The sequence below is a fragment of the Uloborus diversus genome, chromosome 5 (genome assembly GCF_026930045.1).
Source record: "Uloborus diversus isolate 005 chromosome 5, Udiv.v.3.1, whole genome shotgun sequence".
Taxonomy (NCBI): domain Eukaryota; kingdom Metazoa; phylum Arthropoda; class Arachnida; order Araneae; family Uloboridae; genus Uloborus; species Uloborus diversus.
In genome coordinates, this window is record NC_072735.1 from 92,241,728 (window position 1) to 92,483,041 (window position 241,314).

Sequence of the window (241,314 nt, forward strand, 5' to 3'; positions counted from 1 at the left end):
AGTAAACAAAAAATACCAGATGGCTCTTGAAAATGCAGCTGTTATGCAAACTATGAAGCTAGCAGAAGTGCAGGATTTTGATTGTGAAACATATTTATTTGTGAATAACTAATTGTAATATTGGTGCTTTAATACTCACTGGAGATAAAACCCATTCTGAAGTGCTAATAGATAGATATTCTGAATATTAGTTTCAAAATTTGTGAAATGATCTATATAACGCAAAAACCTGTATAAGGCAAAAGCTCAGGTCCCAAGGTGTGCGTTATAACGGTCTTCTACTGTATATATATGTGTGTGCATTATACTAATTCAATACCATTTTTAAAAACTTTGAAGTTTACTTCTTGCAGAATATTGTTCAAAAATAGGTTAAAGTAACAAAACGAGAAATGATGATATGATTGATAGAAACAAATTGTAGTGAAAGTTATTTCCTTACAGTGAACTGTAACAATGAAAATGTGTACAGAAAGGGAAAGTTTTGAAATTGGACCATCATTGCTTTCATGCACTGTTTTACTGTTTCGGGTGATATTTGTCTTCAAGCACTTTTCATTTTTTCCCCCAGCTCCATCATGAATTTGTCGCAACTGTTAATGGCTTCAAGCGTAATTATGCAGAAAGTTTATCAAATGGATCCACTTTCCTGACTCCTGCAAATCTCCATGCTCCTGCTTCTGTTGACTGGAGACAAGAGGGATATGTGACGCCTGTCAAAGATCAAGGGCAATGTGGCTCTTGCTGGTCATTTAGTGCTGTAAGTTACAAAATCTGAAAAGCTATTTATTTATTACATGTTTTAAAATCTTAATCATTATTCCAGGTTACTGATTTAGTTATTAGAATAGTTAATTAGCTGTGCTGTAGTTGGAGGAGGAATGGGGGGAGGGGGGCACAGTCTCCTTAGATATGTAGTTTTTTATTGTTGAAACTTAGCACATGTAATGTAAATTGGTTTCAAGCCACCTTTTCATTTGGTGAAGCCCCGAAACTTTTAAGTTGAATTCTCCTAAATATTTTCTCCCCAACTAAGGTAGTTTTTGTGCTGATAAAAAACAATGACAGAAATAAACTGGCTATCAAAAAACTAGGACTCAAGTGAGTTTTTGTTTCATTGTTCTAGTCTCAAATAGTACTATAAAAATTTCAACATCTCAAGAAAAATTTTATTCCCGTAACTTTTGAAAACATACTTATGTGTTTGATTTGATAATGTGTGTGGTACAGGGTGGCGACAGATCAGGGAGATCAGGGAAAAGTCAGGAAACTTTATCACTCAGGGAAATATCAGGGAAATTTGAAAAAATAACAAAAATTCAGGGAAAATTGAACAAATGAGAAAAAAAAAAATTTCCCTTGCAAAATGAAGTACTTTGATTCCTTACGAATTTTACACATGTTGTTTGTTTTTAAAAAGTAAAATTAATGAGGTGCGATTATGCAGTGTCGCATATTTGTGCATCTTTTTTCCTCAGGGTCAAAGTATTCAATCTAAGGATGAGCTTCCTAAGATTGCTTCTGTGTCTGTAAAGTTGTTTATATTTTACCTAGCTTGAATTTTTCTTCCACGCATTCTAGGCTAAGTAAAATACATGCTACGTAAAATAAACAACCCTACAGGCAAAGAGGAAGCCGTTATTGATGACTTTGTCCCCTGCCTTTACTCATTGTCTTGAAATCATTAGCATACTGTTATTACGATTTCAAGAAAACGTCTTTGTTTTTTAAATTAGTGCTGAAAAAGTCTTAAAAGTTATCACTTGGCATTTTAATTAAATTGCTAAAATTGAATTTTGGCTGAAAAACAAATTTGTTTTTTTGCCATGGTATTACTTGCTGTCACTTCAGATTATATGGAGTATTTCCTTTTCAAACTTTAAAACTCTGTTATTTTAAAACCATTTTCATGTACATTTTAAAATTAATAATTGTTTTTGCATACCAATGTTGCTTGTTACTAAAGTAATGTAAGATTTTTTTCGACAACTAATGAAATCATTTGAAATTGTGTTGTGTGCTTAAGTAAATATTTTCATTATTTTTTAATAGTTAAAATGATGTATTCATTAAAACCTAAGTTCTTGATTAGAGAATAGCTCAATATGACTGATTGTTGAAAAATTTCAATTTGTTTTCCATAAATATGTTGATTCTGCCGTGTGCAAGTAAAGGGCAGTAACTGCATATTTTTTATTTATTTTTATTTTTTTTGCATTTTTGTCTTCTATTGTACGTTATCTTTATCGTACATACTCGCTTATTTGGTTTTTGCTGAAAAAGAGGCGCAAAAAAATTGTCTAATTTCAACATTTTCCAATTGTTAGTACTGAATCCACCACACATTTCTTCAAATGTCTCGAAAACTAATTTCTGCAGATACTACCGTTTTCCTGCACAGGGCAGTATTATTTACGTAAGTAAAACTACATTACTTCTGTACTTTAACTATCACTTGTAATTCTTGCAGCAACAATTATACTACTTAAAAATTCAGTTCAAGATTATCTCCATTTAAATTTTTTAGTTTTACCACAATTAGATATGTCTCTAAGAGTGGTTTTAGTAATTTCTTAGAATTCTTGTGTTAACTGGTTCCTGGAAGTAGAGTATTTGTTTTATATTTCCTACAATATTTCTCTGTCGATAATTTAATACACTATTTTTACCGAAAAAAAAGGAGCATCTTTTCAAAATATATAGTTTTAATTAACAGCTTAAACCGTTTTAAACACTGCATTTTATTTAATATACAATGTTTTTCAGGTAGGACAAAGAAAAGAAGTATTATCATAGGTAACGTAAATCAGGGAAATTTGGTGAACTTAATCAGGGAAAAGTCAGGGAACTTTTTTTTCCAGTTTCTGTCGCCACCCTGTGGTAGATACTTTGCAGCATGCGGAAAGAGCTGATGTAAAGTGTTACGTGATTTTGAAAGTGTAAATGCTGAAGAATGTTTTTACAAGATCTTTAATATTGTAAAGAAAAGGCAAGTGCAGACTGCCATATTGCAGAACTTTTGAAAACAGAAAGTCAGTGATTGCATGCTCCTTTCACCAATATCAGGAGTGTTAGTGATCCGACATTTCCATAAATTTTGAGTTGCCGTTTCCAAAAGTTTTAGTCTGACAACATTCTAAAACTAAAAAATCGTGTTTAAAAAAAAAATTTAAATGTTTTTTTTCCAACCATTTTTGTATGCATATTTGAAGCGCTTTTACGAGGGGGTGGGGTTATCTTCCGAAAATTTAAAGTCTTCAGAAAATTTTACTTGAGTCCACTTGCGCTCCCGACTGATATGCAATTAGATTTCTGCATTAACCTTTCAACAATGACTAAAATATGAAGGAAAAAAACAAATAATTGACCCTATTTAAGTTTAGGAAAAGCCCTAGCAAAAGCTCATATTGATTACAGGATCCAACATATTTTATTTTATGATCCTCGTTTACAAACTATCAACAACCAGTGATGAAAATTAAAAAAATTTTCTGATTACTGAATAAATCCTTTTCTCCTTTTTCCTCATGTGATTATGTTCACACAGTGCTAGAAACTTGTCTTATATTATTGTAGCTGTAATCCATTGTTTGAAAATATATTTCCTAAAGTATCGAGTATATCAAATATTTTGATACAATCTTTGCCAAAGATGGTTGCACCAAGAAAGATTTCTTAGAATGAAACACAATGTAGGTATTTAAGGACAACCATTGATATAAGACTGTTCTCACGGGTCCTTGAAAATGCTTTAAAGTGCTGAGTTTTGTACTAAAGTTCTTAATCATTTCGGCAAGGTGCTTTATTTTAGCAAGTCCTTAAAAATGAAAAATTGTTTTTTTTTTCCTTTTTTTCCTCCCTTCAGTCATCTTTTTCTCTCTCTCTCTCTTGAATTTCAGATCCCAATTTTTGTTTCGGAAGTTTGGAATTTCAGCTAATTACCAGGAAAAAAAAATCTTATGTTCTTTTTTTTATGTTTTGAATTGTTTTCTTTTCAAAATTAATGTTTTATTCAATTTGTTTTCTTTTAAAAACTGATCATATATTTTTCATTTTTGTGGAAAGCTACCCATCTGTATTCATGTTTTAGTTTAGTTGAGCATGTATTTCAATAATTGCATACTTACAAGCTTTTATGTAATAAAAGGATTGCCAACTACTCCACATTTTGCAGAGCTTCTCTGCAGATTTCAAAACTCTGCAAAGAAGTTAGTTTGCATTGCATTTTTTCAATTCATTTAACTAGCAATTTCTTGCAATCTTCCAAGGACCCATTGTTTCTGACATGAGATTTCTGCCAAGATTTTTGCTGACATATATGCTTTTTTTTTACAAGTTTGATTTAATATAATAGTTTTAATAATAATTAAAAATTAATTTTAAAACTTAACTTCAAATTTTTAATACTGTTTAGTCTTTTCTATTTTTATTATATTTTGTTTGTTATTTTTACTGCTTAATAACATAGTGTATGAACATGGGAAATCTAAGTTGTATATACTCAAGAGTATGACTTTTTTTATAAATGTATTTACAGTCGTCCCTCGCTACTTCAACCTTTGACTTTCGCGGCTTCACTACATTGCGTTTTTTTCTAGTTTTTTTCTTTTCTTTTCAAATATAGTAGTTAGCCTTTTTTATGCACTCATGTAAACTTTTTTCTACAGAAGAGTAACAAAGTATGTCTTTTAAGTAAGGTCTGTGGGGCTAGTTGTACTAGTTGAGGGAATGGAAGTATAAAATCACTGAAGAAAGTGTAGGGAATCTCTATCTCATTTTAACCGTTAAGCACTAACTGGAAAGTTTAAATCACTGTATTATTACTAGGAGATAAATACATCTGTAAATGGTGTTCAACAATGTACTAGCTGAATAAAATATAACAACGTATATAAAGTACAAATTCAAAATGAAAAAAGGTTTAAAAACCAGCAAACAGCTGTTTCGGCACTCTAAAATACAAGTGCCATCATCAGTGCAATTAAAAACGAAGACAGGTTCAACCCGACTAAAACACAGTCGAGGCGAACAATGGAATGAGAGACGAGTTGTAAAAGATATGAGAGCAGTACCGGAAACGATGACGTCAAGGTTGCGTCAGAACTACAGAGGACAGTTGCACTCAGGTGAAAACGTCACGGACAAAAAATAAATCAAATAACAGACTTCCAAACATTAGGAAAAGGGGGAGTGCTAGACAAATCATTGACGATTAAATTAGCATTTTTCCATATGTAATATGACTCCCAAAAATCTAAATCATGAATGGACGAACACTCGTGAATAACTTTGGCGGAAGAAAAAATAAAATTATGGCCACAAGACCAACAATGTTGAGCAATAGAGGAGCGTTTGAGATCCTGTTTTTTGACGTAATTTTCGTGTTCTTTTATCCGGAATTTGAGGGATCGTCGAGTCTGCCCAATGTAGGCCAATTTGCACTGGCAGGAAACACTATAAATGCCCCATTTGTCAAGGTTCTGAACAGGGTGTTTAAGCTGTGAAAATTTTAATTTATTAACAGGAGAAAAAGTGACAGAAAAATGAAACTTTTTTAAGATTTTGGCAATTTGTAGACTGATTTTAGGAAAAAAGGGTAAGACAACGGAACTCGAATAGTTCACAGGAGCAAGTGTTTGATTTTTGTTAGCTGAGCTACATAGCTTCTTATAAATGGTATCAATAATATCTGATGTGAATCCCCGATCAATCGCAATACTTCGTAGGTAATTCAGTTCTGATGAAAGTAGATTGGAATTTAAACAAATGGCTAAAGCACGGTAAATAAAAGATCTGAAAGCAGTCAATTTTTGTTTAGGAGGGTGAACGGATAACTTGTGGGGGGGGGGAGAGAAACAGCAAAGGGTTTACGGAAAACAGTAGTTGTAAATATATTGTTATGACGAGTGACGTCAAAAAACAGGATCTCAAACGCTCCTCTATTGCTCAACATTGTTGGTCTTGTGGCCATAATTTTATTTTTTCTTCCGCCAAAGTTATTCACGAGTGTTCATCCATTCATGATTTAGATTTTTGGGAGTCATATTACATATGGAAAAATTCTAATTTAATCGTCAATGATTTGTCTAGCACTCCCCCTTTTCCTAATGTTTGGAAGTCTGTTATTTGATTTATTTTTTGTCCGTGACGTTTTCACCGGAGTGCAACTGTCCTCTGTAGTTCTGACGCAACCTTGACGTCATCGTTTCCGGTACTGCTCTCATATCTTTTACAACTCGTCTCTCATTCCATTGTTCGCCTCGACTGTGTTTTAGTCGGGTTGAACCTGTCATCGTTTTTAATTGCACTGATGATGGCACTTGTATTTTAGAGTGCCGAAACAGCTGTTTGCTGGTTTTTTAACCTTTTTTCATTTTGAATTTGTACTTTATATACGTTGTTATATTTTATTCACTATGCAGTACAAAGTTTTCGACTACTTTTTATGTAATGTACTAGCTTTTTAAGTTGTTCACGTAAATGAAGAGGAAGACGGGGACATCTACGGTCACTAACGTGCAATTCATTCTTCATCGAACAAGTTGAGGTTTTTTCATACATTAGTAGTAGTGTGTAAGAACTGCGTGTGTGTGTAGTTTATTCACCAATAATTAACAATGTGATATCTATTACGTCTAACAAATCTAATTTTCCCATTTTGTGCAATATATTAAGTAATACAAATGTAATGGTGGCAAAGGGTGCTGTTTCATGTCTAGGGGGCTCTAACTATGATAAAAACCTATTCAATTGCCGCAAGTACGTTTTATGCGCTCGAATCAGAAAAATATATACAGAATCCTACTTCACAGAAATTCAGTTATTGTGGTAAAGTCTGGAACGAATTAACCGCGATAAACGAGGGTTGACTGCATACCTTAGAACTAATAATTGTTTTTATGATAATGTTTTGAATGAAACTCAAAAATACAAACACAAACCTTATGCAAATGGTTTTATTTATTTTTTGACAATAAAATTACCTATCTAAGATTTCTACTTATTGCCTAAGCAAACTTACCTCTCTTTTTTTTTCTAGACTGGTGCACTGGAAGGCCAGCATTTTCGTAAGACAGGGAAATTGGTGTCCCTAAGCGAACAAAACCTCATAGATTGTTCTACAAAATATGGAAATGAAGGTTGCAATGGCGGGTTGATGGATCAAGCATTTGAATACATAGAGTACAATCATGGCATCGACTCTGAAGAGTCATACCCATATAAAGCCAAGGTAATATATGCATCACTTTTCGTTATTTTAGACTTTTTGCTGGAAAACTTTTGTTTTAGTTATGGTTGTTTAGCTACAAACCAAAATTAACTTTCCCTTATTTCTAATTTTGATTCTCATCAGGGCCAGATATTGGTACTGTAAAGGGGGGGGGAATGACAACAAAAAGCCATAGTATTTTTAGCGGCAGCAAAAAAAAAAGGAGAAAGAAAAAATGTTACAAAATTTTGTTAAGGCTGGTTTTCAGAGCTTTAATGAGTGGTAATTGATATAAATCTAACAGCTTAACAAACTTTTTTCTTTAGATTTTGATGAATTATGTGCACAGTAACTTTCCCTGAATAATACTTAAAATACCTGAATAAATACTGAATTAGATTTACCTCATTTATACTCCAAAGTATTTTGAGATGTTACAAACACTTGGTAAAAATTTCATTAAGATGGCTTATTTAAGTCAAACAATTGATTTACTAATATCTAAACAATAAATACATAAACTAAAAGTTACTGCTTTTTCCAAATAATGTTTCGTAAACAGATATACAAAGTAAAACAAATAATTATGATCTGAATATTGACATTTCTTGACATTTCTGCTCTTTGATAATTTTTAGTTTTGGTTTCTTATATTTAGAAAATACAATAAATAAATAAATAAATTATTTATTTATGTAAACCTTGCCCCCTCGAATTGCTACTACTGATTCTCATCTAAGAAAAATGTGCTTTTTTCAATGGCTCTTATACAAGCAAAAAATGCTTTGATGTCACCAACTGTCATTAGGGAATGTATAGTTCCAAGATGGAGGGAGCACTTGTGATGAGCATGATATTCAAAGGGTGCTGAGTTGTTGGAGATTTGGAACCAGAATGTGTAATGTTTAAAAATTCTTTAATTTTCATCTAACCTTTTTATGCCCCTTAAAACCACTCATTTCTTGTCTTTAAATCTTAGATGTTTTCCAAACTCAAAAAAAAAAAAAAAAAAAAAAAATCTCCTTTGAAACTGGTATTTCCTGATGGTTATTGCTGGGTTCAATATTTAAACGTACATTTTCGGAAAGGTCTGTTTTTAGAGATCATAATTTTATGAGGAGTCTGTTTGAACTTCCCTCCTCTATCGCTTTCCATCCCTCATGAGTCAACAGCAAATATGTTACAAAGGATACTAGGTAGGTTTTTGAGCTGTTTGGCACTGTGCTATTAATGTCTGCACTTGCATTGCCCACAGTGATAAGGTTTTGATATAGGGTTGGTTAAGGGAAGTGGGTCACCCCTGTCGGTCAAGTTTTAATACATCTTACACAATCAATAATCCACACAGTATAAAATACAGAAAAGACCAACACTTGGCATTTTGCTTTTAGTGCAAATTTGGTTTTTCTATCATCCATATAGAAGAAGAAGGTGTCATTTACCACCTGTGCATGAAAAGAAAGCATGTATAATAAAACTTTGAATTTTATTGAAGCCAGTGCTTCTTCAGGTACCAATATCCAAGCTGAATGTTTATTCAGATTGAATTCCTGATTGAATACAATGTGTGGTTTAAGTCTTGCCTATCATACATGTTTTCTTATATGGACCCTGATGACATATAAAAAGAAATTGTGTGGCAGATACAGACTGAAAAAGTCATCTTAATTTTTTTTAGAATCTCATAAAGTTAACTTTTTTAGTCTAATTGACTTTTTTAGTCCATGTAATTTTTTACAATAGTGTTATTAGGTTCCATTTCCTTAAGTTTTATTTGTGGTATTAATACGTACTTATATATTCTAGCAAGGACGATGTCACTACAAGAAACAAGACAGAGGTGCCACCGATACTGGTTTCATAGACATACCATCTGGTGATGAAACAAAACTGATGGAAGCTGTTGCTTCTGTTGGACCTGTGTCCGTTGCCATAGATGCCAGTCATGAAACATTCCAGTTTTACAAAACAGGTGAGACCTTGATTTAAAATTAGTTTCACACAAAAAGTTAGAGGCAGGTACAGGGTAATAATTTTGAGCATGATCCAGTTTGAGTATGCATAAACATACTCAAGCTTTGAATGGAACTAATTTTGGCCTGATTCTAACTTGGTAATTTATTCGTCTATGTTATAATTTGCTCAGTAAAATTTTCTTAAAATTGGAATAGAAAAGGGACAAAATCGAATTTTCAAAAAATCCCTTTGAGGTGCTCACTAGGGTGGGCCGAAAAAACTTTTTTTGGAAATCTGTTTTTGGATAGTGCGGAAAAGTTGCTATATGGGCCCGTTATTACCCATAAAAAATTTCGATAAATTTGTTTAATATTTAGCCGACGCTATTTGACCTCGAAAAACTGAAAAAAAAGGACAAAAATGCACTTTTTTCAAAAAAAAAAAGAAAAAAGGGGGGGGGGGGGTCGAAAATAAAAGTTTGAAGCTATTTTCAGCAAACATTAGAAGTATCTGTCAGTGAATTAGTTGAAATCCTCAAAGACTTTTATACATTTCGTAGAATATTTAGCTACGCTCCTTTAAGACTGAAACATTGGAAAAATGAAAAAAAAAAAAAATTAAAAGTAGTTTTGAAATAAGTAAGTACTGAAATGTTACGCAATACGTTACTTAGAAAAAAACAGTGAAAATTCAATCAATTTTATGCGACATTTGTACGCCAATTTTAAAAAATGCACACACTCAAATAAAAAATAGTTACATAAGATGCTAATTTTTTAATCTTCGGTTCCAATTGTTTCTCCTGGATAATAAACGGCGCTCAACTACTTTTATTATTCCTAAGATTATTTTATAACTATTTTATATATATTTGACAAATAGAGCTCTTGAGTATTAAAAAATGTTAATCCTCTGAAGTTCTTTAAACTGATTAATGAATTGAACGCAAGTATTCTTTTTCTCAAGCCATTTCTTCCTCTCGACTTTATGACCCACTTAAGAGACAAAACCCCCCGACAAGAAATGCTGTATTTTTACACCTCCACAGCTGGGAATTAAGCAATTAAAGGGGTCCTCTCTATTGTCCAATGTCCACAATGAGTTGCCACTGAGGCATCTTATACTGGAATTGGACGGTTGCACTAAGTGGCCACATTCATATTCTGGAGCTATCGAACAACTTCTTAGAGATTGTGAAAAAAATCCGGTGGTCAAATTTGATAAAACTGACTGCAATCTTTTGGTTTTGGATATGGAAGATATAAAAAAATTTAAGTACTGAACAACAATATTTGTATAGAATCTGTCTTCCCGTAAAAGATGGTAGTTGTCCTTCAAGCGTGGCTGACAGTAGCCCAGGCAAACTCAGTCAGTCATGCGCGATGGCTGACAACTACAAACCGTTTGTTACGCTTCTATATAGGCACTCCAAATCCATCAGAAAACCTTACAATGCTTGTAAAGTATGTAATTTTAGTTTATGCTCCAATGTGGTTTGAAATGAAAATGAGACCGAACTGCCAGTACCGCGCCCAACATTTTTGGAAAATGATTTCTCTTGCAAGGCAGTTTCCAGACAACGTTAAGGAGATAATTTTCAAAGTTCTCGGTCAAGTAATGCATATTTCGCTCATTCTGAACAGCTACTGTTGACAATGTTGTTTGACTCAAGAAAATACATTCGGGAATTAGCTGTTAGGCGCATTCTGAACTCTAGAAATAAGAAGACGAAGAGCTCGGATGGTGTACGATTCTTGAGCGTCCTAAACTCAATTTTGAAGCCGTTGATTATGTTGATTTAGTTGATTGGGCAAACTGTGTTGTAACAGAGCCACCTCTTACAATGCATCTAAAAGACCAACAATGGAAAGAAATGTGCAAAGAACATTCTACAGAGTTTACTTTCGAGAAATTTCCCTGTCACACGCAAGCTGTGAAACGTTGTGTGAAACTAATACCCGAAGCTGCAATAAAAGTTCGTGGTGAAACTACACGAGATGGATACATTCGTGCTAAACTTCAAGCTAGGAAAGAACTTCCATCTTTGATAACAAGGGACAATATTATTCCAAAAAATAATATTCATTATGCATGAGGTATTATAAATCAAATTTGAAGATTTCTTTTTTAAAATTTTATTATCTACATATGTAGTTCTCGAAAATGTATGATACTATTGCGTGATAATAATTACTATGATTAATGGCGTTATTTAATTAATTAGTCTATGATTTAATTTTGCAAAATAATTTTCACATTGGTTTTTTAAAGAAATTCAATATTTTTTCATTTTTCTCCAATTTTTGATGTCGGAAAGAAGCGGTTAAATGCTCCTTAAAATCAATGAAACATTTTATGGGATCGAACTGGCTCATTATATAACATTTTCGGTGCATTCCAGCAAAATATTTGAAATTTAGTTTTTTTAAAATAATTTCGACAAAAATTCATTTTTCTCTTTTTTTTTCGGTTTTTCAGTGTCAAATAGCGCCGGCTAGATATTTTTTAATATCTACGAAATTTTTTGTGAGAGCTAACTAGCTCACTACGCAACTTTTGCGCGCTATCCAAAAATTGATTTTGAAAAAAAAAATTTTTCGGCTTATTTCGGCCTACCCTAGTGCTCACCCCTATTTTGCAAACTAATTCTGTGCCGAATATCATGAAAATCTGTTGAACGGTCTAGGCGCTATGAGATTAACAGACATCCAGAGACACAGGCTTTCAGCTTTATTATTAGTAAAAATTATATTTTATTTTTATTTATTATTATTTATTTTTTTGGAAAATTTTTTTTAACTCATGCTTTGCTGTTAATTACTTCTCTTCCGAGAGTTTTAATGACTTTCATTCTGCAAAATTGTGCTTTATTAACCATTTTTATTATACTTGGGCCTGATTGTCACGGAGTAATCTGAAGCCTGGTTTTGCATATATTTCAGCAACTAGATCACTTAGAGATTCTGGATTTCACTAAATGATTTGCTTAATATTAAAATACAACTTAACGCTAAAAAATTAAAATTCTGAAATACAATTATTATTTTGTTTAGGATGGAAAATAGCAAATTTCATGTAATTTCCCCATTAAGTGTTTAAATAATTAAGCCCATTGTTCTAAAATATCGTTGCCTTGCAACAGTAATGTTAATAGTGATCATAATGAAAATTTTGAATCAAGGCTTCTCTGGAGCAAGCATGAAATTTATTCAATATAATTGCTTTATCCATTGAGAAGGAATACTAATGGAGGGAGCCATAGCAAATGTCTCAGTGAAATAAGCTTGGGATCCAATGTTTCCCAGGCCAGGTGACTTTTTTGGCTGGGAAGTTGTCGCGTTTTGGCACCTAATCGCTCTTTTGGCGTTAAATATATTTCAGACGACGCGACGGTGCTTATTATGAAGTCGGGGCTACAAATCAGAGCAACTCTGGCTCCAACTCCTTTACCGCATAATAATAAATAAATAACGGATACAAATACAGGAGCCTATCATTCAAATTCCCTCTCTCCACTTCTTGCCGGATTTTAAAATATAATGTAATTGCATTTTTCATGTATTTTGATGTTTATTTCCTGAAATGACGGGCATGTACAAATAGTTTAAAGTGTTCAGTTATTGACTGAAAATTTATGGATTCGTATGTATTGTAATCAATGTTTTGAAATGATTCCATACGCAGGCATGCTAGTATTTAAATTGAAACATAAAAATAGCAAATCTTTATTCTTGCGCATCTGCTGTTCACAGGAGCTTGGCGAGAAGATACTCGACAACAAAGCAAATGTACACAAAATGCTTAAGAGCCGTTAAAATAATTACTAGTTAAGTAAAAAGTGTTTTTATGGAACTAAAATGTTATTTGCACTCAAGATATACAATGTTTTATAACTTTTATAGATAAAATAAATACAAAAATTTAAAAATTATAGGCAACTGTGGAATATGTACTCGTTGAATGCATATAAATGTTATTTTTCTTTATTTAGAAGAAAAAAAATTCGTACATGCTGGGGAAAAGTTACTGGACCTCCTGGTGTGGCTTTCTTCTCACAGTTTACAATGCTAGAATACTGCACTATTACTATAAATCTAATTTTTCCCTTCTACAGTTAAAGGTTGTTATGCATGGCTTCAGCTAATGAAAACTTCTTCAGCGGTTACGGTCAACTCGAAATTGCTCCCTAAGTCACATGGTACTGTTGCCGTATCGGGATAGTAGGGTTGCACTCTCTCCATCTATTCCTTCTCAATGGCTTTATCACGATTTTTATCCTCATCCAAGGCTTCACTTGATATGTGTCTCTATATCAAGATAAGACGCCTTTCGAGTGAAACCTTGCCTCATCTATGCCAATAATCGATAACGGGGCTTAGTAAAGAGACATATTAAGATGTTTATCTCTAGTAACTTGTATGCTGTGAAACGAAATAGTTTGGGGAAACCTTTTAATATTTAAATGGTTCTAATTAATTTAGCACACAAATAAATCTTAGAGAGGAACAAAGATAAATTTTTAGGGTCAATTGTTTCAAGTTTTAGACACATATAATAGGGTAAATAAATACCTTTGTGCTGAACAGTAAAGTAAGACAAAACAACGTTGCAAATTTGTGCTTCTTCTAACGTTGTTTTGTCTTACTTTACATATAATAGGATTCGTTTTCTTTTAGTATGGAGCATTTATGTGAAAAAATAAGGTGAAATTCTGTGATGGTAACATTATTCTATTTCTGAAATACATTTACACTGAAAAGAATAAAATAACAGAATTTTTAAAAAATAATAAGCACTTTTCATAATGCACTCAAATGGATAAAATAACTTTTCTGTGTCAGAAAGTACAGTTTCAGTATTTCTGTAGTTTTCAATTATTCCAAAAAAATGACACCACAAACGAAGAAAAGTGTGGCTCAAGTCATTTTAAACCAAACTTTCCCGTTAAGAAAAATATGCATGTTTCAACACTCAAATCTATAATTGAAAGCTAGATAATGATTAAAAAAAATTCTGTACATGACTTGAACCACACTTTTCTTCATTTGTAGTGTCATTTTCTTGGAATAATTGAAAACTACAGAAATACTGAAACTGTCCTTTCTGACCCAGAAAACTTATTTTATCCTTTTGAGTGCATTGTGAAAAGTGCTTTTTTTAAAAAAAATTCTGTTATTTTCATGATATGAATGATGAAAATTTAATGTTTCTTACAGATTAAAACTTTTTTTTTTGAAACATACTGACATTTCAAACTTCGATTTGCAAAAAATTCGCTTGCCATGTTTGAGATTTCAATTTTTTTTGCACGTTTCTGACATTTCAATTATTTTGATGGTTGGAAGTTATGTACATATATTCTGGATTGAATTGACTTTATTTATGGGAACTTAAGGTTTGTTACAAGTTAGGTACAAATCATTTAGTTTTTGAGAGTACTTATTTACAAAGAAATGAGCCCTTATTTATTTTTATTTATTTCTTGTTTTTAAAGCAAAATAATTTTTAAATACTTCTTAAATAAACTAAAGAAAGAGGGTGAGGGGTATTTTAAAATTTGAATTTTAAATTTAATTATTGTTGTAGCAGCAGGGTGCTTGAAAAGTAGAGCTTTCTAACAATATGCTCAATCATGCTAAAATGGCCTAAAAAACATGTCATTCTGCTGTAGAACAAGTTGAAAAGAGTTAAATAAGTGTTGCAGAAGGTTTTTGAATGAAGCAAAATTTTTAGCGAAGAAATAAATTTTTGAACAAGAAAGAAAAAGATATCAGTTGGAAGTTTGTTATGACTGAACTCTAATTTTTATAGCATTATTTGAATTTTGTAAACGTATTTTGGTTATTAAATTAGATTCATTAACTTTTTAATTTCATTTTAATTGATAAAAGAGATTTCCACTTTTTTACTGTTATGTGCCAGTTTTCTTGCTGTAAACATTTCCCATTGTTTTGTTTGTTTCCAGTTTCAATTTTCCTTCATAAGATATCAAAAGCTAAATTTAAGGTGTGCAATTCATAGTAGTCATTAACTGCTGTTAAATGTTTTGAATTTCTGGCTCGAAGTCCTTAATTTTATATCTTAAATTATGAGATAATATGTACTTTAAACTTAAGATGCAAAAATGAAACTATAAATCCTTTCTTTTGAAAAAGCTTGGTACGTAAGTGTTATACTGAAGGCATTTCTTCTTTCTTTTTCAGGCGTTTACGATGAAATGGAATGTAACAATGAGACCCTTGACCACGGAGTACTAGTCGTTGGTTATGGGACTTCTGATCGTGGTGAAGATTACTGGATTGTGAAAAACAGGTTAATATTTTGATGAATGCTTATACATTCTTTTTTTGTTATTTTGTATGTAACTGATTTGAATTAAAGCTGAAACTTAGCAGTCACCACTCGCCACATGGTGATTAAAGTTGCAAAAGTGGCAATTAAAAAATGCGTCATCGATCAAAAAATGTGTTATTGATCACCACCCCGGTCGCCACTCTTGCTTAGTCACTGTACTTGCATTCCCAATCGAACCAGGTTCCTCTCCCCCTGTTCCGAGCTACCCCAATGTATTTCTTTTCCCCACTGCTAGGGGGAGAAATTCAGCTGCAGCAGTGTTTGCACTTTGAACCCTGCACATGCCACCTGCCTTGGGATGATAGTGTTCTGTAAGCCTATGTTTAATTATTGATGTTATCAATATTTTAATTTTATTGTTATTTGAAAAGCACTATGGTATTTTCTTGCGGATAATCTGTTAAAAAAGGCAAAGTTCATGAGGTGCGGATTATACGCTGCCGCAGATTATCTGTGATTTTTTTTTTCTTATTGAGCCTCAATATTTACAGTAGGATTTACCGATAGAGACTGTACGCCATTTTACAAAGCTTGCATGTTCCTTCTCGCTGCCTGCCTGTATGTTGGTTATTTTACATTGCTTGAATGTTCCTTTTACCCGATTCAGGCAATGTAAAATAAACAAGAATACAGTGAATTAGGAGCCATTTGCATAAGATTAGACTGTTTGCTTCTTCGTCTTGACTGTTTTTTAAGTAACTAGCATACTAGAATTATGATTTCAAGAAGAAATCATATTTTAGATAATATTTCAGATCAATTTTGATTATGCTGTCAAAGTAATTACCTTTTCACATTTTTAGTGTAGTTGCTTAAATGATATGTTAAATTCAAACTTTATTTTTTTTAAATTGTTTTTTTCTTCAGGCAGATTTTAGGACTTGGGGATTATAGGCTGCCTGCGGTTAATACACAGGAAAATACTAATAATTTTGCGCAAATGGGTGGGAGGAGAAAAAGAGAATGAGCTAAGGAACATTTTAAATGATCAATCTTATTCAACAAATATCAGTTAATAATACTATAGTGGTCTATTGCGATGCTACAAGTATGAACAATTTTATATATTTTATTCTGGATATCATAGATTCATTGTTATGAAGTGTATGTTTAACACAAATTCATTTTTAATGTATTTCACTAGTCATATTTAAAAACTAAAAGCATTTTGCATACATCTTCTAGGACATGCTCATAAATAGTTGGGTATGGCAGGTTACAGAAACAATGTTTAATGTATCGCTCATGCACAAAAAAAGTAACACAGCTCAAAACACACATTTTGCGATTTATTTAAAAATATATAACAGTTTGAGATATTGCTTACTACAGGAAAAACATCATAAAGGTCCCTATGGTTTGCAAAATGATTTACTGCTCTAAAACTGAACTTTTTCCTCGTTTTGCACTGTACTAAAAGATTTATTTATTTTTTAATTTTTTTTATTTATTTTTTTTTTTTTTTTTTTTTTTTTTTTTTGTCTCTTCTGTAAATATGCTTTTTGGTTGTGTCACCTTTCTTGCATGTGAGCGATATTCTGATGATACTTTTTTCATTATTAATAAAAATTTGGAACATAGTTGCAGTTTTAAAAAGTGGCTACTAACTTTAAAAAGTGGCCACTAATAACTGAGTCTACCGCCCACTGGCTATTAACCAAATTTCTCAGTTTTCAGCTTCAATTTAAATGATGGAATGTTTTGATTTATTCTTTTTTTGCTACAGTGGTCATTCATACAAAGGGAATTTAGTTGTAGAGTTAGAGAATGTCAAGGTAAAAGATAATGTATAAATCTTAAATCAGAGTACTCACTTATTGAATTTGAAATACAAATCGGAAAAAATTGGGGAAATTTAATTCGTCCAATTCAAAAAATTCAACCTTTGAGGCTAGTTGGAATTCTTTGAGACCATCAGTTTTATTCATTTATTTTCAGGAAATTATGGCAGCCACTTTCAATTGTCTAAAAAGAAAAATTAAAAAATTGTTGTCTCAAAGGTCAAAATCAGATAGTCCAATCCTGTTCAAAACTTCTGTGGCATTTACAATAAATGCATTTAAGAATGTTTGCAATTGATGAATTTATTGTAGGCTGACCAAGTAAAGCTAGATAAATCCATCGAAAAAAAATGGTTAAGTGGACAATATCTGGGTGAAATAAGAAATTAAGTCTGGACTGTTCTTTTGTTAAAATAATATGCATGGATTAATATTAAAAATACAGTAAAACTTAGAGTGTAAGAATTTCAAATACAGTGAACTCACAATAACTTGGAAGTCCCAAGGGACCGGCTAAAACCTTCGAATGATTGTTAGTTCGAGCTATCGGAAGTTCCTTTTCCAACCTTCTCAAGAATAGTTGGTATTTCCTTTTTCTGACATAGTGCATAATGGGTAGATTATAACAGTTAATGTTTTGATAAAATTAATTATTAGTACTACAAAAAAAATTCTTACAGAGAATAAATTTTCGTAAAGGGAAGTTATTTTTGACTGCTTACATTTTTTTTGTCGGATCTTAAAACTTCATTAAGTTTGTACATCATAGTCCCAATTTCTTTTGTCTTAATTTCAGTTTGTATTGCTTTTAAACGTCTTTTGCTTTAAAAGCAGATTATTTGAGTCATCCTGAAAAGAAAGGCTACTTTTCCCAATTTTTGCCAAGATTTTAAGTCTCTCAAAGATAAGCAAGCAATAAAATTTTAGTTCATCATCCACTGCAAAAACTAGCCCAATCAGAATACTTCTCACCTAATTTTGCAACACTCAACATGTGCATGAAGGTGCAACACTCAACATGTGCATGAAGGAGCTAAATTGTCTACAGAAAATCTACATTGCACTTACGTGCCAAAGAGTGACACCTGTTTCTCAAAGTCGCATTTTCAAATTTTTGTCACCATTTTCAATCTTTCTTCAAATTTGTTCAAAGAAAACGTAGAAAATTCTTCATTATTCACAAAAATATTAGGGTTGTAGATTTAAACATTGAAAGTAAAAAGAAAAGGAGTCCATTAAAGTTTCAGGAAATAGGATAATATTCTCTGTTTTGTTGTTATTTATTCTCAAAATGAACCCTTTACATAAACAATATTTTTCGTGGCTCTTTATAATATCATTTTCGTTCAGTCCTCGTCAATTACAGTGAAACCCCTCCTAACGGACACCCCTCTTATGCGGACAATTTTTAATTCCCCAGTTCCAATGCAAATAACATTATTAAACCCCTGTCCTGCGGACACCTCTGTATTGCAGACAAAAAAATTGTCCTGTTAGTGTCCGCATTAGAGGGATTTTACTGTATTTTCAATTTTTTTATGACTTTTATGATAATTGATTTTTGCCATTCCATTACAAACACCCTGTAAATTTTGCAAAATGAATGTTGTTCGTATTGAATGATCAAAAATTCAGAGGAAAAAATCTGAAACAAGCTAAAACGGCGAATTTGTACTTCATTCATATTTTAATTATTTGTCTTACACGATGCAACATATTTTTTCAGTTGGGGCACATCTTGGGGCGAAGAAGGATACATCCGGATGTCAAGAAACAAAGACAATCAGTGTGGCATTGCGACGAGTGCCAGCTATCCGTTGGTGTGATTTTTTTTGACCAAAAACTTCTTTTGCATTTATATTACTTTTATATTAGAACTGGGAGTTCTGTGCTATTTACATATATGTTTAATAAAGTCTTCATGCTTTTACAAGGGTTGTAAATTATTTTTTCAAGCATTTTGCACTCCTCTGTATCTATTTGGAGTTAATTCATTGAAAGATTTTTAAGAACGCTAAGTTTCTCTCCTATTTTTCCAGCTCCTCACAAGGAAGGAGAAAAAAAAAAAACTTAACTAGCAAATAAAGGGTAGAAGAAAATTGGGAAGCTACTGTTTTTCTTATTTTTTAATTTGAAACAGACTTATTTCAAATGGAATAAAATGATTGGTTTAAGAAAGGAATTCACTAAATAGTTGAACCAAAATTTTCATTACTTATGCTCAATGGGATTTTTCACCATCAGAGAAAGTAAGCTTAATTCTGAAAGTCTATTGCAAACATATATCTTCTAGCATCTAATCAGTATTATCTTAATTAGCTAAAACTGCAAATTATGTCAAACATAACATTTTAACCCATAACGGGGGAGGTGAAAAAGTGATACATAACGGGAGGTGAGGTTTCAGAGACCGCTCTACTTTCAAATTTTTTAAAAATCGTGTAATTAAGATACATTCCTGCGATTTCCTTTAAATGGTTTTTGCACTTTTTTTACCAAAGAAAAAAAACGTTTTTTGAATTTTAAATTGAAATATGCTTTTTCTGAGGAAATTTTACCAGAGCCTTTTCGGAAAGAAATCATATGTTGCAGTATATAATTTACTACTCGTAATAAAAGTGAATCTATTATCAATTATTGATTTTATTTTGGTTTCTGAATACATACAGAACATTTTAATACCAAAAAATTGTTTATATCACATTACAGGAAATTTATGACAGCCCTTTAAATTCTAGTATTTTACGCCATATTTTCAGCCCTCGTTGTCCCTAGAACATCATTACTAACTTTTGTTCCCATTTCAAACAACTCTCAACCTCATCTAGAACATTTTGCATCTCTTCCGCATAACACGGATAAAACAAATGAACCTATTTCCATGTTAAGAGCCATGTCTACTACTGTCGAAAGTTGTAACACTGAAGGGGAGGTGCGGTATCACAGACCACTTGAAAAGAATACAATGAAATTTAAACCAGCAGTACTCTCCAAAATATTCTGATAAGCATGGGAGGTGTTCAAGGTCATGAAACCAAAAGCTATTTGGGACAAAAACCATTCAAATGGACTGAAAATAAAATAAGGGTGGTGGGATGAAATTTCGAGCGGTCTATGAGACCGCACCTCTCGTTACAGGTTGAACTGATTTCTAGAAACAAAATATGACTTTCATCTAATGAAATACAAACACAAATAATAAAGTAGTAGCACCTTTCAAAAAATGCAGCTAATATTTAATAAAAAAATAATTTAATCGATGTCCTAAAAAAATAGAATGTTGTGGCCAGAGTTCGCTGATATATATCCTATATTTATTTTGAAAATATCATGATACTTTTGATATTTATTTTTTCAAAAACTATTTTCAATATAAAAATTATGTATGATCATAATAATATTGTTCATTTATTATTAAAAATAAACAAAAAGTTATGCACTATATTTTCATGATGTATTAATACAGCAAAGTATTATAATATTTCTTTTTTATTTTATGTTCATTTTTATTAGTAGTAATGTAACAATTTTAAATCATACTAAAAGTGCCTATAGTTAAATATTAAACGTTGGTCAGGAAAAAAAAAGACTGCACCAACTAATGCATATTTTTTTTTATTTCTGAATCATATAATTGTGTAAAAGTAGCTAACAAAAGAGAAATGAGTTTAACAGCTAATGCTAAATTAACTTCATTAAAATTGACAAAAATGAAAAATGAAATCTATACTAATATTATAAAGAGAGAGGGCGGATTTTTGTGTGTTTATATGTTCGAGGTAATCTACGGAACCACTGCACCTATTTGAAAAATTCCTTACTATATGAAAGGTGCTTTCTTAATGAGTGACATAGGCTATAATTCGAAAAAATCCAATAAATAGTTCTTTATCGGACTTTATGTATTAATTATAACTTTTAAAAAAATAATAACATACCATAATCCATGACCATTTTATTTCAACATCCAAGACCATTCGTTAAATTATCTGTATATGATCTCAACCAAAGAGAAACATCGCGGAGGCCCTGGTTCAACGTAGTCTGATTTTTGTACTTATTCATTTTAATTATCCCAGATTACTAAGAAATACTTACAACATATTTCATTAATAAGAATTAGCACCTCAATAAGTTAAATACACTTAAAATACAGAAAAAATCTGAAACGTATTATCACGAATGAAATGATACAATTTTGTGTTTAATGTAGTGATGAAAACAGTCGGGGAAAATACCGGAAAATTTCCAAAAAAAAGTTCTTTTTTTTCCGAAGGGGTTTATTTCCACTCCAAAAAAATTGAAAAAATAAAATTTTTCAACTTTTCTGGAAGTTTTAATTGAAATTTTCAGCAAAAGTGGTTAGAAATTTCTCATACTTAAATTCTGATGCAATTTCCTCCCCCCACCCCCTCCCTGTATGTTAAAATACTACAGGATTCGTATGCTCCTTCAAAACTCCTCCAATACTCCTTCAATTAGGAAATTTTTTTGAAGTGCCCTTCAAACTCCTTCATTTTTCTTTTAACTCCTTCTTTTTTAGTTCAAGACTACATAATCTTCCTCTGAAAGTAAATTAAAATACTCCTAATTACTACTACAACTTACTACTTAAATACTTAACTACTTAATTCTGTCACAAGGGCGATGTTATAGTAATTTTGTATATTTATTTTTTCATAAAGATGTGATTTATAAATTGATTATGAAAGTCATAAAAGTTGAAGGTAAAAATATTATGTGGCTAAGACATTTCATAAGTGAAGTCAATGTAGTTTTATGATTTTTACTTTTCCTTCCACCACTTTCAGCAGCAAAAGTCAGTTTATCTAATTATTATTTTAGTATTTAAAAATACATAAAAGTAGATGTGGTTGTGTTAAAAGAACAATTGTTTGGTAAGAACAATTGTTTAGTAAATTGCAGTTCTGACAATGTAAAAAGGGTCATCCACAAGTGATATCATGCCTTGAGGGGAAGACGGGTTTATAAAATTGTGACAAGGGGAAGTGAGAAGGTGATAAAAAGTGACATCATGCAGTTATTATGACAATATATTTATGAAAAATTTGGCATGTGACAAGGGAAGGAGTAAGGTAAAATGTGACACTTTGTGACAAAGGACGAAGTCGATCGAATATGTTGAAAAAAATGTGACATCATTTAAGAACAGCCCAAAGGTACTCCTTCAAAATCTCATTTTACTCCTTCAAAACTCCTTCATTTTATTTCTGGAATCGAGTACGAACCCTGTACTAACGTTGATAATGCAAGTTGTATGATTATATAATTTGCATATAGATCAAAAAACATTAATACTTTTTGAAAAAAAAAATTAAACAAATATCCGTAGTGAAGAATTTATATATATATTTTCCTTCTTCATAAAACAAACAAGCATAACTTTAATCACAGAACTATGTTTCTGCTGACTGTGTGAACCAATTGTACAGGGTGCGGCAAAAAAAAACGGGGCAAGCAAGTTTCCATGCAACTTCAGTAAAAATAAATAAATAGAACACAAAAAATAATAGTATGAGAAGACTTTTAGCAATCAATAAATTAATTGGTTCCAAACTAGCCGCCTTTTGAAGTAATAACAGAGGTGCAACTGCTCATTGAAATTTTCATTCAAGGGCCGTAAGTCCTTTAATCAATCCTATTCCCTATAAAGCAATTGGTTTCGAGAGCACTAGCTTTTGCGTAGTTTTGGGTAGACCTCTGACTCTGAAACAGGCTATAATGAGTACAGTGTAATAAATGGGATTGAGGTCTAGCGAGTACAGCGTCCTCTTTAAAGATGATATGTCAAAAACAATGCGTCTTGCACCACTCTTGTCTTTTTGGCCGTATGAACTGCTGTGGAGTCAAATTGAAATGTCCAGTCTACATTGCTGTGCTGAAGTGCTCTTAGGTTCACAGAAGTACAGCAGCTTCTAAAATGTCTTTTTGGTACACTTTTTGATTCATTTTATGGCCCTCATCCACGAAAAAACCAGAGATTTTTTGTCGCTTGTTCTGATTCCATGACAGAGAAAGCCTGACTTTGGATTTTGGCGATGTTTAACATTTTCTAAGGTGCTTGGAGTGTCTATAGATGAAATCATATTGTTTTGTGGGTTATGAGCTGGTTGAAAGGTACATCGGTGAAAGGCATCGCCTCCAGCTTGGACTTGCGCCCATCTCAAACGTTTCTGGCATCTTTTTTGGAGTGATACGAATTTCTAAACTTTTTGGAACTCGTAAAACTTCTGTTGGAGCTGTTTTTGCCACTAGTCGCACTTATCGGTCACAAATTCCTATTTTACTTCTCTCGTGGAAACCCATGGATTTCATTGAACTCACTTTTGGATGGCCCGACGATTAACTGAAATGTTCACTGTTCGGTTTTGTACATTTTCCGGACATCGACTATCATTTCCAAGCTACTTGAAGCAACATACCGCATCAAATACTGTTTGCCGAGGCACAACAAGCAAACGAATTGTCGTTCTACTTGGTTAAACAACTTTAAAATAGCGAGTCTTTTGCTTAAAATTGTAAGAAAACTGAATAACAATACATAAACGAGGAAACATAGTCTAAAATATTTTCTAATAAAGTGAGAAACAGAAATAAATAAGACACTCATTGAAATGAAATTACTTCACTTTCATTCGATGATGCAATCTTTGTCCGATTTTTTTTTTTTTTTTTTTTTTTTTTGCCGCACTTTGTATACTGCCGTGCTAAGCGCAAAAGTGAAAACTGCAGTTGAGCTCAAGCTGAGATATTGTGTTTTAAAGTTTGGCTCTTCGATATATTTGATTCAAATGTCTTTTTTTTTTTTTTTTCAGAATTAAAAAAAAAAAAAAAGGTTTCGATCAAACGTCTAAAGCCTTTTATTTATTAAGTAAAATACGAAATAGAGCGAACTTGGTTATAATAACTCAGTTTGGTTCAAAAGTGCTGGTATGAGTTCTTTTATTACTGTGCTTAGCACGGCCGTATGAATAAACTGAAACTCAAGTTTAAGTTTTGGTTCAGCTTTAGAAATCATTACGCAATTTTGGTTTGGGGTTTTTGTTGGAAAGAAAAAGAAAAAGCAATTCAGTTTTGACTTGGACTTAGACTGTAATAGAACAAATCAAAACTGAATAGCTTACATTTTCAGACATTAAAGTTATATTGTAAGAAAGGGAAATCATAATTATTTTTCTTTCAAATAATATCAATCATGTTAGAAAATCAAAAATTGCAATTTTTATTTCAAGTTTCAAAGGCAATCTAAAATAGAAAATGTAATTGGTTGAACGACGACTTGACTTATTTCTGTCAAGCAGAAAAAGAATATGAGTGGATTGCATATAATTTTTTAATGCTTAACCCTTTATATGTTTCAAGAAACACAGAACTATAAGAAACCCTATTTTTATTCATAGAAAAAAAAATCAATTTTACCATTTTTTCGCATTTTCCCCGAAAAAAACGGTAAAAAACCGTTGTTTTCCACCACTTCAAAATTTCCGGAAATTTTACATCTCTAGTTTAATGTCATTTTAGAATTGTCGTTCCTCTGGTCCTCCGGATAAAGCTTACTACTTTTCACTTCATAGACTTGATGGTGATTCTTTCATTTAACTGATACAAGTAAGGGATTAATGCAACACATCTTTCACAAGCCTTGCAGATGACTTAAAATGGAAATCAGATGCCTTGCATGATGCTGACGATAAAAAAGAGCGGTGTTTTAAATTTCTTGCCAAGTCTTATTAAATTTGGCTACTTTTCTTACTATTTCGGCAGACTTTAAGACCTCATATCTCAAAAACGAGAGCACACAGTTTATGGTTCAAAAAAATCTCTAAATATGCTCATTCGAATGCGACCATTTTGAACTTTTTTTTTTATGATTACTGAAGTCGTGTGGTTCCCTGGTCAGTAGATGTTATGTATGTATCTCTGGCTCTTTTTTTTTTTTTTTTTTTGAAAGCATTTTTCAAATTCTACGATCAAAAAAAAAAGGAAAAAGAATGAACTCCTCCACTCCCCCCCCCCCCCTCCCGAATGATATCCAGACCTTATCGGTTTGATGGGAGTGAATTCTACTATCCAGGGAAGAACAGGTCAAAGGAGGGGAAGGAACAGCGGGGGAAATTTATTTTTAAAACCAAAATAATACAGTGTCTGTTACAACATTTGTGATTTTTGAATACAGCAAAATACATAAAAATACGAATGATTATATCTTAAGCAAAAAAAGCGAAGAGAAGACACATCAAAATTGTTAAAATGGAACATGGGAATAACCAAATACACTGCAAATAACAAATTTTAGTATAAAAATAAATTTAAATATAAATAAATTCAATAATAAACAAAAAAAAAAACCTCTTAATTTTTTTTAAATCAGTTGAAATTCCTCCCCCCCCCCGGCTGCTGCGCCCCTGGCGAGAGCCACTCCTGCCAACCCCTAGTTACGCTACTGGGCACATACTACCACTACCGGTTTCCTTCAATGGTCTAAAGTTGCAACACGGGTCGAAAGTTGTACGGTTTTACGCTATTAAAATTTTCGTTTTTCGCACTTCAACTCGGAAAAAATCAAGTTGACCCCCCCCCCCCCAAATATCACCAAAGATCGTCTAAACTTTCGTTTTTATAACTTCGTTTTTAGAAAAAAATTTCCGTTGAAACGCCCCTGAAAATTATCGAAGAAGGGCCCCCAAACCTCTCATCCCACTAACATTACCGAAGATGTTCTAAAAACCTGAGTTTTAAAGCTAACTTCAAAATTTTTGGAGGAATGTCCCTCTGTCCCCCCTCCCCCCCTCAAAGATCAATCCAAAGATCTTGAAAAAATAAATAAAGATTGTCTTTAATTTAGTTTTCATGGCTTAAATTTCGAAAATTTTTCATAGGAGAAATTCCGAAAATTCCTCCCCCTAACATCATTGAAAGTCAAACAAAATTGCGCGTTTGGAGCTTCAATAGGGAAACATTGCCGGTCTCCTTAACGTTGCTAAAGATGGTCTTACACTCTAATTCTGAAGATTTCAGTTTCAAAATAATTCCCTGGGATTGACATCGAATCTCTTTTCTCTAACATTACCAAAGATCGTTTAAAACTGCGTTTTTGCGACTATAATTTCAAAAAATTTAGGGGGAGAGCGTCCGAACCCCCCTGCCCGTAACATAATAGGCGATAATCAACAACTGCATTTTAAAAGATACAATTTCAAAAAAGGACCGGCGGAGCACCCCTGAACCTCTCTTTGCATTACCAAAAACTGTCTAAAATGCATGTTTAAAAACTACATATTAAGAAAATTTGTGGGGTCGGGCCCTGGAATCTCTCTTTCCATTAACATCACCAAAAATCTTCTAAAACTGCGTTTTTAGCTATAATTTAAACTAGTATGTTGTGGCCATCACGAAACTTTCTTCTATATTTTTCTTTTTTTTTTCTGATCCCCCCCCATGCTTGACGAGGAAGCAATATTCCCAACAAAAACAAAATTACACATGCAAAAACTTGACGACCATCCCAATTTCTGAATTATTGCAAAAGCAAAGCAAAGAGCGAAAATTGAAAGTTATTTTAAAAGCCTTGCTTGAATTAATTACAAATATTTTATTTGTTAACAAACATAAGATGGCAACAGTTAAAAATTTTAAATCATTGGGATAATATTTCCGATCATTTCCATACAATTAAAATCACGAGAAATACGCAGACGACAATCTATTACGATTTATCTTTCTTATTGTTGCATTAATAAAGCTATTTTTATTCGCAAAAAAAAAAAAAAAAATCAACACCTCTTGGAGCGATTGGCGTCAAAATTGAACCAAAGCCTGTTTACGTATGGATTCACATATATTCCAAATTTCAACCAGAACGTAGCATTACTTCTTGAGATAGGGTACTCACAATGGAAAAAAAGAAAGGGCGATTGCGGTACCCCCTTTTTAGCTGTTGACACCAAAATAAAATCAGCTCTTATACCCACTAAGGGCTACTTGCCGATAAATTTTTCTTTCATTCCGTTCATTATTTCTTGAGATACAGCAGTCACAATTGACGACAAAAAAAGTTCTATAGCTCAACCCCCGTTTGAGTTATTGACACCAAAATTGAATCAGCACCTGTTCCTGTTAATGGCAACATATGGACCAAATTTTGTTTGATTCCGCCAGTTACTTCCTGAGGAATAGCAAGCACGCGTAACTCAAAAAACGTCCCATTGCTCCACGCCCCTAGGAATTCGCGCCAAAAACCAATGGGCACAAGTTCACATACGGGCACATATGTGTACCAAATTTCGTTCGATTTCATGCGGTAGTTTTTGCTGTAGAGCGGCCACAAAAAACTGGTCACACACAGACGTGACACACATACATACACACACACACACACACACATACATACATACACACACACACAGACAGACAGACATTTTCCAAAAATAGTCGAAATGAACTCAGTACACCTCAAAACGTTCGAATCCGTCAAAATTCGAAATTCGAAAATTTGCACGAATCCAATACTTTCTTCTATATATTAGATATAGAAGAAAGTAAAAACAAAAATCGTTGGCCAGTTCTCGGACTGCCCTTTTATTAACATAATTAGAGATATAACAATTGCGGTTTTATAATTACCCTCATACCTCTTCTCCCTCTAACATTGCCAAAGATCGTCAAAAATGCATTTTCAAGACTACAAATCCTTAAACTTTCTGGGGTTACTGTATTTAAGACACATGTGATATAAAAAAGAGGCCTTCAATTTCATACACCTCCTATTTATTTTTTGACTTCGGAATGGCCCTGAGAGAGTCGGATCATGCCACTGATCCAAAAGAGGGTTTTAGCTCTTTAGAGAAGCCCAAAGACAGTCTACAATTAGGTTTTTAGGCTCGTAGTTTTAGAAAATTTTCATATCAGAGTCCGCATTCCTTGCTATCCTCCCTAATATCACTAAAGATAACTTAAAATTGCATTTTCAGAATTTTGATTTCGAAAATTTACGGGAGGACAGCCATAGGCGTAGGAACCGGGGGAGCTGGGGGATCTTGGGCTCCCCCTGGAATATTTCAGACAGGCTCAGTTCCCCTGGAAAAATTCTCGCACTACAGCTTTTTGCCGTACAGTCTGCCTCAAACCTGATTTCAAAAATGTGATCTGGCTTTTCTAGGAATTTCCACACAACAAGCAACAAGCAACAAAAGCAGCTATGGACAGATGGAGTGGTCAGTGCATTTGAGTTCGCTTTCACCCTTTTCCTCCCTATATATATCATTCGAACAATTTTTTTAATTTCTTTAAAACTTAAATTTATTGTTTTTGGTGGGAAATATCGTCGAGAGAAACATCTTAGATCAGTGGCACACCTAGAGATTACTTTTCGCGGCGCATATCATTACTGTGATAAAGAAACGCAATTTCTAGAACCATCCCAAGGTGAAAATTAAAAAAAAAAACTTTGTACCAGTTATTTTGAATTATTGTAAACCGTCAGGGATAGATATTTTTTATGAAGTTATAAAACTGCAAAGATAAATATCATTCAAAGAATACTAAAGGTACTACAAGAACAAAAATTCACACTAATAAAAATCAGTGAAATCTTCATTAGACTATTCATAAAAATCTCCATAATAGTAAAAACAGTTACAATGTAAAACACAGTTTAAACGGTGCGAGTTCATTGAAATGAAAAACTTTGAACAGATTATAATTTAAGAAGTTAAATTTATTCTTGTTTTTTGCTTTCTCAAAATTAAGACTTTTTGTAGCATACAAATATATTTTCATGTTAAAATTGTTACTTTTCATTTATTATTTCAGAAAAAAGCTCCAATAATATTTTATAGTTTCTATCAAGTACTTTTACTAAAATGTATCTGAACAATTTAATACATGACGAACATTTCATTTTAACACATTTCAAACGTACTGTTTTTCCGCCCTCCTCTTTCATTTATTCCCATTTTTCTAGTTCTCTGAAAATAAGTATGTTTTATAAATGCTACGTTGCTAAAGCCCTCCTTTCCCGCCAAAACTATTTACAGAATACCTCAAATTTTGTTTCCAGTGCTCCCGACTATTTCCTGGAAATTTCCAGAAGAGAGTCCCTGAATACCTGGCCCTCCAACAACATATGATATCCTATAATGTTCCGTTTTTGGGGCTTCAATTGCTGAAACCCTAATTCTACCAACAAATAAAATCTACAGTCGTTTTTTAGACTACAATTTCGAAAAATTACTGGAGCGCGACTGTCGAAACCCTTCTCTCTGATATTGAAGAAAAAAAGAAAGAAAAAGAAAAAAAAAAACGACGAAATGGAGTTTTTACAATTACAATTTCGAAAAATTAAAGGGGAAGGAACCTTTTCTGATGACAAGATTGAAGAACGCTCTCTTAGACTTCAGTTTTAAAAGTTTTCCACAGGAAAACACGATACCCTTTTTTCCCGTAGTTGGAGATTGTCTACAATTGCGTTTTTTGGAACTTCAAATTTCAAATACTGAGAGGGAGATGTAAATCGATTCGAAAAATCGATCGAGGACAATCCCTGAGTTATATCATTTTCACTAAAGTCAACAAATCTATCTATATTAATAATATAAAGCTGAAGAGTTTATTTGTTTGAACTCACTAATTTCAGGAACTGCTGGTTCGAATTGAAAAATTATTTTTGTGCTGAACAGTTCATTTACTGAGGAAGACTATAGGCTTTTTTTTTTTTTTTAAATCAGATTGGCCGAAATATTTGTAATTGCAAATTAAATGTTTAATTAATTGTTTAGTGAGTTCCTAATAGATGGCGGGGTAAGTTAACTCATCGAGAGGGCGCTGGCTAACAGTGTCAATAGCTGCGAGGAACCATGCCGCGCGGCTCAGACGCTACGCTATTGCTGGACTGTTGTGGTCAGCGAAATGATTTTTGAATGAGATTTCTTCGATATTCAGGTACATAATTTGATTTTGTACGATTTTTCTATTGGGTTTTGTTTTTTCTTATTTCTTCAACGTTTATTTTGTTCTTATAGTTGAAGATAGTTACTTATCTAAGTAAACAATTTGACTTGTCGTATTATACAATTGTGATTGTTCTTTATAACGTTTTTAGTTAAGTATTGTTTATTTGGAGAAACATTTTAAATAGCAGAAAAAAACCCCGCTTCACTCGCTCAAGGGCAGTGTTACGGTAGCGTGGTTGCTTGGCGCGTTAAGTGATGAACTATACAGTTGAAGGATTATTTTGAGTTTTAAATCAACTGTTAATCTTTTAATGTGTTTTGGCGAATATTTTTAAATTCCAAAGAGACTTCAATAGGTTTTTTGAAAAGGTGTGTACGCGTTTTAGTTAAAGAAAAATTATAATTTCACATCAAAAGGGGGTGGGGCAAGGATTTTTTTTAAATTCAACGGACTTCCTTTAAATTCTTAGCACGGGCATCGCGGGTACTGCTAGTATGGTAGATATATAATCTTATTTTTAAGACATCAACTTCGAAAATTTTTCAGGGACAAACATTTTCTACCCTCAGCATCACCAAGCATTGCCTAAAACTACGATTTCAGAACTAGAATTTCAAAAAATTCTGGGAGAGAACCCTTGGACCCCTCAATTTTTATGTGCTCATTTTCGAGTACTGAGAGTCCAACTTTTCAAAACCAGAAGTTTTATCACCCCCTTGTGCAATGATATTAAATATGATTGAAAAAAAGGCTGGGAAAGAGAGATAGAGAGATGGAAGCATCGAAGCTAATTTTATATGAGAAAAAAAATTAAGTCCGCAATCCCCCCCCCCCTCTCCAAATTATTTTCTGTTTGCTCCACTGCTTCTACCCCTTGGATCAGGTACATTTCCTACTATGAGCCCCAGCTCCCCCTACTTTTACAAAGTTCCTACGCCTCTGAGGACAGCAGCTGCTTACACGCCTCATATGCGGTCGTGTCAAACATAATCAAAAATCCTACTTCTGGGACTTTGATTACAAACAATATTCCCCGAGGATCCTCTATCCCTTGTTTAATGTTACCAAAGAGAACTTTAGAATGTGTTTTAAGAAAGAGAAGCTCCTAAATTTCCATCTCTTTCCCGTAAACTCATCCAAAAAAAATTTGTAATGGCGTTTTCAAAGTCTACTTGTCAAAAATTTGAGACCCCCCCCCCCGAGTCTCTTCTCCCTCCCCCCTCAGTGTCATCAATCGTACACCTTAGTCCTTATAACTTCAAAAAAATTTCGAGTTTGTGCAACCACCTCCTCCGCTAACATGTCAACATGTATCCCAAAATTGCATTTTTGAAACTTCAATAACAAAATTTTCCGGGGTCAGCCCCAAATGCGTTTTTAAGGCTTCAAAAAATTCCAGAGGAGCGTCCACAAACCAAACTATTTTCTTTGTGTTACTTACTACCAAATGTAGCCTGAAATGGCGGTTTAAAAAAAAAAAAGTCTGTTGAAATTGCGTCTAAATTGGCATGTATTTTAAAATATTAAAAATATTCCTAAGTCTGCTCTTCCCTCACAAATTTTCGGAGATAAACCAGTACACCTGGTCGGGGAACCTCTCCTCTGTCTTGTGGCAAGATATGGTACTAGTAGCCCTGGTAGTTGCTGCTGTACATCATGATTAAAAAAAAATTCAGTGAAAGCCTACCTAGGATGTTATATTTAACTTCGTTTTATTAAAAACTTGAAAATGTCCACCTACATCCCTTTGCTTCTCACTGCTTGATGTGTGTGTGTGTTTGCTCAGGCATTTTTAGGATGATTTTTCACTCTACTCCCCCTTCCCTCCCCTCATCATAGCAGTAAGAGTTGTCTTTATGTATTAAAAAAAAGTAATGTCAAAGAAATTGAAATTCTGTCTGTGGCGGGCCTGCTTCTAGGAGACCCCATAGCACCTACAGCCTTGAAATGTTGTACAAAAGTACTTCCAGCCACGGAGTTTCCACCTGGAGTTTTGTGTTTGTAAGTTCGATTTTTCTTTCTTTCTTTCTTTTTCTTTTTTTTTGTTTTGCAATTTATTTTTTTAAGTCAAAATTTCACATAAATTGCCTACTGAAAAAATTTTCAACAACCATTAACATCCTGTGCCATACGAAAGACCTTATTTTCTACATCAGATTGAGCTTTCTCCAAACTTTTCAACTAATTAGATCAGCAGATGTAAGGGTTTATAATTTAGCGAAAGTACCAGGCACTCAATTCAGTTCAAACCCGGAGCTAAAGAGCAAAATATTATTAAAGACCACAAATTTGAAAGTGACTTGTCAAACGTACAAAACTGCCGTTTTGCTATGTACATGAGGCCCATAAGCTGTGAAATTTCGTAGAAGTTAGTTTGGGCTCTACGGGAGAGGCGCTCTTTGAAATGTGTGTGTGTGTATGTTTTAATTTTTTTAAGAATTATTTTGTAATACGCATTTTAGTCAAGTTCATTTTGTCTTCGGTTTGGAGTGTGAAAACATTTTTACTCTCCCGAGGAAAAGCCTGAAAGCAAAAGCAAGAATTTTATTTGTTAGCACTCGAGAAAAAAATGTCAAAATGATTTTATTCACGCTAATTACAACTGAGCTTGCGGCAGACAAAAAACTGATCTTCCCTTACTTAAAAATGTTCATACTTTTCTGATGGTGATTTTATGGATTTGGCGATTTCAATCTGAAGGAAAAAGATCTTCTACAGATGTATTACTCGCGGGCTTTAGAATGAGACTAAACCGATCAGATAATAGAAAGAGACATTTAGTACCATTTTCGAATCCTGAAATTAAAATTTGAACGGTTCGGCACTTTTTGGGCATTTGAGCCCCCCCCCCCCACACACACACACACAAACACACTACCTTTTCCGGATGCAAAAATATCTTCCTGTCAAAATTTGGCCGGGATCTGACGTAAACTATGGATATAAGTCTTTAAAAATGAAGTTAAGCCTCGTTTAGAATGTGGAAATAACAAATTAGGGGGTGCTCTAATTATCAATCGAATTTCGGATGAAATTCATCTTGTGCTGCTTTTTAAGGGCTGGCTTTCACATACTGCAAAAATTGAACAAATATGACTTTCTTCGATGATGAGATACAAATTTATGATTTTCTGTAAAATTGGAATAAAAGTCAAGAAATACTTTTTTTCCAAAAGAAAAGTAAATTATGTTCACCCCGGCATCCCTGACAACGTAAAATTTTATGATGATCGGTTGAGTAGTTAAGGCGTGAAATGGTAAAAAACAAATTAACAAACAAGGTCCCTTTCGCATTTATAATATTAGTATTAAAGGTTGCAAATAAACTTTTACATACAGGGTGTTTTAACCTGCAAAACCTTTATTTTCGCAACCGTTAGTCCTAGATGTATACTTTCAACTGCAAAAATGTTCAAAATCAGCTGCAGAGTTAAGATACTGAAAATTTGAAGCAAAAATAAAAATGAGTCAAAAAATACAAAATTTAACTTTTTATACGGCCCCCTGGTCCCCCAACTTATGTTTAGGGAAATAATCTCCATTGAAAACTATTACTGACACAAAAAAACTTGACATTTGTGCTTCCAAAACTCAAGGAGATATTCCATTTCAAAGTTTTAAGGGACCATACAGAAGATGAGATTGGAACTTATCGCCCTTTCGGAAGAATGACAGGTCGTCAAAACAAGAAAAACAAGGTACTTATATTTTTCATTGCTAAAAATAAATGCAAATGTTATGCCGTGATACGCAAAAATACACTACAAAACCTCGAACAATTTGAAAAACCACACTCTGTGCACACATATAGTTTTAGACACTTGTTAACAGCTATATTTCCCCCAAAACGTGTTATTAAGGCGAGTGAAAAGTGCTGTAACGCTGCGTTTCATATCTCGGTGAATATTAGTCGTACTAATTTCTAACTTTTTGTGTTGAAATATCTTTTAAATGGAGATTATTTCCCTAAATCTAAGTTAAGGGACCTGGGGCCCGTATAAAAAGTTAAATTTTGTATTTTTTGACTCATTTTAATTTTTACTTCAAACTTTCAACATCTTAACTTTGCATCTGATTTTGAACATTCTTGCAAATGGAAGTATACATCTAGGACTAACGGTTGCGAAAATAAAGGTCTTGCAGGTTAAAGCGGAACACCCTGTATATTTTTAAAGAGTTTGTAGGCATTTTAGTTAAAGAAAAGGATTATTCTAGAGAGGAGTTGATTTTTATTTATTCCAGGGACTTCTTTTAAACTCTTAGCTCGGGCACCGCCCGAGGCTGACTTCAGAAAACAAAAAACCGAATTCAATAAACAAAGAGGAACTAAAAAGTAAAAAATAATTTGTCATACTTACATTTGATTTCCTACCCAAACGTATAAATCAAATTTATTTTACAATTCTAGTACAAAAATCAACTAAACTTAACATCCAATTATAAAATAAACACTAATTTTAATTACTATACGATGAATTATTTTAATACCAAACTAATTATATACTATCTCTTAATTTTTACTTCCTTTTACAAAAAAGGAAGTATTGTATTCGCGAAAAAAATTTCACTCAAAAATCGACCTAAATTTCCATTTTGCTCAACCCCGAATGAATGTTGAGTTTTTTTTTATTATTTTTTTTTTCGACTCGACCACGCGTAGATAAGTGTCTAAGAATGTATAGACATGCGAAATATCCATTTTGACGATTCCCGAGTTAGTTACAACGAGTTTTCTCGTGACGTCTGTATGTACGTATGTATATATGTGCGTATATGCGTATATATGTCGCATAACTCAAGAACGGTATGTCCTAGAAAGTTGAAATTTGGTACGTAGACTCCTAGTGGGGTCTAGTTGTGCACCTCCCCTTTTGGTTGCTTCCGGGTGTTTTTAAAGGGATCTTTTGCCTTTTTTTGAGGGGAAATCATTGTTAATTTCGATGTATACTTAAGTGGTGTTACAATTTAGCGGACACTTGGCAATATATTGCCTGTCTTTTGGTCGCCAAGTTTTGTCGCCAACTTGGCGACAAATTTGGCGATTTTTTTTTTAAAAATCTGGTTTCAATTTGGCTACTGTTGGTGATATTTAGAGAGTAAACTATTGAATCACATTAAAATTACCAATAATGGGAAAGTTACATTAAATTGGAGCAAAAGGAAGTCATATGAGGCACACATCAGCTCGTTAATAACCATTTGAAGTCGGGGCCTCCTATAAACCACTATCGAACGTAACTGACAACCCACCAGATCCTGAATTAAACACTAATTTAACAAAATACGAAAGTCTTTAAAACTAAACGTTCTCAGTTACGTTAGGTAGTAGTTTATAGGAGACCCCGACTTCAAATGGTTATTAAAAATTAAGAGATCGTATATAATTAGTTAGGTATTAAAATAATTCGTCATATAGTAATTAAAATCAGTGTTTGTTTTATAACTGAATGTTTAGTTTAGTTGATTTTTGTACTGGAATGGTAAAATAAATTTGATCTAAACGTTTGGGTAGGGAATCAAATGTAAGTATGACCAATTTTTTTTTTTTTTTTTACTTTTAGTTCCTCTTTGTTTTTTGATGTCGGTTCTTTTTTTATTTGAAAATAATTTATTTTTTTCTTTGCTGGTCACAATGCAAAAACAGAGAAAATGTCAGTGGCATTGCAAACAGCTGTTGTTTGTCAAAATCGAGGCCTCTACAATTATTATGAAGGAGGTCGGGGAGAATTACAAAAGTAATCAGATTATTGGCTTTTACACCAGTCTCGGTGTAATCGCATTTCATGTGATTTCAATTACATAAAAACATTATAAGATGGCTGTTTACTGAAAAATGTTGATTACGGGGATGAGGAACGAAGCGTGGTTTCGTGGTTGCACTACCACCTGCAATGCGAAGCGCTCGACTGCTTCAAGTCAATGTCAGACGTGAGCAGGTCGCTTACCCTTTCAATACCAACTCTTTCTAACAATAAACAGGATTAAAATGAAACATAATCGCACGTCTGCTCCAACCAGATGCTTTTCTTGAAAAGTTTGATGCAGCATAGTAAATATATTGTGAAAAAATATCGTCTGCAAGTTGTTATTATTATTTTTTTAATTAAAAATAAGAAAAATTTAATTCGATTCTATTTATGCAGTTTTTATTTGTCGTCTGCAAACTTTGCTTATGATTATATGTTGGCACCAAATGGTTTTGTACTGTTTTTTTTTAATCATAGACACAGAAAATAAAAGAAGAATTGAAAAAAAAAGAAAAAAAGAAGAAAATCAGTTTTTTTTGACATTTTGAAATCACTTTATGCTTTTCACAATCACGAGTGAGTGTGTGTGCGTGGTGAGTGAATGTGTGTGTGTACGCGTGCGTGCGCCTGCCCTGGGTGTGGGGTATGAACATGTGGGGACACCATCCCCTGCGAAAGAATTTCCTAAAAAAATTTTATTTTGACTGAAAAATCTACATATGTCTAAAAGAGGATCAAATAAACCAACTTATAGTGTTTTTTCATCAGGTTTCTAAAAAATTAATAACTTGCCTCTCAATAGGTTAGTTTAACAGTGTGCTCCGATGCTTTAGATTGAGAACTTACTTATTTATGATTTGTGAATGGTATGAGCTGGAAGTGACAATGGGCTCGTAGGTAACTTCTTTAAAATTTCTGCCACGGACAAAGTCGTGAAGAATGACACAAGTTCTTTAAACATGCTTATTTATTTTTTTATCAACGGGGTAATTTCCAAAAATTTAAAAGTATTTTTTCTGAAAAAATATGTTTTAAAACGTAGGATCTGACCATTTTTTAAATAATGTGCTTAAATTTGATATCTTTAAAAAAAATACTTAAATCGGTGAGCTTTTATTGTTTATATTTCTGCCGATGACACCACAAATGATGAAATGCCCTTCAGTGTTGCCACTCACAGAACAAAATATTTAATTCGCATCTTTATTCACGTGTATTGGCAACGATATGGTTGATAGCAAGCGTAGAGTGCAATGTTTAATTCGCTTCTTGATCCCACCAAGGAAACCAAACGTCAGCATCCAACAGAAGCAAATCCACCGCCAACGACGAAAGAAAATAAAAGCGACCAAGAACAAGATTACACGACAAAACAAGTTGGGGTTTTTTGGGTTTTTCACCCCTCTGTATCTCAGCCTCATGAAGACCCCCGGAGTTGATTTTTGGTACACTCAATCTCTAGTGGCCCCTGACGCCGTAAACCAAAATACAATCCCCTAGACCATCAGGAAGAGGAGGTATTAAAGTTATAAAATCGCTGTTCAAAAAAGTTTTCGTTTCCTTTGACAGGGCTACAGCCCAGACGAAAAAAGGAATCAAGCTGAAATTTCGCACACACATTCCTTGTGCTCTACTGATGTGCCATTTGACCCCCCCTCCCCTTCCCCCTCGTTTTTACCCCCCAAATTGTACCTTCCCGGGGTTCTATCACAGCCGCCCGGGGGGCTACGGTAATGATTTTTTGTATACATGTTCTTGGAGAGCCATTGAGTACATATACAAAAATTCAACCCCCAGGGACATCATGGGCCGGAGTAATTGAAGTTTGAAAATCACTAATTTTCCCTAAATTCTTATGTACTTACTCTCAGCTCATTGGGTTTGTTTATCTCGGATTGCAATTGCAAGGTTAGAACAAATCTAACAGTTATTCCAAAGTTGTCTTAGGAAATGAAATTCAATCAAGACTAAAGCATATCCAACAGTTGCAACAAGACGTTAAATCGCGGACACCACAAATTTGCCACAGCGACTGCGCATGCGCGCAGACTTAGCTCATTGGGCTTTCTGTTTTCAGATTCTATGTTGTTTGTTTATACTTAAGCAGAGAAACAAATTAATGAATGAGATTAGAATGCTGTCCTCCCCCCTCAAAGTTTTGCCGATACGAAATTTCCTTTCCCCTGTTTTTCAGTTTTGATATATTTATGGAGGGAAGAAATTTTAAATGTCGGCGCGAAACTGGGGTTAAACCATTACAGTATTTTACGTGGCAAATTATACGAAACTGTACGCATATGAATACGGTTAAACCATTACAATATTTTACGTGACAAATTGTATGAAACGGTACGCATATGAATACGGAACATATAACTTTTTAATTGAAAGCGAAAAATAGCACTTTTTTATTGGTTTGCTTATTTTCTAAATAAATGGATTTTTCACAAACAACACATAATGAATTGAAAATATATGAAATACGTGTGTGGATATCCGTGCTTTGCAGTAATTTGTTAGCTGAAAAAATTTTTGCAATTAATTTAAGCAAGACTTTTAATGAGCTTAGCCCGTACGCAACATGCGCATTCGCTATGGCAAATTTGGGATATCCGCAAATTGATATCGAGTAAAGTTGTATAGATCTTCTGACACATTCGAATTTAAAATATTTAAAGGATTATTTCATTTTTTTTTCGCTTGGTGATAACATGCGTTATTTCGTTCTTTAAATGAACTTTTAAACAAAACTAGGTCACTTCTATCAAGAAAAGATAAATCACCAAACAATTAAAATTATCCCATAAAACGTAAAATAATCCACGATTTAAGAAGAAATGCAATTAAACAAAAAGTGAAAAGCTAGATTAAAATAGCCCTCAAGCTGTAAAACATTTAAAGAAACCTTCATGAAAATGTTGAATAATCTGTCAAATAAAGAAACTGTAATGGAATTTATTGCGAAATTGTAAAATACTCGAAAACAATATAATTTAAAATATAGTATTTTATTATCCAAGAAGTTTTCTTTGCAACAGAGGATACAAGGATTGCAATAAAATTTAAACCGCACAATTTCGCAAAATGAACGTAGAATCTTAATAGTCAGAAAATAACTTGACGTAAAATTAGGCTAGCCATTATTGTTCCTTAAAAACACAAAACAGCGTTGTTTCAATTGAAAATTTTCTGACTTGAAGTTCTCAATTCTAAAAATACAGACAAAGTAATAATATCAATGCAAAAAGATGTGATATCTCATCAAAAACAACCCTGTTGTAAAAATTTCCCCGCCAAGAAAACCTTTAACTTTTCCGCACAGAAAAGAAAACCTGCATCCTAAACCTAAAAACCCTCAGCCATAAAAAGTTATGATATCTAGTTTGCCCGCCAAGTATCTGCCAAACTATCATCCTCCCTCTTCTCCTTTTTCATCACAGCTACTTCCATTAGAACCTCCTCCCACCTTCAACTCCTCAGAAATATGGATAGATCTTTTAAATTGTTTATCTTGTTTGGCGGGAAGCTTTTTGCTCACCAAGCAACCACTTCACTTTGAAAAGGTTCCCGCCAAACAAGATAAACAATTTAAAAGATCTATCCATATTTCTGAGGAGTTGAAGGTGGGAGGAGGTTCTAATGGAAGTAGCTGTGATGAAAAAGGAGAAGAGGGAGGATGATAGTTTGGCAGATACTTGGCGGGCAAACTAGATAGCATAACTTTTTATGGCTGAGGGTTTTGGGGTTTAGGATGCAGGTTTTCTTTTTTGTGCGGAAAAGTTAAGGTTTTCTTGGCGGGAAAATTTTTACAACAGGGTTGTTTTTGATGAGATTATCATAAGGTGAAAACGCTGTAGAACGGTGCGCAACACAAAATGCATCATTTGTGACGTCATCAAGACCACGCCTTGTTTGAAAAATCGAACATTTTAAAAAATTAATTTAAAAAAACTGTTGGGGAAGATGAAAGTTTTCTGGGCCCGTGTTATTATTTTTGCTTATTCTATCAATTTCGGTGACTAAAAGTAGTACTTTTGACTGAAGAAAACAACCTCATTCCAAGTAGTTTACAAAATGTAAATAAAGCAGCAATGCGTGGTACTGTCAGTACACCGAGTAACATCACTCAAAACGGCACCACAGACTCATTATAGTTAAGCGCAAACAAACAGTAAACCAAATTCATCTGATTTGCCTGAGCCCTTGCATCCTGCTGTTAGGGGTCATTCATTAATTAAGTAAGGGTTCTTTGGAGGAGGGGAGTGGAAAGATTTCTACATACCCTTACTTGGAGTGGGGGGTGGGGGGGGGGGGGTCAGACCCATTCTTGCGTAATATTTTCCGAGTCGATATTTTATATTAGAAATCGCTCGGTCAAGTGGTTTTTTGGCAGGGAACAGGGATCGTATTTAATTTGCTTCTTGAAGGTGAAAAACGTTTTAGGACGAGCTGCTTTCTACTTGTTTTTCAAAGAATGAATAGTGTTAAATATAATGAAAGAATCGCACTGCGTATAACATGTCTTATCTTTAATTAGTATCGCCTCAGGTACAAGAAATATTTCTCGAAGAAACATTCAGTCTAGATTCCTTTGAGTAAATATTTCTTTACACAAAAAGGTTTTAATTTTTTTTAATACTAGTGAATTGAATAACGATTCCAGTGAGGTAAGATTCGTTATTTTATTATTTTGGAAAACGGCATGGAATCTTACGAAAGATAGGGGAGGAGGGGTTGAAAAATCTTACTTACCTTTACATGGGGGAAGGGGTCCAAAATTGCCAAAATCTTCCATACGTAGTTGATAAATGACCCCTTATACCTTAGCTCCAATCAGCCTCTTCGCGACCAATTTCGTCACCAGGTCCCCTTGCGTGTAAAGTCTCCATGAAAGTCAATAAAAATTCTGTAAAAGTTGTTTCTCTGCGGGTATAGTGTCAATGCAGGGAAAACGATCTGACCTGTGACCTTGCACTGTGTCCTTCAAAAAGAGGAGGCTAGCCGTTTTCCGTAGTTCAGCATTTGATTTCAAATCGAGCTTACCTTTGGACATGCACTACTTAAGGTCTTGCATTCGGTGGTTTTGGATCTCGTACGGGGACATTACTCAGCAACTCTAGGCAGGCCCGTGCACAGGATTTCGTAATGAAAGGTGTTTCGACGGTTTTTTTTTTCTTTTTCACGTTCTGTCTACAGTACTTTAGGAAAGCCTTTGAAAAATAAGTGTTCAAAATGTGATACTTTTTGTAGCTTCTGATTAGCATCTTCGCAGGCGCTAATTAAAACAACACGGGCAGGAGCGAATTCAGAAATAGCTTTCGGGAGGGGCAGTGAAAAGTAAAAAAAAAAAATCCCTTCACACCTTTTTTTAATAAACAAAATGTTCTTTCGAGGTTCCTTTAAAATGTTTTCAAAGAGCCATTAAAGCGTATTAATTTACTCTTAAGTGCAGAAAAACATCACATACTAATTTTCTTTGAATGAGCTCGTAAAATGTCTTTAAAAAAAAAAAAACATTTAAACCCTTAACTACTAAAATCTTGTATAATTTCACCAAAATGGTATAAGAATGCACGGTATTACTTGGAAACATTGTCATAACAATTAAAGCAAGAGGTTACTAAAAAGAATAATCATTTTTTTGCCAAAGAATTGCTGAACGAATCGCACTATTGTGTTCTCTTGAATTCAAAATTCATGGGTTTTACGTACTCTTTTACGCTGACGGCCGGCTACAATATTGCTCCAATAGCGAATCAAATTGATTTTATTTAAAAATACTTTGTGTGAATTTCAAGAAATAGTTTTAAGAAAATTTCTTGTGCTATGAAGAAATAAATTAAAAAATAGTTATTGGTATAATTAAGTTAGTTTCGTCCCTTTCGGAGGCGCACGCCCCACCCCTGTACCCCCTTCTACCTCTTAAAGCCGCTAATGGCCACAGGGTCGCTCTGAAGAGAAATTTTTAGGAGGGCGGAAACTCTCAATTTGCCGAATTTGGGACTTCAAATTTTGCCGAATGATGTTAACTTTGCCGAATCGTCAGACAAAATTTGCGGAATTATGATAATCTTGCCGAATCGTCAGACAAGATTTGTCGAATGATGATAATTTTGTTGAATTGTCAGACAAAATTTGCCGAAAAAGGAACTTTTTGGGAGGTCACAGTGACCTCACATGACTTCCCATCGGGACGCCCCTGACTAACTAGAGATGAGACGTCTGTGATGAGACCGGGGGGAAATGGATTCTTCGGAAAACTCCGAATCCTTTGTTACCAAAACTCTCAGTCACTGGGAGGAAAACAAGCCTCACACGGAAGTTTGTTTACTTCTCCGAGAAAGGTGTCCTTGGGGCGGAACGGATGAAAGTTAGCCTCGTCGGGGAAGCGGTTGACCTTTCGGATAATCTGTTTGGAGACAGAGAAACAAAGGTTTTGGAAGCGTTGACTCGTGCAACGCCGGAGATTAATAGATCTCACATTCACTCTTTGTTAACCCAGCAGAACTCGCGCGTCGAAGTGACAACTCGCGTGTGGGAATTTTTCTCCAATTTCCCTCAAATTCAACTAACATAATAAGTACCTGATTTATTCATTTATTTTAGTCTATTTAGGTAAAGCTTGACCAACCTAATAATGAAAATTAAAGGATGAACTGGAAGTAAAAACGGGCCACTTCTTTTTGTAATCTGTAGAATCAGTGAGAACGCGCAAGTTGTTCAGTCGCGTGTTCTTGCTGATACTGCCTATTACAAAATGAGAGTGTCCATTTCCGCTTCGAGTTCACCCGCCATTTCTCCGTGGTCAAGCTTTACCTGGTTTTGATATTCGGAGAAACAAAATAAAAACAAGTTTTTGATAAATCACGCGAGCCCAGCGTGATGAGGTAAACACTCACATTCAAGGGAAAAAAAAAAGTTCCACAGAACTCAGAGATGGAAAAAACACTGTCACTTCGTCTATTCCGGTTAGGAAAACTTTTATATTAATGATACAGGGGTAATTCTTTCGTCACCATTGAAGCACATTAGACCCAGGATCAGTTTGAAATGGCTCTGTGGGATGCATCTGATAAAAACTAACTGCCTTTATCAGTATTTCACTCGCTAGTAGTGGGCTCTGTTTCCTTCTCGTTTCGCTTGCCAAACCCCGCTCGTTCAATTATTTTTCTTCTGGGGGAGGGAGGGATTTTTAAAATTTTTAAAAAATTTGCTTGTTTAAATTTATTTATTTTTTTATTATAAATTAATTATTTTTTTAAATTTATTATTTTTTTGTTTATGTTTTATTTCATGAGTGTGTGTGTGTCATTGGCGTAGCGCGTAGCACAGAACTTTTCTAATAAAATAATAATAATAATTAAAAATAAATAAAAAATATTTTAAGAATATAAATAAAATAATAAAAGAGAGCTAAAATAAAAAATAAAATAAAATGAGGAATAGGGTTGAGACAATTTTTTTTTTTTTGGGGGGGGGGGGGCATTTGCGCCATTGAATTTCGGGGAGAATGGGTACCTTTGGTTTCGATGGAGATCCAGGGCGGAATCGTTTTCCCTTGATGTAATGCAAGGGGGAGCCGAAGGGGCCTTGACTCCTCTCAAAAGAAATTCAAAGCCATTTATTGTAAAATATTTTAAATTTTGAACTTCCAAATTTTTTATAATATTTGGCTCCCAAAATAAATTTCTATATGCGCCCTTGTTAGGATAGTTTCATTAAGCTTCTCAAAGGAGCTCCGATCCCTTCTAGCGTCATCAAAGAATGTCTGAAATTAACTTTCCGGGGGGGGGGAACTCCCCTATTCTCTATATCTACCAAAAAATATTTCGCTTCAATTTTGAAAATGTCTTCCAGGCTGTCCCTTTTCTCCATACACACATCGCCTTCTTTGTCTTTCTAATGCCCCGAAAGATTGACTAAAAGAGTCAACAAAGAGATTGACAATCTCAAAGTGGAAAATTTTCCGCTGGATTTCTACCGATGCCCTCCAACCTCCCTCCTTCCTCTGCCGTAACCGGAGATAGTCAGAATTGGCGTTTTAAGATTACTAACGTATACTATCCATTTTGCTTCAAAGTAATAAGTTGCACATGAAGAACTCCTCAACATTAAACTTATCATAGTTTTTATGAATTCTCCATTTTCTACGTTTAAAAATAAATAAGGAAAGAAAGAAAACTTACTGAAGAATCATGAATAGTAGTTCAATATCAAGTTTTTGCCCCACCTCAGAAAAATCAAACATCTGGCAGTCTGGCAGTGCTGCTTCCCTCTCCGAAATTATTTATCCCTCTTTTTAGCCTACTTTCCCATTAAAAAAAAGTAAAAGAAGAAAAAACGTGAAAGAAGGCTTAATGCATCTTAAAAATATCGCTAAAAACAAAACAAGTCGAAAATAAATAAAAATATCGAAAAATAAAAAACTGAAAATTAAGTTTTTGAGGTGGGAAAAATGTGTATGTGTATGTCTGCCCCCCTCCCCCCTATAACTTTTAAGTATCTTGTCTGATTCGAACAACTTTTTTTTTTTTTTTTGTCCGGAAGAACTTGATTAAGACAAACCTCATTCCTTTACTTATAACTTTGATTTGAACACTTTTTAACAGTTGAAAAAAACTTAACATTAACTCATAAGGGGAAATTTAAGGCAAATATAAATCCCGAACATAAAGGCAGATTTTCTTCAAGAAACTTTGTTGGAAAAAGCTCTTGATAAGAACATGCAGAGGAAAGATACTTTTGATTTAAAATTTTTTTTCTGTTCAGTTTTGAACAGTTCAAATCAACTTTAAACATTAGCGCCTACGGGGAAACTTAAGGCAAATATAGATCCCAAAGGTCAAGGTGGATTTGCTTCAAACAAGGTTTGAAAAAGCTCTTAATAGAAGAAATGTACAGAAAAGGTTTTATTTTGATTTAGTTTTTTAAAGGTATTTTCTGAACAGGGTTTTTTTTAGCATTAAGGACATCATGAAAAATTATTTTTTGGCACCGAAAAATTGAAAAAAAAAAAAAAAAAATGCAATTCTGAATTTATTTTCAATTTTTAGGTTGAAGAAATAGAAAAAAAAATTATTCATAAAAATCAAATACCATATTTCGTAGACTTAACATTGATGCAAGTCAGAGAAAAATATGACTGAATCAAACTAATATGAATTCCAATCGCTAATGCTTTTACCAGGGCTGCGGAGTCGTGAGAAAATGACTAACTCCCTACTCTGACTCCGGAAATTTTACAGCCCTCGACTCCGACTCTTTTATCCCAAAGTCAGTCCGACTCTGCTAGCACTGGCAGAGTTGCTGATTTTAAATTAAAACGACAGACTCCGACTCCAGGAATTTTAAACTTTCGGCTTCCATCTCCAACTCTTTTACCGCAGTATCAGTCTGAGTCCGAATCCGCAAGACTCTGGTTTTTTCTGTAAAATAATGATTGTTGATAGGATTTTAATTACTATTTTTTTAAACTTTGGGCAACGGGGGAAAAATAAAATCTGAAGTGCTATGTTTTTACACAAAGAAAGAGCTTAGAGTGTAAATGGGACGATTGTTTTCGATAAAATGTGTTTCATTTGATGAACTTTTAATTTTTAACTTTTTTTTTCTTTATGGTTTTTGAATGATTATATGCTACGATTGTAGATTTTTTAACGAAAAAAATATATTAGCTGCAATAATAAATAAATAAATGTCCTAATATCACGATTGACAAATGAGGAGGTAAAAAAACCCGCAAAAGGTTTGGGAGAAACAGCAGTTTCAAAACCGGACTCAGTTCCAGAAACGAGAACATCAAGAAGGGAAAGGCAGTTAGTTCATTTGTTCAACTTCATACGAGAATGGAATATGAAGATCAATGGAGTTTAAAATAATTAAAGCCAGAGCAGCGCCAAGCCTGATCGGCGCCGTCGTGCAAATGTCTTGTGAGCGCCTCTATGCTCTGCCGTTCAGGGAAAATATAGTTAACACCTGGAGGTAGGTTTTGTAGATAAATACAAAATGGAAAAAAATACGTTTGTCATTTAATTCATATAAAAATAATGTGTGAATATTAACTTTGGCATATAGTGTACGTTTCAGCTTCATATCTCGAAATTATTTCGAGTTCAGCAGCTCCTCTGATATGCTAATAATGCGTTTTGGAAAAGAAAAATATTTTAAACATCGAAGTTAATGCCACTTTGAATATTTATCTGATCTTTAAGTGATGCATGATTAATAAAACTTTTATGCCTGTCAAAACATGACAACAGGGGCAGTGGCGCAACTAGAAAACAATTTTAGGGGAGGGGGGAGGCACATTGGAAATTTTTTTTTTTGAAATTTGTAGTTTTAAAAACGCAATGTTAAACGATCTTTGGTGGTGTTACGGAGAAAACGGTATTACAAGGGGCTCCGTTGAAATTTGTAGAAGTTGAACCTTAAAACACGATTAAAGGTCATATTTCTTGATGTTAGAACAAGGGATGGAACTCTGGGATTCCACCCAAAATATTTTTTTCTTTTTGAAAAATAGATAGAAATTAATTACCCTTCTCTCCCCTCCAATCTTTTGAAATTGAACTTTCCAAAACGCAATTGTTGGCAACTTTGAAGACTTTTACAAGAAGGGGATTCTAGAGCTCCCCCTCCCCGGAAATTTTTTCAAAATTAAAGTCCTAAAAACTTAAGCAATATTCTATGAGATTGGAGGAAAAGTTTCAGAGGTTTCACTTAAATTTTTCGTAAGTCATGTTTGAAAAACCTATTTTTTTTATAAATAATATTAAAGGAGGGCTGTTCAGAGGCCCTAGCCCGAATATTTTCTGAAGTTGAAATTTTAAAAACGCGATTGTAAGACCATATTTGGTAACATTAGGGTCGGCAATCTTGCGAAATAGAAGCTCCAAAAACGCAATTTTAGGCTATTTTCGAATGCAGTTTCAAGTGATGTTGTTTGGTATTCGGGGGCTTTCCTTGGAAATTTGCGAAATTAAAGAGCTGGAAATGAAATTTGAGATGCTCCGTAATGCTTTCGGGGGAGGGGGGAGATTCGGAGGGGTAGCATTTTAAGACTTTCTTATTTTCAGACGAACTAGAAAAAAGAAAAATAATGAAGAAAAAAGAAAGAAAAATAGGACGGAGGGGGACGAGTAGCTGACCAATCAGCTGTAACTATTGAAAACTTTTAATTCTAAGGTTTCTTTTCAAAAATTTTAAAGTTTTACCCCAACATAATTATTTTTTTTATTAAAATCTCTTTGCTTTCCAAAGACGCGGTTTTTTTTTTTATTATCTTCCATAATAAAGAATATTTTTGAAAAACATTCAATTCAGCATTCTGGAGGGGGCATGGGGTGGAGCAACCAGAGGGGCGTCCTGTTGACCTCCCTCCCTCTGGTTGCGCCACGGAGCAGGAGGGTACTATTTATATTTCTAAATTGAAGGATAATATTGTAGAGAATATTCCACTTTAAAATCTGAAACTGAAACTTGCCGGTAAAACGAAAAATTCTGAATTACGGAATCGTTTAAAAAGGCATTGAATCTAATATCTGAAACTAACGTTGTCCAAAGCTTTTTCTTTAACTTAATGCACAGATAGTTGAAGAAAAAGGGGGTGGGGGAATCGAGTAATTATGGTCAAGTCGGAATTAATTTCCGGTTTTCGGAACTAAAATATTAACTTTAATTATTGCCTACAATATATGTGTATTTTGCACAAGTAAATGATATGCAAATGTGCTTACCGTATTTTTTTGTGCATGATTACATAAAAAATATACGGTACAGTGAGATTACCACGAACAATAGTTAAAAATCACAAAAAGGCATATTGCACAAATTATAATAGACCACTTTTACTGTACGAATCAAAATGGGGAATAGCAAATTTCTTGCGCTTCGTATGATCAACCGTGTGAAATTATAGACCTACCGAAATAACATTCACAGTTCATAATATGTAGAAAAATGCAAAAGTATGCATTAATTAGCATCATGTGTCTTCACTGTAAACGATTGCGTTTTTGAATAACATGTTTAGACGCTACAAGGCAATAATTTTTCTTTTTGATAGGCAGCGAAGAGGATTGTTTATTTTAATGAGCATTATAATTTCACCGCAACTATTAGATATAATGAAAAATTCAATTTTATTTTTTTGGTTGGTGAAGCTCGGCGCATTTTATACTCTGGCGCCGTCGCGCGGCGCACGACCTTGTACATAGGGACGGCGCGGCCCTCATTAAAGCAACATCAGCACAAAGCAAGCTGATTATGATTTATAAGAACAAAACAGTCATCAACACAGCGAACATAAAATTGAGTCTGAAATTGAGAAAACTATTTTTTTTTTTTTTTTTTGGAACATCTTAACCTCAAAGTGAACGAGATCATCACGACTAGTCTAGTATTGCTCAACACTGCTGGGACTAATATCACTTCTGATTTTAACTCCAATAAAATTTTCCAGAAAAGCCCAAATTCGTCAGATCTTGATTTTTAGGAGTCTTTCCATATTCTGAAGAATCGTTCTAATCTAGTTTCGATCTCAAAGTAATTCGGTATTTTTCCGCAGTATAGCATTCATTCATATAATTGGTAATCTTTCTATTTATTTTTTGCTTTTTTCTTTGAACTCCAATGGTTTTTGTGTTGTATAGGTGTTTGTTTTTCCATTTCTCCATTACTTTTTATCTGTCTTACGCTTCCAATTCTTGTTTTACTTTGCACGTTTTTTGCATTTTTTTGCTGTTTTTCCATCATTTTTCTGTTTTCCTGTATTACGCATATTCTGGCTTTCGCTTACTGTAACATTTCATTCGTTACAAAAAAAAATTTTTAACATGAAATTTATTGGTAATTTATTAATCAGCGGCTTCATTGTGACAGCAAAATGTATTATTACGGGATTTTTGAGAAATTTACTGTTTAGCGGTTTTTTCTTGAAGGAAATCATGAATAAATTTCGGCTTTGAGTTCCACTTTGTCTTGTTTGTTTTCTTAATTGCTATTTTGCTAAAAGAGCTGTCTGCTGTTCATTCTCGTTAATTTTACCGAATGTCTTTACATCTAAAAGCTCACTATTTTGCATTGAAAGAAGAGTTCCTTGAAAGACCGAAACTCGTGTTTGCATCTACTTGTATATTTGCGTTACGAAACGTTGGTTCTCTCCTGTTATTAGCTGCATTGTTCAAAAGTTGCTACTTATTCGTTCGTTAATTAATTTTTTACCAATCTATTTCATCAGATGAGGGAGGCATATTTTGTTTCTAGACATGAACTTAAAATGCTAAAAAGGTATGTCTGGCTTTGGCATAATCTGCACCTGCAGTCTAATTAGGAGAATATTGATTAGAAACCAGAAAGTCGATGTCGGTATACGGAAAAATAGGCTCGTTTATTTCAGGACGGAACTCCTCAAAAAGGGAAAGGAAAATGAAAAAACAATAGTTTAAAAAGCTAAAAAACACGCTTTCGTAGCAAAATGAACTGAAAAGTGAAAAATAATCTTTGGATGATAGTAGTTGACCAATCACTTAATTTTAATGTAATACAAAAAAGCGTGGGGTGCTGTCTATTTACATTTTTGCTTGGACAACAAATGGAAGAAATTCAAGACAACTGATAAGAAGCCCCCAGGCTTTTTTGTATTACATTAAAATTAAGTGATTGGTCAACTACTATCATCCAAAGATTATTTTTCACTTTTTAGTTCATTTTGCTACGAAAGCGTGTTTTTTTAGTTTTTTAAACTATTATTTTATTTTTCTGTTTTTTAGTCTTATGTTGGAGAATTATCAGGTGACGAAATTATTTATAAAACGAGTGCGAGGTAATATCTTAAAATTAAGACAAGGGCACCCCGATGGGAAGTTACTGTGAATCAATGATGTATGTTTGCGGAAATCATATTTATATTATTTTGAAAATTTGAGATGCATTTGAATAAAAGTGTTGTTCAACAATGGTCTGATCAGCAATGAATTTCCAATTGAAGGCTCACCTAAATTTTGGCATGAAATTAGTTAAAAACAATTACAGTTCATGTTCTAAGTACCTTGGAACATCGGAACAAATTTTGTCTGATACAGAAAAATTAAAGATTTTTGTAGATATTTTTAAATAATTTTTGCGAGCATTTTTTAATATATTTTTAAAAAATTTTCCTATTTTACATTGTTGGATTTATGCCAAAATACTGATTAAAATTGGAGGAAACTAACAATTAAAAGAGTTAATTAATTAATTTGATTATAGAATATTGCATTGTCATCGGGTCTGAGGTCGCGTGCCAAATTTCAAAAGAATCCGATCGCAGGAAGTGGGCGAAATTTGAGCTGCAAGATTCCGTTACAAGATACATACATACATACAGGTGAAGCTAATAAAAGCGTGTTAAAAAAATCGACAGTAATTGTTCCTAAAGAATATGTTACATAGCATAACTAAAGGGACGGCCCACAAATAATGTCACCTTTTAGGGAATTGGGGGGCTCGTCAAATTGTGACAAAGGGAGGGAGAAGGTAACAAAAAGAGTGGCATCACGTATTTTTAAAAGCAATATGCTTGTGAAAAAGAGCAAGACATGTGACCAAGGGGGAGGGTGTGCGGGTATGGTGAATTAAGACACTTTGTAACATAGGGGGGTCAAATCGTCAGGGGTGTGTGACATCATTTATGGGCAGCCCAAACGTGTTCGCCGTAGCATATTATTTCGCTGTACCTGATTTCTGGAAAGCCATATGCCGCTGGAAAAAATCTTAGAAATCTCTCTCTAGAAAAAAAACTGCAAACTAAAAATTTCTAGATTTTCAACAGAATGCTCTGGAAAAATAAAGAAAAGAACTCGAGATTTGTATCCTGCAGATGTTCTTAAAGTATAAGCATGTTCAACTAGAGATTTTCTCAAGAAGTCATTTCCGTAGATTTTCTTCAAATTAAATTTCGAAGACCTAGATTTTTTCTTACAATACACACACAAATAGCTTGAGATTTTACCTTTAATTTGAGATCTTACCTTGAAATGAGATTTTTTATGCACAATTAAACCTCTTATTTGACAAATAAATAAATAAATGAATAAAATAAAATAAAACAATAAACAAAATAATATAAAATATTAAATAAAATAAAATAAAGAAAAGAGAAAATTGTCTGGCAATCATTTCGTCACAATGGGACTTTTTTAATGCTCTCCTGATGGCAATTAAATCGGGCCTGAAGATATTTTTCGTTATAACGAATATTTCATTGTAATGAGAGTTTACTTAATACCGAGAGGATTATTTTACGTCTTGTTTTTACGATTGTTCAGCTTCAATGCAGAGGACAGAAATCATACTCGTTCCTGCTAAAAATTTCGTCGAACATTAAAATTGTGACTCTACGCGATGAAATTTGTAAATATTTGCTAGTCGAAACACAAGACCCGAAGTAGTGGGAGCTTCGTCGGAAATCAATGCAACGAAGTGGATGATACTCGTTGTTGCCAGGCTCACTCTGGCACGGGGATGGCTCGGCAGCCGATCACGACGCAGCTACTCCCTGATTGGTCGCTTCCTCGACCCGTGCTTGTTGTCAGGGCGTTCGGTCACCAGCTGGCTGCGGTTCTCTTTTCAACCAAAACATCCGACCCGCAAAGACGTTCCATTCGCACTCTTCCGTTTATTTACCTGGCCTAAACTGAGCGAGTAAGTTACTCTCTATTATACTATGCTATTTTTTCTGACCTCCATATACTAATACATCATTGATGGTAATAATAATGATGATTATAATTATAATAGTTTCCAAGGAATGTGTCTTCTCGCGTCAATAACAGCCTTCTCCCTCTTCCCCCGTGTTTGTAAACAAAATAACCGGACATTATTTATATTTCTTTTTTTTTTTTTTCTTCTTTCTTTCTTTTTTTTTTTTTTTTTTTTTTTTTTTGCGTTCTTTCGAAGGTGACATTGACAGATGAATATTAATGCCTGTCTGCTGTCAGGATCGAATTAATTTTTTTGTGCTCCGGGACTGATTTCTGAGTTTGAAGTTACTGTCTATTTCATTGTAGCCATCTTATGTATAGTTGAAGGCAGAGTGGACCAAAAAAGTGTTGAGGGAGGGAAGGAGGATAAAATAAAATATATATATATATATATATACATATATATATGTTGAATTCAAACTAGTGAAAGTATTTGCCGAAGAAGCTGCTTTTCAGAGAGGAAGATTTCGCACCAGGCCCATCAATTCGATTTTTTGGGGAGCGGAGGAAGGGGGGGGGGGAGGAGTATACACTCTATTATAATTTTATCGGAAAAGAAATAAAAATCATACCCACTCCATGTAAAAATATTAATTTTCTTTGCCCGGACTGGGCGGAATTTGATCCCCAAACAAGGTGCCCACCTAAAGGGATGGGGGGGGGGGGGGGTCATAGCCCAGACTGCGCCATTGATTTTTTTTGGTTGGGGGGGGGGGGGTGTTTTGAAGGGTATTTTTTTCTTCTTTTTTGGGGAGGGGGGAGGGGTGCTCAGTGGTATTTAGGGGAAGGGTGCCTTTGCTCTTGGGGAGGATGGGCACCCCTGCCATAAATGAATAGCCTGGTTCGCATCCTCTCATGCCCGTAGTTAACAAATCTTTGGAAATCATGAACAGAACTCCGCAAAGTTATATCGGGAGGGGGGGGGGGGATGGAGTGGGAAAGGAATTCCGTGTTAAATCTTATATGGATTCCTAACACCTTCGAAGTAGTTAATGAGTAATTTCTCTGAAGATTGTTCCCCGGACTGAGATCTATTGTCATCTCTTTAATCAAATAACATTTTTAATGAGTTGTTTCTTTTCATCAGCACCTACTAGATTTTTAAAGGGGGGGGGGGGAATCTTAGTTAATAAATTATTCTTTTCGAATTAATTTATCAAACTCATTAACTGCTAAGTGACGAGCAAAAATTCTTGAATAGTGCAGGAAAAATTCTCCTGCTTGCTGGCCCATCATTTGAGGGGGAGGCAAGAGAAGTATTTGCTTTCTTTTGGTTTGATAAATGAGATGTTTATGTGTGCATAAATATAAATTCGCTTTGTTGTTTTTTAAATAAAAAAAAAATATCCTGCCCCCTCCCCAGGCCCGTGTCCAGATTTTCATAAAGGGAGGGGATTCAATCCCTCACAACCTTTAGTTTTACTACAAATTGTCGATCCCAGTATGGCATTTATGCACCTGTAAGTACTGCTGTACCCCCCCCCCTCTCCCCCTAGAAGAATAATTCTGGCTGCTCAAGTGACCAAAGTATTCCTTCATTTTACAGGTTCACTTTTATCAAACCTTGTTTGTTTCTTTTTAATTAAATCTGTTAACTATGCGGTTTATTGCAACAATATTTAAAACTCTCCACGAATTCTTTTTATGTAAGAGAATGCATATCAGATTTTATGCTCTGAAATTATGCTTAGAACAAGCTTATTGTAGAGATGCAAATTACATTACTAAACACAATCACTAATACATCTTCATAGCTGCAACATATGCCAAATTCATCATTACCTCCTTACAATAAGCAATATTAATGCTTTGTATTGGCACGGTTCTACCACCACAGTTTTTTCAGATTATTATTTCAGTCTGCAAAGCTTTAACAATTGTAAATTACATAACATTTGAATGTTATGCAAAAATTTTTAAGTTATAAGAGAAAGAAATGCAAGCGTTTAGGTCCAACTGAGTTGAATTAGAGAGGGAAAAATACAGAATTACTGTGTTAAAATTACAGAAAAACTTCAAAGAGAAAGAGGCGGGGGGAACGTTAAACCCAGGCTTTCACATAAAAGTAAATTTAAGTCAATCGTTTTCTTCATTTGACATACTTTTTTTTTTTCAATGGGAGGGGTTCAACCCCTAAAACCCTCCTCTTGGACACGGCTCTGCCCCTCCCCCCCTACACACACCCAGAAACATTTTAAGTCACATGCCATAATCCTTGTTTATTTTCGTGGACGCCAATGGAAAAATACCATAGTCATCTCTTTGGACTGGAAAAGTCCTTAATTTACAAAGCAAGTATACCCGTACAATCTGGACACATTTCAATGGAATGTATATTTTTCTATTAGCAATTCCAATAAATAAATAATAGTCACTTGTAAATTTAATGATTCTCCATCGATTTGCAAATCGACTATCTTTTAGGGCGACCAGAACTTGAAATTTAGGATTGGGAAGTTATTTATTACCGAATGAAGCTAAGAATTGTACCGAATGACTAAATACGAGCATGTGATCATACCTATGCAACTAATTAGGCATCATTTAAAATAATCATAACTGCATGCTTTCAAGTTTCCCGAATTGTCAAACAAAATCTGCCGAGTAACAAAAATTTAGGGTGCCTTGATGGTCACAGTGACCGCTTGTGACCTCCCATTGGGGAGCCCCTGACCACCTTCACCAATGAAGAACTATCAATGAATAGACATAATTACTTCGAGCAACTAATGAAAGAATAGGAAAATGATGCTTTATTAAAGAAATAATTGGCTAAATAATTAGTTAACCGGAAATGATAAAACTCACCTGTGACAATCGAGGCATTTCTCAAAAAATAAATTAAATAGAGTAATATTGGAGAGGAGGAACAGAAAGGTTTTACGTAGTACAATTTTTGATTGATTATTTTCTCTAAAGCAAAACTATAAGCAACAATTTATCATGTTATGTTGACTGGTTAGATTTTATATTCTTAATCAGTGTGCCCAACTTTTTTCTACCTGAGAGCCGCACCTCATATTAAAATTATTATTCTCGATGGCCAGAACACATGTAAAATTTTAAAACATTTAAGAACTTCCGTAGAAAAGTGGGAAAATATGGAAAGGGAAAGAAAATTACAAACCAGTAATTGTTGTTATAAATTACTATGTTTCCTTTTTTTTTTTTAATGCATCTGTTTTTCAGAAACCAATTTCAGAGTATATGGCTCCAAATTTGTTGTGACCCGGTGAACGATATAAATTATTTGAGTAATTGTAAATTATCAGATTAAATGTCTCGCCGACATATTGTGATATATTAATAGAACAAATTCATACAATCATTTATTTTGAAATATTTATTAACCCTTTGTTTTTGTTCAAAGAATTCAAGAAGTTCATTTATGCGGATGAAAGGACGCTAAAAGGCCATTCCATGGAAAATGGTAATTTGTCCCGCGCGTGACTCCTCATATATTTCATTAAAAATAATAATTTAAGAGGGTAATGATAAAGATTTTATTGCTTAACACATTACGAACGAATGTGGGATACCTCAAGCAAAAGATTTCGTCATTACTTTTTTAAATGATTATTTTTTAATGAAATATATGAACCGTTACGTGCGGGACTTTTAGTCGGGAAAAGTAGTCGGGAAAAGTGACTACTTTTTCGGGAATGGCTCAAGACATTATTTTTTTCAATGGTTTAAACAGTTGTTTCTCAACAAATGAGATATGTTTCCTTTACACGGGAAACTTTGCTCTCAAAATCTACAATTTATTTTGACGAAACATAAAAAGATCAGAAATATTAACCTATTCAACAGCAAGTTACAAGAGGATGACTTTGGATATCCCGCACGTGACGCATGCAAATAAATTAAATCTTAAACAATAAAATTGTTTAATAAAAATATAACTGTGTCAGGAGTGTCTTTGTATCAGTTGTAAAGAATAAAAAATTTGCTTACCTCTGTTTAATTACAATATGATGAGATACGACAAAATATTAATGAAATTTAAGTCTTTTTGTCCCGCACGTGACGGTGGAATGAAGTGCATTTCCTAATATAAGTCGAATGCTTCTGTATAACGAAAATCTCAATGGCAATGAACCCATTTTCTGAACCGCATTGAAAAGTACTTCCGCAAATAAGTGTAAGGAAAAAAAGTTCGTAAACAACTTTTTATTTTGGACTATCTCTCAAAGATTAGTTCTGTTTTGAGCTCATTCGATCGGGTCGGGTTCTCGTTTCATTATTGCGAGATTTTGAAGGACACTTCTGCATCAAAGCAGATCGCATCTCTGAAAGAAGCGAAGTGTTATTCATTCTAGAGCGCACGACATTGTTAGCTGTGCTCGAATTAATTGTCACCGATCTTTATTTTTTCTGTATGTCATGAATCTGATATCCAGGATTTCGGAATGAATTTCAGTCGCTGTGAACACGATCCGTACTGTACGTAATTCTACGTCAATGGATGTTTTTAAATAAGTTGAAATTTCTATACCTCGCACAACTATAGAGACACTAATGTTTACATTCAAAGACTTAAAACATCGTTTGCTTATGATAGTAGTGTGATATAGGTTACAAATGCGAAAATAAAATTCCCGCATTAATTGTTGATTTTCAGTCTAAACTTAATGCTCTTTCTTGCAGGGCCCGTCAAGGCCGTATCCAGGATTTTTTTTCGGGAGGGACCCGGATTCGCACATTTCCTTAATACACACACACACGCACACACAGCCCCCTCCTCCAGTAAGTGTTTTTTTTTTTAACTGATACAGCTCTCATGTTTTTGTCCCGTTTTTTGAAGAATGGATATAAAAATCTGTATTTTGAAGCCTTATATGGGGGTAATTGAGGCCACAAAAATCTGAAGAAAAATAGGCAAACAAAAAAACCTTTTAAAAATTATACATTCTTTTGCAAATCAAGATTAATCAAAATGGAAATTTGCTTGTTCGACAGATTGTTGACATTAATCGACAAATAGGAAAAACGAGGGAGGAGAAAAAAGAAGCACATCGTTACTTGCTCATATCGGCTTTTAGTGTAGTTTGTTTTTTATCATTTCCCCCATCATCCACCTGCCCCCCTTTGCATCAAATGCCCTATAGCAGCGTTTCTTAATTGCTTCGATTAGTGGAACCCTTTTGAATGCTCACTTTTTTTCGTGGAACCCCTGGTGCTTCAATAGTTTGCAGTGGCGTAGCCAGTATTCTGTTTCGGAGAATGCCCAGATTCTTACCTCAAAGAGGCTATCACATCAACTATTTGTCATGAATTAAATACACATAATAGATTATTTTAATTATTGATGATTGCTAATTATTATTTCTTATTCTAAAATACCAGTACACTACTATTTGTGATTCTGAGAAATACTCAGAATTTTTAAAAGGGATAAATAACCTCAGAATTTATGCATGAGTTATATGATTAAAATATCTTCTTAATTAAGAAAAGAAATACTGATTTTATTTACCTACAAAAGTGTTAATTGTTAATAATTCACTTAAATTTATGTAAGAAAAAGTTTTTAAACCTTAAAATTAAAAACTTTAAAATATATCCTATTTTTTTATTTATTTACAAATCAGAGTTTTTGATGTCACTGTGTGTTCTAGAACTAACGTCGCTGTATATGTAAGGGCCTTAGACAGAACTAAACCATTTAGACCATAGTGATCAGTACTGCTCCTTAAATTGGTCATCACTCGTTAAATACTTAAATTGTCCTTTCAAGTGCTGCCAAAGATATTTATCACTTTTCACTCCAGAGTCCCCCGTACCTGCTACTATTTGTGACTTAAACAGTTGGACGGAACCCTTGAGACAGCTCTGATTTTTTGAAATGAGACCAGTAACCGAGCAATCAATGGTCCAGCACCCCCAGAGGTATCTTTTCACTTGGAGGACTTTGTGACCACGAGCATATTTAATGTCCCCCAGTCACCATTAATGAAGAAGGTGGATCTTCAACCGGCTAGGTCGAACCCGGGGTACTCCAGTCACAAGTCCGATGCCTTACCGATCAGGCTACCACGGCCTTGCCGTAGATACGGGAAGAGTGGCAAAATATTTGAAATTAATGCAACAATCGCAATTTACGGCAGTATTTGGTAATGTTGTAGAAGAGGGATTGAGGGTGCTTTCCCGAAATTTGTTCAACATTGAAGCCATTTTTAAACTATTTTTGGCGATATTAGGGAATTAATAGCTTCTTCCGAAACGTTTTCAAAATTAAAGACTTTAAAACCCAATTTGATGTTATCTTCGGAGACATTAGGTGAAAAATAGGCGTTTTGGGATTGATCTGGAAAACATTTCGAAGTTAAAACCTTAAAGGCACCATTTTTGATAGTCGAAAATTCGCGTTATTTTAGGCGAGAAATAAAAATTGCTTGCATAGTTGCTATTCCAGATGGGTAAAAAGCTTCGAAAGGGAGAGTAAATGTATTTTTGAAAAGGCGTTGCTTTTGTCGATTTTTTAAGTGACAAATTTGAAAGGTGTGAAAAGAAAATATACAAATCTCATGGAACCCCTGATGACAGAGCTCCGCGGAACACAATTTAAGAAACGCTGCCCTATAGTAAGAATTGTACAAAATGGCTTACAAGAAATGGTGTAGACATTCAAAAAATAAGTAACGAAAGAATAATATTGTGGCCATTGGGAAAGTTCATATTTTATTTTCTTGATAAGAGACAAAATTGAAGTACTTTTCAAGGAATTTCAGAAACCTAAATAATTTTCGAAGACTCTAGAACAGTCGAAATTATTTAAAACACTTCATTGCATTTTCCCGATTTTGATAGTAGTCTTACAAAATGACTGTAACTCTGTAAGACACACCTAGTTTAAGTTACAAATACATGTAACGAAATATTTCTCAAAACAAACATTTTGTTTTTCAATCACAAGTAGTGCAGAAAATGAAATAGAGTAGAGTAAGTGTTATATTTTTTCTCATGTTAAGATATTAACATTATGCAGTAGAAGTAAGATAAAAACAAGCGTTGACAAAAGAACTTCCATAATACTGAATTCGGTATTAAGTAAATAGCAAGACATGAAACATATCAGTCACAAAAAATTATCTTGAAAAATACGCTACAAAAACGCGAGAATCAGGATTTTTGCATTTGTTACGCAGAATGTATCAAGGAGCTGAATTTGGCACGTCTTGGTAACCAGATACTAGCCTAATCGGAAACTAGGTGCCCCCGGCCCTTCGAGAGTCTCCGGCTCGAAATCGGTGTAGTTTAAGTTTTATAAGACTTCCTTTTGGGGGGGAGGGGGGGGGGCAAGTACCAAACTGACAAGGGGCTTGTCTTGGCCCTGAATTGAATTGGAAAAGAAAGCAGGTAGTCCAGATATGTGTCTCAATTTCAAGTATGCTTTGCAGCTAATGAGAACTAGAATTGCTTTTTCTGCGTTTCTTCATATAGTTCACTCGTTTAATAGTTACAAAATTAAGATAAAAACTTTGTTATTTTCCTTTTCTGACATTAGAAAGTAAGAAGAAAAAAAAAATGTTCTTTGATTTTACGTTGCAAAACTTTTTGGGTTTGGGGGAGGGGCTCGGGCCCGTCGGACCCTCCGTCCCTCTGGATACGGCCCTGGGGCCCGTTTAAGATATCTCAGGGAATTTGAGTTTGTATGAAGAGTGGCCGCTCTGACAATCTCTAAGCAGTTCTATATTTTTTTGCAGTAAGGCATTCATATAATAATTGGTAGTCTTTTTTTTTTCATCCTCTGCTTTTAACTCCTGTGATTTTTGCGTTGTAGGTGCTGATTGCTTTGTCTTTCAAAATTACTTTTTATCCCTCTTAGTGCTTCTATTTGTTGTTTTACTTCATACACGTTTTGCATTTTTTTTTTTTTTTTTGTTGTTTTTCCAACTCTTTTCTGTTTTCCTGGATTATGTTTATTCTGCTTTTCGCTAAATAAAACAATTTAATTCGTTGCAAGATGTTTTCTAACATGAAATTTAGTTCTAATTTTTTTCTCGAAGGGAATCTTGCAATAAATTTCGACTCTGAGTTCCATTTTGTCTTGTTCGTTTTCTTAATTGGGGTATTTTGCTTTTAGAGCTGTTTGCTGTGCATTCTCGTTGCTTTTACTGGATTGGATGTCTTTGCATCTAAAACTTCTCTAATTTGCATTGAAAAAGGGGTTTCTTAAAATCCCGAAGCACGTACATGCAGTAATCTGTATATTTGTGCTACAGAACGTTATTTCCTGTTAGTTTCAATGTGCTCTCCTCCTGATGACTGAATGATGTCACACACATTTGTACACAAACTCCTTCCAAACACATTGTAGAATGTACACAGTAGAGGTGCGACATCAATGTTTCAAAACATCGATGTTAGAAATTAAAACATCGATCAAAAAACATGGATGCTTCCAAACATCGATGTTTTAAAACATCGATGTTAGATATTTAAACATCGATGGTATTGATACATCGATCAAAAAACATGGATTTTTCCAAACATTGATGTTTTAAAACATCGATGTTAGAAATTAAAACATCGATGGTATTGATACATCGATCAAAAAACATGGATGTTTCTAAACAACGATGTTTTAAAACATCAATGGTATTGATACATCGATCAAAAAAGATGGATGTTTCTAAACATCGATGTTTCAAAACATCGATCTTTTTATCAATGTATAACATACATTTTTGAATATACTGCACTAATTTAAGCAATACAAAAGAATACGTACCCGACGAATATATTGAAAATACTGAACCTCAAATCATGAATATAATTTGATAGGAATAATTTCGCAACATCTTGGTATTATTGGTAGGACAAAAATTGATAATAAGACAAGCACCTATTAATGCAAACTAGTTATAGTAATAAGGAAATTTAATGTTTTATCCACTGTCTAGACTTTTGCATGTTTACGACCGTAGAAACGATCCCAGTGAACGTAGAAAAAAAAAAAAACAATGCATCACAAGATAGGAAAAATAATTTTCTTCGAAAATATGATTTGTTTGAATTTTTAACGTAATTAACCGAATTTCTAGGAATTTACAAAGGGAGGTCACTTTTTCGACTTTTTTCAATTATTCAATCAATGTGAACTAAAATTCCTGCATCCGGTATTCTAATAAGGTTATGGCTTTGCAACTTTTTAAGGAAATAATATGAACACCTTACCTTTATTTAAAGCAAAAACGGTGAAGTTATGTTGTTTCACTGATTTATAATGATATTTTTTTCAATGACTTGAAATAAAAATTTTCAATAACTTTCACTCGATCCGAAATGGATGCAGCAGTTCGCTGCTTGCCAATAACGCTTTAACAAGTGATAAGTAAACATGTTTAGTGCAATATGGCTGTTTTTCCCCATCATTTTCCTCGAAGATATGTAATTAAGGGAAAATAAATAAATAAAAATAAAAAACGGTTAAAAAATCCTAGTGTTCTGTACAAAACACTAATTTGAAACCAAAAAAAAAAATCAATTTTATTCTTTTCGTTCGGTTTTAATCATTAAAACCCTGAGTTAATCATGCACAAAAGGAATTGAAGACAAGGGTTTCGGGGTTACAAAGAACCTTTTTTCTATAATAATAATTAAAAAAAATAGAAAAAGAAAAATGAACTAGGAAGTTATAACTGTAAAAACACTGGAAAATGGATATTCAAAAGATCTTTGTTTATGAATTTTATATATTGTACATAAACCCGTACCTTGAGTCGATCCTTAGTTTTACATAGCGTGATGTGTCCCGCTAAAAATTGTGTGAACAAAAACTTGGAACTAAATTTAATACAACTTCAATTTCCCAATGAGTAGGTAAATGTTTTAAATTTGGATGGCTCGCTAGCGTTAGGAGAAAATTACAAATATACTACGTATAAGGGGGAAAAGACCCCCCCCCTTCCACCGGCACATTATTTGCAACAATGATTATAAATACTTATTTATTTTATTTAAAATCTATCTCAATTTTAAGGAAGATAAAATTTTCTTTGCGAGATCACAAAATAATTTAATTTATTACCTCATTAATGTACATGAGAAAATTAACATAATTAAACGCAAACACATGTTTTAGGGGTGCAATGAAGTACTTTAGCACATAGGTAAAGCATAAAGGTAAGCATTTCGAAATTAATTCGATGATTCTCATTCCATAGCTTACACTTTTATACATTCATGAAGCGGTTTCTCGTAATCCTGAAACTCGTGTCTGAAATTTTATAGATGTTTGTGCGATTAAATATGTTCATTTTTTCATTCAGTAGTACTTTTGCTAACTTTTTACAAATTTATTAAATCTTTGCAGTTAAATTCAGTTTAAAATCATGACTTAACACAAAGCGATCGGATTATGCACTTTTTTTAAAAAAATTCATTAAAAAAAAGGGCAGTTGTAGGCGGAAGATTTTTTTGCAGAAATTAACACTAGAGACTTTGCAAATACGATGCAACTTTCAAAACAGCCCGACCGAGCCCGACACCCATTTAAAAAGCTTTCTATAGTTATAAATTAAGGCAAAACGCCTTTAAAAATCTTCCATACCAAGTTTTCTTTATTTTTTTTTTACAAAAAGAAAATAAAAATATTTACTTTAATTTATAATTAGCACAAAGCCCTGACATTTCTTTATCCCGTAGAATTGATTTGTGTCAATTCCATTCATTTATAAAGCCACAAAAAAATATACATTGAAACGTAATAATTAAGCTGAAAAGTAACAAAAAAGCGAAAATTCTTATAGAAATCTCATCTTTTACAGAGGCTATGAGCAATTGTACGTGACTCAGGTTTCCAAAACAGGTGCCGATCGACGCACCAGTTAGTCAACTATCATAGAATAAATTTTCATAAAAATTGGGTAAATTTTTAATTTTGGACTTTTGGCCAGGATTTTCAGTCAAATACTCCACTGTGCGTCAGTTGAATGATGAGAAAAACTTGTGATAATTGTTTTCAAAAAATCAGAATTAATTCTAACAATTATTTTTAAGAGTAAGAAATATGTGTTGTACTGTTAGTTAATAATTAAACACAAATTGTAAGTAATAGAGGGACGACTTGTTGGGGGAAATCGATAAGTAACCCCGAATATTGATGTTGACAGTTTGGAGAAAAAGAAGTTTGTTTACTTTGTTTCCCAGAAGCGCATTTCTCTTTTCGCAGACTATCCAACGAGTCAAACATCTCTTTCCGATGGAACAGAAGTTGCCATCACTATCAAATACTTTAGAGCAACTTTTACCAGTTCTGAATTTTTAAAGTTATAATTTTCACCGTAGTAACGTATAGAATTTTTCTTTAGTTTAAGAACTGAAGCCTTGAAATAGACTGCAAGTTCTGGCACCAGACTACCAGTGTCAAGTTATTCCAATAGCTTTGACTTTTTCCTCACTCTCTCGTTAATCTTCTAAAATCTTGTAGTGATCTTCCCAAAATTCATCCTCTATACCGAAAAATTGATCTTATAAAGTAAGTGCAAAAAAAATTATTATTATTATTATTTTTTTGGCAACTCCATAAGTAAACTTAATTACCAAGCGAGAAAATTGGAGCAAATTTTATGATAATTTTCAATTAAAATGCAAAAACATCAACATCGAATCAAAACATCGATGGTCCAAAAACATCGAAAGTAAAACATTGATATTTTGACAAAAATATCGATGTTTCCAAAACATCGACATCGATGTCGCACCCCGTAGTACGTAGTCACATCAGAAGCAAATCTTGCAGTGATCTAATTTTTCAGATCCCTACGGGGGGAAAATCACATGGTGTTTATATGAGGGGGTGGGGGGTGGGAGTTATAAAGTGCTAAATCACCGTTCCCTTGACTAAATGAATAATAAATAGCAATTGGGACACATACAATAACTCAGAGACATCTAACGGTAGCCAGTTGAAATTTTACAACTCGCTTTTTCGTCACCCTATATACCATTGGCAAGATAAAAATAATCGTAGTTTTTTAAATCGGTTGCTAATTAATTTTAGCTTCCAAAGTTGGGGGTAAAATCAAATTTGGCCAAGGTGAACAAGATGGAGAAGAGTTTTGTTCTTAAAATCGACCGTTAAATAATGCATATGCTTATAAACTGCACGCAACAGAAATAAGTCTTAAGCAGTTGCAAAAATTAATGTTTCATTTGCCAAAGAGGAAACATTTCGAATGACATGAATGTGGTCAAACAATTCCCACCCCTGTTCTCGGGGTTCTTTGTCAAGTTGCCGATTGTTGAAAATGTAATGGTATTCCTGCATTTCTGGTCGTTTGCTTCACAATTAAATGTTTATTTTTTCCTCTTCTTTCTTGCAGAGAGAATATGAATGTTGTGAAAAACTGTATGCACATACATATGATCTTCACCTTTGTTACATGATTATTGTTCAAGCCTGATTTGTTGCCAGTAGTGCTAGAAGATTCTTAAGACTGTAAGTATGTTACAATGCTTAATTTTCTCTATACACCTCCAAGCCCGGTTTGATAATGGACGGTTCCATTTTATCAAATGTTTTGCAAAACACTCTACAAAGACTATGTTAAATATTTGTTTTATTGCATGAACTTAAAAACGAACGGTGTCCCTGTCCCCTCCCTCCCGTTTTCCCTTTTCAATCTTACTTTTTGAAATACTTAGAGGGGGTGGAAATTTAGATTGTCGGCGAAACGGAGGCAAACTAGAAGAACATGGACTCTACTTCTATATTACACAATAAAATAAAATGATATTTTTTGTAGATAATATTGTATTAATAATAATGATTATATATATATATATATATATATATATAAAACAAGAGATACACTTTAAGACAATTTTAAAATAGAAATTCAAAGAAATTGAAAAAATCAACAACATTAAAAAACTGAAAGAATAAATACAAAAGTGTACCGTAATGCCAGCGCAAAGCTGCTAGAAACAAAAACAGTACAAACATATTCACACAAACAGTCAAAATGCAAATGAAAAAAGCGAGAACATCAAAATGGAAAATGAAAAGGGTGAACCCAGGACCAACACTTCCGCAAGGGGGGGATTGGTCCTAAAGTTCACAAGGCCCTTTCTGTCTAGCAAGAGGAAAGGTCCCAATAGCTTGCTACCCTACCCGAGAGCCTTAGAAGAGAAAGGAATCAGAGAACATACCTTAGGATATTAAGGTATGTTTGAGTATATTGAGAACATACCTATAGATCTTAAGGTATGTTCTCTGATTCCTTTCTCTTCTAAGGCTCTCGGGGAGGGTAGCAAGTTATTGGGACCTTCCCTCTTGCTAGACAGAAAGGGCCTTGTGAACTTTAGGACCAATCCCCCCCTTGAGAAAGTGTTGGTCCTGGGTTCACCTTTTTCATTTTCCATTTTGATGTTCTCGCTTTTTTCATTTGCTTTTTCATTTGTATTTTGACTGTTTGTGTGAATATATATATATATATGTGTGTGTGTGTGTGTGTGTGTGTGTGTGTGTGTGTACACAGTAGAACCTCCCTTAAGGAACACCTCTGAATTAGGGACACTATATTATAAGGAACAGTCACAGAGAATATATTGCAGTGATCAAAGTATAAAAGGAGAGAAAATAAATCCACACGAGTTGATTTTGTTGAAAACTAAAAGTTCTTTTTTTTTTTTAAATTAACTGGTAAAAATTTGTCTTTACATTGACATGCAAAGCAGCAAATATGTGTTTTAAAATTATTGTTGAAATTTACATTGATACTTTTTGCCCTCGGCAAACTTGAAACGTGATCACTGTTATTTGCATTGCATTGCACTGTAAATTATACTACACTAAATGACCCGACAGACGTTATTCTGTTCAAACTTTGTAAATTGAAAAGTTAAAAAATTTGAATCAACTATCAAGTGTTTGAACCGTTTTGTTGAAAAAAATAAGTAAAAAGAAAATGTTTTAAGCTGCTTGGTGTCAGAATGCGTACATTTTATTACAACTTGATTTATCTAATGCCCACTGAGCAGTAGTTTTATTAATTATTTTTTCTCCCGTACTTGATGATTTGTTCCTTCAGCCATACTCAAAGGATAAAAAGCGTCCTCGAATATTAAGTGTAAAAACTAACTACCCATCTGGAACAAACGGGAAATCAGCTGCAACATCGCCCATATGAAAAAGAAAAAATAAAAAAAAAAAACAATCGAAAGGATATCGTTTTAAAAAGTGATAAAAGTAAAATCTGTTCTCTGAAAAAGCGAAAATCACCCCCCCCCCCCTCCGATGTAAAACAAACATTCTTCCACTAAAGTGACTAAACACTCTTTAAAAACGAAAAAAAAAAAAAATCTTTGAAATTTGAAATATCTCGCCAAACAAACAAAAAATACAATAAATTATATTAACAGTAGCTTTAAAATATAAACAAATGATCACGCAATTCTATCGTTGAAGCCACCACGTTACTGTAATCCAGCCGATCAGTGAGCGAAGCCAACTCTGACCGATTAGCGGTCCGATCTTTTGAACGAAAACTTTTTAAACTTCATGTATTGCCTAATTTGCTCTTTCCACCAAAGATTAAGATCTTTCACTGCTCTAATATTTTGTGTACAGAACTACCCTGTTGCAATTTATCTGGATGAAATAAAATTTGTTTCGTCTTTAAATTCCATCATCTTTTCCTTTTATAATGTATTGATTAGTTAGATAATCCTTAAAATCTTCTTGACATTGGTGCCAAAACTCAGATGGATTTGAGCCGAGAAAGAAATGTTGCTAGGTACAGTACTTTCTGATCATTTGGTTAGGAAAACCTAAAGCACCGATCCGGTCACATGTTCAACTACGACGATAGAACACACGTTTTGCGTGAACATTCCAGTACTTTACTTTAAAATATATCACGGGACCTAAAATCGTTGCTTTCAAGAGAGAGAAAGAAATGAAGGCTTCACTCTCTCTCTCTACGTTTTATCTACTTTCAATTGACATATATCACAGTAGGAAATTTCATTACAAAATGCAGAGCTGGCTTCGTTATTGTCCTTTGGCAACGGGTTAAATATTTATTTCAATTCTTGCTCAACAATAGGTTAAAATAAATATTAATCATTTGGGAGATATAACCATGCAATGTTTTAATTAATTAATTAATTAGCAAAAACGTTTCCGATTCGATCCATCGCGCTTCGAAACCATGTTTGCCACAATTTAATTACACACAAAAAAATTGATCAAAATCGGTCCAGCCGTTTAAAAGCCTTATGGTGACAAACGTCGGCACTATATTTTTATATATTAAGATAAAGCACAATCCATGAAACTAACAATACTTCAAAATTATTTCTGTAAAGTACTAACAGATTCGACTAAATTTTTGATTAAATTTTTAAAATATTTTTTTCACTTAAAATAACTCTGAATTTTATTTAGCTTATATAACACATTTTCAATGTTTAATCTTAAATGTTAATAGCCTTTGGTTATGTTATATTACATTAAGTACGCAGCATGCATCAATTCATATGCCTCCGAACAAGGGACACCTCCATTTAAGGGACGGTGTGTAGTATTTCTAAAACTCTTAGCGTTTGAATAATGTCATCTCATGTTCTCAATGAAGTTCGCGCAGTGAAACAAAGATCTAAATCCAGCATACAGTAAACTCTCGATTATCCGCGGATTAGGTGGCACGGTAACCACGGATAAGAGAAACCGCGGATAATCCGAATTATAGTTAAAAAACGATACTGGTGTATACAATAGCTAAAAAGAGGAATAAAAGTCGCACATGTATTTAAGTTATAGCTAAAAAGAATAACACTGACAGTAAAAAATATATGTAAAAGCTAAATTTAAACAATAATATAATCATAAGTCACCACCGTTGAAGTAAAAAAAATGTGAAAAGACCCGCGGATAATCCGACCGCCGATAATCGGGAGTTTACTGTATTTGGAGTTTTCGCAGGGTGTTATGAGCAAAAATTGATACCTCTGTTATCGTGGCATTGTCCTCATGAGTACCTTGCTTCTAGTTGCTTGCTTTTAATTGCCTTACTCACGCTTCTACCAACAATCGCAGAAGTTTTATCTCTTTACACTTTTCCTTGTTTTTGAAGAACAAGGGTCAACAAGAAGTTTCAAAATCGTCAGATAAGAATTCAAAACGTAATGGAAAGTCTGAGTAAGGTGCTGCGAGACTCTGCAGCGTGCAGTCCCGTGCAAACTCAACATATTAGTTTAGTATACATATTTGTAGACAGATAGTTGTCAAACCAGCTTATAGATATGTAAAATAAATGATTCGAAATGGTATGTATACTTTTACAGTTATACTTTTCTTCTTTACTAATAATAAAGCAGAAAGTCTCTATGTCTGGAGGATGTCTGGATCTCTGTGACGCGCATAGCGCCTAGACCGTTCAGCAGATTTTCCTCAAATCTGACACAAAGTTAGTCTGTAGTATGGGGGTGTGCGCCTCGAAGCGATTTTTCGAAAATTCGATTTTGTTCTTCTTCTATTACAATTTTAAGAACATTTTCCCAAGCAAAATTATCATAATATGGACGAGTAAGTTACCAAGTTATCATAACGGGGAACCGTAACATGAGCAAGTCAATTGGCGAGAAATTCACCATACATCTTTTGTAAATATACAGGCGAACCAAAAGACATTTTAATTTTCTACTACGGACAAAGCCGTGCGGGTACCGCTAGTCTTAATATATAAAAAATCTTCTATGCGGACGTTTGTCACCATAAGGCTTTTAAACGGCTGGACAGATTTTGATGAAATTTTTTGTGTGTAATTAAGTTGTGGCAAGTATGGTTTCGAAGCGCGATAGATCGAATCGGAGACGTTTTTGTTAATTAATTAATTTAAACATTGGATGGTTATATCTCCCAAATGATTAATATTTATTTTGGTATAACTTTGATATGCCCCCCCCCCCCAAAAAAAAAATTACGCGCCAAATCTGGAACTCCCTACGGACTTTTTAGGGTTGCTGTTTCTTATTTTGGTGTTGCCAATTTAGGTTTTTTTCAGCTTTTAGATTTTAGCTGTTGCCAAATTTAGTATTTTCTAATATTTTGTACCATTTTTTAAAGTTTTTTTAAAAAAGTTTTGTGGCAACAATTTTTGGATTTCATATATGTTTTAGCACCATTTCATTCATTCGCCATTTCTATGTGAAGTGATCAAGCAGATTTCTGTCTTGCTGTATTTTGCTGCAAATGTGGTTGTATTTTCCAATTATATATTTTTTTCTATTAATTAATTTTATCTTTCAGCTTTCAATATTCCTACTGTATATAGTGTTGTTGAAAAATTTCAGGGAATTGAGTCGGAAAATTGATAGTTGTTCTTCATTTTCGTCGGGTAGGTCGACAGAATTTTGCTTGGCGAGAAAAAAAAGTCGCCAAATTTCCGATTGGGGGGGGGGGGGGTATATCAAAGTAGTTCCAAAGTTTTCGTTCAAAAGATCGGACCGCTAATCGGTTGGATTTGGCCTCGCTCACTGATCGGCTGGATTACAGTAACGTAGTGGCTTGGCGACTTTAGCTATAAACAATAGAGTTGCGTGATCATTTGTTCACATTTTAAAGCTAATGTTAATGTAATTCATTGTATTTTTAGTTTATTTGGCGAAATATTTCAAATTGCAAAGAATTGTTTTTCGTTTTTAAAGAGTTTTCAATCATTTTAGTTGAAGAACGTGCTTTTTTTTTTACATCGGGAGGGGGAGGGATGAGTGATTTTCGCTTATTCAGAGAACTGCTTTTGCATTTATCACTTTTTAAAATGATATCCTTTCGATTGTTTTAATCTTTTTCATATGGGGGATGTTGCAGTAGGATTTCCTGTTTGTTCTAGATGGGCAGTTGGTTTTTTATAATTAATATCTGAGGACGATTTTTATTCTTTGAGTATGGCTGAAGGAACAAAACGTCAAATATGGGAGAAAAAATAGTTAATAAAACAACAGCTCAGTGGGCATTAGACAAATCAAGTTGTAATAAATATATGCATTCTGACACAATAGCAGCTTAAAACATTTTTTTTTACTTATTTTTTTCAACAGAACGGTTCAAACACCTGATAATTTATTGACATTTTTTAAATTTGAATTTACAAAGTTTGAACAGAACAACGTCTGTCGGGTCCTCTAATCTTTATACATAAAGGTCTAAGCTCTGTCCGGATGTCCGGGGTAAACGTCAAAACTACTGGAGGGATTTCAACCATTTTTTCACCATAGATAGCTACATAATCGGGGAACAACTTAGGCTATAATTTGTTCCTTAAAAACTTAGATTTCAAAAGTTATGGTGGAAAACAGCAAATTTCATGTAATTTCCCCATTGAATGATTAAATATAAAATCCATTGTTGGGAAAATTCGTTGCCTAACAACAGGAATGTTAAAAGTAATCACAATGTAAATTTTGAATCAAGGCTTCTCTGGAGCAAGCATGATATTTATAGCTTTCTTAGGAGTTGCATCCTTATCTTTATACATAAAGGTCTAAGCTCTGTCCGGATGTCCGGGGTAAACGTCAAAACTACTGGAGGGATTTTAAACATTTTTTCACCATACATAGTTACATCACCATATATAGAGTAAAGAAATATACATAGAGAGGCCCCGTCTATGGTAAGAAGGAGATGAAATTGAAGCCGGAATTGTGGGGTACAGTGGTGCAATGATTAGCGGGGTTATGATAACGTGATCACTTCGCGAGTATAGTTTTCACCAATCTCGCAAAGAGACCGTATAAAGTAGCTGGCGGATTGGTTTGAATTTTAATTCATGTATTAATGCAATTTCAAAAACGTGCTCCATAAACTTGCAACAATATCTAAGTTTAAATTAACAACCAATTGAGATTCAGTAATGGAATGTTTGGAATCAAGATGTATCATAAAATACTTAGCAAGAAGCTGAGGATGTTTGGATAGAGCGGTGCAACTTCCGGCTTCAATTTCTTAGTATAGCAGGGCCTCTCTATGTAATTTACTCTATGTGATTAAACATAAAACCCACTGTTACAAAAATTCGTTGCCTAACAACAGCAATATTAAAAGTAATCATAATGAAAATTTTGAATCAAGGCTTCTCCGGAGTAAACATGAGTTTAAAGTTACTTAAACATTTGGAAACTCTACTTTTCGCACCCTGATTGTAGGAGAGCTTTAGTTCAGAGTTAAAGCTTATAGTATAGAGCTTTTTTTTTCTTTTGTGTGTGTGTGTGTATTATTTAATTAAATGAAGCACGCACACGGTTTTTTTAGTGATCTTTGTTTTTGTTAGTTCATATTTTGGAAATTCTTCAAAATTTTAATATGCTTAAATTCGTGCTTTCGCTTCTAAATGAATATTCGTTGGTTCTTTACACTTATTGCTATTTTACTTTTATGGGTAAGGAAGAAGCTCGATTTTTAATCACGTCAAAACGGCTGTGTTTTGAGTTCTTTCAGTTAAAACAGAAAACGAAAGAAAATAGCGATTGTTTCTTACAATTATTACTGACCCAGGCAACGCCGGGTACATTTGCTAGTAGGTAATATAAATGTTGAGGCTTTACTTTTGGCATCTGACGAATATCGCGTTCTTATTGAAATGTGGAGTACGATTGAGTTCTGAAAGAAACCACACCAATTATGATAATAAAATAATAGATAAATAAATAGGTAGCAATCGCAAGAGCATTGTGAAACTTTTTTTTTTTTTTTTTGACGCAGAATTTATTTACCACTTCGTATCCTTGTTATGGAGACGCAAAGTTTTCTGCCGAAATTTTTAAGAAAAGTCGTCATTTAAAGGCTTAGCGAGAAATGGAAGGTACGAAGCGCCCTCACCGTCTGACTGTGGTAGGACGTCCATCTGAAAAATTTATGAAAGGTGTCTTTCATGTTCGAACTGGGTATACACTACACTATTGCATCCGATGTTGAATACAGTATACATAATTAGTTTAAGGTGAATATTTGATGTAAATTTCACACATCGATTATGATTACAAGATGCACGTTAATAGTTTTTAATTGATAGTTAAGTCTTTAGAAAAGAAAAAAGAAAAAAAAAAAAACAGCAGCAGCTGTAGAACATTCAACGAATGCGGCGAGTTCAAATTTTACGCGTAATTGCTGTATGACTCCGATCTCTTGCAATCTATCAAGATTTCAAAGTCGTTGAGTTATGTTTTTCCTCACATGAGGCACTGCAGTGAGAAGCAAAGGGATGTTAGTGGAAAAATTAAAAATTTGAAGATAACCAATACAAATGGTAGGTGAACCTCGCCTCTGTTTTGGGGCAAGAGATAGTGCAAGTAGTTCAGGTAGATGCTGCTATACAGCATGAATTATTAAAAAAAATCAATGAAAGTCTACCTAGGACCTTATCTTTGAATGCGTTTTACTCAAAACTTAAAAATGTCCACTATATCCCTTTGCTTCTCACTGCCTCATATGCAGTGATGTTCCCATCAATTTTTCAGAGGGTGTACTCACAATAATACATTACGCACAATATGTGTATGCTATCATATACATAATATATGTCATAATATGAAATTTTCTGAAGCTTGAGGATCTACGCTATGTGTCTAAAAATGTTTGAGAGTACACGGCGTATATATAGCATAACCATATGGGAACATCACTGCTCCTATGTCCACAAGCCGCAAGCAACTCCGTTTTGCTATTGTCGTAAGCGAGCGCATCAGGGTTTCGTTTTTCTTATCTGCTCCTCAGTTAAGATACTCACAGTTCAACTGACGGTACACCTTATTTCCTTAAAATATTCAGTAATCGTCACTAATCTTATCTATCACTCGGAGCAGTGATAAAGATTCTCACAGTAAGATCGAAGGCTTGAAAAAGGCTTCATTGGCTTTTCCTCATGTTGATTAAACAGTGTTGAATACTTTTAGTTGAAAAAAAGACGTTTACCATTTATCTGCAACCAGCTAATAGGTAAGAAGAAGTACTATTTTACAAAATAGCTTAAATTTAGGAGATCTTTTTGACATTTGCATTACTTACTCTTTCATAATATGCAAAGGAAACACTTTTATTGCTCTGACGCAGAGATTTTTAAGCTCCCTACAAAGCTGATTTTACGCATAAAAATCAGAAGCAATAAATTGAGTCAATACTCGAAAACTTTGTCAATCATTTTCTCAAGCTTTGTACTTTGAATAAAAACTTAATTTTGTGGAAAACGAAAAAACGAAGCAATTTTTAATTCTTAGATATTATATTCGAGGGTTTTGTCAAAACACAAAATGACTAACATTCTAAATGCTAAAATTCAAAATAGTGGGCATCTATTCTTGCCCTGCCATCTACCTTTTCATCCGAAGACAGTTAGAACTGATCACTATTATTGTCTTTACTGTTTTGATATATTTTCTCTTCCATATTGAATGGCACTCTTTTAAAAATTGTCAAGGAATATTTTCGCGCATTGACAAAAATCCCTAGCTATATTGTTGTTTCTGACTTTGAGAACTTGGTAAGTAAAATACTGCATTTTACATGAAACTTTGCATGCAAGTTTATTTTTTTCTTTTTCTTTCAGACTATGTGCAAACACAAATCAGGTGGAATGAGCAAGCCATCGGGGACCACAACCCAGAGTGGTGGTGGTCTTGCCGAGCGGACATCTAGTCGCAACTGCCCGCAGGATGGAACAACCAGCTCTCAGGTACCTGCTCCTACCTACCGCTCGCAGACGATAGGTCCTGATTCGGAAACCCCGACTACCTGCAGTGATTCTTGCGACGAGAACAGCGAGACCGAGGGATCTCTGCAAAGCTACACCATTGCCAATGCACTGGAGTCAGTGGAGTCGGACGAAGAGGACACCGAACAGTCCCCGATGCTGTACTGCACAGCATTCGACGAACCGCGACGTTTCGACCCTTATTCGTGTGCTGCAAACTGTGATATCGCGATGTATAATAAACTCGATTTACAAAACGCTCTTCAGAAGCCTGTATCTTACATACCAGTACCATACCGGAGTGCCGGTGCAATGGCATGTTCCACTTACTTCAATGGCTGCAGAAACGAGTACGAATTTTCCGAATCTGCAAAATCGAAAAGGAAGTGGCTTCTCAATCAAAAGTGCAAGAGTGCAGACGGTGCTTGTGTTGCTTCTGTTTCGAACCCCGCTGCTGCTCAGTATATGAGAGAACACGCCACGAACGATGCATTCGAAAGACAATGGCCCGACGATGCAGAACCGGTGGCTGGACCATCGGGACTGCAGAACCTGGACTGGGAAGTGGGCGAATTCCGCGGTCGGAGTTACAGCCTCACGCCCACTATCCACTTGGAATCGGAAGCATTCGAGCCCCAGACGACGGAAGTGCCCCCAAAGCCGGTCGACGATGCGTACCGTGTGTCCATTCCCGTTTCACCTTCAGCTGCTCAGCTCAGCATAGCGAGCAGTTACGGAGAGAACGGGTCCCCCATTTGCAAGATTTGCCATATGACTGCCAGAGAGAATGATCCCCTCATATCCCCTTGTAGATGTTCTGGAACAATGCAGTACATTCACTGCGGTTGCCTCATGGTGAGTACGCATACTGTTTATTTACTTAATCTTTTGACGACACTTTCTATCCGCCGCAACTTATTGCAAATCTCGAGAGTAAAACTCGACTTAGGTGAGGTTCTCTCCTTTCCAACTCGAGGGTTATTCATAACGAGCAACACGAAAATAATTTATATACTTATCGAAAGATATCGATATTTAGCGTTCGATTATAATGTAGTCTATTATATGTAACAAATCGCAATCCAATAAGAAGTGTATATTGAAGTAACATTTTGCGCTTTTTTTCCCCCGAACAGACGTTGCCGCCTAATGTTTTTTAATACATTTATCCGACAAACAGAAGCGAAGTCTTGTAGGCCAATAAAAAAAAGAATTGGTACAAAATACATCTGACTGTTTAGTTTAGAGATACTGTTTTATTATTTCTATGCAAAAAATGCCATTGAAAATTGTTTGCAATAAAGAGGGAGCACAATACAGAAACACATTGGCGTCGTTAAATAAAATTTTTTGGGGGTAGGGGGGGACCAACTTGAACGCTACTAATTTCAAATGACTTGGTGATAAAAAAAAAACTGATAATTTTCCTGTTGCGATTTTTTCTAAGATATTTGAATGAAGCGTTAATGCAAGACAACATAACTTTATTGGTTTTCGAGTATTTTGAGCTTAGTTAAATAATATTGACTCAGACAGGATGGGAGGGGAGATCCGGGGTTTCTCCCCCGTAAATTTTCCGAAATCATATTATTGTTTTATGAACGCAGATTTAGACGATATTCAGTGACGTTTGGGAAAAGAGATTCGGAGACCCTCTCCGGAATTTTTCGAAATCGAAGTTTTATAAGCACGATTGTATTACATGTTTGGGAACAAACAATTTTTTGAAATTGAGGTTCCGAAAAAGTTGAAATTAGATGACTTTTGATGGTGTTGGGAAAAGGAGTTCAAAAGCTTCTTCCCCAATTTTTTTTCAAAAGTGGAGGTTTCAACACAAAGTTTCAGACGCCGTTTGGTGCGGTTCAGATTCAGGAGATCTCTGGAATACACAACCCCGGTTTAACGATTGTCAAGGAACTGAAAAAAGTTATCGTTAAATCTAGGAGCATAGATATTCAAAATGCAGTCAAATCTGGTCCAGTGAAATGTATCATTAATTTGAGGGAATTGTTAAATCGGGTATCGTTGAATCGAAGTTATACTGTATTTTTAAAGTTGAGACCCTGAAAACTAAAGTTAAGACTAATTTTGAGAGGAGTTGGTGTTTCTCCGGGATTACGGTATGGGCAGAGCGTACTACACTACTTCTGGCGCTTTACTCCTGGAAGCTTTTCGAGATTGAAATTCTAAATGCGTAATTGTAGGCTATCGTTGCTGATGTTAGGGAAAGAATGGAATTTAGATACTCTTCCTAGCTTTCAAAATAAAAAAATTGGAAAACACAATTTTATGCTACCTCTGATAAAGTAAACTGAAGGGATAAGGCTTGAGGAGAGTCTTTTTCTTTCATAAAATCATTTCACTGCTTTGTTTTTCTGTATAGAAATTCTCAATTTCATGCCAGATAGTTTATTTGTTTGAAATAGATCTGCGGCAACAGTAAAAACTTTTAACACTTTCAACTAGTGTAATATTTTACTCTGAGTCTTTAGGTCTATTTTCTTTCACTTTATTTTAAGTATAATGCCTTCTGAATCTCTTATTTAAGTTTTGTTTTACTTTTTTTCTCTTACATTCTGGCACTTAGGACTTTTGGTATAATCATTCGTTTCAACATTTTAAATCCATTTCGCTATATTTCAGTTTTTTTTTTCTACTTAACACAAATTTTGGTCTCCCAGATAAGGTAATTTAATAATGCAGATTCTCGACGTTCCTAAATAATATTTTAAGATTGCATTCAGAAAGAAAAAAGGTACTTTTTGTTTCACTTTTGTTGTATTTGCTTATTTATCATCTACTTGTTGATTTTTAAGACTGCAAAGGTTTTCCTTTTCTATATCATTAAAATGAAATTGGAGGACCAACTAAAAAAAAGGAAGAGGTGGTATTCTGCTGTTGCAAGAGTTTAGTAGAATCCAAGAAAAGTTTCTTGGGGATCTTAAGCGTCTTCTAACCTCAACATAATGTATATATAAATCTGAAATTTCTGTCCTTCCATCGCAAATCTCGGAAAAAATAAAATGATTTTTATTGATCTACTCAGTAATATGTAACCTCAGCATTTGTACAATCTCATTTTGAATATTCGGTTAAATGAATTTTCTTTCTCTTTGAAGCCCCTGCTTTAGGCTTGAACTATGTTCATTCGTCTTGCGAGCAGCCCCGTCATTTAGGGCTCCTAGTTTTGAGAAAATAATGTATTTATGTAAGTGGGCGTGGTTCTCGCTTTTATTTTGGTACAATTTACCTTGAGTATATACCCTTTGCCCCCCCCCTCCGTAAAAATTCGAAGTGACGTACCTGCTTTTGAGTAAGTGTAGACTTCTAATTATAATTAGCAGCGTTTCAGCAGCAGTTCTTTGCTTCTAAGCTTTCGTTATATACAGTTGCTTTTCTTTTTTGCTAGTGAAGTTCATTTTGTTTGAATAATGTAATATAATTAAACATTTCACAATCGCATTTTACATGATAAATTAGGTGTTATACAACTGTGCATTATCGTCCTTTTTTGGAATTTAAGCAGCAATAAGTTCCCCTAAAATAATGGATTTTATTTTAACAAGTTCCACCTTTTGTGGGGGTCCGACTCTCAATTATTGAGGGGGTCCGGACTCCTCGGAGCCCCCCCCCCAACACCTGGCCGCCAACGCCCATACAGAAACATAATCTTTTCTGCAAGTTGTTAGCATACCTGTGGGAGAGAGTTCAAAATCGACTGAAGCAGTGCGTCAAAAATAACGGACGCCATCTAACACAATCTTTAAAACTGGGTAAACAAACTTTCATTGTTGTTCTTTATGGGGTTTAAAGAATGAAATTTGAATCTCTACATGGATTGTTTTTATTGAATAATTAAATAAGCAAGTTGCTCTGCGCCATTCTGTAGATTAGGATACCTGCTTTCCGAATATCACTGAAATTGAACTACCCATAAGAACCTATCAAAAGTTTCCAATCCAGAACAAGTCCTTATTCACACTATTGCTCACGGTGCATACACTTTGCTTGAAAGCATGGCTTCAACAGATTTCTATTATCCTATATCAACGTGTGGCGCATCCATAATCCTGGAGGATAGTCTTCAGTATCTCCCATAGACCCACCCACTAATTCGCACAATAAACCCATAAGAACCTATCATAAGTTTCCAATACAGAACAAACTCTTATTCGCACTATTGCTCACTCTGCATACACCTTGCTTCAAAGTAGGCTTCAACACATGTCTATTATCGTGTGGTGCATCCATAGTCCTGGATGATAGTCTTCAGTATCTCCCATGGTCACACTAATAAAGCGTTTATATTTTTCAAAAACTTGCAATTCTATTTTGGGTGTTACCCCCCCCCTCCCCCGCAGACGGTTACACCCGGGTAGCGACGTCACTGATATATATATATATATATATATATATATATATATATATATATATATATATATATATATATATACAGTAAAACCCCTCCTAACGGACACCCCTCAAAGCCGAACACCCCTCTTATGCGGACAGTTTTGAATTCCCCAGTTCCAATGCAAATAACATAATTAAACCCCTGTCCTGCGGACACCATTCTATTGCGGACAAAAAAAAAATTGTCCCGTTAGTGTCCGCATTAGAGGGATTTTACTGTATATAGATCTTTACTAATAGTAAAGCTGAAAGTCTCTCTGTCTGGACATCTGGATCTCTGTGACGCGCACAGCGCCTAGACCATTCGGCATAAAATTTGGCACAAAGTTAGTTTGTAGCATGGGGGTGTGCACTTCAAAGCGATTTTTCAAAAATTCGATTTTGTTCTTTTTATTCCAATTTTAAGAAAATTTTACCGAGCAAATTATCACATCGTGGAAGAGTAAATTACGAAATTATCATAATGTGGAACCGTACCATTGGCGAGCAAATGAACATACAAGGATGAAAATCTTCCGCGGATCCGCGATTTTCCGCTTTTTGTATTTTTTTTTCACTTCTCGGCCGCCGAGCATCGCGATCGCGTTCTTCCCGTCAGGACTTTTGCTGTCTCACGTGTTCTTTCTAAGATAGAGAGAAGAAAGGAACTTCGTTTCGTGGGTGGGGAGGGAAAAAGGCTCGAGAATGACGTAGAAAGTGTCAGCGTTTATGCATTTCGAAATCCGATTGCATCCGCTTCCATAACACTCGCTCATTTTTGTCACTATGCCATCCTATCACTTAAACCTTTATAACTTTTTGTAGACTATTATTTTCAACCCTTCTCGTATGTATTTTATTTTTTGCTGAAAACTTGTACGCTCATTGTTTTTCCACGCCCATTTCACAGCCACTTTCTAGCGCTCGCGCAAATACCCCTTCACCTCTCTTCTGCCCCGACCTTCCAATCAGGATTCTTGCTGAGGCACACGTTTTTTCTTGAGTAGAAAGAAGTAAGGAACTTTTTGCTGGTGGTGAAGAGGGTGAAATAGGCGTGGAGGGGGGAATGCTGGAGAGTGACGGTGGGTGCAATCGTTAGATGTAGTTTTTGAAATCCGATTGCATCCGCTTCTGTAACACTCTCTCATTTTTATCTGCTATGCCATTCTACTGCTTAAACATTAATACCTTTTTGTAGACTAATATTTTCAAGCTTTCTTATACTTTATTTATTTATTTTATGAAGACTGCCACTCCCATCCAAAAATGTTTATCGTATTCCATCCGAGTTAATTTAAGCCACCATCATTCTTCAAATCTAGTTTTAATACTTAGGCTTACCAAAGATCTTAATAAATTCAAATTAATTTTAATTATACTGTGCTATTTTATTATGACAGACATGCAAATATAGGAAATTAAAGGTGCTTATATTCTCAAACCATGACATAGTGTTTAAAACTTTTTTATCAATTTAAAAATCATTTTTATGCTAGTGCTTAAAATGACCACCAAAGCTCAAAAAGTTTTAGATTGGGTTTAGCTTTTTTAATGATTTTTGTAGAATATACCCAGCTGCTCCACAAAATTTCAAAATGCTCCTTAAATTGTTTCCCCAAGGTTAGCCACACTAATAATGTCATTTTGTAATTATGGTGTCCAATCATTCAGCTTGTATTAAGTGTTTAATTATATGGAAGTTTTATAGCATTGGATGTCGCGTTATAAAGTTTTAATTTCACCTGATTTGTGGGCTATGGGAAATTGAAAGTGGTAAATAAAATTGATATATCTGTTAAAATCTTAAATAAATGTCAACTTATTTTATTTATTCATTTGTTAGCATTTGTACTAGTAAAAAAAATATCCATTAACATTTAAAAAACAGTACAGTATCAATATAGTTTCGCGCAATGTAATATATATATATATATATATATATATATATATATATATATATATATATATATATATATATATATATATATATATATATATATATATATATATATATATATATATATATATATATATATATATATATATATATATATATATATATATATATTCAAATTTTAAGTCTCCAATTTTTCCTCTTTTTTGACTTCGGATTGTTTTCATCCCTGAACATAGCAAACTGGCGAGAAATTCATCATCCATTATTTGTAAATATACAGGCGAACCAAATGACGTTTTAATTTTCAACTACGGGCAAAAGCCATGCGGGTACCACTAGTATATATATATATGTATATATGATTAATTGTTAGTTGCATATGGTACATAGAGAGCAAAAAACTTACGTGGGACGAAATATGGCGCCTTTACCCTATGGCTCCTTTTACCAGAAAAATTTAAGAGTACTCCTGTGCACGCAATATGATCCAAAAAGAATTTCTTGAAGAAAGTGTGCCCAGAAAAAGAAATTGAAAGTGTGACTTCCGTAAAATTAGTCGGAAACCGATTCCAGTGCTACATATTCAATCATAAAGATATGCACTTTAGTAATTTATGACATACACAAGTTGAGAATGGGAGTTAATATATTTAGAAAATGTAAAATGTACGGATTCGGAAAAAACTCGTATATCTTTGCAAGAGATTAATATGTAGGATAACGTTTCAAAAAAAAAAAAAAAAAAGCACAAAATTTAGAGATAAGTTTTGAATGTAATGCGATCAAAGTAAAAAGTAAAAAACAATTACTTTTCAACCTAATTTCACTTTTCAAACAGTGTAAAATGTTAAGCCTTCTGTTTGTTCTTGATTCAGCTAAAATGCCATTTCATTCAAAAATTTCGGAAAGGGCACTCTTCTATTTTTTTCAGTTTTCAGCAATTTCATTGCCATTATTTTAAATTTACAAAAAATATATTTTTTTCTATACACTCTACTGGATTTTGCACGTCTAGACTCTAGAGATTAGCCTTCCAACTGAAATAAATAACCAATAAATGAAGAATCCTTAGTTGTGTTTGTGTTACATTGCCTTAACCAATAAATGAAGAATCCTTACTTGTGTTTGTGTTACATTGCCTAACTGTCTCACATTTAACAGTTGTGAGTTTGGTGCGGTTTTTTCCCTTTAAATTCAAGGAAATGTTATTTATAGTTAGAAAGAAACATCTTTTCACATGAATGTAATTTTGCATTTTGGTCGTAATGTCGCAATTCATTCTTCTTTTTTTTTTTTTCAGAGGTGGTTGGAAGTTTGCCATAAACGAGGTCGCAGACCGGCAAGTTGTGAACTATGCCAATATCAGTATCACTGGCACAAGAAATTTAAAGTAAGTTACTTTTATTAATTAGGAATCGCATTTTCTAAATGAGACCGAAATACACTTAGGTAATGACTTATTGGACGGCAGAGAGCGGGATGCATTTTTATCAAAGTTCCTGCCATTTCAGTAGTATTTAAAGCATCTGTTCTTAAGGAAAAAAATCTTAAGGAAAATCTTAAGAGTTTTTGCATGGAAAAGTCTAATTAGGGTTCGTAAATGCTCAAGTAGCCGAAATAAATAACATATTTTAAACTGATTGCTAATATTTTTTTTATAAATTTTTCTTAAGATTTATGATTAGGGGCGGAAAACAAAAGCTAAAGAGAAAATACCGTCAAATGAAAACAGGCGGAAAAAAAAAATCATTTGTTAGCAAAATTGGTGAAAAAACGCGCTTTTTTAAAACAACAAAACTTTTTTTTTTTATTTGAATCAGTTTTTAAGGGAGGGGGAGGGGGCGGCTTAAACCGGGTTTTGTTGGTTTGAATAATAACATTTTAAGAACATTCTCACATGTTGTCCAGAAGGTTTTATACAAGCAAGAGCTATTTAATGTTACTCACGTTTTAGTCATTTATTTTTGAGAATTAAATAAATGTGCATTTTTTTTTTGAATTTAATCGGCTCTTAAATATAGCTTTCTATAAGGAAATATTAGTTTGAAAAATTTAAATGGGTGCTTCTAGGTCAAAAGGCAATTTTTAAACAGTAATAAAAATGAAGAAGGAAAATTTTAAAAATAAAAATTAAAAAAACCTCAGAAATTTATTTTATTTATTTATTTATTTATTTTTTTGGAGCTAGATTGTGAATAAGGTGTTTTCGGAAGGTAGTAGTAGTCAGAAGTCACACAGAATCAAAAAACTCTAGTTTCGTTTAATTAGTAATATTTAGAAAAATGAGAGAATTATCACCTAGTGTGGCATAAAAACGTGATCTCCCATGCATAAAATTCTATGACCAGGTCTTGTGGGTGAAATGCTTTGATTTGCTTTTATTGCTGGTTTGATCTGGTTTCACTGTTACAAATCAAATTTTATTCATATTTGGAATCCCAGGTACAGTTCTGATGGAGTGATTCAAGATTGCAGAGGCAGAGCTGCCAATTTGCACGATTTAAGGGAAAAAAAAACCTCAAAACGCCTCCTTCCCCCAAAAAAATTCAATGGCGCAGTCTGCGCCATGACTCCCCTAAGGGTGCATTCGGAAACAAGGATCGGTCGCCTCGGTGCCACCGCAAGCGTTCGGAAACGCTTGCAGTCGAACCGGTGACGTCACTTAACCGCGTTCGGAAACGCTGCGGTCGTTCTTTGGCGGTTGACTTGGTAGCAACCTGTCGTACCGCAGTCGAATAGCGAGGTCACATACGTCACAAAGTCTGTGTTGGCCAATCCGGTCGTGTTTCATGTTTTGATCGTAACGCACGTGACTTTCCCTATCACGAAAGTTATGCTTTGATTGGAGCGTCGTTTGCTGCTGAACTAGAACTACCGCGGTGTAACGACGAGCGTTCGGAAACACAGCTGTTCTACCAGGCTTCCTAGAGAAATTCCAAATACGTCATAACCACACCGGTCTAACCACGCGGTGTAACCGGTGGATCGTTTCCGAACGCAGCCTATATAGGCACCCGTGGTATCATTGAAGTTTTTTGCAGCATGGTGGGAAAATCCTGCAAACGAACAGTTGTTAGTTAGCAATGTAAATTTTCCATCAACTATGAAATGTTTGAGCCGAAAATGTGACGGGTAATTCTTCTATCCAATTAATTATGATGTTGTTCTACTACTGTTTGGGATCTAGGTGCAAGTGCAACCAGCCTCTCAGTACTACCAACAGGATGAGACAAGATTTCAGCTATGCCTGTTGTATTTGCATCACATGCGGCTTTCATGGAAAGATTTCGGTTGAATGGCCTCAAAACTGTCACTAGAAATGTCTTATTAATTAATTAAATGTCTAAATTACAATTTGTTGAAGGCAGCTTCACAATTAGCAAACGAGAGGAATTTTATTTGTTTAGGTAAATGTCTTAATGGATAAGTCAGTGATGATGCATTAAAGATAAATACTATAAATAATTTTTTTTAAAATTTCTCTACATTTTAGGTCGAGTGCATGGATGGCGCTAGTTTTCTTTGAACATTTTGAGATTTTGTTTTGTTAAATTACATAACCTACACATGATTCTGTCTTTTCAAATATGGCGTTTTGGCTATTTACATGCAAATTGTATTTCCGCAAACGTTTCAAGCACGCAATTAAGCAATCACGACACTCAGAAGAGACTTTCTCCATGAATTGTTACAGCATCGAAATATGTTGCTACTTCCTGAAGGACAATGTTTGGTCTAATGTTCTGGGAGATTTATTTGGCGCTGATTTAATACAGAATGATATTGATTGATTTGATACGTTTCTTGATGTGTTTATATAGCTTGAATTGTACTTTGCATCGTCAATAACTATTGTCCGATCGCGTCAACTTGGCAATCATCTGTAACGTAAGCACAAACAAGTCCATTACCTTAAAATCAGCAGGGAAGGAAGGTCGTTTGCCATATTTATGAGTGCGCCGATAGTTTGGCGGTATGCATGTGTTTTTAACAAGTTTTAGAAAAGATAAAATTCTACTTCTGTCATATTGGATTATAACAAAAACTATTCGTTACAATGAGAAAAAAGAGGGCTAGTTATTTTTAAGAACGGACGCTTCTAAAATAAGACTTGGCAAGCAGCATCATCTGACAGCCAGACTATTCGTGCTGGTAAACGTTGAAAAGATCGAGAGTGCATAGAGGTTCGAATTATACATTATAGAGTTTCGAAGGCTCTAGGAGATTTCATATATATTTGGTATTGAGGATTTACAGAGGATTCACAACTATTTTATAGTTTACTATCCGGTGAAGTCAGTGTTTATTTCAGACCTTTTGCTCCTAGGGAGGGGAGGGGGCGCATATTTAAGCGGGCGGGGCACGGAAAGAGTTTGGAAGGAGTGAAGAGGTATTAAAGGAGTGGGACACGTACATACCCCCACACCCTCTCCAGGATATAAATTCAAAATTACCCATTCTGAATAATTTTCAACTTCAAACAAAGAAACACGAACATAAGCATATAGATTACAACTCACCAAAGATAACTCATCAAAGCTCACCATTCCCTCCTCCTCCATACAATGACTGTTATCCAGGATAGTTATGATTTCCAACTAGACTAAAGCATGAGTGCACACAGAGTACATGTCCTAAGATCCCGAACCGAGCCACACCAACAAGACCGCACCAATCCTTTCTTTGTCTGAGTTTACAACTAAATAGATACCATAGTTCCAAACACCCTATTCCTATCACAACAGCAATAAACAGACAACAGAGGGGGAAATATTCACTCCTTCTTGTTTATTAAGCGTCGCACATTAACTATTTCCCCTTTTTTCATTCAAAAAATAAATAATAATAACAATAATAATAATTTAACTTCTTACGGCAGTGTTAAGCGAATTTTCTCCGGGGGTGGGAGGCAGTTGGCATCCTCCAAAAGGGCAGTGTCCCCCTCCCCCCCCTCCTTCGGAGAGATGCGTGAAACAAACCCTAAGTGAAGTCGCTTGGTACTTTCAATTTCTCGCCAAGTCTTTAAATTTGGTCACTGCTAAAAACTTCGGCAGACTTTAAGACCTTATAACTCGATAATTGTTAGGCGCGAGGGCGAATGACTTCTGCATCAAAGAATGTCTCATTGCGCTCTTTTGATTGCTACCTTTTTCAATGCTTTTCATTATTACACTATTCGCGCGGTTCCCGTCGTGGCTTATTCTTTAGATTAAAGCTGCAACATCTCAAGACTGATTTTTTTTTTTTTTTTTTTTTTTTTCAATTCGTTATTGGTCATGATGATTTTAAAGATTACTAACATAGACACAATTTTAATACTAATAATGTGTGTGATTGTGACCAAGATAAGGAGAATCTATAATACATGTGGTTTCGATGTAGTCTTATAGGATCTCTGAGAGAAACACTTGAGCACGTTCTGAGGAAGCTGTCTTTTTTCTGGTCCCTTGTTCCATCTGCTCCAGTTCAGAGCATTAAGACTATTAATCTTTTAAAAAGTTTTGTTCATTCTACTGTTTGACTTTGACTGTGCTGCCCGCCTTGTCTAGTGGTCAGAGGAGTCTGACTGCGATGAGGTGGTCCCGGGTTCAAATCCCGGCTCGAGCATGGATGTACTTTCTCTCTTCTGTCCTTGTCTTTCCTTTGTGTGAATGTGTTGATATGCAGTGAATGGTTGCCTACCCTATAAACGGGTCCCTATGGCATGTGTGTACTGTAGAAGTAGGACTTCACACCAAATTACGGTACAGTTGGAAAAGTGAAGCAAAGCACCCTCAAATTGCCAGCCTAGCTGGCACAAGGCAACAACTTTGACTGTTTTTTTTTTCGTTTCAAATGTTTTGTTTGTCTATGGTGTTCAATTCATTCCGTGTTTTTTGTTCTCTTGTGTTTTTTACTTTCTGATTCTATGTGATACTCCGTGGTGCATAGGGAGTTATTACTTCATGCGTCTAATAATAATATAAAAAAGAGATGGCTGAGGAACCTCTTTTTGTCCTTTCAGATTCGACACTGGCAGATGCCGCAGTGCTCCAGAAAGGACAAGATTCTGCATCTCCTCTTCTTCCTGTCTGTGCTGCTGATGATCACATGCGCCTCCATCACAGTGCTCTGCTTCAAGCAGGACAAGGGCACCAAAATGGACCCGGACCGCACCGAACTGACCCACTCCGAGATAGTGACCCTCGTGTGCGGGGTGCTCTTCTTCTTCGCCTTCTTCGTCGCCATGTACGTAGAAGTCAAGTCGCACAACACCCTCTACCAGCTCCTAGTCAAGTTCATCCACATCAACCAGCAGTGGTACATCGACGAGTACGAGAAGAAGGAAACCTCCCCGGTGGCGGTTTGACATTAGTGGCTCGAGAGCGGACATTTCGGCTCTCGGAACTTTTTTGACTTTTTTTTGAGAGATTGTATCTCTGCATCCCCAGGCTCATCTGTCATCGTTAAGATTTCATATTTATGCTAGGCTGTACAGATCTGACATCCACCTATAAGTTCAGTATTTTCTCTTACTACTTTTTAAGAAATCTTTATGATAAATAAAAATAAATTGTCATTTCTATATAAATTCGTAATGTCTTCATCAGCTGCAGCATCATGATACAGTACACGCAAGTAAATTGAAACTTCTCTGTAAGCGCCACCCACCGATCTATTTATTGAAAACTGGTCCTTATGCTAGGAGGCCCTTGAATAGAAGGGACACAAAAACTGAGAAGCAATGCTTAAATGTGCAGTCTATCAGGGCCGTATACAGCCCCCCCCCCCCCGAAAAGTTCGATTTGACATTTAAATGCCCGTATATTTAAAAATTTCCAAAACATATTGTTCTAACACTCAAATGTCTTTCATATGTATATTAATTGCATAAAACGCTTTCATAATAGATAACCCGACGGCTTGAACATTAGCACAAATAGCGCAAAGCTACACATGAAAGTTTTTAACTCCCGTCCCCCCGAAACTATTTTCTGGTTACGGCCCTGTAGCCTATGAAAATCTTTTTGTTGTTTTGAAAGCCATAATTTCATAAGTTAAAGCTAGAAAATTTCTAATGCGAAAATTGTGTTTCAATATCGATTAGTTTTAAAAAATGGAATTAGTAAAATATTTTTTCAACTTTCAAATATGTATTCCTCACAGCTGTTACAGGTGTGGTAGGAGTTAACCTGCTTCCTTTCTAAGCCCAATTTTATTTGAACAAGAGTCAAGAGAAATCTCCAAATAAACTCCATAAAGGGTCAATCAAAGTGCGAAGAATACCTCTGCACAAAGACGATTGCTCTTTATTCTGTTACTTTTTTCAGGCTGGTCTTTTTTGCTATGATATAGTCGTTTGGATTGAACTTGCAATCTTTCAGTTCCGGAATCCAATACACTTGTTTCAGGTTTTAAACTAATAAAAACAATTTTTTCAAGTGGAAAATAAAAATGGTTTTTATAACAGGAAACTAATAACATAGAGATAAAATTACCATGTCTATGATGAAAATTTTCGTTCCTAAAAATATTAGCCCTTAATAGTGGTGAACTTTAAGATAAATTTCACTAATTCTTTTCTTCCAAATGCAGGAGTTAAGAACAGTATTACCTTCATCAAATTGAATCATTATTTTACATTAAAAATAATAACAGTTTAGAAATTTACATAGCATTTTAGCATGGTTTCAATTTATAACTCACTAGCATTCCCGTACCCGGCATTGCTCGGGTAATGGAATTAGCAGGGGTTAACAGTGCTTGGTGCACCTAGTTTCGAAAATCCCCTATAATAATTACTTATTACCTATAACTTTTTCTAATTTGGGGAGGATCCCGGGGACCCTGGACTCCTTATATATATATGCCCTTGTCCTTAACCGATCTTTAACTGTTATTAACGATCCTTTTAAAGTATTGATTATCTTTGCAAACACAGGTCATCCACATTTTATTGTTATACCTATGTTTAAGCTAGATCTTTTTTGTATACAACATTTTTAGTTTTTTTCTGGTGCTAAAATTATTAAACTGCTTGATGAACTGGCTTTGAAGCAAGCTACATAACATTGGTCGTGTGAAAAAAAGTCTTCTCTTAAATCGATCCCTGCTACTTTTAATGTCTGTCCTTGTGACTTATTAACGGTTATTGCAAAGCAAACTTTAACAGGAAACTGCACTCTTCTAAATTCAAAAGGATAGTCCGCCTGTGATGATGTTCTTAAAAACTTCGTTTCTAGTTTTGAAAAAATAAAAGCAAAGGACAGAAACATTATGATTTGACTTGAGAAAAGCCTAGAAGAATCACGTGAGAAACAAAAACGATATCAAATTTATAGTTCGCTATCGACCAAAAGTTGAGATGAAGTACTGAATAATGATTTGAATGGAGGAAAGCCTTCGAAAATAAGGGATTTGAATTTCAATGACAGGTTTTTAATTTCGCAGACATTAAGGGGTTTTAATTAATTTCTCCCGAACTAATTGAGATTTCGAAAAATCCTTTCTTAGTGGTTACTTTTGTAATCATGCGGACATGCCTGCCAAATTTCAAGTCTGAAGCTTCAGCGGTTTCGGCTGTGCGTTGATATATATATATATATATATATATATATATATATATATATATATATATATATATATATATATATATATATATATATATATATATATATATATATATATATATATATATGTTATCTCAGGACATTGATTTTTATATATTAAGATAAGCAGCAAAGCCATCTTGCCAAAAATAGTGCACTGAACAAAGGAACCGACTTTGCTCAGCAAGCAAGGAATAAATTGATAAATCCATGTTGTCAAGAGAGCGTTGCGTCTTTTGCATGCTCAGAACTTCGACGAACGATAATGCAGAATCCATCAAAAAATTTTAATTGCCAGTTTTCATTTTGAGGATGGTCTAGCTGTTCTGCAAATCTGTTCCACCTGAAGTCCAGATACAACCTAGCACCGCAGATATTTTAAAAATATTTTCGATACGTATTTAAAAGTTAATTTCTTCCTCAACATTTCCCCCCAATAACAATTTTATCTTCATCCAAAAGTGACGAAATAAGAAGCTCAATTTGTTTCTTTAGCCATCTATTTGTTTTTGGCTACAATATTCTTTTAAACAACTATTAGTCAGGATGATTGGAACACATCAGCAATTGTAGATATCTTACATTTATTAATATCAAGCTCGCATTCCACTTTCTATAACTCTCCACTTACATTATACTCATTTTTCCTTACATTCAAAGTCGCAAAAGCATCTTTTTCAGACATGGCAATGAAACTCGAAAAGGGCTATGCTTGGAGATTTTACCTGGAACTACTTCAAGTGTCGATGAATAAAAATGATAGGGGAAGCTGCTGTACCCACGGACAAAATTTAATTTTCAATTTTTGCTGGTCTCTGGGAATGCATAATCGATCGGAAAAAATTTCTAGCAGAGAATCTACAACTTATCATCTAAGTTGGCAATTTTTATCAGGTTAAAATCTCAAAGCTTTCAACCTCAAATTTTTTTTCTTAAAAACCATCTTTTTTGCCCGTGGGTATAACAACCCGTTCACCCCGCGGACAGGTGCCTTTGTACCCATGGACATATAAAAAAATAATACATAAATAGGTTTGAGGAACTCAATTATACTCAATACATTTTCATGCGAGAAGCTTTTTGCTCACCAAGCAACCACTTCACTTTGAAAAGCTTCCCTCCAAACAGGATAAACAATTTAAAGAATCTATCCTTATTTCTGAGCAGTTGAAGGTGGGAGAAGGTTCTAATGGAAGTAGGTGCTTTTTAAACATGCTCTTTAATAAATATAATTTAAAAAAAAGAAAAAAAGAAAGAAAATGGCTCCTCTGTAGAGAGAAGATTCTTTTGGGAAAAGAGTTTTACAGCAGCTTTTTTAAAAAAGAGTTATTATCAACCATTTCCTAAAATTTCCAAAATTAAAGACCCAAAAACGTAATTTTAGGCATTTTCTTTGGTCTGGTCAAGAGGGTTATGGCCATTTCTGAATTGCTTCTGATCTCTTGGAGGGGCTTTTAGTTCCTTCCTTGGGTGCGCCAATGGAGTAGAACACATTGTTTAGTCCCCATCCTTCGGTAAAAAAAAAATATATATTTTTTAATAAACTTGAAGCGAGTTGATGATGTATTCAGCGTGCATACCAGGGTTGCGGAGTCGGAAGGAAAGTGGCCGACTCCAACTCCTGGATTTTGAAACGTCCGACTCCGACATTATTTATTTAGTTTTTAATTATTATTATTATTATTATTATTATCATTATTTTAATTTCCACCTCGTGGGAAGGGGCAAAATGAAGAGGATTAATTTGATGTTCTTTAATGTTTAACAAATGAATGTTGATCAAATCGTCTACTTTCAATTTTTGAAAGTTTATCTTGAGAGAACAAAAGCTTTTTTGCCAAGTCGAAAAACCTTTCTTGAAAGGGGGCGGTCCGCCCGGGGTGACACCCATCAGGAGGGTATAAATAGGAGACGACGTAGGTAGCTATTACAGAAAGTTCGATTAACAATCAAGCCAGCTGTTTGCCAATGACAATTATTTTCTTATTAGTAGGCTTCTAACCAATACATATACAGGGTGTTCCGTTTTAACTTGCAAAACCGTTTTTTCGCAACCGTTAGTCCTAGATGCATACTTCTAATTGCAAAAATTTTCAAAATCAGATGCAGGGTTAAGATATTAAAAGTTTGAAGTAAAAATAAAAATGAGTCAAAAAATACAAAATGTAACTTTTATACGGGCCCAAGGTCCCCTAACTTATATTTAGGGAAATAATTTCCATTGAAAAAAAAATTCCAACACAACAAGTTTGAATTTAATACGACATATATTCATCGAGCTATGAAACGCAGCGTTTTGTGACTTACACCACTTTTCACTCGCCGTCAATAACATCTTTTGGGGGAAAATATAGTGGTTAACAAATGTTTGAAATTACCTTTGTGCATAGAGTGTGATTTTTCAAATTGTTCTAGATTTTGTGGTGTGTTTTTGCGTATCACGGCATTACATTTGCATCTATTTTTGAATAGCAATGAAAAATATAAATATCTTGTTTTTCATACTTTGAAGACCTGTCATTCTTCTGAAAGAGCAATAAGTTCCAATCTCATCTTCTGTATGGTCCCTTAAACTTTAAACTGGAACATCTCCTTGCGTTTTGGTCGCACAAGTGTCAAGTTTTTTTTTGTGTCATTAATAGTTTTCACTGGAGATAATTTCTCTAAATATTAGTTAGGGGACCTAGGGCCCGTATAAAAAATTAAATTTCGTATTTTTTTATTCATTTTTATTTTTGCTTCTAACTTTCAATACCTGAACTCTGCATCTGATTTTGAACATTTTTGCAGTTGGAAGTATACATCTAGGACTAACGGCTGCGAAAATAAAGGTCTTGAAGGTTAAAACGGAACACTCTGCATAATCGAACCAATGGGTAGTCAGTTTTTTAAATAAATGCAAGGAGAGTCTGAAAATTAAAGAAAAAAAAAAAGAAGTACAGAGTCGGAGTCGGCCTATTTTCTAACGACTTACGCCAAAATCAGTCCGACTCCGACTCTACAGGGATTCAACGTATTGCAACAGGGATACGTATTGCAATATGTACATAGCAATACGTAAATCAGCTAAAAATCTTATGAATTTAATGAGTACGTACTGTCAAAAACATTTTTTTTCAGGCAGTTGAACTGAATTAACTCATTTTAATAATGCTCTTTTAAGTACAGGTGAATTATTAAAAGTACAGGGAAAATTAAGCTAAAACCTGAGAATTAAGTTTTACAAATTCCTTTTAAGCTTGATTAAGAATACTTAATATTTTAGGAGTTTTGCAAAATTGAGTATTTCCTATAAATGTACTAAAATAAAACTTATAACACTAACATTTCCTAGTTAATTGTAAAGTTAAATCAAAAACAGAAAATGATAAGCAACTTGTTCATACAATATTAAATATATTTCCAGCCATAACGAGCAGCAAAGAGCGAAGAAATCAGCTATGCTTGCTAAAAACAAACCAAAGCAAATTCCGCGCTCGGACAGATGACGGCGCTATTCATGGCGCTGCAGTAGCTCTCGCAATCCTTTGACTTGTGTTGAGTTTTCCCCAGAAAACAGAGACGCCACGAGACGAGACCATGACGAGGCAAGGCAAGCAAAGAGCTCATGGGCGCCCATATGCAAAGTTGAAAGGGGGGGCTCAAATATTTTCCCTGTGGCTTAGCTGGATATATTCCACGTGAAAAACCGATTTCAGGGCAGATTAGAGTCATTAAAATTTGACATTTTTAATAATTTATTCATTAATGGCTGGAAAAGAAATGTTTTTACATTTTTGCAAAGAAAAAAGTACTAAAAGCAAGGAAGTTCGAATTTCAAGGGGGGGGGCGAGCCCCCCCTTGCCCCCCTATTTGGGCGTCCCTGAAAGAGCTCCCTCCAAAATTCTCTATTTCGCACTGTAACGGGGTCTCGTGCAAGAGTGCGGATGAGGCGTAAGAGTTATTTGAAAATCGAGTTTCTCTTAATACGCTAAGTACAGTTTTGGGCATTGAACATCTCAATATAAAGTATCTATTTCTATATTCCAAATTCTTCATCTTCCTGGAAATATAAAAGGACTCAGCGTATCCTTTGATTTGAGTTCTTTCAGTTCTGTTTTAAAATTTTCTTTGTAAAGTCTTTTTCATCCCTTCTAAAGTTTAACCTTTATTCTTCCAAAACATTCTAAAAATGCATCCTTAATGCTTAGAATTCAAGTTTTTTTTTTGCCTTATCGCTAACGTGTATTTGAAAAAAATACGTTTTGCTAAACCGCGGTTATGATCCAACGCAGACCCAAAACATCTCTCTCTCACTTCAGGGATATACAAGGGTAAGATGAAAAGGTCTGGGCCTGACAATGAAAGACTGCGATTTTCAGTTTAAAAATGGATTTATTTTGCTACATAATCTCCCTTGACTTCAACAAAGTTTCCCTGGCGACTCCTTTCCGGAAGTCGAGTCTGGGGGCGAAAAAAAATATTAATCTTAAGCCTTTTCTAGAAATAAATTTCTGCAAGTTTGGAAGTAATGGGAGTCTGAAGGTGTGGAAGGGATAGCCGAAAAAATCATACCTCAAACTCGGCAATGTACCCATCGTCAACGCACCCTTGTGAACTGGTGCGTTCTCCTGGTGAAGATGATTCTTTTTTTCTTCTGCAATCCAGCTGGTCAAAAAGATAAAAGTAATATTTGTCTTTAATTACTTTGTCCTCAGGCTGCCTTTCGCACTCCAAAACACGCTGGCGAAAACATTCCGACAGGTGGATCAATTTCTCTGTTTTGGTACTGAACGCCGGCTTCCACCCGCTATTTCAGTTATCGTTTCATTTCTGGCGTGTAATGGTGAACCCATGTCTCATCCATAGTGACAAGTTAATGCACAAAGTTATTCAAATCCCAATTGAAACGGCCCAAACATTGCTGAGAAAATCCTTTGCGCATCTGCTTTTGACCGGCATTCATCAAATGCGGCACACATCATGCGCAGTTTTCGCATCCCCAATTCTTTACGCAAGATGTTTCACATTTAGAGCGGGAATTAAAATGGGGGGGGGGGGGAGGAAGTCTAATAATTGGCTTAGCAAAAGCTGACCCAAAGACCCCAAGTCACGTGACTCAACAACGACGAATGGTTAGTACGTTTCGCGTGAAACAAGCGAAAGAAATCTGGTTTGTTCTAATGCTTTGCTTTAAAATCTCTCACGTGACTTGGGGTTCAGGTTTCATGAATGAAAGTCTTCACTCCCTCCATTTTATCTCTTCTCAATGGTTTCTTTTTTCCGATATGACCACAGCCTCAGCTTTCTCTCACTCACCTTTACTCGCCTGTTCTCCAACACGATATTATGTACTTTTTCGATGATTTTCCGCTGTGGTTGCGGATTTTCGCAGCGATTCACTTCGGGCAGTTGGCCATCTTCGAGGGGCGTGCTACCGCATTTAAAATCAGTTGTCCACTTTTTAACGGTTGCCATGAAACATGGAAGGAGTCGAGTCCCCACAGATGTTGTTCAACTCGGCATGGCTTTCCTACGGGGTTAATCCATTTAAAACGAAGAATTTTATGACAGCGCGATATTCAAGTTTTTCCATTTTAAAGAAAAACACGCAAGGCGTCAACGGAAAAATTCGTGCAAAAAAATACTTGAGAGACCAAGTTGAAACTTCCCATACGAATTAATGACAAGTGACAGTTCTGTGTCAGGCCGAGAACTCTTCTTTTCACCCTCGTAATGTAGTTGTTCCACTGTGTCTGCTTTGGATGAATGAAAGTTTTGAATTGATGATCACGGGGGGTCGAACGCAATTCCGTTCGGATTAATTTATTGCTAAAACGGTGTTTATTAATTTATTATTATTATTATTACTAGAAAGTCGCCGGTCATGGTATGACGGGTGAAAATTTGCTTCTATGTATATTTGAACGTAGCGATTGCCTATTTGGTGATATTTTGTAGTTTAAGTTAAATTTGGTAGTTTAACCCTAACTCTCCAGTAGATTAAACATTAACTCCAGTAGACAGTGGTTATTGTTGACAATTTTAAGTTTTTTTATTCTCCTAAAGTGACAGTCTTACCAGTAAAACAGTTAAGTCACCGGATCGAGTTCAGCCTTGTCACGATAAAGCATATCCCTGCATGTTAAACATTACCAAAACATATTCGCAACTCCAACGAACTATAGGGGGCACTGAAGTCACTGTCTAATGGCGGACTTAAAAACTAAAACAAACGCACATGGTAACGAAGAAAATGCTAAAAGTGTTGTGATTTTTGTTCGTACGTATGATTTTTTCGCTTTATTCTTTTTAAATTAATTTTCAAAGTCTTGTGGATATTCTGGCCCACGTAGAAAGAAATGAGAATTCAAGAAGCATTACTAAACGTCAAATATTAATGCAAACTACGTAGTTCATAGTTCTAAGCAGCTATTTCCACGATGTTGAATTCGATATTTATCAATTCTTGATAAAACTAAATAATAATTGTGGCCTGACAAGAATAACAATTAATGCTAGAAAATTCAATATGACATTACAAATTGTTATCGAAAGAAGATGATACTTTTTTGCCTTGCTTGGCTAGCGCTTATTGTTTTCCATTTGTAGCTGAGTTATTTTTCTCGAATTCCCGAATCGGTTAATTTAAAAATGTTCTGTTTCGATTTTTCTAATTTCTGAGTTACGATTTAATTGTGTCATGTTATGCAAATCATCAACAAAATTCTCACGGATATATGGTGGTAGTTTTCTTTTCAGTTGATTGACCATTATTTCTTTTCACTTATCGAATTCTGTAATCTTACTACCATTTTATTCCACTCATGATAACAATTAAAAATGGTTTAACTAAAAACGCGAAATCTCGCCAAGGCTTCTTTGCTCGCACAATACTAAAACTACAACCCTAAACAAATTTGGCGAAACCTTTCAGCTGAGAATAAAAGGAATAAAGTAAATTCTTTCACGGTTATTCATTTTGTTCTACGATAATATATTCAAGAAAATATTTCGCATACTGTCCATTCCAACTAATTGCTGCTGTAAAATATGGTAAGTTTAATTAATTTAAGATTTAAAAAAAACCCATATTCTTACGAATTCATACAAAACAATAAAATTTTTTACCTTGTATAACGTTATCCAAGTTTGTTAATCCAAAATTTTCGCTTTCACCAATTATTAAGGAAATAATGAAAACTAACATTATTTTGAGAAGCTCGAGAATACTACTAAGGGACGAATTAATTTCTGTAGCTGAAAGCAAACTAAGACACATCGATTGCGTTAATAAATACTCAGAACAAACTGCCTGTGTTTACGTCAACAGACACACGTGGAACGCAACGTGGCAATGTTTTAGTTTCATTTGCAGTTTTGTAAATCACCGCAAGGTAGCGTATTCGAGCGCTGGAGTTCCGAATGATCAAATTATTATGCCGTGGCGCGAGTTTCATTGTTGAAACACGCGGGTTACTTTATCATCGGCTATTATTTATATGAGGATTTTGGATTTAAACGTTATTGAATGAAGAAATTTTCCTAAGCTATGAAAAACGCTTTCGTACCTTCTCTTGACAGCAAAACTTAAGCTCCAGTTAATACAGACTTCATTGATATTTTCAAGGGCTTTGCTCAAGCGTTATTTACCTTTATGAATCAAGTTGAAATGGAGGTGCCTTACAGATGAATTTACAGTTATTCGAAAATCTGAGAGTGAAAAATGGTGCTTGTAGGTATTTCGTACGATAAATCGTTCTGGAGACTGAAGAGAATACCTTCACTGAATATTAGACTGCATCAGTGACAGACATTGAACCCGTCTATTTCTAACGACTTACCTTTCACAGCAGTTTTTTGTACTGTTAGTGGTAGTGAAGAAAGCCAGATGAATTTTTATTTTTACTTATGAGTTAACTTCATATCAGTGTTGTGTATTTCTACTTGTTTAGTAACAAGTACTACAGAATGCTGTTCTAAATACAGATAGATCAGGATTTATTTAGAAATATAATACTTATCACTTATTCCGGGTGTTTCAAAACCAATAACAAAAAAGGCAAACAGACATTGTAGGGGAAAAGGCGAGTCCGATGTTTATTCTATGCTGAAGAATATGCACCTTAAAATCAGTAGATTCAGCAAGGGGAAAAAAGATAACTTCATATATACAAAAGTTCAGTTACATCCTATTTTTCAAAATAGTTTAAGTTCGGATTGAATAATTTCTTTTTAGGCAAAATTCGTGGCTCCATTGCCTTGACGGGATTCTTTCTTGGACTGAAATGTTTCGGTTCTAGCCTCTTCCTTTTAAGCTCTGTATGCGATTCTTCGTCGGGACGATCGAGCAATAATAACAAGGGGTGGTTGTCATCTCGAGTAACCCCATTTCGCAACTTTTCGATTTCTTCCTTCAATCGAGCCGTCTCTTCACGGGACTCTTTCTCCAGTTTCACGTATTTCTGTAAAAGAACTTCGCATAAACACATCGCCTTCTTTACATTTCGAATACGTTTAAACGGGATCTGAATCCTAGGCTGCTAGAGGAGTGCAATATTATTTATAGAATAAATAAGTCTCCATACAGTTAGTTTAATCAGGGGTGCCAACCTAGAGAGGGGGCGGGGGGGGGGGGGGGGGTCATGGTGCAGGACTGCGCCATTGAAATTTTTAACAAGGGGGGAGAGTTTCAGGGGTATTTTTTCACTTTTTGAGGGGGCTCTTGATTTGAGGGGGGGATCCTCGCGCTATTATGGAGGGGGGTGTGCGCACTTGCTCTAAAGGGGTGGGTGGGTGGGTGGGGTGCCCCTAGTTTAATTCTCCCTTAGCAATTTTTGTTGAGTCTGCAAAAATGTTCGGTCATACTTTACACGAAATAGTTTGAAAGTCAAAAGATTTATAACGTTTATAATCTAAATAATGTTTCCAAAACATAAGGGGTACAAGAAACTAATATCGTGTTCTCGAAACAATGCCATACCAATTTTTATTTTTATTTTTTATTTTTAATAAATAATAATTTTCTTCCGTTATCAGCATTCTTTATCATCTAGCGTTCATTTTTTTTTAAATTTAAAATTCTGGGTCGATAAAAATCAACTGGTTTTCCAGAAAAATATCTGGAGATGGCATTTTGGATATTGGTCAAATTTTCAAGTTATGTCCGTCAGAAAACATGTGGTGGCGATCAATGCACAGGGAAATTAGATGGTGCAATGTCAGGCAAGAAAATTCCAGAGAACTGTTAACAGAAAAGCTGTGATTCTGAAACCTGATACAACGAGACCTCAAAGACAAACTCTAGAAAAAAATAATTTTAGTGGGAAATTAATCAGGGGCGTAGCTAAGGGGGGGGGATTTGGGGACAACCCCCCCCCGAAACGTTAGTCTCAAAAAAAAGGGAAAAAGAAGAGGAAAGAGAAAAAAAAGAAAAAAAATCACTACGACTTTTTTCTGTGTAACAAAGGTCAAAAACTCACTTCGCTCCCCCCCCTCCCCCAATGCCATTCTAAATCTGCTCCATGAGTGACTCTCCAGTATAAAGACGTCTCCCTCTGCTGCGACAATTTTTTGATAATTGAGTGAAATTTGACACTTTGCTTTAGAAATGAGATTGTTTGTTAAATCCACGTATAGGCAGCCTTTCTTTGTGATGGATTCTGCAAATTGTTAAATATGTTTAATTTTATGAGTCATAGTCAAAACTACCTTTGCTAACCAGAGTATCCATTGCAATCACATTGATTCTTCAGCCAGTATTTACTGCGTATTCTTTTGGAAACGTACAGTCTGTTTAAAGTAGTACATTCTAAGTGAAAGTTGTTGCATAATGAAACGAACAAGACCGATAACAAGCTTTTTTCAACTCAAAGAAAAAAATTAAAATGACGAAAAGGATTGGAGAAAGTTAACGTCGTCTGAAGAAAACGAAGTACAGTCTGCAAAGCAGCGTTAGTCCCATCGGACCCTTCTGAAGGTAATTTTATTTTAATTCAAAAGAAAAACTGCATAGCATTACATGAATAAAATGTTTAAAAACGAGATGAATCTAGATTATTTCTATTAGCTTGGTTCGGATTAAAAAGTAGAAAATAAAAAAGACTTCTGTTTATAATACACGAAAATTGCTGTTGCTCTCTCAAATAGATATTTACGTAAATTCTAAAGCAGCTAATAAAATTAAAAATAAATATCTTTATAGATATATCTTTATAAATATAATATCTTTATAGTCTGACCACCGATGAGATTGAAAGTCAAACATCCAGTTTACAGGCGGGAAATGAAAGTATCTATTAGCTTTCAGGGATGCTAGCTTTTGTAGATGTGTGTTAGTCTCTAATTTAAGCAGTCACAATGAACGGAACACGCTCATCAGATATTTGACTTCCCCCCGATTCGGATGGACTGGTTTTGACAAGACGTTGCTAGAAAATTTCACTTTAAATTAAATGGAGGAAAAAGAAAAAAAAGTTGAATTTTCCATAACATTAAAAAAAAATTCTTTGCTTTTGTTTTGTTTGACACAAGTATCGGAATTGAAGCACCCCATTCCAAAGTATGTAAGATTCACCTTCCTCTTATTTTTTTTAATACTAAAAAAATTTACACACACACACACACATATACATATACAGCAAAACCTGTAAAGTTGACTACCTTTGTAAGTTGACCACCTGTCTAAGTTGACCGCTTTTGTCAGGAACGGAATTAGTCCTATCTTATATAATGAAGGAAAACCTCTGTAACTTGACCACCTCCCTATCTTGACCACCTGTCTATCTTGACCACTAATATACACCAGCTTTGGTTTGGAGTAGTGTAAAAAACCCTTTGTAAGTTGACCACTATGCAAAAGCATTAGATTGTACTAAACGTTTCATCATTTATGCCTCAAATAAGTAACCAAACCCATTTTAGAAAAACATATGAACATTTATGCTTCCATCGAAAAACATTGGGCTAATGTTAAGTCGCAGAAAATGAGCCGAACTTCAATAAAGAGTTATTTTGTTGAAAAGTAGATTACCATAGTTACAAATGTACAAGAAAAAATCAAATGAAGAATTTGAGTCACTTTTGACTTGTTATGAATTTTTAGGAATTGTTAATATCGAGTAAGTACTTTTTCATAAGCAATGAGGCAATTTTTTTTTTTTTTTTGATCGATTCACAAAAATTTAATCTCTAAAACTATTTAAACAACATTTTTTCTTATTGTTTTAAAGTAATGTTAAACAAAGAAAGTAAGTTTAAAGTATTCCAATTAGTTGAAAAAATTGCATAGGACAAGAAATGACAAAAAAAAAAAAAGCTTTCATTACTACCCTCTATAAGTTGACCACCTAAGTACTGCACCGCAAGTGGTCAACTTACACAGGTTTCACTGTATATATATATATATATATATATATATATATATATATAAGAAGAACCCCCCCCCCCCCCCCCGAAAGTCGGGTCTAGCTACGCCTCTGAAATTAATGAATGAAAATTTTGTTGTCTGTGTACTTTAGAAATGTAGGAAAAAAACACATCCATCACATATTCAACTGACACTGCATAACCTGATTTTCTTTTATTCTAGTGTTGTCAGAAATAGAGGAAAATTTCACTGATATGAAAATGCCATCTCAAGATATTTTACTCCAAAACCAATTGATTTTTTCAATAAGTTATTGTTCACTACATTGCAAGGACGCCCATATAGGGGAGCAAGGGGGAGCTCAAGCCCCCCTTAGAAATTAGAACTTCCTTGCTTTCAGTGCTTTTTTCTTTGCAAAAATGTAAAAACATTTCTTCTCCAGCCATCAATGAATAATTTATTAAAAATGTCAAACTTTAATAACTCTAATCTGCATTGATATCGGTTGCTATGCTGAAAATATCCTGCTAAAACGTGGGGAAAATATCTGAGCCCCTCCTTAAAATTTGGCATATGGGCGCCCGTGCTACATTGGCAAGTGGTAGTTGACAATTACTGAAAAGCAAAAACATTATCACATCGGGTTCTCCAAAAATGTACAAAAGTGTCATCATTGCCCAAGTTCGATTTGAATTCCTCACTAAAGACGATCTGGCAGGGGTGCCCACCTAGAGGGGTCATGGCGCAGAAAGCGGCATTGAAAATTTTAGGAAGGGGGTGTTTTGAGGGGTATTTTTCACTTTTTTGGGGGCTCTGTTTTTGGGGGGGTCTTTGCGATATTTAAGGGGTGCGCTCTTGCTCTTAGGGGGGCACCTCTGGATCTGGATCCATTCAGTTGCAAGCAAATTACTTCGATTTTGATAGTACTTCAAGTTGATACGACAGTGTGAATGCCCTAATAAAGCCTTGGCTTTTCTACAGCTCACCGCACCCCCAACTGGAGTGACGTTCTGGGGTGCTATCGTATATGAAACATGGTCCCCCCTTACATTGATTCACAGCACTGTAACAGCCCTTGTGTAATGCTTCATGTGTTGGCACTCATGCGGGGGGGGGGGGGGGGGCTCCCAAGAGTCATTTCTTAACAGGACAATGCTTGGTCACACACAGAAAGGGTGTCAGGTGGCTTCCTCTTCCACATTATCACCTTCTCTGGCTGGCACGATGCCGTGATTTGTCACAAACCGAGCATATCTGGAGCTTGATATGGTAAATTGGACATCCTAAGTGTTTGATCTAATTAGAGGGAAGTTTACAGTAACTGTGGTACGAGATGAAGTAAGACATCGTACGAGACTGCTATGCCTCAATTCTCTCGTCTCGTATATGCACGCTAGACACGTGACTCAACAGAATACTTAAACCTCCATATTATTTGGGATTTCCAAATAATTCAATTTTTTAATATTTTCCAGGAATAAAATATCATTTTGTTTTCATTTTGTAATATCTTTCTAATATCAATGCTGTCATCATGTGTGTAAAATTTCGTTTCATTCTGACTGCTCCTTTTTGTGTTGCATTTTGTGTGGCCAACAGTGTATTTAATAAACGAAAATTTTGTCATCAGTGTTCTTTAGAATAGTATGAAAAAAATTAATATTTGTTAATATCTACGCTTCTTATTTTTCTTTTTTGAAATATGAGGCAGTGAGAAGCAAAGGGATTCAATTGGACATTTTCAAGTTTTGAGTAAAACGCGTATAAAGAGTACGTCCTAGGTAGGCTTTCATTGATTTTTTTTTCTAAATCATACTGTACAGCAGCACCTACCAGGGCTACTAGTACTATCTCTTGCCCCAAGACAGAGAAGGGGTTCACCTACCATTTGTACTGGTCATTTCCAAATTTTTAATTTTGCCACTTGCACCCCTTTGCTTCTCACTACCTCTTATGTTTCCTTTATTTGACAGCATAATTGTTCGCCGAAAAGAGCGTGTTGCTTCCGGGGGGGGGGGAGGTCGGGAGAAAGAAAGAGTGCTAACTAGAAAATTAACTTTTGATTTCGCCCTCGATCTGTGTTAACACATTTGGTTAACTACAGTTCTAAAAATACCAGCATTAGTCTTTTAAGTGACGTAAATGAAAGCGATTTTCATCGCGAATTTTCCTCTCTATGAGTTTTTTGCCGAGGCGTCACGGAACCAGTATCGAGGCTTTTTTTTTTTTTTTTTGTAGGAATTGCTGCTTTAGATCGGTTATTGAGTATTCCAGACTCATAAATCCATAACAAGGACGAAACTGCATTCTTTGGATACCATCACCAGGCTGCAGGTATGTTGCATGTACCAATTATTTAAGTTATTGATAGTAAAAACAAAATGCCAGAATATATGGTATTTTTTTTTAAATGGCAAGTCGCAACTTTCATGAACAACACGCATAGACAAGACAAACGACAGCTAGATGACTATTGTGGTGCATCGAACTAATCAAATTGCCACTATCGTAATCGTAGTGATGTCAGCGGGAAAACACTCTCTCGCGAGATCAGAGACTAGTTTGGAAAGGACTCCAGAAATGGCGATTTCGGCGACACACTCTGCTTTGTTAGCAGTGTTATGTACAGTTAAAGGTTGTGTACTTAGAATACTGCCATGGGCAGGTAAAGGGCAGTAACTGCAATTTTTGTCATGCATTATATTGTCTTATTTGGTTTCTACTATCTTATACATATAAAATCTGAGTATCTATCTATCTATCTATCTATCTATCTATGTCCAAGCTTCTTCTCCCGAACGACAGTGAACTGACCATCGAACCAGGTATCGTTGGATTCGTCATCTTCCCGTCTTCATGTTTGGCTATTTAACATAATCCTCCGATAATAATTAGCGGAGATATCAATTAAAAACTATTAATTATGACTCTTAGATTTCAAAATCAAATCCCTATTTTTCGAAGGCTTTCCTCCATTCAAATTATTATTCAGTGCTTCATCTCAACTTTCCATAACAATGCTTTTATTAAAATGTATAGCGTAAAGAAAATCATTGAGATGAAAGATCTGTTGCCATTTTTTTTCTCGAATATGAACAGGTAAAATTCTTGTTTTTGTTTTGAGGCTTTTCCTGTAATCACAGGAGATTTAAAATGTTTACTTTTTGGGGTTTTTTCCGCAATCTGCCGCAAAATTTCAGTGACTTTTTTTTTTTTTTGGTTCAAGCGTGATTGTTAAATACGCGTCACATGACATAACTTTCATTTTCGAGGAGGACCGTGCACGTCGTAAAGTAAATGAGTGATTTACAAGTTATTTGAGTTCTTTGAGGGTTTGTACCTGGAAAACGGATTGATGTAATTCTTGTACGACCATGTGGATAGAATCCATCCAAATATTTATCTGAGTGGTATGTTGCATTAATAAACACCCGGGCAACGCCGGGTAGTAGACTATTTTATGTAAAAAGCGGATTGTTATTGTGCGTAAATATTTCCGATATAGTCTATCAGATGTAATTCAGTTTAACGTGAGTAAAGATTATAGTTGATAATGCATATATTTTCCCCTTTTGTGCTGACTGAAAATGTACTCATAACTTGTATCATTGATAACGATTATTAACGTTGATGAGGTGTTTTGGCAAAAATATGTTTTACTGGTGTTTTGCAAACCTTGCTTTACGCGCATTTATTTATTCCTTAACGCGTTAGAAACTAGTGTCAGTGTACTACAAAAGCATCAACTGGACTGCTCTTACATTTTTTAGGTAGCCCGTGCAACGCCGGGCACGCAGCTAGTATATATATATATCTTATACATATAAAATCTGAGTATCTATCTATCTATCTATCTATCTATGTCCAAGCTTCTTCTCCCGAACGACAGTGAACTGACCATCGAACCAGGTATCGATGGATTCGTCATCTTCCCGTCTTCATGTTTGGCTATTTAACATAATCCTCCGATAATAATTAGCGGAGATATCAATTAAAAACTATTAATTATGACTCTTAGATTTCAAAATCAAATCCCTATTTTTCGAAGGCTTTCCTCCATTCAAATTATTATTCAGTGCTTCATCTCAACTTTCCATAACAATGCTTTTATTAAAATGTATAGCGTAAAGAAAATCATTGAGATGAAAGATCTGTTGCCATTTTTTTTCTCGAATATGAACAGGTAAAATTCTTGTTTTTGTTTTGAGGCTTTTCCTGTAATCACAGGAGATTTAAAATGTTTACTTTTTGGGGTTTTTTCCGCAATCTGCCGCAAAATTTCAGTGACTTTTTTTTTTTTTTGGTTCAAGCCTGATTGTTAAATACGCGTCACATGACATAACTTTCATTTTCGAGGAGGACCGTGCACGTCGTAAAGTAAATGAGTGATTTACAAGTTATTTGAGTTCTTTGAGGGTTTGTACCTGGAAAACGGATTGATGTAATTCTTGTACGACCATGTGGATAGAATCCATCCAAATATTTATCTGAGTGGTATGTTGCATTAATAAACACCCGGGCAACGCCGGGTAGTAGACTATTTTATGTAAAAAGCGGATTGTTATTGTGCGTAAATATTTCCGATATAGTCTATCAGATGTAATTCAGTTTAACGTGAGTAAAGATTATAGTTGATAATGCATATATTTTCCCCTTTTGTGCTGACTGAAAATGTACTCATAACTTGTATCATTGATAACGATTATTAACGTTGATGAGGTGTTTTGGCAAAAATATGTTTTACTGGTGTTTTGCAAACCTTGCTTTACGCGCATTTATTTATTCCTTAACGCGTTAGAAACTAGTGTCAGTGTACTACAAAAGCATCAACTGGACTGCTCTTACATTTTTTAGGTAGCCCGTGCAACGCCGGGCACGCAGCTAGTATATATATATATCTTATACATATAAAATCTGAGTATCTATCTATCTATCTATGTCCAAGCTTCTTCTCCCGAACGACAGTGAACTGACCATCGAACCAGGTATCGATGGATTCGTAATCCTCCCGTCTTCATGTTTGGCTATTTAACATAATTCTCCGATAATAATTAGCGAAGATATCAATTAAAAACTTTTAATTATGTCTCTTAGATTTCAAAATTAAATCACTATTTTTCGAAGGCTTTCCTCCATTTAAATTATTATTCAGTGCTTCATCTCAACTTTCCGGATGAACGCTTTTATTAAAATTTACAGCGTGAAGAAAATCATTGAGATGAAAGATCTGTTGCCATTTCTTTTTGTCGAATATGAACAGGTAAAATTCTTGTTTTTGTTTTGAGGCTTTTCCTGTAATCAGGGGATTTAAATTGTTTACTTTTTTTGGGGGGGTTTTCCGCAATCTGCCGCAAAACTACACTGACTTTTTTTTTTTTTTTTTGGTTCAAGCCTGAGTGTTGAACTCGCGTCACTTGACATAACTTTTATTTTTTAGGTAGCCCGTGCAACGCCGGGCACGCAGCTAGTATATATATAAAAACACGAAAAAACTGTATAATTCTAACTTTTCACTATTGTTAGTATTGAATAGAAAACGCTTTCTTCAAATGTCTCGAAAACTCATTTCTGCAGATACTGCCGTTTGCCTCCACACGGCAGAACAGTAGTCTTTTGTTTTATAATGTCTGAATGATCGTCCTCCACTCAACACGAGAAGCGAGCTAAGGAACCATACAGAAACCTAAACAAGTAGTAAATGTTTCAAGAATCACGTTTCACGAGTATTAATTCGAGTAGAAAGAACTTCGTATGAAATGTTTGCTGTCAGCAATCAGCAATAACATACCTGTCTGAATACATCATCATTTTTCAAGCCAAGAGATGCGGACGCTTTTTTAGTCTTTGACAGTTGGGTTTTCAATTTCTCAATCTTTTCTTCATTCTGCACGTAAAAAAATAAAGACAAAACAACTGTAACAGAATAATCTACTGGATACATAAAAAACTGAAAAGTATAAAACATAAAATGTCCCAAAAGTATTCAATCCCCCCCCCCCCAAAAAAAAAAAAACTTTCAAATAAACTTCAGTCACAAATCCAGATTCAATTTTTCCAACTCGGATAATGAGGTATATTATATGTAGTGTTGTTACGCAAAAAACAAATTGATCCTCATACAGTAATAATGTTCATTAAAGTAGAGAAGACAATCCCTGACCTTGTCCTCCCCCACATAGTCCCGCTAAACCATTTACCCTTGTATGGTCATAAAATCCTGAAGATTAATCGTACTTTCTAGTCCCAGAGTCCCCCTTCTTGTGAGGACTCTCTTCCTAGATGGAATCCTAAAATGACAAACTAGATGAAATACTAGCAATTAACTGACGAACTACTAATTATGAATAAACTTGATACAGTGAAACCTCTATGAACGACCACCTCTATACAGCGACCACCTCTATTAACGACCAATTTTCCATGGCACCGATTTTCCCCCATATATACCTAATGTTAAAATACCTCTGGGAAAGACCATCGAAACCTCTCACAACGACCGGCATATAGACAACTTCAGCTGTAACAAATGCTAGGAATTTTTCGTTAGAAACCAAAAAGGAGAGAGAGACAACAAATGAAAAGCAATAAAGCATTTAGTTTACACACATATCAGTCTTCTCTTGTTAACAAAAGTGGAAATAAACCAGAATAAGGGATTAAAATCGATTCTCCTGTGGTTTCAAACACGTTCCTTTCTTATCTTCTCCTGTTCTAAACCTCAAAAATGTCATAAAAAAGGGGGCGTAGTTTTTCGGATCCTTGGGAAGTTAAAAGGTTGCACAGGTATATCACCAGTCAAGTCAGGCGTGCGTCCCCTATCATTGCGGAAGGGTGAGGTCATTAGAGTGAACAAAATCTACAGCTCATTCGCATAGCTAAAGGATTGGTTTCAGTTTTGCATTGGATCTGCATTTAATCAACATTTGATCAACACCGCAGTAAAAATGTCGGAAAAGCGAGTTTATCTCACGCTCGAGAAACATATTGATGTTATACATTTAATGAAAGTGATGAAAACGCGGGGTTAACGGATGCTGTACGACTAAGACTGTCAGCTCAACAAACTCTAACAGAGATAGATAATCTTATATTGCACTCGGATTGCACTAATGATGAGGACATTAATAATTTATTTTTACAGCTAAAAGCTAAGTTAGAATCTAAAGTTGTTTCAGAGAAAACTAAAAGCCTGAAGCAGGCAAATCTCTTTACATATTTTAACGCTACTAAATAGTGTTTAAATGTAAAAATCATGTAAAAAGTATATTTTACATTAAAAATTTCCAAAAAAAAGAGAAGTTTCTTTGTTTAAACATTCTTATTCTATTGTTTTTGATTACCCTGCAGGAAGAAAATGAATAATTTCCATAGGTGCTATATTACCTTCGCATGTTAAAAAATGACCTAATGACCTCTAAGAGCGACCAACCTCCATTAACGACCACTTTTTTCAGGAACGGAGAGTGGTCGCTCCCGAGAGGTTTCACTGTACTTTAAATCTGACAAATGTGGTCATTTTTTAACCGAGGATATTAGTGTTTGTGTCCAAACTTCAATCCCAAGAGATAAAATGCGAAAATGTAAACCTTTGTGGACCGAGAAATTAACGGAACTAAAGAGGACCGTTTGTAAGCTGGCGTTCGGGCTCACTGATTTCTTCCTTCTCTAAATAATGAACAAATTTCAATAATAAACGAACCTTTGACTAGTAATGGCCTGCCTTTAGCAATATTAAAGACAAATCTTTGGGTTTTGTTAAGTTTTATGCCTCCGTGTGTCGACTCACTTTTGACAATATGTGTGTCAAGTCACTTTTTAACTGTGATTTTACCCTCCACGAACTCGATCGAGCTATGCACAAGAGAAATTTTGTCCGTTTTCCCTGCTGAGTGGAGAACCCCCAATGTCCCAAACTAATTGCTTTTGCAAATTAATGGAAAAAATGGTTATGAACAGAATTAACTCTTATTTGGAAGACAGAAACTTTTTCTCAGATTTTCAGGCAGGATTCTGAAGAAAACGTAACACTATTGAACGACTCGCTTTCCTCTCTCAATGCATTGAGGATGGTTCCCATCGAAGACAATCAACAATGCTCTATATGTCGATTTCAAAAACGCTTCTGATAAAATTTGGCACAGTAAACCTGTCGAGAAACTTATGAAGGCTGGTATTAAAGGAAACTTGCTTAACTGGCTTAGATAATTCATATCCTAAAGAATAGCTAGTTAAAAATCAATCCTCTTTCCAGGTATTTGTATTTCAAAAATGGTCTGTTCCAGGGTACCATTTCCAGCTGTACTATGTTTAACATCGCAATTAATGATGTGATAGTCGAACTGTTAAAACTACAAAACATCGAATGTCTAGCTTTTGCTGACGACATAGTTATTTACACCACTGGAAATTATATTTCAGTCATTTATCCTTCTATAAATGATGCTTTAAAAATCATCAAGGATATCGGTGCCAAGAAAATCTTATGATTGTTAATCCTTAAGAAAGTTTTTCAACTTTTTGCTTTGTCAACCAGGGGAGTGAACAGAAATTTTGGGACCCGTCACAAATGACTTTTACTGCCCCCCCCCCTCCATATCGTTTTCCCATACGTCTCTGTATATGTTTCACCCTCCTTTTAAAAATCTCGGACCCCCCCCCCTTCAGGCTCGGGCCCGGGTCAACATGAGTCCCCCCCTCCCCCGTGCATATCCCTATTGTCGACTAAACAGTTCCAGGTTAGTGTCAATTACATTAAACCTTAAATCAAGTGAGTAGGGGAAGATGCTGTACCCCACGGACGGTTGTACCTACGGACGTTGGTCGGGAAATTCCGGGTATCGTCGAGAGAGATCCTAATTGGGGTTCAACGTGTGTGTCACAGCCCTCTCCAGTACCCCAGGAAGTTTTAATGCCATCAACCGAACATTTAAGATTATATCACATGTTTTTGGTTTTAGTAGGGTTTAAGATAAAAAAAAACATGAGCAATTTCTTTTTTTTTCGTCCGTCGTGGATTGTATTATTCATTTTTGTTGTAGGTATCACGATTTCCTATATTTTGAAGGTTTCGTTTCTGATTTTTAATGTTGTAAAACTGTGGTCCTGTCGATGTGACTGCCTTGCAAAACCAAAATAGCATACCTTTGTACCCAAGGACACATAACCATGTGTACCCACGGACAGCAATTTTTAGTCTCCTTGGGTCACACATGAGTCTTCTTACAATGTGAAGTACTTCAAAATAGTGCCTTGTCATCAACGTCCGAAATTTGCTTTCAACAATGATGATGAATTTGAAGTAGGGCTTGAAGTTATAGTGTTGAAGTAACCCCCCTTGTAGGATCTACAGGCCGTCAATCCCACCTGTTTTCATTTGAAGTCAACTTTTCCCGATTTTTGTTTGTTTAATCTAAACTGAGTTTTTTGTGGTGGGTTAATTTTGGTTAAAGATTTCAATTTGCATATAAATTGAAGTTGTTATGTAGATACATAGAGAGCCATACTATCATGAATCTAGTTATTTTTTTGTTTAAAAACATATTAATTATTCATAACATCATTAACTCTCTTAAGACTAATAACTTTTTTTCCACTGATGTTAAAGAGTAAGGAAAATTAAAAAAAAGGAAAAAACCTACGATTAATTTTCAAAGTTTAATTTCTGTTGGAGATTTTATTTAATGTTATTTTCAATGGATGTTTGAAGTATTTAAATATAAAATGGCTTATGAAAATGTATTGAGTATAATTGAGTTCCTCAGACCTATTTATATATTGTTTTTTACATGTCCATGAGTACAATGGCACCTGTCCACGGGGTGAACGGGTTGTTGTACTCACGGACAAAAAAGATGTTTAAAAAAAATTGAGGTTGAGAGCTTTGAGATTTTCACCAGACAAAAATTGCCAAATTAGATGGATAAGTTGTAGATTCTGCCAGAAATTTTTTCCGATCGATTATCCATTCCCAGAGACTAGCAAAAATTCAAAAGTAAATTTTGTCCGTGGGTATAGCAACTTCCCCTACTTTTCGTTAACTAGGTGTTTTTCTGGAGAGAAAACTTTTATGGAAAAGACACAATGTTCAGGATTGTTAATCCTGAAGAAACAGTTTGCCAACTTTTTACTTGGTAAACCAAACAGTTCCACACTAGTGTCAATTACAACAAACGAACCGTAAATCAAGGGGGCACTTTTCGTTACCTTTGTGTTTTTCTGGACAGTAAATTTTTTAGGAAAAGACACAATGAAGAATTAGCTAAAAAAAAGTAGCAATAGACTCAAATTGTTAATACCCATTCGGGCATTACCTGGGGTTCTTCGACCGATACCCTCTTGACCTACAGGCAAGACTTATGCTAAAAATGTTTTGGAGTACGGAGGGGAACTTATTACCTCTACTTCTAATACTTGCCACAGTCTTGTAGATTTGACACAGAGTAAGGCACTCAGACTTATTACTAGGGCAGCTGGATCTAATTCAATTGCTGCCATAAAAATTCAAATGGGCCTTGAGCCCTTCAAAATCAGAAGAGGAAAACAGTCGATTATAGTCAATGGAAAGTGCAAGAGATTGAACCTGCAACATTGGCAAGACTAATACTACTGCCATTTCAACCAGATTGTAAACTCATAAATCGTTAATGTATTGACCAACTCAATAACTTTGTGTCCACTCACACACACAACCTGATCCTTTTTCTTCTGGTCTATCTCCTTTCATTTGCAGAGAATTTTCATATTGCTTGTCTATTGATCTTAATGACAAAAAATGTGCCCAAAGCCTTTAGAACCTTCTCCTTCGAGGTTGAAAATGAAGCGTACCCGAGGGATGAATGGCACATACGTATTCATGTCAACACTGATGGTTCCGCAAGTGATGGAAATACTGGTGCTGGTGCCAAAGGCCTTCTGTGGGGGATTATTCAAGAAATCTTATACGGCTGGATTTCATGCTTCTAAGTTTGATGCAGAAATCTAAGTCTCGCCTTCTCTCAGCGATTGCTTTCTTCTTGTAGGAGGTAAAGACTTACTTTTCCCACTCTATCACCACTGAATGGAGTTCAGTTCTTCAATGGATCCCCAGTCATTGCAAAAAACCTGCAAATGAGAAGGCAAATATCCTTCCCAAAAATGGTTCTAAATTGCAGCAGTCGGTTTTCGTATCCTTCTTTCGCTAACTTTGAGCTCAGGTTAAAAAAACACTGAGAGGGAACTTGCAGCAGAAAGTTACACAGGTTTCAAATGGAAAAATATGGAGGAACCTGATCCATTTCCTTATCCCAAAGGATTTACCTCGTGCAATTTTTAAACTGACAAAAGATCATGACAACATATCGACACCTACACCATATCAGAGTAGCAAATAATAATGGCTCTTCTTTGGGTTCCTCAGCCTCCTTGGGCCACTGGAGACAATTTATGCGATTGGTTCCAAAGTTCTTTCCAAAAATAAAGTTATTAAACTCACAGTTCAGAACTCTCTGGAAGAAGAGCTTTTAGGAGTGACAAAGGAGGCCAAAACCAACGAAGATACCGACGTCGGTGACGCACAACCAGAAACGTTCACATTGGAAATTTTGAGCCATTCCTAGACAATATAGAAATGCTCTTTCTGATTTGTTACTGAAGGAAGATTCTATCATGGAAATGACGCAAGTGATCATGGATGCGTTAATTCTCTGCAAAGAATTACAGAGAAAAATTCTTAATGACTGCCAAAAGACTGTCATTGCCAGCTCCTCTTTATAACAGGCCACGAAATTAATTTACGCTTTCTTTATGTATGTTGTGCATAAAAGTCGATATAAGTACACATTAAATTTATTATACAATTAGTCATCACTAGAATGAAGTACTTTCTTATCTACGGAACCAAACTCCTATTTTAACACTAGTATTAGGTTTCAATTTACGCGGTTTCGATTTACACGGCATTTCTGTCGAAAGTAATCCCGCGTAAAACGAGGGTCTAATGTATTTATCTACTGCATTGCTGATACAGACAAATAGAGGCTAGAAGCTCCTTGGGGATAGCTGCTCCTTTTTTCGGGACAAATTGTTCCTCGGAACAATCAGCCCCAGAAAAAAGGAACAACTAGCCTTAAAAGCACATAGGTCTTCAAAAAAGCAAATTATAGAGTAGAAAACGAAACGAAAGTTTCAGGTTAGTATATTAGGATTGTCTATCTTTGCGAAAAAATACCGATAAAAGCTAATTATTAAAATCTGTGAAATAGAATAAAAAATATCAAAAAGAAAACATTATAAATTTTGTGGATCAGTGGCGCACATGTTCAGCTTTCGATATAACGAACGCCACTGTTGTGGATCAGTGGCGCACATGTTCAGCTTTCGATATAACGAACGCCACTGGTCTGACTAAGATGGCTGTCGTTGGCGTCGGTGCGCTGTAACATTCTATTTCAGAACGTATTGACAAAAAATATTTTTTTCTTCATAGAGCTTTTTCAAAGGGAACAACTTACATCCCCCCTTCCAAAACTTTTACCTCCTATTCAAACATTAATCAAACTGTTTACAGCGGAAGTTTCAGTATGACATAGAACTTATTTCATAGATTTTTGATAGTATTAAAAGAAGTAAATAATTTCCCAAGAACCCATATGCGCCCTATAATGAAATTAGGTACATTGGTCGGCAATTCAATGTCTCTACCAATATAGGTACACACCATACCATTTTTTTTCTTCAGAAAAATCAAAATGGTGTTGCAGAATTTTATGCTTGAACCTTAAAGTCTTCGCAAAAATTTCAAATTTCGAGTATTATAGTTATAATCATATTTTTTTTTACAGTTGTGAGTCATTGGATGTTGCACTGAAGATTGAAACCAACCAAGCTTTCTATGTCACAAATGTGTTTATCTACACAAGCTAAAATTTGTAGAAGAGTTATCAATTTTTTGTTTCTGCAGAAATTTAAACTTAAAAACTACAAGCTACAAAATATCTCAAAGGTTAATCTTTCATATTGAAACTGACAGTACAACCTTTGAAAAAACACCAGTAGTTCTGAGACGCCGAAGTTCAAGGCATTGATTGATTTGAAACGATACGAAAGCAAAAATGAGGGAAGTAGAACTCCCGAAAAACATAACCCACGAGTTTGTATACGAGTCAGAAATGATTGTTAATGCAATTACTTCGAGTTTAATTTTCAAAATTTCTTCCTCCTTTTCTGCATTCAATTTTCTAATTTTTTCTTCCAAATTGAAAACCTCTTTTTCCTTTTCTGCAAATTTTCTTGCACATTCTTTAAGCTTTTCCGATTCTAATGTAGAAAAAAAAAGAAAGAAAAAAAGAAATCATAGAAAAATAAATTAAAAAATGCAAAAACATAACAAGTTCCGCCCAGAACTGAACGAGGCAACTCTTCGTATACCAACATCGACTTTCTAGCATCTCATCTATAGTCTCTTAATTAGCTAAGACTGCAAATTTATTTTCAGTTGATTGAAAAAAAAAAATGCTTCTCTCATCTGATGCAATAGATACGTAAAAAATAAATAAACGAACAAATAAAGTAGTAGCACCCTTCAAACAATGCAACTAATAAGTTTTTCCTTAAAATTTCTTCAGAAGAAAAAATAAAAAGGAAGTAAAATTAATTACATTTTATCTCTTTATAGTAAACTAGCAAAAATACCCGGCGTTGCCTGGGTCAGTAATAACTGTGAGAAACAATCACTAATTTTTTTCGTTTTCTGTTTTAACTGAAAGAACTTAAAACACACCGCTTTGACGTGATTAAAAATCGAGCTTCTTCCTTACCCATAAAAGTAAAATAAAAATAAGTATAAAGAACAAAGGAGTATTCATTTAGAAACGAAAGCACGAATTGAAGCATATAAAAAACTGAAGAATTTCCAAAATATAAACTAACAAAAACAAAGATCACTAAAAAAAACCGCGCGCTTTATTTATTTAAAGAGTACACACACACAAAAAGAAAAAAAAAAGCTCTCTACTATGTTTCCCTAAGTGTGCAAAAAGTAGAGTTTCTAAATGTTTAAATGACTTTAAACTCATGTTTGCTCCGGAGAAGCCTTAATTCAAAATTTTCATTATGATTACTTTTAATATTGCTGTTGTTAAGCAACGAATATTTGAAACAATGGGTTTTATAATTAATCATTTAATGGGGAAATTACCTGACATTTACTGTTTTTCATCATAACTTTTTTAAACTAAGTTTTTAGTAATAAATTATAGCCTAAGTTGCTTCCTGATAGTGTAGCTATCTATGGTGAAAAAATGGTTAATATACGACCAGTAGTTTTGAAGCTTACCCCGGACATACACACATACCGAAGTAGCCATTTATGTATATAGATGAGGATAAAAATCCTAAGAAAGCAATAAATGCTTGCTCCAGAGAAATCTTGATTCAAAATTTTCATTATGATTACTTTTAATATTGCTGTGTAAAGCAACGAATTTTCGTAACAATGGGTTTTTTATTTAATAGTTCAATGGGGAAATTACATGACATTTACTGTTTTCCATCATAACGTTCTTAAACTACGTTTTTCAGCAATAAATTATAGCCTAAGTTGTTCCTGTGGTGAAAAATGGTTGAAATCGGTCCACTAGTTTTGAAGATTACCCCGGACGTACATACATACATACAGAAGTAGCCATTTATGTATAAAGATGAAGATACAATTCCTAAGAAAGCAATAAATGTCATAGTTGCTCCAGAGAAGCCTTGATTAAAAATTACTTTTAATATTGCTGTGTAAAGCAACGAATTTTCATAACAATGGGTTTTATATTTAATCATTTAATGGGGAAATTACACGACATTTACTGTTTTCCATCATAACGTTTTTAAACTAAGTTTTTTAGGAATAAATTATAACCTAATTGCTCCCTGATAATATACACTACTCGACATTGAAAATGCAACACCAAGAAAGAGTGTTCAGAAATTTATACAAATTTTAGAGTAGACGTACATCACTGAGTTAAGCAAATGATGTGAAATGCGCAGCTCTCCGACGCACGTGAAGTAAGATATAAGGGAAGGAACTTGCAGAATGGGCAATATTCGTGTCGTTATTTCTGACTGGAGAGTTATCGAATAAATTTTGTTTTTGTCTTGGAGGATACGTGTAACACGAGAGAATGTCAGGCCGGCGTCAGCGAAGGCACTTCCAGCAGATAGTCGATTTTACGAGGGGTATGGCGATCGGACTGAGAAGAGGAGGTTGGTCCGTACGTCAAATTGCAGCTGATACCCACATGGATGCGAGCACGGTGCATCGACTGTGTCGAAGATGGTTGGAACAACGAAATGTGGCAAGATTGAGGGGTGCAGGGGCAGCCAGAGTGACGTCAGAACGCGTGGATCGATGCATCCACCGACAAGCTGTAGCAGACCCACAAGTCACTTGTTCCTCGATTCTGCAGCAGGTGCAAGATATCCGGAATGTTTCCGTGTCAAACAGAACTATTTCCCGTCGTTTGGTCGCACGTGGTCTGCAATCACGGCGTCCGTTAAGAAGACTGCCATTGACCCCACAACATAGATAGCAACGTTTAGTATGGTGCCGGAATAGAGCGACGTGGATGACAGAATGGCGAAATGTCGTGTTCTCAGATGAATCCCGCTTCTGTTTATCCAAGGATAGACGCCGCATACGCGTGTGGCGTCGACGTGGAGCATCACCGTACTAGAGTCAATGCCTGTTAACTGGCAACGATACATTTGATGACGTAAGCGCAGATCGACCAGTTTACCTTTAAAATTTCTCTTTAGTCCAACGAAAATCTTTTTGGTCCATAAATGTGTTGTCTAACTTCGCAAAGGAAATTACTTTTTCGTTTCCAAAGGAGAGCAAAAAACGTCATTTTTGCCCTGGAGTTATACGAAGTGATCCATTGGATGCTAGATTTGGGAAATATTGCTAATCCGCTGGATCATAATATAACATAAGACAACTTTGAATCCGATTCATAAATGTGGTTGCAGCAGACTGCAAATGAGTCTGCGGCAACAAATATTGACAGCTCAATTTTTTGCTACTGAAGTGAAGTGAAGCGCTACATGTTGTCATTGCGCCAGGTTGCTCGCGCCTCGCACTCGTACGAATCACGTGTAAATAATCCTTAGAATTTTTATCATTTTCTTTTCCCTTCTTGTATTGTCCAAAAATGTTTGAATAAATGTGTCACTTTTGTGTAACTTCGTTTTCTTCATGAACGTAACACGCCAACCTGCCGTAAATTGGTGACCTGAGGACTTTTCAAAAGAAAAGTGAATTCAGTTAGTGTTATCTTGATATAGCTTTAAGAATGCCATGTTAATGAAGCATTTGGCGTCATTGTTTCCTGAAAACTTTGATTAGTAAGTTTTTGCATTTGGAACTACTACTGGGAATTAGCGATGACTACTCCCGATCAACAAAATCAGGTTGCGGAAGTTGCACTTCGCATCCCACCGTTTTGGAGAGCTAACGTACGTTAATGGATTGCGCAATGCGATAACGCCTTCAATTACAGCGGGATTACGAGTGATGAGACCAAATTTTCGGCCCTTATCGCCAACATTGATGCTGAAACTTTATCATACGTGTCCGACATCGTACTAAATCCGCCAGTTGAAGAAAAATATCTAAAACTAACTGAGCGGTTAATTAGTGAGTTTGAAGATTCTGAACATCAGAAAATTAAGAAACTCCTCACTGAATTACAGCTGGGTGATGAGAAGCCAAGTCATCTCCTACGAAAAATGAAAGAACTTTCTGGAAAACAGCTCAATGACGATTTTCTACAAAATTTATGGTTGCAACGGATGCCAGCTCATATCCAGACAGTTTTATCAGCCTCTTCTGAAAAATTGGATCAACTAGCTATCATAGCTGACAAAGTCGCCGAAGTTGTCCTGCCCAGTGCAATTTGTGCCACTTCGAGCAGCAGTATGTCCCACAACACAACTGGAATCACAGTTGAATTTTTCGCCAAACAAATTGAAGAGCTTACACGACAAGTCTTTGAACTGTCTCGCGAACGTACAAGGTTCCGGAATCGTTCAAGATCAAGGTCCCGTTCAAGAAAGGATAACGGATCTTCTAATATGTGTTTTTACCACAATCGCTTTGGTGATAAGGCGCGGAAATGTGCTCAGCCTAGCAACTATCAACAGCAAAAAAACGCCTCACCCCCGTCATAGCTGGGATGACGGAGGCATCTAAAAAACCCAGTCGGTTGTTTCTCCATGATAGAAAGACAGGACAAAAATTTCTAATTGATTCGGGTAGCGAAATTTCGGTATTGCCATCTTCTTTCAAAGATAAAAAAAGGAACTCTTGTGAAACATTCTCCCTGTTCGCGGCTAATAACACTAAAATTCCTGCTTACGGATTTGTACACAGACAACTCGATTTAGGTTGTCTCTTCGAAACTCTTCCCCTGGACATTTGTGATAGCTGATGTAACTTCTCCAATCATCGGTGCTGACTTTTTGCAACATTTTAATCGTCTAATTGATTTGAAACGCCAGTGTCTTATCAATCCAGAAACTTCATTGCTTACCTATAGACATGTTGTTCACAAAAGCCAACCCTCTGTGGTGACTGTTTCTGTTAATTCAGAGTACGACTTATTGCTTTCTGAATTCCCAGATATAACAAATCCAACCCGTATTAAGCAGAGAGTTGCTCATAACACAGTGCACCATATTTTGACTCGAGGACCACCTGTGACAGCGAAACCTAGAAGACTTCATCTGAATTTGAATTTCTCCTAGATCAGGGAATAATTTGTCCTTCCAAGAGCCCAGGGGCGGACTAGCCGCCGGCCCACCGGCCCCCGGGCCGATGCGCCCTCCGACCTGTACGCCCACAAAGTATGCACGTTTTTTTTTTTTTAAAGCTACGTCTAAAAGTTTGCAGAGCCCCCCCCCCCCCCCCCCCTTCCCCGGCATGTCCGTCTTCGACCTTTTTTTACGATTGAAGCAAAAGCAATCTATGAAAGTTTTCAGAAGGATGTTATAATGAATAATGTGTTATAATTAAATTCGACTGATTGCTCCTGATAAGTGGTCGGTAGTCGGGAAGAGGGATCATTGTGCTAAAAAACAGCGACCTCCAGTTTGTTTGTCCTTTGAACCTGTGCACCTTCGTCCCCCCCTCCCCCCTTCCTTATTTTCGGAGGGTATGATGCAATCCCCAAAAGTTTCAGAAGGCGGTTACAATTAAAATTATATTACAACTAACTTTGAATTCGTTGCTCCCCAGAAGTGACATTGCAGTTATTATCAATATCTTTATATTTGGATTAATTCTAAAGCAGCTAATAAAGTTTAAATGCTAATGTTTAGTTTTTTCAAGTTGTTTATAATTGAATAAAATCTGTTCTAAATAAATAAAAAATAAAATGGAAACCAGCATCGGATTATTTTCGCGTTGTCGTTATTTTTATTTTTATGGGAAAGTGGACTGAAAGCTTCACGTTTTACCAGCATTGTCCAGTATAAATTGGAAATGCTGTTCATTTAAATTTGTTTTTTGTAACAATACACCGAAGGAAATAGTCTTAAAATGAAAAATAGAATATTATTTAAATGAGTTGGTGTGGTGATAATAAAACAACTGAGAACAGGTGTGATGCCTACATATAATTAGCACGCAGTCTCACTAACATAAACACTATTATAAAAATATACATTTATCTCTAGTTCAGACGTATGTACATTTTTATGCACTAACTATAAAGATATTTTAACTATACAGAAAGAATTTGGTTTCTAAAAATTCTGCTGTCAGTATTTAAAATTGCTCTGTCGAACTATACAGGATTTTTATTTATTTATTTATTGTTTACAGATGTTTATTATCTTACTATGGATGACAAATTGAGAAAGAAAAGAAAGTCTGGTCATGAGTATAGGAAAGAAAGAGAGGTTGGTCAAAGAAAAAAAGCTGCATCAACGTGCTCAAAAATTACAAAATTTTGGCCGTCTAAAAGTAAGTCTGGAGAAGATGATTCCATTGAACTCAATTTAGACTTCGAAACGCAAACTCCGACATCTTCTCATAGTGAGATTGTAGAGAAGACAGTAAGGGATGATGAAGCAACGAACCTAATTGTCCTTGATGACGATATCCACGAAATTGCATTTGATAAAGACCAGTTTAAAGCTAAAAATGACAACCTTGATAACATCGAATTAGATTGCGAATCATCAAACAAAAATATTCTTCATCCTGATCAAGATGAAGAACTACATTTAGTAGACTACTTCAAAAAACCTGCATTCAGAAATATAAATTTGTTCTTTTCCTTTCATCCCAATCAACCTATTGAAGATGAAGATTTAAAACCTTTGCCTTTCGATACGAATATTTATAATTCTAACCCCAAAGGTCACACTCAAGTGTTTAAGCGAAACTGGCTTTCGTTCAATTTTAATGACAGGAAATTATATTGCAGTGTTTGTTTAGCCTACGCTGATGGCTCTTCAATATTTTGCCAAGGTTTCGATAGATATAGACATTTAGCACAAACCGTTGGAGAACATGAAAAATCGAAAGTCCATCTTAAATCAGTAAAATCGTTTATGACTCGAAATCAAAATATAATATAATGAAATCATTCACTAGACGTTAAATCCCGGTTATCACAAATTTGCCATTTCAACTGCGCTTGCGCGCAGACTTAGCTTTTTGGGCTTTCTGTTTTAAGATTTCGTGTTGCTTGTAGGCTGAGCTAGAGTCTCAACAAATTAATGAATGCGATTAGAATACTTTCACAGCGATTTCGTGATATCTATATATATAAAAATGGAGTTTGGTAAATTTGTTCCCTAAGATCTCAGAAACTACCCGGCATATTTGGCTGAAACTTTCACCGTTTGTTCTTTTTGTTACTGGGGAGGTTTGTAGACCAGTTCGAAAAAAATCCGATTGATAGTTCCTTTTTTATTCTAATTTGTCCACATTTTCGCATAAATGCCCCAATATGACGGTGAAAAAATACGTGCACATATTAAAATTATGTGTCCATCGAAAGCGCTTATTTTTCTGCTGAAGATGGCATCTGTTAGAAAGTTCTAAGTTGTATGAAAAACGAGTTATGAACTTTTTTTGTTCCATGTTCGAAGGCTTTCCTCAACCCAATTCATTATTTAGTGTATCATCTCAACTCCCAGTTCATAGTTAGAACTGTTGAATATTTTTGTGTTTCGTCCGACTGAGGCTTTTCTCAAATCAAATCTTAAAGTAATGTTTTCCCTCCCCAAGATTGGCTAATAATAACTAGATTTGGTTGATTATTTTAAATTTAAACGGAACTTTAGGGTAATTAATGGTGTTTTTTTTATTATTTGTGCTGATTGGATTTTTTAATCATTATCCAATCTAACATCAGAAACCTCCCCAAAATTTCTGCAGAAAGATTTTAGAAGCGGATGCATTTGGCAGTTTTTTCAACTGTCGCGGTTTTTGAAGTCAAAGACTACGTAATAATGTTTGTCAGCTTTCACCATGCAACCAAAATATCGTCAATCAAAGAATCTTTAAAAACTTTTTACTGTAAAATAATCCAGCAACTAAATTAGGTAAATCCATAAACAGCACAAAAACTTCCATTAATGTGACTTTGTGCACAAATTCAAACCATCGCCAAATTTTACTTCTTATTTTGGAAACATTTCGGATGAAATTGTTTAGCGCCATTTTATGGTGACCAAAAGTATCTTAGCATATGGCGACACTATCTCTTTAACAAAAATTAGTAATATACCGTTTTACAAAGTAAGGAGAGGGAGCATTATCCAAGGTATCCCAAAACGATTCCCGCAAATTCGGTAGCATTTTAAATTGCACCAAAAACCCACAATAATCGAAATTTTCCAAAATAACTAAAGCAAGTTTAAGGGGATCACGGGCGCGCGGCTACATTTTTTTAAACAGTTCGTACTTCAATAGACAGACAGAGAAGGTAAGACTCCATGTAAAAAAATAATAAGTATTAACTGATAAATCTTTTTAAACATGTGAAGTTTAATTTCATATTTCGAAAATTCTTCAAATTTGTATATGCTTAAATTTCGTGTTTTCGTTTCTAAATGAATACTATTTTGCTCTTTCTACTTACTGCTACTTTAGTTTTATCAGTAAGGAAGAAGCTAGATGTTTAATAACGTCAAAAATGTGTGTTTTAAATTCTTCTACTTAAAACAGAAAAAAAATGCAGGTAACGATTGTTTCTCATAATTATTACTGACCCAGGCAACGCCGGGTATTTTTGCTAGTATTATATAAAACTACGGATATGAATAACTGATAATCTTTATGATGTAAAGAGAAAAATGACACTTCAATATTTATTGGTTTGAAAATATTTAACATAAACGTAAAACACGTTGTGTACTTCAAAAATGATTGGAACATGAGTATAGATATCTGTCTTTTGCGGATATTTTACGTTAGGCGTAAACAGCTTAGTATTATACATTTTCATTTAGGTTGAGGGTTCGCCTTTGTATTTAAAAATTTGAACCTGAAAATGGCCTTTGTTTGATAGAAAATCAGACTTCGAATCCATTAATAATTAAGACGCAAAACTCAATCTTTACTGAGACCTAAAAACTAAATCAGAGAAAGCTTTGTGATTTCTAATTTTTATCTGTTGCCATCTCATATTTATTAAAAAATTTAAAATGCTTGTAATTAATTTTAGCAAGATTTTTGAAATCAGCTAAGTCCGCGCGCAAGCGCAGTTGAAATGGCAAATTTGTGATAACCGGGATTCAACGTCGAGTAAATCATTCATCATCTTCTTTCCCTTTTAAATTTCGGAGATAATTTGTAAGTAGGGTTTGGCTATTTTTAAAATTACATTACGTGTAAAATACTTAATGACTAAAATGCGTGATAATCTGTCATCGTTTAAATGGTAGAGAAGATATTGCATTTAAAAGTACTACTGAACTTCAATTAATACATCGCTAAATAGTACTTACTTACCTTGGTAATAGCAATATAGCTCATGCTCTAGGAACTATGAACTATGTCTTATTTAAAAGAAAATCTAGTTTGTTTCTTAAAACTTTATCTGAAGTATTTTATGATTTTTACATTATAGTGTGTATTCGTAGTAAATGTAACTGTAGTTGCAGGTTTTCTATCACAGAAATGAAATTTTCGAAATAAATTCTTTGCTTTCAAATTTTTGGATTATCATTTTTTGTACTGTGGAATGGAAGAAGCTTTAATTTAATGTACTCTTTTAAAGGAAACAAAATACGTTTAAAATAAAGCAGGCTGCATAACTCTTACTCTTCTGTTTGTATTGTGTGTGTGTGTTTTTGTGAAAAAATCTTATCTAATAAATTAGTATTTATTAGTATATTATTTTAAAGGAATTTATCTTTCTTAGTCTTAAATCAATTTAATATGGTTAATTTCATCTAGATTATATTTCCCCTATTATTTATGGTACGGTACGCTAGTTCAAAATGTACCTTTCATTGAGAGGTGAAAGGTATAAACATCGTCATTATATATTACCAGCTGCTTTTCCCGTTGTACCACAGTCTACCTCAAAAATAAAAGTCGTGCCAAGTTACGTATGTTAAATCATCATCATGCTTAAATTGCAAAAAAAAATTGGGGAAATTTTCACATCAATGTGTAGAAACGGCTATTTCAAAATTGAAGTTTAGAGCTTTTTTGGGGGGGGGGTGACAAAGGGGGGCGCCCTTTGGAAGTCAAGGTTGGCGCCCTCATGGAGGACCCAGTCCGCCCCTGCAAGAGCCCATGGAGTTCACCGTTGCATGTCGTTCCTAAGCAAGACTCTACTGTGAGTCCAGTTGGAGACTACCGCAAGCTCAACTCTGTTACTGAATTTGACAGCTATCCAATTCCTTATCTGCAAGATTTTGCTCATTCCCTTTTCGGTAAATCCATTTTCTCAAAAATTGACATCTTTAAAGCATTTCACCAAATACCTATTGCTGAAGCTGATATTCCTAAAACAGCAGTTACAACCCCATGAGGTCTTTATGAGTACACTCATTTATGCTTTGGATTAGTAAATGCCTCACAAACCTTCATGCGCTTTATGCATGAGGTTTTGAGAGGTCTTCCATTTTGTTATGTTTATCTTGATGATATATTGTGTTTTTCAAACAATGAAACAGAGCATAAAGAGCACTTACGTGCTATATTTGAACGTCTTAGTGCATACGGCTTCACCCTAAATGTTTCAAAATGTGTGTTTGGTGTCACTGAGCTAGAATTTCTTGGCCACCTGATAAGCCCAAAAGGAAAAGCCTTGCAAAATAAAGTTCAAGCAAAACGCGATTTTAAATTGCCTGAAACTATTGGTAACTTGCGTAAGTTCCTTGGCCTAATAAATTTCTATCGCAGGTTTCTGCCTCATGCAGCAGACAGCCAGGCTGCGTTAACAGAGTTTTTAAAGGGGTTCTCCGGGAAAAAGAATTCAAAGAAACCGATTGTCTGGACTCCACTTGCAATTGAGTCTTTTAACAAATGTAAACAAGCACTAGCAAATGCAACATTACTTGTAGCCCAGTCAATGAAGGTAAAAAAATAGGCTTTGTCGCAACTAATTTAGGGAAAGCTGAATTTTTGCAGGATGTTATCAAATAAAGTATACACTAAAAAAATACCAAGTCCCGACCCCCACCCCTCTTGCTTTCTCCCCCACCCCCTCCGAAACATTGCAATAGCAGTACTAAGATTATACTTTTTTCGTGTCGCAACTAATTAAGGGAAAGCTGAATTTTGACAGGATGTTTGTACAAAAGGTACACACTAAAAAGCCACAAAGTCCCGACCCCCACCCCTCTTGCTTTCTTCCCCACCCCCCTCCGAAATATTGCAAAAGCAGTACTATGATTATACGTTTTTGCGTGTCGCAACTAATTAAGGGAAAGCTGAATTTTGGCAGGACGTTAGTAAATAAAGAAAACACTAAAAAACACAAAGTCCTGACCCCTACCACTCTTGCTTCCAGCCCCCCCCCCCCACCCTCCCCGAAACACTTTGACCATCAAGAGCAGTACTATGATAATTAGCTGCGAAAAGAAAAGCGAATAAAGAGAAAGCTGAATTTTCCCACGATGTTAATACATAATGTGTACACTAAAACCTGGGCTGGCTCGACCCCAACCCCTCTTGCTGCTCCCCCTCTCCTTCCGAAACATTGCACACTGATCAGTTCATTACTATGATTATAAGTGTACAGCTTGAAAATTTATGATGTTACCGGGGTGTTTTTTTTATTTCATTCCTAACAATATTATAAACCAGTGGTGCCCAACCTAAGGCCCAGGTACCGTATCCGGCCCGCGAAGCTGATCCCGTTGTTTTGTGAAATGTTACAACTCGAAGAGCACGATTAATGACAATGTTACAAATTGTTAGCCAAATATTTAGAAATTGGTTTTTGAAAACATTGTTGGGGACCACTGTTATACACAAATTATGAAACATACACTTTTTATGTAGATAGCTTAGTTTCACCATTTTACTAACTTAATCATACGCAGAAATCTCACAACTAAAACCAAAAAGTAACTTCCACAAATTAATAGCTTTTCATCATTACGTCTTGGAAAGAAATGTTTGAACAAAATTTATAAATAATAATATGATAATAGTCATTTTCTTGAAATGGATCAACAATGTAATAAGGGGCCATCTTCTAATATTTTGTTGGTTTGGTCCGAAATATTGTTACAGTGCATTCAACTACAGTGTCCACACATAGACGTGCAATCGAACCTAGCTTTACGACAGATACAGTTTGAAACACATAATCTTTTCAATTGCAAGATACTAATGGGAGAAGTTCACTTTAAGCAGAGGTAATCTTCATGAACTTAGGAATCAGTGTGTTGCATGAAGTATAATGCCAACCCCACTCTTCTGGGGGACGTTTAAAACCTAACAGAGTTTGAATCTGAAGTTGACCCTAAAAACTGTGGTGGAAACCTTAAAAAGATGTTGACGAGTGATGTCTGAAGTTGGTGGAAGTTTTGATAAATCAAAAGTGGACTTTAGGGACATTTTTGTGATTACTTGCTTTTCACAAACTTTTATTCAAACTTCGTTACGCTTTAAACTTCCAGCAGATGAATGGGTTTGAAAATATATTTCAAGCAACAGACTGATTCCTAAGATCACGACAATTACCTCTGTGCCAAGTGAAATTCTCCTACTAAAATCTTGCAACTGTAAAACATTGTGTTACAAACTGTAGCTGTCGTAAACTGGGTTCGATTGTACGTCTATGTGTGGACATTGTAGTGGAATGCATTGTAACAATATTTCAGACCAAGCCAACAAACTGTTAAATGACCCCTTTAAAAGAAAAATTGCAGTTAATGATGCCCTTTTTTTTTGTATGCAACCTGTTTTTCAGAAAACAGTTGCTACATAGTCCTGGAGTTGTAACATTTCGCAAAACAACGGTTCACACTAATCAGTTTCATGGGCTGGATGTGACCCGTGGGACGTAGGTTGGGCACCTTTAGTTTATTATATTGTAAGAAGTGAAATAAAAAAAAGGAATACTCTGGTATCATCATTAGTTTTCGAGCTGTAAGCGTATAATCATAATACTACTATTGCAATGTTTCGGACGGGGCGGGGGGAGGGGGAAGCAATAGGGGTAGGGACTTTGTGTTTTTTTAGTGTATACTTAGTATATCGACATCTTGAAAAAAAAATCAGCTTTCCCCTATTTAGTTGGGACACGAAAAGCGCATAATCATAGTACTGCTCTTGCAATGTTTTGGAGGGGGTGGAAAGGAAAGCAAGAGGGGTGAGGATCGAGGCTTTGTACTTTTTTAAAGAATACATTACGTACTAACATCCTGCCAAAATTCCGCTTTCTCTTAATTAGTTGCGACACGAAAAGCGTACAATCATAGTGCTGTTCTTGCAGTGTTTCGGAGGGGGTGAGGGAGGGGGGGAGAAAGAGTGGTGGGGGTCAGAAATTTGTACTTTTTTAAAGAATACATTATATACCAACATCCTGCCAAAATTCAGCTTTCCCCTAATTAGTTGCGACACAAAAAGTGTATAATCATAGTACCGCTATTGCAATGTTTCGGAGAGGGTGGGGGGAAAGCAAAAGGGGTGGGGGTCGGGACTTTGTGGCTTTTTAGTGTGTACTTTATGTACTAACATCCTGCCAAAATTCAGCTTTCCCCTGACTAGTTGCGACGCGAAAAGCGTATAATCATAGTACTGCTCTTGCAATGTTTCGGAGGGGGTGGGGGAGAAAGCAAGAGGGGTGGGGGTCGGGACTTTGTATTTTTTTAGTGTATACTTTATGTACTAACAACCTGCAAAAATTTAGCTTTCCCTAAATTAGTTGCGACACGAAACCTTTATTGACTGAGCTATTGTTCATCTCTCTCCTACTGCCTCACTTGCCTTGTATGTAGATGCATCTGACTATGCTATTGGCGGTGCACTGCATCAAGTTGTAAATTCAGAATTACAGCCTTTAGGTTTCTTTTCCAAGAAATTTAGTACAGCAAAAACTAAGTACAGTGCTTACGACAGAGAGCTCCTTGCTGCTTATGCAGCTGTTCGTCATTTTAGGCATATGTTGGAGGCTAGGGAATTTGTCCTTTATACGGACCATAAGCCTCTTACACTTACGTCACGCCAAAAGAATGACAACGCCAAGTGAGACAATTAGACTTTGTCTCTCAATTTACTATTAATATACAGCATGTTCCAGGACCTGAGAATATCCCTGCAGATATCATGTCCCGTATAGCTGCTGTATGTATCCCTTCACCAATCGATTACTCTGCAGCACAAACAACACATGATGAGTTGAAGTCCTTACTATCATCAAACTCATCTCTGCAACTTAAAAAAATTACTCTCCGAGAATCTAACATTGATTTAATTTGTGACGTATCGACAGGCAGAGCTCGTCCTTATGTCCCAAATCGGTTTCGCCAAGATATTTTCGCATCCTTGCACAATATAGCTCATCCTGGTGTTCGCAGAACACAATACATTGTCAGGTCAAGATTTGTCTGGCCTAGAATGTTGTCAAATATAGCTCAATGGACCAGATGCTGCATACCATGCCAAAAGGCCAAAGTTCATCGCCATACAAAAGCACTTTTGGCAACCTTTCAAGAACCTTCTCAAGATTTGATCATATCCATTTGGATCTTGTGGGCCCTTTGCGTCCCTCAAATGGCTATTCTTACTTCTTGACTTTGATTGATAGGTTCTCTAGGTGGCCAGAAGCAACCCCACTCAAGGAAATCTCTGCCGAATCAGTTGCTGAAGCATTTTTCACGTGTTGGATCTCCCGTTATGGAGTGCCTTCAACCGTTACAACCGATCAAGGACGGCAGTTTGAAGCTGCCCTTTTTCGCTCCCTCACAAACCTAATGGGCACCCACGGATCCAGGACGACGAGTTATCACCCACAAGCTAATGTATTGATCGAGGAACTGCATAGGCCTCTCAAGACTGCAATTAAATGCCATGCCACCGAGAAATGGACGGAAGTGCTTCCATTGATCCTTCTTGGCTTTCGAGCCGCTCTGAAAGAAGACCTGGGTTGCACACCAGCTGACTTAGTCTTTGGAACGACAATTCGCCTTCCTGGAGAGTTTCTGAATCCTACCCAACAACCTGTTGATCCTGTAGACTTTGTGAGCAAATTACGAGGGCATATGCAAAACTTATGTCCCATACCACCCAAAACGTCATGGCCACAGCAAAACTTTTGTACATCCTGATTTAGCAACAACTACTCATGTTTTCCTTCATCAGGACATGGTGAGACGTCCACTCCAACCCCCTTACGATGGACCCTTTTTAGTGGTTCGCAGAACAGAGAAGGTATTTCATCTGAATGTAAAAGGCAAAACGGTACCTGTATCAATTGATAGGTTAAAACCTGCTTAGATTTTAGATAGCCCCCGTAAACAAGCTGTTCCACCACTAGCATCACCTCCAGTTTTGCAAGGTAATCCAACGCAACATATGCTACATAAACCAATTACCTCACCGAGTGGTTCTTCATTGAAACCTACAACTCCTTCATCAGAGGATGAAGCAAATGTTCAACCAAGGACTACACGTTCTGGACGTCATGTGCATTTTCCCGCAAGATATCGTTGACACTGGGAGGGGAGTATGCGGCAACAAATATTGACAGCTCAACTTTTTGCCACTGACGTGAAGTGAAGCGCTACATGTTGTCATTGCGCCAGGTTGCTCGTGCCTCGCACTCGTACGAATCACGTGTAGATAATCCTTAGAATTTTTACCATTCTCTTTTCCCTTCTTGTATTGTCCAAAAATGTTTGAATAATTGTGTCACTTAATTTCGTTTTCTTCATGAACGTAACACGCCAACCTGCCGTAAGTCTTATGGCTCCGTATGAGTTTTGTAGCATTGTGAATGATTATTTTTATGATGAATTGCCGAGTGAGATGCACATAAGTAATCTCTCTCATCTTATTGATGTTTTACCTCAAGTACAAGTACATAATGATGACAAAAAAAAATGTGATTCTGTGTTACCTGTTATATTATAGTTAACTGGACATTGCATTTTCTACATTAAAGTTCCAAGTGTGATGTCGGCTCAAGAAAAACTGACCGTCAATAGAAAATTATCTTTGAATTCCTCACATCATTTGATAAAAAAAAAAATCCTGACAGAGAGAGTTAATTTACCTTTATCCCGCATGTAAGAAATGTAGTAGTTTTGTATAGTTATAGCATTAGGTATTCAAAAGTTGCTACCTTATCCACTTGGGTAAGTAGTTTTGAAGAGTTCATATAAGAGTACAAATTTGCCGATCGACAATGTTATCGCTTAATGAGTATGATTTTGATTTTTTTCCCCTAGCCAACAGTCTTTGAACTAATTTAATTCTACAGTATAGTAAATAAAAGAAAGTTTTAGCTAACGAAACCTGTTGTATTTTGAAAAGTTGTTGCTGTTGCTACGTCTAATAAGTCTTAGAAACGAAAGTTTCTGACACTAAAGAAACAGCTTCAAGATTTGTTTAATTTGGCAATTTATTTCAGAAGAACCATTCACGGTTTTCATTTAGCTTGTTTTTTGTTTGGCGGACAATTTTCTTTTTAATAGCGTAATTCAATCATTAAGCGAATTACTTTGTATTTTAACGCAACATTTAAGAAGTCTTATTTAATCGTTTGTATTATCATAAGTCCATTAATAAACAAAATAATGGATGGTATCGCCAAAAAAAGAAATTTCATTGTAAGTTTAATCAAACTTGGCAACAGTAAATAAAATGAAAAATAATCGCCAAGGGGTCATTCCATGCGAAATGAGCAAAATTCGCAAAAAAGTGGTGGCCGCATGGTAAGAGATTTTTATGAAATTTGGTATACAGGTTCCTTTTATGCCTACATAAAAATATCAAAAATATTTTTGCTTAAAAGTTTTTATTTGAATAGTTACATGCGATTGAAAATTGGTCAAATTGAACAGCATTCTCATAAATGCTAAATGTTGCACTTTTGAAGGCTTGTATCTTATTAACTATTTAATGAGAACATAAAAGTTATATGTTGTTGCAATCTATGGAGTATGGTAATTAATTTGATATCAGTAAAATTTTCAAAGTTATTATAGTTAACTTTTAACCGAGTCTCAAAAACTGAAAATATTTCAATTTTCTCATAATTAAGTATTTTATTTTTTAATCTCAATCTTTATGGAATACATTAGTTTTGATGAAATTAATACCCAATAATATGCTAAGTATCATAAAAGAAATACCATACTTTTGAAGTTGTATTTTAACTCCTTTGTCTTCAAAATCAGTTTTAAACTTAGTGACATTTTGCAAAATGATGATTTTCCCCTTCACATACCCACAAAAATTCAAATGAGAGAAAATTCAGACAACTTTAAAATTTTACAAGAATATAGAGCTGTGTTTCTACTATTTGCTTGAAGAAACTCGAAATTGGTTTTTGATTTCCAAACGTAAAATAAAATTCAGAAAAATAGCCTTTTTTTTTTTTTTTTTTTGTTTTATGGGTAAATTCATACAGGTTCGACGGATGGGTGCGCTTGACAATTTTTAATTTTTTTTTTTTGAAATTCATATTCCTAAAAGCTGCATATGAAGGATGTTTAAAATCACTTTTATTTTTTCTCTCAACTAGACCTTTGATTTTTTAGCGGTCATCAAAAGTGATTTTCGTAGTCAAAAATGGGACTTTTAGACCTTTGCATTTTGGCCGAAATCTGTTTGAATTACATTTATGACAGTTAATTTAACGCTTTGATGTTAAAGTGCATAAGTTGATATTCTTACTTGCTGAGTTACGTAGCTGTAAGTTAATAATTAAAATAATGGCAACAGGTTCAAGTTCAAGGCCAAATGAAAAATTTTACTCATTTCAAAAAGGGATAACTCACGTAGGGAACGGAAACACAAAATGAAATACGACAAAAACTAATCACTGGAACCATGTTAAAAAGAATATGTAACTGTTGGTGTGTTTGTGCACTCTTTATAGATTACAGCCCCTCAAAAATCGGAAAAATGACGAAAATGACATTTTTAGACCCTTATAAACCAAAAGGGGATGGAATTAAAAACAAAATTTCCTGGCCAATTGAATATTCCGTTCAAGTACTAGACATGTTATACATATTGTTTTTTCTATTTGGTTTGTAAAAAAGATACAGGTCTTTGAAATTAAGCAATTTTGCTAGTCAATTCACACACTAAAACAAATAAAAAGTGTGAAAACGTCATGGCACCTTCTTAAATTGCGTATATTGTGCCCTATATAGTACATTATACTGAAAAAACGTATTGTAATTTTCAAAATAATTATTTTAATTTGATAACTTAGAAATATTTGAACATGAACAAGTGGAATTGACTGAGTTGGCGGTGTATTTCATGTATTTCTGACTTAGCTCTGGCTATAAGGCGGTAACTTACTGAATGAACGAGTAGTTTATACTGTATGGAACCTGTATGGATCGACCCTTATGTGAAATTACGAGAATTCAAAGAATTAGATAAACGACTAAATGATGCAAAAGCAAGTAAAACTAACATTTATTTCAATTTAAAAAAATGTACATTTTAGACTGTACTTCATAAACATGCTTTTGAGAAAATGAAACACGAAAGAAATGGTTAGTTTTGCTAAACTTCTTTACTAATAATAAAGCTGAAAGTCTCTCTGTCCGGAGGATGTCTGTGACGCGCATAGCGCCTAGACCGTTCGGCCGATTTTCATGAAATTTGGCACAAAGTTAGTTTGTAACATGGGGGTGTGCACCTCGAAGCGATTTTTCTAAAATTCGATGTGATTCTTTTTCTATTCCAATTTTAAGAACAAAAATATTATAAAATGGACGAATAATTTACGAAATTATCATAACGTGGAACCGTAACATGGGTACAAGCCAATTGGCGAGAAAATTCACCATACATTTGTAAATATACAGGCGAACCAAATGACCTTTTAATTTTTCTATTACGGGCGAAGCCGTGCGGGCACTACTAGTACAAAATAAAAGGAAGTAACTAATGAAATTTTAGCTTAGTTCAAGTTACTCTAGTAACAAAAATACGCTGATCCAATGATTAAAATTAAGTAGCATCTAAAAGACACTTCAATATATTATGTAAAAAAAATTTAGTAAATTTAGAGCATTCCCTCATCTTCAAAAAAACATCTGAAATAGAGAAAAAAAATGAAATTTTTGGAAATTTTCTATTTTTTTAAGTACAATTTCGTCATCAAGAAATTCATAAACAGTTACTAAATTAGAGCAGATAGTTACTTATAGATAGTTTTTCAATCTGAATCATTTTTACTGCTATATTTTCATTAAAAGAGCTAGAAGAGTGATTTAAAATCTGAAGTAAATTGGCAAAATTTCAATCTTTGTTAACATCTCCGATTCAAAAAAAGATCCGAGTAAATTTTACTTTGCTCTTTCTCAATAGAGATTTGTTTATAAAATGCGGAAATATTTATTTTTTAAGTGTACGTTTATAACTTATGGAGTTATTGAGTCACAAACTGGCAGCAATGAACTCTGAAAATTTAGGCTTAGCGTAAGCATCAACTTCTAACTTTAATAACAAAGCAACAAACAGTTTTTAAGCTTTCATACTTTGCATTTCCTCATAGATATGCATGGTTTACCTAAATAAAAATTTTCATTGAAATCTGTGAAATGTCAGCCACAGCTGATTTACTCATTTCGCATGGAATGACCCCAAGATGAAAAACATACCTTTTGAAACTACTTCTGCTACACTAATACCTGCAATACCTTTACTATACATATTTTCTGTATAAATATGTATAAATATACTTGTAATTTAGAAATTTGAAGATTTTCCGTTTTCCTCTTAATAATAATAAAAATGTTTGCTTTTGATTTAATTGCTTGTACATTCAAACATTTTATTTTACAGAAGTCAATCTTTTTAACTTTCTTGAAAAGTTAAGTCTTCATAATACCTTCCTAATCAAAAGAAAGGTCATTTACAGAGCCAAATATTTTATTCTATGTTGAAGGTGAAGACGTGAAAAGCAATACTGTTTCAAATGACGCACTATAACAAAAACATACCGCCATATAAGTTGCATCATTAATTAATATTAAAAGTTCCATAGAAATGTAAAACTCGAAAAGGAGGAGCAAACATAGACGATATTTTCTTGTTTCGCCAAGGTAAAAAATAAACAAGTTGCCAAGTAAAGTGACGCACATATAATAAAAAAGTCTTTTTGGCGCATTATTATTGATGGATTTTTTAATTTCAGTTTGTTTGTTTTCAGGATTATTTTAATCAACTTTTTCTGTTATTTAATGAATTAGTTTTTATTTGGCGGATTTTAAAAGGTTAATTCAATTGTTTGGTGGATATTTTTTCATTGTAATGGAGAATTTAGTCTCATTTTATTGATTGTTTTGTTAAAACTTAAAAAGAAAAAAAAAACAAAATACATAGATTCGCCAAAGTACTTTCTATGTAACTTAGGGTAAAAATTGAGGTAAAGAATAACATCAAAAATTCTCGCCAAGTTAAAAACTCAGTCAAAGAAAATCACTCTAAAATGTTCAATAATTTACATATTTTTTTTGGTAATTTTGTTAAAATATCGCTTACTACGGATTTTGAATCCAACTTTGGTTTTCTGGTTTGAAATATCAAATACTTGGAGATTAAAAGAAGAGGTGATATGAAAAATTTAACATGTAACAGGATTTCCGTAACACAGCAAGGTAACGCACTAGTAGTGGCCACAGTTAAGCATATTTTATGTCTTTTTTAAACTATGGGTCTACAATATTAATTCCAATTTTTTAGCTCGATGGACGTATTATAGCCCAACTATTCCTAAATCGTCCCGTTTTCTAAAAATGCCAGAATTTCAATTTTTTCAATTTTTTATCCATTTTTTCAAACTTCAAATTTGATCCAATAGTGGCCACTCCGAAATCTGAGATTTTCAGTAGTGGCCACATGCATGAGTCAGTAGTGGCCATCTGACATCCTCTCCTTAGAATTCACATTACTCACTTTAAATTCACATAACTGATGGATAAAATTGATTCAGTATGTTAGTTACATTAAATACCAATATATTAATCACATTTTTATTGTACATTTCTTTCTTCAAAGTACATACGTACTTAGGATAAAATAAAAAAATTTTAGTAGAAAATTTGTATTTGTTATTTTTTGTACGCTAATGTAAAAAATAAAGTAAAAGAAAATGAATGTAATATAACTATTCTACATATGAGCTTTGGTAAGTATGAACTGAATAGTTATTATCACTACGAAATCATCTTTACTAATAAAAAAGCTGAAAGTCTGTCTGTCTGTATATCTGGATCTCTGTCTGTCTGGATGTCTGTGACGCGCATAGCGCCTAGACCATTCGGCAGATTTTAATGAAATTTGGCACAAAGTTAGTTGAGTTTGGCACAAAGTGTAGCATGGGGGTGTGCACCTCGAAGCGGTTTTTCGAAAATTCGATTTTGTTCGTTTTCTATTCCAATTTTAAGAACATTTTCCCGCGCAAAATTATAAGATGGACGAGTAAACTACCAAGTTATCATAACGTGAAACCGAAACATGGTCAAGCCAATTGGCGAGAAAGTCACCATACATTATTTGTAAATACATAGGCGAACCAAAAGATCTTTTAATTTTTCTACTACGGGCAAAGCCGTGCGGGTACCACTAGTTCTTAAGAAAATAGTAAGTACACAATTCAATGTAATTGTAGGACAATTTGTTTCGTACAACTTACCAAGGTATATCAATGGATATAGGAAATTGGTAGCATAAGTTTTCAATACTACTAAAGGCAGGTGTCCATTAGGGTGGAGTGAAAAAATTATTTGGATAAAAGCTAAGTAATAGTGCGAAAAAGTTGTGTTTTGTGCAGATATTTAGTCATGCAAAAGCATTTTTAAAACAAAAAATACCTTGAGGGTCCGCTTTTGCTTTGAAATTGACCATTATTGCATTAAAACTGACAAAAGTTATAAAAATTTCCTCAAAAATCAAAAATTTTTAAAAGCTAAGCAATAGCGCGGAAAAGTTGCCATTTGAATAGATATTTTGTCATGCAGTTTTATGACAAATAATATCTTGAGGATCCGCTCGCGTCTTGAAATTGATCATTATTTCATCTAAACTGACAAAAGTTGTAATAGTTTCATAAAAAATCAAAATTTGATTAAAGCTAATAGTGCTGGAAAGTTTCCTCTTGTATAGATATTTTGTCATGCAAAAGCATTTTACAACAAAAAATATTTTGAGGGTCAACTCGGAACTTGAAATTGACCATTATTGCATGAAAACTGATACAAATTCTAATGATTCCATTAAAGTCAAAATTTTTCCAATATGATGAAAAAGCACTTCAAAGTTGACCGTGTGTGTAAATTACATACCAAACTCAAATATTTATAAATAATAAAATATACTAAATATCATATACCTTAAAATCACCCAATATCGAGTTAAAATTAAGTAACATTACAGTACTTAGCACACTGAGAAAAATGTATTAAAAGTTATTCCTTTAAAAAGATTAGCTTTAATATGCATCAATTATTATTTATATAAAACTAAAAATTATAAAAAACTAACAAGTAAAAGCATTTTTGACGTAAATGATTCTCTGCTTGACAAATGTGACTTTGCACCAAAATGTGATTTTTACATATGATAGATTACAAAATTTAAACATAAAAGTATGAAATTATCAATCCAATTTTTTACAGTCACAGAAATTACACAGCAAAACTAAAGAAGTTACTAAATGAATTCTCAAATTGTTGTTCCTTCAAATTCAAACTGTAATCCGCACACTACAAACAATGACGTATAGTTTGGCGGAAAAGTTGGCTTGGAGCTCAGTTTTATGACTGACAATATTCAAACTTAGTGTTATATTGCGGCATAAGTTTTCTGGATTCTAATCTTACTCTAATTAATTCCTCTCTCTTGCTTACACCACAAACCGTAGGCGATGCTTCTGTGACTAATTTAACGCATCGTTCCACTGCTTGAGTGTGACATGGGAGGCTATGGAAATCAAACAATTCAGAAGGTACGCCATCAAGCACCATTTCTTTCAAATCCTTATCTAGAATTCCACTTGTAAGTGGCGGCTCCGTGTGTTCCCAATTTTGCCAATCAATGAGTTCATGGTAGTCTTCAGCATCAAAATTAAACGCTGGAATTGAAAATTTTCGCAATCCAATCGGTGTCATAGATCTTGCATTCATAATTCGACGCAAACCAAGTTTTCTGACACAGTGCCGATCATCTGAGATCATCGCTATCAATATGTTTTCGGGATTCCCAAAGTAACCATTGCGCTGAATCACAGGATCGATTACAGCTTTTAATTCAGAAGAGAAATAACGTGATTTTTTGATTGTTTCAAAGAGGTTTTTAGAACCATCTTTGCAAGAGTGGTTAATCTTAATGGTAAACCACATTGCATACACTTTCATAACATATTCTGCTAATGTGTATAAGTTCTGAGGCGGACTGTCAGTTGTCATGTACAGCCGTAAAATTCTAATTGCCGTCGTTAACCACCGTGAGTGTACTAATGTTCCAGGTTCTCGTTTAGACAAATTTTCAGAGCACTGACCGCTAGCTACAGCTTTACAAACATCAAATAAGTACTGTTGATCAGTGCTCAACTCATTTCTGTTTATATTCGGAAGATTAACCTGAATCGACTGAAACGTTACAACTGGCAACTGTTCACATCCATCCAATGCTTTACTAATGATTCCACAGAATGCGCGTGGACCATCTGTTTTACCATCTAAGTGTTTCAAAAGATGTCGTAAGGGAAGTTCGTTAGAATGAAGTTGGCATACTAACCATTGCAACGGTTTCTTGAAATGAACTTCGAGAAGCCGTATTACACCTCCCTTTCTTCCAGTATTTACGTTGGTTCCATCACATCCAACAGCTACACAATTATCAACTAAAATGTTATTGCTTGTTATATCGTCAGTTATACTTCTGGTGATGTTTATCGCTGTGCCACTGGCTGGAGTCACATGGCTAAGGTACTTAGATCCAGGTTCTTGAAGCAAAGTAATATGCTCTTCAACTACTGTTTTACGGTATTTTTTGCCATCTAAGCTTGCAAGTTGTAACGTTTTATCCTTTCTGCTATCGAAATACAAAGCACGAAGACTTCTCGAAGTTTCCATCTCTTGTACCAGTACCTTTCTCATTTTTTTCTATTTCTCTCGAATGATTTTGCTGCGATCAATCACGCGTGAAGAATCTTGTTCTGTAATCAAACCCACATCTTGAAGCACAGCACTTGCTATTGATGCCGCAGCTCTATCTGAAACACCGTATCGGTCATTCTCTTGCCAATGTTGGTAAAGAAACTCGCATTTGTTGAGAGTTGGGTGGTAGCTTCGTGGAACATTGTGTCTCTTCACTTTTGCTCTAAAATTTGAAGCAGAAGCCTGGAAAATTTCGTCATTTATGTCCATTTCTGATTAACTTGAAGTTGATTCTAAAATCATAGGTGTTTCACTTTCAGTTTGTTTTGCAACTTTAGGAAGGCAAGCATTGTCTTTTGATTTTCTCTCTGCCTTCCGTCGAAGTCTTTTTGTTGCAGTTAAGTCAACAGTGCTCATGATCATTTTTCTAACAGTTCTCTGGTCATGAAGAAACGCCTGTTCTTCCACAGGAACTTTGCGGGTCTTTTCACAACTACAAGAGGAAAATTTACATTTACAAGACGAGATATCAAACAATTTTTGTTTTGCATCCTCAGCAAATGCTTTTATTTTGACCAGATGACGTTCATTTTTCTGTTTTCGTATAGATTTCAATAATTCTTTGTACTTGGTATTGTATGAACGAATGAGTTGAAGAACACGAGTGTGAGTAACTATAGGTATTAAAGATTTCCTCCACAGTTCTTCGATTTGTAAAGCTACTGCCTCTGAGACTTCAGCTATCGTGGGTTCTTTCGTTATTTCATCTGTCTTTAAATGGTTCCTAACATGCAAATAGTATTTCATCATGTCTTCATACGTGGGCAAAACTAGCTTACTCAACTCTTTGGGTATTCCAAACACAGGACACTTTAATTCAGTTCTCGTTTTAATTTTGCTACTAGTAGCCATTTTCCTTACAACTCGACTAACAAATCGACACTCAACTGCTCACATACACTCATTCGAGAAAAACAAATGTTCGACTATGTAGGCAAGGTATAATCTCAGTTAAGCAATGTGATTGCTTATTTTTTCTCAGATGACATGCGAAACAGGTGCCACATGGCTTTGGACGAATTCATTCCTCAAGCTAAGAATGAGAGGGAGGCGAAGTACCCCTTTACGCAGAGACAAAAAGTAAAGGCTTTCAAGAAGCCCCTTGAAGTAAATAAATAGGCAAGATAAAAGTGTTGTCCCTCATATAGTGATATTGGAATTCTTTCATGACATTTACAGTTGATTTACGGAAAAGAGAAATGACTTATAAAAACCGTAGTTAAAAAAGTAAGATTTTTCAAGAAAAAAAAAAGTAAAAGCAGATATTTAAAATGAAATCTATGATATAAATAGATGAATTCTAAGTTTATAGTATCAAATAACAATTTTTTAACTTATTACATTAAGTACAGAAAAAACGAAGTTGCGATTAATTCACTACAAAACAAAAGCAAGTTTTTGAAATGCAAGGTCAAAGCGACCCACAAAACTAAAAAGTAAAATTAAAATAATTTTTCCCTATTCTTTATGATATCCAGTCACAATTCTTTCCCTCCACCAAAAATTGAGCATCTAAAATAAAAATTAAATTACTTGCATTAAAAGTGGAATTTTAGGAAAAAAGTGTAAATTTTGTAAACTTCAAGATCAAAGCGGACCCTCAAGATGGAAAGGTAGAGCAAAAATGTTTTAGCCCTTTCTTCGTGGAACCAAACCACAACTTTTCAAAGCTATTAGAAGTTGAATTTCGAAAAAAAAAAATGTTTTTGCCTATACTTTCACTCCACCCTAGTGTCCATGCACCTAGAAAGTCATGGATATCGGCCATGATCGAAAATGGTCATGGAAAGTCATAATTTTTGGCAAAAAGTGCTTAAAAATCATGGAAATTGATAATTGGTCATGGATTTTGAGTTCAGGAACATGCATATTTATCAAATTCTACACATTAGCTTAAATTTGCGCATCTTGGCCATTTTTTACGCTATTACGTGTTGATCTCAATTTTTCACACATTTCTAAATCCGACTGCATCCCCTTCTTTATTACTCGCTCATTTTTCTTTTCCTTGTGATTTTACCTTTTGGACATTTATAATTATGTATTTAGCATTATTTTTGACCCTCCTTATATGTCTTATTGTGTAGTTGAGGACTTTTAGACTTGTAATTTTGCGGATCGCATTCGATGCAAAAATTTTAAGTCATCCGTATTGATTCAAGAGACTCAGAAAAATTATCATTAATTCTCAGCTATGTCTTAAGTTAATGACGATTTTAGAAAATAAAATTGGTCTGAAGAATTAATTACGGACGTTTTGTACATCGATAAAATACAGAAATCAGGGAATTTTCAAAGGTAAAATTTTTAAAAAGTCAGTAAATGTTACATATTTCACAAATTCGGAAATTTTACAACATTTTAACCTATCATAAAGCTTTGGCGGTAAATATCTGGTATTGTCTGGTAAATTATTTTTTAAGTACTTTAAAAAAAAATTCTGATTCTTTATGCTATTTAGTGTAAACATAATTTTATTTACTAATTATTGCTAGTCACAGATAATTTAGAAAACTACTAGTAGTACCATGATCTTATTTTTTATTCGGTAAGCTTTGAAGTTTTATCCGGTAAACTGATAATTTCCCCCTTCCCAAAAATTTGAATTTTGGGCGTTCCTGGCTATTAGCAGTCATAAATAAATATGAATCAATAGATTATAAATTGCAAAACACATACTTACTGACATGATTTAGACTACCAAAGAGAAAAATTGTTCCATAAACAAGTGTTATAACAGGGAATTTTATATATCATGCCTTTTTCTAATTCTACTGTGTGTAACTTACTTCTACTAAGTGTTTTACCTTTAAAAAAAAATCTGTATTTTCAAGAAATGATTGCTGAAATCTAAGAAATTAAAAATTATCTGCTTTGCTTAGAAAAGGGATAACTTCGATCAAGCATTATGCCCTTCCCCCTTCATTTTTTTTTTTTTACCTGCTCAGCAAGCAGGTTGCAATCTCTCTCTCGGTTCTAGTAGAATGTATCTCCTCTTTTTATACTAGCGCGCCAAATTCCTGGTTTTTTTTTTTAAACCAACAAGCTATTGAATAATCCCCCCCCCCGTGATATGCGCCCCTAGGCCAGGGCGCATGGGCCTAGGGGATGACCTGTTGAGTAATCCGGGCCTGTCCATAGAAGAGGTAAATGCATAGATCTTTAAAAGGGATAGATAGGTCTTTCTCCTACAGCGCAGCGTATTTCGCCCGGAGAAAGTGGGGTCATAATGATTCTGCCGAGAATCACGTGATCAAGGGACATCATGTCTCCCTCTTCTCGGGCAGCAGTGATACAACAATGCGAAGCGTCGTTAAAAGTCCAGGATTGTCTGAAGATTTTCATTATACTTATGTGAGAAATCTCTATATGTGTGAATCTGAGATTTTCTAGCGAAAGATGGTTCGATGAATTTTATTAAAAAATAAAGACATAGTGAGTAACAGAAATCTTTCTTTCTGCGAAAGGCAAAAAAAAAAAAAAAAAACATGCAGAGTTGAAATTAAGAATATTTTAAGCAATTTACTGTAGATGCCGAGGATTATATTAAATCACTAAAAACAAGCGATGGAAAATTAGTTATAGTATGTCCGCGAAAAACTGGATTTTTAGGTTTTTCTAATTTCTATGAAAAGTGTGCTGGGAAATATGAAAAGTATATAGGTGCCCGAATTCCAGTTCTAAACTGCGTAATGACTTATAAGCTTACTCAGGATCACCTTGAAACTTTTTTTCAGTGCAATCAGGTTATGAGGGGGGCTTCAACAATAATCGTCGGAAAATTTCGAAGTGCGAAAAAAAGATTATTCATTCATACGGAAATTAAAGAGTCCAGTTCTTCAAATTGCCTGATTTTGACAACCTTCAAATGCTAAGATTAAATTTGAAGCGTAACAAAAATGCTTTGAAAGAAAGCCTTTTCTTCCGATTCCTTTGACGACGATTTGGAAAATTCAGAAATCATCTCAATTAACATGACGCAGTTAATTAATGATGTTTCTGACTACGCTGGATTTTTTGTCCGGCAACTGCACTCTGTTGTGAATTGCGACGACTGCAACGCAGTCTTAACTACAACAAATCAAAAAATAGACCTAATAAAATTTAAGAATTTTGGGACACATTCATGTATGATAACTTATTGCAAGATTGCAGCCATTGAAATATGTACATTTGTGAAGAACAACTGAGCGAGAATGAAAAGGTTTTGGGAGTAAAACACAAAAATATAATGTTACTCATGAGACCACAAGAGTTATGAGAAAAATTTCGAATTCCGTTTTTCTAAGTTTAAATAAGCATATGTTGGAAACAGAAGCAGCAGATTTTCTAGCTAAAAAGTTTATAAAATTAATCGTTACTGAATATTTAAGCGTTAGAATGTATCGCGCAGTCAATTCAAACAATGAAAATAATTCACAAAGACCAATAAGTAGAAAAGTAACAAAATTAATATTGTTAAGGGACAATAATCACTAGTTTTCTTCACCCTCGAGTTTAAATTGTCAAAATTATCATATTCTGTGGACGAAAAAAAAAGAAGAAAAGAAAAATTGGGGAGGGGGCGGAAGTCAAATGACCATTCATGTAGTTTATAATTGCAAATGAATTTATTTTCTGAGTATACTTAAAAAAAAAAAAAAGAAAACACTGAAGTTGCTTAAAAATTAGGAACAAACCAAAGTTATTGGTTTGGCTAATATAGTGTTTGTGCGAAACGTATGTGAATATTAGAATATTATTTAATTGAGTTGATATTCGATACTATTTACATTTGTATTTCTAATTGGTTTATGGTTTTAGATAGGGTTTTATGTTAAATTGTTGCACTGGCTTCAAAAGTTGTGGGAAAAAGCACGCAATGAAACTATTTATCCGTATTTGAAAAATTTGATTGAAATAAAAGAAAATTTATAAGGTCAATTTTTGTTTAAGATTTTTGAAGACGTCTATTTCTACTCAGTATTTAAAGCACTTGAAAAACTGTTTAAATAGCTTGTGCGTCTGCTTCAAAAGTTATGATTGGGAAAATGTCTAATGAACCATTCCATGAAAAAGCTGTCATTTCGTCCCACATTTCATTAAAAAAGTAATAACTTAAAAAGATAACAAAGAACATTTTTTGCAAAAGTACAACAAATACATTTGCGGTATCTTAATGGAAAATTTTTTTTTACCTTTTTTAATTATTACTTTCAGTGAAAAATATGAGGTGTTACGTGAGGGACAGAGTGTTCCCTTTTTCTTTAATATTGGTTAAAATGCTTTAATTTAACCCATGCTTAAAGGGGGTTTTAACCCTTAAAGCATTTAACCCATGGGTTAAATGCTTTAAATTCCCTTAATTGTGCAAATGATCGAGGCGCAAAGTAATACTCTTCGATAAGGGAAACAGTTTCTTGAGAGGGGTGTCCCTTGATCACGTGATGTCCAACGGGGGATGTTGACGCGCGCTCTGAGGAGAAAAGTGGGGAGAAGGCACATCTATTCTATTTTAAGATCTATGGGTAAATGCACTAGCACTTGCCACAGTGAAGCATATTTTTGTGCCTTTTTTAAACTGTGGGCCTACACTATCAATTACCATATTTGAAACTTAATGAGCATATTATAGCCCTTCTCTTCCTTAATCCGTCCCATTTTTTTTTAAAACTGCCAGAATGTCAATTTGTTCAATTTTTTTTCAAACCTCAAATTTGATTCATCATTGGCTATTATATAATGTACATGAGTTAGTAGTGACCACATTGCTGTTTAGAAGTGGCTACTGGGTGGCCACTACTAGATCACACAATAATATTATGTCAGAAATGAGGCAGGTTTTTATGTAAAGAGATTATAACCTATTAATAGGAAAATTGAGTTGATTTATGAAAAACCTTCCTGATTCAGTAGTGGCCACTCGGTGGCCACTTTTGAATTTCCCAACTTTTTTGGTACCAGTAGTGGCCAGGTAAACTGTCAGCCAAAAAAACAACTATTTCGAGTTGAAAACGTTCCAAACGTGATCTTTCACATTTTATAACATGGTTACAGCTCTAAAAATATTATTTTTGTGCATTGTTCTATTCATAATACAACACAATGTTTATATACCTCGTTACGGAGAAGCGTTTGAAGACAGCAGAAAAAACATCAACAATCCAGACGACCGTACTAAATAGTTGATAACAATTTTCCATGATGCTCTATCTACTCCTCCTTGAACTGCCCACTACACTATAGCCTGAGGTCTAACCTTCTGCAAGTTTGAATCCAGTGGGACCCCTAGAATCCTTATTTTTAAAATATAAATCTTAAAGTGGCTACTACTGAAGCAGTGGCCACTATTGGTGCATTTACCTTAGTATGGCTGACGATCGGCCGATGCATGATGACGTCATTTTTCAGTTCACAGGCATCGACTCTAGTGCGGTGATGCGTGGAGACAGATCTAATCCGGCAGTAACTGTGGAATGTCCCACTGCACGACAAAGTGGAATAATGGTTTGGGGCGCAATTGCGTACAATTCCATATCACCTCTAGTTCGTATTCAGGGCACTATGACGGCCCAACGATACTTGGATAATGTGTTGCGGCCGGTGGCAATCCCTTACCTTCAAGGGCTACCTAATGCAATTTTACGTAATGCAATAACCTAATGTAATTTTACCTAATGCAATTAACTAATGTATTTTTACCTAATGCAACACAAGGCAGTTACAAAAAAAATTAAATAGACCAATAGTTGACTATGCGGGTAACGCAAACATTCCTTCCCCTAGTTATCTATACCTTTCACATTGATGAATTTTCGGCCGTATTTCATTTTTCGTCTGGAAAATTATCTATCGAGTTTGATTTTGAATAGATAATATTTTTGAACAAACGATTTTCAGTACAAAACACTTTCCATTAGAATAAGAGAGATATGGGCAAAAGAAAAAAAAAAAAGAATGATTTTAAAAGAGTGAAACTATTTACATGTTAGTTTTATCATTAAAATATATCTTAAAAATTAACTACACTTAATGTTTTGATTGTATGGTGCCTTTGATGAGTACGATCGTACTCTGGAACTGAAAAAAAAAAGAAGGATAAGTAGATTTTATTTTCATTTTATTATTTTTCTTTTCTTCATTTTTGTCGATTAGAATGGTAAAGATGTTGTGGGCAGTCTTTTCAAATGGCAGACTGCACGATGCTGAGCAGCAAACCAGGAAACATCACGATCAAGGAAATTCAAAAAAAATCCAAATTGGTGGCATTCGAAAGAGCATTGGAAAACATGTTTATGGCACTGAAACTACGTGCCCTCGTGACCACGTTATCGAAATATGATGTCTTAAAAATTGCCGAAATTTTTAGTAAAGTCTCCAATTTTAGCGAGTTTTGTCCAGAAATGGAAGGTACGGCGCGAATTCAACACCTGCATCTGACAAGACATTTCACTTCCATATTTGGTCACTGTTCCGGATATTAACGTGCAACTGTATAGGGGAAAACGCCACAGCCCGAAATATTTGTTTTATTTTATTGTAAAAACAATGGAATTTTTTGTTATTCTTAAGACTGCCTGTTAAAAAATCTGATGTTTAAAACTTTTATGCTTCTGCGGGTGAAATATTTCCACTGAAAGAGTTTATTCGATGATGAAACTGTTTTGAAAAAAATATGATAACCGTAGAGAAACGGTAAACCAACTTTAAAGTCTTTTTTTTTTTGAAAAGTCGTAAATCTGAAGTCTTCAACAGTATCTAAATACGAAGAAAACAACATTTTTAAATATTTCAAACCATGTTCTCAAATTAAAAAAAACGATTTCTGTCAGTTATTTCCAGTGTGTTTATCGTTATGTATATCGTTTTCAAGTTATGTGTAAACCCTCTAACAAGTCAAATAAAAAAAAAACTGTATTGATTTTTATTTTGCTCGTATTTTAATTCCCTTTTAACGTGAAACATAATTGGTAAAAGTGACTTCAGTATTTTTAAAAATGACTGAATAACATGCAATATGATGTGCATTTACGTTATAGCGACTTTCAGTTGCAGTGACAGACTTTTTCGAACTACAGGGGTTGTTGTAATGAACGTCGACTATAAAATTTTTGATAAGAATCTGTTATGAAGTAATTTCCGACATCGTTAGTTTTGCTGTGCAAATTTTTGACATTTACTATCCGTTGTTTTCTTTTTTTTAATTATTATTTTTTTCGATTTTAAATTAAACATTTTCGCTAGCAGTGGTCAGACAATAAAACTTCATGAATGATAATAACTTTTGAAAAAATAAATAAGAGCTGGGATACTACAATCCATGATCATGTTCTTTCAACATCAAAAACTATTCATTTTATTTTCAATATATAAGCTTTAATAAGCATGTTTTTTTTTTATTTATTCATATTAATTCTCGTACATAATTATTAATTACTAACAACACATTTCATTACAAGAGTACAAACTTAAATTAGTTAAGTAAAACACACTTGAAATGCACTTAAATTCTGAAATGCATTATTATCACGATTACAAAGTTAAATCCTACGTTCAATTTCGTTATAAAGTTGTAGCTCCTCTGGATAAAGCTCACTAGTTTCCATTTCACAGGCTTCATGGACAATTTTTAATTTTACCCACACAAGTAAAGAGTTAATTCGAAACATCGTTTACGCGCTTTGCAGATGACCAGAAATGGAAATGAGAGTCTTGCTAGACGCAGGCGATGAAATCACGTGGTATTTTCCATTTCTTGCCAAGTCTTTAAATTTGGCGAATTTTCGTAAGATTTCGACAGACTTTGACCCCCCATATCTCAAAAACAAAAGGACGAGGGCACACAATATTTGGGTCAAATTTTTTTCTAAAGATACTCTTTCGAATGCGACCATTTTTAACTTTTTTCATGATTACTGAACTCGTGATGTTTCCTGGTAAGATCAGTTCTGAAACAACAGCATACTCCCATATACCCCTTCTTGCACTAAAATGAGAAAAAAAAAAAAAAACAGGTTGAGGCTGGATCGTTTTATGTAGTGATTGGTGACGGAACCAATATCAAAATTTACGTTGGGTCTTCGACCAACTCCACTCTGAGGCATCCTTCTCCTCTGCCAATCATTTGTGCACTTGTCGGTACCAGTGATACGAATGGAATAAAGCTACTCTTTTGGTTGAAGACTAACAAAGACGGTTCACAGTTGCATTACATGCTGCTTTGAAGAACAGGTGGAACTGAATACTGTCGCAAAATATCGGGGGATTCCTCATTTCCATACAGAGCAACCAGCTCCATCTCTACAGTTTCGGCTAAAGCTTCGGGAGTCACTTCAGGAAGGAAAACTATGGTGGTCTGGTCAACCTTATACCAGTTCGTTTCAAAAACACCGCGCAGTTTTGCTTTTCTTAGTCAGACATGGGAAGATGTGGTATCACATCCACTAACTGCGTGAAGAAAAAGTACGTATCCAAGAGTTATTCCATTTTTCCTCGGTTGAATATATATATATATATATATATATATATATATATATATATATATATAACTGAATACAAATTGACTGGACTTTGGGCACTTTTCTGCCCGGAAAGATTTTGAACGTTTGAGACAAATACTGCAAAAAAAAAAAAAAAGGTAGATCCACATCCTCTTCATCATTGTTTACGATCTGTTGAGATGTACTTTTTTCGATGGTGGTTCGGATAATGTTTCAATCAGTTTCTCTAGTTGGTTTTATCTTCAATGCCCTCAAGTCCAAACCTAGGGAGCAACTCGTCATTGAGGTGTCGTTTATTACATGATTTGGAAAAGCGTTACCCCAGGAGCACAATGATGTTGAGAAGTCAAACATAATCCTATAGCGTTAGCGCGCAATCGTTCTGGGTGGTCATTCCAAACTACTTACGTTCCGACTTCGAGATTTCCCGTCACGTGATCGATGTTGTCAAAAAAAAAATCGCAACGTTGAATTCTGAACAGCTCGCAGCTGTCTCTCGAAGAGGCGCCGATTTTTTCGATTAGTTTGGTCGGCCAGGAGGTACACGTGACTTCTTCCAACCAATGTCCTTTCAGTGCAGCTAGTTTTGTTTTGTTTAATTCTTGTACGGAAAAGCGCGAACTTTGACGACTGGCACGCTAATGGCTATTCTTCAAAGAATACGTTTTACGTTACAAAGAATCACACCGAAATAATTTTAGATTTTCTTGAAGCAAATCCAGATGTTCTTAAAAAATAATTCTCCGAGAATTTTAAAAAATAGTACACAAAGGAAAAATGGCAGAGGGCTCCGGTGCAAAAAGCTTAGTCGAATGGCAAAAAGTAAGTCGTATTTTTTGCATATTTCAATATTACAGTGTCTAAAACAAAAATCGAAGAGGTTAAAACAGCCAATACATAAATTTGATAAAAATTATCCGTAAATTTTGTTGATTTACTATATAACACCATCTATATTAGTAAGAATGTCTTATATGAAATATATTTTTCCCAAGAAACTATAATCGAAATAATAATAATAACTTTAAAAAAAATAATGAGACTAAAAAAAAATCTTAACCGTCATAAATGCAGATGAAAAAATATAAATAGTTCGTAATCGTGGATTGAATATTATGTTGTTGCCGTGTCTAATGAAGTGCAGAGTGCGAAAGGTTTAGAGGCATCCAAAAGTCTTGATGAAAAAATCTGCTAATTCAAATTGAATAAAAAAAAACACTAAAATGTAGGGGGGGGGGGTTAGGGAATGGCGCTGACTGCGCCATTGAAATTTTTAAAGGGGCTTGAGGGGTATTTTTTTATTTGGGGGGCTCTTGCTTTTGGAGGGGGAGTCTTCCGGATATTCGGGGGGAGGGGCACCCCTACAAAATGTAAAAGGTTTGTTGTGCTAATTGAGCTTTTGGGGATGGGAGCAGACATAACAGAATATATAATCTTCCATATTAGGATTAGTAATGTGAAAACCAACTCTCCCCCCGCTCCAGTTGCAATTATAACAACAATCTCAGTTTCAAAGACATGTTCCAGATTTTTTTTTCTCTTCTCCTTTAAAATTATAATTAAATAAGCATATGCTAAATAAAAAGTATTACTTCTTCAATATTCCGGTTTTCAAATTCCATTTTTTCTAGGTATTGTTTTCCAAGACCCAATCTTAAGATATCCTCAAAACAGTACTTTTCTAGATTTTTTTTTTTTTTTCAAAACAAGCAACTTGTACCTATGATTACACAATTCCATCTTTATTTTCAAGATTAAAAAGTCAAAACAGCAATCTTGGTTACAAGAGCAGTTTAAAATAAATAAATACTCTGCTTCTGTAAATGTATATTGAAAAATATTCGTAAAAGGAATAAATTTTTCAATCATTATTTCTCTTCAGCTGATAAAGAACTTTAAAGTTCAACCCAAAGGAAAGATCCTAAATTGAAGAAGAAAAGAAAAAAGGAGCATTTTGAAGCATTCTCTTTTCCTTGAAATGCATCATATTATATAGCAGCCAATTTACAAATGCTTACAGTATAATCGAATACAGTATTTATATAATATTGCTAATATTGATGTTGGCGAAATGGAAAATCAAATTTTAGAAACAACTCCCCAGAAATTACCAGCCTTTCTACTGTTTTGTAATTAGTTAATCAATATCAAATTTCAATAAACGAAAATAAATTTTCTTACAAATTGAATTCAATTGAAATTGAATATTGACAGTAGGTAATAAATAAAGAATTTAGGAAAAAGGGGGGGAGGAGGATTTTATAGCAAAAGAAGACAAAAAGAAAAAAAAAGGAAAAATAAATTACCTACGTCAGTGGCGTACCTAGCATGGGTGACACCCGGGGCGGTAATTTGTGATGTCACCCCCCCCCCCCGCTAAAACGCAAAAAAAAAAGGGATTGTATATTCTGTGTAAATTTGAAATTCATACAATTTTCAGAAACAACTAGTACTTTTGTGAAAAACTAAATTTTAAGTGGGATAATGTACAAAAGAAAAATAAAATTTATAAACGCTTTTTACATAAAATTTGCCCTAGACGCATTTGTGCAGGCCGTCGAACGGTCAAAAAAATAAGAGGGAGTAGGAAATTCCTAGCCCCTTAATTATTTCAAATGCATTATATCTTGAAAATTTGGAGTGCCCCCGATTCCCCCCCCCCACCCTTACCTTAATTCCTAAATGATGGGTTTGGTTACAAGAAAGTGGAATCAATGGAAGTTATCAACCGTAGCCGAATGCATTTTCATTCACAAACTAACATTTTACATTGAAAAAGAAGCTCTTAACACGTGTCTGCAATTTAATTCGGATGTTTGTGCATTATAATGTTGTTATTAGTTAAATTAAGCATTTTAAGCTTTGAAAACTTATTGTAAAGCGAAAAATGTTGCATATATACCTATTTTATGTTTTCAGTTATAACCCCCCCCCGCCCCCTGCACCATTTTTGGGGTTGGCCACATCCTAATTCGTTTTCCTCGTGCCAATACCTATCAGAAAAACCAACTACTGCCGTAATTTTATCACAAAAATTCCACGGACAACCACTTTTCCCCTCCCCCCCCCCCTTTCACTATGTTCAAGGTTCCTAACATTCTAATTTGTTTTCTGCTTGCCAATACCTTCCAAAAAAACTCCCATTTTTGTGTCACAAAAATTTAACGGAAAACCACTTGCCCCCCCCCCCTCCCCCAGCGCAGTTTTAACCCCCCTCCCTCTCCTTCACTATGTTCAAGGTTCGTAGCATTGTAATTTGTTTTCTGCTTGCCAATACCTTTCAGAAAAACTAACTCCCATTTTTGTATCACAAAAATTTAACGGAAAACCACTTGCCCCCCCCCCCAGTGCAGTTTTAATCCCCCCCTTGCCCCCTGCACCATCTCCAAGTTTGGCAACATCCAAATTCGTTTTCCTCGAGCCAATACCTTTCAGAAAGACAAACTCCCAAATTGTATCACAAAAATCGCACAATCTCACCTACTTTAGGGCAGTCGAGATTTCGCTCCGCAAATAAGCGCCCGAAAAGTCACTTTTCCCCTTCTTTTGGCGATTGGAATCGCTACTTCGATTCGATTCGATTCGATTCAGAGTCACAACTGACTTCAACTGCATTTATGTCGAGGGCTGCATACTAAGTGCCTTGCCTCCATTATTTTATATACCGATAGATGGCAGCACCATCACCGGATCGAGCAGTTAATGAGAATTTAGAACTAGTCCAAGAGCTAATAGCTACCAGAGGTATCGTTTCACTTGGAGGACATTAAGACCACGAGCATATTTAACGTCGCCCAGTCCCCTTTAATGACGACGGTGGGTCTTCGACCAGCAAGGATCGAACCCGAGGCCCTCCGGCCCCGAGTCCAATGCCTTACCGATCAGGCTACCACGGCCGAATCGCTACTTGCGAGAATTTCCTTTCGAGACCGCTTTTTTCCCTATAGCGCCATCTAGTGAGGCGATCAGAACTAATCTCGCAAGGTGAATTTCGAGCTTGGAATAAGCACCCTGATGTATCCGAAGACAGTAAAAACGTTCCTGAGACATTCCAGTTCTCCAATAAATTTTAACATGAGCATAATTCATTAAACTCACCGAAAAGCACACAGCTCAGTTGTTTAATATGTTACAACTATGGATTAGGTTCTTTCAGGCTCTCCTATAGCTTCATTAGAACCAGTTGATTCATTACACAAGTATGCTCACAAACTAGGCGAAAATTTATTGATTCGCAAAACCGTGAAGTTTCTTCCAGTGTACATAAAAATCCCTTGAATTCAGCCATTTTTCACATCTCTTGTAAATAAAGGCGAGTATTTTTTGCGAAGAAATTGAGACCAGTTAAGTGAAAAAGTCGAAGCATTTTCGTTTATGTTTCTAGGTGCATTCCTATTTTCCATACTTTCTGCTTGAATGATTTTTCAATAAGTAGAAACATCCGACAATATTGCACTTAAGGTGTACAAGGGATACATTTTTCATTCTAGGTTTTCACGCTAAAGCTTTACGTTTGCTATGATGAACCTGGAGCCTGGACAGTTTCATTTGCTTCTGCAAAAAGAATGAGTGAACTTTCATTTTCTTTTATTCTTTGTTTCTCTGCTCATCTGTCTTAGGATAATTAAATCTCATTACAAATTCTTCTGATATTAAAATTATTTTCCATTCAAAATAAAACTCGGTAGGGAACTTTCCAGTTGAAAAATGAAATACGACCGAAAATTCATCAATGTTAAAGGCATAGATACGTAGGGGAAGGAATGCTTGCGTTACTTGCATACAGCTGTCAATTATTGAACTGTTTAAGTTTTCTATAACCGCCGTGTTTTGCCAGCACACATACTTACACTGGAGGACAAAATTAAGAGATTGAAGACAAGTTCACACATTTCTCGGAAAATAACACATAAAACCTGGACAGCTGATAGCCATATAACGGCACTATGGTGCTAGTGTCGCTGAGATGAGTTTACGTATTCTTGTGAGCATTTGCTAAGGCAGCAGGAGGTATCTGGAGGAAGTCTGCAGCCAGCTGCTCAGCTTATTCCACTCAGCAACACAGTGCGAATTGTATTGTGTTTCTTGAATAATCTTGTTGTTTTTTGTTGGTTTTTAGGTTAAATGAGTGAACATCATCGTTTAGATGAAGGTATGAGGGGGAAAATTGTGGGTAGACTTGAGGCAGGATAGTCCCAAGCTCAGTTTGCTAGGGAATTGGGTGTAACTCCCAGCCTTGTTTCGAATTTGTGAAGTCAGTTTAAAAACAGTAGAACAATGTCCAGAAGACCAGGACAAGGTCATCAGAGAGCAACAACGCCCAATGAAGACCAGTATTTGTTACTTATAGCCAATCGCGAGAGGAGGTCTACAGCGACACAACTGTCTAGGGATCTCGCTGCTGCCGCCACACAAACATTTCTTTCAAAAAAGACAGTTGCCAGGAGGCTCGGAAAAGAGGGTTGTATGCCAGGAAGCACGCCATTTGCATCCCACTCACTCACTCCCACAAAAGAGAGCTTGTACAATGGTGCAGACAGCACCAACACTGGACAGAGCTCCAATGGGCTAATGCTCTTATCACAGATGAATCCAGATTCAGTCTACAATCTGATCCTCGGTGAATAATAATATGGAGGGAACCTGGGACCCGATGCCATCCCAGTAACATCATGGAAAGGGACCATTTTGCTAGTGGAGGAGTGATGGTTTGGCCAGGGATCATGCAAGATACCCGCACACCTCTCTATGTGTTTGACACTGGTTCCGTGAATGCCCAGAGGTACATGCAGGATATCCTACAACCCTATGTGCTTCTTCTCAAGGGTGCTGTTGGCCTCGAATTCGTTTTTATGGACGATATTGCTCGACCACATAGGGCTGTCTTGATTGAGAAGTGTCTGGAAAGCGAAGATATTCATCGAATGGATTGGCCAGCCAAGTATCCTGACCTCAACCCAATGAACATGCTTGGGATGCTCTTGGGAGGACCATTTCGATATGCCAACCCTCACCCAGAACCATTCTAGAGTTCAAAACTACTCTGGTGGAAGAGTGGGAGGTTCTGCCACAAGCACTCCTTAACTCTCTTATTAACAGCTTGCATACTCGTTGTTCATACTGTCTATCTGTCAGAAGTGATCACACACCATACTAGAGGCGACCACATACCATACAAGCCTCACTTTCATTTCCATCTTTCATCATGAAGTTCAGTCTACATTGGAATGTTGGCAATAACTCTTGCCAATGAATGGCACTTTGTTTTTTGCTTTGCACATATTATTGTCATACTATAAGTAATATTCATACCAAATTTCATTCATTTTTAAAAAGTATTTCTCGATATATTTGGGAAAATGCCTTCCATCTCTTAATTTTGTCCACAAGTGTATATAAACACGCATTATAGTTTTTAGCATAGGATCTTCCATATTGTCTTGAAAAGTGTTTTGTCTCATTTCTTCAAAAATCGAATTTTCCAATTATTTGTTTGTTTTGCGATTGTAAAAGAACTATTGAATCTAAAGATTTCATTTTTGACTTAAATGAAGACCAATTAAATGTACTGTAACAGTAAATCCAGTTTTTTTTTTTTTTTTTTTCAATTAGAGTGGGAATTCATTTTTGGCGTGGTATGTGATCAAAGCTTTCATTTTTCGTCAAAAATAGCCAATTTGTGAAGCACGATATCTCCTAAACTATTGGTCGTACAGAACGCCACTTGAGCTTAAATTAATCAAAATTTAATGTGCGCTTTAAAATGGGTATCCCAATTAAGTATCAAAAGTTGGATAGTTTAGAAGTCATAAAGGAAAAACTACAAAAAGTCCGAAAATTTCGCAAATTACGCAGCGAGCACAGGTTTTTTGAAAACTGCAAACTTAGATTTACACTTACCTAACTGACGCAAACAACATATTAAAAAATCAAAATTACATTGTGTTTTGCGATTTAGTCCTTCTTTTGTATAATATGACTGAACTACTGAGTCTCGTCTCCGCCACAGAGATTCTAGGAACAAGAAACCCTTCGGTTAGTTAATCAATGGGATCATGGTGCTCAGGCCTATAGTGCACACTTCGAATCAAGTCTACTTTTAGACCCATAGTATCGTTTGGTATCTTTTCATTAGAACACCCCTTATAGAAACCAGTTTTCAAGAGGAAGCAGAAAATCGTAGCCAAGAAATTTCTAATAACCATATTCTCCAGCCGAGTTGACCGCCACAAGACATCCGAACCGTTGCTGATTGAAGCCTTTTGATGGGTTAAAGATATCTTTCATCGGCGGGTCGGGTGTCTCACTGTAGTTTAACTCGGCTGGTGAATATAACCGTATAGTTCTTCGTTTGGTACATTTATCAATGTTTCTCGCAGTGAAATTCAATAACTCTTGTTTCAATAAACTCGCGAGAAACGGCATCGTTGAAAAAACATTGAACTGAAAGCGAGATTATTCACACTTCGGCAGCTATTCAAGGGATTATGGTACAAAAACTTTTTCACGTTGATAGCCTAAATGCAACTCCAATGTTCAATCTAGAAGACTATCTGTGGTGTGGTTCATAGATATTACTTTTATTGCTATAGGGTTTTTGTTTTCTTTTAAGTTTTACTATACGATTTCTTAGAACCTCTCTCCGTTTTCATTTCCTATTTCAAATACAAAATTCCGCATATAATTATCAATTTAAACATTTTTAACGGACTATTTTTAACGGACGGTTCCCAATTAGTTGAAGTGCGGAAACAAGTTTTATTTATTTATTTATTGTTTTGATTTATTTATTTTTTGTGTGCTATTTTTTGAGCATTTTTCTTAGTTTTGCGGATGGAAAAGGTATTTTTGCAGTAGTAACTGCCTTTACATCGTTCAGAAGAATATAGAATCTTCTCAACGTCAATTCAAATAAACTGATAAAACCTACAATCTGAAACTCTAAAATAGAAAAACCTTTACCTTCTCTCCGGGTTCTTTCTGAGCACCGGGTTGTCTCGAGTTCGTACGCAAATTTCAGTGTCTCTGCTTCTTCTTTCATTTTTGCTACTTCTTCATGGTGAAGCTGAAAAGGAACATTTCAGAGTTTTTCAATTTTTAAATGGAGTCCAACAAACTAGACTCAACTTAAAGCCCAGTGTCCTTTTCCTCAGGCTTCTTGTGGAGCATTAAACGAGCATTGGTACATTTGAAAAAAAGTATGAAACTATTTTCCCTTGTGCACATTCCTCAGAAAACCTACATACTTTCCATTCCAGTAGTGATCTACACCGACGGTTTTACCGATCCTGATGTATCTGACTTTGGCTTTTATTATAATGGTGTTTTTGAGGACTGAATACTCAACAAATTTTGAGGCTGGGATGGAGGCTATTGATCAAGCGTTCTCTGAATTTCCTTCTATGATAAGATATTATCCCTCGATCATAAGAAGTCTGTCTCTTTTATTGATTCTCAGGCAGCAATTTTAGCCTTTTGTTCTTACCAAATGATGCTGATCAGTTCATAAAAGGTGCTTGTTGACTATCTCAGCCGTCGAGCCGTCTTACTCTAATCAGAGCTTGTTCTATGACAAAAAGAAAGAAAATGTCAGAAATGTACATACGACAGCCCAAGTCACTAGAAAAAGCTGTGAAAATCTTCTGACTGGTGACTACTTACTCCTCGGGAATTTCCGAGGCATATATTGCAGTGGCTAGCTTCCAAGTCGCCATTTTCAAAAAACTTTTTGTTCGGGCGCTTACACCTTATATAGGTGATGTTTTTTTTCCCGCCTGCCCTCTCTGCTCTACAAAGGAATGCGGAGTTATTGTCTTTGGATTCTTCTCGGAGGCAGGTTAAACCATACCCACTCCTGTTTGTGAAAATTGCAACACCACGAAGGTCTTACGCGAGTGAGCTGAAAATTGCAGGAAATGTAAAGTAGGGCATGATATGCAAATGATTAGAATTGCAAACCGGTAGCGCATGCGTATGCTGAGCAGCGCCCTATGAACGGCGGATCAAACCGAATATAAATAGACGGCTGTAGGGAGGCGTGTATGATTATCGGTGGGTATATGCTAGAGTAAACGTTAACTGAATCTTTACTATGCCTCTTCGACGAAAGAAAGTGAAAATTGAGCAAATTTCGGAGTTTGAACGGGCAGAATCGTCGGCCTTCGTGAAGCTGGATTGTCTTATCGTGCAGTAGCCGCGCATGTGCAGCGTAACAGCAGCACAATCATGCGTGTTTGAAAACAGTGGACGGACGAGCGTCGGACAGCTCGGAAATCCAGGAGTGGACCCCGAAATGTGACGTCAGCTCGCGATGATCGACACCTGGTGAGTATGGCGTTGAAGGACCGCACAGCTTCTTCTAGACAATTGGTAGCACAGTGGTCAACAGCTGCAGGTGTTTCATTGCGTGCTTCATCAATTCGGAGACGTCTGCAGCAGCGTGGGCTGCGCGCAAGGATTCCTTTATACAGGATTCCTCTCACGCAAAATCATCGCCGCCTGCGGCTACAATGGGCCAATGTGCATAGGAGCTGGCGTGCAGATTGGCAGCAGGTCGTCTTTTCTGACGAATCCTGCTTCAATTTGTGGCACCATAATGGCCGAATTTGTGTCAGGCGCTATGCCGGTGAACGGCACATTCCGGAGTGCATTATCGAACGCCACAGTGGACGAACACCCGGAGTTATGGTTTGGAGTGCCATAACATATCATGAACGATCACAATTGCTACTAATTGTGAGCAATTTTAACAGTACCCGATACATAAACGAAGTTTTACAGCCTCAAGCTATTCCTTTCCTGCAAGGATTGCCAGGGGCTATATTCCAGCAGGATAATGTCCGTCCACATGTCGCCAGGACTGTCAATTCCTACCTTGATTCGCAGCAGGTACAGCTTCTTCCTTGGCCTGCATATTCCCCGGATATGTCACCGATTGAACATGTGTGGGATTTCGTTGGGCGGCGTCTCGCACGTGATCCTCGTCCTGTTGCTTCGACAGTCGAACTTTGGTTGCGCATACAAACAATATGGAATACTTGAAATACACCGCCAGCTTAATCATTTCCAGCCGAGGAGTGCAGTTTCATGCTTATAAGCACTCATCAGCCCGGCATAGGAAAGTGATTGAGCTGGTAATGAAAAACCTCTTACGGAAGCCAAGAGTGCCAAACAAACTGGTAGCTAATATAGAATTAGCACAGACCAGACGAGTGACCGAAGCAATGGCTCGATTCAACTTGAAGAATGAAGGCAAGGCATGGTATATTCAGTAAATTGCCGCCCATTAGCCAGGGCTAAAGCAGAAATACATGAAATACACCGCCAACTCAGTCATTTCCAGCCGAGGACTGCAATTTCGTGCTGCCTGAAAATGACTGAGCTGGCGGTGTATTTCATGTATTTCTGCTTTAGCCCTGGCTAATGGGCGGTAATTTACTGAATATACCATGATTGCCTTCAATCTTCGAGTTTAACCGAACCATTGCTTCGGTCACTCGTCTGGTCTGTGCTAATTCTATATTAGCTACCAGTTTGTTTGGCACTCTTAGCTTCCTTAAGAGGTTTTCCATCTACAGCTCAGTCATTTTCCTATGCCGGGCTGATGAGTGCTAATAAGCACGAAACTGTAGTCCTCGGCTGGAAATGACTGAGCTGGCGATGTATTTCTGCTTTAGCCCTGGGTAATGGGCGGTAATTTACTAAATATGGAATACTCTTTCGCAGGCAGATATTCAAACTTTGTTTCACTCCATGCCAAGTCGTGTAGCAGCTCTTATTGCGACGCGTGGTGGCCACACAAAATACTAATTTCTATCTATTTTTATTGTTTTTTTGGTTTGAAAATGTAATCATTTATTTGTACTATTACCACTCAACTGTGTATTAAATTTCATTCAACTATGATGCTTCCTTCATGGTGTTGCAATTTTCACAAACAGGAGTGTATTTAGATTAAGGTTTTAAATCCTACATCTGGGCTAAGGTTCGCGGATCGTAAAGCAGAAAGATAATGCCCTGAACCATGCTTTATACTTGAATCCGTGTTTTCAATTCTCGGAGATAATTTGAACAAAAGACGGGTTTACTTGCTCATTCCCCTAAGAAGATAGTCCAGTGAAGGACTTGATAACTACATACGGTGGACTTGACTGCATTTAGTGCCTCTACTTTGTCTGTTAGTCTATGAATAATAGTTCATTTAATTTTTACTCCACTAACTAATTCACTGCCATAAAAACATTTGAAGATTAATTACTTCTGCAATTTACTTTGCGTCTGGCGATTAATACATATTCTATTTTACCATTTGACTTGATTTTTTAATTTCAAATGGCAGAGAACTTGACAAATTAAAATACAAACAGAACTAAAACGAAGAACAAGGTGAAAAAAAAAGTAATTGTCTAATTCGGCTTCTTGCCTCCCAGTACCGTTCTACCAAGGAGCTCGCTCGGCTATTTGACTGATCCAAGCTGGAATATTTCTCTCTGATCAATGTATATGTCATTAAATTTGTATCATCAGCAGAGATAGAGACCCAAATTGACTTCTGAGCGTCAGCGGCAAAATGTAGTCTTTATTCAAACATACTTTTGTTTCCTCGATTATTAAAATATTCTACCTTTTTGATTCCATTTCGACACAGACCGATGTGTTAAACACAACGTCGTTTTACATAAAAGCAACTTTTCTGTCTAATTCTCTTTTTAATAACAAATTTGATTTATTACTCATCTTATTTCGCATTAATCGTTTACTCTAAATATTCTCAATGGTAGTTGCTACGATTCTCCTTGTTTTGCGACTTCTCCTAAAAACCCTGTACAAGATGTATAATCCGGATTTAATCAGTTGAGGGTACGCAGAGACAATGACATCGAATTTCGGTTAGAAATGAAAAAGAAAAAGAAGTAGCTACATGTCATAATTCACACACAGGTTTTACACAAGTATTCTGATTAATTTGTTTTTGTGTTCGTTAAACCCACTCAACATCTTGAGTTATAAGTAACAGACAAAGATAAACGTAAGTTTGAACTGTTATTCTTAAGTTATGAATGAAACATTTCCGTCTTCGTCGATGAAACCAGTCATTTCTATTCGAAACTTTCAAATGGCAAATAATAATAATAATAATAACAATAATAATAATAATAATGTTCAGAGTTCGGTGCAGCTTCAAACATTCTTTCAAATGACGACACAGTTCTTAAGAAAACACAGGAGATTTATTTACAATATGTACAAGAAAGATAGTTAACTGCTAAATTAACCATAGCAATTAGGCAAATATCAATTAACACTGTACACTCAACGGTCCCCCACGTATTTACATAAAATACGCAAAAAAAAAAAAAAAAAACAGCGCAAAAGGCTTCAGAAAACAGAGTTTATCCACTATCAGTACAACGGCTCAATCGAGACGGACTTTTTATAATGCGGCACGGCTGTTTATAGACATCGAAAGAGAGCTTCTCAGATATTCCAGAAAATCCTACACCGTTCTACCACTTTCTTATTTCTTTCCATTCACAAATTTTATCATTCAGAAATGAGGGGACCGTATACTTCAGCCGAATGTACGGGGGCTGTATATTCATTACAAGAAACTATTTACAGGTTACGTTGCTACAATAATTTTAGATGAAAGATAATTTAATAAACGCCAAATTTAGCTAGATTACGACAAATTAATCACAAAAATAATTACTATTTATAGAATTTGTAACAATAATAATAATAAGACTGACGCAGTTATCCACACCATCTCCAAATTTCTACCAGGATTCAAGCCCTCATGAAGAGATGATCCAATTTTCAAAGTTTTTAGACAGTTTTTCAAAAGAAATATATTACCTTTTCTACCATTTCCAACTGTGACTTCAAATTCTTCTTTTCTTCTTCCAATTTCTTTTTAACATCTACAAGTTAGAAACACCGAAATTAGAACTCATAATCCCCCAAAATGGGATTTAAAAATCGTGACGTGCTGTCGCTTTCTAACAGATTTTTTCAAAGTAGCCAAATAAATAAATAAATAAAATAAAAACAGAAAATTAAAAAAAAAATAAATAATAAAAAAACAACTGGCTGAAGTGTTAATATTGCACAGATAAGTGTAGGTTTACAATTCTGATTTTAGTGCAGAAGCATACGTGCCTGGTGCATTGCTTTCCCATGATTTGTGTATTGTGTAAGGGTAGTCAAGCTGTGGCACATGAAGAGGCGGATTGCCTACTAATTATAATTGAACCAACTGATTGCAAAATTGAAAAATTATTCAAAAGGCCAAGAGGCAAGGATCCTTAAATCTTATTAAATATGTTTTTAAATCTTATTTTATGTATAATAGCATAAAGTTTCATTTTTAAACTTATTCTACAGAGTACAAATAATTTTATACCTTCATTACTATGTAATTCCGAAAAAGCATTCCAAATAGAAGATACTGCATCATTCAGATGAGACAGATCTAAAAAGAGAAAACAGAAATGAATCGTCTCATGAGGGAAATTCAGAAGTGCTCATTAACTAGAAGTGCTCAGTAACTAGACTAGCAAGGGACTTTCAGATTTAGATTATGATACCGGATTTAATAGGCTTAATATGTACAGCCTGGAGCAAAGGAGGATCACAGGGGAAATGATTCAGTTGTTTAAATTTATCAAAATGAATGATGTTAATAGATTAAATTTTTGTACCGAAAGCAGGACGAAGGGTCATTGTTTTAAGCTATTCAAATCTCAGGCTAACCTGGAAATAAGGAAAAAAAAACCACTATTTTAGTAGGGTTGTGGGCACTTAGAACAGTTTACCGGAAGAGGTGGTAATGAACAAGGGGGGTGGATAGCTTCAAGAGGGACATTGATCTTCATTGAAGACTAATCTATTGACTAAGACCAGCCTAGCTGGGCCAAGAGCCTGTTGCTGGTCGCCACAATTGAATTTGTAAATAATAATAACGACAATTCGAGCAAATGGAAAACTGTTTTTGAAAAAAAAAAACAATATTATATGTCTTGCACGATCATATTAATTAAATGTATGAATTAAAAAAGGCATTTTACAGTAGGAACAATTTCAAAACTTGGGTGTTTCAAGCTCGAAGCCCATTGCCAGTCAAGCTTTAATGTTTTAAAACTTTTAGCTTACAGGAGCTTTTTAAACAATGCCCAAGGTTCAAAGAACTCTATCATTTATGTTCAGCCCTTACCCTAACGAAAGTTCCAAGAAAAAATTTGAACTTTTGACATCTTGAATTCAAATTATGCTTTTCGGAATCACGATTGTGTGTGTGTATGCAGGCGTGTGTGTGTGTGTAGACGTGTCTGTGTGTCTGCAGTAGAGATGTAAAACTTCTGGAAATTTTGACGTGGTGGAAAAAAAAAAATCCGTTTTTTTTCCTGGAAAAATTGAAAAATTTGATTATTTTATGAATTAAAATAGTGTTTCTTAATTTTTCTTGGAACATATAAAGAGTTAAGCACTAAAAAGCAATCCAGGCATCTTCTTTTTCTGCTTGACAGAAATACACATAAAGGAAAGTTTTGTTAGAAAAAAATAGCCTTTTTGTTTTATAACCGAGAGCTTTCTTGGTCAAACACGAGAAATAATTCAAATCGTTGGTTCAACCAATAACATTGGGTAAGGTGTGTCTACTAATAACAATTAGGTTTTCCATTTTAGATTGCCTTTGAAACTTGAAATAATAATAGCACTCATTGACATTCAAACACGATTGATATTGTTTGAAAGGAAAATAAGTATGACTTCCTTAACTTGCAATGTAACCTGTCCTGAAAATGAAAGCTTTTGAATCTTGATTTTTTCCAATCCAGTCTAAGTCCAAATCAAAACTAAATAGCTTTTTCTTTATCTTTTCAACAGAAACCCCAAACCAAAACTGTGTAATGGTTTCTAAAGCTGAACCAAAGCTCACTCTCTAGTTTCAGCTAACTATACGACCGTGGTAAGCACAGTAGTAAAAGTACTCATTCCTACACTTCTGAACGAAATTGAGTTATTGTAACCAAGCTGTTCTCTGCTTCGCCTTTTGCTTAATAAATGAAATGTTTTAGGGTCATTTTATCGGGAACTATTTTTTAGAAAAATTCTGAAAAAAAAAAAAAGATTTCTGAATCAAATGCATGGAAGAGCCAAACTTTAAAACGCTCTATCTCAGTTTGAGCTATCTTTCGACGAGCTAGCTTACTTTTCGGCCCGGTAAATCCTCGCTCTGGCTCCGCAAAAAACTGATTCAAAAAATCCCCGTTTCCATGTAAAAAGAGATTTCCCATTGTACCACAGAAAGCGGTTTTTACCCAGCATCCTTAACGGCTAGTAGACGAACTTGTTTCGCGTAATGCATTCTGGGTAAAATTCCGCTTTACTCTCAGAAGCAAGCAGGAGGAGAAAAAATCCACACACACCCTGCAACTAACCGGAATGCGGCGAAAAGCAGGTTTTTTCCCAGGGTCGAGTGTTCATGGAAACGGTCCTAGTAGACCTCAGAAGGAAAATGAGGGAAACGGCACACAATGCGCGTTTCCGCAAATACATGTGTTCAAGTTCTCTTTGATGCCCATGCTTTTTTGGACTACAACCACCAGAGTCGCCTATTCAACCTCTACTCTATTGTGAACTCGGAAAACAAGGCCGCAATACGGCAGGATTGGAGGGCAGTTTTGTCACTCTGTGGGGAGCAGATCAAAAAAAAAAAAAAAAAAAAACTATTTAAGTTTGTTTGGAATTTAAAACTTTTCGTCAAATCATTAAATTAGATTTACAGTTGCTTTAAAACTCTATTTAGCGAGTAAAAAGGTTTTTATTGCAATTTAAAATATTCCGCTAAATAAACAAAAACAGACATCAAATAATATCTTTCAAAAGTAAAAATAATTCTGCAGCGCTATTGTTTATCGCCAAACTTGCCCAGCAACCACGCTATCATAATCCATCCGTCTAACGAAAAAAAAAAAAAAACATCCCGTGGAACATTCAAAAATCATCGTCAGAAAAAAAGAAGAAAATGTCGTACATTTCACTCGGATAAAAACAAATTAAAAGTTTCTTTTCTTTCAAAACAAATCGCCAAAACAATGAATCACACTAACGGTTGCCTTAAAACAATAATCGTAGACTGAACCTGCTCAACGCCTAACGTGTCAAGCGACCACGCTACAGGAACCCAGCCCTTTTGCGAGTGAAGCGGATGTTTTTTCTTTGGCAAAAATAAATGTTTCGCCAAACAAAAAAAAGTATACAATCATATTAACAGTAGCTTTCAAATCTTTATATATTAAGAGCTGCGTTGCCCGGCTTTACCCGGTCTACCTTGAGAACAAAAATTGTGTCAAGTGACATATATTAAACAATTTATTAAAAGAATAACTGCGAAAGATGGATTTTAAAAGCGTAACCATGGAAACATGAAATAAAATAAGTTTAAGAAATCAGATGCAATATAAGGAAATACACAATAGATTCAAAAAGCGTAACCATGGAAACGCGAAAATAAAATGGTTGACAACCTGAATCAAAATGACATATTTCGAAATTGATTTAAAAACGGTTGTAACTTTTTTTCCTTTGAAGATAGAAGCTAATTTTTTCGACCAAAGGTCGAGAGAGATCTGGAGTAAAAAATCTTGCTTTTTTCAATGCTGTCAAAAAGAAAACTGTGGGACAATTCCTTCGCTTTTTATTTATAGATTTAATGAAGAAAATAGTGCCTAAATTTCAGCTAAGCCTAAAAAAGTTCGAGCTAAAAACGCAAATTACTCCCGCCGTAATAAAGTTGGAGCATTGAAATAAATTGTTTAGAACGCAGAAAATTCTACCCGTTTTTAACGATATATAATATTAATATGTGCAAGTAATTTTGTACCCCTTTAATAGCCAATAATAGGCGATTTACGTGAAATTTGGGCCTAAATTTGAATTAAAAAAGAACTATTTCTCGGATTTTTTCGAATTATAGCCTATGTTACTCAGCAGGAAAGCACTTTTCATATAGTGAAAGAATTTTTCAAATAGGTGCAGTGGTTCCGGAGATTACCTCGAACATATAAACACACAAAAACCACCCTCTCTCTTTATAATATTAGTAAAGATTACATTAACAGTAGCTTTAAAATGTAAACAAATGATCACGCAACTCTATTGTTTGTAGCCAAAGTCGCCAAGCCATCACGTTACTGTAATCCAGCCGATCAGTGAGCGAAGCCAACTCCGACCGATTAGCAGTCCGATCTTTTGAACGAAAACTTTCAAAACTTCATATATTGCCTAATTTGTACTTTCCACCAAAGATAAAGATCTTCCACTGCACTGATCTTTTGTGTTCAGAACCACCCTGTTGTAATTTATCTGGATGAAAAAAAAATTTCGTCTTTAAATTCCATCATCTTTTCCCTGAATAATGTACTGATTAGTTAGATAATCCTTAAAGTATTCTTGACATTGGTGCCAAAACTCAGATGGATTTCAGCCGCGAAAAAAATGTTGCTAGTTACGGTACTTTCTGATTATTTGGTTATGGAAACCTAAAGCAACGATCCTTTCTGATTATTTGGTTATGAAAACCTAAAGCAACGATCCGATCACATGTTTCAACTACGACGACAGTTGCGTGAACCTTCCAGTACTTTACTTTAAAATATATCTTGAGACCTAAAATCGTTGTTTTCAAGAAATGAAGGCTTCACTCTCTCTCTCTCTCTACATTTTATCTATTCTCAATTAACATATCACAGTAGGAAATTTCATTACAAAAAGTAGAACTGGCTTTCTTATTGTCATTTGGCAACGGGTTAAATATTTGTTTCAGTTCTCGCTCAACAATAGGTTAAAATAAATATTAATCATTTGGGAGATATAACCATCCAATGTTCAAATTAATTAATTAATTAATGAAAACGTTTCCGATTCGATCTATCGCGCTTCGAAACCATGCTTGCCACAACTTAATTACACACAAAAAATTTGATCAAAATCGGTACAGCCGTTTAAAAGCCTTATGGTGACAAACGCCCGCACAGAAGATTTTTATATATTAAGATGAGGGGTGTTCGTGATTAAGGGGTTCGGTAAGATTTTCACTGTATTTGCAGAATTAAGAAAATTTATAATACGCTGTTAAATAAAAAAAACTAAACAATTAATAGTCTTTCGCTGCTATTAGTAATTGTTTAGTGGCAAATCAAATATAGATGTAACAAAAAATTTCTTTGTATATCATATTTTATGTATAAGAGATTCATTAAGTTTACTTGGTAACAGGTGCATAAATCTTTAACTATACTGATAAACCTCTATTGTTTTTGATAAACAATAGAGGTTTAGCAGTAACTTCTTCGAGCAAAACAGTCCTCTTTAAACAAAACGCCCAGAAGTGGTTCCAGGTTTTAAAATAAAAACTTATTCCTTAGAATTTGCTATATTTTATTATGACGATCAGAGACAGAAGAAAAATTGCGTTACTGAAAACTTCTCGACCCCCCCCCCCCCCCCCCCCCCCCCCCCCCGCATGAATGAAATTTTGACAATCGCTATAAATTGATGAATATTGCTAAGTTTGGGCTCCTATCACTCGTTAATCGGGTCCTGTATAAACCTAGACAAAGTTCCGCGAGCATAAATCTCTGCTAGTTATGAGATTTTTCTTAATAGTGCGTAACGAGTAGGAAGATGAAGCATACTGCTAATACAGTGACCTCTCACTTATACGCGACCAAAGGGGACAATGAAATTCTCGCGCACAAGTGAAATTCGCGCATAAGCGAAAAACCCAAAAATAAGCTTAAATGCAATAATTTTTCGTCAGTTATAGTAATACTTATAGTACACTACTAATACTAATGAATAAATATGCATTTAATTTCAGTTTACGCATTGTTATTTTAAAAAAATGGAGTTGTATGTTCTGTCATTTTTTGTACACTGTACAGCACATAAGCGAATACCTAAAAAATGTCGCGTGATCAGAGCTATAGTCTACGAGGATGCAAAAGATCCTCGAAAGGCAACGTCAACGCTTACCGCTTGAACACGACTTTTAAGGACGACAACCTTTTCGTAAGTAACCCGTTCTCCCCTCTCGATGTCAATCACAAAACTAATTCCACCCCCAATTCCTCACTTGTGCAAAAAAGAACGCGTGTTTGGAAGAATTCGAACAATGGAATAAAGGCGTGTGAATGCATTTCTAGAGACAGAACAAGAAGGGTACAAATCTTCTGATAAGCAAAGCGTAAATATGCGATTTAACAAAAGCTTGAAAATTTTTTATCGCGCATAAATGAAAGGTGCATTTTAGCTTTCGCGTATAAATGAACAAGAGTTAACATTGTTTCCCTATATCGCTGGCCCGGCCCGTGAGAAAAACGCGTATAAGTGAAAAACGCGTTTAACAGAGGTCGCGTATAAGCGAGAGATCACTGTAACTGTGTCCCCCATTGCCATTGCAGATCCTACCCCTTTTCCGGGTTTTCCTCATTTTCCTTTTCTTATAGGAATTTTCTCTTCTCGTGTCAGGGTGGTATAGGGAGGGCAATATGATACTTTTTGCAATGAGCCAAAGTTTGGTTTTCACGCACGGAAGTAGAGGGCAGTGGGCCACAGGGGCGGACACAGAAATAACTTTTGGAGGAGGCCCGGAAGCTGAACAGCGCCCCCCCCCCCCCACCACCACCACCACACGCGTACAATATGTATTACAGTTTTCCTGACTTTATTTTTAAATATATTTTTTTTAGTATCACTTAACGCCAATAAATCTACTTTTCGGTTATATTATGCATTAATATGCTTTGAATGTGGACATAAAAAGTAATAATTCAAGCAAATTAAATACTAAATTCAATATAATATAACCGATATGCTATAAAATAAACGGCTTTAATTAGGATCATCATAATGATTATCATCATAATCATGTCATAACGATTATAACATGATGGCAATGTCATTAAATAAACCCATACCTCATTTGAGTTTTTATAAATTAATTTATAATATATTATTAATTTACATACTTATTAATTTATATTATTATAAAATAGTATGTAATTAAGAAAATCATGAATTCCTAACACATATGTTTTGTTGAAGAATTCAGACACTGTATCTTTGATTTTCAAACGAGTTAATGATTTGTTCTTAAAGTCATGATACAATTGGAGTGACACTGACACTTTGATACTACATGCCCTCTTCCATTAATATCATGGTTCTGCAAAGAAACTACTTTGTGATTTCTTTCATTTGCATTTTTTATAAGCTGAGAAAAAAAAGCTATTCTTTTACAAAAAGTTTCCTGGATCGAAATGACTCTTTAAAGCACTCCTTTGCATTTAATTAAAAAATGTTAATTATTGGTTCTATCAGAGAAGAATTAATGGACGAATAGCAATATTACGTTTCCTTGTATTCGAAACCAGTGAGTTAAATGTATTCTATCAATCTGGCCTTTGACTCCAGAATTACATCTTTAGCAAACAAAAATGTTTTCATTCAAAATATGCTGCGTGTTTTGTGTTCGTTTTAACTATAAAAAAATGCTATAGAGAAGTCAAGTAAAAAATAATAAATAAAATAGTTAAATTAATTAATCATTTTGGGGGGCCCGGGCCCCCTGGGACCCCATAAAATCCGTTACAGGTGTCCCCCCGCCCCTTCTTTCTCCACTCAGAGCCTGTTTACTGAATAGGAAAATTAGAGCGCGGCCTCTGTTATTTGAGGCCCTCAAATGGCTAGAACTGTTTTAGCAAATGGAAGAAACCTAATGTTTGGCTACAAGTGGACCCCGAAAATTGTTAAGCCTTATGCCCCCCCGATACCTTAATTGAGGGCCCTTGGTCAAGGTTCTGGGGCTTTAGGGGACCCCAGAACCAATATAAGCATTTGGAACTAAGTTTGATTTACGGAAAAATTTAATAAAATTGAAAACAAAGCTAAAAAATTTTTGGTGTCCGTTCCAACTCCCCCCCCCCCCTGTCTTCCCCAATCCAGATCCACCGAATAACTTCTCTCGGCTGCCTTTTTCCGGGCTACGGGTACGGCCCGGACTTTTTCAGGGATTTTCACTTCTCTCCATAGCAGGCGGTCTAGGGAAGGCTGTTTACTGAATAGGCCTACTAGGCCGTAGCAAATACAGTACGGAGCCCCTGCTACTTGGGGGCCCCAAATGACTAAAACTATTCTAGCAAATGGAAAAAATTGTAATGTTTGACAACAAGAAGGCCACAAAAAGTCTTTGACCTAGGGCCCCAAAATCGTAATCTGAGCCCTTGGTCAATAGGTTTTGGGGCTCCCCTAGAAAAAAATTAGCATTTTAAACTAAGTTTGATTTTTCGAACATTTTTTACAAAATTGAATGAAAACAAAGATCAACAATTTTCGGTTTCGGGCCCCTTTTGGCTCCGCCCCCCCCCCCACCTGCGGTGCGGGGTCTTGCGATACGTAGTTACGCCACTGAGTTATGTAGTTTATCGTTTGGCCGGCCAACATTTAATGATCTGGATGCCGTCGGGCCACAATGACGGATTCGCTCATTTTTGGCCCAACTTTGCTAACGTAAATATCTTTTTCATCTTCAATTTTAAATCCCTCTTTGAGCCCTTATGTTGTAGGGCCTTCCCATTTGTGACGTTTGAGTTTTGTTAAATCTGCCACTGTCAGCCCTTTAGCAGGTAAAACAAAAGGCCATAGTCTCCATGACCTTTGAAAAATGAATAACAAAACCTTTCGGTAGGGGCGTCATAGCTGTTGCGTGTGCCCCGGATTCTATATGTATAAATAAGTTCCTGTTAGACAGCAGTAAAAGATGAAATAGAGAGAAAAAAAAGGAAGGGAGCACCCTTTTTATTTATTTATTTTTATTTATTTATTTATTTATTTTATTTTATTTTATTTTTTTGTCGAAAAGAGAACTTTTTTCTTACATATTTTCAACTAAAAGATTTCTCGGGGGCCCCTCAGAACCTCGGGGCACCTAGGCAACTGCCTACTCTGCCTATTTAGTAATCCGACCCTGGTAAGACATAAGACCTCCCCCCCCCCTCCCTTTTTTATTATTTTTGTGTTTGCCTGTGCAATTGTAAGTCATTTTGAATGACGTTGAAGGAAAGAACGTGATTTTAGCAATATTTTCCCCAGGAAATTTTTCGAAACTGAAGTTCTAAAACCGCAATTGTAGGACACTTTTGATGAAGCTGTTGGAAGGAATGAGATTCGGAACTGTCGCCTGGAGTTTGTCAAAACTGAACTTCTAAAAATGCAGTTTTAGACAATTGTCGATGACACTGAGAAGGTTCAGGAACTCTCAATTCCGTACAATAGAGCCAGAAGGACGTAAGTTACATTACGATAATTTTACAGGACAGGGGGGAGACTTTTTTCGGGCTCATGCAAAGGATCGGAAGCGTGTTCTTTTAACCCTGGTAAAAAATTGAAAAGGATTTTTTTTAAAGAATTCCTTTCATATGGATCGATGCGCAATAGGCTTCTACATACAAAATAAACGGAAAATTGCAATTTTTGGACTTAAGTCCTTCTGGTTCTGAGGTACAGAATTTTCATTTAGGAAATTCGTCAATTTTTCAAAACTGAAGTTCCAAAAACGCAATTTCAGATGGTCTTTGACTATGTTAGGAGAGTGAGAGGGTTTGGGGCTCTCTCTTGGAAATTTTACGAAATTGATGTCCTAAAAATGCGTCATACGCCACCTTTTATGACGTTGAGATAAAAAATTGAACTCGGAACCATCCTCCGAAAATGTTTCGAAATTTGAGTTCAAAAAATTCAATTTCAAAACACCTTCAATGATGTTAGGGGAGTTTGGGGCGCTTCCTCATAAAGTTTTGAAGTTAAAATTCTAAACCCGCAATTTTAACTCATATTTGATGAAGTTAGCAGAAGTGATAAAGTTCAGAACTCCTCCAACCGGACATTTTTTGAAATTGAAATTCTGAAAACGTAATTGTAAGTCACTTTTGATGGCATTTGTCAAAAAAACTTCGGTATTTGCCTCCAAAAAAATTTTTTTTTAAATAAAATTCTAAAATAGTAATTTTACGCTACCTTCGGTGCGGGACCGTAACAAAGCATTGATGCAAGGTTGACTTGCATAGCAGGCCACACCTAAAAAATTTTATGTGGGAAAATTTCATGCATCTTATCCCATGCATCTTACCCAGCCCATCATAGGGTTGCAAAATGATGAATAAAATAACTACAAATGGGAGAGTTCAAAGTGGTGTCTGACTTTCATGACCTATCTTTTTTTCGAATCGATATACTTGTAGAGAGGGAGAAAATCCCACTTAGGTTTAGAAGGGGGTAATTATTAGAATATTAGCACACAAATCAGAAGAATTGCGTCATATCTAGGCGAGAATGAAAATTAGCAATATGAACAAAAATGTTAAGTAATATTCTAGCAGAAACAGGGATACGAAGGCTCTCCCTAAAAAAACTACAGAAATTTTATCTAAGAAAATGCAATTTTATGCAACCTTAATGTTTAGGCTGGGAGGGGAGGGGGGGGGGGGGCAAAGGCCATTCCTGGTAGATTTTTCGCAACTGAAGCCATAAAAACGTGGTTGTAGACCATCTTTAATAACGTTAGAGGAAAATCCAGCATTCGACTAATCTACTCTAGAAATTTTTCGAAATTGGAGTTCTGAAAATGCAATTTTGTACCATGCTCGATGGTATTAGGAAAAGCAGATTCAGAAGCGCTCCTCTGGTTTTTTTTATCAAAATTGTTCTAAAAACAAAAGTCCTAAAGAAAAAAATACACAAACATAAACACCACTGTATACTGTATTTGATAAGGTTAGGGAAGAGACAAGATTGGAACTCCTTCTACAAACTCCTTCCTACAGAATGTTTCGAAACGTAAGTTCCAAACAATAGAATTCTAGACTATATTGATCATGATAGGGAGAAATAATGTTTCGGGTCCTTCACAGTGAAATTTTTCAAAATCTACTTCTTAAAACGTATTTGCAAGCCACCTTTCATAACGTTAGGTAAAAGAGTGGTAGTCAGAGACGCATCCCGTGCAATTTTTTGAAACTGAAGTTCCATAAACGCAATCTTAAATAATATTCGATGATGTTAAGCGAAGGGGGTGGGGGGTTCTTCCCGGGGAAATTCGAGAAATCGCAGTCCTAAAAAACGCTATTGTTGGCCATCACCATCATTCATGTTGTTAAGGCAAGAAATGGGATTTGGATTCTCAGAAATTTTCGGAAATTCAAGTTCTGTAAATGAAATTTCAAAGTCTTTAGTTATGTCAGAGTTTTCCCCAGTAAACTTTTCGAAAGTAAAATCCTAACATGATTTTGGCGGAGGGGGAAGGGGTTTGGAACTCTCCTACGGTAATTTTTCGATATCAGAAGATCTTAAAAATGCGCCTGTGGGTCACCTCTAATGACATTAGCGGAAGTGATGGAGTTTAGAACTCTCTGCCAGAACTTTTTCGAAACTGAATATTCCGAAAGTGCTCTTTAAGAGGATCTTTGTTGATGTTATAATGAGGAGGCATTGTAATCTTTCCGTCGAATTTTCCTCTTTTTTCACTCTTAATTTTAAAGGTAGGGTATTAGTCACCAAAAACTAGGGCATTGCCCTATAATTCCACCACCAGGCTACGGCTCGGCTTTTTGATAAGCTGGCAACTAGAGTTAGTTCCCAAGTTCTCTTATTATATTCGTTTCATTTCAACTATGCAAAGAAAAATCACAATTAACTTTTAGTATCACTGGAACTGGGACTCGAACATTAAAGAATTAAATTCTATCTGAATTTCAGAAAAATGTCGCAGGGTTTAAGAAATAAATAAAAATACTTTGAAAATTTAAAGAATTCGCTTGTGGAACAAAGCAAAAAAAAAAAAAAAAAAAAAAAAAAAAAAAAAAATAGTACTCGTGTTGCGCTTGGCGAGCTAACATACCGTATTGCTGTATTTTTATTGCGGCGATTTTTCAAACGAAACATTAGCTTTTTCCGTTTGAAATTTTTTTTATAGGATGAACATAAAAAGTTTAAAATTGTTTCTATGCAAAAACTGATGGTGCAGTTAATGGAATTTCAAATAATTAAGACCTAGGTCTCCTTTTTATAAACTCACCCGGCTCTCGGAGGAGCTATGACCCCCCTCTGGAGCCGCCAACTGCGCAGAGCTAAAGAGCCCCAAATGTATTACTTAAGACTATGAATTTGAAAGCGACTTTTCAATCATACAAAACTGTCGTTTTCCAATGCTCAGGATTCAGGAGCCCCTTAGCACCTATAGCTGTGCAAGTTGGCACAAGTTAGTTTGGAACCCGGGAAAGGGGTGCTCCTCAAAACGCTTTTTATTTATTTTTTTTTTTTAGTATGTCGGTTTTGCACATTTCTATCAAGATCTTTTTATCTTCGAGTGGGAGCCAGATTCTTTAGTAATAATGAGTTCTTTACATAAATTCTATTTTCCACGGGAGAGAGAGGGGACCTTCATTTTGTTCAAAACGGAACTTCTAACGGGTTTTTTAAACTGATTCTATCTAATAGAAGGTTTAAATTTTTTGGAATCACATAAAATGCAAAGCAATCTTCGAGGGTTGATGAGCGTCAGCGAGCAGGGTGCGCATCTCCCTCTAGTACTTAATAAAATGAAAACTAATAATTTCATACACCTACAAAAATTCAGTTACAAACATCATCCTTACCTATGAGTATATGCTGAAAATATGGTGGTAACACTTATTGAAATTGAGAAAAAATACATTTCAGGCAGTGAGAAGCAAAAGGATGTAAGTGCCAAAATTAAAAATGTGGAGATAATAATTTGGAAATAACAAATCGTAGTAGAAACTCTCCTCTATGCTAGGACAAGAGATGGTACTAGTAGCTCTAGTGGGTGCTGCTATAAAGCATGCTTTAGAAAAAAATTTCAATGAAAGCCTACCTACTAAGATCTGAACTTTTAACACATTTACCCACATAAGGGGGGGGGGTCATGGCACAGACTACGTCATTGAAATTTTTAAGGGGCAGCTGTTTTATGGGTATTTTCCTTTTTTTTGTGGGAGAGAGGCTTCTGATTTGGGGGGAGTCTTAAAGTATTGGGGGGGGGGTTGCGCCCTTGTTCTTAGGGGGCAACCCCCCCCCCCCCAACTGTTTAACAAGATTTACTAGAAACTTAACAAAGTAAACTTACATCCCTTTTCTTCTTACTGCCAAATTTAGTCATCTAAAGATGGCAATGCAAGGCAAATTAATTATTTTTACTGCCAAACAGTGCAACTAATAAAACTTCTACTGCAGGTTTTCCAAATTTAAGTATGTTTGCATTACATGTGGTTACTTTGATTTTTCACTGAGTTGAAACATTTATCTAATAGTGTTCATGTAATTAGTGTTCTAAAAATATGAGGTAATTTGAGTATACATTATATTTTCTTAGTTAGAATGAAAAATTATTATTTTAGTTAGAACTACAAAAATAAACATTTATATATATATCATTATGTGCTCAGGAGCCCCATAGCGCCTATAGCTGTGCAAGTTGGTACAAGTTAGTTTGGGAACAATGAAAGGGGTGCTTTTCAAAGTATTAAAAACAAAAATTGTCGGTTATGCATATTTCTATCAAGCTTTTTTTTTTTTTTTGTTGACCGGTGGGGGCAGGATTGTGTGCGATCCAGACCAGGAATTGAGCAACTAATGATTTAGTACCCCCAGAGTTATTGATTTGGATTTAGAACACTGCGGACTTTGTGACTACCAACATATTTATATGTCCAAGTTACCATAAATGAACACACAGGATCTTTGACCGGCTGGCATCAGCCCCGTAATACTCCAGTTATGCAGGCGTTCCCATCACTCCTAAGAGCAAAGGCACCCCCCCCCCCAAATACTATCATGACCCTCCTCAAAGCTGGACTCCCTCCAAAAAAAGAGAAAAATCCTTAAAACCAACCCAATTAAGAATTCCAATAGCACAGTCTGCACCATGACCCCTTCCTCCCCAGGTGAGCATCCCTAGGTTATGAGTCCAACATCTTGCCGATTGAGCTACCCCCTATAAAAAGCAACAGAGTGGACATTCAATAACCCAAATTATCTATCATATAAAAAAAATAAATTACAGAATTTTTAAAAGAATACTAAGCACTTTTCATGATGCACTCAAAAGGACAAAATAACTTTTCTGTGTCAGAAAGGACAATTTAAGTATTCCTGTAGTTTTCAAAAATTCCAAGAAAATGACCCCACAAACGAAGAAAAACGTGGCTCAAGTCATGAAGAGAATTTCTTATCATTCATAACTTTGAGTGTTGAAACATGCATATTTTTCTTGTTAGGAAAGTTTGGTTTGAAATGTATTTCAGAAATAGAATAATGTTACCATGAAGAAACTTGATATCATTTTTTCACCTAAATGCTCCACACTACTAAAGGAAAAAATTTTTAGACATGTCTAAATCTTTAAGCAGTTGGCACTAAAATTTAGTCCTTGTTCCTCTCTAGGATTTGTTTGTTAATTAAATTAAAACCATTTAAATATTAAAGGTTTCCCAAACTAATTTATGTTTCAAAACATACAAGTTACCTGTGATAAAGACTGCTTGCTCCAGAGAAGCCATCATTCAAAATTTTTATCACGATTACTATCAATATTACTGTTGTAAGCAGGGGCGTGCACAGAAATTTTGAAGCCCGTCATAAATGACTTTTCTGGGCCCCCCACCATATTGCTTACCCCTATATTTCACCCTAAGTTTTAAAAATATTGGCCCCCTTCAGGCTTGGGCCCGGGCCAACAGATGTACTTTCTCCTCCTTGTGCATACCCCTGGTTGTAAGACAACAAATATTTGAAACAATGGTTTTTATATTTCATTATTTCATGGGGAAATTACATGAAATTTGCTGTTTTCCATCATTACCGAACTAATAATTTTATTTTAGAATTTTAATTTCTCAGCGTTAAGTTGTATTTTAAGATTAAGGAAATCATTTAGTGAAATCCTGAAGTCTTTAAGTGGCCTAGTTGCTGAGATTTAAGCAAAAGCAAGCCTCAGATTTTTCCGTGACAATCAGGCCAAGTATAATGAAAGTGCTTAAAAAATTTCACCAAGTTTGTTGAATTGGCTGCATAGTTATAAATAGACAACTAGTACTTAAGTTATACTATTTCGATTTCTTAAAAATTCAATGCAATTGTTTATTTCATTTTCAAAATCTCTGTAACAGAGATGGTGATATGAATCACACAAAATACAGGGAAGAAAATGTTAAACATATTTTGTCCGGGAATTTTCTTTCCTAGTTGTAATACTATAATTATTTTTTGTGCCACATCCCCATCCTTTTTTGCCAGTCAAGGCCGCTGAGAGCATAAGTGGCTTCTTCGTCAGTTTGGTCGCCTGGTTCCCTCATCTGTTAAAATATGTAATGTTCATATTTCTCAGATTTCAAACTGGGACCCTAGTTTCTGGCTAGGATGACAAGATCTCTTCGCTGGCCCTGAGCTAGAGTTGTAAAAATATTTCTGGTTATGGAGGTCAGTTTTATGTCATAGAATGGCAGTTTCTATTTACAAATTTAATACATATAAAATATTATAACTCGAGGAAATTTTCCAGTTATTGTGGAATTATTCTTCACAAAAGAAAGGATACAAAAGCAAAAACTGAACTTTTAACTGCAGTTAGTATTCTCTTTCATAAAAACTTTTCCAAAAGAAATATTTTTGTTTTTCCAATTTGATACAAGACCAATAAAAGAAATTCAAATAAATAAAAGATAGTTGCATCATATTCCAATACATACCATGTAATAGAAGGGTACATACCATGTAACAGAAGGGAATTTGATGTCTCTAAAGTTTCATTTTGTTTTCTTAAGAGCAAAAGTTCCTTCTGAAGATTTTGTATTAATTCATCTTTGTTTTTAAGAAGCTATTTAAAAGAAATAAGACTAGTGATTTAACAAACATTATTTTAATGTATAAAGAAACATTCAAGTTTAAAACATAATTTATTTTGAGACTAGCAGATCTTTACTTAGTATTAGATCGGTTAAAGTTATTAGACTTTTACAGAGAACCAATGTAATACCTTATTTTTAAAACACTTTACAACTTTGTAAATAAAAGACACAAAACAATTATGATACATGAGAAGCACGGTCGGACTAACAAAAAGTGAGGGCCTAGGTCCACAATAATTTTGAGGCCCCTTGAAGACTGATTTTTGGGAGCCTCTTTGTCTATCACAGAAGTTTGTAAATCATCTATCACATGCATTCATGGATTCCCTTCAAGGCATCTCATAATTGTGACATGGTAAACTCGCTACTGGTAAAATTAATAAAAATTATCCTTTAAGTAAGTTCTTTTCCACCTAAAAAGCCGTTATTCTTTATTACTACTTTACAAGTACATGTAATTTCGTGTAGTTGTAAGGCAATGCATGTTCAAAAACTCAAACAAAAATCTAAATGAGAAGAAAAACATCAGTAAACATTTTTCAACAGTTAAAGCAGTATTTCATATCCACTTAATATAAGTGTTCAAAAATGCTTATCTCACATATTTCTAGTAATTAGAGCTGCAAAATTATGTTTCAAAACAATATGTGTTTTTTTCCTTTTTATTTTCCAGGAAATAATCTTAAAATTCACTTTTTAATTAGATGGAGCACCATCTGTTTTGAAAAAAAAAAAAAAAAAACGTTAAGCGATAACAACTTAAAAACAAATGATATAACTTTAAATAGAAAGTATCCATACATTTTTTAATGCGTTTATCTCTTCCAGAAACTCACTTAAATTAAATTTCAGTGTTGGAACAGCCATTGAATCAGCATGATTACAAAAGTCACTTAAACATTAAGCTGACGTTAAAGGTATTTCAAACAATTATGTTTATGGAAAAGTTTACAAAAATTTCCGATCAAAAAAAAAAAGTTGCCTGATGGCTTGATACATTTGTACAAAATATAATATTCATTGGAACATTCACATTCAATGAAAAGCAATCAAACATGTGTTGTATTACTGTCATTTTTGTCGTCTGCAGATATTGATATTTACGAATTTTCGAAAGTTGAAGTTGATATTCGAACCTTTATGGGCGCTCAAGGTCCTACCATATGAAGGAGAAGAGGAGGCAGATTAACAAAGAAACTGAAAATTCGTGCGAGAAAGTTTGAAATAATTTAAAAAATAAAGTTTACAGTTGAATAATAAGTTGTATTTATCTCATAATCTTGATAATGTCAAGGGAAGCCTTTCGCATCAGGGATGTACGAGAAGTACAAAAGAGTTCTCGCGCTACGAAGTTTATGCAACGTTTCTTGTGAGCATACTCAAAATTTTACTTTCAGTGTCCAAAATAAAATTTTCCATGAGGGCAATTTAAAAAATTGCTTTGATTGAGTCATTTCTTTTTTTATGTTGACGTATTTCGATTCTCGTATTATGACGTCACGACGAGTCGAACTATCGAGTGGTAACTAGAAAGGTGACAGGGTTGTTGAGCAAAATTTGTTTGCATTGAGGCTTAGGAAAGCAACGCATTTAAAAATAAACCAAAATTAAGTATTTGTGCGTTTTGTTTCTGTGTAATCAACCTGAAAATTAGATTTAAAACATTAGGGTAATGTCTACTCCAGCTCGGAGACGACTAATGCGTGATTTTAAAAGGTAAGTACATCGTTCATCTCCTATGTTAAATTTTTGTTTTCCTTTATTGCATATTTTGATTGTGTTTAGGCCTAGATGATTAAAAATATTTGTCCTTGTGCTATGTTTTTGTTCGTTGAGGACAAAAGTTATCTTAATGTATAAAATATATTATAAAACTTGAAATATAATAAACAAGCTTGCATGGTTTAAATGGCTGGCTATCATCTGTAGTCATAATGTGTTTAAATCAGGAGTGCTTGAAGCATGATTCAACCTCTCCTTTCAAGGATCGAGAGATGATTTCTTCTTGGATGTTATTTACATGCTAGTTCTTTCTGGAATGTGTGCTGCGAAGTCATAATTAAGACTGAAAAAGTAGAATAAAATTGGTCTGCTTATTATTTATAGTTATGAGATGAAAATGTTTCAAATATTTTTTTCTCTTATCGTGAATACTTTATGCACACATATGAAATTTTTTCAAAGGAAAATTTCTTGTGCATGTTGTCATTCAACTAGTGGCTAAACCTTTGAAAATAGCATAATTGAAGACAGGGAGCCAGATGTTGCATCGAGGATCCCCCCTTTTTTATTACTTCTCAAATTAGGTTTTAAACATCACCACGTTTTAAATATGTTTTCTTTTTTTTTTTTTTTTTTTGTAATACAACATTGTTAAATTAAATGTATTATGGGTTTGACTATTTTATATTCTCAAGAATTTGAATGGTATAAAACACAATATGTGTTGGCAATAACCAGTATTCTAATGGCCCACTGGTTATTGCCAGGGGGAGGTAAGCCTTCCCATGAAGATTAACATTAGAGGAACACAGCTCAGAACAAAAATATTCTTTTCAATTTATCCAACAAATAACAAAGTATCTCTATTTATCAGTCTGCGGACGCATATATCATCACCTCAGAGCAGCAGTAAGGTCCCAGAATAATCCCAGAAATAACAGTAAGATATCCTACTGTAGCTTTGAGGTGGCAATGCATATTGATATGGTTTGACTTAGGTTGATGAGCAATAAGGGCCAATAATTGCAATTTGGTAACATTTATAGTCCACCTAATTTGAGCCAAGGACAAGATGAACAGATGTATTTTTACATTATTAGTGTCATGTCCAGTAAGGGATTTGTCATCATAATGGGGGATTTCAATTTTCCGGGTTTTGATTGGAATAATTTTTATTCTGGAAATGGCAGAGAAGAGAATTTTTAACAGTAATTGGTGACTGTTTCTTTGATCAAGTTGTAACTCATGAAACTTGAGAGGATGCAATTTTGGATCTAGTTTTCTGTGATGTAGAAAGTTCTGTGACTGCACATTTGGAAAGGAGCTGCATATTAAGTTTTGGGGAGGAGGGGACATGTAGTTTTGTCAGTGAAATGAATTACAAATTTTTGGGCGGACATCTGCAATTTTGCTTCATTATTTTAACATTTAATGTGTTGTTCCTTTTATTTTCCGTGTCTTACTTTTCCTCTTACATGGTTCTCCCTCATGGTATGCATGGTTGCTAACTGTTCTGCATTTTGCATGATTTCTGTGCAAAAACTGAAATTTCACAAAGGAATGATTTTGCTCCACTTTCTTGCCAAAATTCATTTAAATGAGCATTTTCGAGCAATCTCGCAAATACCAAAAATTATACCAAACTTCATACTGACCTTTTCGGGAATAAAAGTTAGCTACTACTATTTAAGTTACGAAATCTAACCAACTACAATTTAAGCAATTTAAGTAATGTGACCTGGAAAGCTTAAATAGAAAAATGCTTACTTTACTATAGCTGCAGGAAAGGTCTACCTAACTTCTTTTAACAAGAATTGCAGCAATCTAAAAAAAAAAGCTATTTGTTCTTCCCTCAAGTGATCTTTATTTTCAGCATTGCTAATCTTTTCTCTTGTAATAGTACAATAAGTATATTTACTTGTTTATCAAGTTTTTTTTTCCTTAAATTATGCAGCAACTTTTTTAAAAAAATTAATGACTGATATCAACTGGTGAAGGAAGACAAACAGCTATAAAGCTGTGCAAAGCAACTCCATACTTTTTCAAGACCATGGGAAAAAAGTTTAGCCAGGGTTCAATAATTTTAATTTATTTTAAAAATGTTTAGACATTATGGTGTTGTGATATATAGTTTATATTCAAAGCAGACTTTTAAATTCAAAGCAGACAGAGTCCTACAGGGCCGTCTATTTAAAGAAAAAAATTTGAAAGGAATCCAATTAAAATAAAAATCAAACCCTGGAAATGAAGTGAGTTTTTAATTCATATGAATTTAAGTCATTTGTCTTTGTTAATTTAAATTATTTTGTTTTATTTATGTTGTTCAAATGTGCTTCAATCATGTCCAAATGTATCCCAAGAATAGGTGCTTGTGGATATTTTTTGTGTATCTTAAAATATATTTTTAAAATGAAAATATTTTCACAGCTTTTTATTATTGAGCTCTTCTATTTAAAGAGATACATATCAAGTGCAAAGGTGATTGTTGCAAAAATTGAAATAAAATGAAAAAGTTTAAATTTTTGAATGAAGCTAAAAATAGTCCACATGTGCTCCCTCTCTCCTACTAAAAGTAAAACTGAAAATTATTATTAATTTCATTCACAACATCAAATTTCTGTTTAAAATTAAGCTACATAAAAACATTTTTTGAACTAAAAAATAACAAGATCTTTACAGCAGAGCTAGGTAATGTAGACGCACGTGTGCACGCCGTGCGCGGACACATCCGCTGACGTGCAGATACATAGCCGCGGAGTTGCACGTCATTCAATAATCGTAAAAGTTCATACTCTTTACTTCTAATTCGTTTTAAATTGATATTGATATTATTTATTTAGATTGTAAAAATTATTACCAGATAGTATATACACCCGCGCGTTCGGTGGATGTATTCGCTGCTGTGCGGATACATTCGCTGCAGGCACGTGCATCTCGCAATAATCGTTCAAATTCTTACTTCTAATTTGTTTTAAACCCCAGTGGCAGAAACGCCATGACACGGGCGACGATGTCGCGGACAACGGAACCCTATCGTGGACAGTTCTGTCCGCGCTTAAAAAAAATAAAAATTGTCCGCAAAAAAAAAAAAAAAATAGTAAAGCTGTCCGCACCTGTCGGACATAATGAACTGCTGACGCAGGGAGAGAATGATCACACACCTGATTATTCTTGTTTGCCTGCCTGCCGCACTTATAAACCAAAACAAAACGATCTTTTTCAAATTGTTTACTGAAAAAGTAAATCTAAAATCAAAATAACGCATATTTCTGTGTACAAAAAAAAATAAAAATATATTTATTTACCTTTTTTATACTTTTATTGCTTCCATTTTGATAAATGCAATCTGATTGCATCCGATATGAAAATTGAAATTTTACTCTTTTTTTTCAACCTAACTTTGCTTCATATGGAGGCAAATAAATGAAAAATCCATTAAAACTCCATTTTAAAACAAAATTCTGTTTCTGTTTGAGTCAAAAACTTAACTGCTGAATAGATGGTTTAATTTTAGTTTTTCTGCAACTGTGTCTATAGATATTAATGAACTGTTTATCATAGGCTTCTAAAATGCAATTCTAAAACAATTTTTAAAAAATTCTTTTATGAGCTATTTTTATACTTTCAAAAAATGAATTGATTTTTCACAAATAAAATAGACCCTGTGAAAAATCCTGGACAGAGCCCTGTTCAATAGCCAACGCATAATTGCAAATGTCAGGTGCCCACCAAGGACAGAGGGGTGAGGGGTCATCAGATTGCACCGTTGAAACTTTTAGGAGGTAATTTGAGAAAGATTTTTGTCTCAGTTTTTTTTTTTGGGGGGGGGGAGGTCTCTTTCTTTGGGAGGGGAGTGCTTCAAAGAATTTGGGGAAGTGAACCATCATCTTTGGGGAGGGGGAGGGGTCCTGCCTTATTTCAAAAATTATTATTTAAAAAGACTGGTTTATTATTTTTTTATCGAAACCACGCCCGAAATGTTGCAGACAGATTATGAAGTTCTGAAAGCTTGTCGCAGACAGCTACAAAACTTTTTGCCACTGGGTTTTAAACTGATATTATTTAGTTAATTTGTAAAAATTATAAATGGATAGTATACACGTATAGTAAGTGCGCAAGGTGGATACATTCGATGCAGGCATGCGCATGTCATGATAATCGTTTAAATTCTTACTCTTCACTTTTAATTTGTTTTGAACTGATATTATTTAATTAATTTGTAAAAAATATTAATAGATAGTATATGCAAGCGCGTAAGATGAATATATTTGCTGCTGTGTGGATACATTCATTGTGAGTCCTCGCATCTCGCAATTTAAACAGATTAAATATTATTTTTAAAAAAAACGAATTACAGACTTTTGCCGAATTTCGGATCGCTGCCGAAAATTTCAACATTGCGCATGAAAAAAACTTTGAACTTTCGCCTTTATGGATGTTTAAAAAAAGTTATGAACTTACTTTGATATAATTACAGGACTCGCTTAAATTTCTACCCTTTAGTCCAAACAACGGTACTTAAAGCAAAAGATTCGGTCTTTACCGCAAAGTAAAAATTCCGCAAATTTTCTCGATCTATACTCGAAAATTTGGACATTTTCCCGAATTTAGCTCAATCCTTTTAACTAAAAATTAAAACAATAAAACACATTCTGCCATAATTTAATATTATCTTCCCATTAATTAAAGACTTAAATTTCTATAAACTGTGCGAAAAAGGCGAAATACGCCGATTGTGAATTCATCAATTTTTTGCATAGTTAATCGCTTGGGGAAAAAACGTGTTTAACAATGCTACCAGGAATTCTTAAGGAAAATTTTGTTCTTTTTTATTCAAAACACATTTTGAACACAATTCCGATCATTTCGAAGAAAGTTCCAAACATTTTAATTTTCTTACTAGCAAAAATACCCGGCGTTGCCTGGGTCAGTAATAATTATTAGAAAAAATCGTTACTTGCTTTTGTTTTCTGTTTTAAGTAAAAGAATTTAAAACACATCTTTTTGACGTGATTAAAAATCGAGTTTCTTCCTTACCCATAAAATAAAATAGCAATAAGTATAAAGAACAAAGTAGTATTGATTTAGAAACGAAAGCACTATATTTAAGCATATACAAATTTAAAAAACATGAAATTAATCTTCTCATGTTTAAAAAGATTAATCTGTTGATACTTTTTTTTAACATGGAGTCTAAAACCTTCTCTGTATGGCTAATGAAGTACGAAGTGATTAAAAAAAAGTAGCTGCGCTCGTAATCCCCTTATACTTGCTTTAGTTATTTCGGGAAATTTCAATCATTGTGGCTCTTGGTGCGATTTTACCGAATTTGCGAAAGTCGTTTCGAGGTACCTTCGATGATGCTCCCCCATTCTTTCCTTACTTTGTAAAACGATATGATATTAATTTTCGTTACAGAGATATCGTCGCCAGATGCTGAGATATTTTTGGTCACCATAAAATGGCGCTAAACAGTTTCATCCGAAATGTTACCAAAATAAGTAATAAAATTTGGTGATTGTTTGAAATTGTGCAAAAAGGAAAATTAATGGAAGTTTTTGTGCTGTTTATGGATTTGCCTAATTTAGTTGCTGGATTATTTAACACAGTAAAAAAAGTCTTTTGAAAATTATTTGATTGGCGATATTTTGTTTACATGGTGAAAGCTGAGAAACATTATGACGTAGTCTTCGGCTTCAAAAACAGCAACGTTGAAATAACTGCCAAATGCATCAGCTACGGAAATCTTTCTGCAAAAATTTTGGCGATCTGCTGGTTGTTTGGATAATGAGTAAGTGTTCAATTAGCATAAATAATAATAAAAACCATTAATTACACTAAAGTTCCGTTTAAATGGAAAATCATCAGCCAAATCATGTATTATTTGCCAATCTTGTGCAAAAATCTTACTTTAAGATTTGACTTGAGAAAAGCCTTGAACAATCACGAAAAGCAAAGAAAGTCAACAATACAACAATTGTCGCTATCGACAGGGAGTTGAGATGATACACTAAATACTGTATTGAGTTGAGGAAAGCCTTCGAACATGGATCTAAAAAGCTCATAACTCGTTTTTTATTCTACTTAGAAATTTCGAACAGGTGCCATCTTCAGCAGAAAAATCAGAGCTTTCGATGGACATATAATGTAAATATGTGCAAGTATTTTTCATCCCAATATTAGAGAATTTATACAAAAATTGTTTTATTACCCCCCTAAGGGGGTTTCCCCCCCATAACGGGACGAAAACTACCCTATGTGTTATTCTGATGCATAAGCTATATTATTGTAAAGTTTCATCAAAATCCGTTCAGTAGTTTTTGCGTGAAAGAGTAACAAACATCCATACATCCATCCATACATCCATACAGACAAACTTTCGCATATATAATATTAGTAAGATTATTAGTTTATTTTCTGGAAAATTGTTGTAAACTGTTAAAAAAAAGCATCGTATGCGCCGCACTGCACTTGCTGTATCCGACACATCGGCAATTTATAAACTTTTTCTCGTGAGCGCCACGGTGCTTAGACGCAAAAATACGGTATAGTTTTGGAATCCTTGTATGCATTGGGCTATTAAGGGACCAAAGGCAGATACGGGACTTGCTCCTAGTGGCAGCTCTCATCTTCATAAATAACATTTTTGCTACTAGATTTATTGCACTTGCTTTTGTCCCCTCCCTCAACAGAGCATTTTCAAGAATCAGTGAACTGCTAGTTTTTCCTTCATTCTCCGAAATTTGGATATCCTATTAATTTCGTAACTTGATAGCTTAAGAAAAGAAAGGTCCCACCAATGTATGATCGGCAGTGGAGATATAATACCCAAAAATATGTGAGCTTACGAGTGCAAAGATATCTGCTAAAAGAAGCTTAGTTTCAAAATTTTTAAATTTAGCTTAGGTCTTTGCATCCATAGGCTCACATAATTGGCATGAAAATTAGTTCCTTGTAACCTCAAAGCAAGTATTTATTTCTTATGATAAAAAAATGTTTTTTTTTTTTTTTGGAACCCCCCCCCCCCCCCCCCTCTGCTGCTTTTTTTATGTGATAGACAAGGATTAGCTTGCAGATACTTTTGAGTTGCGTGCGCAGATACTTCATATTTTTATCTGACTCTGCTTTACAGTGTAATAAGTATTTTATTTTGAGGGGCAATACTGCTCCTGAAATTCTGATATTGAGGAGCGGTTCTGTAAAGTTAGGGAGCAATTTTACGACATTTGGTAAATTACATTTTCAGCAAGAAAACAAACAACTTTTTAGCATCATTTATTGTGTGCATTTAAAAAATTTTGAGCTATGACTTCAGTTACAAACTCTAACCACTTACCTTTTACAGAAATACAGGAAAATTTAGAGTGTGATTTTCAAAAATTAAATTTTTACTATTAAAAAAATTAAAACCATTTGTACCCCGTTTATTAATAAAATGTTAGCTAAAATCATCTAGTACACTGCATCGACATTTAGTTTTGTCATTCACATTTCAAAAATTTTAAGTTATTTTATTTATTTATTTTTTTTTTTGCACAGAAATTTTTTTGATGCAATTTATAATATTGCTACATATTTCATATGTTTTGAATCTCAAACTATGAGGCGATACCACTTATTTCCTAAGCTGGATCTATAGTTTGGGCAAACCTAACCTGGCAGTGTCGTAATGCTGTGATTAGGATCCGCGTAGCCTTCACAATGCTGCGAAGTTAGGTTTGCCTCAACTATAAGTAAGAACTAAGAGTAAAAATACTCATATGTTCAGCAATATTTTTTTTTTTAATGTCCCGACTTTTGAAGTGCAATTGATATTATCATCAATGTAGCAAGGTTGCCACACAAAAAAAAACATTGCAACGAGGCACTAAAGTTCGAATATCCAAATATCCCCAGTAGGAGATTATGTAAAATACTAAACAAGTGCTTGATCTAATTTTGTGTGTGTTTGTATTTTTGTTTTATTGTTTTGAATCTTAGTATTTTCATTTAGTATAATTGTTTTTTTTTTTTTTTTTTTAATTTTTTTATTGAAGACTGCAGGAAGATCCACCCGCCGGTGTGAGCGGTGCTCCCACGGACAATAACATAATGATATGGAATGCTGTGATTTTTGGGTGAGTTGTTTCAAAATATGTTATGGCATCATGCTATTTTTAATTAAGAGTAATTTCCCATTTATTTAAGGAAATAATTCCTTTCTTGCAGCCATAATCATATCGGGAACTTTTTCACATATGAATCATTTGCGCAAAACATAAGTATAAAGCCTTGCCTTTTTATACCACTGGCGATGCCATTACCATTAGTATGGTTACATATTTTTATCTCATGACTGTTGCCATGACAGAAATTGGAGAATGGCGACCTAGACTTGTGATTCAAAGGAAATATTAGATCTTCCGCCATTGTCTTTGTAATGTGAATGTTGATGTTCGCTGGCTAATATCGGCAGTTATCAGACTGGACTAGCTTATATATATGTATATATATATATACAGTGAAATAACCAAAAATATGCTCAATATAAAGCTATTTTTTTTATCTACACTTTGTAATTCTTGCAGTCATACCTCTTCTGCAAAAAGGGTATAAAAAATAGTAAAGAAAATAAAAACTATGCAGCAAATGTTGCAGAAAAAGTGTTAAGGGAAAGGGATAGAATATGATATTTTTTATTTTTCCCCTTTGAAAAGAAATGAAAAATGTGTCAAAAAGAAGGGTGGGGTGGAGTATTCCCTCCTTTTTTCAAATTGCAGTTCTGTGGTCGAGGGGGATGTAAAAGGTATCATTGCTTATTGAAGTAAAATTAAGACATATAAACACTTGATTTAAAAAATATATTTAGAGCAAAATTTTAGTGGGTTGTCCCCTGGTGGGAAGTAATTTTATTTTTACAGTGGTCAGTGCATTATCTTGTTCTTCCAGTACAAAGAGTTGGTTTGCTTTGTGTTTTTGTTTGGTGGTGTTGGATTATTTCTTGCACATATAATTTTTAAGTTTAGTCACTAACTTTTGGCTTTAATTATGTAAATAGTAATGTTTTATTAAAATGCCACAGAAAACGAAATTCTCTTCCTTGTGGTTGGAAATAGCAGAGAAAAATGAACACAAGATCAGTACATGGTGCCATGCAGAAAAGGATGAATTTAAAGCATTTTGTTCTATTTGTGCATCATCTTTCCAATATTGATAATCAAGGATTTTCAGAGTTACTGTTTCATGCTGATGTGGCGAGACATAAGACGTTGGCAAGTAGCTTGAAAAATCAAGCTGTTCTTTAAAATTTCATGTTCTTCGCCTTCTACTGAAAACAAATTGGTTCTGATGAAGCAATTCAAAACTTTTGTACCAAAATTCACCCCAAGATAAAATTTTGAAATCGGAGGTTTTCTTAGTTTTAGTTGCCGTAAAAAACAATTATTCATTTGCATCTTTAAATGATTTATCTTTAATTTACAGATAAATCATTTTTGATGATTCTGAGATGGCAAAAAGTATCAAATTATCTGATAAAAGTTAAGTGCATAATAAATTTTGGACTTGTGCACCTTACTTTAAATCCCTCCTTATTAAGGATATTTCTTTATCATTCTTTGTAATTCACTTTGATGAAACAACAACAAGGCTAGTAAAGAAGCAATTCGACATACATTAATCCTACTAGTATATATTTCTACTTTATAATGTGTCGCTGTGTTAAAGAATAAAAGATTGAATGGGGTTCTATTGTCGTTTTCAAGTTTGAATTTAAAATGTTTTATCTTCCACTACAAAAATCGAGCTAGTAAATTACATGTAACTTTTTAAAAAAACTTGATATTTGTTGTCCTAAAAATGTCCTAAAATTTTATCAAAATTATGTCTCAAAATTTTTAAAACCCCTACTCCAACCCCTAATAAGACAGATCACTTGAATCCTATCCTTTACTGGCATTTCTTGACAATAGGGACATCCTTACTATGGCATATTCAGAACTTCAATTTAGAAAAAAAGTTATGAAAAATTACCTCTAAACTTGACCTGTTTCTCCTTAATATCACTGAAGTATCATGCTTTAGTATCATCTAATTTTGCATTTTTTGAGCTACAATTTGAAAAAATCCCCCCCCCTATTTGCAAACATTATACTTGCATATCTAAGCTCATGTTGCTAATTCTTTGCATGTATTTGGGTTTCTGCTAAATCACATTTTTCTTAAAATGTGAAAGTGCTGTTTCTTTTGCGAAAATCAACAAATACGTTTTTGCTTTCTTGCCAAAAGAAAAAGAGAGAGGAACCAAGCTTGGCAATATTCTACTTCATCTTATTATTAATCTCAACAAAGATGTTTCACGATAATGTTCAACAGTACTTACTTTTAAGGGACATTATCTACGGCATCCATATGCAAAGTTTAAAGGCAGGGCTCAGTTATTTTACTCATAGTTTAGCAGGATGTTTTCCCCATAGAAACCGATTTCAGTATAGATTAGAGTTATTAAAATTTGACATTTTTAATAACTTACTTATTAATTGCTGGAGAAGAAATGTTTTTACATTTTTGCAAAGAAAAAAGTACTAAAAGCAAGGTAGTTCTAATTTCAAAGGGGGACTTGAGCCCCCCCCCCCCCCCCCCCCCCCACTCCCCGGCCCATCCATATGGACACCATTGGGCATTATTTCCCCCAATAAATGCATTATTGAGGAGGGGAGATTTGTAATGTTTTTAAAGTCAAACTTTTGTTTTTTCAATGATAAGTATGATTCTAAATTTTTTATTTCAAATTAAAAATAAGAATTAAAATTATTACCTATTGTGTATTTATTTCTTCAAGGATGACATAGCTGAATATTAAATTTAGTTTTCGCTGGAGATGAAACACACTGAGGAATTTCAAAACGAATAGATTTCATTAACCTTCAACAATTTAGAGTATTGCTAAAATACTTTTTTTTCAATTTTAGCTTCTTTTCTAAAGAACTTTTGAACTCAGCTTAAACTTTGGCATATTTTCCTAATTTGTGTGCTCATAAACTAGAGGCTGGATCCCACTTTCTTCGTTCATGTATGTAGGTTTGAATGAAAAAATAAGAGGTTGTCTTTTTCTCAACGGCAGAATGACTCTGGGCTATTAATAGAATGTATAATTCTTCCTCTCCTCTACTATTAAAATTTCGATAGTATAGGACCTTGGACCACTCTTCACGGGTTCCTCTGGTGTTACCTTAATTGTGGTCCCAAGCTTAACTAATGGATTTCCATTTAAATAGAACAATAAAATGCTGATTAAAATTTAAGTAAAACTTGTTTTAAAAAAAGTAATGTTGAGCTACTGTCAATTTAATCTTCTTTTAACTGTCACTCTTATGCAACATAATTGTTCATGCCTGTATTAATATGTGCTATTCGGCATGGTATATTTATTCCATTATGGAATTTTTAATCTCGCATATATTTAGTTTATTTAAAATGGCACCTAAATTTCATTTGATTCCCAGAAAACTTGTCCATGGTGTCATGATTCCTAAATTTAAATTTTTGTTTATAAAACTAGTTTAAAATCTTTTCTTTCAGCCCCCATGACACTCCTTTTGAAGACGGCACTTTTAAATTAACTTTAGAATTTACTGAAGAGTATCCCAACAAGCCACCCACGGTGCGATTTGTATCTAAAATGTTTCACCCCAATGGTAAGATTTTCATTTATTCATTTGTCTTGACACATTTCTGATGTTGTTGTTTATTACATATAGCAGAACCTGGAAAAGTATAGTAGCCATCGGCAGTCCTTAAAGGTTTTCTTTAGATATTTAAGAGACATGTATTTAGCACAAAGTGCTTTTTTTCATATTTATTGTTTTGTCATGAAAGTATATGTATGATACTTATAATGTCGTTTTATATCGAAAATATCTACTTGATGCTAGTATGTATCAAACATTTTAGTTTACTAAGAAAACGTTGCTCTCATTGTTACGAATAGAAAACTGAGTTCTGGAACTTCCAGAAATGAATATGAAACTATCTCCCTGGCTGCAACCCTCCGCTGAATAACAGCCAATCGAATGTTTTTTTCCACATAACCGCCACTGAACTTTATCTTTCCTGTATTTTGGTTCCCTAATTGCAGGGTATCAAAATCAAATTTTAATTGTTAAAATAAATTTTTAATTGTTAGAAAGTGTTTTCATTCAGTATCTTTAAAATAAGCATTTTTCTTAAAATTGCATTTGATATGTCTGAATTGCATTACAATCCAGATGCCAATAATTCTTTCTGTTAATTCATTATTGTAGATGGTTTACTTTTTCAAAAACTTAATTAAAAAGTTTTTGTATTGTTAATTTCTTAACTTATTTTGCACAATTAATACATTAAATATTGAACAGTACATAAATAACAATTGCAGTGCGTTAACCCTAGCGTCAATGACCGGGTACCTTTTGCGACTTTTATAATAATTTTTACCCTTTCTAACTAGGTCTTGGTAAAATTGCTTTTAATCCTTGTTATTTACATGAATCTGAACTAAAGAAAGTTGTAACTGTATTTTCAGATATTTTTTTTTTGGGGGGGGGGGGTTAAACTTACAGTTGTTATGAATACATTCAACTAAACAAAACAGTAACAGCTCACAGCTCTACAAAATTTCAAACATGATCTGTTATTCTACTGATATTTTTGTAAAACATTTTCAAATTTAGATGGAAAATCGACATTTTAACAGTATTTGTTGTTTGACATTTCTCTTCTTTGCACAAAAATCACTAAGCAGGACCCCATTGGCGATAACACCTAGCGTATGATGCGTATAAGGTTACCAGTGGGGAATTTCCCTTTGCCATCCGTTAATCGTCAGTTGCATCTTTTACTTCTTTATGATTTTATCATATGTGCTGGCAAAATGATAAAAAAAGAATCAGTTTTTATTATTTTAGAATATTTTTTTCTCTTCTTTTGAAAATATAATTTAGCTATCTCCAATTGGAAATACTTTTTTTTTTTTGATAAATTTATTTTTCATCATAAATTCCTATAAAACAAAGTATTCAAAATTAAAACATATCGTTTTCTGAATTTGAATTTTTCAGAAATTGCAAAGCACTGTGACAAAGGCTCATTTTGGTCCTACTTTTTCCTTCTTAAGTACAAAAGTTCTTACTTTTGAGAAAAAAAATTGCTACTTTTCTTATTTTTTAGCTTGAATCTTTCAGATGACATAAAAAATTCGCTGTAATTTCAAGATTACTTCATTAACAAATCAAATTCTTGTGTAGTACAGCAATATATAAAATATTGAATGTTGATCTAAGTTTTTGTTTCTATATTTCTGTTGTTTGTATACACTTTTGTTTATTTTTTTATATCATGAATTCATTAGAGTAACAAATTTAAGAATGTAACTCCCACCAAAATTCTTCAAATTTCCCTTTTTGACTATAGGAAAGGACTAAAACTAACCCCCTATAACCCCCTAAAATTTAGTTGTACCTCCCCTCCAAATTTTTCCTGGCTATACCATCGTCTTCCCCATCCAATCCCAACCCTGTATTTATTTTGTTCATTTGTGTATCGAATGTTTAAGAATATATTCATTTAGTGACAGGATAGAAAAATATAAAAATACATTTACTTCCAATGTTTTAGTTCAATTTTAAATATTTTGTTTAGTTTCTTTTTTATGTTTTTAGTTTATGCAGATGGAAGTATCTGCTTGGACATTCTTCAAAATCGGTGGAGTCCCACATATGACGTTTCTGCAATTTTGACGTCAATACAGGTATAGTTTTTGATGCATCAGTTTCAGAAAAATTTTGAATTGTATATAAATTTTCATAGTTATTGTAGGCAATGTTTTGTATAGGTGTACCGATAATGGCTCAAAGTCTTCTTGTGTGTGTGTGTGTTTAAAAAAAAAAGTGGTTGTTTTATTGCAAGAAAATTAAATGGTGAAATCAAAGTTGTTGAAGTATAAAAATTTGCAAAATGATTACATACAGAAAAATTTTTGGAACTACTGACAGTAAATTGTTGTCTACTCACCTTAATAAATACCAAGAGCTGTTTTTCTCCTTAGTATCTGCTTTACAGAAGAAAATTCTCTTTTTTGGTGAAATTAGAACAAAATTTGATTTCAAAATGTAAACACTTTCCCCTTGAAAAGCATGAAGCATTCTGTGATTTCTTTTTTTCTCTTTATGAGGCAGTGAAAATAATGCATTACTAATAATGTTTCCCTTTGTGTAGAAACGGTGGCAATGAGTAAGCAGCGTGAGAATGTTATCAAAAGACAAAATTTCAAAAACATTGGGGAGAAAGAAAAGAGCACTGCACAACAGCCAGTTAGACATTCTATGTTCGCATAGAGCTACTGTTAACTGGTTGTTGCCAAAGTTGTTCAGTTTTTCTGTCAAGATTATAAGAAAAACATACGGGTCACACAATTCTTCTATTATTCTATCTTTATCCTAATACTCTTTTCCTAAGTTATTCACATGTTGGCAATATTATTTCAATTTTCCAAAGCTATACTATTGATCGCTTCTTCTGATGTTCTTCACAAATTAAACATGGCAATTTCCCGTATTGTTTTATGATTGAGAATCTATTTTTGTAATTCAGCCCATGCGTACTCAATCACATTCATGTCAGTGGTAGGGGGGAGTCTTAGAACTAAATGACCATGTTCTTCAAACCTGGAATGAAATTTGTACGTTTTAGCACTTGGCTTATTTTGATTTGCCAGTTCTACCAATTCATTTTATCTGCTGGATGAAGAAAATGATTTTTTTTTTGAAAGCCAATCCATTATTAAACATTTTCTATCCAATGAATTGGGTGGCTTATTTAATTGTATTGTGTGGTAAGGAGCATTGTCAATAATTACGACAGATGGAGGATTTGGAATTAGCTTTTCTTGGGCCAGTTCTCAAAAATATGGAATTCATCTGCCTATGCTTGCCCCCGTAATTGTATTTGCTTTGTAAATTAGATTTGTATTGGGTAAAAACTTACTTCACTGCCAGCACATGAAACAAGAATCTGGTTAGATACATTTCCAGTTTCAATTACTCCAAAAGTTTGATAATCGCCAATATTTTCCAAATGTGAGACTACTGTCTCCAGGTCTTGGCGATGTAAATTAGAGGTTTTTTTTGCTACTTTGTTTTCTGTATGCTCCTTAAAAATTTTGTTCTGGCCAAAATATAATCCGTTTTTTCCATTAGAATTTTCCTTTTATTTTGTGTTTTCTTCCAAGTAAATCCAATTTCGAGGAGTATTTTACTGTCTTTTTTGGCCAAGGAAAAGTGTTTTTTTTTTTTTTTTTTTCAGTATGGTTAGTAATTTTTTAACTGTTGGAACCTTTTATACTTTCACATAAAAATCTCACATGGTTCTCTGCAATACATCAACATCAAAGAAATAATTTTTTTAAGATGCTAGTTTCCCACTTTTGCTTTTTTTACAACAAAAATCGAGATTTCTTGCTTCCTTTGCTTGTACTCAAATGTACATGTTTCATGAACTAATGTAGTTTTACAAAGATACATATTTTGTCTTTCTAAAAAATGCCAAATTGCATCCTTCCTGAAAAGTTCAAAAATTAAAAATTCAGAATCCCAAAATTCCACCTTGCACCCACAAAACTTCTTCCAACATCTTTTGCTTTTTTTAGCATCAACAAAAATCGAGATTTCTTGCTTCCTTTGCTTGTACTCAAATGTACATGTTTCATGAACTAATGTAGTTTTACAAAGATACATATTTTGTCTTTCTAAAAAATGCCAAATTGCATCCTTCCTGAAAAGTTCAAAAATTCCACAAAAATTCAGAATCCCAAAATTCCACCTTGCACCCACAAAACTTCTTCCAACATCTCATGTTCAGCTGATTTTCATTCTTGTAGCATCGATTATCATTAATGTAAAAGGGGCCCCGCTTTTCTCTTGCATTGTCTGCTAATGAATCAGCTTTTTTTTTCTACATTATACAAATTAAATGGCAAAAAATGCTTTGCTGTGATGTATTTGGATGACTTTGTAGCCCTTAAGTAGTACATACATAGATTCAGAACAAATTTTTTACAAACAAGTCAGAGCTCAAATTTCTGACTTTTTTTGAAAATAAGATAGAAATTTTTGAAAAAATCTTTTCCTGTGATGTGGTATTGGTTGGAATTATATTTCTTTAGCTCTTTAACTGATTAATTACTTTAAAACTCCTTAATGGAATTGTTTAGATGCACGTGTGGTAGTGCAATGGGAAGCAAGGCCATATAACCAGAAAATAATTTCAGGGAGAGTTTATAAACTTTAATGCGAAGCTTTGCGGATGGTTGAAAACCAGCCTTGACTCACTAAAAGCATTATATGCAATTAATATACATATGAAAGACATTTGAGTTTTGGAACAATATTTTTTGGAAATTTTTTAATCTAAACATATTTAAACATCAAACTGAACTTTTGGGGGGGGGTGAACTCTAAGAGCTCCCCCCCCCCATATGATTCTAAATGCAATTGGTGCTTTAAAGGGTGGACGCTAAATCGGGGCTGACGGATGTATCTTAGATTCTAAATTCACTTACTGTTCTATCAGTAAATGTGTTAGTGAAAATTCCAATTTGGTCAATTAGAGCTTTGTTTTTTTTTTTTTAATTACGCCCACCATCGTTCTTTCAAACATAAGGCGACTTGCTGTCCAGTATAACAATGAAGTGGCTTCAAAGGGTGTTAGGGCCTGGAAGTCATCACAGTTATGAATATCATGAAAAGAGTAGTAACTATAAAGATGCTCCCCTGTCATTGGAGAAGTCCCCCCACAGAGCACACAGAGAGGTGAATCTGCCAGGTTAATTTTATGTAAATGGGCCTGTAGATAGTCATCTCCAGTAATGGTTCGAAAAGAGGCAGCTCCCAGGGCTCTGGGAAGGAGAGAAAGGCGTGCTCATCATCCAGAAGGCAAGCCCAGTGCTTTCCGTCAGCTTTGTTCCTCAGGGCAGAGACTGTAGCATGTTGGATTTTGCTTGCAAGAAGTCACTTAGCGTTTCTAAATGGAACCGGGCGAGAAGGTGGATGCAGGGACGCAGCCTCTTTAGCCAAGATGTCTACTCGTTCATTTCCATAGATGCCACAATGGCCTGGAATCCACTGGAAGACAACCTTTCTTCCGCAACGCAAAAGAGAGTCGATGGATTTTTTAGACTCAAGCTCAAGTTCTGAAGGATATAGATAGTAATCAGTAATGGTCTGAGTCGCAGCCTGAGAATCAACAAAGAGAACAATAATTAGAGCTTTGTGGAATAGTCTATTTTGATTGATCAGAGTTTTATGAAAGGTCCCTTTTGAATTGTTGCAATATTGTGGAGGGTCCTTAAACGGACCCAAATTTCCTCTGACCAGACCCTGGAAAATGTGTTTTGTAAAATTCAACTACACCATGAATATAGCCTAAAAAATAACAATAATAATTTGTTAAAGAAAACAAAGCACAAAAAATGTCTTTTTAAAAACGTATTTTGTGTTTGTTTCAGAATACTTATTGTTTTGCTTTGTGAATGTCCGTCAATTACCCATGGATTTGACCAGCTGATGCAAAATGATTTAAAATGTTATTATTTAGATTTTTGACTAAATAGCTGATGCATCAGGAGATGATATTGATGACCTTTTCATCAATAACACATATATTAAACTCTTTCAGCTTTTTTGTTTTTACCTTTTTTTTTTTTTGGTATATGTGACTTCTTCATTACTTCACTTTTAGAGAGGTCTCTTTCAAAGAAGTCATTCTGTTATGTTTTTGCAATTTTTTTCAGAAACTCTTGTTTAGAGGTTGCTTTTCTATATCCTTACGTAGTGTGTTGCTTCATTGTCCTGTGTTCAAGTTTGTTAAGAATCAATGTTGCTAATTAACCTCACTTCTCCCAAAACAGCTTTTTTCTTCTTCTGTTTTTGTAATTTGTGTATAGGGGAGAGGAGGGAGGATTGGGACACTTTTCACATAAATGATTCTTATTCATAATCCTCTACTTATTCATTAATGCAAAAGCTCACACAATAAACTTGCATACTATAACTACATTTTAAAAATATACACAATGTTTAAACATTTTATTATTTTCACACTTGACTAATTGCAAATTTCAAAAATTTTGTCCCATTCCTCCCTCCTGGGTGGGAGGAGTGGGACATGAGTATGGGAGGGGTGGGACACATTTGAAAATTACAGAAAAATTAGCGAATGTCATAATTAGAAAGGTCCACATTAAAAGAGAAACAAGACTGCTCTACTGGTCCCACCAACCAATTGTGGTGGTGGTAATTTCATGATAATATCTGTTTTATCTATAATGCTACAGTCATCTTGTTGAGGAAAATTAAAATTTCATGTCCTTTCTCATAAATTTTGCATTGTAGCTTTCAGTATCATAAATGCTCTCCACCCTTGCAACATAGTTAGGGGGGGGGGGTTAGCAATTTGCTTATTTTTGCTGACAATGGAAGGGGGGAATGTTTGAGTGATGCTTGCATAAGACATTTAGCTTATGTTATTATTAAGGGGGGGGGGGTTGCGATTTGCATATTTCTGCTGACAAGGGGGAGGAGAGGTCAAAAATTGATAAAAACATGCTTATGTAATATTTGAACAGCCCCTTTACAGAAGGGACATATTTATGGGGCATGTCCCATTGCTCCCTCTTCGGAGTGTCCCATTCCTCCCTCTACACATTGCTTCTAAAAAGTAACTTGTCACATAAACCATGCTGGTTTTAGGCTTAATTAAATTGCTGATAAGCATACATTATATACTTAAGATTACAATAATAATATATTATGTTAGTTTTACAAATTACATAAATAAAGAAATAAAACTAAAAATAGATTAGAAACTTACTTTGGTGGTGAGAAATTAAACCTTTTCCAATTATTAACTGAAACTTCCTGCTGGATAAAATGCAAGTATGAAATAAAGAGAAGCTATAAACAGGCCTTATAGTGGTCAAACTGACAATAAAATAAAGTGATTTTTTTGCCGTAATTTTAGCTGTCCCACTCCTCCCACTGTCCCATTCCTCCCTCCTCTCCCCTACTGGTCACATGATGCTTTTTAATGTTGTTGAATAACTCCCTCAAAAAATCACATTACCTTGATCATTTTGTTAAAATTCATCAAATTCAGCATTCATTATTTGACTTATTTTTTTAAATTTTGTCAAGAGATTTTGAAAAAGCTTCCATTTTCCAAAATTTGACCCAAGAAAATGTCTACATATCTTTTCACCATAAAACTGTCCATGGATATATGGCAGATCAAAAAATTTACAAAATTTCAAGCTATGAATGCAGTCAAGTTTTAAGAGCCTGTCCCCATTTGTTTTGCATTTGCTTAAGGAATTTGGATTGTTCAACATTTACCATTTTCTTCTACTTGGATAGCTAAGGTACGGTAGTAATAAACGAAGCTGGGTTATCGCAATATGGTTCCTCAGAAAGAAATTGCAGATTATTTTACATTTTAATAGAACTTTTAATGCAATTTATTATTCTTGACTGTCTATTTACTTTGTTCCTACTCTCAGAATTAACCACTTGATTCTATCTTCACAGTCCCTGCTGGACGAACCGAACCCGAACAGTCCGGCAAACAGCCTGGCCGCCCAGCTGTACCAGGAGAATCGGAGAGAGTATGAGAAACGAGTAGCAACCATTGTGGAACAGAGCTGGCTGAACTTCAACGATGACGAAGAGAAGGAACCCAAAAAAGACTCTTAGGAAAGACCCCCCGTGGCCCGTCGAACTTGACGCGTTGCGGTCCCTCAAGCACTCACTGACTGACTGCGGGGTCGCGTTATATATATATGTATTTTGTTTGCAATCCGAGAAAAAACAACTGGCTTACTTTTTATATCTTAAGGTGTGTTTAAAGTCCTCATCGATTTGTATATGGCTCTAGCTGAAATTGCCCGGATTTTATTTAAATTACCCTGTATTATCATTGTACATTTTATTTTTCAAATGCATACTTTTGTTCTCGATATCATTTGCATTGTGCTTTTTTCTTTTGTTGTAGTGAACGTGTCTCACTTGAATATCTTCCAAACCGCTCATTTCCGTCTCTCAGCTCGGAGGGGGGGGGGTGTCTGAATTCATTTCTAGTACAAATTAAATGTGAATGATGGTAGAACTTTGTTGATCCATGTGAACTAAAAAATGCTATTGCTTGTCTTGACTATGCAAGCGATTTACAATCCTCAATTCATGGTAAAGTCATTGAAAATTCAGGTATTTTTCCAAAATTACATGTAAGCACTTAATTTTTCATAATTTCCTTAAATGTTATGAAAGAATGGAATTTAAAAAAAATCTATTGTTTTTTATAGGTAGGGGATTTTTATTTTAGCTTGGTCAAACAAGTGAAAAAAAAAAGCATATTTTTTCCTCCTCAGTCTGTGTGGAGTGACAGAAAGATTTTCTATGTACTATTTGTACTAAAATTGCCTGTTATAAAAATGTTTGCTTTACAATTTGTTTTACATTGTGCATAATTTTAGTTAGTCATTTAGTAAATCCGTGAGAATAATGTTGAAGTTGAAAAATATGCTACATTTAACAAACATTTACAAATGTTAAAAATTGACATTGCAGCCAAAACTTACTTTTATGTGCCACAATTTCACAGAAGTAAAATTATGGCATGGCGACTACCGTAGCTTAGGCTCTTTGTTCTCTTGCTTGCAATCAAGTTTGAAGAAAAGAAAGTGATAATCTGTTTTCATTCAGAAGAAGGCTCAGTTCTCTGAACTGTTTTTTCTACAGAAATCTGCCCCAATTCATCTCCAGATATGGTGGAATGTTTTGGTCAAGTAGAAGAATTGTTTGAAGAAAATATGTCCTCTCTGTCATAAAGGATTGATTCTTAACTTGGTTGCCATTGAAATAATGGTGTCAAGAATATTTTTCAGCATTGAATTGATTTAATGTACCAAGCACTACAAGGTTTTAAAGAAACTCACAATTTTTTGAAAAGACCCTTTTAATATTGAATCGCAAAGTTTTAGGGCAGTGTTTCTTACTCTTTTCACCATTTCTGAAGTCTCTAAAGTATAGGAAACACATAACATTCAAGTATGACTATTTATTGATGTAGTTCCTTTTAAACCAGCACAAAAGTTAAGTTTAAATATTCTGAAAATTAAAAATGACCATAATTTTTAACTTTTATTACAAAAAAAAATGCTGTTACATAAATTGATTGATTTGAAGTATAGTTAATTTTGTGAAAATATTATATATTTAAGCCGTGCTCTGACCTGGGAATTTATCCTATGCGTTTTAAGGAATAGATTAGTTTTCTGTTATAAATTAGTGTCAGACTGATTGAATAGTTGATGGACATTAATTTGCATTTCTTTCATAAAAGCTTTATGTATACCTTTTGTTTTTTACTGTTTCATGTGGAACTCCTAATGATGCTTTGTGATACCTTTGGGCTCCGGGAAGTTTTGTTAGGTGGCTTTACTGTTGAGCATGTATGTGGAGGAGGAAAGAATCTGACTCTTCACATTTTTATCTTTCTCACGAATTTGGCCCGGGCCAACTAGGTTTTACCATAATTTTATGTCCATGTATGGATGCACAGGAAGGTCTGTCATGTGATTTATTACTAGTGCATCCATTATTATGAGATACATTTCATGTAGAAAATATCTGATTTGTGGATTTATTTTGTGAATGATTAAAATGGCAAAAGAAACGATTCAAACAAGTTTGTTTTCTTTTCACTTTTCAAAGAGTCTCTTTTCATTCACTTCATTTGATACCAAAAATTAAAATTGTCTGCCAAGTGAAGCTAGGGTATATGACTGGTTGAAATTCAATGTTGATGACAATCCCCGGTAAATTAATGATCAAACCTTCTTAGACTTTGGGGTTATTAATATAAATACTTTATGGAACTTGAAAAGTGAATGTTTTAGTGAATAATTGGAGTTCAACTAGGGAATCTTTTATGAACTTGTTTCGAATAAATGCTCTAAAAGTGTCTATTGTATATTCTTTAAGGGAAAAAAAAACACTGTCATGAAACAGAAGTAGTAATGTCATTTAAAATCTAACACAGAGTGTTAAATCCCCTTACAACAAACTTCACAGGACTGCAAATTGTGCTCGTTGTTACCAGAATTTTGTTGTGATGGAATTCTGGCAATGTAATGGCAATTAAAACAGGACTGTTTACTTATTTTGTTGTATTGGAAGTCTCTGTAGTGAGATTTTACTACAGTAAGTTTAAAAACATCCACACTCTACTAATCAGAATAGATGTTTAACATCCTGTTATGTTTATGGATATAAAACAATAATGTTTTCTTGGAATACTGCATCCAGGATTGGCAAAACCCAGGTTATACAACAACTCAGCCCACCTGAATTTTTCTGCATCTAAATTTTGTATTAAATTATATGCAGGACATCAGCTGTCATTATTTCTGCATTTTTTTTTTTTTTTTGGTAACTTACATGCCTAAGTAATTGAAAGTTAAGTAAGAAAGGACAATTTTAAAAAGATAATTGAACATATAAATAATTTATACATATAATAAAATAGGATGTTTGTGTGGGGGGGGGGTGCGCTTCCTGGGAAAACGGTAAGGCCTAGAAAGATGAAATTTGGTATACGGGTGACATTTTTGCCGAAGGTGTGCACCTGGGGCTTTGATTTTTGATATTTTAATTAGAAAAAAAGTTACTTAACGTTTTATGTGTTTTTTTTTTCACTTTTTAGTACTTATTACCTCACAGACCCCGAACCAATCGCACAAAGACAAATATTTCTTACACTATAGCGTAGGAAATTTAATTTTAAATATGATGAATGAAAAATATTCGAGAATAGAACAATTTTTGAAAAAAAACCTTTATTTTGCATTTTCCCTAGGTTTAGTTTTTTTTTTTTTTCGAAACCCATCCCGCAAAAGGTATTGAACCCTCAATTCTAAAATTTTAGTTGGTAATAGTAAAAACATTTAGTCCTCTTCAGAAGAAAAAAATTCTTAAAAATACGCGAAAGTTTTTTTTTTTTACAATTTTTTTAATGCAGAACGCAACGCAAGCAAGCTGTACGCTTGCTGGCTGAGTTTCGAACTTATGTTATGACGTCAGATCACGTGATCAAACTGAAATCATTTGCTTTTTCTTTACCTTTTTTTAAGTCAGGGATTTTATTTCTTTATTTTTCCAACTTTTTTTTTCTTTCTGGACTCATCACGTGATCTAACTGAAATCTCGTTTGCTTTCTCTTCACTTTTTCTTCTTTTAACGTTCGGAGATTTCATATCTTTACTTTTCCAACTTTTTTTTTCTGTAAGTTTTGCTGTATTTATTTTTGTTCAAATATTCGTGGGCTTTTTAATTCAATAAAAGCAGTTATTTTTTTTCTGAACACATTAACGTTACATATTCGTGTGCATTTAGTTTAATAACAGTGAGTTTTTCATTTTTTGCAAGCGCTGCTTTTTGCACACTACGGGGATCATAGAGCCTTTTTTTTTGAGTGCTATTTTAAGTAAATAAACAAAGCCCATGGTTTTTTATATGAATTCTGTTTTTGTTAGGGATTAATGGTTAGGTTTGGTAGATAGAGATAGATATTGAGTGGGCAAAAAATGTTTTTTTACATAGAAAAGATTGTTAATTACTATCAGAGGTAGATATGCAATGAATGGATCATATCGATAGATGGGTACACAAATATAGAGGTCAATAGAGTAGATGAACAGTAGACATGCCCGTCATTTAAGGAACTTTAACGGAGATCAATACTCCCCCCACACAAACACACACCATGACTTTGAAGAAACAATGCTTTCACATAAAAGTGGAAGTGCTTTTTGTTATTTTTCGGCAAAATTTGCATGAGGAGTATGCCCTTTACCTCCACCATCTCCCCCCCCCCCCTTTAAAAAATTTTCCTAACGACGAAACTCGAGATAGATCTAGAAAATATTTTATTCAATACAAAATTTATTTAACAAACCCCCAAAGGCTGCAACCTTGGCATAAAAAGGCAAATGATAATATGGATGTATGGAGAAAAAGATTGATTCATACCATCACCTAATTTATCTAAGCAGCCGCCGAAGGTGGCAACCCTGGCATAAAAAGGCGAACCGGCTGGTCACCGCAGGTAGCTAGTACATATTATAAAATAAGATGTTTGTGTGGGGGGGGGGCGCTTCATGGGAAAACGGTAAGGCCTAGGAAAGTGAAATTTGGTATACAGGTGACATTTTTGCCAAAGGTGTGCACCTCGGGCTTCGAATTTTGATGTTTTGATTGGAAAAACAGTTATTTAATGTTTTATGTGATTTTTAGCAGTTTTTATGTTTTTTACCCCACAGATCCCGAACCAACTGCACCAGAAAAGTATTTTTTAAACTAAAATGCAGGAATTTTAATTTTAAATATGATGAAAAAAACGTTTTTGCAGATCAAGCAATTTTTGTATTTTGTATGAATTTTTGAAAAAACCTTTGCATTTGCATTTTTTTAGGGTGTAATTTGCCTTCACTCATCCCACAGAAACTATAAAAGCTTCTTTTCTAAAATTCAAATATGTAACAGTAAACACACATTTCCCCCTCTTCAGAAAAAAAAGGTTTCAAGAATATGCCATGGTTTTTTTTACAACTTTTTAAATTCAGGACAGCATGATATCCTTCACGGACGGTCAAAAAAGAATGCCTCACTCTTATCTGCCACTGCCGTCGCAGAAAGGATTTCGATTCAATATTGAAGAATTGAATCTTAATCGCTACAATGTTTATCTTTTTTCTAATACTATTGCTTACTTTAATGATGTCATGGGTCCGTGGTCTAACACTATCGCTTGCTTTTTCTTTACTTCCTTTTCTTGTTCAGGGACTTCTTCCCCCCCCCCTGGATATTTTGCTGTCCTATTTTATGCTACATATTTGTGCGCATTTAATAAAAATATGTATTTAGAGTTTTTTGTGCTATTTAATAAAATAAATAAAGTGCTTTTTTTAGAGTAATCTTTGTTTTAGTTAGGGAATGGGCGGTTAGAGATGGATAAGAAAATTTAGAGATAGATTGTATAGGTAGATAGAAGCCGCAGAAGGCGGCAATCTTGGAGTAAAAAGCTGAATAGCACAAAACGCAACTGGAGAAAATATTTTTTTCCTAATTAATATAGATTGATTACTACTGGCACAACATTTATTTAAACGGCAGCCGAAGGCTTCAATCTTGGTGTAAAAAGGTGAATGACAAGTAAGCAAAACAGATGCAGTAGGTGGCTGCTTACATATAGTGACGAATAGGGTACAAAGGTGAATGGTAAATAAGCGAAACAGACGCTGTAGCGGCTGCTTGCAAATAGAGGTGAATGGCGTAAAAAGGTGAATCAGCTGATCGTCACGGGCGGCTAGCCTAAAATAACTAGTAAATGTATTTGATCATTTATTTGTCATTTTGGATTAAGAATTAAAGAACTATGGGGAGGAATGATCATAGTTCCTGACACAGTAATTTCCAACATTTGCAATTTTAAACTTTGAAGTTGATTCATTCTTGCATATTATGTTAGCATCAGTCTTTAGTCCACTTATCATGTGTTAGTTGTATGTTAGCATCAATCATTTTCCTGTTATAACACAGCGACTATGTTATTTCTTGCTAGACTGATATTATAGTTGAAAACTATTTATTAATAATCTCACAGTTCCCATAGAAATCTGATTTTTTTTTCTTCCAAAAAATGGACTATGATCATTCTTCCTTGTGGACCTTCAATTGCAAATGAAAAAAAAAAGTGAGCAGAGTTATTTGCAGACAGTACAATGCCTTTTTTTTTATGGGGTCAATGTAGATAAATGTGAATGCATTTGAAGTATTGGATGGAAAGCATCAGCTTCTCATTATGCAGAAAGAGGTACTAAAAATATGGATTAATTACATGAAATACTGAGTGTTTCAAGCTGTATGTTTTAATTACCATGTATCATCATTTCCTTCAACCTTCAGGCATTCACAATTGCTCAAACGTTCACAATTGCCACAATTTGGGGGTAAATGTGAATGCCATTGGGGAAAGTACTAAATAAGCTAGGACTGCATAGGTGAGTATTTGGGAACAAAAACTTATCCATTCTGTTTGTCTTTACACACTTTCTTAATTCTACTACCAAAAATAAGCTTTTATAATTGTCCTTTCTTCATGCTTACTAAAGTTTATGAAATAGGGGAAAAAATGATTTTACTTGTAAATGAAATGACAAATCCTACATATAAAGTACAGTAAACCCTTGTTTTATGTGGATTTGAATATACACAGTTTAAGACTTGACATCTTTATTTTATTTTATGGCAATGAATTTTGATTCCATGTGGATACTTCATTGCAAACAATTAAAATTTTCCCCTCTTTTAAAATCCAAATTCCTGAGATTGCAGATAAGCCGTAATTAACTGCTTTTTGAAGTGTTAATAATCCGATTCGGGCCACTGAAGACATTTTTTTGCGGTTGGTTCCAGAGCTCTTTCCAGAAGTAAAGTTATTAAACTCCCATATTTTCAGAGGCCGCTGGGAGAAGTGCTTTCAGAAGTGACTAAGGAGAACAAAACCAGCGATGATATAGACATTGATGAATAACACACAACCAAAAGTTTTCACCCTGCAAATTTTGATCCATTCCTTGACAATGGCAAATGATCTTTCTGATATGTTAGTCAAGGAAAAGGTTGTCATGGGAGTGACGTGAGTGATTGAGGAAGCATTAATGCCCCACAAAGAACTAGGGAGAAAAATAATTACTGACTGGCAAAAGACTATCATAACCAACTAATTGTTTATAAACACAAAGCTAATTCATGTTTTCTTTTTGCACGTTTTGCATATGTATCGGAATAAGCTCACAGTAAACTTTTATATATATTTATCACTAGAATGGAGTATTTTTTCCCTTCTATGGAACCTAATCCCTATTTTAACACACTATTAAGTCTTAATTACGCGCTTTTGATTTCTGCGGCATTTCCGCTGAACGTAACCTCCATGTAAAAGGAGGGTCTACTATGTTGTGTTAAACTAACAAAGTAACAAAACATTTGTCATAATTAATCACATGAATGAGTAAGGTTGTAGGTAGCTTTAATGGGGTCATTGATTTTCATTGGGGACCCGAGCCTGTTGCTGGTTGTCACCTTTTAATTTTCTTCATGTTAAAAGTAAATGCACAAATTAGCCACAAGTCGGTATTTCAAAAGGCTTACAGTTCTTTAAAAGTTCATCATCCCAGGATATTTATATGTACACTGTTTGTTTTTAAGCAAAGTTTGGGGTGGCAAAAGCCGAGCAAAGATTACATACACTGAAAGATAGGCCTTTTGAACAAACACTGTTGATGCAAAATTGTTTTCTCTGTGTATGTCTCTCTAATTCTCTATCTTCTTCGTCAGCAGCAATAATAGAGGAGACATAACTTTGAATGAGTAGCTTCCTTGAATTTTGGACAAGACAACAGGTTAACATTTACACTGTTGTTAACATTTTTTTTTTTTTTTTGCTCTTCATTTGAAATGTTGCTGGAAATTGTGAACTTGAAAGTTTCATACATAAAATATCTTAATAAAGTTTAATGGATACTGTATTCTATATACAGCAAAATCCCTTCATTAATAACTAGGATTTATGTTGGATATTTTTCAAATGAAAATGTCTTTTGTATACACTACGCGACTTGTTTGTTAAAAGAAAAAAAGAAAAAAACTGGTTTATTTTCCTATCATATTTCAAAAGTAAAAAGTTGAACGAAACTTCAAACATATACTGTAAGATAAGTCTTAGTTTGCTTAAAACATTAGTTTTGACTTGGATCATGCAAAAGTAAAAATGTTACATTTTTCATTATTATTTAATTATTTATTTTTAAAGAACTTTTTTTAACTAATTGACCTTTTACATGTAATAAAATAACTACCATTATATGATAAATGATCTGAAGTGCTTTGTGCCTAAATGTGATTAAAATGAAAGCGCGAATCAAACACAAACTGTAAAGAAAATGCTGAAAATAGCTATTGTGGAGATTATTCATTTGTGCAAAATTGCTCATCACGCTATAAATAATCATGATTTCACTTATTTCGCTTGTGTATTTTGACATCTGCGACAATGGCCTGAATAATCGTAAGTTTATCGGGGGGGGGGGGAGATTGATTCACTTGAAGGATAGATGGTTTAACACTAATTTGCATTATTTTTAAATGAAGAAATCAAGTATTTCGGGGATACAGCATCCACCTTCTTTTCGTCCCAACTTCAGCACTGCTTGGAACTATTTTAAAATTATATTCAAGCATAACATACGGTTACTGTAAAAAAAAACTAGCCACCGTTGGCCCTTAAATTTTACAGTGTAACTTCTAACCTAGCCACAAGATATTGCTGTTAGCTTGCTCAGTAATTTTAAGTTTTGGAGGTATAACAAATCAAACAAAATTGAAGGTAAATTAACCTAGTTCTCTTTCCCAATATTAATGCACCGGCACACTGTCTGCAGTCAACTTCTTCTCACACTTAGGTTAACAAATCCACATGAAAGAACAAATAGCCTCTTCAATTTTGTGTCTCAACTGTGTCAAATCATTAGGTAACAGCAGATTGTTAGATATGAAAATAGTGGAGTAAAAGTAGTGGAGACAGTAACAGCTCTCTATTGATACGATTTTCTACATTAAGCTTTAAGAATTCAAGATTCTTCCGAAAAGAAGCATTAAACTCCACAATGCACTCTTTTAAGTGTTTATTAAATCGATCTACAATGTGTCTTGTAATAGACTGATGGTTTTCAAGTATTCATAACAAGTAAACGGTGGAGGTTCATTGCAAAAACTCATGGTATAGGTATAAATTTTCCTCCCAGATGTACGGATTTTAGTTCAAATATTTCCCAATAGATGGCGCTGCAGACAGTATGCCCGTAAATTAAAGAAAAATAACGGAAAACCACATCAGTTTCACGAAATTTTTAATGAAGGAAATTGCATTCATCATTGGTAACTAGGTTTTAGTTTCTTTAAGTGTTCATGGATTTTTCCGATTTACTACACTTTGGGGAAACATTTGAACTAAAACCAGAAATTATGGGAGTTGACATTACAATTTTTTGAAAATTTTAGTGAATAAAAATACATTGCAATATTTTTAAAATGTCCTCCCAACTACATGTCGGTTGCCCTCTTACGGTTAAGAAAGATTTCTCAATCGAAACATTTTCATGGTTTCATGTATGTCTCCTAAATTTTTCTTTTCAGAATTTCTAATTTTAATACAAATGCTATGATTATGCATAGGCTTGCCAGATGTCCCGGTTTGAAAGGGACAGTCCCGGATTTCAGAAAAAATCCCGGTGTCCCGGCTGGTTTGCTTGGCGTCCCAGAAAAAAAATTTATTTAGAAAAGATTTAAAAAAAAAATATATTTTGAAATAATAACTAATAAGGATTATGAAGTATTTACTTTCACTGCGCTGTATGAAAAATGAAATCTATAGAAGAGCGATATTCTGCTAATAAATTGTAATGCTGTTCTCTTCAAGAAAATTTATTCCAATGAAGCAAATACAAATATGCTTTACTTGAAAAACGGAACATCGAAGAAAGATTTTTTTTCTTCAGTTAAAAATGACTAACAGCTCTTCTCTTAGGACCATACACTCACAATTCAGTTAGATTTAAAAATACGAATTTCAAATAATTACTTTTAAATTACATGTCACAATAAACTGATCACAGTAAAATATTCGAGTAATTTTCTATTTCATTCTTCAGTAATTTCGTTGCATCAACTTCAAATTTTATTTATTCACTTATTTTACCTTCAAACACAAATTCTTTTTGGGCATTTAATATGTTTCATGGTCATGTTTAAATATTGGGTGGAAAAACATCCGTAAAGTATCTAGTTTGTTTTGCAGAAAGGAGAGAGAAGTTTCTCAATGTTATCTTGAGCTAAAAATAAAGACACAAATGTTCCTTAAAAAAAAAAAAAAAAAAAAAAAAAAAAAAAAAAAAAAAAACGAACTTTTTTTCAGGATTACAGTTTAAAAGTTATACGCTTCTGGGGACATAAGTAATCTATTATTATTAAAAATAAACTACAAGTTTAAATAAGATTATTAATCAAAGTATAAAATGAATCTGAAATGAATCATCCCAAAAATATAAAAGAGCAAAAATAAATTAATTAATAATTAAGTTCATTTTTTTCTCATCCACAAACACACGAAATGTGCAGAATTTCTTTTTCGTTGCTGTCTGAACTTAAGTTTTAAATGGGAAAACACATTAACACATAAAATTGCTCGTATTATTAAGAGAACTTTAAAAAGGAACTACAACTTACCTAGTTTGTGTAAACTTAATTTTCTTCTGATTACGAATTTGTTCTAGATATGTTTCCTATAAGTGTGTGGTAGAAAAATACTGTGTGTTAAAACAGAAAATAATGGGAATTTCAATTACTTATTCACCAGGGATGCACCCCACTCTGGCTATCTTTCGTGCAGCATGTGTCTAGGAAATCAAGTCCAAACGGCAAAATAGTCAAAACAAAAAGAAAGAACGAAAACCACGCCAATGAGACTGGGGTACGGCGAAAGTGACAATAACAGTTTGTTTTCAATTACTTTGCCGAAGGCAATCTGGTGAATCAAGGGAAAGGGGTCGAATTTCAAGGTCACAACCCAGCTAAGTTGAAAGAAGAAACGGAAAATCGTCATTTTCGGACAGAGTACGCGACATAGCAAAAGACAGCCGGCAAGAGGGAACAACAGTTTCACGAGGTTCTCGTGAAACTGTAATGGAAAATTGTCCATTAATGGGAATAGTTAAGGGGAAAATACAGGGCTTCATAAAATTTTTCTCTTGAAAAATTTTTGTTGACGTGAGGTGCAACAACTGACAAAAAGCAGACAGTGGTCTTTCGGGAAAAGGAGGGTGTCCAGACCCCCCCCCCCTGGCTACGTCCTTGGGTCCATGGAGAAATTTTCAATATTCACGTCAAAAATCGCAATTTTAGGAAATTTTTCGAGACTTGAAGGGAAAGTAATGTTGTAGTTCTTTCCATAAATTCTTTCAAAATTGATATCAATTTGCTGCTATTTTTTGTGACCTTAGCTTAGAAAGGATCGGCGCTCTTCCTGAAAATTTTCTGAAACAGAAGTTTTAAACACGCAATTTTGCGTTATCTGTGTTGACGTTGCTGAAGGGAAGGAGATTCGGTCGTCTCCTATCTAAAGTTTTCGAAGTTGAAGTTTAAAACTCAAATTTAGGCTGTCTTTGTTGATGGTAGGGGATCTGGCATCTTTTCTCCGGTAATTTATCGGCACTATTGTTTCAAAAACACATTTTTGGCTATGTTTGGACACGATAGGAGAAAAGGGAAAATATTCCGAACTGAAACATTTTTCGGAACTGAAATCAATTTTTAGTCTATTTTTGTGAAAGAAGGGTTTTGAAGCTTCCAAACGGATATTTCTAAAAGCACAATTTTGTACTATCTTTGATGACGTTAAGGAAACTGGGAAGCTTCAGCGGATCTTTCTGAATATTTTTCGATATTAATATCTAAAAAATACAACTAAAGACTCCACCTCGCCTCGACGATTGATGGGGGATACCGGATGCTCTAGCGCTGTGAAAATTTACCTAAGCCATCCGGAATTTTTTAGAAATGGAAGTCCCAAAATCGTATTTTAGGCATTGTTTGATAACAATGGGAAAAAGAGCGGTCGGGGGTTCAGTGTGCCCTCAAGAATTGTTTTTTGAAACTGAAGTCAATTTCAGGCTAGTTTAGGCAGGAAGGATTTGGTGGATCCACGGAACCGTCTATTTAAAAACGAAGTTTTGAGCTATAGTGATTACGTTGGAGAAAATGCGGATCCGGAGTATTTCCCCGAAAGATCTTCGAAACTGATGATTGAAAAACGCAATTTTAGTTTGCTTTTGAATACATTAAATGAGAAGGGGTGGGATTGGGGGCCTCTCTAGAGACGCTAATTCAGACAGGTAGTGAAGCTATATGGTCTTTTGTAATGTTAGGGACAATTTCAGGGCCCTTTTCCGCAAAAATTTCGAAAAATGCCATTGAGGAATCTTTGATGACGTTAGTTATAGGGTTGTCCCCAGAAAAGACATTTTGGATTTTCGAGCTATCATTTTTAGGCTATGTTTGATTACATTAAGGTAGAAAGGGTGAATGAGAGACTTGATTGGATCCTTAAGATCGGTGGTTCAACCAGCGAAATTTTCCGAAATTATAGTCCTAAAAACGCAATTTGAAGCATTCTTTAGTCTCGTCAAGGAGATCATGGCATCCTTTTGGATCTTCTTTTTGGAGCCACACTTAAATTTGTAACCCGGGGCAAAGGCCCTGTCCTCCTACCTGATCTGAAACCGGGCAGTTCATTCGTGATTTTAATTAGAAAAAATTGCTGTAAGGGGGGAAAATTAAAAAAATTTAGTTCGTTGATTATATATGTTTGACTCTCAGGTGAGTCGTAATTTCCCATTGTCTATCCAGTCTCCACACATCCACGACTGTTGAACACAGAATTTGTTGTTTGAAATACTTGTATAGTTTTTTAATATAAAATTTGTCTTCATTGTTTAGGGTCAGTAAAAGCTTGGGGGGGGGGGGGTAAGCATTAGTGACCTTTAGAAGGCACCCTTTCATGCTTCGGGGGTGAGGAGGGGGAATTTCCATCATTGCCCCTCCTCTGTATCCATGCCTTATTACCAGTTCTGTCACACATTTTGCAACTAAATGAAGCATGTGTGTAAAGAGTTGATATTAGTGGATAATGGATCAACGCAATGTGCTCTCTAAGAACATTCCATTTTTCTTAATATGCTATGCTGTTGGAAAATCGGCACTTACTTTGATAACTGAACATTTAAAATTCAGTATATTTATTCGACTTATTATAAGTTATCTTGTGAGAAATTCTTGAGGAATTTTGCTTGATTAAAAGAACGATATGATGCGGCCTCCGGCCACCCCTTGCTTTGGTCTCCCGTGTGCGGTGCACACTCTGCACACCTGATAGGATCGGCCCTGATTCCACACTATCTTTGTGCTGTTGGAGGTAAGAAGGCTCGGTGAATTCCGCTCAGAAGTTTTCCAAAATTTGAAGTCGGCAAAACATGATTGTTAGCCATTTTTCAGGAATGTAAGGGAAATGGATAGTGTGTACTGTACAGGGATTCGTCGCAACCGCAGCAATTTTTGAAAATTGCAGTTGCAAAAACGCAATTTCAGATGAATGATGGATGATAGGAGGTTCGAGGGCCAACCCCCGGAGGTTTTTTTTACATTGATGTCTGGAAAACATATTTTAGATGATCTTTAATAGAGCTGGAAGAAGGGAGAGGGGGGGGCAGTAAATTTTGTAACGCTATGACATTCAGAGGGAAGTCGTACTTTTCTTTTTCTTGGCAAAAAAAGTTTTGTGGTTTTCTCTTTACTTATAATTTTTTAGATCAATACATTTCGGGGAGGCAGTTCTCCCCGCCCCCCCATTCCGTAAAGCTACTGGACTGTTGATTAAATGACCTTATCTAAAAAAAAAAAAAAATTCGGGACACGCTTTTCGAGTTTAATCCGTACACTTAATGAAGAGTTAAAGAGTATTGCAAATCTAAGTTGAATCAAGTGCTTAATTCAATTTGTTAAATTTATGACTTATGCCACTATCATGCTAATCCGTCCTCATGTACTTATTGAACTCTTTTCAAGAACTGAAAGGTTTTATGACATTTTATGGTGAAGGCACCAATTAGAATACTCCGCGGCGGACAAGAAAAAAAAAAAAAAAACTGCTTCACTTGCAAAGATTTACATTTTAAAGAAATTCTCGAGACATAAAAGAACAATTGCTCAAACTTCTGTGACGCAAAAGATATGCTTCAGCTGACGCTTATCAACCACTACATACTACTTTATAGTCTAAAAAAATGTATCTCTGTCTCTGTTTTTAGCAGTGCTCACCCTCTAAGAGCAAGGGCGCATCCCCTCTAAATGTCGCGAAGACCCCCCAAAAGCAAGAAGTCCGCCAAGAAAAGTGAAAATTGCCCCTCAAAACATCCCCCCTCCTAAAAATTTTAATGGCGCAGTCTGCGCTATTACCCCCCCCCCCCTCAGGTGGGCACCCCTGATGTGTTATATAAACGAGATAAATAAAAACGGAATTTTGGTGCCATTTAAAGATTCCGAAAATAAGAAAAAGGTTCTAAGCCTCAGAATACTGAAAAGGGAAGTTTCATATGCTTATAAAAAAATTTTAAAAAGCAAATTATCATCCAAGACTTTAAATAGCATTTATTATTTCTTTTGCATTTAAATCATCGCAGTTGATTCAAGAAGTACAGTAGACCCTCGTTTTACCCGAGGGTTCCGTTCCACGGAAATGCCGCGTAAATTGAGACCTAATACTAGTGTTAAAATAGGGGTTTGATTCCGTAGGTAACAAAATACTTCATTCTCGTGATGACTAATTAAATGTGTACTTATATCGACTTTTATGCACAACATGCATAAAGAAAACAGAAATTAATTTCGTATTCTGTTTATAAAGAAGAGCTGCTGACTGTGATAGTTTTTTTGGCAGTCATTAAGAATTTTTCTCTGTAATTCTTTGCAGAGCATTAACGCATCCATAATCATTTGCGTCATTTCCATAATAGAATCTTCCTTCACTAACAAATCAGAAAGATGACTCAAAATTTTAAATGTGAACGTTTTTGGTTGTGTGTCACCGAAGACGGTATCCTCGTTGGTTTTGGCCTCCTTTTCACTCTTAAAAGTTCTTCTTCCAGTGAGTTCTGAACTGTGTGAGTTTAATAGCTTTACTTCTGAAAAGAGTTCTGGAACTAATGGCATAAAATGTCTCCAAGGGCCGCCAAGCTCGATTATTAGCACGCCAAAATGCAATTGATTACGCGTAATCTGCAATCTTTAGGAGGTTGGATTTTGAAAGAGGGGATTTTTTTTTTTTGCATTGCCGCATCCGCGTAAAGCCGAAACTCATCCACGTAAAATAAAGTAAAGGTGTTAAAAACCGCGTGTAATCGAAGCCGAGTAAAATAAACCCGCGTAAAATGAGGGTCTATTGTATATACAGTTGAGTCTCGACTTACAAGAGGGATGCGTTCCAAGACCTCTCGCGTAAGTCGAAATTTCGCGTTGTGAAAAAGGGTGTGCATACGAATTTAAAATTGACACACCCAATTATTTTAGACACTTTTAAACACCCCTCAAATTGTTTTTTACACAATTTTTTGCTACATATTACCGTACATTAAGTAAAAAGCTGTATTTTTAAAGCAGCTGCATTTTTCAACGCATAAAACCAATGATCAGTAGGAGAGAGAGAGACATAAAATAAAACAGTACGGTTTGTACAGTATATATAGTAATAATAAAGCGCTGGGCTATAATAGTGTACCGTATCATACAGTGCATACAATAGTTATTTATAACTTTAAAATTGAAGCTTATGATTTATGTAGAACAATTTCAGATCGTTATTCTAAAATATTTTCAAAAACAGTTGCTTCACATTTACTTTCATAACGTTTCCATCTATGGTAATTCCCTCCTCCAGGGTCTCTATAACTCACAGTACAAGAGCAGCTTCCAATTTCCTACGAAGTTTTATTTTAAAACTAGGTTCTGAACTTTTACGGATCGCCTTTTCTTGTTTTTTTAAGTTGTGTATGTATGGAAGATTCACCCACACTTAAATTGTCGTGCTACCTCGATCTACCTTTTAGTTGTTCAAGCGTATCAAGAATCTTTACCTTTTCTTAAAGTGTCACAAACTTTCGCTTTTTCTTCCTATATTTAAACTTTAGATGAAACAGTGTGCCTAGGTGACATAATATTTCAGTACCTTTCACATTTAGAATTTTTTTAAAAAAAAGAAAAAAGACTAACAAAGCGATGTTTAACTAGACTAGTGAAAACTTAAAACTTGAGCAATCAGTGATGCTTAAAATGATGGAAGTACATTCATGAAACCAATATTTAGTAATCGATAACGAAACCGACACTTAGCACCACGATTTCTTTCCAACTATTTTCGTGTTGCGAGTCAGAAATTCGCGTTAGCTCTAAAATTCCTTGCTCGTGAAAAACTCGCGTTATAGCCATTTCGCGTAAGTCGAATCGCGTTGTAGCGGGAGTCGACTGTAATCAATGTTCGCTTCACGAAAGTAGGTCGCTCCTCTTCCGAAGTCGAAGAGGAGGCAGCTGTGGAAGTCGGAGATGGTGTGGCTGTGCGCGTGAGCAATCCGTAGTGGAAGGTCGGTGATACTGGAGGCATCCCTACGTCACTGCAACTGACCTGATAAAGGAAAGGGAAAGCCTTGAGTTTTAAAAACTCTTGGAATTCGCTCTCGAATGAACACCAAGTGACGTGGGATATTAGGACTGCGAAATCTACGCATCACAAGTGTAAACAGAAAGAGAAAACGTGACTTTCTTGAACCGCCTTGCAGGCCAGATATTCGAATAACTGCGTTGGAAAGTTTTTCTCTTACTTTTGTTATTCACTAGCGGTACCCGCACAGCTTTGCCCGTAGTAGAAAATTAAAAAGTCATTTGGTTCGCCTGTATATTTGCAAAATATGGATGATGAATTTCTCGCCAATAATCTTTGTTCATTTGCTCGTCCTTGTTATGGTGATTTGCTTGTCCATGCAATGGCAATTTACTCGTCCATGTTATGGTAATTCGCTCGGTAAAATGGGCTTAAAATTGGAATAGAAAAAGAACAAAATCGAAATTTCGAAAAATCGCTTTAAGGCGCTCCTCTCTATGCTAAAAACTAATTTTGTGCCGAATTTCATGAAAATCGGCAGAACGGTCTAGGCGCTATGCGCGTTACAGACAGACATCCAGACTTTCAGTTTTATTATTAGTAAAAAAAGATAATAAGATTTCCAAATGAGACATTTTTAATCATTTAAATATTTCGAATCCCTAACTTTTGCAGAAAGAAATTTTCACCTTGACTTCCAAAGCTTTTAATGTCTAAAATATGATTTACACAAATGCTTCAAAATTCTTTTGTAATTTTAATATGAAAAAATATTATGACCAAATATTGTTTCGTATAACCCGCTGGTGCCTAACCTACGGCCCGTGGGCCACATCCAGCCTGCGAAGCTGATCCGTGTGCAGGGCCGGATTAAGACTTAACGGGGCCCTAAGCTATTTCAAGTATGGGGCCTTTTGTAGTTTCTCTCGGATGGTGTAAGAGGCATTTTTAAAATTTTTTCCCCTTTACTATGTTTGTCTCTTTCCTCTGATACATACAGCAATACATTTACTTTTTTGATCGTGTTAATGTGTTTTCCCTGATATTCTCTTTTTGGGTTGACCTTAAGAGAGAGAATGGTATCAAGAGACCCAGGACTCCCTTTAAGTAGAAATTAGAATATCTCCAATTATAGCGGCTCCGGGGGTTTTGTCCCCCGGAGAAAACTTTGAAAAATAGATATAAATTTCTGTATTTTGAAACCTTATATGATGTAGCTGGAACTACAAAAATATCAGGACAGAAATAGGCAAATAAAACTTTTTAAAAATTATTTACTCTATCACAAATTCAGATAATACACAGTAATAAAAAAATTTTGAAAAAAAAAGAAATAGAACCGACTTTAAAATTGCTCTAAAAAGTGAAAAATAATTTTATTCTTTAAACACCATCGATAATGCTTTTAAACATAATTTTTGAAGTTGGTGCAAAAACAAAACGTAAAATCCAGTGTAACCATGCTTCGTTCATATTTTTTTCAGAAAAGCATCCAAAGTTACGAACGAAACATTTATATCGTTATTCAAATATGTTGTCATCAATGCATAATTTATGTGATAGTGAAGAAACTGGGCCTGGTTAAATTTATAGTTGTAGTTGAGTTATGACTGTGAATGATTTTATCTATCGTTTTTGCGCCAACTTCAAAAATTATGTTTAAAAGCATTATCGATGGTGTTTAAAGAATAAAATTATTTTTCACTTTTTAGAGCAATTTTGAAGTCGGTTCAATTTTTTTTTTTTTTCAAAATTTTTTTATTTCATTCTTTTTAGTGTAAATGTAGATATTTCAGTGAAAGTAAGAAGTTACCTAGTAAGAAGTTCGGCTCTATATCACTGTATTGCTTTAGAAAAGCCTTTATTCAAAATTATCATTACAATTACTATTAATGTTATATGGCACCAAACTTTTATAACAATGAGTTTAATATTGTCGCGTAGATGAAGATAGCGAAGACAACGTGAAAGCCAAATGAAGCGAATACTCGTTAGTCTCAACTCGAGATCTTTATTCAGAACCACGAATGAACGTTGCATCTCCTTATATACAACTTGAGAAAGTGCTGGAACTTTCCAGACTTGGAAAGATACAGAAATTAATAGAACATTCGAGAAAATACGGGAAACAGTAGAAACGAAATTTTAGTAAAATCTACTTTGTCCTAGTCGGGATTTGAACCCGAGTCGCTCGTGAGGGAGGCGAGAATTCTACCACTGAGCCACCGTTATCCACGGATGAAAAGTGCGAACTTCGCTACAATATCATTTTAATCATTTAATAGGGAAATTGCATAAAATGTACTGTTTTTTGCCCATAACTTTTTTTCTAAAGAACAAATATGGTCAAACAAAGTAATGGGACCTAAGTTGAGCCATCCCCTATCCATTAAAAAAAGAATCATCAAAATCGGTTCACTAGGGGAGACGCTATGAGTGGACAAAAAAAAAAAAAAAAAAAAACATACATACGGTATGAACTGATGATAACCGCCTCTTTTTTGAAGTCGGTTAAAAATTGTTTTTGATTCGAGAAATCAATGAAAGCAGTTGACGGAGAGAAAAAGCGCGGGAAGGGAAAAGACAATGCTTTGGTTCTTGCTCACATTGGCTTTCGGTACAATTAGTTTTTTATCACCCCTCCAACCCCCCGACAAATGCGACAAATGAATTAAATATAAAATGATCAATAGTAAAAAATGCTTTAAAAGAAATGGTGTACGTATTTAGAAAATAGGTAACAAGAGAGTAACATACTGCCCATTTGAACAATTCATAATTTATACACATGACTAGAGGACCCAACAGACGTTGTTCTGTTCAAACTTTGTAAAGTTAAAAGTTAAAAAATTTCAACAAACTATCAAGCGTTTGGAACGTTTTGTTGAAAAAAATGAGTAAAAAGAAAATGCGAAGCCAACTCCAATCGATTAGCAGTCCGATCTTTTGAACGAAAACTTTTAAAACTTCATACATTGCTTAGTTTGTTCTTTCTGCCAAAGACTTGTTATTTATGTAGACGAAAATAAAATTCCACAATCTTTTCCTTTAATAATGTATTGATTAGTTAGATAATCCTTAAAGTATTATTGACTTGGTGCCAAAACTGAAATGGATTTGAGCCGAGAAACAAATGTTGCTAGGTACGATACTTTCTGATCATTTGGTTAGGAAAACCTAGTTCAACTACGACGACAAAACACACGTTTTGCCTTTTACAGTACTTTACAGTGCGCGGTCAAGTGGTTTGGCAGAGATCGTATTTTATTTGCTTCTGAAAGGTAAAAAAACGTATTAGGATGAGCTGTTTTTTTCTTGTTTTTCAAAGAATGAATAGTGTAAAATATAATTAAAAGAATCACACTGTATCTGTATGGAATGTCTTATTTTTAATTAGTATCGCAGAAAACTTTTGTCGAAAAACATATAGTCTAGATTTCTTTTAGTAAATATTTCTTCACATAAAAAGGTTTTAAAAAAATTCAATAATAGTGAATTTAATTACGATTCCAGTGATGTAAAATTCGTAATTTTATTATCTTGAAAAACGCAATGGAGTCTTACCTAAGATGGGGAGGGGGGGGGGGTGGAAATCTTACTTACATAGGGGGAGGGGGTCAAAAATTGCAAAAATCGTCCTTACGTAATTAATGAATGGCCCCTTAGCTCTCTCTTGTGATGAAAATCTTTCTTTTGTCGTCTTGTGTGTAAATAAAAAATTGCACGGTACGTGGTTTAGTTAGAGGGCCGTCCTCCTTGTGGGACTGCTTTTTCGCGCAGCTATGGGGCACGACAACAAATATAAGTAACGACAACAATATAGCAAAGCGTGCCATTCATGATAAAGTGGGAGGTTTTTTTTTAATTTTTAAATACAATATGACTCATTTCATTTTGCCGCAAAATGTAGTTTTGAAATGTGTTGCACAAAAAGTGTGTTTTATACCATGTGAAGAGAATTACTTCCTTTTTAATTACACTACAGTACCTGAATTTTGGTTGAACATGCCAAGCAATCCGGAGCGCCATGATGGGAGGTCACGGGAAGTCACTGTGACCTTCCAAAAATTTCTTTATTTGGAAAATTTTGTCTGACGGATTGGACAAAATTATCAACATTCGGCGAAATTTGGTGTTCCATTCGGCAAAGTTATCATCATTCTGCGAAATTTGGAGCTGTGTTCATCAAAATTTGGATTTCTGTTCGGCAAAATTTGGAGTTCCTTTCCGAAAATTGAGATATTCCGCCGTCCCAAAAATTTAAGTTCGGGGTGCCCCTGCAAGCCATCGGGACTTTTCTGATATTGTATTCTGAAAAATATATTACTAAATGTAATATAAGATTCATTGCCAGCTAATAAGACCGTGTCATCTATTTGTTTTTTTAATGATTACTTTATCACTTCTAATAACATATAAAGCATTGCAGAAAGCCTTTTAGTACTCTTTAATATGTAAGTCTACTGCGTCAAAACATCATAAATAAAAGGTTTTCAACATTAAGTTACTTGAAGTTGTTTCAAGTAGCCTTAAAATTGAGTTGGGCAATAATGCAACATAACTCCCACTAAACACATGGACAACCAAACCATATAAGCTTCTACCCAATCTTATTTCTGACGTAGAATGGATAAGACGCGTTTCCTAAGAGCCTCTATGATCACAGGATTGCAATCTGGAAAGCAAGCTACGAGGTACTTTACAATCTCTTAAAACATAACGATAAACAAAGTTTTGCATTCGAGAAAATTCAAATAAAAGTTCTCTAAGCTGATATGAAAACCAGGCGCAATTGATAAGATGAAGCCTGATGCGCCTTTCTTTCTCCTGTCATCTGTTACTTCTATCATTCACAAAAGCATATTTCATGTCCTCAGTTTTTCTCGTTTGTCTTACAGTTTTTATCGGCATGAATATTTCTCCGGCAATCAGGATCAAATGAATTAAGCCCCAGAACTGCTTTCGATAACAAAAAACTTTTAAGCAATAACTTTCCGATTAAGAAATGAATAAGTACCTTTGTGGGTGAATTCAGAAGACACTTTTTTTCGGTGCCCTCTGTTAATAGTATTGTGAAATTATAAAATGTTTTGATACCTACTGCAATCAAGTAAAATTTGGCAAAAATTGAGGTAAGTAGCAACCAGGCCCGTCCTTTCGAATTTTTCAAGAGGAGTTAGGGGGAGGGGCAAAGGGTGTAAATGTCGGAACACAACAAAAACCGCGTCCATTTGTATGCATAGTTTGGAGAGGTCAGGAGGACTTTTCTAAAGTATGCCCTCCCTGACCCCCCTAAATGATGGGCCTGTTAAGAATAACACTGAAGTGATATGGAATAAAATATGACAACGTATATAAAGTACAAATTCAAAATGAAAAAAGGTTAAAAAACCAGCAAACAGCTGTTTCGGCACTCTAAAATACAAGTGCCATCATCAGTGCAATTAAAAACGAAGACAGGTTCAACCCGACTAAAACACAGTCGAGGCGAACATTGTAATGAGAGACGAGTTGTAAAAGATATGAGAGCAGTCATGTTCGCCTCGACTGTGTTTTAGTCGGGTTGAACCTGTCTTCGTTTTTAATTGCACTGATGATGGCACTTGTATTTTAGAGTGCCGAAACAGCTGTTTGCTGGTTTTTTAACCTTTTTTCATTTTGAATTTATACTTTATATACGTTGTCATATTTTATTCACTATACAGTACAAAGTTTTCGACTACTTTTTATGTACTGAAGTGATATGTAAGACAAGCAACGATAAAATTAAAAATTTAAAAACCTCCGACTGAGTTGTAACTGTAGAATCAAGAGGGAAAATTGAAAATCCTTTAATAAATTCCTTATATTATTAAAAATCAATGTCAAGGATTTCATTTGTTATTATATAGAAACTGGCAACAGATAAAAATTTTAAATCATTGTGTTTTATTTCCTTCCCGGCCAACAATGAATTCGGTTATCAATCGCGTGAATAAAAGGCTTAACCGCTATTAAAATCTGCTTTTAAAAAACGTTATAATTCGAATTCTGTGAAATATGAAAGTTCCAAACACATTTTATCAGACGCGGAAAAAATTTCTCTTTATTTTGGTATTAAATTTTAAAAATTTTAACTATGTTTTCACTGCAAAAATGGCAAAAAACATTTTAGAAGTTTTTAGTTAATATCTTGAATGTCATCCAAAGATGCAACCTAGCTAAGAACACTCTCGATCAATTCTCCTTTCGAACACATTTTTTTTTTCGAAATCGGTCCACCTGTTTAGGCGCTAGAGTGACACAGACGGACACACAGATACACAAATACACAGACACGTCAAACTTATAACCCCCTTCCTTTGTGTGTCGGGGGTTAAAAAATAAACTGATAATACAAGATGCTTTCCTGGTTACAATGGGACGCAAATGCTATACTGAAGAAAAATTTTAACCATTTTATTTACTGTCATCATCCATAGATTACTGAGCAAAATAAAATTTTCTTTCAATTTAATAATAAATCTTACGTATCGAAATCGTGTTTTTTCAAGAATGGAAAAAAAGTGACTTTCTTTTTTGGAAGCAAGCGCTTCTAATAAAATTTTGTTTAAACTGAAAGTTAAAACTTTTAAACATACTTCTTACTTGGTGATAGGGAATAGATGGACCGAACCCATCCATGGTCGTTTTTTCATTGTTTATCTTATTATGTCGGTTATTGTATCGGCAAACAACAAAAACCACGCCTACGTTTAATAAAAACCATATTTTTTCAAAGCCAGATAAACAGTTGACTGCAGACAGGGATAGACAGAGACCTAAATGATGGGCTTGCTTCGTAGGCCATAGCGTTTGATCACCTGAAAAGTTTTTGGTACACATAAAATCTTTGTTTTCTACCTATGTAATTGTATCATGAGATTTTAAATGTTTTAATGCTTACAACTCAACCTCCACCTTTATCATGTCTAATTTCCAATTCTTCGTTATTTGAGTAATGAGTGTTAATATTGACTTTTTTTACGATCATTAACTTCATTTTCAGCCTCTTGAGTTTTCAATACCGGGGATTTGAAAAACGCGTATGCTTTCTTTCTTCACATTTTGCTTATCATGTTGTTTTTTTGGATTGTTTTCGAAAACCTGATTTTTTTTTTTTTTTTCGAGAAGACAGTTTGATTAATATTCTCAATATAGCTAGAAAGTCACCCGTCAAGGTATGATGGGTGAAAATTACTTCTACTCTTTTACATTTTAACGAAGCAATTGCCCGTTTGGCGATATTTTGATAGTTGAAATTTTAATCCTAACTCTTGTGGATTAACCCTAAACTCCAGTGGATAGCGCTAATAGTTGACCGCGTTTTCGCTTCTTCACTCTTCTAAAATGAAAGTTTTACCAGTAAAACAGTTAAATGACCGGATCCAGTCCAGCCTTGTCACAATAAAGCATTTCAATGCATGTCAAACATTATCAAATTATCGTGCCGTAGCGCTATTATCATGCCGTTACTCGATCATTTGCTTTCTTTATATGAGGATTTAAAAGGGTAAATGTTGTCAAAAGGTCTTCTGAAATTCGTTTTGAAAAATAAAACATCACTATTGTGTGCTACACCGGCACAGGCACAATGTTTTTATTTTGCCAAGCAGCTGATTCTGATTGTTGCGACATAAGCAAAAATAAGTTCTGAACAAACATTTAGGTAGAGAAAGAATAAGCGTAAATGAGTGTATAGAATGACTCAGTGTCATGAATGAGACTTCTACTGACGTCACGTTCAGGAATGCTCACGGACTATGGAAGGAGGTGCCCTTAGTACCGTTGTAAAAAAATTTTTTAAGAGTAAACTTAAAGAATATTTAGAGGTCTGTATAAATCTAAGGCTGTCTACGGTTGTATTAAAGAGCAGACCACGGTCCTGCTCTTTAATGGGGTACTACTGACCGCATCAAAGTGTTTAAAGGAAATTCGGTGTGACATGCTTTCGAGGCATATGAAAATCAAATCTAACCTCTGCGACATGACATCACCTAACCAAAGCTATATTAGAATTTCCTTGCTTTTAGTACTTTTTTCTTTGCAAACATGAAAAAACATTTCTTCTCCAGCCATTAAAGAATGAGTTATTAAAAATGTCAAATTTTAATAACTCTAATATGTACTGAAGTCTGTTTCCATGGAGAACTTATCATGCTAAACCATGGGGAAAACATCTGAGCCCTCCTTTTTCATCACGCCCATGCTGCTTGTGCAGATAAAGGGCAGTAACTGCAAATTTTTCATTTTTCTTTTTTTGTCATCTATTGTACGTTATCTTTATTGTACAAGCTCGCCTATTTAATTTCCGCTGAAAAAAGGAGCGAAAAAAAAAATCTAATTCTAACATTTTCCTTTTGGTAGTATTGAATCCCCACCCCCTCTTCAAATATCTCGAAAACTCATTTCTGCAGATATTGCTGTTTACCTGCACACGGCAGTATACTCACCACATGCAACAATGGATTACAAGTAGTACTTTGACCTTCACAGAGATCTACTCCTAAATAAAAAAACTCAAATCAGCACCCGTGGAAGACCCCTCCAACTCACTCATTGTATATTAGGCAGGCTCCGGGTGGTGCTTTTAACATCAAGGTGGATTGAGCTACCTGGTTTGCTATTAGTAGACTTGCAAGTGGCCATATCAAGAGCCTTTCTTTTGATAAGGGGCAAAATTTATATTTGATGTGTCTCAAATGCAACTTACAACAGGCCTCTCCAGAACATCTGTCGAACTGCGCGGGCCTTATCAGGGAGGACATTTGTTCTAGTCCTCTTCTGGTGTTTGACTTTTTGAAGGTTTTTGGACTCGTAGACCTGGTCTAGCCTAGCGGCTAGATCAGGAGGAATTAGACAACAACAACAACAATGGATTGACTGACTCTCTGTCTACCAAATACAGAACGAATACAAGCAACGATAAAATTAACTAGTATGTTGTAACCATCACGAAACTTCCTTCTATATCTTTCTTATAATTCTGATCCCTCCCCATGCTTAACAAGAGAGCAATATTCCCAACAAAAACAAAATTACACACGCCAAAATTTGACGACCTTCCTAATGGGGTTGTTTCCTTCAGTCAAAAGTAGTAATTTTAGTCACTGAAATTGATACAATAAGCAAAAAAAAAAAAAAAAAAACATGGACCCAGAAAAATCTTTCATTTTCCCAACAGCCATTTCTTAATTTTTTTATATGTCCAATTTTTCAAATAAGGCGTGGTCTTGGTGACGTCATAAATGATGCTTTTTGGCGCATCTTTGTACCGCGTTTCCACGTTATGATAATCAAGAAGCGAATTAAAATTGCGTTCAACGCTTGCTATCAACCATATCGTTGCCAATACACGTGAGTAATGATGCGAATTAAATATTTTGCTCTGTGAATGGCAACACAGAATTGCATTTCATCATTTGTGATGTCATCGGCAAGAAATGTATACAATGAGAGATCACCGATTTTAGTAATTTTTTAAAAATATTAAACATAAACAAATTATTTAAAAAATGGTTAGATCCTATTTTTTTAAGCATGTTCTTTCAGAAAAAAAATACTTTTAAAATATTGGAAACGACCCCATTCCCGATTTATATCAAAAGCAAAGCAAAGAATGAAAATTGAAAATTATTTTAAATGCCATGCTTAAAATAATTACAAATATTTATTTGTTAACAAACACAAGATGGCAACAGTCAAAAACTTTAAATCATTGAGATAACATTCCCGATGCAATTAAAATCACGAGAAATACGCAGACAACATTCTGTTACGATTTTTATCTTTCTTATTGTTGCAATTATTGCTTTTCAGCTGTTGACGCTAAAATAGAATCATTTCGTATACCCTCTAAAGGCTACTTGTCGATAAATGTTTGTTTGATTCCGTTCATTACTTCTTGAGATACAGCAATCACAATTGACGACAAAAAACGTTCTATAACTCTACCCCCGTTTGAGCTATTACACCAAAATTGAATCAGCACCTGGACCTGTTAAGGGTAACGTATGGACCAAATTTCGTTTGATTCCACCAGTTACTTCTTGAGGAATAGCAGGCGCACATAACTCAAAAAACATCCCATTGCACCATCCCTCTTGGAGGAATTCGTGCCAAAAACCAATGGACACAAGTTCACATAGGGGCACGTATGTGTACCAATTTTCGTTCGATTTCATGCGGTAGTTTTTGCTGTAGAGCGGCCACAAAAAACTGGTGTGACACACACACACACACACAAACACACAGACAGACATTTTCCAAAAATATTTGAAACGGACTCAGCACACCTCAAAACGTTCGAATCCGTCAAAATTCGAAATTCGAAAATTTGCACGAATCCAATACTTTTATATTGGATATAGAAAAAAGTAAAAATTTTAAAAACCCCGACTGAGTTGCAACTGTAGTATCAATACTGAAATTGAAAATAATTTTAAAAGCCTTATATTATTCAAAATCAATGTCAAGTGTTTTATTTGCTGTTAAATAGAAACTGGCAACAGATAAAATTTTAAATCAAATTGTGTTTCATTTCCTTGTCGGCCAACAATGAATTCGGTTATCAATCGCGTGAATAAATGCTTAGCCGTTAGTAAAATCAGCTTTAAAAAATGTTGTAATTTGAATTCTATGAAACATGGAAGTTCCAAACACATTCTATCAGACGCGGAAAAAAATTCTCTTTATTTTTTATTACATTTTAAAATTTTAAACTATGTTTTCACTGCAAAAATCGCAAAAAACCTTTTAGAGGTTTTTCAATTAATATCTTCGTTAATTAATGTCATCCAAAGATGCAACCTAGCTAAGAACACTCTCGTAAACTCTCCTTTCGAACATTTTTTTTTTTTTTTTTCAAAATCGGTCCATCCGTTTAGCGCTAGTGTGCCACAGACAGACACACAGATAAAAAGATTTTCAATTTTCCCTCTTGATTCTACAGTTGCAACTTAGTCGGTCACAACTTTTACAGGTCAAATTCAAAAGTGAAGTTCATTTACAGATTAACTCCAGTAAAGTAATCTTTGCCCCGGGGCTTCGCTGGACTTTAGACGCGCCGTGCATGGACCCCAAGAGGTCAATTCCGGTCTCCAAAGGGTCCATGTCAACGAAAGGAAATATTGAGGGTGCATGAGATGCAAACAAGAGCTCCCGAGTCTGGATAATATTTAAGCAAATCATCACTCAAATTTAAGAAGATGTAAAGTGAATAAAGCACAATTTTTTACCCCCGACACACAAAGAAAAGGGATTATAAGTTTGACGTGTCTGTGAATCTGTGTGTCTATCTGTGGCACTCTAGCGCCTAAACGGATGGACAGATTTTGAAAAAAAAAAAAAAATGTTCGAAGGGACAGTTGATCGAGAGTGTTCTTAGCTAGGTTGCGTCTTTGGATGACATTAATTAACGAAGATATTAATTAAAAACCTGTAAACGGTTTTTCGACATTTTTGCAGTGAAAACATAGTTAATTTTTTTTTTAATTTAATACCAAAATAAAGAGATTTTTTTTTCCGCGTCTGATAGAATGTGCTGGGAACTTCCATGTTATATAGAGTTCGAATAATAACACTTTTTTTAAGCAGATTTTAAATACGGCTGAGCCTTTATTCAAGCGACTGGTAACCAAATTCATTGTTGGCCATAGAGTAAAGAAATATAAATTTCTCCGGCTATCAGGATCAAATGAATTAAGCCCTAGAACTGCTTTCGATAACAAAAAATCTTTTAATCAATGACTTCCCGATCAAGAAATGAATAAGTACCTTCGTGTGTGAATTCAGAAGAAATTTTTTTTTTGGTGTCCTCTGTTAATAGTATTGTGAAATTATAAAATGTTTTGATACCTACTGCAATCAGGTAAAATTTGGCAATAATTGAGATAAGTAGCAACCAGGCCCGTCCTTTCGAATTTTTCAGGAGGGGTTAGGGGCAGGGGCAAAGGGTGCACATGTCGGAACACAACAAAAACCGCGTCCATTTATATGCATAATTTAGAGAGGTCAGGAGGACCTCTCTAAAGTAGGCCCTCCCTGACCCGCCTTAAATGATGGGCCTGTTAAGAATAACACTGGAAGTGATATGTAAGACAAGCAACGATAAAATTAAAAATTAAAAAAAAACCCGACTGAGTCGCAACTGTAAAATTTAGAGGGAAAATTGAAAATCCTTTTAAAAGCCTTATATTATTAAAAATCAATGTCAAGTATTTTATTTGTTATTAAATAGAAACTGGCAACATAAAATTTTAAATCATTGCGTTTTATTTCCTCGTCGGCCAACAATGAATTTAGCCGTTATTAAAATCTGCTTTTAAAAAACGTTATAGTTCGAATTTTATGAAACATGGAAGTTCCAAACACATTATATCAGACGCACATCACTCTTTATTTTGGTATTAAATTTTAAAAACTTTAACTATGTTTTTACTGCAAAAATGGCGAAAAACCTTTTAGAGGTTTTTGATTAATATCTTCGTTAATTAATGTCATCCAAAGACGCAACCTAGCTAAGAACACTCTCGATCAATTCTCCTTTCGAACAAAAAAAAAAGTTTTTCAAAATCGGTCCATCCGTTTAGGCGCTAGAGTGCCACAGACAGACACACAGATACACAGATACATAGATACACAGACACGTCAAACTTATAACCCCCTTCCTTTGTGTGTCGGGGGTTAAAAAGGTTTTGTGGTTTCAAGTCACTCATGCTAAGGGACCTAAAGCAAAAACAAAACTTTAAAATATTTTTTTTTCTTTTTTTTTTTCACTGCTTACGTGGCTTAAAATCCGTAAGGATTTTTTTTTCTATTAAAGATACTACTTTAAAGTAATGCTTTTTGGTGTCAGTATGGTATATATTTAGCAAAACTGAACTGGATAAGAATTTTATAAATTTTTAGATTATGTTAAACAAAATATATGAAAACATATTACTGATTTTTAACGTAGTATTCCACTAAATACCTTTTTTCAAATACTCGTACATAAGCAAAGGAATGCGCACATTTGTGAATTATTGTGGTCATTTTGAAAAAATCTGCAAAGTGAAAGAGGTGTTAGGTTTTTTTTAAATAAAATGTCCAACAATGTTTTGAATTGTTTAAAAAAAAAATGAGCAATACAGTAGAACCTCATTTATCTGGCTCCTGTTTGTCCTGATCTCCGCTTAGTCCAATTAATTTGCAGATTTTTTAAAAAATATATATATATTCATTTAAATAGTTATTTTAAATTATGTTAGCAAGAATGGGACCAAAAGTACGTCAAACATTTGCTTTTTATTTTGATTAAATGTACAACTCTTTCCCAGTTCAGAACCAATGTTTTGATTCAGCTAGCCATCTTGGTGTGGTTTCACATTCTTGACGATGATTTCTTCCCTGTTGCACTTCCAACTGTTTCTTTCAAAGTCCAAACAGATGGAAATCATTTGATACGAGGTCAGGACTGTAAGGAGGGTGGTTCAATACCTCCTAACGCAAAAACCTTATCAGACTTATTGTTCCATTGGCGGGACAGGTTTCCGTCAACGCAGCCATCTTTTAACTGACATTTTGTCTGTTAGTGGCCACCATTGGGAAGAGATAAAATGGAGGGAGTGAAGACTTTCTTTTGTGAACCAAAGACGTCAAGTCACGTGACAGATTTTAAAGCAAAGCATTGGAACAAATCAGGTTTTTTTCGCTAGTTTCACGCAAAACGTGTTAACCATTCGCCGTTGTTGAGTCACGTGACTTGGCATATCAGCCTTAGTTTTTGCTAAGCCAATGATTGGACTCGTTCCCTTAATTTACTAATTCCTGCTCTACGGTGGTCACCCAGCTCTATCGAACGGTTCCATTTAAAAGCTCTGATCATCTTCCCTGTCTGATTTTTATTCATTACTAGTGGTACCCGCACGGCTTTGCCCGTAATAGAAAAATTAAAAGGTCTTTTGGTTCGCCTGTATATTTACAAATAATGTATGGTGAATTTTCTCGCCAATTGGCTTGTACCCATGTTACGGTTCCACGTTATGATAATTTCGTAATTTACTCGTCCATCTTATGATAATTTTGTTCTTAAAATTGGAATAGAAAAAGAACCACATCGAATTTTCGAAAAATCGCTTCCAGGTGCACACCCCCATGCTACAAACTAACTTTGTGCTAAATTTCATGAAAATCGGCCGAACGGTCTAGGCGCTATGCGCGTCACAGAGATCCAGACATCCTAGAGACATCCAGACTAGGGTGGGCCGAAAAAACTTTTTTTGGAAATCTGTTTTTGGATAGTGCGGAAAAGTTGCTATATGGACCCGTTATTACCCATAAAAAATTTCGCTAAATTTGTTTAATATTTAGCCGGCGCTATTTGACCTTGAAAAACTGAAAAAAGGACAAAAATGCACTTTTTTCAAAAAAAAAAAAAAAAAAAGAGGGGAGGGAGCAAAAATAAAAGTTTGAAGCTAGTTTCAACAAACACTAGAAGTATCTGTCAGTGCATTAGTTGAAATCCTCAAAGATTTTTATACATTTCGTAGAATATTTAGCTACGCTCCTTTAAGACTGAAACATTGGAAAAATGAAAAAAAAAAAAAAATTAAAAGTAGTTTCGAAATAAGTAAGTACTGAAATGTTACGCAATACGTTACCTAGAAAAAACAGTGAAAATTCAATCAATTTTATGCGACATTTGTACGCCAATTTTAAAAAATGCACACACTCAAATAAAAAATAGTTACATAACATGCTAATTTTTTAATCTTTGGTTCTAGTAGTTTCTTCGGGATAATAAACGGCGCTCAACTACTTCTATTATTCCTAAGATTATTTTATAACTATTTTATATATATTTGACAAATAGAGCCCTTGAGTATTAAAAAAATGTGAATCCTCTGAAGTCCTTTAAACTGATTAATGAATTGAACTCAAGTATTCTTCTTTAAGAAATGCTGTAATTCTACATCTCCACAGCTGGGAGTTAAGCAATTAAAGGGGTCCTCTCTTGCGTCCAATGTCCACAATGAGTTGCCACTGAGGCATCTTATACTGGAATTGGACGGTTGCACAAAGTGGCCACATTCATATTCTGGAGCTATCGAACAACTTCTTAGAGATTGTAAAAAAATCCGGTGGTCAAATTTGATAAAATTGACTGCAATCTTCTGGTTTTGGACATGGAAGATATAAAAAATTTAAGTATTGAACAACAATATTTGTATAGAATCTGTCTTGCCGTAAAAGATGGTCAGTTGTCCTTCAAGCGTGGCTGACAGTAGCCCAGGCAAACTCAGTCAGTCATGCGCGATGGCTGACAACTGCAAACCATTTGTTACGCTTGTATATAGGCACTCCAACTCCATCAGAAAATCTTACAATACTTGTAAAGTATGTAATGTTAGTTTATGCTCCAATGTGGTTTGAAATAAAAATAAAACCGAACTGCCAGTACGGCGCCCAACATTTTTGGAAAATGATTTCTCTTGGAAGGCAGTTTCCAGACAACGTTAAGGAGATAATTTTCAAAGTTCTCTCAAGTAATGCATATTTCGCTCATCCTGAACAGCTACTGTTGACAATGTTGTTTGACTCAAGAAAATACATTCGGGAATTAGCTGTTAGGTGCATTCTGAACTCTAGAAATAAGAAGACGAAGAGCTCGGATGGTGTACGTTTTTTGAGCGTCCTAAACTCAATTTTGAAGCCGTTGATTATGTTGATTTAGTTGATTGGGCAAACTGTGTTGTAACAGAGCCAACTCTTACAATGCATTTCAAAGACCAACAATGGAAAGAAATGTGCAAAGAACATTCTACAGAGTTTACTTTCGAGAAATTTCCCTGTCACACGCAAGCTGTGAAACGTTGTGTGAAACTAATAACCGAAGCTGCAATAAAAGTTCGTGGTGAAACTGCACGAGATGGATACATTCGTGCAAAACTTCATGCTAGGAAAGAACTTCCATCATTTGATAACAAGGGACAATATTATTCCAAAAAATAATATTCATTATGCATGAGGTATTATGAATCAAATTTGAAGATTTCTTTTTTAAAATTTTATTATCTATATATGTAGTTCTAGAAAATGTATGATACTATTGCGTGATAATAATTACTATGATTAATAGTGCTATTTAATTAATTAGTCTATGATTTAATTTTGAAAAATAATTTTCGCATTGGTTTTTAAAGAAATTCAATATTTTTTCATTTTTCTCCAATTTTTGATGTCGGAAAGCAGCGGTTAAATGCTCATTAAAATCAATGAAACATTTTATGGGCTCGAACTGGCTCATTATATAACATTTTCGGTGCATTCCAGCAAAATATTTAGAATTTAGTTTCTAAAAAAAAATTCGACAAAAATTCATTTTTCTCTTTTTTTACGGTTTTTCAATGTCAAATAGCGCCGGCTAGATATTTTTTAATATCCAAGAAATTTTTTGTGAGTGCTAACAAGCTCACTACGCAACTTTTGCGCGCTATCCAAAAATTGATTTCGAAAAAAAAAATTTTTCGGCTTATTTCGGCCCACCCTAATCCAGACATCCTCCGGACATCCAGACAGAGAGACTTTCAGCTTTATTATTAGTAAAGATAAAGAAGAGAATCAGCTCACCCGTCGGAGCTCTTGTACGTTACTTTTTGAAACCCCTGCGTAATAACTAATTCTGGAGAGCCGAAATTTTAATTAACGAAAAAAAGAGTAGATGAAAAAATTGTAGCATTAAAGATTAGTATAATGGATCGACAGTCGATTAATTGGCATGGGCCGATTATTCTTTGCCGGTAAATTGGTAATCGGCCAAGTTGCTTATCGGTACATCCCTAGTCCAAATTGACTCGACAGCTCCGAATTGACATTTCAGCCTATTAGAAGTTATAAGAAGAAATATAGACCGCTTGACATGTTTTCTATAATTTCAAGGATTAATTTTGTCAATTTTATTTTTATTTTTGTTTTCAGTTGTTTATTTTCATGTAAATGAGCATTTAATGCAAATGTTTGACAAATGCTCATCTTTTAATGGCATATTTTTTATTTATATATTTTTTTTCATTCCTTTCTATTGCTGTTCAAACAGGGTTGCCTGGAACTTAACTTTTTTGGAGGGCAGAAGTTCTCTACTTGCGGAATGGAACTTCAAACTTTTGCAAATCGATAAAATACGGGTATACGGCTAGCACACAAAATGGTCTTTCAGGCATTTAAAAATTGCAATTATGTCCCCAAACTCGCCGATTCGTCCGACAAAATTTGTCGAACAAAGAAAATTTTTGGGAGGTCACAGTGACCTCTATACGGGGCGCCCCTGTGTATAGTGTGTATGGAGAAAAATAGCATAAATGATGAATAATATTGAACCTATGCAACCGCATTTTTTTTTAAAAATTCAATACAATTAAAATCGATAGTTCAAATAATACCCTGTTTGCTTACTGTTACTAAATACAAAGGTGAGTGTTTATCATGAACAAGAAAACGAGGCTCTATAATTTAGATAACCAAGAAAAGTTCTATTTTTCTAGAACTTTGAGTTCTGCGAGATAAATAAACAAGCTTTTAATGTACATGTCTTTGAAAAACGAATTGCAATATTGACTATCTGTCAATTTCTTTTTACTCTATTTTCTATTGTATAAATGCTGCGTTTTTGTTCCGATATATAACATCAACGTTTCTTGCCAAGTAGAATTAGTGGTATCAGTGTGGGAAATTTAATCTGAAGTTTCACGTTCCAGAGGCGTAGCTAGACCCGACTTTCGGGGGGGGGGGGAGGGGGTCTTCTTTTATCACACACACACACACACACACACACACACACACACACACACATATATATATATATATATATATATATATATATATATATATATATATATATATATATATATATATATATATATATATATATATATATATATATATATATATATATATATATATATATATATATATATATATATATATATGTGTGTGTGTGTGTGTGTGTGTGTGTTTGTAAATTTTTTTAGTATTAAAAAAAATAAGAGGGAGGTGAATCTTATATACTTTGGAATGGGGTGCCCCAATTCCGATACTTGTGTCAAACAAAACAAAAGCAAAGAATTTTTTATTTTTTTAATGTTATGGAAAATTCAACTTTTTTTTCTTTTCCCTCCATTTAATCTAAAGTGAAATTTTCTAGCAACGTCTTGTCAAAACCAGTCTATCCAAATCAGGGGGAAATCAAATATCTGATGAGCGTGTTCCGTTCATTTCAGTGTGACTGCTTAATTTAGAGGCTAACACTCATCTACAAAAGCTGGCATCCCTGAAAGCTAATAGATACTTCCATTTCCGCCTGTAAACTGGATGTTTGACTTTCAATCTCATCGGTGGTCAGACTATAAAGATATATTTATAAAGATATATCCATAAAGATATTTATTTTTAATTTTATTAGCTGCTTTAGAATTTACATAAATATCTATTTGAGAGAGCAACAGCAATTTTCGGGATGCAGTTTTTCTTTTGAATTAAAATAAAATTACCTTCAGAAGGGTCCGATGGGACTAACGCAGCTTTGCAGACTGTACTTCGTGTTCTTCAGACGACGTTAACTTTCTCTTTTTAGAGCAATCCTTTTCGTCATTTTAATTTTTTTTCTTTTGAGTTGAAAAAAGCTTGTTATCGGTCTTGTTCGTTTCATTATGCAACAACTTTCACTTAGAATGTACTACTTTAAACAGACTGTACGTTTCCAAAAGAATACGCAGTAAATACTGGCTGAAGAATCAATGTGATTGCAATGGATACTCTGGTTAGCAAAGGTAGTTTTGACTATAACCTATGACACACAAGAGACCAGACCAACGAAAACCTCTATCGTCTCGAATTCCGGTTATGCTATCATTTTCGGATTCGAAGCCCAATGATCTTCAAAGCAGCAAACAAAAACATTTTCTTCAACTCAGAAACAGAGGAATTGTCTTCAAGAGCTGAGGAGGAGTAAATGCGTTCCACGAATAGGCTTTCCAGGAAGATTAACCAAAGGACAGTCGTTTCGCGCACTTTCATAGAAGAAGAGTTAAGGGGTGAAATTCACAGGTTTGGCATGTTAAGATGAACATTAAAATTCATGGTTAAAGGTCATTCAAGTTGAAAGCCATTTTGCTCTGTTATCTGGATTAGTACTGTTCTTTGGTTGCTCTCTTTCTTAAAATTGTGATTCCTTAGAAAACTGAAATGATAGGAGTGAAAAGAAAGTATAAGTTTTTTTTCAAGTGATGAAAAAAGGAAAATCGTAGACTACTGGCAAAGTTAGATTTGCAGCAATTGCTAACCTCAAGAGGATAAATAATGAATCAAAAAAAAAAAAAAAAAATAAATAAAAAAATCAGGGACCAAAAAGCAATAAAAGACTTTTCTTGAAAAAGATATGCTTGAAGTTTCTTTTACTGTCAAAATGATTTCTTAAACTCGCAATAAAGTACTTAATAATGTAACAATAGAATAAATACCTAACAAAACTAATAAAGAGGAATTTTAATCAAGAGCCTATATTGTCTTAAGTATCGATTTCAAATTTTCACCACCATATTTCAAATTTCTATAAAAAGTTTCTTAAAGCCTCCGCAATTCAAAACCTTTTTATCTCGATTTTTTTAAATCTGAAATTCGAAATATACAGATTCGACTGTATGCAATATTCCCACTGCGCGGCTCATAAAATTAAACATATTTAACAATTTGCAGAATTTATGACAAAGAAAGGCTGCCTATACGTGGATTTAACAAACAATCTCATTTCTAAAGCGAAGTGTCAAATTTCACTCAATTATCAAAAATAGCGTCTTTATACTTGAGGGTCACTCATGGAGCAGATTTTCAATGGCATTGGTGGTGGGTTAGCGAAGTGAATTTTTGACCTTTGTTACACAGAAAAAAGTCTTAGTGATTTTTTTTCTTTTTCTTCTTTTTTTTTTCTTTCTCCTCCCTCTTCTTTTTCTCTTTTTTTTTTTGAGACTAACGTTTCGGGAGGGGGGGGGGAGTTTGTCCCCAAAACCTCCCCCTTAGCTACGCCCCTGTCACGTACATAGTTGCAGTTCAAAATAAAAAGAGTGCAACTTTTTCATATTGTTTAAACTAAAATTGACACCAAAGGATTTTCAAAACTGAAATAAATGTTATAAATGTCAGTAAATGCATATTTTCCGATTGTTTAAGCACAAGTCCTCCCAAGAGATGGATGTAATTGGTTACAAATTAAATTCTGTATTAGCCAGACAGTTCACATTTTAAATGTTTAAAAGATTAGTTCAAGACGTTCTAAATATCTAATCAGGCTAGTCATTTATGGGGTCTGGGAGTGGTCAATTACCCCCACTTCGCTTGACTCTGAAAAATTACATTTTTTTTTCACATTAAATGTTACTTGAAAACAGCACTAAAAATCGGAACACTTTAAAAGTTTCATTAAAATAACACTTGCAGGTCTAGTTCTAGTCAAGAAAAAATTACCTCTGAAACTCAAAGACTTTGATAATACAAGCAATTTTTAAAAATTGATACTCATATTGTAATATTTTGTTGTAAGTCAAGAATTATTTTTTGTCATTATTCAATGATAAAGTTCTTGTTGTTAACATTTTATTTATTAACTAGTTTTTACCCGCAGCTTCGCTCACGGTGATGTAGTTTTATTCAATCGATTCAAGTTAATGATCAACACAAGGAGAAGTCAAATAGTTAACAAAAAATGGTTTCTCCCCAGTTTCGCCGACATTTAAAGTGGCCTCCCGCCTTTAATATACCAAAAGATGTGATGAAAACTGAAAATCAAGGGGGGGGGAGTAAATGAACTGTCGGCGAAACTGGAAAGACACCCAAAAAATCACACAACATAAATTAGGAAAACGTAGGAGTTGTAAAGAAGTTAGTATGGGTAATTCTCAAAAATTCCAATTCGGGTGAGGTCAACAATTCTTAAATAAAGTCAACCATTTCCGTTATAATCCCCATCCCCGTCAAATGGTGTCCAGCGCTACACTTGCTATCTAAATTATTGTATAGCTTCTTACCGGAGAAGTCCCAAAATAGAGTCAACAGTCACGACAAATCCAGATTCTAATAATGTCCCTTTATAGTGAGAACATCAAACATTTAAAATCCCCCACGTGAAGGAAATCAACTGTTTCTTAACAACGTAAATAGTCCTGTTTAAAATACCAAAAAAGTTCAGAGTAAAAATACCATTAAAATCAGAATAAGCACAACAGTTTTTTTTAAATTTTTTTAAAGTTCCCATTTAAATGAGGACAATAGCACAAAAAAACTTCTCATTTCGGAAAGAGAAACATTTCCTAGGGCCTCTATTAGAATGATGATATCAGCGTTTTCAAATAACATCTCCCTCTGAAGATCTCCTTCATGATTAATTCAAAAAATCTTCATCAGTACAGGTTCGATAGCATAAATCAAATAAAAAAATAATAATAAGGAAAGAAAGAACAATACTCTCTATTGTAACTTTAAAGTAGGGATATTAATTCCACAAAATCCAAATTAGCACCATTAATCCTTAAAAACACGCACAAAAAGAAAAAAAATAAAATTAAAAGTTTTATTAAAATTTAAAAAAAATCTCCAATGCGCTAACGTAGTCTCCTGGTGAATCTGGATATATAAAATGGATTTGGTGGATTAATTTATATTTTAATAGTTTTAAAGTTATTTGATCGTGTTGTTTCACTAATTTGGTGGGTTAATTTTAACTGCATTACTCTATACATAGTGTTTAATGATATTTTTACCAAAATTAGCTTGGCGAAGTTTTACATTTTAATGCAAATTTTGTAATGGCTTGTAGCGCCAAGATTTTTGAACATAATTCTGCATATCGAATAAGTTTTTAAAATGTCTTTTTTTTTTTTTTTGCAATTAAATTTATTTTCTTCAACGAATGTAATCTAATTCATTATATATTTTTGCAATTAAAAGCAGCGTAAAAATGTAAAATAATCTAAATCCATTATTTATCAGGAATGTAATATTTTGTTGTAAGTCAAGAATTATTTTTTGTCATTATTCAATGATAAAGTTCTTGTTTTTAACAGTTTATTTATTAATTGAGACCTACTAATATTCGGTGCGATATTTATTTGCTTAATATTAAGCTTATTCGTATTTCAAATGCTTTGTACAGTTAGTCAAGTGCATGCGGTGCAAAGCGGACGGGACAAAGTAAAACAGCTCATTTCATTAACTTAACTTCAATCCTTTATCAAATCACTTACGTATTCATTTATTAATTATTTTATTCATATTTCTTCATTTAATAATTCCATTATGCATTCTTCACTATTTTATTCATTCATTTACTTTTTTCATATACTATTAACTTATTTATTTATTCGTTTAATGTGTCATTTCCTTTTCATTTATTAACCGACTTCGGAAAAGGAGGTTATGATTTCGTATTGCGGCTTTTTATGTGTGTTTTCGAATTATTCCAACACTACTGGACCGATTTGAAAATTTTTTTTTGTTTGGAAGGGTATACTTCCCAGATGGTCCCATTGTAATTTGGTCTGGATCTGATAAGGAGTTTCGGAGAAATCCAAGAAACTTTAAATGTCATACGTCATGGTAACGTGATGTTGCTGTGATCGGTGTAATTTCACACCTAAGCTTTTGGCTTCCTCTTGAACGATATTTAATTCTCGCGGCACATGGATGATTAATTTTCTCAACGCTGCGCCGCATGGTAATTTTTTATTATAGGTGTTACAAATACATTAGTATTTATTACTGCGTAGCAAAGCAGTAAATTAAATATATTTTGCTACTTTAATAGTTGAATCAATTACTTCAATATTTTATTTACTAATAAATGACTTTATTTAGGCACTAAAATATAATCTTCTTTATTTAATATTCCAATTTTTAAATATATTTAGTGTTCAATTGAGGGGGAATTGAATACAGAACACCCCTCCCCCACGATTTAATTTATATTCCTTAATAATATACATTATAACTGTGTATGATTTCTGAAGTTTGACCAATATTCTGGATTTACTATTTCACGATGCCGCCAGTTCAATTTGAAATTAGGGTTATATTAATTAGCAGGCTTCAAAAAAGGAGGAGGTTCTGAACTCGTCGGATTTGTTTTTCCCTCGTACAACGTTCCGTAAATACTCGAAGATACCTGTACCCAGGGGCGTGCACAGGGAGGGGGGAGGGACACCTGTTGGCCCGGGCCCGAGCCTGGAGGGGGCCCAATATTTTTGTAACTAACGGTGAAATATAGGGAAAAACAATATGGAGAGGGGCCCGGAAAAGTCATTTGTGATGGGCTCCAAAATTTCTGTGCACGCCCCTGCTTGTACCGATAAGGAAAAGTCTTTTTCTGTTTGAAACAGCATAGTTCCTCGGCGGTCTCATGTTAATCAAGTTCAGGTTTGATGAAATTGAAGGAATTCTTTAAATATCATACTCACATTTAAATCGATTTGTACTTTATTAACTTTGTATATCGTCTCACTTAGTGAACCAGTTTTTATGCTTTTTTTTGTTTTTGTTTAGTGGTGGTTTTTGTTTAGTGGTGGTTTTGTTTAGGAGTGGTCTAACTTAGGTTCCAAATCTTTGATTTACCCTATTTGTTCTTCAGGGAAAAGTTAAGGGTAAAACAATAAATTTCATGCAATTTCCCTCACAAACGATTAAATATGAAACCCATTGATCAACAAAGGCCATAAAACAAAGGTTTATACTTTCTTTACCTATAGTCAAAGAAAGTACTAAAAATATATATTATTAAGAGTAATGATAATGAAAATTTTGAATTAAAGATTCTCTGAAGCAAACATAAAATTGATTCTAGTGGAATTTTTAATCTTCATCTATAGTGGGGCCATGTGAAGAAACATGCGACTTTTATCACGAGTTACGTGACATTAATTGCGAAACATAAATTACCATTTACAATATTACAATTCTAAAATTTACAATTTTATAAATTTAAACTTAAAGCGATTTCGTTTTTTTTTTAGTGACTCGTGCATTTGCTTTCGGAAAGCAAATTTTGATAAAGTTGAACAAATGATGAAGACAATTTTTTTGTACATAGTTACGCATTTGAAAAAGCCTTTCTTCACAGTCGTCGGAAGTCTCCGAGACACTCGCCGTGTTATTTACACCACTAAAAAGCAAAAAATAAATTACTTTTAAATAAAAAAATTCGCCTTCCAAAAAAAAAAAAAAAAAAAAAAAACCAGGAACTAAAAAGCAATAAATAACTGATTACACGTACATTCTATTTCCTACCCAAACATAGAAATGAAAATTATTTTACAATTCCAGTACAAAAATCAACTAAACTAAACACCGAATTATAAAATAAACACTGATTTAAATTACTATACGATGAATTATTTTAAATACCTAATTAATTATATACGATCTCTTAATTTTTAATAACCTTTTGAAGTCGAGGCCTCCTATAAACTACTACCTAACGTAACTGAGTAGGTTTAGTTTGAAAGAGTAATTTCGCGTATAGTTAAATTAGTGTTTAATTCAGAATTCGGTGGGTTGTCAGTTACGTTATGTTATTGTTTATAGGAGGCCCCGGCTTCAAAAGGTTATTAAAAATTAAGAGCTCGTATATAATTAGTTAGGTATTAAAACAATTCATCATATAGTAATTTAATTCAGTGTTTATTTTATAATTCGGTGTTTAGTTCAGTTGATTTTTGTACTGGAATTGCAAAATAAATTTCATTTCTATGTTTGGGTTAGGAAATAAAATGTACGTGTAATCAGTTATTTTTTTTGCTTTTTAGTTCCTGTTTTTTTTTTTTTTTTTTTGAAGGCGTTTTTTTTAATTTAAAAGTAATTCATGCACATTCTTTTATTCACTCATTTATTTGATCAAAAATATCTTTCAGAATCCAATAGAAAATATTTCATTCGAGGAAAAATTTTACTTTTCACTTTGCCCCGTTAAAAAAGCAAATGAAAATTTTCCACCATTTTTTTTCTGAAAAATTCTTTGTACATATGGCACCAATAATGAAAAGACGAATCCAGAGTCAATTTAGCAAAATTGAGGGCATGCATCATAAGTCCCATACCAACCTGTCTCAGTTCGACGATCTCCTATCTCTGTAAAACTGTTTTTTCTGCATCGATACTCACCAAACAGGGGGGTGTAGTTACAGGGTTCATACGGGGGATAGGAGAAAAAAAGTAAGGTGAGATTTCCCCTTGGAGGATACATCCATGGATTTCCCACTCAACAAAATTTTAAGGGGGATTTTTCAAAGTTGAAGTGGGATTCTTTACTACTTTTATTTTTTGTTCATGAATTTATTAATCTTTGCAGTTCAGTTTATTGCTTGAGCATTCTACACAAATATTTATCTAAACAAAAATTATGCATACAGTAGATTTTCATTTTGCGCGGGGGTTATGTTCCACAAAAATACAACTCAAATCAAAACCGCATACATTTAGAAAAACATTGAATCCGTAAATACATTAGTTTAATAGTAATGTTGAAATAGGGGTTAGATTCCGTGATATATATAAAAAAAAACTTCATTTTAGTGGTAGAGAAATATAAAATATGCTTAATGGGTACTTATTCCGATACGTATGCACAACGTGCATACAGAAAACATAAATTACGTTAATGTTTTAAAAAAGGAGCTGATTAATTATAAAAAGAGCATTAATTATTTTTCTGTGCAATTCTTGGTAGGGCATTAATGCATCCACTTCCATCATGAGGTCTTCCTTCACTAACAAATCAGAAAGATCATTTTCCATAGTCAATGGATGGCTCAAAATGTTCAATGTGAAGGTTTTTGGTTGTGTGTCATCGATGTCGGTATCCTCGTTGGTTTCGTCTTTCTTTATTGTATCTAAGTGCTCTTCTTCCAGTGATCTCTGAATTAGGTTAGTTTAATAACTTTTCTTCTCGAAAGAGCTCTGGAACCAATCTAAAAAATACCTCCAGTGGCTAGTTCCCTTATTATTACTTCAAAATGCAGTTTAATGCGTGTTACATGAAATCTAAGGATTTTGGATTTTGAAAGAGGGCAAAATGTTATCTGTTTGCGATGTCCCACCTACGTAAACTCATATGCGTAAAACAAGATAAGACGTCAACACTTAAACCGTGTATTATCGAATCAGTGTAAAATAAACCCGCTTAAAATGAATGTCTACTGTCCTTCACTCAAAATGTGCGGTGTCTTATGCGAAATAAAAAATCAAACCTGGAAAAAAGAAAAATTTTATTGGCGAGATAGGTGGAGATCTTATGGTGAATACCGCATATAATTGTGCTTGAAAACAGAACCATTGATATACACGTGAAGAATTTTTAACTAATTGTTATTGCAACATAGATCTTTAGTTATAATTATTTTCAGCGTACAACTCTGCACTATATTTTACCGAAGCGAATCAAAATCGGTTACAAGCAATATGCAAAAATCTCAAACAAGTTGTTGGATAATTTTTTTGAAGTGATTAACCACCTTTGGTGACTTTGGAGGAAAATTCGGGGAGCATACCCCGGATCTTTTTCTAAACCGGAGTCTTTAAAACTCCACTTACTCTGTCTTTAGTGATGTGAAGGTTAGATGGGTTATCTTTGTAGGAAAAAAATCCGAAACTTGAATTTTTCGGAAAAACAACCAAAATGTGAACCATCTCTTTAGTTTTCGCCGAAAGCGGTGGAAAAAAAAAATCAAAATTGAAGCCATATGAAGTTCGATAAAGTTTTGAGTAAGTTATAGTGTTGTTACAAAAAACACCTTTGAAAATAATTATTTAATGTATGGGCGATTCCATGTGTGATTTAAAGACAGTTTTAATGAAAAACAAAAGTTTAAACGGTTACAGTGAAATTATTTTCATTAAAACTGGCGTTTTTTTCCTTGCAGTTCATCGTTAACAGTAAAAATATGAAAAACAAAACGGAAAAAATAATTTATTTTGCTATTTTTTGCTTTGTGACGGAATGACATTTTTACTAACCAAGCTTTTGGACATCTTAGTTCAAAACGAAATTTCTGTGAATCATGTTTTGTAAATACATTGTTTTAACTGATGAGTACTTTTAGGACACAGAAGTAAGCAGTAGGAAACTCAATTAAGTCCCGTATTGGATTAAAATAATTAAAGTTTATGTATTGTGATGGAATGACAAGAAAAAAAAAAGCTCATTTATTGCTATAAAAACCGTATACCGTAAACGAAAATATATGACCGAAATATAACCGTATTTTGAATGAAATAAAAAATTTTAGCGCACTTGCGGCACTAAATATTGCTGAATAAATTATAATGAGTGAAAAAATTTATAAAACCATTCCAATAAAATTAATAAACAAAATATATTTTTTAGTACTCTATAATTTTTTACTTTCGTAATACGTATATTTTCGTAAAAACTTGACACTTTCATGAAATTGACCACATACATTGTAATTTTTTTTTAGTATGTGCACTTTTTATAAAAAGAAATTGCTGTCACACTTCAAAACTGGTGGGATAAAATTATCAAAGGGCAATTATTTATTGAATCCAATTGAATCGACAGGTTTGAAAAGAGAATAAGTCCAAAAATCGAATTTTTTGGGAAATTGAAAAAAAAAAAAATGTATATGTTTCGCAAATTTCATTCAATATCTTTTCCGGCTTTGTACAGGGGTTTGAGAGTTCGATTAAGTGTTATATAGTAGCGTGAAAAAAAATATTGGAAATACTTAGAATTTTTATAGATCGGGTAGAAGTTGTTGAATTTCTTTTCTTCTTAAAACTTATGACATTTATCGGGGTAAAAATAGCAAACAGCTTTTGAAATTAGTAAGAAATTATTACTTTATTTAATTGCAAAATTACAAAAGTGAAAAGGTTAAATTGTGAGAAGTAAATATTAAATTATAAAGAAAAAAAAACACAAATCAATCACCCAAGTGATTTTCATCTTGGTGAGATATTAATAGGCCAAGTCTCCATTACATCGTAAAATGGTTTCTTTTCGCCTGGAATGTAACGAAGAAGTTTTTTCAGATCATCCAATTTTTTAGAATTTATTGCAAGTTTAGCGTTTTAAGCTGGATCCGTGGGGATTTTCACATCAGTTCTTGTTTTTTGCAAGAGGAAACTTCTTTTGACAGGG

The 241,314-nt window shown here is 34.6% G+C and overlaps 4 protein-coding genes across 4 annotated transcripts in view; 3 read left to right on the top strand and 1 right to left on the bottom strand.

The window, feature by feature from the left end:
- LOC129222616 (procathepsin L-like) overlaps positions 1–19,234 on the top strand; it is a 45,839-nt gene extending 26,605 nt beyond the window's left edge. Inside the window, exons 4-8 of the mRNA XM_054857143.1 lie at positions 572–760; positions 7,040–7,231; positions 9,017–9,182; positions 15,370–15,478; positions 19,028–19,234. Of these exons, the coding sequence (XP_054713118.1) occupies positions 572–760; positions 7,040–7,231; positions 9,017–9,182; positions 15,370–15,478; positions 19,028–19,127 (756 nt within the window). The 3' untranslated portion in view covers positions 19,128–19,234. The remainder of the gene's footprint in view (positions 1–571; positions 761–7,039; positions 7,232–9,016; positions 9,183–15,369; positions 15,479–19,027) is intronic.
- Positions 19,235–51,558: 32,324 nt separating this feature from the next.
- LOC129222351 (uncharacterized) lies at positions 51,559–86,304 on the top strand. Its single transcript, XM_054856845.1, has 5 exons — positions 51,559–51,701; positions 64,093–64,208; positions 73,315–74,313; positions 81,048–81,137; positions 85,752–86,304. Exons 3-5 carry the CDS (start codon positions 73,318–73,320, stop codon positions 86,094–86,096), a joined length of 1,431 nt encoding a protein of 476 aa, XP_054712820.1. The 5' UTR covers positions 51,559–51,701; positions 64,093–64,208; positions 73,315–73,317; the 3' UTR covers positions 86,097–86,304.
- Positions 86,305–96,319: 10,015 nt separating this feature from the next.
- LOC129222037 (golgin subfamily A member 6-like protein 26) lies at positions 96,320–176,089 on the bottom strand. The gene is made up of 8 exons (XM_054856453.1): positions 175,812–176,089; positions 174,874–174,979; positions 159,428–159,496; positions 158,881–158,945; positions 153,985–154,087; positions 112,848–112,975; positions 105,471–105,566; positions 96,320–96,779 (listed from the first exon to the last, which is right to left on the bottom strand). Exons 1-8 carry the CDS (start codon positions 175,875–175,877, stop codon positions 96,507–96,509), a joined length of 906 nt encoding a protein of 301 aa, XP_054712428.1. The 5' UTR covers positions 175,878–176,089; the 3' UTR covers positions 96,320–96,506.
- A 310-nt stretch (positions 176,090–176,399) lies between these two features.
- LOC129222038 (ubiquitin-conjugating enzyme E2 A) lies at positions 176,400–196,755 on the top strand. Its single transcript, XM_054856454.1, has 5 exons — positions 176,400–176,726; positions 184,769–184,849; positions 188,292–188,407; positions 190,409–190,497; positions 196,328–196,755. Exons 1-5 carry the CDS (start codon positions 176,683–176,685, stop codon positions 196,490–196,492), a joined length of 495 nt encoding a protein of 164 aa, XP_054712429.1. The 5' UTR covers positions 176,400–176,682; the 3' UTR covers positions 196,493–196,755.
- Positions 196,756–241,314: the final 44,559 nt, after the last annotated feature.

Excerpts from the sequence above, each read along its gene's own strand:
- LOC129222037 (XM_054856453.1), bottom strand. The coding sequence starts at position 175,877 with ATGGCTGTTCCAACACTGAAATTTAATTTAAGTGAGTTTCTGGAAGAG. Across the intron at positions 159,497-174,873 it reads AAATTCCCTTCTGTTACATG|ATCTGTCTCATCTGAATGAT; the intron begins GTATGTACCCTT and ends TTCTCTTTTTAG. Across the intron at positions 112,976-153,984 it reads AGAAAGAACCCGGAGAGAAG|AATCGGAAAAGCTTAAAGAA; the intron begins GTAAAGGTTTTT and ends TTTCTACATTAG.
- LOC129222038 (XM_054856454.1), top strand. The coding sequence starts at position 176,683 with ATGTCTACTCCAGCTCGGAGACGACTAATGCGTGATTTTAAAAG. Across the intron at positions 176,727-184,768 it reads CTAATGCGTGATTTTAAAAG|ACTGCAGGAAGATCCACCCG; the intron begins GTAAGTACATCG and ends TTTTTATTGAAG. Across the intron at positions 184,850-188,291 it reads TGGAATGCTGTGATTTTTGG|CCCCCATGACACTCCTTTTG; the intron begins GTGAGTTGTTTC and ends CTTTTCTTTCAG.
- LOC129222351 (XM_054856845.1), top strand. The coding sequence starts at position 73,318 with ATGTGCAAACACAAATCAGGTGGAATGAGCAAGCCATCGGGGACCACA. Across the intron at positions 74,314-81,047 it reads TTCACTGCGGTTGCCTCATG|AGGTGGTTGGAAGTTTGCCA; the intron begins GTGAGTACGCAT and ends TTTTTTTTTCAG. Across the intron at positions 81,138-85,751 it reads ACTGGCACAAGAAATTTAAA|ATTCGACACTGGCAGATGCC; the intron begins GTAAGTTACTTT and ends TTGTCCTTTCAG.